Here is a 288358-nt window from a genome sequence, read left to right as displayed (position 1 = left end):
CTATAGCGCCACCTGTTGGAAGTAGCGATCCTACAAGTCACAATCAACCCTTTAACGAGTCGTGCAATATGACTTAGGATAAAAGCCAAATCAGTATCTCAATTCGCAGACACGGTGTTTCGGGCTGTTGGCCCTCGTCAGTGCGAAGCATGAGAACTGATTTGGCTAGGTGAGAGGCTCTGGACTGGGGTCTAAGGGGTATCATTTCTCCTTATGGAGAGTGACATACCATCTCTGGCTTGTCAAGGTAAGGAGGCTTATTCGCCGTTCAATGCTCCTCTGGGAAATATAATATGCAAATTGCCTCTTCTGAGAAAAAGAGGACTTAACTCTATAGCGCCACCTGTTGGAAGTAGCGATCCTACAAGTCACAATCAACCCTTTAACGAGTCGTGCAATATGACTTAGGATAAAAGCCAAATCAGTATCTCAATTCGCAGACACGGTGTTTCGGGCTGTTGGCCCTCGTCAGTGCGAAGCATGAGAACTGATTTGGCTAGGTGAGAGGCTCTGGACTGGGGTCTAAGGGGTATCATTTCTCCTTATGGAGAGTGACATACCATCTCTGGCTTGTCAAGGTAAGGAGGCTTATTCGCCGTTCAATGCTCCTCTGGGAAATATAATATGCAAATTGCCTCTTCTGAGAAAAAGAGGACTTAACTCTATAGCGCCACCTGTTGGAAGTAGCGATCCTACAAGTCACAATCAACCCTTTAACGAGTCGTGCAATATGACTTAGGATAAAAGCCAAATCAGTATCTCAATTCGCAGACACGGTGTTTCGGGCTGTTGGCCCTCGTCAGTGCGAAGCATGAGAACTGATTTGGCTAGGTGAGAGGCTCTGGACTGGGGTCTAAGGGGTATCATTTCTCCTTATGGAGAGTGACATACCATCTCTGGCTTGTCAAGGTAAGGAGGCTTATTCGCCGTTCAATGCTCCTCTGGGAAATATAATATGCAAATTGCCTCTTCTGAGAAAAAGAGGACTTAACTCTATAGCGCCACCTGTTGGAAGTAGCGATCCTACAAGTCACAATCAACCCTTTAACGAGTCGTGCAATATGACTTAGGATAAAAGCCAAATCAGTATCTCAATTCGCAGACACGGTGTTTCGGGCTGTTGGCCCTCGTCAGTGCGAAGCATGAGAACTGATTTGGCTAGGTGAGAGGCTCTGGACTGGGGTCTAAGGGGTATCATTTCTCCTTATGGAGAGTGACATACCATCTCTGGCTTGTCAAGGTAAGGAGGCTTATTCGCCGTTCAATGCTCCTCTGGGAAATATAATATGCAAATTGCCTCTTCTGAGAAAAAGAGGACTTAACTCTATAGCGCCACCTGTTGGAAGTAGCGATCCTACAAGTCACAATCAACCCTTTAACGAGTCGTGCAATATGACTTAGGATAAAAGCCAAATCAGTATCTCAATTCGCAGACACGGTGTTTCGGGCTGTTGGCCCTCGTCAGTGCGAAGCATGAGAACTGATTTGGCTAGGTGAGAGGCTCTGGACTGGGGTCTAAGGGGTATCATTTCTCCTTATGGAGAGTGACATACCATCTCTGGCTTGTCAAGGTAAGGAGGCTTATTCGCCGTTCAATGCTCCTCTGGGAAATATAATATGCAAATTGCCTCTTCTGAGAAAAAGAGGACTTAACTCTATAGCGCCACCTGTTGGAAGTAGCGATCCTACAAGTCACAATCAACCCTTTAACGAGTCGTGCAATATGACTTAGGATAAAAGCCAAATCAGTATCTCAATTCGGAGACACGGTGTTTCGGGCTGTTGGCCCTCGTCAGTGCGAAGCATGAGAACTGATTTGGCTAGGTGAGAGGCTCTGGACTGGGGTCTAAGGGGTATCATTTCTCCTTATGGAGAGTGACATACCATCTCTGGCTTGTCAAGGTAAGGAGGCTTATTCGCCGTTCAATGCTCCTCTGGGAAATATAATATGCAAATTGCCTCTTCTGAGAAAAAGAGGACTTAACTCTATAGCGCCACCTGTTGGAAGTAGCGATCCTACAAGTCACAATCAACCCTTTAACGAGTCGTGCAATATGACTTAGGATAAAAGCCAAATCAGTATCTCAATTCGCAGACACGGTGTTTCGGGCTGTTGGCCCTCGTCAGTGCGAAGCATGAGAACTGATTTGGCTAGGTGAGAGGCTCTGGACTGGGGTCTAAGGGGTATCATTTCTCCTTATGGAGAGTGACATACCATCTCTGGCTTGTCAAGGTAAGGAGGCTTATTCGCCGTTCAATGCTCCTCTGGGAAATATAATATGCAAATTGCCTCTTCTGAGAAAAAGAGGACTTAACTCTATAGCGCCACCTGTTGGAAGTAGCGATCCTACAAGTCACAATCAACCCTTTAACGAGTCGTGCAATATGACTTAGGATAAAAGCCAAATCAGTATCTCAATTCGCAGACACGGTGTTTCGGGCTGTTGGCCCTCGTCAGTGCGAAGCATGAGAACTGATTTGGCTAGGTGAGAGGCTCTGGACTGGGGTCTAAGGGGTATCATTTCTCCTTATGGAGAGTGACATACCATCTCTGGCTTGTCAAGGTAAGGAGGCTTATTCGCCGTTCAATGCTCCTCTGGGAAATATAATATGCAAATTGCCTCTTCTGAGAAAAAGAGGACTTAACTCTATAGCGCCACCTGTTGGAAGTAGCGATCCTACAAGTCACAATCAACCCTTTAACGAGTCGTGCAATATGACTTAGGATAAAAGCCAAATCAGTATCTCAATTCGGAGACACGGTGTTTCGGGCTGTTGGCCCTCGTCAGTGCGAAGCATGAGAACTGATTTGGCTAGGTGAGAGGCTCTGGACTGGGGTCTAAGGGGTATCATTTCTCCTTATGGAGAGTGACATACCATCTCTGGCTTGTCAAGGTAAGGAGGCTTATTCGCCGTTCAATGCTCCTCTGGGAAATATAATATGCAAATTGCCTCTTCTGAGAAAAAGAGGACTTAACTCTATAGCGCCACCTGTTGGAAGTAGCGATCCTACAAGTCACAATCAACCCTTTAACGAGTCGTGCAATATGACTTAGGATAAAAGCCAAATCAGTATCTCAATTCGCAGACACGGTGTTTCGGGCTGTTGGCCCTCGTCAGTGCGAAGCATGAGAACTGATTTGGCTAGGTGAGAGGCTCTGGACTGGGGTCTAAGGGGTATCATTTCTCCTTATGGAGAGTGACATACCATCTCTGGCTTGTCAAGGTAAGGAGGCTTATTCGCCGTTCAATGCTCCTCTGGGAAATATAATATGCAAATTGCCTCTTCTGAGAAAAAGAGGACTTAACTCTATAGCGCCACCTGTTGGAAGTAGCGATCCTACAAGTCACAATCAACCCTTTAACGAGTCGTGCAATATGACTTAGGATAAAAGCCAAATCAGTATCTCAATCCGCAGACAAGGTGTTTCGGGCTGTTGGCCCTCGTCAGTGCGAAGCATGAGAACTGATTTGGCTAGGTGAGAGGCTCTGGACTGGGGTCTAAGGGGTATCATTTCTCCTTATGGAGAGTGACATACCATCTCTGGCTTGTCAAGGTAAGGAGGCTTATTCGCCGTTCAATGCTCCTCTGGGAAATATAATATGCAAATTGCCTCTTCTGAGAAAAAGAGGACTTAACTCTATAGCGCCACCTGTTGGAAGTAGCGATCCTACAAGTCACAATCAACCCTTTAACGAGTCGTGCAATATGACTTAGGATAAAAGCCAAATCAGAAGAGGCAATTTGCATATTATATTTCCCAGAGGAGCATTGAACGGCGAATAAGCCTCCTTACCTTGACAAGCCAGAGATGGTATGTCACTCTCCATAAGGAGAAATGATACCCCTTAGACCCCAGTCCAGAGCCTCTCACCTAGCCAAATCAGTTCTCATGCTTCGCACTGACGAGGGCCAACAGCCCGAAACACCGTGTCTGCGAATTGAGATACTGATTTGGCTTTTATCCTAAGTCATATTGCACGACTCGTTAAAGGGTTGATTGTGACTTGTAGGATCGCTACTTCCAACAGGTGGCGCTATAGAGTTAAGTCCTCTTTTTCTCAGAAGAGGCAATTTGCACCTTAATTTGTTGAAATCAGCTTTCCTAAAGTTCCAGGTTTTTGCATTTCCCCTATGAAATATTTTAATGAATATTACATTGAAAATGACAATATTATGGTCACTGCTGCCCAAATGCTTTTTGACCTGTAGATGACCCTGGAGGTCCCTTCCAACTCCAACATTCTGATTCTATGATTCATTTGACATGCTATGGATCATGTTCTTAATCTTACACATGTTTAGACATATTTATGCAAACACACTATTCAATTAAAATGACCTAATTGTCTTAAATATTACAATGGCCATCAATGTGATTCACTGATTATCTGTCACGGGGAGACTAGGTGAGCGAGAGCTAATAACCCGGGCCCCTGCAATTTCCCTCAGACTAGGGAAATCCTGACTGACCCTCTACCTGGAGTTTACACTGATGGTGTGCATGTCCAGGCCTCGAACCTCACCCTGTCTCCTGTTTCAACCCTGGGCTGAAACCTCTGCCCACCACCCAGTGAAGAGTTAATACACCAATACCCACAGTTAGCACAGACAAGGATAAAGGAAAATATACACCACGCCGCAGTCACTCAGGAATACACTATAAATGTGCAGGGCAAAATAAATACAAATATAGGAAGGAGTAAATAAGACAGAGGAAAATACACCACCAGCAACGAATCTCCAACAACCAGCTCTCCATTCCAGACCGAGATAACAACGCACAAGACAGAAGCTATAATCGGCGACGCCCAATGTTCAGGAGAACTATTTAAAGGCAATGGGCATGGCCCAGCTTCCAATCCGAGGATCAGAATTAACCCCGGAACAGCTAGATAAAATCTAGCTGACGCCAATGAGCACATAGTGGACAAAAGCGGAATTACCGCTTTCTGTCGAACGACCTGGTCTGAACAGCGTCCTACATGACATTATCTTATAGATTACATGATTTCTATAATTTTGTTATCATTTTTTTTTTTTTCTAATTATACCCTCACCAATAAATGCCTGCATAATGTGCTTAATATTTCCCTGGAACTTATTTATATATTCTTTCATTTTTGTAATAATGAAATATATATTGTAACCTATTTAATAAATAATATATTTTATCTTTCTGTCAAAGTATGGTACTTTTTCTTTGTAGCATTTATAATATATTTGAAATATTACATTCAATAATAACAGTAAATATGAAAATAATATAATTTACAATAAGCATATATAATTGAACATGCTGCATACAAGTGCTGCTCACTAAATTAGAATATCATTAAAAAGTTAATTTATTTCAGTTCTTCAACACAAAAAGTGAAACTCGTGTATTATATAGAGACATTACAAACAGAATGATATATTTCAAGTGTTTATTTCTGTTAATGTTGATGATTATTGCTTACAGCCAATGAAAACCCCAAAGTCATTATCTCAGTAAATTAGAATAATTAACAAAAATGCCTGCAATGGCTTCCTAAGCATTTTAAAGGGACCCTTAGTCTGTTTCAGTAGGCTCCACAATCATGGGGAAGACAGATGTCCGGAAGGCAGTCATTAACACACTCCACAAGGAGGGTAGGCCACAAAAGGTCATTGCTCAAGAAGCTGGCTGCATCCAAGCATATTAATGGAAAGTTGAGTGGAAGGAAAAAGTGTGGTAGAAAAAGGATCCTTGAAAGGATTATTAGGAAAAGGCCATTCAAAAATTTGGGGGAGATTCACAAGGATTGGACTGCTGCTGAAGTCATTGCTTCAAGTGCCACCACACACAGACGTATCCAGGACATGGGCTACAAGTGTCGCATTCCTTGTGTCAAGCCACTCATGATCAACAGACAACACCAGAAGCGTCTTACCTGGGCCAAGTAGGAAAAGAATTGGATTGTTCCTCAGTGGTCCAAGGTGTTGTTTTCAGATGAAAGTAAATTTTGCATTTCATTTGGAAATCAAGGTCCCAGAGTCTGGGAGAAGAGTGGAGAGACCACAATCCAAGCTGCTGGAGGTCTAGTGTGAAGATTCCACAACCAGTGATGGTTTGGGGAGCCACGTCATCTGCTGGTGTAGGTCCACTGTGTTTTATCAAGACCAAAGTCAGTGCAGCCATCTACCAGGAAATTTTAGAGAACTTCATGCTTCCCTCTGCCGACAAACTTTTCGGAGATGGAAATTTCATTCTCCAGCAGGACTTGGCACCTGTTCCCACTGCCAAAAGTACCAATACCTGGTTTATAAACAACAGTATCACTGTGCTTGATTGGCCAGCAAACTCGCCTGACCTTCACCCCATAGAGAATCTATGGCGTATTGTCAAGCAGAAGATGAGAGACACCTGACCAAACAATGCAGACAAGCTGAAGACTGCTATCAGAGCAACCTGGGCTTCCATAACACCTCAGCAGTGCCACAGGCTGATTGCCTCCATGCCACGCCGCATTGATGCAGTAATTGATGCAAAAGGAGCTCCGACCAAGTATTGAGGGTATTTACTGAACATTCATTTTAGTAGGCCAATTTAAAATAATTTTTCAAGCTGGTGTTACAAAGTATTCTAACTTACTGGGATAATGCCTTTTGGGTTTTCATTGGCTGTAAGCCATAATCATCAACATTAACAGAAATAAACACTTGAAATAGATCACTCTGTTTGTAATGACTCCATATAATATATGAGTTTCTTTTTGTATTGAAGAACTGAAATAAATTAACTTTTTGATGATTTTCTAATTTTGTGAGAAGCACTTCTACTTCAATTACACTAGGAAACAGTGTAGATAAAATACTATGTATAATAATTAGAGTGTACATAAAATACTATAAACTATAATGCAGCAAATGTAAAAATACCACATAGAATATGGTATTAATAGTCTTTTTACAACAATAACACACTGTATGTGTTAATATTTTCTATAAAATAATATTAGTATATGTTAAATAACAAAAAAAACTGTTAATACAAAATTTGAAGAATTGTAATACACTCCTAATCCCTATGCTGGGCTGAGTAAACATTCCCCACCGCAACAGTTTATTTTCTTCAAGACATTTCATTTTCCCGTGTTTATTCTACAACAATACTCAATATATCACTGCAATGTCTGTGCTTATTTTTCATCCTGTCCCATTGCCCAGAATAATTTTTTATGAGTTTGTGAATTGTGTGTTCTTTCAGCCATCTGCTGCTTTTTGATTCAAAATCTAAAACTATTTCCATGTTAATTATTATTCCCTTTGCACAAATCAGAAAATGGCAGAAAATATTTCTTGTTCAATCCCCAAAAAGACCTCAAGCTTCTGTGCTTTTCTTTTTTTGAAATCAGTTAAAGATAGAAAAAAAGAAGTTGGACCAAAGAATTAAAGAAATAAAAATCTCAAGATTTATATTTAATAATAGCAACAATAATAATAAAATATATATTTCCCTGTGCATATGTACATATACATACACACAGATATATATGTGTGTATATATATATATATATATATATATATATGTATATATATATAAATTATAAAATTATATATATATATATATATATATATATATATATATATATATATATATATATATATATATATATATATATATATATATATATATATAAAAGAGTTTTTGGCAAAGCCAGCTCACCGCTTTGAAGAAGCAGGAATACATACAACCTGTGATTACAGTTCACACGGAAAACGGATTGGGATAAATCCACACATGTAAAGAAAAAACTTTTTTTTTCTCCAGCGATCAGTCCAATGGTAGAGTAAAATATACCTTTTGCTTATCCAATAAAAAGTTCCAGATTTCTTCAATAACATTCAATCACTTATGCACGTTTTCCATGCAAACTGTAACCACAGGTTGGATGTATTCCTGGTTCTTCAAAGCGGTGAGCTGGCTTTGCCAAAATCTCTTTTTTATATATTTTTGTGGGATTTAATAGCCTTGCTCAAAACCACTCAAAACAAATTGCCTTATAATATTAATGTTATATAACATGGATCTTTCAAACGAGGATTTGATGATGTGAGATAGCGCTCACTGCATGTATTGGGGGACAAGCACTTGGCTGCGAGACTTAAGGCACACAGGAACACTTTCCACTTAAAGCAGTCCATGTGGTTTATTTTATACAGCATAATCCACCAAACCAACAACAGGTGAACAGTCTTTACATCAGGCTTCACATTATTAGTTTGCGGCAACTAGACATGCTGGTCCTCCTCTGACCAGTTGCCGTGGATGACCGCACAGTTCATAGAACATAATAAGCACCAACAGTCTATGGAGGTACCTTACAGGAGCTCCTGCTCCACCTGCTGACTCCTTGTCAGTCCCCTCTCCTGGGGAACTGCCTTACAGGGATCACCAACTTGCCTGACAGGCATACACCAGTCGGTTCCAGACTCACCGAAGGATGGTAGCTTCCCCAACACAGTAGCCATCACCGACTCTGCAGGACCTTGGCCTCACCTCATGCTCTTCAGCAATCTGGTCCACATACACAGGACTTCCCAACACAGAGGCCACTCAGGACCACGGCCTCAACAGGTGCTCTTCAGGGATCCGGTCCCCACTCTGGACCTCCATACACAGGGACCACGTGACCCACACCCTGGTCGCATTACAGACTTGTAACCACTCCCATAGGTGGGAGGTGTGTGTGGCTAGTTCGACCCACCCAGCTCTCAAACTAGCCCTGCCAGCCTCCCTCTAAAACAACACAATTACTTGTGGGACTACATGTCTCAGAACATCCTTACTTTAGGCTTACAGCGCAGAGTATCTTCTTCTGCGACACACATACTGGCTATTCACAATAATGCAGGACTTTGTCTCATCACCACAGTTATGCCTGCGATTGCCATGCATTCCTATGACCTCAATACGCCTCCATGCGTAATCTGGAGAGACCATGCAGCGCCCCCTACCTGTAACGGGTCACTGCATCACAGTGGATACTGACAATTACACAGCTAGATTGCGTAAATCAGCAGACATTTTTAATGAAGATAATGAAAACACAGCAGAAGGCGAAAATGATCTGAAAACTACTATGCGAAAGCTGGAATCTTCAAAGCATAAGGAGCTCAGGCTCTGGTGGGATCACAACTCACTTAGTAATTATGCAGATAAGAATATGATCCCCAGAGGCTTAAGAATAAAAACTAACAACTGCAAATTATAGAGAAGTGTTTAGATTAAAATGGGAAGAAATTTTAAGCAACTGTTCAATGGATCTCATCCACCTGATTATTGAAGAGGAAGAAAAAGAACTAAACACCATTAAAATCACGATTAAATCCCTACAAGATCAAACTAAATCCTTTCAAAACAATGAGGAATATAAAAAATTACAACAAAGAATGGATAAAAATGTAATTAAGCTTGAAAACACAATAACTGAATCGAAGCGAAGAAAGTTTAAAAGGGATTTGGAGGACTATAAAAACAACATGGTTTATGAGTGGAACAAAACCCCTCGTCCCATTCTTAGAAAGCAGCGAAAAGGTAAAAACAATAAGAAATATCCTCTTTCTGCTCAACCAAAAGTAATGTTTTCAACTTCAGAGCAATCATCAGTGAATTCGTCAGATGAAGCTTCAGACACCTCATTGAGCACAGGTGCTGAAACACGTAATCCTAAAGCCAAACATAATGTGAACAATGGAGATGTGGTCACAATAAGGTAAAAAAACAGAGGAAAAGAGGGGGCGCAAGCATCGAAGGAGGGGGTTACAAGACACCGGGGAAAAAACGGAGACGGTAAACATCCCGATTTGGAACCTATCCAGCTATGTGCTTTGTTGTGAATTTGGATTCTGGGCTCCCCCGGTGGCTACTGGTGGAATTGAACTTGTGACATCATCTTCCCTGTTCACCTGTTCTGATTAGATCTGGGTGTCGCTATATAACCTGGCTTCTCTGTTAGATGCTTGCCGGTCATCAATGTTATCAGAAGCCTCTCTGTGCTTGTTCCTGCTCCCAGACATCTACTAGATAAGTTGGACATTCGTCCATGTTTTGTTTTTGTATTTTGGTTCCAGTTCACAGCTGCAGTTTCGTTACTGTGTCTGGAAAGCTCTTGTTTATCAGGAATTGCCACTCTGGTATTATGAGTTAATGCCAGAGTCCTAAAGTAATTTCTGGATGTGTTTTGTTAGGGTTTTCTACTGACCATGAAAGTATGCTTTCTGTCTTCTGCTATCTAGAAAGCGGACCTCAAATTTGCTAAAACTATTTTCCTGCTGCGTTTGTTGTTTCATCTCATATCACCGCCAATATATGTGGGGGGCCTCTGTCTCCTTTTTGGGCATTTCTCTAGAGGTGAGTCAGGTCTTATATTTCCCTCTGCTAGCATTATTTAGTTCTCCGGCCGGCGCTGGGCATATAGGGATAAAAAGTAGGACATGCTACCTGGCTACTTCTAGATGATGCGGTAGGTTTAGTTCATGGTCAGTATAGTTACATCTTCCAAGAGCTTGTTCCTATTGAGGCTTATGCTAGTTCTCTGGCCATGGAGATCATGACAGTTTGACCGGCCCACTAAAGGGTTAAAATCCTTGGCTGAGAAAGGAGAGAAATAAGAAGTCTGCTGAAAATTTTTTTTTTTTTTTTTTTTTCTCTAGTAGTTAGTGTGCTCTTAATTGGATCACTTGCCAGTCTGTCTATGCTGCAGTCTTTCTTTTTTTTCTCTCTCCTTCTAATCTTTGAATGGCTCTATGTTCACCTGTCTATAATGGATCTACAGAGTGTAACTGCAGGTTTGAATAATCTCGCCACGAAAGTGCAAAGTTTGCAGGATTTTGTTGTTCATGCTCCGGTATCAGAGCCGAGAATTCCTTTGCCGGAATTCTTCTCAGGGAATAGATCTAGCTTTCAGAATTTTAGAAATAATTGTAAGTTATTTTTGTCCCTGAAATCTCGTTCTGCTGGAGACCCTGCACAGCAGGTTGGGATTGTGATTTCCTTGCTCCGCGGCGACCCTCAAGATTGGGCTTTTGCATTGGCACCAGGGGATCCTGCGTTGCGCAATGTGGATGCGTTTTTTCTGGCCTTGGGCTTGCTGTATGAGGAACCTCATTTGGAACTTCAGGCAGAAAAAACTTTGATGTCCCTATCGCAGGGGCAAGATGAAGCTGAAATTTACTGCCAAAAATTCCGTAAATGGTCTGTGCTTACTCAGTGGAATGAGTGTGCCTTGGCGGCTACTTTCAGAGAGGGTCTTTCTGATGCCATTAAGGATGTTACGGTGGGGTTCCCTGTGCCTGCAAGTCTGAATGAGTCCATGACAATGGCCATTCAGATCGATAGGCGTCTGCGGGAGCGCAAACCAGTGCACCATCTGGCGGTGTCCACTGAGAAGACGCCAGAAAACATGCAGTGTGATAGAATTCTGTCCAGAAGCGAGCGGCAGAATTTTAGACGGAAAAATGGGTTGTGTTTCTATTGTGGGGATTCTACTCATGTTATATCAGCATGCTTTAAGCGTACTAAAAAGCTTGATAAATCCGTTCCCATTGGCACTTTACAGTCTAAATTTATTTTGTCTGTGACCCTGATTTGCTCTTTGTCATCTATTACTACGGACGCCTATATCGACTCTGGCGCCGCTTTGAGTCTTATGGATTGGTCCTTTGCCAATCGTTGTGGGTATGATTTAGAGCCTTTGGAGACTCCAGTATCTGGTCAAGTGGAAGGGATACGGCCAGGAGGATAATTCTTGGGTCACTGCATCTGATGTTCATGCCTCTGATCTGGTTCGTGCCTTTCATAGGGCCCATCCTGATCGCCCTGGTGGTTCTGGTGAGGGTTCGGTGCCCCCTCCTTGAGGGGGGGGTACTGTTGTGAATTTGGATTCTGGGCTCCCCCGGTGGCTACTGGTGGAATTGAACTTGTGACATCATCTTCCCTGTTCACCTGTTCTGATTAGATCTGGGTGTCGCTATATAACCTGGCTTCTCTGTTAGATGCTTGCCGGTCATCAATGTTATCAGAAGCCTCTCTGTGCTTGTTCCTGCTCCCAGACATCTACTAGATAAGTTGGACATTCGTCCATGTTTTGTTTTTGTATTTTGGTTCCAGTTCACAGCTGCAGTTTCGTTACTGTGTCTGGAAAGCTCTTGTTTATCAGGAATTGCCACTCTGGTATTATGAGTTAATGCCAGAGTCCTAAAGTAATTTCTGGATGTGTTTTGTTAGGGTTTTCTACTGACCATGAAAGTATGCTTTCTGTCTTCTGCTATCTAGAAAGCGGACCTCAAATTTGCTAAAACTATTTTCCTGCTGCGTTTGTTGTTTCATCTCATATCACCGCCAATATATGTGGGGGGCCTCTGTCTCCTTTTTGGGCATTTCTCTAGAGGTGAGTCAGGTCTTATATTTCCCTCTGCTAGCATTATTTAGTTCTCCGGCCGGCGCTGGGCATATAGGGATAAAAAGTAGGACATGCTACCTGGCTACTTCTAGATGATGCGGTAGGTTTAGTTCATGGTCAGTATAGTTACATCTTCCAAGAGCTTGTTCCTATTGAGGCTTATGCTAGTTCTCTGGCCATGGAGATCATGACAGTGCTTTCCCAAGCCCAGATATCCCTGTTATCAAAGGGATTGGGCTTCTCCCTTACTAAAGACTTCAATGTGTACCAAACCCAGGGTCGGCTCCAGGTTTTCGTGGGCCCTGGGCGAAAGAGTCTCAGTGGGCCCCTTTAACACAATTCATAATGCACAGTTACAGCAGAGAAATATACGTATAGTACATTGCTAAAGATTTCACTTCTTACATTACGTGAGTGATATCTATTGTAAATTCTTCAATAGGTGAGAAACCGGAAAGAATAGTCCTCCATACAGTATTATGGGCACCACATAGTGCTAAAATGAAAAACACCAAAAAAGGAAAAATTCAAGAAAACACACCAAAAACAGGTAGAGACGCTTACCTGTCTAAATGGGCCTCAATACAAATGCACAAGCAGGGTGCAGCGGACCCAAATAAAATAGCAAATGCACAGGTGCAATACCTAATGAAACAGCCAGCCTTCAATCAGGGATTGGCCGTGTGGTACACCAATGCACTAAGATACATACTCTGTATGTGGCGTGTTCACAGAAGGAATGCAGAGCATCTGGTTCTCTGTTGTGAATTCTGCTTTTGGGCTCCCTCCGCTGGTTGTAGGTGGTAATGCAGTTGTCCCTGAGTTGCAGTCTTGGTAAGGTGTATCTGCTGATTGCAGTTCTGACTGGGGTATTTAGGCGTGCAGGATTCATTAGTCCTTGCCAGTTGTCCATGGTTGTTGGGAGGTTTTGGTCCTGGTTTGGTTCCTTCTGCCTTCTGCCAAATCAGCAAAGATAAGTGTCTGGTTTTGTTTCTGTGGCACACATGCTGTGTGCTTAATAATTCTGTGCTATTCAGTGTTTTTTTTGTCCAGCTTAGATTGTGTCAGTATTTTCTCAGTCTTGTTGGATTCTCTGGAGTGGCAGATATACATTCCATGTCTTTAGTTAGATCGTGGAACTTTTTGTATTATCTGCTGTGGATATTTTGAAAGGGTTTTTAATACTGACCGCTTAGTATTCTATCCTATCTTTCCCTATTTAGCTAGAGTGGCCTCTTTTGCTGAATCCTGTTTTCTGCCTGCGTGTGTCTTTCCTCTCCTACTCACAGTCAATATTCGTGGGGGGCTGCCTATCCTTTGGGGTTCTGCTCTGAGGCAAGGTAGTATTCCTATTTCCATCTATAGGGGTATTTAGTCCTCCGGCTGTGTCGAGGTGTCTAGGGTTTGTTAGGCACACCCCACGGCTACTTCTAGTTGCAGTGTTAGTTCAGGTTTTGCGGTCAGTACAGTTTCCACCTACTCCAGAGAAAGTTCATGCGGCTCCAAAGTCACCGGATCATAACAGTACAACTGGCCTACTATGAGTTAAATGCATCTCAGAAGGGAAGAAAGGTGTTGAGTCATTTTTTTTCTGCAGTTTGCTTTGCCTTTTCTTCCCTCTTTTTCTCTGGGTGGCTAAGGAGTCTTGTGTTAGCATGGATGTTCAGGAATTATTTTTTCGTGTAGACCAGCTTGCTGCTAGGGTACAGGGAATTTCTGATTATATTGTTCAGACTCCTGTTTTAGAGCCGAAGATTCCTACCCCTGATTTGTTTTTTGGTGACAGGTCCAAATTTTTGAGTTTTAAAAACAACTGTAAACTGTTTTTTGCTTTGAGACCTCGATCCGCTGGGGATTCTATTCAGCAGGTTAAAATCGTCATTTCCCTGCTGCGTGGTGATCCACAGGATTGGGCATTTTCCCTGGAATCTGGGAATCCGGCTTTGCTTAATGTAGATTCCTTTTTTCAGGCTTCAGGACTATTATATGATGAACCTAATTCTGTGGATCAAGCGGAGAAGACCTTGTTGGCCCTATCTCAGGTTCAAGAGGCGGCAGAATTGTTTTGTCAGAAATTTAGAAAATGGTCTGTGTTGACTAAATGGAATGATGATGCTTTGGATGCAATTTTCAGAAAGGGTCTTTCTGAATCCGTTAAAGATGTTATGGTGGGGTTTCCCACGCCTGTCGGTCTGAGTGATTCTATGTCTTTGGCCATTCAGATTGATCGGCGCTTGCGGGAGAGCAGAACTGTGCGCGCTGTGGCGATGTCCTCAGAGCAGAGTCCTGAGCCAATGCAGTGTGATAGGATTCTGTCTAGGACAGAACGACAAGGACTCAGACTTCAGAATAGGTTGTGTTATTATTGTGGCGACGCTTCTCATGTCATTTCAGTCTGCCCTAAATGGACAAAGAGGATCGCTAGTTCATTTACCATCAGTACTGTACAACCTAAATTTCTGTTATCGGTGTCCTTGATCTGCTCATTGTCATCATTTTCTGTCTTGGCGTTTGTGGATTCAGGCGCCGCTTTGAACTTAATGGACCTTGAGTTTGCCAGGCGTTGTGGTTTCCCATTGCAGCCCTTGCAGAACCTTATTCCTTTAAGGGGCATTGATGCTACACCTTTGGCTAAAAATAAGCCCCAGTTTTGGACACAGGTGACCATGCGCATGGCGCCAGCCCATCAGGAAGATTGTCGATTTCTGGTATTGCATAATTTACATGATGCTATCGTGTTGGGTTTTCCGTGGTTGCAGGTACATAATCCTGTGTTGGATTGGAAGTCTATGTCTGTGACTAGTTGGGGTTGTCAGGGGGTTCATAATGATGTTCCTTTAATGTCCATCTCCTCTTCTTCCTCTTCCGAAATTCCAGAGTTTTTGTCTGATTTTCAGGATGTATTCGATGAGCCCAAGTCCAGTTCTCTTCCACCGCACAGGGACTGTGATTGTGCTATTGATTTGATTCCAGGCTGTAAGTTTCCTAAGGGCCGACTCTTCAATCTGTCTGTGCCTGAACATACCGCTATGCGGAATTATGTTAAGGAGTCTTTGGAGAAAGGGCATATTCATCCATCTTCTTCACTGATGGGAGCAGGATTTTTTTTTCCGCACATAAGAAAAAAAATGGCTTAAAAAGCCATAGCCAGCTCACCAACCAGTCCTGCAGGTATGGAGCACGGAAGTTCGTCCTGACCCAGACGTCCTAGCAGCAGCAAATCCAATAGAAAATAGATACTCCAGCTCCGATAAAATTGAAGTCTTTATTTATCCAAAATGGTTAAAACATAGTCCTTACATTTGGTGGACCAAACAGGTGTATAGATCACGGCAACGCGTTTCGACCTAGATCGGTCTTAATCATGCTTTTTTTTTTGTTGCTAAGAAGGATGGCTCCTTGAGACCCTGTATTGATTATCACCTCTTGAATAAGATCACGGTCAAGTTTCAATACCCGTTACCTTTGCTTTCCGATTTGTTTGCTAGGATTAAGGGGGCTAGTTGGTTTACGAAGATTGACCTTCGGGGGGCGTATAATCTTGTTCGTATTAAGCAGGGTGATGAATGGAAAACTGCGTTCAATACGCCCGAGGGCCATTTTGAATACCTTGTGATGCCGTTCGGGCTCACTAATGCTCCATCTGTTTTTCAGTCTTTCATGCATGATATCTTCCGGACTTATATTGATAAATTCTTGATTGTATATTTGGACGATATTTTGATTTTTTCTGATGATTGGGAGTCTCATGTGGAACAGGTCAGGATGGTATTTCAGATACTTCATGACAATGCTTTGTTTCTGAAGGGGTCTAAGTGTCTCTTTGGGGTGCAGAAGGTTTCTTTTTTGGGTTTTATTTTCTCTCCTTCATCTATTGAGATGGATCCGGTTAAGGTTCAGGCCATTCATGATTGGATTCAACCCACGTCCGTAAAGAGCCTTCAGAAATTTTTGGGTTTTGCAAATTTTTATCGACGTTTCATTGCTAACTTTTCCAGCGTGGTTAAACCCTTGACCGATTTGACAAAAAAAGGCGCTGATGTGGCAAATTGGTCCTCTGCGGCTGTTTCTGCCTTTCAGGAGCTTAAACGTCGATTTACTTCTGCTCCGGTGTTGCGCCAACCGGATGTTTCCCTTCCGTTTCAGGTTGAGATTGACGCTTCTGAGATTGGCACAGGGGCCGTTTTGTCCCAGAGGGATCATGTTGGTTCCTTGATGAAACCGTGTGCATTCTTTTCCCGTAAATTTTCGCCTGCTGAACGCAATTATGATGTCGGCAATCGGGAGTTTTTGGCTATGAAGTGGGCATTTGAGGAGTGGCGACATTGGCTGGAGGGAGCTAAGCACCGTATTGTGGTCTTGACCGATCATAAGAATTTGATTTACCTCGAGTCTGCCAAGCGGCTGAATCCTAGACAGGCTCGATGGTCCTTGTTTTTTTCCCGTTTTGATTTTGTGGTCTCGTATCTTCCGGGTTCTAAGAATATTAAGGCTGATGCCCTTTCTAGGAGTTTTTTGCCTGATTCTCCTGAGGTCCTTGAACCGGTCGGCATTCTGAAAGAAGGGGTGGTTCTTTCTGCTATTTCCCCTGATTTACGATGGATTCTTCAGGAATTTCAGGCTGACAGACCTGATCGTTGTCCAGTGGGGAAACTGTTTGTTCCTGACAGATGGAGTAGTAGAGTGATTTCTGAGGTTCACTGTTCTATGTTGGCTGATCATCCTGGTATTTTTGGTACCAGAGACTTGGTTGGTAGGTCCTTTTGATGGCCTTCTTTATCACGTGATGTGCGTTCTTTTGTGCAGTCCTGTGGGACTTGTGCACGGGCCAAGCCTTGTTGTTCCCGTGCTAGTGGGTTGCTTTTGCCATTGCCGGTCCCTGAGAGGCCCTGGACGCATATTTCTATGGATTTTATTTCTGATCTTCTGGTTTCCCAGAGGATGTCGGTTATCTGGGTTGTTTGTGACCGGTTTTCTAAGATGGTTCATTTGGTGCCTTTGCCTAAATTGCCTTCCTCTTCAGGTTTAGTTTCGTTGTTTTTTCAGCATGTGGTTCGTTTGCATGGTATTCCGGAGAATATTGTGTCTGACAGAGGTTCCCAGTTTGTTTCTAGGTTTTGGCGGGCCTTTTGTGCTAGGCTGGGCATTGATTTATCTTTTTCCTCTGCATGTCATCCTCAGACAAATGGCCAAACCGAGCGAACTAATCAGACCTTGGAGACTTATTTGAGATGCTTTGTGTCTGCTGATCAGGATGATTGGGTGGCCTTTTTGCCATTGGCCGAGTTTGCCCTTAATAATCGGGCTAGTTCGGCTACTTTGGTTTCGCCTTTTTTTGTAATTTTGGATTTCATCCTCGTTTTTCTTCTGGGCAGGTTGAGCCTTCTGACTGTCCTGGTGTGGATTCGGTGGTTGACAGGTTACAGCAGATTTGGGCTCATGTGGTGGACAATTTGGTGTTGTCTCAGGAGGAGGCTCAACGTTTTGCTAACCGTCATCGGTGTGTTGGTTCCCGGCTTCAGGTTGGGGATCTGGTCTGGTTGTCTTCCCGTCATGTTCCTATGAAGGTTTCTTCTCCTAAGTTTAAGCCTCGGTTTATTGGTACTTATAGGATTTCTGGGATTATTAATCCGGTGTCTTTTCGATTGGCGCTTCCTGCCTCTTTTGCTATCCATAATGTCTTCCATAGATCTTTATTGCGGAAATATGTGGTACCCGTTGTTCCCTCTGTTGATCCTCTGGCCCCTGTGCTGGTTGATGGGGAGTTGGAGTATGTGATTGAGAAGATTTTGGATTCTCGTTTTTCGAGGCGGAGGCTTCAGTATCTTGTCAAATGGAAGGGTTATGGCCAGGAGGACAATTCTTGGGTTTTTGCCTCTGATGTCCATGCTGCTGATTTGGTTCATGCTTTTCATCTGGCTCGTTTTGATCGGCCTGGGGGCTCTGGTGAGGGTTCGGTGACCCCTCCTCAAGGGGGGGGGGGTACTGTTGTGAATTCTGCTTTTGGGCTCCCTCCGGTGGTTGTAGGTGGTAATGCAGTTGTCCCTGAGTTGCAGTCCTGGTCAGGTGTATCTGCTGATTGCAGTTCTGACTGGGGTATTTAGGCGTGCAGGATTCATTAGTCCTTGCCAGTTGTCCATGGATGTTGGGAGGTTTTGGTCCTGGTTTGGTTCCTTCTGCCTTCTGCCAAATCAGCAAAGATACGTGTCTGGTTTTGTTTCTGTGGCACACATAATGTGTGCTTAATAATTCTGTGCTATTCAGTGTTTTTTTTGTCCAGCGTAGATTGTCAGTATTTTCTCAGTCTTGTTGGATTCTCTGGAGTGGCAGATATACATTCCATGTCTTTAGTTAGGTTGTGGAACTTTTTGTATTATCTGCTGTGGATATTTTTGGAAGGGTTTTAATACTGACCGCTTAGTATTCTGTCCTATCTTTCCCTATTTAGCTAGAGTGGCCTCTTTTCCTGAATCCTGTTTTCTGCCTGCGTGTGTCTTTCCTCTCCTACTCACAGTCAATATTCGTGGGGGGCTGCCTATCCTTTGGGGTTCTGCTCTGAGGCAAGGTAGTATTCCTATTTCCATCTATAGGGGTATTTAGTCCTCCGGCTGTGTCGAGGTGTCTAGGGTTTGTTAGGCACACCCCACGGCTACTTCTAGTTGCGGTGTTAGTTCAGGTTTTGCGGTCAGTACAGTTTCCACCTACTCCAGAGAAAGTTCATGCGGCTCCAAAGTCACCGGATCATAACAGTTCTCAGCCTATTAATGATGCCCTATGGCGGGCTGCCCAGTGCTAACTATAATGCATCCCGTGTGAACAGAGGCCACAGTGTACAGAACCATTTGGGCCCAACTGCACCTTGCAAAAAATACAACGTGCAAAACAAGACATATAAATATATGTAAGGTATTGGTTGATATTCTGGCCATAATATGTAAGCCGGCAACCCGCGTCAAGGTTCCTTACGTTTTGGCAGTGCTACTCTAACATGAAAAACACCAAAAAAGGAAAAATTCAAGAAAACACACCAAAAACAGGCAGAGATGCTTACCTGTCTTAATGGGCCTCAATACAAATGCACAAGCAGGGTGCAGCAGACCCAAATAAAATAGCAAATGCACAGGTGCAATACCTAATGAAACAGCCAGCCTTCAATCAGGATTTGGCCGTGTGGTACGCCAATGCACTAAGATAGCACCACATAGTGCTCCATACAGAATAAAGTGCCCCATATATTGCTCCATACAGTATTATGGGCACCACATAGTGCTCCATACAGAATAAAGTGCCCCATATATTGCTCCATACAGTATTATGGGCACCACATAATGCTCCATACATAATAATGAGCCCCACATACTGCTCCATACATAATAATGAGCAAGATATATTGCTCCATACAGAATAATGGACCCCGTGCAATGCTCCATATAGTATAATGAGCAACATTTAATGCTCCATACAGTACAATGAGCCACATATATTGCTCCGTACAGTATTATGGGCACCATATATTGCTCCATTCAGAATAATAGGCCCCATATAATGCTCCATACAGAATAATGAGCCCCATATATTTATCCATACAGAATAGTAGACCTCATATAGTGCTCCATCCAGTATAATGAGCCACATATATTGCTCCATACAGATTAATGAGCCCCATATATTGCTCCATACAGTATATAATAGGCCCCATATATTGCTCCATACAGTATAATGAGCCCAATGTATTACTCCGTACTGTATAATGGGCCCTATATATTGCTCCATACATAATGGGTCCCATATAATGTTCCATACAGTATACGATGGGCTCCATATAATGCTCCAGTATATGATGGGCTCCATATAATGCTCCAGTATATGATGGGCCCCATATATTGCTCCATATATAGCGGGCCCCATATAATGCTCCATATAGTATAGGATGGGCCCCATAGAGTATAATGAGCCCCATATATTGCTCCATACAGTATAATGAGCCCCAAATAATGGTCCATATAGTATAATAAGCCTCACATAATGCGCCAGACAGTGTATGATGGGCCCCATATAATGCTCCATATAGAATAGTTCCCATATAATGCTCCATATATAATGCTCCAGTGAATTATGTGCCCATATCATTCTCCATATGTAATTGGGCCCATATATGATGCTCCAGAGTATGATGGGCCCATATATGATGCTCCAGTGTATAATGGGCTTCATATATGATGCTCCAGTGTATAATGAGTCCCATACATGATAGGCCCCATATATGATGATCCAGTGTATGATGGTCCCCATATATAATGCTCCAAACATAAAAAAATTAAATACTCACCTCTCATCGCGGGCTGCTACTGTGCTCTGGACTCCTCAGCATCATCGTCTTCCAGTTCTCTGAACTGTGACTGCTCAGGCAGGGGGCACACAGATGTGACATCATCACGCCCTCTGACCTGAACATCACAGTCATCAAACACCGCAGCGGTGGAGCTGGGAGAGGTAAGTATTACAAGTGCTGGGACCCTGATCAAGCGGCCCTGGCACTTGCCAGGGTACGCCGGGTGCTGACGCCGGCCCTGACCAAACCATTATGGATATCAACAAGTTTGCACGGAACTTTAAAATGCCACTATATTAAAGATAACAGCATTCTGGAAACTGCTGAAACTAAGTCGAATATGGAACTTTCATTGGAAGAAGATGAATTACTGATGTTTGAAGAACAGAGGACATTAAAGATTTATATGATTTGGATACTGATAAAAATCTGGGGATCAGTCGGTTAAATTCCTAACATCTACTATGGATTATTATCCGCTGAAGTCAAGACTAGCAATCCTGGATAAATTTCAAGAGGTTGTTGAATAGGAACTGATTGAATTGAGTAAAAATTCAACAAAAAAATCAAAGGGCAATTTGAGTAGAAAAGAAAAAATAGCGTTAGATCAATTAGCACAAAATAAACATCTTCTAATTAAAAATGCGGACAAAGGTGGGGCGATTGTTGTGAGTAATGCTGGACTGTATAAAATCCTAAACCTTAGAATTCTAGAGAATCCGGATGTTTCTTTGGAATTAAAAGAAAATCCTACTGTGAAATTTAATGGTGAACTTATAAATTTACTCCAGGAAGGTGTAACAACTGGAGTTTTGAACGAAAAAAGAAAAAAATATTGCTATTTGGACCACCCTGTCATTCCAGTGTACCATTCCCTACCAAAAATTCATAAAAATATATTTCCACCTCCTAACCTCCTATGAGACCCATAGTGGCGGGGATTGGTGCACTGGGTGAAAGGCTGGGTGAGTGGTTGGATGCACATCTCCAGCCACTAGTTTCTTTGACTCCTAGCCATATACGTGACACGAAGGCAGTGGTTATCATGATGCATGCTTTTAACCCCTTCCCGACCTGTGACGCAGCGTATGCGTCATGAAAACCTGTGCCAATCCGACCTGTGACACAGGAGACCTTCAATCTTCAAACCTCTGGATTTGGTTGCAGGGCCTGCAGTTCCCACACAAACATGGACTCAGGTGTCCAGTCTTCGTTGCTTAGTCCTGGGGTGAGCTCAGTCACAGCTCCTATCCCCCAGATTCTCCTCACTTCTTGCCTCTTCCTCCTTCACTGTCTGCTCTCTCACTGAAACTGACTAACCCCAGCTCAAGACCAGAATTTATAGGGAAGTTCCCCTGAAAACCGGGTTAGAGCTCCCCCTTCTGGTCTGGAGTCAGGAAAGGTGTTGCATGCTGATTGTATTACCTGCTAAGGGGATCCCTCATTGCTTCCTGGCTTGACACCCCCCCAAAGGAAGGCAATGCCACTGTGACAACCGGACTCCTGGGGTGCCACACACATACATAAGGAATGACAATATTTCTGCTATGCAATGAAAAAGTGATATTATTGATTTGGCATAGAAATATTTAACCAGCTATATTAAGGTGAATATAAGATGCAGTCTTAATATTGAACAATGAGACAAGGCTTGTACAATATCGGGACCAAATGCCTGCGTGTTGCACCATATCACAGAATGCCTTCAGTATAACACAAATATATTGCGATCATGAAACAAAAATGCACAAAATCCGCAGAAAACCTGCAGAGAATCCGCAGGTAAAACGCAGGTAATTTTTTGCGGATTCTGCAGAATCTGCATGGAAAAATCCGCAATGGAGTCCGCAACGTGTGCACATACCCTTAAAGGCAGCGGTTATCCCAGTTGGTTGTGCACCTTTTTCTACCACGCTTTTTCCTTCTACTCAACTTTCCATTAATATGCTTGGATACAGCACTCTATGAACAGCCAGCTTCTTTAGCAATGACATTTTGTGGCTTATCCTCCTTGTGGAGTTTGTCAATGACTGCCTTCTGGACATCTGTCAAGTCAGCAGTCTTCCCCATGATTGTGGAGCCTTCTGAAACAGACAAAGGGACCTTTTTAAACACTTAGGAAGCATTTGCAGGTGTCTTTTGTTAATTATTCTAATTGAAATATATTAACTTTTTGATGCTATTCGAATTTTGTGAGAAGCACCTGTAGATTGCCAATGGGGCCATTCCAAATACTGAAGGCATAATCTACAGTGGGGAAAATAAGTATTTGACACACTGCTGATTTGCAAGTTTTCCCACCTACAAAGAATGGAGAGGTCTGTAATTTTTATTGTAGGTACACTTCAACTGAGAGAGAAAGAATCTAAAAAAATCCAGAAAATCACGTTGTATGAGTTTTAAACCTTTGTTTGCAATTGTAAGGGGTGACAGAGATTGGTGTATGCCCCACCCCTTTAAACACATCCTGGTTAACTGTTTATGTATTGCTGTATATAAGATGCCATATCTAGTGTTGCTATGTACATAGATTTAAATATTGTCTTGATGGATATGCTGTTTAATGTATATGGTGACTTAGGGAAAGTGCAGTGCCTTAATTAGGACACTAGATGGGGCACATTAGGATTGAATAATAGAAGGATAGGAATAGAAGATTAGTAAAGTAAATAGTTATTTTAGGAGGGGCCACTCTAGGATAAGAGGGAAAGCATTTCCTGATTTTAGTCAGTAGAGCCAGGGAGCTGAGACAGCTCAGGAGGGCTATAGAGCCCAGGCTGTACCATAGGGCCTTAGAGCCCAGGGCAATACAGTGGGCCCCGCATCGTTCCAAGTGAGAAACCCAGCCATTCAGGATCAGTGGGACAGAAGTGCAACAGTGACAGCAGCAGAGAAAAGAAGCAGTGACAGCGGTAGTTAGAGCAAGCGCTACAGTAAGAGTCACGGCAGGACAGTGACGCAGGTCGCTCATCATGTGGCAGATTGTCACATGGGCTGATGCCCACAGATATGGTGCAAAACGGACTAGGGAATCCCCAAGCATAGTGAGTCTGGACTGGGAGGATGCTGTCTTACCATGCGGGATGGGACGTCCCGGATATGAAGTGAAGGACATAGGAACAAGCACAAGGAAAGTAAAGAATATGCACGGTGTGGAATCTTATGTGGATGCTGCAAAAGACATGGATGTGCTGAGAAAAGAAGTCAGTAAAGTTATCTGTTTAAAATTGAATGTGAACTCTGTCTCTTTGTGCAACAACACCAGCAGCAGAACTTCGGCCTCTCAGATGGGACCCTGACTGTGCAGATGATGTAGCTGAAGGTAAGCTAAAAAGGGGACATTGTTTGCATGTGGCGGGAGGCCAAGGCGCATGTAAGCAAATAGTCTCAGCCACGACTACGGCCCTGGCCCTCCCTCACACAATTACAGAGGTAATTGCACTGACTGAGCACTCCAGTGGTATGTTGTTTTAAAGTTATATATCCAAGAAAACTGTAGGATCAGCACAAAATAGGGTCTTATCCGAGAAATACAGTGAGCTTTAGGCTGAGATTAAACTCACCTGTTTAATCCGTAAAAACAGCATATAGTGCAATATCACCTGCAGCAGATCCATGGGTCAGCCAGTGGCCATCAGACATCAATAGGTTAGAACGAGTTTGTGGATAGTCTCCGCGCTGCCGACAGTATTTAAGACATACTGTATATCCCAGTGTAGTAAAATAAGATGATGGTTTATTTTCACACATGTCGAAGTACAAAGTTACTTATTCTTCATACATGTGGTTTATCCTGAAGAAGGAGTAGCTTTGTACTTCAAAACGCAAATAAATAAACCATCATGTTATTTTACTACACTGGGGTATATATCTTAAATCCTGTCAGCAGCGCAGAGACTATCCACAAACTCCTTCTAACCTATTGATTTAAAGTTAGATACACAATCTCATTGTGTGGTTATTTAGAAACATTATGTAAATGAGCATAGTTTGTAAATGTGCACATGATCAATTCAGAAAGCACTCCTAACAAAATAAATAAATATAGTAAGGCCAGACAAAGTGCCGGTTATTATTTACAGTTGTGTGAAAAAGTGTTTGCCCCCTTTCTGATTTCCTATTATTTTGCATGTTTGCTACACTTAAATGTTTCAGATCACCAAACAAATTTAAATATAAGACAAAGATAACACAAGTAAACACAAAACGCAGTTTTGAAATGAAGAACTTTATTATTAAGGAAAAAAAAATCCAAACCTACTGGGCCCTGTGTGAAAAAGTGATTGCCCCCTCCGCTTAAAACATAGATTAACTGTGGTTTATCACTTCCTTGGGAAGAGGAGTTCAAATTCCTTAGCCACACACAGGCCTCATTACTGCCACACCTGTTCTCAATCAGGAAATCGCTTAAATAGGAGCTGCCTGACAAAGTCAAGTAGATCAAAAGATCTTCAAATGCTAGACATCATGCCTCAATCCAAAGAAATTCTTGAACAAGTGAGAAACAAAGTAATTGAGATCTATGAGTCTGAAAGGCCTTTTCTCAAGCTTTGGGACTCCAGCGAACCAAAGTGAGAACATTATCCACAAATGGCGAAAATGTGGAACAGTGGTGAACCTTCCCAGGAGTGGCCGGCCAACCAAAATTACCCCAAGAGTGCAACAATGATTCATCCAAGAGGTCACAAAAGATCCAACAATAACACCCAAAGAACTATAGGCCTCACTTGCCTCGGTTAAGGTCAGTGTTGATGACTCCATCATAGGAAAGAGATTGGGCAAAAATAGCCTGCATGGCAGAGTTCCAAGATGAAAATCACCGCAGAGCAATAAGAACATAAAGGCTCATTTCAGTTTTGCCAGAAAAAATCTTGATGCGCCCAAGGCTTTTGGAAGAATACTCTGTGGACTGACAAGACAAAAGGTGAATCTGGGGTAGAAGTAACACAGCATAAAAGGAATACTATGATGGTGGTAGGGTGATAGTAGGGTGATGGTCTGGGGTTATTTTGCTGCTCCAAAACCTGGAAGACTTGCTGTGGTAAATGGAACCATGAATTCCACTGGCTACCCAAAAAATCCTGAAGCAGAATGTCCAGCCATTTGTTTGTGACTTCAAGCTGAAACGCACTTGGGTTATGCAGGACAATGATCCAAAACACACCAGCAAGTCCACCTCTGAATGGCTTAAGAAAAACAAAATTAAGACTTTGGAATGACCTAGTGAGAGTCCGGACCTTAATACGATTGAGATGCTGTGACATGACCTTAAAAAGGTGGTTCATGCTCTTAAACCCTCCAATGTGGCTGAATTACAACAATTCTGCAAAGATGAGTGGATCAAAATTCCTCCAGATACATTGCCAGTTATCTCAACTGCTTGAGTGCTGTTGTTATTGCTAAGGTTGGCCCAACCAGTTATTAGGTTTAGGGTGCAATCACTTTTTCAGACAGGGCCCTGTAGGTTTGGATTTCTTTTTCACTTAATAATAAAGTTAGGGAATCCCCACATGTACTCAGGCTGTCTAGCAGCCTCAAATCATGCAGCTGCGGTGACTCAAACATAATCTCCGAGCATGCCCAAAATACTCTAGGACCACCCGAGCATGCTTGGAAAACCAGAGAAACGCACACACTCACTCATCACTAATCTTCATTTCAAACTGTATTTTGTGATTACTTGTGTTATCTTTGTCTAACATTTAAATGTGCTTGGTGTTCTGAAACATTTCAGTGAGACAAACATGCAAAAGAATAGGAAATTAGGAAGGGGGCAAGCACTTTTTCACACAACTGTATATATTAGACAATTGCACAGGCTTATGATGTAAAGAAGTCTTTTCTCGCTTAATGCTTAATGTATCTTGCTTTTTGGTGTGTTATTGGCTCACCCTGGGTTTATTGGTGGTGCCCTTAGGAACTATTTGGACCAAGTTTGCACACTTTGCATCAGAAATTCCTCCATGCAGACCTTCTCCAGACCTTTTAGGTTTCGGGGCTGTTTATGGGCAATATTGAGTTTCAATTCCCTTCAAATGTTTTCTATTGGGTTCAGGTCTGAAGACTGGCTAGGCCACTCCAGCACCTTGAAATGCCTCTTACAGAGCCACTCCTTAGTTGCCCTGGCAGTGTCTTTCAGGTCATTGTCATGCTGGAAAACCCAGCCACGACCCATCGTCAATGCTGTTACTGAGGGAAGGAGGTTGTTGACAAAAATCTTGTGATATATGACCCAGTCATCCTCCCTTCAATATGGTGCTGTCATCCTATCCCCTTTGCAAAAAAGCACCCCAATTTATGATGCTTTCCCCAACATGCTTCACTCTTGGGATGTTGTTTTGACAGTTGTACTCATCCTTCTTCTTCCTCCAAACGAGGCGAGTGGTGTTAATACTAAAAAGTTTTATTTTGGTCTCATTTGACCACATGACCTTCTCCCATGCCTCCTCTGGATCATCCAGATGGTCATTGATGAACTTCAAACGGGCCTTAACATGTGTTGATGTCAGCAGTGGGACCTTACAGGCAATGCAGGATTTTAATCCATGACGGCATAGTGTGTTACTAATTGAAATTTTTGTGACAGCTCTCTTGAGGTCACTGAGTAGGTCCTCTTGTTTAGTTCCAGACCTTTCTTAGAATCATCCTTACTCCATGAGGTGATATGTTGCATGGAGTCCCAGACCAAGGAAGATTGATACACATCTTGTGTTTCTTCCATTTTCTAATAATTGTGCCAACAGTTGTTGCCTTCTCACCAAGCTGCTTGCATATTGTCCTGTAGCCCATCCCAGCCTTGTCTACAATTTTGTCCCTGGTGTCCTTAGACAGCTCTTTGGTCTTGGTTATGGTGGAGAGGTTGGAGTGTGATTGATTGAGTGTGTGGACAGGTGTATTTTATACAGGTAATGAGTTCAAACATGTGCAATTAATACAGGTAATGAGTGCAGAGTAGGAGGGTTTCTTAAAGAAAAGTTAACAGGTCTGTGAGAACCAGAATTCTTATTGGTTGGTAGGTGATCAAATACTCATTTCATGCAAAAAAATGCAAATTAATTATGTAAAAATCATACAATGTAATTTTTTGGATTTGTTTTAAGATCCTGTCTCTCACAGTTGAAGTGTACCTATGATAAAAATTATAGACCTCTCCATTCTTTGTAGGTTGGAAAACTTGGCACAGTATCAAATACATATTTTCCCCACTCTATGTCTTGGTGCTATTCTCCTTTTCTAGATGGGTGAGTACTTTTTCTTCTTTTTTCTATATATTTTTTTCTTTTTTTCTGTTTTTATTGGCTGTTTTCTTTGGTTCTCTCCTTTTCTTATCTTTCTACTCTGGATGTATGGTTTAATTTTTTCCCTAATATGCCTTTGTCTTTACATTTAAATACCTATTGCCCCCCGTTTCGTTCATGTCACTCTAGATGTATTGCATGTGCTTTGTTTTTTATCCTTATTTTTTATATGTACACATATTCAGACCTCCTTTGCTGTGGAATAACTTTTCAATTCATATGTTGATACTATTTTTTTCTGTCCTGTAGTGACTGTTTGTTGACAAGGCTTGGGAGGAGCCTAATGTCAAATGTTATTTTGGATAGCACTAGTTTGTGTAGAAGAGTTGCAGTAATTCTTTGTTCAAGACTCGAGTTATTCACTGCATATCTTTGGATTGGATTAAAACTTTTTACAATTATATACCAACTAGCTGAAGAGCCCGGCGTTGCCCAGGCATAGTAACTAACTGTTGTTAGTTATAGCACCTCACTTCTCTCATTTTCCCACCATGCCTCTCATTTTCCCCCTCACATCTCTCATTTTCCCCCTCACATGGCTCATCTTCCCCTCACTCCTCTCATTTTCCCCCTCACTCCTCCCATTTTCCCCCTCACTCCTCTCATTTTCCCCTCACTCCTCTCATTTTCCCCTCACTCCTCTCATTTTCCCCCTCACACCTTCCATTTTCCCCCTCACTCCTCTCATTTTCCCCCTCACACCTCCCATTTCCCCCCTCACTCCTCTCATTTTCCCCTCACTCCTCTCATTTCCCCCCTAACACATGTCATTTTGACCTCACACCTGTCATTTTCCCCCTCACTCCTCTCATTTTCCCCCTCACACCTCCCATTTTCCCCCTCACTCCTCTCATTTTCCCCTCACTCCTCTCATTTCCCCCCTAACACATGTCATTTTGACCTCACACCTGTCATTTTCCGATGACTCCACTATTTTCTCCTCGCTCCTCTCCTCTCCCCTGATATTGCACTCACACCTCTTAAATTTCACCTCACACCTCTCATTTTCCCCTCAGTATATACCTGTATGTCATCTTCCCTGTATATAATATATACCTGTACGTGATCTCCTGTATATAGTATATACATGTATGTCATCTCCCCTGTATATAGTGTATACCTGTATGTCATCTCCTCCTGTATATAGTATATAGCTGTATGCCATCTCCTCCTGTACAGTATATAGTATATACCTGTATGTCATCTCCACTGTAAATAGTATATACCTGTATTTCATCTCCCCTGTATATAGTTTATACCTGCTGTATGTCATCTCCTCCTATATTAGACCTCATTCACACATTATTTGGTCAGTATTTTTACTTCAGTATTTGTAAACTAAAACTTGGAGTAAAACAAGCAGAGGAAAAATTTTATGGAAACATGTCACCACTTCTGTATTTTTCTCCCACTTGTTGTTTTGGCTTATAAATAGTGAGGTAAAATATGTCATCTCCCCTGTATATAGTATATACCTGTGTCATCTCCTCCTGTATATTGTATATACCTGTATGTCATCTTTTCCTGTATATAGTATATACCTGTATGTCATCTCCTCCTTCCTGTATATAGTATATACTTGTATGTCATCTCCTCCTGTATATAGTATATACCTGTGTGGCATCTCCTCCAGTATTAGACCTTATGCACACGTTATTTGGTCACAATTTTTAGCTTAGTATTTGTAAGCTAAAACTTGGAGTAAAACAATCAGAGGAAAAGTTTATTACAAACACGTCACCACTTCTGTATTTTTCTCCCATTCATGGTTTTGGCTTATAAATACTGAGGTAAAATACTGACCAAATACTGAACATGTGAATGTGGCCTTATACACAGCTTCACTCTTCTCTATACACAGCCTCATACTACAGCAGCACCTCACTTCTCTCATTTTTCCCCATGACATCTCTCATTTTGCCCCTCACATTTCTATCCATGAGGCTACTCCCTTTCCCTTGACGTCATACCTCACAGGAGCAACACCATTCTAGACACAACAGAGCTATATGTGGCCTGTGCCTGCTATGGGGAGTGGGCGTGGCTATGTGGAGTAGGCGTGGCTCGATGCATACACACACATACATGCACTTAACTTTATATATATAGATAAGAGAGTGCTGAATTTTTTTCTAAAACAATCCCTACTTAGCTATTTACTAAATACTTTATCCTCTAACCTCGGAGGGGATAGCACATTGCCCAAAATGGGAAACATAGAAGAAGATAGTGGTTAGATATGAGAACAGACAATGGGATGAGTACAACAGGCAATGGTAGCCCCAGTTGTGAGATAAGATTTAAGCAATATAGCCAAGGACAAGTCCCGCAATGGATTAGCCGTCAAAGGGATATTTGTAAAACTCTATTAGATCCAAACCCAGGCTTTCTCCTTACTAGTCCTACACCAGTCCAAGATTCTAGAGAGGTGGGTGGTTAGATAATAAGATCTGAATTCAGGCAAAGTTATACCCACCGAGGACTTAGAATGATATAATATGGTTCTGCTGATACGGGAGGTGGGGTTACCAGACAATATAAACTTGGTTTGAATCGAAGCAAGACTCATGAAGAAGGATGAGGAGACCCCAATCGGAAAGGCTTGAATGACATACAAAATCCAAGGAAGGATGTTTATTTTTAAAATTGCGCTTCTTCCAAACCATGTTATAGCATTCCTTGTCCATCTTGAGCAGTTCTTCAGTACCGATTGGAGGAGTTTAGCTTATTTCTGTTAGTAATAGTTTCTCTAGGTATTTTAAAGCTGAATTAGCCCATTTGAAGCTGAAGGAAGCTATCAGGGGTGCTAAGATAGATGGGGAGGTGTTGATGTTTAGGGCCTCTGATTTGGAGAGGTTGATTTTAAAATTACATAGGCAACTGTATGAGTGGAATTCTTCCATCAAATTTGGGAGTTAAGTGGCTGAGTTATTAATGAAATAAAAAAGCAAACCATCTGTGCAAGTCCCAATCTTGTAAGGAGACCTGTGAGTATAAAGGCCCATTATGTTCCTGTTAGACCGAATCCTTCAAGGAAAGGCTCCAGTGTAAGTATGAAAATTAAAAGAGACCCTTGATGTGTGCCATTGCATATACCGAACTCCTAGGATAAGTGGACATCCAACGTAGCATGTTAGATTTTCGGCCTACACCACGGAGTGTCTCATTCATGAAGGTCCAGTTTACTCAACGAAAGGCCTTTTCAGTAGATAAAAGCATACGGGGCTGAAATTTCACTTTGGCTCTATGTATGAGGTTCAATGCCTTAGCTGTATTGTCTCTAGCTTCTCTGCCTCTCATAAAGGTCTGACGTCTTTATCCATTTAAGGTTGGGGCTACAAGCTGTCAAAATCTCCATGTAACCAACAATAAGTTGACTGGGTGTCATTTAGAATTTCATTATGTATTAGTCAGATATCTCTATTTCATTTTGAAAGAACTTGACAAAAAAAACTAAATCATGCAAAATTGGGTCCAACTGCTGTCACCTACCCCTATATTTATTTACTAAATATAGTAGGGGTGCTAAGAAACATTTTTATTATTTATATCATATGAGTCCCAACAACAGTACCTGCCCTGTCTGTGCTTAGAGGGTTGGTCCACCATATTTCTTTAAATCACTGGCAGCAGCAAATAATTAGTACGTGCCCAAGTATGAAGAAAGTGGGAGCGGTAAGAATTGATTCACAGAACCCAGTTCAGCAGACAGATCTGTATTCTCTGACTGTTGGATGGGAAACCTAGGAACCACCTCCTACCTTTTGTCATCCATTGCTCTTCTTTTGATTAGTCAGCCTGGAAAATGTCAAATAAGAATCACACCACAACGATGACGTTATGTTAATCAAAAGAGGAGCTGGGGATTTCATACAGTAGGAGGCGCTCACAGGGTTCCTATTCGATGGTTACAGGTTACTCACTTGGCCTGTATACCGGGTCTTGTGCATTGAATCACACCCTCTCTGCAAGCAATTAGGCTGGTTTCACACTTGCGTTTTGATCTGCATGCGTTTTTGAAAAAACGCATGTGGTGAAAAAACGCATGTAATCGCGGCAAAACGCCGCGTTTTTTAGACGCATGCGTTTTTTCGCGGCAAAAAAAACGCGCAAAAAATACTACAGGTTGCATTTTTGAAAAAGAACGCATGCAGAAAAAAAACGCATGCGTTTGAAAACGCGACCAAACGCGTACAAAAAAAAGGCATGCGTTTTCAATGTTAAATATAGGGGGAAAAAACGCATGCGTTTTTTGTGCAAAAAACGCTGCAGACAAAAACGCAAGTGTGAAACCAGCCTTAGAGAGGTAGAGGAACCAGGTACCACAAGTATTGAAATTGCAGTGAATTAGGAGGTGATTTTTTATTTATAGACCGTTCCAGGCCACTATTGCGCATAAAAATGGATGAGAAATCCATTTACTGTAACAAAAGATAACATTTTTAAAGGTCCTGAGAGACATTACCCCATGAATTATTAGAATAATAAAGCTAATGTACATATCCAAATGAATGGCTGTCTGAGATTATTGTTTATTTCCATGTGATCTTCTCATATGTCTCTCTAAAATTTCTGAACATTTTGCCTATATTCCCCTTTTGTCTACAATATTTTGTGACCTTCATGCACAAATCTAGAATAAGTGCAAGGACAAATTTTAATTATAAAAATGAATTTCAATACAGTAGCTTAACTAGAATCCCTGGTGCAAAATTTGGACCATGTCCCCCACCTGCATGTTCGTCAGATGTATGGACGCTTGTGTTTCAGATCCTTTGAAGACAAATGTGTTGTAATGTCCCCATCCTGTAATAATGTCACCGATCCTGGCCTTTTTTTTCCTGTAATAATATTCCCCATTCTGGGCCCCTTCCAGGTATAATGTCCCCCATTCTGATATAATGTCTCCATCCTGGGCCCCTTCCTGGTACAATGTCTCCCTTTCCTGGTATAATGTACTACCTCATGGGCCCATTCTAAGTATAATGTCCCCCATCATTGTCCCCTTCCAAAAATATATGTTCCCCATCCTGGCATAATGTGCCTCATCCTAGGCTTCTTCTGGTAATAATGTCTTTGCTCTGCAGCTCTATTCTGGCAAATGTAAAAATAATAATAATTCTAGTCACTTTCCCCTGCTCACATGTCTCGTTGGCATCCTCTTCTGTACCTGGTGCAGGAGTCAGCGACTGACTTCAGCGGTCAAGCGAAGGGCAATGCATGACGCCAATGTCGTGTGCCGCCAGTGACTTGCATGCCGACGTCAGTTGCTGGTTTCTGATTGGCTGGTAGCGTGTATTAAAGTGCAGGGACCTGGCGGGTCTCTGCGCTGCAACACATTTTACCAGAATATGCATTCTTGGATGCACATCCAGCTGAAATAGCCAATGGTGTCAGCAGTCTCCTTTCCCTCGTAGTCTCAGATTTGGTCACACTTTCCGCAACCATGATCGTTACACACCTGTTTCAATATCAAGTTAAGGACATACATTTTTGTCTCCAGTTGCAAAACCTCGTTGCCTGCAATGATTCTACTTGGTTATGGTTGACTAAAATAAAATTCCAGAGTTACAGCTAAGTTTTCATAAACAGCTGGAAAAAGACTCGGGTCACCCACATAGTCCTGCATCTATAACCAGCATGACAAAGGCAGAGTGAGATCCGAAATGCATGGCAGATACCCAAAAAGCCCCATCCCATTTCTGCGCCTATAGAATTTATGCCTAGCACAAGGACTATTATTAAGGTATCTTCATGAAACTAAATTTTTTTGGATTTTGGACTGTGGTAGGAAAGTCTTAGCGCTTACATTACACAGTAATAACATTGAGGATTCTGCTACCCATTGCAACTATGAACCACTCATGTCCAAAATGCCAAACATTTTTCCGATTTGATGTTAGTTAAGCAAATAAAAAAAACTTTTTATTACCCTTCGTGAGAAGACACAGCAAAGGCAATGTCTCTTAGTAGCTAATAAAGTCATTTCAATGCTTTTCTTTCCAGTGATTGAGCTCGTTAGAATTTATCATTTTCCATCTCTGAATTCCTGTTGGGTCTAATCATGGAGAGTAATGGAATACTGGGCACATTAGCACATGTAAAAAATATGCAATAGGAGTTATCTATGGTGAGTAAGATCTGTGACAACTTAATTAAGCGGGTAATTAAACTATTGGAGGAATATTATATATCTCTGGGTAGAAAACTAATAAATCTTTAATGACAGAGATTTATACATTTGCTTTCATTCATAACAAGTCTTCACATTCGTATTCTCTGTCCAGATAGGTGATGGCAGGATAATTTTCTACGAAACTGGATTATATTATTTCTGATGGCCGAGTTCAAATAAACAATATTTGCCTCATGGATAAAACTCCAACTCCATAATTATAAGCACTATAGGCAAATTTTTGGAAGCCAAGAGATCTTGGTTTGTATTTTAATATCTGAGAATGGAATGACAATAGTTATAATAATTAAAAGAAAAAATAGATTTGGTACAAGACTGAGTTTAGCAGTCATGGATGTTCAACTTATCACTAATTAAAAAAATAGATGTGGTACTTTAATAATGTCCATTTGATTAAAAGGTTTGTAGCAAGATATAAAGTTTTCACCTATCCATACAATCGGTGATAATTTGTTGATCTCTAGAGGAGTCTGACTTTTTGGACCTTCTTCAATCTTGAATATGGGTCTCTGTAGAGCCATGTCTGTATGGAGTAGAAGTTGACTATGTGCCCCACTGCTCCATTAATGGTCTATGAGACTACTGGACATACCATGGGTACACATTGTCATGGTGGGATGGTTTTTACTTTTTTTTTAAATCAAAATAGTGTTAACCATGTCCCTATGTTATTTACATGTGCTATTGCTATTTACTTACTATAGGGTATATGCTCATTTTTTTTGTTTTCCTTGGGTTCTATCAGTGAAATAGTCACCTTGTGACCATGCTTCTACACATTGCACATACACCAACTTATCCTCCAGCTCATTTCTTTGGTTTTGCCATACCTACAGTAAGTTATGTAGTAAGCTATTTCTGCCAGTCCCATAGACAATAAATGGGTCAACCACATTCTCAGGATCGGTGGAGGTGTAAGCAGTCACCCTTCCTCCATAATGCATTTAAACATAGAATAGACACAATTTAATAAATAAAACCACGAGTAGCCAAGGTGTAATTAAACAACTGGCTAAATGAAGAGAAGAGTTTATTATTAATTAAAATAAAAAGGTCACGAGACATAAATACAGATATACCCTAATGGGGAACCAATGAAAAAACCTACCCAGAGATAAAAAGCAAATGCCCACATGACAGCCCCTAATCAGGCAAAAAAATACTACCACTATAAAAGAGAGCAAAATACTCTACATAGATCTTATAATCAAAATAAATAGCTTAAACTTGGGAACAGATAATTAATACTGTGATAGAGTGACTAAGGCATCTTCTTATAAATATACCTAGATGAAAGCCCCAGACTGCATACAGGTAAAGACTCAAATGCCATGGTGAAAATAGTATAGAAGCATATTACCTGAATTGTGGAGCTGTAACAGTGAGCACTGCTGAGTAATAATAATGCAGGTGGTCAAATGGTTCCCCAGCGCCCTGACACGCGTTTCGCCCATAGCTTCTTCTGGGGGCGCTGGGGAACCCTTTGACCACCTTATTAGGCATTTGCACTTTATCTCTGGGTAGGTTTTTCATTGGTTCTCCATTAGGGTATGGCTGCCGTCACACTAGCAGTATTTGGTCAGTATTTTACATCAGTATTTGTAAGCCAAAACCAGGAGTGGGTGATAAATACAGAAGTGGTGCATATGTTTCTATTATACTTTTCCTCTATTTGTTCCACTCCTGGTTTTGGCTTACAAATACTGATGTAAAATACTGACCAAATACTGCTAGTGTGACGGCAGCCTATATCTGTATTTATGTCTCGTGACCTTTTTATTTTAATTAATAATAAACTTTAAATTTTAATTCAATATTTTGGTTCACTTCATTTAGCCAGTTGTTTAATTACACCTTGGCCATTCGTGGTGTTATTGTTTTGAAGTGCCATCTTTGCAATATATGGGACAGTTTCTTGATAACAACTTAATAAATGTTGAGTGGCCACTGGCCAGCCAAGGTACGAATAAAGTAACAAAGTACAAAAAGGGAAAGCCACTCTTACATATAAATAAGGCTCTACATCCAGTTTTAGGTAAGGAAATATCAATGCTTTATTATTATTCTGACACCAAAAAGTAGTCAAATACACATAATTAAAAAAAATAATAACTGATAAACAGGTCTAGGTCTAGTCCCATGATAAAGCCACAGACTACCCCACACAGCCCCGAAAAGAAAATGCACACGCTTACATAATAAATATGAATATTACATGCGATAAATAGTCATGATTCTTCTACAGAATGGTAGGGTTAAATTAATAGAACACCATTAATCCAAAGGAGCAAAAAACAATAAATTCTAATACGTAACTTATAAATTAGAAATGCATAAAGCACATTAATTATAAAAACACACCTCATTTTTTCTATTATTTTCATACTCTTGTTGAGACAGTTACATTATTATTACAATATTGCAAGAGTGACAAATATTTGATGTACATTGTGATTTGATTGATAATTTTCTTACATTTATGTATGTGTTTATAAATGCAAATTACTACTGTGATTTTCATGTTTTTCCATAAACAACTTAATAAACCTGATTTACAAAAAAAAAAACACACCTCATCCTTGGTCAATTATTAATATATTTGCCCAAGGGCAATTCATGTAAGAAAAGATCCTAAGTATGCTGTCAATATATCAGTAATAAAGTAATAAATAATTAGAGCATATTTGGATAATTCTAGTATATTACCATCATAGCTAATACTGTATTTATTCTAGTCAATATGCTCAAGTGGCACCTTAGCATAACCAGTGGCAAGTATCCTAAAGTATTAATTCCTGTCATGGTTCCGCCCCTCAGTGTGTCTGGGATGCAGTTACTGACAGCTCAGCAGTCCAATTTGGTACAGGGGAGTGCTGAATCTGTCAGTGCTTTGATTGACAGGTCAGTCATCCAGTTTGGTGCAGGGGTGTGCTGAGCTGTCAGTGTGTTGATTGACAGCTTGGCCATCCAATCTGAGATTGGGAGGCGCTGGCTGTCTCCAGGTGTTCATTATCCCAGGTGATTGCCAGGCTACTTAACTGGGCTATTTCTCCGAGACCTCTGCCAGACATACATTCAGATGCTAGGTGGTTTGTCTCTCTGTGCCTTGCATTCTGTTTATAAATCTTTTATTGCCTGACCATGAACCTTTTCCTGACCATACATCTGTTTAACCCCTTCTGCTCGGATCTGCTATCCTCCTTGTATTATGACCTCAGAACGATACCTTACTACACCTTTGTCTCTTCCATCCGTTTATGATGTACCCTCCTGTCTTCTAACCTTGACTCCTTGACTTTCCTGACTTAAGACTTGGCTATGGAAAGTGACTCAGCGTCACAATTCCCTAAGGAAAACATCCCTCAGTGCTGATAGGATGTCTTGTTAATGAGTATACTGAGATGTCAAATTGATATTTACCAAATGAGCCCAGGCATAAATTATTATTAATCAGTATAATAGAGTAGTACATAAATTATAGCATTAATCAACCGACAGCATAATTCCACTCGCAGGGTTATGAATGTTGAATTGTATATTGAATTAAATGACTTATTAGACTGTAGATGATGCATTAAATAAAATAGCAACAAGGCCTTCCCAACATGTTTCACCATGCAAGGGCTTCATCAGGATAATTACTATCCTAATCACTAGCCTCAATGACTGATCAGTCAAGGAGGAGAAAGAAATTGATTGAGTTCTCCAATAAAATATATTACAAACTTCCTTATTTTCACAATTACTAATAATTTATGGGGAAAAACAAAAGTAAAAAGTAGAAAAAAAAATTGCCAGCTCACCTAATTGTAGTAGTCCAGTCTGCACGGAAATCACGATCCATCCTTGCATGTTGGAAGTGAGAAAAACATGAAGAAAATATTTCCAGCTTTGACAAAGAACGTTGGTATACGTTCGAAACTCGTTACTTTGCACCCATTGATCTTGTATTCTGATTTACATTTTTTTCATGAAATAAAGTCATCAGGAATCTTACTAGCAGCTGAAAAAATAAAAGGACAGTTACTTTTTGATCATTACCAAGAAAACATGACCAAAAAACTGACTATGGAACTGATCATAAACTTTAACAGCAAAAATTTCAAGTTGCGCAAAGAAACTTCACAACAGGTTGTTTACAACTTTGATTTGATCAACATACCTGAAGTTTTTTGGTAGAGTCAGCATAGCCGATTTATAGCACTGGACACGAATGAAAGAAAGCCTGAGGAATTATGGACACATATAAAGACTATCATTACTCAGGAAGCCAGAAAAACAATAAACAAGAGGCAGCATAGACCCCTGCAGTCATGGTTAACAATGACCATCAAAGAAAGAGGAATGGCAAAAGCTAAAGGTAACAAGCATAATGCAGACAACATCAGTAAAAGACTGAAGAGAGCCATCTGAGCAGACAAAAAACTTGATTTTCAAAAAGATATGCACAGAGTTAGAAAGCGAACATCTGCAGGGCAAATCTAGGAAGGCTTACCGAAAGATCAAAGAGATACAGGAAAAGTTTCACAGGAAATGATAGCGAACTGAACATCTTGAAAGATGAAGATGTTGCTGTACTAGAGCTTCTGTAAAAAAACAAAGCGCCTGAATGTAACAATATTCCAATAGAGCTAATAAAGTCTACTGAAGTAGCAGTTGATCTCATCAAACACCTGTGTCAACATACAGTATATGGACAACTAGTAAATGGCAGAAAGACTGGACAAGATGCGAGTTTATTCCTATTACGAAGGAGGGAGATGCTACCAACTGTGGAAACTATCGAACTATTGCACTCATGCCAGAAAACTACTACTGAAGGACCTACAAAGACAGCTACAGCCTTACTTACAAAGAGCTGCCAGAGGAACAAGCAAGATTCAGAAATGGAAGAAGAACAAAAGATGTAATTGCTAATGTTAGATCGATAATGTAAAAAGCAAAAAAATACAAGGAGATCTATTTTTGCTTCATCGACTACAGCAAAACCTTCGACTGTGTTGATCACCATAAATTTTGGAATGCCATGATGGCTTTGGGTTTGCCGAACAATCTGATCAGTCTCATTAGGAACCTTCACATCTACCAAGAAGAAAATATCCGAACGGAACATGGCAACACGGCATGGTTCAAAGTAGAGCGAGGAGTCAGACAAGGCTGAATCCTGTCACCATTTCACTTCAATTTATATGCAGAAGCTATTTTCAGGAATGCTGGATTTGCAAAAAAAGAACCATGAATCAAAATTGCCAGAAGAATTATCAACAATCTTAAATACGCAGACGATACAACATTGATAGCAACACACTGTCAGGACTCTGAACATTTTTTACCTTTTGAGCATTACTGCCCTTTTCCAACATGGCGTCTTTGGTCTCATGTGCACTTGTCTTCCTGCTATAAAACTCCACCCCAGCCTTCAGTCTGTGCTAGATTATTCTGCTTTGCATCCAGCTCCTGATTACTCCCTGGTCTTGCACCTGCACCTGCTCCTGTGAACCTGTGTTGGAGATCCTGCCACTCTGCTCAAAGTTCCTGCTGCATATGGAGCGCCCCCACACCGCCGCAGGGCCGAGGGGTACCCGGAGCCGGGCCTCTAGGTCTCAGTCCTGGGGTTGTCACGGTGGCTAGACCCGGTCCGTGGCCCTGTCTGTCAGTGGGGGACGTCCGGTGCAATAAGTGGTGTAGTAACAGTGTAGCGGTGCAGTTGTGGGGTGCAGGTCGCGGTAAATAACGAGGACACCAGGTTGCAGTCTCTTTACCTCTTTACTGAAGCTCTCTGGGTCCTCAGTCCAGAATACGGCTCACCAGGCTGCGCAAGTCCGGCCGGTCCAATGGCACTTCCAGAGCTCTCCTTGCAGGTGGAAATCGGTGCCTTCCTTCTAGCGCTATGTGTTGCAGTCCTTCCCTGCTGTGCTTACGGAAAGTCCCCCACAACTGTTGTGTCTGTTTCTCGTGTTCCCTCACAACAACTTAATTCGCAATGATCTTCCTCGTCCCTCCAGATACTATGGTAGGAACGCACCCGTATGACGGGGAGGCTCGGAGATCTTCCGGGACTCTATCTGCGCCCCTCTCCTGTTGGTACCCCCCTTTGCCTTCCTGGGTGATGCGTGAGACAGTCCGCCTAAAGCTAACTGCCCTGCCGTAGGTCTGAGGTATGGCTTGAAACTCTTTACCTCCTCGGCGTTCCGGCCACCGGTAGTGCGCCTCAGTAAGGTGCTGCCTCTTTCAGCACAACCCTCACTGGTATCTCCTTTCACTTGACTTCGTTTCTCACTCAGCACAATCTATCTCGCTTCTAGTCCTTTCTTGAGTCCCGCCGCTTCCAGGAGCCTGCGCGGACCCATTACGTTCTTTCAATGCCAAGCCTCTGCCAGGATCCCACCCCTGGCAGAGACCCTACAGTCTCTCCCTTCACAACACCCCCTGCCACAGGGTGTTGCTCCGTTAAATCCCGTCAGCGTTCTCTCTAACTTCCTGCCTGACCCCCAGTTTACCCACTATGGTGGGGAGTGGCCTAATGAATAGCACCCTTAGCTCCCCCCGGAGGCCCAGCTGTGAAATGTATTGGTGACTGTGATACCTGCTCAGAGAACTCCTTCAGTGCCATCGAACGCACCATGGCCCCCCTTAGTGGCTGAGCCATGATACTGCAACGACCAGGACTCTGGGGCGCTGCACTCCCCCCTGGTTAAACACAGTACTCCGGGACTGGGAAGAAAAACAACAATACAGGTTAGCAAAAAGACATACAATTTTGTTGAGTGCAAATAACAGTAAGTATACTTAAGTAAGCTTCCCTTTATGGGAGGTGAGGACACTTTTAACGTTACAAACATAATCAACATTATAAATTACAGAGCATAAATAACTTCTGTTACCCAACCGGGTATTCTACTTAGTGCAATTTTTGGAACAATAACTTAACATTGCCTTTAAGAAACTCACACTCTTAGTCTATCAAAGGCCTTCCTATAATCACATTATAAGGCATTTCAACTTTACATTCTCCTTCTTGTGAACCTGCAGGACCGCCTGTCCCTACGGCACCAGACCTACTGCCTCTCCTTTCTTTTACAGGACCGCCCTGTTCAGCCAGGGCCTACTGCCTTTCGCTACTATACACAGTATAGACATAACATTCCTTTCGTTTAAAGAACTCTGAGCCCGCTCTACTCGGCTCCTTTAAGGACTCACTCTCTAACCCCTACGGGTTCACTCTCTGTCCTTAGTAACAAAGTAACTTTTCAATGGGGACGCGGGGTTTACCTTCTATCCTCACCTTCATTATTACTTCTTTTACTTTCAACTATGCAGGCTTCTACATCTACCCCTACGGGCTCTCTGCATCTTTCCTTTCTACAAAACATTATTCAGATTTCACATTTCAACAACTTCAACACATATAACTCGGCATGTAAAACAGTTACATTTTCTTTTTCAAGGCATCATTATCACATTACTGTTCGGTAACAGTATCTCTTTCAAATTTACTTCGTCACATCCCCTTTAAGAGGGGACCAAGTCTTTCTGAGGTAGCTCGTCTTCTCAGCCTACCAGTCTTATGCAAAGTTCCAGCCCGGGATCTTCACAAAGTGTCTTTAACTAGGACTAGTAGGAAAGGTTTCTTCGCAAAGTGTCTTTTGGCTCAAACCAATAGGGCAAATATCTTCGCAAAGTGTCTTTGGCTAAAACCAGTAGGAGGCACCCTTAAGAAGGTGCAAACTATTTACAAGGAAGTTCGAATCATGCACAGTCCATGATTCAGCAGTTTTTATAACATTGTGGAACCAAAAGCAAAAATGAAAGTGAAAGCAAAAATAAAAAGCAATAGGGATCCCGGGTAAACAAAGGGATCCCTTTAAGAGTTAACCCAGGACGGGTTTTAGCAGCAAAACAGCAAGGAAATAAACAGTTAACTATTTACAGTTTCAGGTTTCCGAGGTTTAGTTGGACGGCTTCCAGGGCTGCACCTGGCACTTAACCCTTCTTGGCCTGTGAAGAGTGAGGTCCAGGGTTACACCCAGTGCTGGACAAATGCCGTTAATCCGTCGTTCATGTACGATTAAATCAGGCGCAGCGATGGAGGTCTGCGCAGCTTGAGTATGGGCATCTGCTGCAGCAGAAGTAGCGGCTGCTGCAAGATCAGTCACTGGAACGGAGTCAGCAGCTGTGGCACTAGCAGTCACTGGAGTGGTGTCGGTCGTCAGGGCTTGGTCGTCCTTCATACCTGCTTCAGATGCGGTTCCTCCGGTGCCGGTCTGCTCCGTCTCCGCTGGGATCTGGAACGCTGGCTGCGGGGCCTTGTTCTGCGACGCTGTCATCTCTGCTTGCAGCACCTCGCTTTCCGGCAGGGCCTTGCTTTCCAGCTTCGGAGCGCTGGGACTTCTTCCCTGCTCCGGACCAGATGAGGCTGCCGACAGATGTCCGGTGAGGCTCCTGATGATGGCCTTCTTCCACCCGGCCTCGGTGCTCAGCTGCGTCCGCCGGGGTCGGTCGCTGAGCTCGTCCACTCCGGCCTGCAGGAATTCAGCATCAGCGGTGGAGGCCTGGTTGCGGTGCCCCTCCGGGTGGCTGGGGGAGTCCTCTGCTCCGACCCCACGCTCCGGCTCCGGGCGGCTCGCCATGGCATCCTCCATGTCGCTCGCTCCTTCTTCCTGGTCCTTTTCCCGCTCTCTTCTTCGTGGGCGGTTTCGCTTTCTCTGTCTCTGCCCACCATTGAGGATCAGGAGGCGGACCTCGGCTGCTGACGGACACGTCCTCAAGGGGCAGAAATACTTAGACTGGGCGGCCATTGTCTTTCGCGCTCTTCAGCTTGTTCACGCCCACTTCCACGCCCTTCTTCTTCTCCTGCACTCTCCTTAGCGTCGTAATGGCGGCGGTTTTGGCGCGAACTTTTGGCGGCAAGTGACAATCCACAGTCTTTGCAATAAAGTACAGTTCAAGCACAGTAAATCACAGTCTCTAGGCACACATGACCTGATTCTTCAGGCTTAAGTAGATCCTGTTCGTGACGCCAAGTTGGAGCGCCCCCACACCGCCGCAGGGCCGAGGGGTACCCGGAGCCGGGCCTCTAGGTCTCAGTCCTGGGGTTGTCACGGTGGCTAGACCCGGTCCGTGGCCCTGTCTGTCAGTGGGGGACGTCCGGTGCAATAAGTGGTGTAGTAACAGTGTAGCGGTGCAGTTGTGGGGTGCAGGTCGCGGTAAATAACGAGGACACCAGGTTGCAGTCTCTTTACCTCTTTACTGAAGCTCTCTGGGTCCTCAGTCCAGAATACGGCTCACCAGGCTGCGCAAGTCCGGCCGGTCCAATGGCACTTCCAGAGCTCTCCTTGCAGGTGGAAATCGGTGCCTTCCTTCTAGCGCTATGTGTTGCAGTCCTTCCCTGCTGTGCTTACGGAAAGTCCCCCACAACTGTTGTGTCTGTTTCTCGTGTTCCCTCACAACAACTTAATTCGCAATGATCTTCCTCGTCCCTCCAGATACTATGGTAGGAACGCACCCGTATGACGGGGAGGCTCGGAGATCTTCCAGGACTCTATCTGCGCCCCTCTCCTGTTGGTACCCCCCTTTGCCTTCCTGGGTGATGCGTGAGACAGTCCGCCTAAAGCTAACTGCCCTGCCGTAGGTCTGAGGTATGGCTTGAAACTCTTTACCTCCTCGGCGTTCCGGCCACCGGTAGTGCGCCTCAGTAAGGTGCTGCCTCTTTCAGCACAACCCTCACTGGTATCTCCTTTCACTTGACTTCGTTTCTCACTCAGCACAATCTATCTCGCTTCTAGTCCTTTCTTGAGTCCCGCCGCTTCCAGGAGCCTGCGCGGACCCATTACGTTCTTTCAATGCCAAGCCTCTGCCAGGATCCCACCCCTGGCAGAGACCCTACAGTCTCTCCCTTCACAACACCCCCTGCCACAGGGTGTTGCTCCGTTAAATCCCGTCAGCGTTCTCTCTAACTTCCTGCCTGACCCCCAGTTTACCCACTATGGTGGGGAGTGGCCTAATGAATAGCACCCTTAGCTCCCCCCGGAGGCCCAGCTGTGAAATGTATTGGTGACTGTGATACCTGCTCAGAGAACTCCTTCAGTGCCATCGAACGCACCATGGCCCCCCTTAGTGGCTGAGCCATGATACTGCAACGACCAGGACTCTGGGGCGCTGCACATACACCAGTGTTCAGTAATCCTCCTTCATCTGCTGCTCGTGTTACTTCCATCTGCATTTGCTGGACATGTAAGCTGTTTCTGCTCTGCAAAACCTGAGACTATTAACCAGGCCTCCCTGGTTGAGCTAAGATATGATTTGAACTGCCTAATAGCATATCTATCTGTGTCTGGACTAAGTCAAGGATCTATTCGTGTCAAGTTTTCTCAAGAATAACTGTGCTTCATAGACTTTCTGTTTGTTTGCATCTACCTCTGAAGTTTCCTATTGACTGCTAAGCTGTGTTTATTATTTGCACCAAGTGTTGTGGACTTGAGTTTCTCTCTGCACCTGCTTGAATCACCGTGTGATAATATAAACTTTACCACTTATAAAACTGTGTCCTGTTGTCTTGTTCCACGCAAAGAGTCTCCTGGATTATCTCCTATAATTATTACAGGATAATCTAGCCATAAAAAAAAGGAGACTGCTGGAACAATGACTGCAGAGAGCAGATTAGAGCAGGTGTTTTCCATAATTAGATCACTGCAGAAAGACGTGGAAGGTCTGCAAAAGAAGTTTGGAAGCTTTGAACACAATCAACAAGTGTTTGGACCAACTTTGCAGGACTTAAGCAATCGCATGGCAGCCCAGGAAAACAAACTTGCTGGCATAGAGTCCCAGTATGGACGGGCTTTTCAGGACATAAGCACGCAAATAGCTGCACAAGTGACTTTACCCTCTGGGCAACCGCCACCAGCTAGCCCACCTAAGTTGCCCCCATTCAGATTTAATGGTGATCGTGACAAATTTTGTGGCTTTGTGAATCAATGTATGCTATATTTTGATGTGCATGCTGACCGTTTTCCTACTGATAGATGCAAAGGATTGTGCGTAATAATGCTACTGACCTCACGAGCGCTCGCCTGGGCGAATCCGATGATTGAGTCTCGTGACCCACGGTTAAATGACTTGGATGATTTCTTGGCCGCTATGGCATTAATGTTTGATGACCCTAATCGCCGTGCAACCGCTGAATCTGCTTTGTTGTCTTTACGCCAGGCTAAACGTTCTGCTATTGAGTATGCCACTGAATTCAGGAGATTGGCGGTAGATACCAATTGGGACAGTTATGCACAATTGCCTATTTTTAAAAGGGGTCTGTCTAGTATTATAAAAGATGAACTAGCTCGCTCAGAGTCACCACAAGAACTAGAGACATTTATACAGCATTGTGTGCGCATAGACATTCGCCTTACTGAGCGTAGGCAGGAGAAATTTGCGGCATATAACCGTATTTCTCACTTTTCCCTTCCTTCCAAAGAGCCTGCAGGTAAAACATCTCGGGAAGTGGAGGAGGTGCCCATGCAAATTGATTCCGTTCAGAGACGCGAGATCAATGAGCGCCGGGAGCATCGCCTTCGTGAAAGTCTATGTTTCTACTGCAGCCAGTCTGACCACTTCTTGATCAATTGTCCTAAGTGTCCTAGACGGCCTAACAAGGTGCTAGCAGGAATAGGGGAGTATGACAACTGTGATGATGAATCTGACATCTCTGAATGTAGCCTGCCTTTAAACGCTGTATTCCATTCACTTTCTATGACTTCACCCCCCAAGGAGCTGAAGGAAAAGAACTCTCACTGTTCTCTCCCTATTAAGATCCTGTGTTCAGGAACGTGGATTTCCAGTTCAGCTATGATTGACTCTGGTGCAGGTGGCAATTTCATGGATATCACATTTGCCAAGGAACATGGTATTAAAATTCAGCAAAGAGCCTCTCCAATTACCATGGAAACAGTGGATGGGTCACCTTTAATCTCTGGGCCTGTGGATCAGGAGACCGTACCCCTTGAAATTTTGTCGGAGCCTAATCATCAGGAGAAACTTTCTTTCTTGCTAATTTCTTCTCCTCATTTTCCTGTGATTTTAGGCATTCCTTGGTTGCGTTCTCAGAACCCAATTATCAACTGGGAGACAAAGGAGATTATCTTTCCAACAAGGAGCAACTCAGCCTTAACAGAAGCTGTCCCTAAGTCCACGGCTATGGAACCACATGTACAGGTATCTTCTTTACCTCCAGCATATAAAGAGTTCTCTGACCTCTGTGACAAGAAGAATGCAGATCAACTTCCTCCACACAGGCATTATGACTGTTCCATTGAGTTGCTTCCTGGGGCAGATGTTCCTTTTGGTCACGTATACCCTTTGGCGGCACCTGAGCTTCAAGCCTTAAAGAAGTATATTTATGAAAATCTGGCCAAAGGCTTCATACGTCCTTCTTCCTCACCAGCAGGGGCACCCATTTTTTTTGTAAAGAAGAAGGATGGAACCCTGAGACCCTGTGTTGACTATCGGGAACTCAATAAGGTAACCTGTTGTGAATTCCGTTCTCGGGCTGACTCCTGTGGTCATAAGTGGTACTTTGTTGAGTTCTGTTTGTGGGCTCCCTCTGGTGGCTTTGAGTGATACTGCTGGTCTTTAGCTGGCTCCCAGCTGCCTCGTTTTCTGCTGTGCTGGCTGCCTATTTAACTCCACCTAGGTCTTTACTTGTTGCCAGCTGTCATTGTATTCAGTATTGGTTCAGATCTCTCGGGGACTTCTCCAGTGACCTGTCTCCTCCAAGAGAAGCTAAGTTCATGCTAGTTCATTTTTGCTCATTGTTTTTGGAAAATGTTTCTCAGTACATGATAAGTTCAGTCCAGCTTGCTTATATGCTATTTTCTTGCTTGCTGGAAGCTCTGGGGTGCAGAGTATGCGCCCTCACATCGTGAGTCGGTGTGAGGGTCTTTTTGTATTCTCTGCGTGGATATTTTTGTAGAATTTTATACTGACCGCACAGTTCCCTTGCTATCCTCTTACTATTTAGTATTAGTGGGCCTCTTTTGCTAAAACCTGTTTTTATGCCTATGTTTGTATTTTCCTCTTAACTCACCGTCATTATTTGTGGGGGGCTGACTTTACTTTGGGAAAATTTCTCTGAGGCAAGTGAGGCTTTGTTTCTCTCTAGGGGTAGCTAGCTCTCAGGCTGTGAAGAGGCGTCTAGGGAGAGTTAGGTACGCTCCACGGCTGTCTATAGTGTGTGTGATAGGATCAGGGTTGCGGTCAGTAAAGTTCCCATATCCCCAGAGCTCGTCCTATATTTCTGGTTTACCTATCAGGTCATTTCAAGTGTTCCTAACCACCAGGTCCATAACAGTACAGCTGGCCATGGACGCATATTTCCATGGATTTTATTTCGGATCTTCCAGTCTCTCAGAGGATGTCTGTCATCTGGGTGGTTTGTGATCGTTTTTCTAAGATGGTCCATTTGGTGCCCTTGCCTAAATTGCCTTCCTCCTCTGATTTGGTTCCGCTGTTTTTTCAGAATGTGGTTCGTTTACATGGTATTCTGGAGAACATTGTGTCTGACAGAGGGTCCCAGTTTGTGTCCAGATTTTGGCGGTCCTTTTGTGCTAAGATGGGCATTGATTTGTCTTTTTCTTCGGCTTTCCATCCTCAGACGAATGGCCAAACCGAACGAACTAATCAGACCTTAGAAACTTATCTGAGATGTTTTGTTTCTGCTGATCAGGATGATTGGGTGACTTTTTTGCCATTGGCTGAGTTCGCCCTCAATAATCGGGCTAGTTCGGCTACTTTGGTTTCGCCTTTTTTTTGTAATTTTGGTTTTCATCCTCGTCTTTCCTCAGGGCAGGTTGAGCCTTCTGACTGTCCTGGGGTGGATTCTGTGGTGGATAGGTTGCAGCAGATTTGGAACCACGTGGTGGACAATTTGGCGTTGTCACAGGAGAAGGCTCAACGCTTTGCTAACCGCCGTCGCTGTGTGGGTCCCCGACTTCGTGTGGGGGATTTGGTTTGGTTGTCTTCTCGTTATGTTCCTATGAAGGTTTCCTCTCCTAAGTTTAAGCCTCATTTCATCGGTCCTTATAAGATTTCGGAAATCCTCAATCCTGTGTCATTTCGTTTGGACCTCCCAGCATCTTTTACCATCCATAATGTGTTCCATAGGTCATTGTTGTGGAGGTATGTGGTGCCTGAGGTTCCTTCTGTTGATCCTCCTGCTCCGGTATTGGTCGAGGGAGAATTGGAGTATGTGGTGGAGAAGATCTTGGATTCTCGTATTTCGAGACGGAAGCTTCAGTACTTGGTTAAATGGAAGGGCTATGGTCAGGAGGATAATTCCTGGGTTGTTGCCTCTGATGTCCATGCTGCCGATTTGGTTCGTGCCTTTCATTTGGCTCGTCCTGATCGGCCTGGGGGCCCTGGTGAGGGTTCTGTGACCCCTCCTCAAGGGGGGGGGTACTGTTGTGAATTCCGTTCTCGGGCTCCCTCCTGTGGTCATGAGTGGTACTTTGTTGAGTTCTGTTCGTGGGCTCCCTCTGGTGGCTTTGAGTGATACTGCTGGTCTTTAGCTGGCTCCCAGCTGCCTCGTTTTCTGCTGTGCTGGCTGCCTATTTAACTCCACCTAGGTCTTTACTTGTTGCCAGCTGTCGTTGTATTCAGTATTGGTTCAGATCTCTCGGGGACTTCTCCAGTGACCTGTCTCCTCCAAGAGAAGCTAAGTTCATGCTAGTTCATTTTTGCTCATTGTTTTTGGAAAATGTTTCTCAGTACATGATAAGTTCAGTCCAGCTTGCTTATATGCTATTTTCTTGCTTGCTGGAAGCTCTGGGGTGCAGAGTATGCGCCCTCACATCGTGAGTCGGTGTGAGGGTCTTTTTGTATTCTCTGCGTGGATATTTTTGTAGAATTTTATACTGACCGCACAGTTCCCTTGCTATCCGCTTACTATTTAGTATTAGTGGGCCTCTTTTGCTAAAACCTGTTTTCATGCCTATGTTTGTATTTTCCTCTTAACTCGCCGTCATTATTTGTGGGGGGCTGACTTTACTTTGGGAAAATTTCTCTGAGGCAAGTGAGGCTTTGTTTCTCTCTAGGGGTAGCTAGCTCTCAGGCTGTGAAGAGGCATCTAGGGAGAGTTAGGTACGCTCCACGGCTGCCTATAGTGTGTGTGATAGGATCAGGGTTGCGGTCAGTAAAGTTCCCATATCCCCAGAGCTCGTCCTATATTTCTGGTTTACCTATCAGGTCATTTCAAGTGTTCCTAACCACCAGGTCCATAACAGTAACCGTACAAAACCGTTACCCTTTGCCTCTGATTCCCGAATTACTGGAAAGAGTCCGCCACGCTAAGGTGTTCTCTAAGCTGGATCTTCGGGGGCTTATAATTTGGTGCATATTCGTCCAGGGGATGAGTGGAAGACAGCATTCAGATGCCAGTATGGACACTTTGAATCTCTTGTGATGCCCTTCGGGCTTTGTAACGCCCCTGCAGCATTTCAACACCTTGTTAATGACATCTTCAGAGATTTGTTGGACCAGTTTGTGGTGATCTATTTGGACGATATACTAATCTTTTCTGACACTCTACAGGAACATGAAGAACATGTCAAAACTGTTTTAAGACGTCTGAAAGAGAACCAACTGTATATCAAGCCAGAGAAATGCAAGTTCCATCGTTCTGAGATACAGTTCTTGGGTTATATCATCTCTCCCCAGGGGCTGAACATGGAATCTGGTAAGATTCAGGCTATCCTTGACTGGACGGCACCCAAGAACGTTAAGCAGGTCCAACGTTTTTTTGTTTTTGCAAATTTCTACAGACGCTTCATTCGAAATTTTTCTGATATTGTCCGTCCCATTACTTCCTTGACAAAGAAGGAAAAGACCTTTAAGTGGTCATCACAGGCTCAAGAAGCTTTTGATCGTCTGAAGATCTGATTCACATCAGCACCGCTGTTAATACACCCAGATCCAACACATCCTTTCATTGTGGAGGTGGACGCTTCTGATAATGCTTTGGGGGCTATTCTCTCCCAAAGAACTGGAGAGAAGGGTCTGCTACATCCTTGTGCTTTCTTTTCCCGTAGACTAACCTCAGCAGAGAAGAATTACGACGTGGGAGACAAGGAATTGCTGGCTATTATTGCGGCTTTCAAAGAATGGAGGCATCATCTGCAAGGAGCTGCACAACAGATCATAGTGCTAACTGACCATCGCAATCTAGAGTTCCTTAGATCCGCTAGATGTCTTTCTCCTCGTCAGGCTCGTTGGAACTTATTCTTAAATCAATTTAACTTTGTTATCTCGTACCGTCCAGGTTCTCGTAATGGGAAGGCTGATGCTTTATCCCGAATCCATGCTGCGGATTCCATACCTGGAGCCCCGTCCAAGACCATTCTATCTGATGCCAATTTCATCGGAGTTATCAACGATCAGGACTTGTGGAAGGAGTGCAGGGAGGCCTATGAAGGTGATGTATTTCTGGCCAAACCACCTGTGGATATTAATCTTGTCTTTAAGGGTGGCATGTGGTTCAGATATCGACGTATCTATGTCCCGGAGGTCGTCCGTCTGCAGATCCTCAAGTTGGTACATGACTCCAAGTTGGCTGGTCACAGGGGGGTACAGAAGACACAAGAGTTCCTGAGCCGATTCCTCTGGTGGCCAACTTGCCTGAAGGATACCAAGGACTATGTTCTCACTTGCAAGGTATGTGCCCTTTACAAGACTCCTCATGTGGCACCTACGGGTCTTCTACAACCATTACCTGTTCCATCCCGCCCTTGGGGGTCTATATCAATGGACTTTATTTTGGAGCTGCCTACATCGGGGGGCATGAATACAATCATGGTGGTAGTTGATCGCCTGACTAAAGCTGCTCATTTTGTTCCGTGCACTGGCCTCCCCTCTGCTAAAGATACAGTGAACTTGGTTATACAGAATGTCTTTTGGTTGCATGGGGTGCCGATGAGATCATCTCTGACCGTGGAGTACAGTTCACTTCAAGATTCTGGAAGGGGTTTTGCTCTGCACTCAATATTAATGTCTGTCTCTCTTCTGCTTACCATCCCCAGACAAATGGTCAGACTGAGCGTACCAACCAGACGCTGGAACAATATCTAAGATGCTATGTCAGCCATCTCCAGGATGATTGGTTGGAGTTGTTGCAGTTAGCCGAATTTTCATATAATAATTCTCAGAGCGCCTCCACTAAATTTACACCTTTCTTTGCCAATCTGGGTTATCATCCGTGTATTTTACCTAGGTCTCCAATTAATTCTCCGGTTCCAGTGCAGCGCCCCAGAGTCCTGGTCGTTGCAGTATCATGGCTCAGCCACTAAGGGGGGCCATGGTGCGTTCGATGGCACTGAAGGAGTTCTCTGAGCAGGTATCACAGTCACCAATTCATTTCACAGCTGGGCCTCCGGGGGGAGCTAAGGGTGCTATTCATTAGGCCACTCCCCACCATAGTGGGTAAACTGGGGGTCAGGCAGGAAGTTAGGGAGAACGCTGACGGGATTGAACGGAGCAACACCCTGTGGCAGGGGGTGTTGTGAAGGGAGAGACTGTAGGGTCTCTGCCAGGGGTGGGATCCTGGCAGAGGCTTGGCATTGAAAGAACGTAACGGGTCCGCGCAGGCTCCTGGAAGCGGCGGGACTCAAGAAAGGACTAGAAGCGAGATAGATTGTGCTGAGTGAGAAACGAAATCAAGCGAAAGGAGATACCAGTGAGGGTTGTGCTGAAAGAGGCAGCACCTTACTGAGGCGCACTACCGGTGGCCGGAACGCCGAGGAGGTAAAGAGTTTCAAGCCATACCTCAGACCTACGGCAGGGCAGTTAGCTCTAGGCGGACTGTCTCACGCATCACCCAGGAAGGCAAAGGGGGGTACCAACAGGAGAGGGGCGCAGATAGAGTCCCGGAAGATCTCCGAGCCTCCCCGTCATACGGGTGCGTTCCTACCATAGTATCTGGAGGGACGAGGAAGATCATTGCGAATTAAGTTGTTGTGAGGGAACACGAGAAACAGACACAACAGTTGTGGGGTACTTTCCGTAAGCACAGCAGGGAAGGACTGCAACACATAGCGCTAGAAGGAAGGCACCGATTTCCACCTGCAAGGAGAGCTCTGGAAGTGCCATTGGACCGGCCGGACTTGCGCAGCCTGGTGAGCCGTATTCTGGACTGAGGACCCAGAGAGCTTCAGTAAAGAGGTAAAGAGACTGCAACCTGGTGTCCTCGTTATTTACTGCGACCTGCACCCCACAACTGCACCGCTACACCGTTACTACACCACTTATTGCACCGGACGTCCCCCACTGACAGACAGGGCCACGGACCGGGTCTAGCCACCGTGACAACCCCAGGACTGAGACCTAGAGGCCCGGCTCCGGGTACCCCTCGGCCCTGCGGCGGTGCGGGGGCGCTCCAACTTGGCGTCACGAACAGGATCTACTTAAGCCTGAAGAATCAGGTCATGTGTGCCTAGAGACTGTGATTTACTGTGCTTGGACTGTACTTTATTGCAAGACTGTGTGCTGTGCCATTTGCCGCCAAAATCCGCCGCCATTGCAGCGCTGAGGAAAGCGCAGGAAGAGAAGAGGGGCGTGGAGTGGGCGTAGACGAGCTGGAGAGCGCGAACAGTAATGGCCGCCCAGTCTAAGTATTTCTGTGTCCTGAGGACGTGCCCGTCAACAGCTGAGGTACGCCTCCTGATCTTGGTCGGAGGGTGGAGACCATGGGGACGGGGCCGCCCACGGAAGAGACCGCGGGAAGAAAACGCGGAAGAGGAGAAAAAGATGGCGACATCCAGAGTGCCACGCGGAGCTGACCCGGCTCGGCCTGAGGATACGCAGCCTGAGGTAGCCTCAGGGACGCCCACACTGCGGGGTTCGGCCTTGGCAGGGCCACCGATGGGACGACCCCCTCCGCCGATGTCCGCGGAGTGTGCGGCTGCAGCCGAGACCCGACAGCTGGCACGCCGCCTAAAGGTTGACACCCGTGTGCTAGCTCGGATGGGGCAGCCAACAGAAATCCGCCTGTCCCCAGTGTCCCTTGCTCCTTCCCACCTGGCCGCATCCGAAGATACACCACCGACGCCGGACTTGAAAATAATCCCGGATGCGGAACACTACCGGCGTCCGATGGCAGCCTGGCGGAGCCGGCCCCAGCCCGCTGAGCAGATTGACCTGGTAAGCCCCCCAGAGATCCCACCGTCGCACTGGGGTGTAGTGGTGGCCTTCAATCCCCAGTCTGGACGGGGAATAATCCAGGAGATCGGGGAGCCACTACAGGTCCGTGTGGATCGGATAGAGGTGGAACCAAGCAGCGGGAGGTTTGATTGCAATTTAGAGCCAGGTGATGCTGTCACCTACACGCGGTGGAGGAGGGCCGCGGGTGAGACGGGCTGGATAGCCCGAGGCGTGCAGCGATGCGTTGCCCTCCAGGCTGCTGCAGGAGCACAGGAAGACGATACTCCGGCGAGGAAAGCTGCAGAGCCCGGTCCCGCGGAACCATCAGAAGCTCGACCTCACCGTGCCCCGGGGGAACGTGTACGGTTACCGACCAAGAGGATCTCCCAGCGGGGGATTCTGGCACTGCTGGGACCGGAACGACGCCCTGGCTCACCAGAACGATCTGTGGGTTTGGTGAGGCCGGAGAGAAGACCCCCCGCCACATCTCAACGGTAAAGTAATACCATTGAAAAATGTACATAGTTACTGTTCTTCTAAGTTGCTGCTAAACCCGTTTAGGGTTAAAGGTGACCCCTTTGTTGACCCGGGGTCACTGTTGTTTCCTGAAGTTTATACAAGTTTTAAAGTTACACAAACTGCAGAAATCATGAACTGCGCATGATTCAAACTCTCCCTTGTAAAAAGTTGCACCTTCTTAAGGGTGCTCCCTACTGGTTTTAGCCAAAGACACTTTGCGAAGATATTTGCCCTATTGGTTTGAGCCAAAAGACACTTTGCGAAGATTCCTTCTCTACTGGTTTTAGTTAAAGACACTTTGCGAAGAAACCTTTCCTACTAGTCCTAGTTAAAGACACTTTGTGAAGATCCCGGGCTGGAACTTTGCATAAGACTGGTAGGCTGAGAAGACGAGCTACCTCAGAAAGACTTGGTCCCCTCTTAAAGGGGATGTGACGAAGTAAATTTGAAAAAGATACTGTTACCAAACAGTAATGTGATAATGATGCCTTGAAAAAGAAAATGTAACTGTTTTACATGCCGAGTTATATGTGTTGAAGTTGTTGAAATGTGAAATCTGAATAATGTTTTGTAGAAAGGAAAGATGCAGAGAGCCCGTAGGGGTAGATGTAGAAGCCTGCATAGTTGAAAGTAAAAGAAGTAATAATGAAGGTGAGGATAGAAGGTAAACCCCGCGTCCCCATTGAAAAGTTACTTTGTTACTAAGGACAGAGAGTGAACCCGTAGGGGTTAGAGAGTGAGTCCTTAAAGGAGCCGAGTAGAGCGGGCTCAGAGTTCTTTAAATGAAAGGAATGTTATGTCTATACTGTGTATAGTAGCGAAAGGCAGTAGGCCCTGGCTGAACAGGGCGGTCCTGTAAAAGAAAGGAGAGGCAGTAGGTCTGGTGCCGTAGGGACAGGCGGTCCTGCAGGTTCACAAGAAGGAGAATGTAAAGTTGAAATGCCTTATAATGTGATTATAGGAAGGCCTTTGATAGACTAAGAGTGTGAGTTTCTTAAAGGCAATGTTAAGTTATTGTTCCAAAAATTGCACTAAGTAGAATACCCGGTTGGGTAACAGAAGTTATTTATGCTCTGTAATTTATAATGTTGATTATGTTTGTAACGTTAAAAGTGTCCTCACCTCCCATAAAGGGAAGCTTACTTAAGTATACTTACTGTTATTTGCACTCAACAAAATTGTATGTCTTTTTGCTAACCTGTATTGTTGTTTTTCTTCCCAGTCCCGGAGTACTGTGTTTAACCAGGGGGGAGTGCAGCGCCCCAGAGTCCTGGTCGTTGCAGTATCATGGCTCAGCCACTAAGGGGGGCCATGGTGCGTTCGATGGCACTGAAGGAGTTCTCTGAGCAGGTATCACAGTCACCAATTCATTTCACAGCTGGGCCTCCGGGGGGAGCTAAGGGTGCTATTCATTAGGCCACTCCCCACCATAGTGGGTAAACTGGGGGTCAGGCAGGAAGTTAGGGAGAACGCTGACGGGATTGAACGGAGCAACACCCTGTGGCAGGGGGTGTTGTGAAGGGAGAGACTGTAGGGTCTCTGCCAGGGGTGGGATCCTGGCAGAGGCTTGGCATTGAAAGAACGTAACGGGTCCGCGCAGGCTCCTGGAAGCGGCGGGACTCAAGAAAGGACTAGAAGCGAGATAGATTGTGCTGAGTGAGAAACGAAATCAAGCGAAAGGAGATACCAGTGAGGGTTGTGCTGAAAGAGGCAGCACCTTACTGAGGCGCACTACCGGTGGCCGGAACGCCGAGGAGGTAAAGAGTTTCAAGCCATACCTCAGACCTACGGCAGGGCAGTTAGCTCTAGGCGGACTGTCTCACGCATCACCCAGGAAGGCAAAGGGGGGTACCAACAGGAGAGGGGCGCAGATAGAGTCCCGGAAGATCTCCGAGCCTCCCCGTCATACGGGTGCGTTCCTACCATAGTATCTGGAGGGACGAGGAAGATCATTGCGAATTAAGTTGTTGTGAGGGAACACGAGAAACAGACACAACAGTTGTGGGGTACTTTCCGTAAGCACAGCAGGGAAGGACTGCAACACATAGCGCTAGAAGGAAGGCACCGATTTCCACCTGCAAGGAGAGCTCTGGAAGTGCCATTGGACCGGCCGGACTTGCGCAGCCTGGTGAGCCGTATTCTGGACTGAGGACCCAGAGAGCTTCAGTAAAGAGGTAAAGAGACTGCAACCTGGTGTCCTCGTTATTTACTGCGACCTGCACCCCACAACTGCACCGCTACACCGTTACTACACCACTTATTGCACCGGACGTCCCCCACTGACAGACAGGGCCACGGACCGGGTCTAGCCACCGTGACAACCCCAGGACTGAGACCTAGAGGCCCGGCTCCGGGTACCCCTCGGCCCTGCGGCGGTGCGGGGGCGCTCCACCAGCAGTGGAGGAAAGGCTGACTGCGATGAGACAAAATCTGGAGGTTCTGAAGGAATCCCTGACCATGGCTCAAGAATGTTATAAGAGATCGGCTGATAGATTCCGTAACCCTGCCCCCATGTTCAAGGTAGGAGATTCCGTGTGGTTAGCAACTAAGAATCTGAAGTTAAATGTTCCTTCACAAAAACTTGGACAGAAATTCATTGGCCCTTTCAAGATCAACGGTATTGTGAGCTCTGTGGCCTGCCGGCTGAAGCTACCTAGGACAATGAAGGTACACCCAGTTTTTCATGTATCTTTACTAAAGCCTGTATCTCCTAATACCTTTCAGGGATGTGTTGTGCCACCTCCGCAGCCTGTGGTGATTGATGGGCAAGAACAATTCATGGTGGAGGAAATTATTGATTCCAGGATTCGCAGGAATCGGCTCCAATATCTGATAAGATGGCAGGGATATCCCCCTGAGGAAGACTCTTGGGAACCTGTGGAAAACATCAATGCCCAACAGAAGATTTCTCGTTTTCATCAGAGATTCCCTGAGAAACCAGGTCCAGGATCGTCCTGAGGCCGCTTCTAAGGAGGGAGTAATGTCAGGACTCTGAACATTTTTTACCTTTTGTGCATTACTGCCCTTTTCCAACATGGTGTCTTTGGTCTCATGTGCACTTGTCTTCCTGCTATAAAACTCCACCCCAGCCTTCTGTCTGTGCTAGATTATTCTGCTTTGCATCCAGCTCCTGATTACTCCCTGGTCTTGCACCTGCACCTGCTCCTGTGAACCGGTGTTGGAGATCCTGCCACTCTGCTCTGAGTTCCTGCTGCATACACCAGTGTTCAGTAATCCTCCTTCATCTGCTGCTCGTGTTACTTCCACCTACATTTGCTGGACATGTAAGCTGTTTCTGCTCTCCAAAACCTCAGACTATTAACCAGGCCTCCCTGGTTGAGCTAAGATATGATTTGAACTGCCTAATAGCATATCTATCTGTGTCTGGACTAAGTCAAGGATCTATTCGTGTCAAGTTTCCTCAAGTATAACTGTGCTTCATAGACTTTCTGTTTGTTTGCATCTACCTCTGAAGTTTCCTATTGACTGCTAAGCTGCGTTTATTATTTGCACCAAGTGTTGTGGACTTGAGTTTCTCTCTGCACCTGCTTGAATCACCGTGTGATAATATAAACGTTACCACTTATAAAACTGTGTACTGTTGTCTTGTTCCATGCAAAGAGTCTCCTGAATTATCCCCTATAATTATTACACACACAAACCGCAGCAAAAAGCGATCAAACAACACCCAAAATTTGCAAAAAATGGAAAAACTTTATTAAATATTACCAGGATAAGGAGCATAGGGAAACAGAGTTCATGCCATGTTGCACATGTAAGAAACGCAAGGGTGCACAGCCGTGGGTGACAGTATATAGATAAGTTAAATGGGTATCACAGCCTATACAGTACTGGCGATGTGAATACAACATATAAACTATTATTGCAGATCCAACCCTATTACACACAATCACAGGTATAAATTTCTAGTATAGTCACACCATATCAAATTCATACTTTTAAGTGAATAATTACCTGAGTAGATTAGGGAGTCAACCACACCACTGAGTGCACCTGCCCCGACGCGCGTTTCGGCGTGATGGCCTTTTTCAAGGGCCAACATTGATAGCAACCAGCATAAATGGAATGAAGGACTTATCATGGAGTGTCAAGATGGAAAGCTTGAGCATGCGACGTCTACTCAATACAAGGGAGACAAAGATATTGACTACTGCCATGTATGACCGAGACAAATTTGACATAGATGGCATGACCTGAAAATTGTAAAGGACTTCAACCTACTCGGATCAATGATTGCTCAACTTGCAGCAGTGACATCGGAATTCAATAGGAAAATAGCTATGGGCAAATCAATAATGAAGTCTCTGGACAAGGTCTTCAAATAAAGGACATTTCACTGGTGACAAAAACATGGTCGTACATAGTTTGGAACAAATCAAGCCAGATATGTCACTCGAAGCTAGGATCACCAAGCTACAGCTTGCCTACTTTGAATACATCATAAGAAGAGAATAATTACTGGAGAAGGACATAATGGTCAGAAGAATAGAAGTAACAAATCAAACAGGAAGACCAGCAACTCGATGGCTTGATACAGTCAAGATAATAATGGAGAAAACCCATGTGTATCTATCTACTGTAGGCTTGCACAAGATGCACCCCATAAGGACAGACACCCCATTTCACCCAATCAACATTAAAGGGCATGGCTGCATCCTGCAGAAAATGGAAAAATGTGCAACAAAAAGAATCTGATTCCTTCGATCTTGAGAATGGGAGTTCAGTGTCCTCTATGTAATATGTGCGACCACTGCCTATATTCCATTTCAATAGGAGTGTTGGCTCTACATGTAATAGTTAACACAGTACAACGTTGATGGATTAGTTGCTTGGTACTGAAGGACCAGTGGTGAAGACGCATAGCGGAAATGGCCAGAAACATATTACGCATAGCACAAAGTAGATGATTTCAACTGTGTATAATATATATATGGGGGATTTTTAAAATATGGGTGAATTTTGGAAAACACTTGCAGAAAAGACGAATGATATTAATTTTACACCCCGGCGGTGACAATCTTTTTCTCGTGTTTCCCATGATAAGAATTAGGCATTAGGAAGACATAACTTGCCAGAGATAGGTAGTTAGTTAGATAGCAACCTGTAATATTGTGCATAGCAAAAACTAACTATCCATTTGTCCACAGCAGTTTGGTATTTGGATAGTTTCTGCAGACTAGGTCATAAATTAGTAAAGAGATTTGAATTGAATATACCAGTTGAGACTTTAATGCTAGCCAGAGAAAGAAAGGAACAATAATCAATACATCATCAAACTGCACAAAAACAAGACAACAAATACACAAGTAAAATTATTTTCATTCCTATTGCTTGAAGATTAGAAAGGCATCACTGAAGAAGTTGTGTTATATTCCTGGAAAATATCGTACACCCTAACACTGACCCACAAGGCCATCATTAGGGCAGTTCTGCCATCATGAACCAAACAAGAATCTAGAATGTGTCCCACTTGCTGCCGACGACCATCTCAACCAGGCCCACTTGATTTCTCATAAGTGTAAGGAGGCCTGCACTTTCCATCAAAAATAGTTATTCCTCCATGCCTGGCCATCCCATCCCTTTAGCTATTCCACCAAATTAATTTTCCTCCTCTATAGGAGGAAGATGTGATGCGAGTCACCACATAGTCCCAAGTGATGCATAAGCGGGGAGAAAGTGGGGTCATAATTTATACTGCAGGGGCGGGAGTTCTGAGACTGCCCCTGAGTATCAGAAGGAAGCCACCAGGAACAGCAGCAGTCTTAACGCTGGAAGTGAAGTATGTCTTTTAGACTTCATTTACTATATGCTAACTGACAGTCACAGCAGGACAGTGTGGAAGGGAGGCATGAGCTAGCTCCAGAAGCTGCGGTCTGCCCTGTGTTCTGTATAGGCAGTAGCTTCACTACAATTATTATTAGTATGGTGACTGCTAACCACTGTTTCTACCTCCTTATATAGCCTAAAATGCCTTTCCACCCTTACATTTTCTATGTCCCCTTCCTGTCACGTACTGTTTGCCGCCTTCTGTATAACTTCCCACAGTGCCTCTTTGTCTGTTTGTCCCCCTGCTTCCTTGTATCTGCCCGTTACCACTGCTTCCCTTCTCTTGCACACAAAAAGGAAGGGGGCTGCCTGACAGGTCTGGATCCCCTCCCCTGAGGTACTCTAAAGAATTAACAATTGTTACATGTAACTAAGCAGGTATAATATCAATAAATAGCATTGCAATTCTTAGTTCTAAGGTCTTGTTTCGTAAAAAAGGAGCAAGCAATGATAAGGATATTTACTTAGGGGGCAAGTCTGCCTTCTAAAATAATTTGGGGATTTGCTGAGAGGTCTGTATTAATTTTGTTGTCTGGAATCTGATGTCTGGTCAGGGTTCTGAAATCACTGAGTGGTTTGGGGTATAAATCAATATTGGCCTTGATTCTGGGGTCTACACAGGTAACTTGGGTGCTACTTGTGAGGAGGAGGCCAAGACTTCATCAAGGAGATATTTGAGCCTGCAAGAGTCAAAAGTGGCAGCAACCACAATGTTTTGGTAAGTGACTGTACTCTATGGAGTATACTGTATCCCCCTCGTGCCCCTTATCCTGTCTTTTTGTCCTCTCAACCCTCTGTTTCTCCCCTGTGCACTTCTCTCTGGTCTCTCGCACACTTTTCATTGCCAATATTCATTGCTAGTGATGGCCCAGACTTCTCAATGGTATGGAGCGCATAAAGTGTTACATTCATATAGTCACAGTACCAGCACATATGATAGGATAGTGGCAGAATCAGGAAAAAAAGTATTAGTTTTCAGGAGATTTTCATAGTATGTTATACATGTCATTTGCACAGCTTTAAAAAAAATTGAGGCAGATTTATCAAAACGTGCAACAATTAAATCACAGTGGTACATTGCAACATTGATTGTAATGCTTTCCTATTGGTCACATTGCGACCTGTGACATACTGTAACACCGTCGCAAGTGTTTCCAAATGTGTTGGATTTTCACGTGCGGCATGATCATCTTAGACTTCAATGCAAGATGTATGTGACTTGCATGGGATTTGTCTGCAACTTGGCTGTTTTTTTCAGTTGTGACCTGCATTTGGTAGTACTACTGCACGGATGGCTAGTGCCAGTGGTTGTGGTGCTTCTTCTGCTACTAGTGGCCTTCACATTGTTAGCCGTGGTATGTTTTTTTCTTTCACATTACACTGTCCATTACTATTGCCACTTTGTCTTTTACCATACATTTTGTACAACACTATAAATAATTTTTTACAATGTTTCAAACCCCAATTATTCAACCCTTTCGAATAAAGAAATTAAGAAATACTAGGTAGGTAGGAACACGTAAAGAGGACAAAATGTGGCAGCATCTCAAATGATAAGTGTGGCATGTTCAGATGTCAAATAGGAGTAGTAAAATGGGTGTGCAAAAACAGACATTGTCATGGATAACACTGGGGAGATCAGGAAGATTCCTCCACTGCAACCAGTTTGTCAAGAAGACGCAACTCCGCTGCTTCCAATCGTCAGGACAATTAAGCAATTGACTGAAGAATGATAGACAAAGCCAAGTCTGCTTCCACTACTAGGTAGATTATTGGGGAAAACTAACAGTGAGTGTATGCTATATACACCTCCAGATTACAGCTAGTGAAATACATATGGTATATAACACATTATGGTCACTGCCAACTCCACCATAACAAAAAAGAACTACTAGCTGCCACCACCAATCGTTTATACAGACTTATTGTACACCCATTTCAAGTATCGTATGGCTTCACGGGTGCGGTTTATAGAGCAAGAAGAACAGACATACAAAGATGATACAAAAGGGGAACAAAACAATACAGTATGTATAATTACATAGGATAAGAAGGAATAATGAAAGAGAAGTACTAAACCTGATACAGAACAGAAAAAAAAAAAAGTTGTTTTGTCAGCTCACCCACATGTAGACAGGAATCTGGAGCACGGTAGACAGCGGTGCAGCAGGAAAACCAGTCGATCATGAAGGAAGGTCCAGCTCCATGATATCCATAAAAAAAATTTTTTATTACTAATTCATTAAAACGACATTTATGCCGATTGTATCAAAAAGATTTTTTTAATGAGCTATGAATAAAAAATATTTTTTATGGACATCATGGAGCTGGACCTTCCTTCATGACCGATTACTAAACCTGACGGAAAGTTGGAAATGTTGGAAAGTGGAACACTCTCACAGCGAAGAACTATGTCTTCCAGAATGAACAATGACAGACACCCAAGCTCTCATTTCTATTAGATGAAGGTTATGCCCACATACCTCCACTTAGTGAGCTCATGTGGGGGCTCGTTGTGAGATTTGCTAGGTCCTTTAGCAAATTATGAGATCCCAACTTACAGTATATCATCGCCCTTAGAGGTCCCAGGTTGTCATGTTTCTTATCGCGATTTTAACTTTCTATAGAGATGAAACACGGCATGGATAGCATCATCCATTGTCCGATACTTAGTTGGAGGGGCTAGAATGGTCTTACAGTGGGTGTTGTGAGTGAATGAATTATGTTCGTCCCTTCAAAGATGAAATATACCTCCCATATAGATCAGATTGATGCAAAATCCAATATTCAGCACCACTGACTTCAAAAAGTCTGGCTACCTGTGCTTTGAACAGAGGAAGCTCTTGGCTTAGAAGCATACTTCTTCACCTTTGCGTAAATGAATCCCAGTCTGGGTGGCAGGTTTCCAGAGCAAATTACGTGGTTACTGCAGGAGGCCCCTACTTCATTGGAGGCTGAATTGTCAGCTTTCTCACTTCCCCAGTTATAGTTAGTTTCTCACTTCTCCAGTTATAATTAATCCCATATGTTCAATGTGATGGTGACATGTCTCTTCTCTGGAGATGTCTTTATAGATTTTTTAATCCTCCTCTATGACAGACATACACAGTGAATTTTTACATTTATATAAAATGTGTTTTTTTTCAACAAAATTCCTCTTTCACAAAAACCAGGTAGCAAAAACTGGTGGGTTGATACCCCACCAAAAAGCCAGCACCAGCAACAGGGTTCTGTATTGGTGTGGTGTGTGCAGATGTAATATTTGGCTACAAAAACGGATGTGCAAAAAAAAGTTTGTCACATCCACACTTTGTGAGGTAGACAGTCGCAGTTAATTGTCTAGATTTGCCAATGAAATTTCCTTTCTTGTTCTTACCATGGCTGTTATCACCAGTGGATAAGGCATCCTCAAGCTGAACTCCTGCTAAAGAACCGAAGTCTTCAACGTGGTGAGCTTCACCCACCCCCTTGACCTCCTTGCATATTTATGTGTTGCCTTATCATTTGAAGCTTTGCATTACATTTGCTTAATGGTCTGTACACATTTTCATGTTGCATGCAAATGTTCAGATGTCCACGTAACATGAAATGTGCACAGAGGACTGGTCATGTATCCATTGACCAGGAAACAAAAAAGTTCAGGTCAGGAGACCTGTGAGCAGTCCATGCATCGCTGTCCGTACACTCTCCATGTAACATGTACATCTGAATAAGGCTTTATTCCCAGACCACCACTCTCATCTTCTTTAGTGCTATAACTACATTACTGTTTGAGAATTTGGCCAATTTTTAGGGCTTCCTCTTCCTGTTTAGAATTGCTGAGCTGTAAGCTCTAACATTCTCTCACTGTCATAAATTCTCCTTAAAATGGCTGCTGCATTCCTTCTCTCAGCTTTTATAAAGGCTACGATAGTTCCTCCTGATTGTCTGCGCTATGCAATATGATGCAACAGCTGCAAGGCATTATGAGGAAGAACACAAGGTTGCTCCTGAAGTCATATCAGTCTTCTGTAACTGATGCAATCTTCTCAAATGTGTAAAATAGTGATATGATTTTTTTTTTGCAAATTACACAAACCGAATAACATATTGTTCGATTTCGCGAGTACCTGTGAATTTCATAAAATTCGACTTGACTTTTATTTCCTTTCATCAGCTCCAATAACAATGTATTATGCACACATGCTAACATTTTTAGGCATGACCTTAATTTGTCTTAAAATTTGATAGGGAAATTGATAGAGAAATATATTTTCCCCTCACAAAGAAAGATTTGCTGAAAAGTTTTAAGCTACGGTTTATATCTATTGATTTCCATTTTTACGAATTCAGATTTATCAGTCTAGATGTATTGCCTGTCCAGATCAATCTCCAAACTGGTAAATCTTTTGTCATTTTGAGATCACGTGATCTAGAGATCTGATTATATTTACATTTAACAAGACAAATGCAATAACAAAGTATCAAAAAGTAACCAGCACAAGAAGTGACTATGGGGGGAAATCTGAGAATGGGCGAAATGCAATCAGTGAAGTATGACTGTGTAAATACAACTGCACAGCTGTAATTGTGATTTTTTTTCCCCTTAAGATTAAAAGATAATTAGTAAAGAAAATACATTTTAACAAAACAAATTGTTTCAGAAGGCTGGCACCAGTGCTCACAAATAGAGAATTATGTCAGCATGAATGGCGGCCACAAATGCAGCGGTGCTGATATAATCATTTACTATTCATTATTTTTAGAGTGGTTGATCAATTGCTGGTAAGGTTAGCTTATCACACAGTCTGATCAGGTTGTATAGACATCAATGGCTGTGATTATATTGGAATAGTTGGCAGATGGTAAACACATATTCTACTGGCTGATGACATTGACCATCAATGCCAAGCTGGAGCACTAGACAAATAATACATCCCCATGGTTTTACGGAATGGCTAACAGAGGATTTAGATTGTGATATTAAAATATTATAGCCAAATTATATCTTAATAATATAAAACAGTATTCAGACTCTTCGTAGACTCTGGAAGATTTGGTGCGTTTATTCATGAGCATTGGCTACAGTATATAATGGATTGGATCAGTTGTTGGGATGATATTTGAGGTCAGGTAGATCCCGTGTCTGCCATGTTAGATTTGCAGATGAATATACTCCATCAATCAAGTCATACTTGTCGGGGTGGAATAGCGGTGCTGATTCTCCAGAACCTCTGGTATCCAGCCTATAATGCTAGACTAAACAGTGAAAGGAGCTCCAAGATGGTGTTTTACAGATCTATTCATGGTGGTATGAAATTCTGCTCTACCCACAAAGCAGACATGGCTCCCGTTGAATGTGCTCTAATGGCCTGTGGTACCTTGAGATCTAATTGTTCACATCAGATGGGTATAGTTTTAGTTATCAATCTGGATGAAGAACCTTTGAGATCTTCTGACCCATATTTTTTCCAAAAGAAGAAAAAGATACACCAACTTTCTTGGTGTGATCTATATGGTCCTTAAAGTCTCTGCAGTGAAGTATTCTCTTGTCATTGGAAGGAGGATGTAGAGTGGAGAAAAAGTATTTAGTCAGCTCTCAACCACGTGGAAAACCTCTGGAGGGAGTTGAAAGTCCGTGTTGCCCATCGACAGGCCCAAAACATCACTGCTCTAGAGGAGATCTGCATGGAGGAATGGGCCAACATACCACCAACAGTGTGTGCCAACCTTGTGAAGACTTACAGAAAATGTTTGACCTCTGTCATTGCCAACAAAGGATATATAACAAAATATTGAGATGAACTTTTGTTAATGACCAAATACTTATTTTCCACCATAATCTGCAAAATAAATCTTGCCAAATCAGACAAGGTGATTTTCTGGATTTGTTTTCTCATTTTGACTCTCATAGTTGTGGTCTACCTCTGATGTCAGTTACAGGCCTCTCTCATCTTCTTAAGGGTATGTGCACACGTCAGGATTTCTTGCAGAAATTTTCCTGACAAAAACCGGACATTTCTGCCAGAAATCCGCATGCGTTTTTTTTCCGCGTTTTTTGTGCTTTTTTTCCCCAATGCATAGAATTGCGGGAAAAACGCGGAAAATCCGCAAAATTAATGAACATGCTGATTTTTTTTACCCCGATGCGTTTTTTTTCGCGGAAAAAAACGCACCATGCGCACAAAACATGCAGAATGCATTCTAAATGACAGGATGCACAATGTATGCGTTTTTAATGAGTTTTTATAGCGTTTTTATTGAAAAAAACGCGAAAAAACCTGAACGTGTTCACGTAGCCTAAGTGTGAGATCTTGCCCAATTGGTGGCTGACTAAATACTCCCTCCCCCCCCCCGTAAGTGAAACAACACTGGTACTTGATTTATGTTGAAGAAGGAGCACAGCATCGGAATAAGCACTGGTCCTCTTCACCATAGAACACACTGTAGAAGTCAGACACCTGCCAGCCAAGGGGTGTATTTCAGTTGCCCACCTTAGCAAATGGGGAAACAGATCTTGAGAGATGGAAGTTTTATGTCAGCAGCCTAAAGTGGCTCAAAGGGAATTTTACAGAGTTGATACAAGATAGGCCTAAAATCCCATTTGAGAACTGGGTACACCAAAATAATTCAAATTCTCTGTACTAATTTATATATTCTTCACTTGCTTCATAAATGCAAAATTAAGTAACTTTCTAAGGTCGGGTTCACATTAGCGTTCGGGGGCTTTGCGGAGGGCTTCGTTAAGCCCCGTCTACTTCCACATACTTCTGCATGCGTCATGCGTACCTATCTTTAACATTGGGTAAGCAGGACATGCGGATGTACGCGGATGCGTTATTTTGACGCGCCCGCCATCCGCACAAAACGCAACTTGTTGCGTTCCCGTGCGATCGTCGGGTGTGTTAAAACAATGCATCCGCGTACATCCGCAGGTCCTGTGTACCCAATGTTAAAGATAGGTACGCATGACGCATGCAGAAATATGCGGAAGTAGGCGGGGCTTAACGGAGGACGTATGCAGCCCTCCGCAAAGCCCCCGAACACCAATGTGAACTTAACCTAAGTAGTCATAATTTTTTTTATCCTTGTTGCAGCAGAATAGTATGTACAAGTCTTTCACGTAGATAGCTGCACTGGAAAACTGACACAAATATGTCAGAACTATGTTTTGGGCTGTGATGGCTTTTAATCCTCTTTCTCTCTCTTCTCTTTGCATTATAGATAGGACCAAGTAAGGGATGTACACAGATCAGAGAGGACAAAGGGGGGAAAGCATCTATATTCTCAGGGAGGGCAGAAAAAGACAAGTTGTAGATAAAGAAGAAGCCACGTGAGAGGGAGAACAGCAAAGAAAAGAAGCTGCGCTGATACAGTGCCTTGTGAAAGTATTCGGCTCCCTGGAACTTTTCCACCTTTTCCCACATATCATGCTTCAAACGTAAAGATACCAAATGTAAATTTTTGGTGAAAAATCAACAACAAGTGGAACACAATTGTGAAGTTGAACGAAACTTATTGGTTATTTTACATTTTTGTGGAAATTCAAAAACTGAAAAGTGGGACGTGCAATATTATTCGGCCCCTTTAACATTCCAGGAAACCGAATACTTTCGCGAGGTACTGTACATCAGTGAAGTTAGCAGCACTAACTCTGGACACACAAACCTCAAATCGGATATGTATTACTTGGAAAGACACATCTAAATGAAAAAAATGTAAGGCCAGGGGAAGGCTACAAATGGCCTAAACTATGTAAAGGAATAAAGATTGAAGACTGAAACTTAGTGTAACTATTTTGACGAAAGCTAGCCACTAACATATCTAAATATTATTTTTTCCTTCTCAAAGATGTCCATAGCTTTCTGTGGAAAAAAGTTCTGCTGTCCATAGTCCTGAAATGCATGGTCATGTGCAGCTCATATGCTGTCTTACCTTCTTATGTGGTCAGTAGTAGGGATGAGCGAGAAGTGAAATATTCGGACTTGCTATACTCGTAACGAGGTCTTACTACTAGGGTATTCATAACGAGTAGCGAGTCCAATGCAAGTCGATGGAAAATGCGAGTAATTTTATGCTGGACCCTACAAAGTGGTCTGGGGGCCTGAGGAAAAGGCTGAAATGGGTGCATGATTGTTCAAAAGCCGGCGGTAAAAAGCTGTGTGTTGGTTAACGCAGGAAGATGCCACCCATCATCAGTACAAAGGGTTCACAATTCTAAAGGTTAGACTACTGTCTTTGTTGCTCCACTGCCACTGCACAATGTGCAGGCATATTGTCTTCAAAAAATTAGCCCTAGGGGCTGTATCATGGTTGACGCAGGAAGGAGGCCTTAAGAGCCAGACAATTATGAATCTAGACTACTAGCACGATAGTTCCAGTGCCCAATGTGCAGGCTTAGACATAGTGTTTCCAAAAATTAGCCCATGGGGCATGATACCATGGTTGATGCAGGAATGAGGTCTCATCACAACTGCCTTCGATGGGAAATATTAATGAATGGAACATTTTTTTAGCTTGTTGACCATGAGGTACATGTGGCAGAAGCAGGAGTAGGATTCACATGTAAGAAGGAGGAAAGGGGTTTGTATGGGAAGGGATGGACGTGATCACCAGTAGCATAAAAGAACGTTTTGGGTGACTTTAGGTAGGAATGATGTCATCTGGAGGGCTTAAAAACTGTGGCAAAATCCAGTCCTTGTTGACTTTTATCAGAGTCAGCCTGTCTGCATTCTCTGTAGTCAGCCATGTGCGTGTATCTGTGATGATCGCCCCATCGTCACTGAAAACACGCTCTGACATACACTAGCAGCAGGGCAGGCCAGCACCTCCAAGGCATTTAAGGAGAGGTCTGGCAAACTGTGCAGCTTGAATCCCCAGTAATTTAATGGAACCGAAGCGTCAGGAAGGATGCAGGTATGGTCACTTAGATACTCGTTGATCATATTGTTCGACTTCTGCCTCCTTGACATTGTTACCGGCCAGATAGCCCTTGCTGATGAGATAGCTTATTGAAGATGGCCCAGTTTGTGGACACTTTTCCCTCACCTCTTTTGGACCTGCTGGGCATGTATCTTACCATTAATGCATGCTGTTGCAAAGATCTGGTACCTCTGCTACCAGCAGTGTCTGAGTCTGATGTTGTCATCAAATGATCGACAACGGCCCTCTTGATGGATTCAATTGTGAAACCCCTTGGTGACTGCAACAGTAGCAAAGGAAATTTGTCCTCGTACCGTGGGTCGAGAAAGATGGCCAACCAGTATAGGTTTCTGTTGAATATGTGGATCATGCGAGGGTCTTGGGACAGACAATTAGACATGAACTGTGCCATGTGTGCCAAGCTGCAATGAGGCAAATGTTCTGTGGCCCCAGAAGGAGGAACAATACCCATCCTCTCTCTCCTCCTCCTCCTCCACCTCTCCAGCCCACCCATGCTGGACAGACATAAAGCTGGGGTTGGGAGTCCCCTCTGTAGCATCATGGGTCCCCTCGGTACCACGTAAAAATAAGTTCTCTCCCTCCTCATCTTCATCACCCAATCTTGCCTCATCATGATATTGGCTGGGCTGGGTTGGATCACCCAGTGTGAAATCTTGCTCCATACCCTGCTGATGGGCACTCAAAGATTCCATGTTTAGATTATGCAGCGATTCTTTCAACATACATAGCATCGGGATGATAACGCTGATAATAACCTGATCACCACTCACAAGGTTGGTGCAGTACTCAAAGTTATCAAGCACCTCACAAATGTCAGCGATCCACACCCACTCGACAGTTGTTATGTGTTTTGTCTGAGTCGCAGTCTGACGGGCATGTTTAAGCTGGTATTCAGAAAGTGCCCTTATTAATCCTTGCTAACATATGATATGTTGAGTTGTGTGGGCAAATGAGTCGGTGATTTGGCAAATTAAATTGCTTTTGAAGCTCTGCAAGATCAGCAACAGCGGTAGAGGAATGGCGGAAATGGGCACCTTCTCAAGTAGGTACGGTAAGTCAGGGTATGTTTTGATACATTTCTGAACCACTAGGTTTACCACATGAGCCATGCATGGCACGTGTAAAAGCTTCCCGAGCTTTAATGTCGCCACCAGGTTATGCAAGTTATCGCAGACAACCAGACCAGGTTCGAGTTGCAGTGGGGAGAGCCACTGATCGGTCTGTTGTTTTATTCCTTGCCACAGCTCTGCTGCAGTGTGTGGTGTTTGACCTAAACAGATCAGCTTCAACAGAGCATGTTGCCGCTTTGCCAATGCGCTGCTGCACAGTTCCCAACTTGGGAGTCATGTGGAGGGTAATTCAGCATAGGATGAGGAGGCAGAAGAGGAGGAGGAAGAGGGTAGGATATGTGATGTTCCAGTTTGCGACTTTGTCCCACCCTCCACCAGATTCAGCCAGTGTGCCATGACAGAAATGTATCGTCTCTGTCCACAACTACTTGTCCACGTGTCTGTTGTTAGGTGGACCTTCCCGGTTACGGCGTTGGTGAGAGCACGCTTTAGATTGTTTAACACGTACTGGTGTAACGCAGGGACGTCACATCGGGAAAAATAGTGCCGGCTGGGAACAGAGTATCGTGGGGCAGCCACAGCCAAGAGATCACGGAAAGACTGTGTCCCCACAAGTCTAAACTGCAACATCTCCTCGGCTAGCAAATTGGCAATGTGTGCATTTAGTATTTGTGCTTGTGGGTGCGTGGGTTGGTATTTACACTTCCTTTCATAGATCTGGGGCACTGGACACTTGGCTGGGACAAACAAGTGGATGTCATTGTTGTGTCCCGTGTCTCTGCAACCGCAGCTTGTGAGCAAGAGGTATGAGCACCTGCTTCCTGGCCAGCAGATTGGGAAGGACGGATCACAGGTGACATGGCAGTGGTTTGACCCGCAGACACTGATTTGGTACCCTGTTGTTCCGCCCACCAACTGGGGTGCTTGCTTGCCATGTGTTTATGCATACTGGTGGTGCTCTGGTTGCCTTTGCCCTGGCCTCTGCTCAGCTTCGTATGGCAAATGCTACAGATGACAATGTTTGGTTCAGAATGACTATCCAAAAAAAAAATTCCAGACAGAGGGTGAACACCCCCTTGCCTTGACTTGGGGCACAGAGGGATTGCTCTTGGCAACCCTTGACACACTTCGCACTCTGCTCAAACCAGTAGCCCTTGGTGCCTTTGCTGGTGCTATGTATCCACTTTCTTCCTCTGTGCTGCTGTGTTGGTTATGCATATGAACGGTCCAGGTCGGATCAGTGGACTCATCATCGACCACCTCGTCGTCCATGTCATCCTCCTTCCGTGTTGATATTGTCGACTGGCCAGATGACAACTGTGTCTCATCATCATCAGCCTCCACCTCTTGAGCCGGTATATCACGTGTCTGAAAGTGGCTTTCTTCTGTCAGCGGGTTTTCAAATATTTGGCCATGAACAGATGATACCTCCTCACGTTCCTCTTCAATGTTGCGCATTGAGAAGCCAGAGGCAACCAAAGGATCATGTGTACCAAACAGATCATCGGAGTGGCCAAGCATGGGGTCAAATGTTTCCTGTGACTGCTGAGGGGGGGAGGAAGTAGGAACAGGTTGAGGATTGGACGACTCAGTGTTCTGTGTATCGACAGTAGACTGTGTGGTCGTGGAGGATTGGGTGCTACTAGAAAATTTCATTGAGGTCTTATCTGCCATCCAAGACAGTATCTACTCTTGCTTTTCTGGCTTCCAGACACATTTATGTTCCAGACTGGGAATTTTCGCCAGGAACATAGATGAATCAACCTTCTTCTGTCTCCCAGACTCAGTGCCTTGTCGGGCACCACTGACAACCCCATGCCCACGTCCACTTCCATGTCCCTTCAAAACAGGCTTTTTGGGAATTTTGGGTTTTTGCGACATAGTTACAGATGTTCAGATGCAGATATTGGGGAACAAGGAGCAGTTCGTGCTTTGTGGATGGTAGCACTACAGCTTAGTACGGCTTTGTTTATTACAAACAGGAGGACTGTCTGCAATGTAAAAAAAATTGGCCTGAGTTTAAAGCCATATATTTTGCTCACCAGTCACCACAGAAGACAACGGTGCTGGCTGCGTGTCAGTTGTGCAGTACCGTGCATGCTATTCGATATGCAAACAACACCGCAAGAGCAAAAAAATTGGCCTGTGTTTAACGCCGAATGTTTTGCTCGCCAGTCACCAGAGAAGACAACGGTGCTGGCTGTGTGTCAGTTGTGCAGTAACATGTTTGCTATTCGGTGTGCAAACAGCACTGCAAGAGCAAAAAAATTGGCCTGCAGGGGTAAATGTGACCCCAAAATATCTGGGAAAACTGTCACTACTCCTTGACCTTATACAGTACATTCAGCAAGAGCTGAGATATTGAGGTTCTATGTATGTACTGTAACTGTCACAATCCATTTTTGGATCTGTGGCAGATTTGGTGTTACATATTAAAACTTTTTTCCTTTCAGGCCACCGGGGGTTAATGTCAGTTTTTCCTCCCTCCGGTGGCCGCTGGTGTAATTATATTGCTGCTGAGTTGGCTGATGCAGGTGGTGACCACTCCCACCTTCCTTCAAAAGGTCACCTGATGAATCAGCCGACTGTTGGTTATACAGGTCCTTTTGGATACCATCCGTGCTGAAGTCTGGAGGTTGCTGGTGCAGTGGTGCTTCAGTTGAATGCTGTAATGTGGTGCCTTACTCTGCTGTGCGGTGCATTTCAGCAAAGAAAGCTAAGTGTAGTTTTGTGTTTCCTTTTCCCTGTGGTGTTTGTCTTACCTTACCTTGTGTTGTTTTAGTGCAGCGGTGGGACCAGTGTCTTCACTTGCCAATTCCCTACCTAGGGATAGGAGCAGGGCAAGTGAGGGTTTAGGTGTACTGCTTGGTGACGGGGTGAAAGAACCCGTATAGGGACATCAGGGAGTTTAGGGTACAGCCGCAGGTGAGTGCAGGAAGTGTCCATTTCCCCGTTCCCTATTGTCAGGGACCACCGTTGTTATTGTGTCCCCGGTGTACCCTTGTGTGTTTAGCCGTTTGGTGACCGTCCGGTCGTGTCACGCTAGGACAGTCACTTCTTGACAGTAACTCTCCTGCCTGTCTCCCTGTACTACTACAGTCACCTACTACTAGAAGAGCTCTCACAAGAGCTTTTGTTTTTTTTAGATGATTTCTGGATGATTTCCAAAAGCACAACTCTCCCTAGTAGCTTCTCACACTCTCCCTACGCTAGCACTAGCTGTGTTCCGGATGCAATGTGCAGAAAATGGTGCCTGCAGGGCTTGTATAGAGCCTATGAGTCATAGCCTACTATGATGACTCATGGAGCGCCCCCAGACGCAGGGCCGCGGGGTACTCGGTACCGGGCTCCTCTCTGTCTCAGTTCTGGGGTTGTCACGGTGGCTAGACCCGGTACGTGACCCTGCTAAGGGGCGTCCAATGAAAGCTGTGAGTGGTGGTGTGTGGAGCAGGTCGCGATGAATAACGAGGACACAGGGTTGCAGTCTCTTTACCTCTTTACTGAAGGCTTCAAGGTCCTCAATCCAGAGTACGGTTAACAGGGCTGCAAGAGACCGGCCGGTCCGATGGCACCTCCAGAGTTCCCTTTTCAGGTGGAAATCTGTGCCTACCTTCTAGCGCCTGTGTGTTGTAGTACCTCCCTGCTGAGCACCACGGGATAGTCCTCACAACTGTTGTGTCTGTTTCTGATGTTATTTCCCACAACTCTTGTCTGTTCTGATGTTCTTCTCCGTCCCCCAGATGATATGGATTGGACGCACCCGTATGACGGGAAGGCCTGGAGTTTTTCCGGGACCCTAGCGTCACCCCTCTCCCACTGTTGCCCCCTATGTCTTCTTAGGTGATTTTGGTGAGACAGCCAACCTAAAATCAACTGTCCTGCCTCTGTTTGAAGTATTGCTTGGAACCTAATACTTCCTCGGCGTTCTGGCCACCGGCTGCGCGCCTCAATAGGATGTTGCCTCAGTCTTACAGCACGACTCCTATCGGTATTATCTCCTTATTGCTGCGATCTCGTTTCTCACTGCTTCACAATAAACCTCGCTTCTTGTCCTTTCTTGAGATACCGCTGCGATGTAGTGCAGGCGCGGTTCCTTAACATTCTTTTCTGTTCGCTAGGCCTCTGTCAGGATCCCACCCCTGACAGGGACCCCACTGAATCTTCCCCTGCAACACCCTCTGCCACAGGATGTTGCTTGGTTCCAACCCAGTCAGCTTTCTGTCTCACTTTCTATCTAACCCCCAGTTTTACCAGATTGTGAGGAGTGGCCTAATACATAGCGCCCTTAGCTCCCCCTGGAGGCCAGACTGTGAAGTGTATTGGTGCCTGTGATACCTGGTCAGGTGAACTCCTTCAGTGCCATCAGACATACCATCACTCCCCTTAGCGGCGGAGCATCAGTACTGCAATGACCAGGACTCTGGGGCGCTGCAACTCATCTATGATGCTGCGCAGCCAGCCAATCACAGTAATGCCGCCCACAGCCGAAAAGACTGTGCCATTACTGTGATTGGCTAATGCTCGGTGGGATATACGAATATTGGGAGGCGAGTAGAGAAATACTCGCTAGGATTCGAGAACCGCGAGTACCGCATTACTCGCTGAGTACCCAATCCTAACGAATATACTCGCTCAACCCTAGTCTGTAGTAATTGTTGCATTGTTGTTTTTTTTGCTTTACTTAGTATGGTGAATTAAAAAAATCAAGTTATTAATTTTAGTGAAGTTCTATAGTTCCATAACTTTTTGTCCCAGGGGGAATGGAACAGTGTTCAGCCACATGTCTGATTTATATTACAGATACAGTGATGTGTCAGTCGTCACCTTTTTGTTTGGTTCAACATACCACAAGATGTTTCATGAGATGACCGACTTTGGAAAAAAAACAACATGATTTCTATATACTCTGTTGTGTGATGCTCATGTTATAAGTCTCTATATGTGGCCACCCAGTTTTTGTGATGTGATTTACAGCCTATGAAGAATTTTGATAGCATCTGATCATAATATATTGAATTTATATAATGAGAAATTGGAATAATTCATGAAATTCAAACAAAGTTGTATATGTCAGCAACTATAATATAGGTGACAACTTGACATCCTAAGTGTTAAAATTGGAGATCGCGAGAGTGGGCTGATGGGACATTCACTTTTCCTAATACATTCCTGTGAACAAGATGTGCCCAATACACTTGCACTACAAAAGAAATTCAAAAAATTGACCAGCGGAAGGATTTTATATTACAAAGCAAATCATTCTAATTTTTGTCACCAAATTTTGTATTTATAAAATTAACTCAAATGTTGAATTCACAATTTGCTGTTTGTCTAGCGTGCTCATCATCATACAGTCCTTTATATTGAAATTGCAACACCAAGAAGGACAAGCCATATGGCTATATAAATCAAGGAAGAAGCAGGTGTCTCTAAGATCTGCAAATAATTACATTTTCAAGGACCTGGCTTCAATATCTGGCATATGGGAGGAGCAGAAAAGCCAGATTGAAAGCAAATTTTTTTTAACGACAATAAACCTAAAAAAATTGCATCAAGTCTTGTGGGATGATTGTGCGATGCCTCCTGTTCATCAACATGTCAGTTATCACCACTTGTGGCAAACTGAAAACACAATCCTTGACCTAAAAGAGATTGGTTTATAAATCCAGCAGATTGCAACATATGTAGGCTGAGATATCAGCACTGTTTAGCATTACACGTCCCAGTGGTTGGGATAACAAATAACTGGAATGACACCAAGAGATGCACATAGGTGACCCTCTGCATGGATGGATAGTCATATTAGAAGAATGTCACATAGTGATTCATTCTGTACCGCAAGAGAAACTGAGCATCATATACCAAGGCTAGTGCATCATAAACAGTGGGGCAAAAAAGTATTTAGTCAGTCAGCAATAGTGCAAGTTCCACCACTTAAAAAGATGAGAGGCGTCTGTAATTTACATCATAGGTAGACCTCAACTATGGGAGACAAACTGAGAACAAAAAATCCAGAAAATCACATTGTCTGTTTTTTGATCATTTTATTTGCATATTATGGTGGAAAATAAGTATTTGGTCAGAAACAAACAATCAAGATTTCTGGCTCTCACAGACCTGTAACTTCTTCTTTAAGAGTCTCCTCTTTCCTCCACTCATTACCTGTAGTAATGGCACCTGTTTAAACTTGTTATCAGTATAAAAAGACACCTGTGCACACCCTCAAACAGTCTGACTCCAAACTCCACTATGGTGAAGACCAAAGAGCTGTTGAAGGACACCAGAAACAAAATTGTAGCCCTGCACCAGGCTGGGAAGACTGAATCTGCAATAGCCAACCAGCTTGGAGTGAAGAAATCAACAGTGGGAGCAATAATTAGAAAATGGAAGACATTCAAGACCACTGATAATCTCCCTCGATCTGGGGCTCCACGCAAAATCCCACCCCGTGGGGTCAGAATGATCACAAGAACGGTGAGCAAAAATCCCAGAACCACGCGGGGGGACCTAGTGAATGAACTGCAGAGAGCTGGGACCAATGTAACAAGGCCTACCATAAGTAACACACTACGCCACCATGGACTCAGATCCTGCAGTGCCAGACGTGTCCCGCTGCTTAAGCCAGTACATGTCCGGGCCCGTCTGAAGTTTGCTAGAGAGCATTTGGATGATCCAGAGGAGTTTTGGGAGAATGTCCTATGGTCTGATGAAACCAAACTGGAACTGTTTGGTAGAAACGCAACTTGTCGTGTTTGGAGGAAAAAGAATACTGAGTTGCATCCATCAAACACCATACCTACTGTAAAGCATGGTGGTGGAAACATCATGCTTTGGGGCTGTTTCTCTGCAAAGGGGCCAGGACGACTGATCCGGGTACATGAAAGAATGAATGGGGCCATGTATCGTGAGATTTTGAGTGCAAACCTCCTTCCATCAGCAAGGGCATTGAAGATGAAATGTGGCTGGGTCTTTCAACATGACAATGATCCAAAGCACACCGCCAGGGCAACGAAGGAGTGGCTTCGTAAGAAGCATTTCAAGGTCCTGGAGTGGCCTAGCCAGTCTCCAGATCTCAACCCTATAGAAAACCTTTGGAGGGAGTTGAAAGTCCGTGTTGCCAAGCGAAAAGCCAAAAACATCACTGCTCTAGAGGAGAACTGCATGGAGGAATGGGCCAACATACCAACAACAGTGTGTGGCAACCTTGTGAAGACTTACAGAAAACGTTTGACCTCTGTCATTGCCAACAAAGGATATATTACAAAGTATTGAGATGAAATTTTGTTTCTGACCAAATACTTATTTTCCACCAGAATATGCAAATAAAATGATAAAAAAACAGACAATGTGATTTTCTGGATTTTTTTTTCTCAGTTTGTCTCCCATAGTTGAGGTCTACCTATGATGTAAATTACAGACGCCTCTCATCTTTTTAAGTGGTGGAACTTGCACTATTGCTGACTGACTAAATACTTTTTTGCCCCACTGTAATCTTAATATATACTTGCCTTGTAATGTCTTCACATGCTTTTCCATCCAGATGTGTCCGGATCCCAGAATTCCAAGCGGTGGAAGTTCACCGACCGCCATATTGGGACTCCCAAGTGATGGGTGGCTCATTATGGAAACTGCTGGTGGTACCAGCCTCTTGCGTGGAACCACCAGCGGAACACACACACACTGTATACGCTGTACGCACCACACACACTGTATACACCATACGCAGCCTCTTGCACAGTACCACCAGCGGAACACCATCGCGAACACGCCTCCGCCAGGATTAGCCGAATGATTCACTGATTGCCGCCATCTTTATACAGGAGGAGCGCATGGGTAGTTTTAATGTGATCGCTGCTATCTGTCTGCACAAAGATGGTGGTGGTCTGATTTACTGCGCCTGCGCGAATTACTTTCAGGTGCAGTGAATCATTCGGCTGATCCTGGCAGCAGATGCACGACGTGTCTACAGGCAGAGGAAGCCGGTCACATTAAAGGGGTTTTCCCACAAACGAAAGTTCATTTTACAAATTGACTGTGGCTGACTGTGTACGGAGCATACCACATCTCCTGGGCAGGAGAGGAAGCAAAAGACAATACTGACATTACAGCAGGGGATCACAGAGGATTAATTTTATCAGGTAAAATATTTCACTGACTGTTTTAAGCAATATTTTACGCTAGGTTCAGATTGCGTTAGTGCAATCCATTTAGCGCGAGCGCTAGCGGATTGCGCTAACGCAATGTCTTTTTCGGGGCCGCGTTCAGGGGTCGCGTTAACGTCCCCACTCTCGCAGATCCCCGATCTGCGAGAGCGGGGAACGGACCTCTGGCGCGCCGCGGACGCTGCAAGCAGCGTCCGAGGCGCGCTACAAAAGACTGGCACATCGCTAGCGCGTGCCGAAAATGACACGCGGTAGCAATGCGCTCTAACATTGCCGGCAATGGGAGCGCTAACGGACGCGGTGCACGGCGTTAATTTCGCCGTGCAACGCTGTCCGTTAGCGCTATCCCATTAACGCAATGGGAACCTAGCCTTACTTCACAAAATGTATCCTCTGCAATCTCCTGCTATAATGTCAGTATTGTCTTTTGCTTCCTCCCCTGCCCATGAGCTGTGGTATGTTCTGAACATGGTCAGACACAGACAATTTTTAAACTGAACTTTCGTTCGTGGGAAAACTCCTTTAAAAAGCAAATAACAACAACAACAGAGGCGTGAGAGAGACAGAGCACGGGGGGAGACAGCTCAAAAGGGACAGCCCATGAGAGAACACAAAACAGGAAGGAGAAAGAAAGCAGAAAAGGGGGATAGCATATGGGGTAGACAGGTCAAAGAAAAGAGCACCGATGGGAGAAGTCAGCACATGGGGAAAGAGAGAGTGGATAGGTGGGTGAGCACATGGGGAGAGAGATTCTCAATGCTGCGAAGCCTGCCCCCATCATGACATTACTGCCCTCTCGATGCGATAGCATCAGGCCTCCATCTAGTATCTACATAAACCATCAGAAGGTGTGAGGTGTGTGACGCTCAGCTACAGGTGCTCGACTCACCTCACAGGTCCGCTCCTAAAAAATATCATAGTGTAGAGCAGGGGTCTCAAACTCACAAGCCGTGGGCCGCATGCAGCAAAAGAGTCTCCATTGTGCAGACCTTGGTGCCCTGAAACGATTACAGCCCAGGGCAGAGGCATCTCATGTCAGCATTCTTTTTCAACTGAATGTGTGTCCTCTGATGCACCATAAATTGAAATGTATTATGGCACAGAGACCGACTCTCTGCAGCCCAATACCAAGTACCAGAAAACGGCCAATCAGAGGCCAGAAACTGACGTCAGCATCTCTGTTGCGGCTGCACATGACGTTACTGCCATGCACCATCCCAGCTGTGGAGGAGGAAGAGGATACTTCATCAAGGGAATGAGGTCAGCTGAGAAGAATTATTGTTTTATATGTATTGCTACAAGTACAAGATGGGGACATTACTACAAGAAAGTGACAAGGATGGGGACATTACTGCAAGAAAGAGTTAAAGATGGGGACATTACTATATGATCGCAACCATGATGGGGACATTACTATATCATGGAAACCAGGATGGGGAAGTTACTACAAGATGGGGTCCATTATTACAAGAAGAGGGACATTATTACAGGACAGGGGGACATTATTACAGGATTGAGGACATTAATACTGGACAGAAGACTTTATTACAGGATGCGGCACATTATTGCAGTTGCAGCCTAGTGCCGTCCGCACGCCTTATAACTCTTGTTTACATTATTGCAGTATTCGGAGCATTATTACAGGACAGGAGACATTATTACAATATTAGAGACATTATTACAGGACGGGGGGGGGGACATTATCACACCATGGGGGGCATTATTACAAGATGGGGGTCAGAATTACTATAAGGGGCTAACTGTTAAACAATAATACTGTATTTTTCCTGCTTGGGGGACAATAAAAAGGAACACATTTTATAAAAAAATATTCAAAATAAAGTATGAAGAAATACTGAAAAAATAATTGGCCACTAAAAATGCTGTTTTATGTAAAAACTAGTGATGAGCGAATATACTGGTTACTCGAGATTTCCCGAGCACGCTCGGGGGTCCTCCAAGTATTTTTTAGTTCTCGGAGATTTAGTTTTTATTGCTGCAGCTGAATGATTTACATCTGATGGTCAGCATAAGTACATGTGGGGATTCCCTAGCAACCAGGCAACCCCCACATGTACTTATGCTGGCTAACAGATGTAAATCATTCAGCTGCGGTGAAGAAAACTAAATCTCCTAGCACTTAAAAATACTCGGAGGTCACCTGAGCGTGCTCGAGTAACGAGTATATTCGCTCATCACTAGTAAAAACTGAAGTAAAAAGAAGACCTGTACCATAACAATTATAATAAACACCATTAAAAAAAAAAAAAGTAAAAAAAAGATCAAAAAGTCAAATAGAAAAATCCTTACTATTTTCTGGCGTTGATGCCCATAGACATCACTATCTGCTGTTTGGGATGACTATCTTTTTGATATCGCTATGGCAATGATGTCCTTATATCTCTGGCGATGATGCCCACATGTTTGTACATGGTTTCATCTCTTATATATGAAAATCTGCAAAAGTGAGTTTTTGTTATGTCTGGCGATGATGCCCATGTTTTTTCTGGCGATGATGCCCCCATGTTCCTATATATTGAGTGCATTTGCTCTGTGACAATATGCATAACAAGACTGTATTATCTATTGAGTTTCAGTTAGGTTTAAAACATTATTGACAATCTATGGTCAGCATCTATACTGACTACTATATCATCTAACAATTGCCATTTTTCTGTGAGTAGATACAACCAACAACAACTTAGTTAATTGTGGCAATATTTGCTGATTGGCATCTTTCACCTTTTGATATCTAGACACCATCAATAGTCAGGATACTAAGGAGATATTCAATTTCATTTACTCCTTAGAATCTTTTGCAATTGTATATGAAAGTATTTATCCACACCACTTTTTACTTTCAATTTTTGGTGTGTTTGGTGGTGGCTTTTTGGTAGGATACCTTGTTAGGGTCTTCCAGGGCACCAACCTCCGCTGTTAGGAAGGGACTTCATTAGGGAAAGGCACCTCTATCTTCCCTAGTCCATTTCCTTGTTATTATTCAATACATATATTCTGTATGGTTACTTATGCTGCACTACTAAGTGCTGGACCACTCCCTTAGGTACCCTACTAATTTATGTGTGTGGTTTTTCTTTGATATTTTAATCATTATAATTAAAAGTTACTGTTTTAGGTCTTTTGTTTTTGTTGGTTCTCTACAGGTACCTGTATGGCAGGCAGCTTGAGCCGTGCCTACTGGGGTTCTTTCACGGTGACTCCAGGCACCAAGGTGCTGCTGTGCCACAGGTGAATATGGGCAAAGTCTATGTAATTCAATGCCCTCCGCTTGTGCTCTGTGTCTTATAGTCCACAAAAGCCTCAGGCTCCCGATTCCCAGATTCTCTGCGAACTCCCTGGGGGCCTTTCTAGTCCCCTCCTGGAGTCCTGTATCTCCACCGTGCGCCGTCCCTGTCTGTACTCGCACACAGACTGTCTGTACTAACTGAACTCACTCCTCCTCCAAACCAGGATCTTTATCCAGGGAAGCTGCCCTAAAACAGGGTTTTGAGCTCCCCCTCCTGGCCTGGATTTGGAAGGTGTTGTGTGATAACCTACCAAAGGGAATCTCACTTGTCTCCAGACATAGCACTACCCTCCCCGAGAGGAAGGCAGCACTACTGTGGTACCCGAACTCCTGGGGTGCCACACACTCGTTGCCCATCCTATTAACTCTCTGTGTACTTCCGCTTTCAGTTCTAACTTTTGTATATGTAAATTGTGTCTTGCTGACCAGATAGGGAATGGGCCTGTTAGTAGACCATGGCAAGCAGGCTTGTTAATGAATGCTCTGTTATCTGACCCTTGCATTGTTACTTGTAACAGACCCAGGAATAATTTATCCCTTCTCCTGGCTGCTGATTTTGTCTATGGTTTTGTCTCTCTGTTTCTGACCTTACGTCCATGCCTGTTTTGATCCTGTCCCTCTGGCTTTTACCTATTTGCCTATTGTGCTGCCAACTTGCTCCACTGGCCAGCTGCTGTTCTGTAGATGCACCTCAGGGACCTGAGCAAGAAAGGCCAGATTGTGTGCAAAGGTGAAGGGTGAAGGCCAGAGCTTTCATAGGACATGCTAAATTGAGAGGCTAGCACAATGACTAATTGTGGAAGACTTTTAAAGGGTTTCTAGTACTCTATGTACGATTCTCCATAATGGGTAACCCTTTAATCTAGTTCTAAATAATCTGTAATTTTCAGGTATTATACCTGCATAATATGTGTAGTCTATTACATCTGCATGGATCTGCAAACAGAAATAAAATGGAAACACAATTTCTTCCTGCCTTTTCTGTATGTTCAGAAAATCTTATATAGTTAACATATCCCCATAACGCTGTTCTCAAGAGCAGTAATTCATAATGTATACCTTGTGAAGCTTACACTGAACTCTGCTTTGAAACTGTCATTAAGAATTATTATATTCCCACAGCATTATATTGTCATCTCTTTTATTCAATGTGGAAATAATTCCGCTGCATGCATAATATAGATTTGATATGTTGAATGTATTCGAGCAGCGCCAATGACAGGTAGTAGAAGCACAAGTGAGATCCTCTGAAATATGAATCTTCTCCTGTGCAGTAATTAGAGCACAGTAAAAAAACATGTCTGATTTGTTAACATTTGGTGCTTGGTAAGTCATGTTTTAGAAAGTACATATATCACAAGAGAAGAAAGTAAAGCACGGAGAAATATTTACCCGACTTGGAACTGGGTTTCAACTACTGAACCATGTCTCCCTCCATTTCTTCTTCCTGCCTGATCAAATTTAACATGTTGGTGGGTCCAGTGCAAAAGATTTCATGAGTGCCAGAGTATCCCCCCCCAGGAAATGGAAAAATAATGTGTTCTGAAAACTGTAACCCAACACAGAAACCCCTTTCCGACATGTGACGTATATTATATCTATGCCCCTTGTAGGGCGTAGGTGCACGGAGTGAGCTGAGGAGCTCCATACTGGGAAGGTGCCAGTCACGTCGGATAACGCTAATAACTTGTATATCTAGGGTTAATCGTGTTAGGAAGGTGCCCAGTCGCAGTACTAAAACTGTGGCTCCAGGTAGAAAATTATCTTTTCCTCCTAGGAGCCGCCAGCTTTAAGGTTACGTTCCCATGATCAGTGCTTGTTGAGTTTTTGACGCTGCAGGATTTCTGCACCTTAGTTTACTTGCGTTTTTTTATATTGAGATTTTATCACGTTTTTGATTTAAAGCAAATCTGGGAAAATTTCACACAGAAAACTCAGCGTACCCACATGAGAAATTGACAAGCTGCCATTTTGGAAAAACGCACCGCAGGAGTTTACGAAGCGTAAAAAAGAAGCACAATGGACATGAGTGTTCTATAAATCCCATCCAGTTTGCTCATATTCTAAGGCTGCTTTCACACATCAGGTTTTTGCCGTCAGGTACAATCCGGCGAATTTTGAAAAAAAAAAAAACAGATCCGGCAAAATTTGCCGCTTGATCCGTTTTTTCCTCATAGACTTGTATTAGCACCGGATGGCCTCATGTTTAATCTGTTTTTTGCCGGATCCATCGAAAATCCATTTTCCGGCGGCTGGAGAAAACGGACATAGGAACGTTTTTTCTGTCCAGCGAAAAACTGGAAAGCGGCGGATCCAGCGAAAAATGGGCGAAACGTGAGGTGAAATTATGAATCCGGGAACCGATTCTGGCTTTTCTCTATTGAGCATGCCCCGTAGCAGCATTTTCCATTCTGGAGTCTCTCTCTCTCTCAAAACGGATCCGTTTTTCACAATTTGCAACAGATCCATAGCTTTCATCATCTTTGGAAGGACTGAAGCGTGTTCAGTTTTTTTTTTTCTTCAACCAAAGGAAAAATCTATATGTGAGTGCCATGACCTTCTTGATCCTGCATTATCGACTTTTGCACATACACCACCCTTAGGGTATGATTCCACGTTCAGGAAATGCTGCGTTTTTGACGCTGCGTTGAGCCGCAGCGTCAAAAACGCAGCGTCCAGATGTTACAGCATAGTGGTGGGGATTTCATGAAATCCCGTCTCCACTATGCAGTAACAGACGCAAACGTCAGACCCGCGGAAACGGACATGCGGCGCGTCTTTTAAGAACGCAGCATGTCCTTGCATTGCTGAAACAACGCAAGGACAACGCAGGTGACCTGCCAGTGACCTCAGGTGCAGATTTGGTCAGGATTTTACCTGCATAAAATCCTGACCAAATCCTGAGGCAATCCTGAACGTGGACACATACCCTTACTGATCACTTACTACATTTGCCATCTGTAGGCACCCATAGCCACCATCTTGCTACTCCTGTGAAATGCAGGCACAAGCTTTCCTTTCTGTGCTGGTCTTTGCATCTGCAGTCTGTAGTGCATGACACGGTATAGTGAGGTGCTGTAGGGGAAGAGGCATGGTGTAGATACAACTCACTATATGATAAAACCATCCCTGCCCCCCTCCATAGACATAATGTACATAGTTGGGCAGGCCAAATATGCCTGTTATAGAGGCTGGGGCCACCCCAACACAGACATATGGGTATAATTCAAGTGTGTTTAGGAGTTTTTCTCCTGGAAACAATGTGATGCTGGCATAGCACATATTGCAAAATTTCGATTGATCTTTTAAGTCCAGAAAAAACTTTTCGGCATGTTTTTTTGGATAGGAGAAGGGAAATATCAGAAAGTCGATAGGAGAAATGGCTCTAATTGGGCCTGTTGTAACGTTGCTCAGTAAACATATTTCCCAGAATTATACATTGGTCTTCTGCCAATGCAAACTGGAATAAATGCACATTGATATTCTCCAGACTCTGCAAACAAGTACACCCCCCTGGTCACAGGCAAAAGCCAGAATCCTGCATTGTGCCGCCTCTTCATATTTATTGTATAAGGAATACTTCAGATTTGGCTCAGGATATCCATCCATAAAATGCTAATTTATATCAGCTTAAGCATCAAAGAGGCTTCAGATCAGCACTGACTTCTACATACATGCATTATGTAATTCCCCGTAAATTATCTGTGACTTTCTGCATATATGTGGCAGCTGAGGTTGGAAGAAAACTCACTGCACCTGTCAAATATGAGATCAAAATTGAAGAAACCAGAGCCAGAACATTTGTGGTCTGGTTGAATAGTGGTCTGGCTGGAAACAGTGCCTGAACGTCAACTCTGCAGGGGCACGTTCTTGGCATGAACTCAGTGATGTTTTCCAATGAATGACAGACTTTAATTGGGATTTTTATAAATGTGTGCTTCGCTTTGTGTAAAATACTAGTCAAGACCATAACTGCCCCTTAAGACATTCATTCAATTTTTGACAGTGTCTTGCATCAATATCCTCCAATATACAATATACTGGTATTATTATGGGTATTATAGAGCTTGTTTAAAAAAATTGCAATTAAAATGCTAATTCTTACTTTTGTTTAATGTTACTGCTTCTTAATCTCTTTATTTTAATGTAAATTAGTTCACAATTGTCAGTTCTTTCTTAACAGATGTTTATATGAAGTTCTGCTCCACACCATTGCCTAAAAAAATTAACGGGAATCTGTCAGGCACGATAATGCTATTAACCTGCAGATATACAGTGGGTACGAAAAGTAATCAGACCCCTTTAAACGTTTTACTCTTTGTTTCATTGCAGCCATTTGGTAAATTCAAAAAAGTTCATTTTTTTCTCATTAATGTACACTCTGCACCCCATCTTGACTGCATAGGAAGTGGGGAACCCCAAAGACAGTCTGATCTCTCTGGAGTGGTAGCCCCGTCTCTCGAGCCACCTCAAGGATCCTCTCCCAGGCCCATTAATTTCGCAAGAAGGATTCAGCGTGCTCCTTTCCTTCTCAGATCACCCCAACCACATAACAGTGATGTTGCCCCTCTATTTTGAGGAACGTGACCCTGGTTCAAGCCATCAGCTCTTGCAGCCCTTGAGGAAAGTGTTCCATCTCTACTTCCAGTGGGTTGAACAAGATGTGATGACAGGTCCCAAACTCTTCAATTTCCGCTACCAGTTGTACGTAGCAACCTCTCATTACCTTTCGACTTGCTGGCATGTCTCCAGCCCTGGCTCGCCTTCTCTCTTTCGGCCAGCTCACCAGTTGTTGGATCATGGCTCTCCCATCCATAGGCCACAAGAACCCTAGCAGTGAAGGCTGCAGCCTGGGTTTGGGCCTTGGTGGTTACGGGACAACGGCTGGTTTCAGGCCACAGGCTCCTGCCACCTCTGCTCTCACACCATCTTGGTCTGGCTCCAATATTCCTCCAGTCGCTCCCTCAGGAGTCTTGCAGTATTTTTGCCATCTTTGTCGCCTTGTTGCCCAATAAGCATGTTACACTGTATAGTTTACTAACTCAAACCAGAAAATAAATGTTAATGTTTTATTGTAGTGTTATATACCACTGTAATGTAACACAAGCAATGTAATACTATATGAATAATAAATTAAATCCAGGAAAATATGTGAACGCATTTTTGAAGTGTTATATACCACAGAAATATAACACAAAGCACGTAATACTCTATGGATGAAAACTGAATCCAGAAAAATGTTTGAATGCTTTTTTTAGAGTGTTATATACCAAACTTAAAAGCAAAGCCACAAAAAGAGGAATAAAAATCTTCAAAAACTTCAAGAATTAATACGGCAAAAAAGGAGCAGATGTGCTTATGTGGCACCCCAGGAGTTCGGGTACCACAGTAGTGCTGTCTTCCTCACGGGGAGGATAGTGCTATGTCCAGAGACAAGTGAGGTTTCCTTTGGTAGGTTTACACTCACATAACACCTTCCACTTCCAGGCCAGGAGGGGGAGCTCCAAGCCCTGTTTTAGGGCAGCTTCCCTCAATAAAGATCCTGGTTTGCAGGCGGAGAGAGCTCAGTTTGTTACAGAAGTCTGTGTGGGAGGACAGACAGGAGTGGAGCACAGAGGAAAAAGAGAGCTCCAGGAGGCCATGAGCAGGCCCCTGAAGAGTATCAGCGAAAGAATCCAGGTACCGGGAGCCCGAGGCTTTTGTGGATTTTAAAACACAGAGCAGAACCGGAGGGTATTGCTCTACAAGGACTTTGCCAATAATTACCTGTGGCACAGCAGCACCTAGGAGCCTGGAGTCACTGAGAACAGACCCCAGTTCACACGGCCCGATCTGCCTGCCATACAGGTACCTGTCCTAGGACAGCAGAATGATTAAAGACCTTGTTGAGACACTTAGTGGCAGCAGGGACTTAGAGACAGAAAGCGCAGAGTGACTTACCCAGGGGAACTTGCTTGTCTCCGGACTGCCCGGACTTCTCTGCCTGCCCTGTGGTCTGGTGCCCTGGACTGTGGATGCTGAGGTCTTCAGTAAAGGTGAAGAGACTGCAACCTTGTGTCCTCATTCTTTTCTGATCGCCTTTCTAAACTATACCCCCTACACAAAATATGACTCCACACTGTCCTTCTTACATGGCCTCAAACACTGTCCTATCCTTTCCATATTGGGCCCCTTCTTCACACTGTCCCCTCATACTATGTCCCCCTATACTGCAAAGTTTCTATACTGTGTCCACTCCTTCTAATACCCCCTCCTCTGCATGTTGTCCTCTTAATACTGTACCCTCATACTGTCCCCCCATTCTGCACCTTCTCTACCCAGTCTCTATATTGTGCCCTCACACTTTTCTCCCCCATACAGGCCCCTCATACTTTTACCCCCATACTGTCACCTCACACTATGCCTCATACTGTTCCCTCACAATCCCCCACCCATACTGTCACCTCATATTTTTCTCCTCTCACACATTTCACACCCATACTGACCCTTCATATTTTTCCTCACACTATTCCTCTCAATATTCTCCCATAATGCATTTCTCCCCTCATACTGATTCCTTACATTATTCCCCCATACTATCCCCTCACACTATTCCCTCCAGTACTGTCGCTTTACACTAGTCCTCCAATACTGTTCCTCTACATTCTCTCCCAAACTGTCTCTCACATTTCCCTCCATACTGTTCCCTCACACTCTCTTCCATATTGTCCCCTCACACTTGCCATGTTCAGGACAACCCACATGGCACTTGCTACCTCATTAACATATGTGATTAAAGCTTATTTTCTTAGACTTATCTCAATCACCACTGTTCCAGTTCAGTGTTATTATTGATTTAAAGACACCCTGCAAGATATTCATATATGAGGGACTATGGGCAACATGAATCAGACACTAGCCTCATTATTACACGTATATGCATGTATATTTTGCTTGCTGCATCATTTCAGAGAAAACATACTTTAAAAAGCCAACTTGGGACTATGTGTCCCAGATGAGTAGTTGCAGCAGTTCCACGGCAGCTTCTTCAAGTTCCACTCTTCTAGGTGTCTGCCTAAACACTGGGTGGGGAGAAGCCGCCGAAGACCAGAGTCTCCTACAAGCTGCAGCATTTCAGAGTAAAATATATGAGGCTGCAAAAAGGTAGTCAGTATTTGATTCATGTGGCATGAATCTCCTGTCACATTCCCTTTAATTGGCATAACATATTACAGTAATACACCCTTCTATAAATTGGTGGTAAATATTTTTTTAAATATTTGCTATCCTTTACTATGAATATTTACAAGAGATGTTCTAAAACATAATATCAGGAATCGGAGTTGCCTGTGAGATTCCTCACCTTCACAACAGAATACGCTAGTCTGAATCACTGCCTTCAGCAGAGCAATTACCAGGGGTAGGTCACGCGTAATTAAAAAAATAGAAAAAAAATACAAAGACAGACAACATCTTGCTGAGTAAATGAGCTGCTGTAATATTTGCCATTTAGTTTCCTTTCAAATGTCACCTCGCTATCATTTACAAATATTTATGGATGCAAACACAGCAATGGGTGAAAAATCTCAATCACAAAACCAAGATCACCGGGTTGACAATTGACAGCAACTCTGAAAAGCAAACGAGATATCTTTTTTTAACGGTCACTTGAATGCATGAAACAGCTATAAATTAACAAGTGGTTTGGAAATATGTATTGAATGATTAATATTTAAGAAATAGAATTAAAAACTGTACAATCAAGAAACGAGAATTAATCTACAAATTATGTAAAATAAGCATCGGAGATCTCAACAGATTCATCAAGCTCGGCATGAGTGGAATTGTTAAAGCATACCTGTAGTTTCTGGTAACTTTTCAGAAAAAGCTATGTGCAAATGTCATGTCGGACGCTATTCACACTAGGGCGTCCGACAGACAGCGGTAATTCCACATTCGTCCACTATACGCTCAGTGGCGCCGGCTAGACTTTATCCAAGTTGTCTGGGGTTAATCTAGCTGGTAATCGGGTTGGAGGCTGGGTCACGCCCGTGGCCTTTAAATAGTCATTCTGGACTTTGGGCGTCGCCGATTATAGCTTGTGTCTTGTGCCTGGTGATCTCGGTCTGGAGTGGTGGTCTAGAGAAGAAATATCGTATCTGGCGGTGTATTATCCTTTGTCATATTTCTCCTTCCTATATTTGTATTTGTTTTGCCCTGTGCACATTATAGTGTTTTCCTGTATGTCTGCGGCGTGGTGCGTTTTTAGTTTTCCCTGTCTGTGCTTTCTGTAGGGGTTGGTTTGTGGTCTAATCACTGGGTGGCGGGTGGAGGTTTCAGCATAGGACTGAAACAGGAGTCGGGGTCAGGCCTGGCGGCCCAGACAAGCACACCATCAGTGTAAATTCTGGGAGAGGGACAGACAGGGTTTTCCCTAGTCTGAGGGATATCGCAGGGGCCCGGGTAATCAGCTCTAGTCTACCCAGCACCCGCCTGACAGCAAATGAGGAATAACACTATTTCTGGTCATTATATGATTTGTCTCCTGGATGTTCACCATTTGCAGACTCAATCTTTACTTTTAAGTTGTCTCTGAGCTAGTGGTAGAACCTAGCTGCTGTGATGTCTCCCATACAAAGCACACAGATAGATGGATTCCTCCTCTCCTGTCTCTATGTAGCACATATACAGGAGAAAAAGCAGCAATGAGGACATTACACAGGAGTACTGAGCAGTGTAGCTGTGAATCCAAACCTGAGATGAGAGAAACACTTCCAATAAATCAGCAGCGCCGTCTGTATCTATGTATCTCTTTCTACCTCTTACTCTGCCGCTCTATAGAGAAAAACATATTTCTCTGATAAAATATATTTCAAAGTTTCTATTTTTCTCTTGTACTATTGATTTTTGCTAATTTTGTTGAAATAGCAGAGACCACTTAACATGTGTGAAGTAATTGAATGCATCTCTCCCCACTATTTGTCTATCCAGCGTTGATATTTAGCATTGATGAAGGAAGGGCGAAGTACATTCTTATATGTAGTTTTAGACCTGTTTGTCATGCCCTTAAAATAATTTATTTAAAAGTGGTGCAGCTCTGCATGGAAAGTTGTGGTTTAGATAGAAAGGGGTATGACTTAAAAGTGCTATGTAATCAAGAGACAATGAAAAAATTATCATTTTCACAACTGGATGTGTTGTTTTTTTTTTTTTTTTTAAATGTTGCTGTTCAGAGAAAACTCCTCCTTGCCTGTTTCTTTCATCTAAATAGCAATGATATTTGCTATAGAAAAGAACCTTTAGGCTATGTGCACACGTGGCAGTACTGCCGCGGAAATTTCTGCGGCAATTCTGCAACTCCCTGCCACGGGTATAACGCATGCAGAATTAGCATGCATATTCTCGCTAAACACTAGCGTTTCCCAAGCGATCTGTAACATCGCTTGGAAAACTGATTCACAGGTTGGTCACACTTGTCAAACATAGTGTTTGACAAGTGTGACCAACTTTTTACTATTGATGCTGCCTATGCAGCATCAATAATAAAAAGATATAATGTTAAAAATAATAAAAAAAATTGTGATATTCTCACCTTCCGACGGCCCCCGCAGCCTTCCCACTACTCGTGATGCTCCCGGCAGCTCCCGTTCCCAGTAATGTCTCGCGGCAATGACCACAGATAACCTGGCAGTCTCACGAGACCACTACGTTATCACAGGTCATTGTCGCAAGGCATTACTGGGAACAGGAGCAGGAAGGCTGCGGGGGCCGCTGGAAGGTGAGAATATCACGATTTTTAATTTTAATTCTTTTTTTTTTAACCGGTATGTTGCTCCCTGGGCCTGGAGGAGAGTCTCCTCTCCTCCACCCCGGGTACCAACCGCACATGATCTGCTTACTTCCCACATGGTGGGCATAGCCACATGTGGGAAGTAAGCGGATCAATGCATTCCTATGTGTTCGGAATCGCAGAGATTCCGCACAAAGAATGAACATGCTGTGCTTTTTTCCAGAATGCGATTCCACAGTGGGAAAAAAAACGCAGCATGTGCACAAAAAATGCGGAATACATTAAAAATGATGGGATGCATATGTAAGCATTTTTTTAGCTTTTTTTTGGTGGAAAACGGCCAAAAAAATGCTAAAAATCCTGAATGTGTGCACATAGCCTTAAGCTCATCTCAATAAATCACAGCAGTGCAGTGCAACGAGCTCAGAGGCTGAAAGTAGTGCCCACTGGTATAATGGATATAACTGTTGGCATCAACTGGTTTAAAATATGCTTTACTAAGAATCTGTTCATTTTTAGTGAAAATAGTAATGTCTAGAAAATTTATATGCACGTCATTAATTTCTGAAAGTGATTCCCCAGTTGTTGTTATTTAAAAATTGAATAAAAACCTGTGGGTCAATTATATCCCTGTCCGGTAATAATAAATAAAACCACAATTTTTATTTTTATTTTTTGCATACATTTTTTAGAAATGAATTTTATACATTTTAATTGATTTTTATACTACTAATATAAATGGATTTTAGATATTCAAATTTTTTTAAGCTTCATGGATCAATTGACAGAATAGCTCAGAGGTCTGTGCCCGAGGTCTTTTCCCTTCCATGATGTTTCCAAGGATGGTAGTTTCTAATCCTGGTCTGCAATTCAGACAAGAGAATATTACGAAAAAAGGTTTTTTTTAATCTTGGCAGACTTTTTAATTTCTTTCTTTTCAATTTTATTTGCAATATAATCTTACATGTAATGTCATATATAATTTTTATGCTAACAAATTTCATTTTTAATCACTGTTGTATAGATACGAAACAAATTTAAGTTAGTATTTTAAATATACCTGCAGCGTTCAGGGTGCCAGGTGTGTTTGACGCCCATTTTTCCAATGTCCAGCCCACCCTATATATGTGATTAATACCATGTGGTTAATATTGGCTATGTACCTGGTGAAGTGGACAGGACATCCACGAAACGCGTAGTTTTATAGTCCTGAATAAAGTATGCAACTCTTCTGAACTCTGTGATTGCCTTGCCTGATTTTGGAGGAGCGCGGAATTGTCGGCATCTTGAATATCCTATCCAGAATTTCTTGAAGATCCTTCGTGGGTCCGGTACCATCTGCAGCCCTCCTATCATACTTGCTATATGTGTTGTGCATACTCACAACCTATAAAGGTGAGAATATTACCTTACAGTAAACTAATTGTTATTTTGGTAACTGCGCTATTGCGCCCCTCTCGTTACCCTTTCTAATAATATTTATTGGCATTTGGCTTTAATTACCAAATAAAATATGGTAAGCCTTCCCTACGGGATTGCAGCAATTGAGTTCCAAAAACAATAACTTTCTCTATCCAAATGTACCGCAGTGATATGAGGGCTTCCTCCTTCTCTCCTTCTGTACAGGTCGCTATCTTTTGCACATTTGTGGTGCTTTTGCTTATGTGATTGCTGTGTGTGTACATTTATATGTATTCACCCCCTACTATTTCACATGTACAGTGCTCTGGAAGCATAATAATCATAGAAGGTAGATACTTTATAGGGGCCATCTGCAGTGGTCATTATTCCCCTACTTAATCATAGTGTTTTCTGAAGGGAGATAAATCATTCCGTATAACTGAATATAGTCTGATGCCAACATTATGTTCCCCTCCAAGGCAGAAAAATTAAACCTACTTCATAACCATTTATTTCATACACTGAATATGATTACAAGACCGCGTTTCTACACTTGGCAGCCTTTCCGTAGTCAGCGCCATGGACAAGTGCCAAGCAACATTTTTCCTTTTGCATCCTGAATAATGTACAATAGTTGTAGATATTAAAAGTTCATATAAAGCTAGTGACTAAACATGGAGTCTAATGTCTGAAATACAGATATTATATAGCAAAAGAATATAGATTTCTTGCATATTATTAGGGTTGGATACGTTATGTCCTGGAATATATAGACTTTATCACATTAAAGTGAATGTTCATCCTTGAAAACCATGTTTTCTTCTAAATACAGTAGGTAGAAAGTCTACGCGCTTACATCATATTGTTTATAAGTTGATTCAGGGGCGTACAAAGAAATCAAAGGACCCCCCCTTAAAAAAATTATATTCCAAGGGGTCACAGAAAGGCATATCTCACAACTTTGCAGCCCTTACAAAGTAATTTTGCTTCTAATAAAGTCTCTTAGTTTTCTCATGCAATAAGATACCCCTTTCATGGCCCCCGTAAAGTATGATATCAACAAAAGTGCCTCTTAAACACAGTATGATATCCCCAGAATGAAATCCTCCAATGTACCCTCCCTCCACATGTACAGTATAATGATTATATAGTACCCCCATCCCACTATGATACCCTCACAGTGACCCCAATACAGTATGATGACCCAAACAGTCCCAATCACACAGTAGGTTGGCCCTGACACGGTCGGGAGGACACACATTATAAGGCCCCCACAGCCCTCCAAACAATATTATGGCCCTTACACAGCCTTCAATACAGTAAAATGACCCTACATACAGTTTAATGGCCCACACATAACCCTCCACACATTATGATAGAACCCACACAATCCTCAACACTGTATAATAGCCAGCACAGAGTATAATAGCCTCAACTAGCCCTCCAAACAACATAATGACCCCCCCCCACATAGCCCTCCAAACAGTTTAATGGCCTCTCTCAAAGCCCTTCAACAGTATAATGGCACATACATAGCCTTCTAAACAGTATAATGGTCTCCCACATAGCTCTCCCTATAATATAATCAGCCTCATATTGACCACCAAATAGTATAATGATCCCCACACAGCCCACCACACAATATGATGGTACGCACATAGTTCTTCAAATAGTATAATAACCCCCAGCATAGCCCATCAAACAGTAAAATGTCCCCCTCGCACAATCCTCCAAACGCTATGATGACCAAGACAATGTACTCATTGATTTAAAAATAAAAATACTCACCTCTCCCTGTTCCCCCGCTTCTGAGGTCCCTGTAATGTTGTGTCTAAAGCTCTGCACAGCACGTGCGATGTAGTGACATCATCGTGCCGACTGCATTGGGATGTCAGAGCTCAGACACACAGGGAGGATGATGGAGGGAGGAGCTGACATCATTGCTTTCAACTGCATCTGCATCTTGGATCTATTGGTAGTCCTCAAACTGCTGTGGGCTGGACAAGGTTGCCCTGATATAGTGGTGGATTACAAGTTACTAACCTAGTGTGGAAGATTCCGAGAAGGAACTCTATTGTCTCGCGAACATATGGAAAAGAATCAGGAAGTAGCAGTGTGCAGAAAATGGTAGATGGATTTTGCTAAAATGCTAAAAATCATATGACTGATATCGTCATGAAAAAGAAATGTCAAGTCCTTCCATGTAGAATCATCTCTGCAAAAACTCTGTCAAGTACAAATGTGAATAACATTCCCGTCTGATGCCAGTTATGTTATATCTGTTCAACTTTTATCTCAGTAAACGTCTTTCTGTTAACTATAATCGATCATCGCAGCTCCCTTTGGCTTCTTTACTTCCCTATTCCATGTGATGTCCTTTTACTCCTTCATTCGGCTTCAGGGCTTTCAAGACAAAGTAGGCCTCTAAGAAAGCATGTTGTGAGGTCACTAAGTGTGCCACCCGAGGCCTAATCAGCACATAGTGCACAGCACATCACATCAGAAATCCCAGCACATCGTAAAGATGAAGGAAGAGGATGTTGAGTTTGGTGGAGTAGTAAACAAAAGCCAGAAGGAGCTTCGTGGAGGATCGGATGGGGGCTGCAATGCTGGGACCTGGTGAGTATTATCTTTATTTCACACTGTTTATTATGCTCTGGGTTCTGGTGAGACCTCAGAATATAATAAGGCCCATTTGATTCATATATAATACATTCAATAAAAATCAAATCTTTTGGCCAAAGTTTAGCAAACTGACAAAGTCAAATATCGTCCTATTTGCTCAGAACTACTTCTAATACATATTTCCAACTAGTGACAAACTAGAGTTTTATCAACGGAGCTCATCAATACCTGTCATCTTAAAAAGGTGTTCTGTGCATCCACCCTCTGGGACCCCTGAGGAGTGTGAGAACAATATGGCCATACACGTGCTATTCGCTGGAGTGTTGTGAAACCTTGGAGTTATACCAGAACAACTATTAAGTGCTCTGTCTGGTATTGTATCTCAGTTGTGTGTGATTGCAGTTGAGATGTAACTCAGTCAGGGAAAACTTTTATTTTCGTGACTGGTGAGACTTCCAGGGGTAATGATAGGTCGATGACCCACCCTAGGATGGATGATGATGCAACTGCAGGGATGTGGACTGTCTTACCCCATTACTCCCTCTGAAGACAACTGACGCACTGTGTGAATACCGTTGTGTGGTTTCATATGTGAAGTAACGTGTGTCTAATGTAATGTGATATAATGTATTATGGTGATGTTAGGCTACGTTCACATTAGCGTTGTGCAATGCAGCGTCGGGCGCCGCTGCGTCGCCGCATGCGTCATGCACCCATATATTTAACATGGGGGCGCATGGACATGCGTTGCATTTGCGTTTTGTAACGCACGCGTCAGGGCGCACAGGACGCAGCAAGTTGCATTTTTTGTGCGTCCAAAATCAAGCAAAAAAAGGACGCATGCGTCACAAAACGCTGCGTTGTGCATGTGTTCACATTTGCGTTGTGCGTTGCGTCGCCGACTCTGCGGCGCACAACGCAAATGTGAACGTAGCCTAAGGAGGTTGCTTTCCCTGCTCCTCACCTGGAACCACTTAGTCAGACAGCTGGGTTGTTGGGGAAGACTTTCTGCCCCGGACAGAAGGGACCATGTGACTGCTGGGGGCAGAGAGGAAGAGAGAGGTGTGTGGTCAGAAAAGAGCAGGAGAGCAGAGCGCACGGGACAGAGGGGACAGCGCCAGAGAGAGAGAAGGCTGCAGCGCCGTGCTCCCCGAAAGAGAGTGCTCCCCGTGAGGGCACTGAGGCTGGATGTGAGAGTGTGGACCTGGAAGCCTCCGTAATCAGAGAAGACGTATCCCCTGACAGTGACCTGAGCGCGCAGCCTCGGTGACCGCAGTGACAACCCAGGACCCCTGAGTGTGACAAGTAAACTGCTCAGTGTGTGTGTAGCATTGCTGCTGCAGAGAGAGACTGGCAGGCTAATATACAGAGACTGTGCAGCAGAGTGGCTGTGTTACTTCCTGCTTCCAGCTTCACTGGGAGAAAAGACTGCAAAGACTTAACCCCGGAGTCTCCAGTTCCCAGGAGACAGAGGAGAGACTTCAGGATCTCAAGCGCTGCTGGTGACTGTACCCACATTGGAATAAGGACCCTCCAGTCAGGACCTCCCTGGACTGATAAGTTACAAGATTATTATTATTATACATTTTTATAGCGCCATTTATTCCATGGCGCTTTACATGTGAAAGGGGCAAATATAGACAAGAACAATAAACATGAGCAAAACAAGGCACACACAAGTATAGAAGGAGAGAGGACCCTGCCTGCGAAGGGCTCACAGTCTACAGGGGATGGGTGAGGATTTACTAGGAGAGGGTAGAGCTGGTTGCGTGGCGGTTTAGTAGACTAAGGATCACTGCAGGTTGTAGGCTTGTCAGAAGAGGTGGGTCTTCTTATAAGAAGGGGGCACTTCCTGGTTAGAGAAAGTTCAATGTCAGCCAGTGAAGTGTGAAGGAGAGTTCAGGTTCAGGTAGGGTGGGCTGCTGGGGGCAGCATGTGCCAAACGTTTAGGGCAAGCACCATGGAGCGGGCCTGGTCTCTCGACATGACCAGGCCAGCCGACATGAAATTAAATGTCCGAAGCAGGAAAACTATTTTAAGTTATATATTTTCCAGGAAACAATTCAGGATGACTTGTATTTTACTCATTGAATCACTGGCTATTCTGCCGCTAGTAGTCCTAATCAGTGATTGACAGCTATCGCTGCATAAGTGAGCCCCGAATGAGAAGAGATTTCAATGAATAAATTATAACTTACACTGAATCCCCACAAAATCATATATTAGTTTGCTTAGCTCCCCCTGCTCTATAATATATTTCCTGTAGGTCGGACACCATGTTCAATGTGACAGGCTCCTTTTGAAGGGCATCTTTTTGGTGTTTAATTACTCCCCAAGTTAGTGATTCAGTGCAACCAAAACTGTACAGATCACTTTTGATAAAATTGGTGGGAAACGATTCACATGTCCCAGACCATCGGCTATAACAGTAGTCTGTGGCCGCTGAATAGGAGCTGGAGTACTGCCTTTCACATTCCGGCATCCACAGCTCTTCTTTTGATTAACCAGCCTGGCCCAATGCATCACAGCTCAATAATGACATTGCGCTAGGATTGCTAATCAAAAGAAAAGCTGTGAATACCATCAGTAAGGTTTGTTTTTCATCTCCTTATAGAGTTTTTTAAGGATTGCAAATACTGACACATGCACATGCATTGTATTCAATGGTAGTGCACACAAGTCAGGTTTTTCATATAGACCGTGTGTCCATGTGAAAAACCCGCAGACGTGTCTGGTTTTTACCAACACCACAGATGAAATGCATGCAGCACTTGTGCACACTGATGACACATGCATGATATCCGTGTGTCTTTAATGTGACATGTACTGGTGCCTAGGAAAAGCTTTTTCCAGGCGCTAGGTGCTGAAGACAGCTCTGATGATTATCACCTGGTCTCTCTGAGATCAACACGACCAGGCAACAATGATGGGAGTTTTATTCAGCACCCGCTGTGCACATCATGTGTAAAATTAAGAATTAAATAAAAAAAATTGATGTGTGCTCCCGCATAATCTTGATAACCAGCAGAGGGTAAGCCCAAGACTAGGATCTGATGTTACTAATTTAGGAAAGGGTTAATATAATTCCGAGGCTATTAATTAAAGATCACAGTTGTTTGCTTAGTCTTTACTCGTTAATTTACAGAGGGACCCCAGAAAAAAGTGAGAGGAGGGTTCCCCTTTAAATTGTAACCAGCAAAGGCTAAACAGACATCTGTGGGTTGATATTAATAGCCTAGGAAGGAGTCACGGATATTGACCAACCTTCCAGGCTACCAACATCAGCTCTCAGCTACCCCAGAACTGGCGCATCCATAAGATGCGCCAAATCTGGCACTAAGCCTTGCTCTTCCCACTTGCACTGGTGCGGTGACAAGTGGGGTGATAGTGTTGGGGTTCATGTCAGCTTTGAATTATCAGCTGACATCAAGCCTAGCAGTTAGTAATAGAGTAATAGTCTGTAAGATGCCCCATTACTAAACCCATAGTATATTGATAAAAATATACAGCCAGAACAAAGTCCTTTAAAGGGAATTTGTCACCCCTGGACGATTTTTATCTATTACTATGGTCATACAGGTAACTGAATGGTTAAACCAGTCCTATCTGTATGCCTCATACCTGTGGTGTAGACATTGAGAAATGTATTTATAATCTTTTATGTTAATGATTTCTTCCAGGCTCCTGGGCATGCACTGCCTGCAAGAAATCACTGTCTCCTCACTTCATTATACTACCACCCCCCTCCCATCAGCATCATACAGACCTTGTCAGTGCTATTAACTCCGCACATGCGCTTTGCGATTGCGGCGTTACGCGAATACTGTCCGCCCTTGTATCGGCAATGTCTGAATTGAACTTCTGGGCCTGCGCCCGTGCCTGTTTGCCCATAGTAATAGATAAAAATCATCCAGGGTGTGACAGATTCCCTTTAATTGAAATAAAAACTCCCCACCCTCATTTTACCATTTATTACTGTGCAATATAAAATAATAAAAAAACAAACCATATTCCTCACCTGCCCGATGACAATTCATTTGTCCCACAAAGAAGTTCCGCTCTGCTACACCTGGATTACATGGCTGAGCAGTGGCATGATGTGACTGCTCAGCCGTGAATCCAGGACATACTGAGCTGAGCTTGGGGCTCAGCTTCAGTGTCGAGTGGTAACATCATAGAGGTAACCGCCAGTTACTGCCAGCTGTTCCCATGTTCAGTTCCCACGTTCCCACGTTCATGACATCACTATCACTGAAAATGTTTTCACGGTGCTAGCGGTGATCTCATTGAGGTCACTGCAGTTCACTGATCTGCTCACAATGAGCTGCCCATGGGAACCGCAGCTTCAGTCACTTGCTTTACCCTCAATGACGTCACTGCAGGTCACTGAAGCTGCACTCTGACGCTTAGCTCAGTGTCTTCTGGATGCCATTGTTCAGCAAGACATCCACATGAAGCAGAGATGGATTATGGCGTGGAACCAATAGATTATCATCGGACAGGTGAGGAATATGGTGATTTTTATTTTTAATCTTACACTAATATATAGGTAAAAGAGGGTGAAGAGTGTTTATTTCAAATAAAGAAGTCTGTGTCTTTTAATTAAAGTACTTTTTTCTGGCTGTGTATTTTTAACAATATGTCAATGAGGTTAGCAATGGGGCGTCTTATTGACACCTCACCATTACTAACCCCTAGGCTTGATGAAAGCAGCCATGAAACAGATGACATCAACCCCAACCCTATTACTCCAATTGCCACCGCACCAGTGCAAATGGCAAGAGCGAGGCTAAGCACCAAATTTGATGCCATTTCTGGGGCCTCTGAGGGCTGATTTTATTAGCCTGGAAGGGGGCCAATATCCATGGCCCCTTCCTTGGCTATTAATATCAGCCCCCAGCCTTGGACCCGTTGAAATGTGTCTGATCGATGCGAAACGGCCATCCTCCTCTGCTGCACTTGCTCCCCTGCATTCATGTACTACTTGTATTAAATAAAGAAAGGGTGGTTTTACTGCATCACGGAGTGCCACTTATTTTTTCCTCTTTGGCTTGGACTATGAATGATGCTGATCATTTCACGTGTTGCACCTATGATTTTGCTAGCCGTACACTGCTGGTCCACCGAGTAAGCTTGAAAAGGTATGTTATAAGTTGTTTGGTGCTGGTTTTCCTCATTATTCTCATAATATCAGCCCACAACTGTCTGTTTAACCTTTGCTGGTTAAAATTTATAGGTGGACCGAACATCATTTTTTTTTCTGAGGTTCCCCATATCTATCTATCTATCTATCTATCTATCTATCTATCTATCTATCTATGTTCCTCATCAATATCTCTGTATTCGAACATCTTTAACCCCTTTCCGACATCGGGCACAATAGTACGTCGATGTCAGACACGTCCCTTTGATGTGGGCTCCGTTGCTGAGCCCACATTTTTTCCACCACATGTCAGCTGTTTTGAACAGCTGACATGTGCCTCTAACAGATGCAGGTGAAATCGCAATCCCGCAGTGGCGGTTAACCCGCTAAATGCCGCTGTCAAACTCTGACAGCGGCATTTAGCTAGCGCTTCTGGCAAACGCTGGAAATCCGCCCATCGGTGACCCCCATCACGTGATCGCAGCTCCCTGATGGGTTGGCATGACCTCTATGGTTGTCACTGCTGGATTGCTATGAGCACCACCCGGTGGACGGCGCTCATAGCACAGTGAGTAACTCTGCTACATACAGGCGATCTGATCATCGCCTGTATGTAGCAGAGTCGATCGTGTTATGGCAGCTTCCAGTCTCCTATGGAGAGTATTGATGCATGCCAAAAGTAAAAATACGTTTTTAAAAATATTAAAAAAATAAAAAATCGAAGTTCAATTTATCCCCCTTTCGCCCCATTCAAAATAAAACAATAAAAAAAAATCAAACATACACATATTTAATATTGCCGCATTCAGAATCACCCGATCTATTAATAAAAAAAGGATTAACCTGATCGCTAAACGAAAAAAAGTCAAAACACCAGAATTACGTTTTTTGCTCGACATTGCATTAAAATGCAATAACGAGTGACCAAAAGATCGCATCTGCACCAAAATAGTATAATTAAAAACGTCAGCTCGGCACGCAAAAAAATACACCCTCACGCAACTCGAGATCACGGAAAATAGAGACACTACAGGTATCGGAAAATGGAGCTTTTTTTTTTTTTTTCAACAAAGTTTGGAATTTTTTTTTCACCACTTAGATAAAAAAATAATCTAGGCATGTTTGGTGTTTATGTAATGACCTGGAGAATCATAATGGCAGGTCAGTTTTAGCATTTAGTGAACATAGTAAAAAGTCAAACAAAAAACAACTGTGGGATTGCACTTTTTTTTCAATTTCACCGCACCTGGAATTTTTTTCCCATTTTCCAGTTCACGATATGTTAAAACCAATGATATTGTTCACAAGAACAACTCGTCTTGCAAAAAACAAGCCCTCACATGGCCGTTTTGACCAAAAAATAAAAAAAGTTATGGCTCTGGGAAGAAGGGGAGCAAAAAATGAAAGTGCAAAAAATGAAAATACCTCAAGTCATGAAGGGGTTAATTCATAATAATCTTTAATTTGCATGTGCACACAGTCATACAAATGTCACATGGACACGGACATACGGACACACGGATGCAGCACACGGCCTTATGGATGACACAAGGACACGGACCACAGGTCACATCAGTACTGGTTGTTCCTGTACAGGAATTACCAGGACATGTGAAAGGGGTCTGAGGCGGCTCTCCCCAATATGTTCAATGGTCATAAATCACTGTTTCTGGTCGATGGACTAGGACATATAAAGAATCAATTTGCACCAACTCCACTATTGAGTAGTAGAATTTTTCTCCTTCGTCCTCCGTTTTAAAATATACTCTTACAAATGATAATTTAGACAATATTATATTACCATTCTGTGATGTGAGTAATAGGGGACGGGCCATGACCTCTAATGAAAAGTAAATTAGCAGAAACAAACATTTCTGTGTTTACATTTTATAGATTTTTCTATTGCGTATATATTAGCTTGTTTTACCGTTCCAGTTCCATCTGATATACACTGACGATACTGCTGTAACTTCTCCGTCGCCCATAGAAGAAACTCCTGATTATTTCCTGAAGTCTAAAGATAGATTTAATCAAGGCATTTGATTTCTGCCACATGGCGCCTACAGGACGAGCTCAATCTATATGAAGTCTGCTGGGGTGTTAGCCGAGCTGATTTCATCAGACATCCTCTCTATTCTCAGTAGGATCCTTTATCATTTCATGTTTATTTCCTTTGTGCATTCAGCAAATGGATTGGACCATAATCATCATATTATGCAATACTGAATGGAATCGATAAGGTCTACTAGGTAATTTTGGATTCAGATCTTAAGCAAAAGACCCTAGAGGTAGGATATTGGCTTCAAATGCAGTTGTCTTATACTGGACATTTTGGGGCCATGTTGCATAGGGGCCCATTTTTTGTTCAGTCCTTTGGATCTCTCCAGAGGATTCCTTAGTATTTTGGTGGTCCAGTCAAAATAAGCTTTCAAGCATGGGCAGACAGTTATTGAGACAAGAACTGCCTAGAAATCTGAAGCCAGTTCACGGTACCAAGATAGTCGGCAGAGTTCATCATCAAAAAGAACGATTGTTGGGGTTGAGAGAGCTCTTACAATACAATTAACAAACAGTAGGTCAAGATATCAGAAAATCACAAACAGAAAATTAGCGAGGTCATAATCAATAGAAAAAAGTCAGGAGATGCAGATTTTCATGAAACAGGAACTTTCAGAATCTTAATGCTCTTCCAATGAACTCTGGGAAAATGGGCCTTTTTATAGCATAAGATTGGTTGGGGGGATGGAATGGTTTTTGGTGCACTGGCTCTTTAATAAGCAATTAGTCAACACGCACCGACAAAAGACGAAGTACCAGAGTGTAGCGATATGCCCGGCGCCCCTGCATGGTGTCTTCCTCCCCCTCCATGTAGGGACGCCAGCATACTCACGCCCTGGCACTGTGGCCTGGGTCCCCAGTGTCCTCCTGCTTCCTGCTGTAATGTACGCTGCAGCTCATGGTGGCACCCCTAGTGCACGAGCATGCTCTCCTGATATTAAAGAGGCAGCGCACGTATATAGTAATTGCCCTCAGCTTGTAGCTGAGAGGCATTTAGTATAATTAGTACACCTGCTGGATGACTCTCAGCCTATTTATGGAAGTCATCCTGTATAAAAGGCTCCCTCTCCCTTAGGGAGTCACCAAGCAACAAGTTTAGTCATTAGGTAGTGTGGTGTTCTACCAGTGGAGTTGTGAGGTCCCCTAGTCCCGGTGCGGCCAGAGTCCGGAACCTGAATCTCTGGTTCCAGTGCGGCCAGAGTCCTGAACCCGAATCCCTGCTCCCAGTGCAGCAAGTCCTGTTCCCGAAGTCCCCTGATGTGTCTGAACATAGCGCTAGTCCACGTCAGCTAACCTGACCCCTCAGCAGCTGCAGTACTGGAATCTGCTTAATGGGTACACAAATCCACTTGTGTCACTGTTAGGTGTAACAAAGAGGTTCCAGCAGGAGGGTCTCAGCTTTCACATTACGCAGTAGCCTGCGTCTGAGTATCTGCCTCCAGTAGGCATTCAATTCCAAAAGTGATGTATGTCAGAGGGCACGTTCGCTCTGCCGACACCTTTATAGTCAATGGCCCTGTCGGTGCATACATCCGAATCCCGTTTTGTGGGGGTTCGAACATAAGCCCCAGTAGGGTTACCGAATGGGTCCCTAAATATAATGTGAAAGTGCCCTTAGTGGTGAGCAGTGAAGGTGAATAAGGAAGAGAGAACTTTATCTGCAGTGTTAGGTAAGCATGACAACTAAAAGCCAGAGATTAACTGAGATTACAAACCTCATAAAGATTATTTTGCTTGGCTTCATTCAACAAGAAAAGAGCTTTCTCACCATTCCCTGTGTCAGTTGTGTCAGATAGGTGATGAATTAAAACATTGGGAATTAAGGTACCGTTACACTAAGAGACGCTCCAGCGATATAGACGAGCCGACCTAAACTAGATCGCTGGAGCGTCGCTGTTAGGTCGCTGTAGAGACGTCAAACACAGCAGCTCCAGAACGATGCAGGAGCGATCCTGTGACATAACGGCGACTCACTTATCGTTCACGCTCCATGTAAAAACATTGCTGACATCGTTGCTTTTGCTGTCAGACATGACGATACACGCCGATCTAGCGACCAAATAAAGTTCCAGACTTCTAGCTCCGACCAGCAATATAACAGCGGGATCCAGATCACTGCTGCGTGTCAGACACAACGAGATCGCTATCCAGGACACTGGAACGTCACGGATCGTTGTCGTTCTCGTTGGAAAGTTGTTTAGTGTGAAGGTACCTTAACCTTTTAATTGGAGAGGTGTCCACAATTGCGCACTAAGAATGCAGAAAATAAGAATTTGACTCATTCCCAAGATAAGTGAGATACCAGAAGTAGAACCTACATGCTTACCACGGGAATACCCTTTTAAGACTACCAGCTAATTCTAGAGAACTTTAACAATCCGATATGCATTCTTGGTAGATCTGAACATTTTTTAAATCACTAAAATAAGTGATCTGACCTTCTCAGTAAGAAACAACAGTAATGAGCATAAAATAAAAATAAAAAAATTAATTATAGACTTAAGTCCTGATCCGAACAGGAACACAGACAGGAAACAATTTACAATTAGCTCTTTCCTAAATAATAATAATAGTAATAATTTTACAACTAAACCTTACCTATAGTTACATAGGATGAAAAGAAACCATCAATTTCCACTTTTCTCCACCAATTATACATTTTGGCACTAATTTAACTATAACCCGCAATATTATGTGTACTGAGGAAATCATCCAGCCCTTTTTTAAAAGCTGTTATAGTGCCTGCCATTACTACCTCTTGTGGTCAGGCATTCACAGTCTGACTGCTCTAACTGTAAATAATCCTTTTGCAGCGCCCCAGAGTCCTGGTCGTTGCAGTAATGTTGCTCTGCCACTAAGGGGAGTGATGGTACGTCTGATTGCACTAAAAGAGTTCACCTGACCACATATCACAGTCACACATTACACTTCACACTCCGGCCACCAGGGGGAGCAAAGGGTTCTATGTATTATGTTCTCCTCACACTCTGGTAAAACTGGGGGTTGGACAGGAAGTTAAGAGAAGCTGACTGGGTTTTGCCCAGGTAACACCTAGTGAGAGGAGAGCGTTACTTGGGAAGATCCAGGGGGGTCCCTGTCAGGGGTGGGATCCTGACAGAGGCCTAGCGAAAGGACAGATTGTTACGGAGCCGTGCCTGCACCTCATTGCGACGGCATCTTAAGAAAGGACACGAAGCGAGGTATATTGTGGAGAAGTGAGAAACGAGATCACAGCACAAAGGCGAAAGAACCAGAAGGAGTCGTGTCCCGAGATCGGCAACATCCTTCTGAGGCGCGTAGCCGGCGGCCGGAACGCCGAGGAAGTAATAGACTCTACGCATTACTTTGAACTACGTCAGGGCAGTTAACTCTAGGTTGGCTGTCTCACCTTTTACACCTAATGAAGACAACGGAGGCAATTGTGGGAGAGGGGCGTCTCTAGGGTCCCTATAAAATAACTCCAGGCCTACTCCGTCGTACGGGTGCGTCCTATCCATATCATCTGGGGGACGGAGAGAAAGAACAGAAACATACACGATAGTTGTGAGGACTATCCCGTGGTGCTCAGCAGGGAAGTACTACAACACCCAGGCGCTAGTATGTAGGCTACTGATTTCCACCTGCAAAGGGGACTCTGGATGTGCCTTCGGACCGGCCGGTCTCAGCCAGCCCTGTTAGCAGTGCTCTGGATTGTGGATGCCGAAGCCTTCAGTAAAGAGGTAAAGAGACTGCAACCCTGTGTCCTCGTCATTTACCGCAACCTACACCTTTTATTGGGCGCCCCTTAGCAGGGCCACGGACCGGGTCGGGCCTTCGTGACATTCCCAGAACCGAGAGACCCGGTACCGAGTACCCCTGCCCTGCGTCTGGGGGCCGCTCCACTTTCCTATTTAGGTGTCGGAATCACCTTTCTTCTACTTGGAATGAATGCCCCCTGGTCCATAGTATGGTCTTTGGAAGGGATAAGTCATGCGCCTGTCCTCTGTACTGACCACACATATACATATAAATGAGATCTCATCTGAGATGTCTTTTTTCTAAGCTAAACAAGCCCAATGTTTCCAACCTCTCAGCATATGGGAGGCCTTCCATCCCTTGTAATAATCTAGTTGATGCTTTGAACTGATTCTAATATCTGAATATCCATTTTAAAATATGGTGACCAAAACTGGATCCCATATTCTTGATGTGGCCTCACAAGTAGAGATGAGCAAATTTGATCATGTCAGGGCTTATTCGGCAAGCTATAGCGCTTACTGAATAAGCTGCAGAGGCTTCCTGGAACGCTTTGGCTGATCAGCTGTTCGGCTCCGTAGCTACATATGTCGCGGCTGTGTGACAGTCACGACACATGCGTGGAGAGCCCAACAAACAGGCTTGCCAAATAAGCCCTGACCCAATTAAATTCACTCATCTCTACTACTTTTATGAGAAGAAAGAGCCACTAATCATGTCCTCTGAAGTGGAAAGTTTGTAGCCGCCACCAGCTCAAGGGAACCTGATCCATTGAAGAATTGCAAGATTCCCCTGAGGTACTCCTGCCAGAAGTAGTGGACTGTGAAAAGGAAGAAGGTCCTAAGACATTGCCTCCAGCACCTATGGATGATGAAGAGGGGGAATCTCCCAATCAGCCATATGTTGACTCAGTAGATGAACAGACCCCGGAGATTGCTGCTCCCTGGAACCAGCATGAACTCCCGTTATCTGCCACTCTACCCGAAGTTTGGAGTACCTGTGGTGAGCCTTAGGGTACTGTCACACTCTGCAACTTTCCAACGATCACGACCAGCGATACGACCTGGCCGTGATCGTTGGAAAATCGTTGTGTGGTCGCTGGGGAGCTGTCACACAGACCGCTCTCCAGCGACCAACGATGCCGAAGGCCCCGGGTAACCAGGGTAAACATCGGGTTACTAAGCGCAGGGCCGCTTAGTAAAAAAAAACAAACAAACCGTACATACTCACATTCCGGTGTCCGTCAGGTCCCTTGCCGTCTGCTTCCCGCACTGACTGAGTGCCGCCGTAAAGTGAAAGCAGATCACAGCGGTGACGTCACCGCTGTGCTCTGTACTGCCTTACGGCCGGGAGTCAGTCAGAGCGGGAAGCAGACGGCAAGGGACCTGAAGGACACCGGAATGTGAGTATGTACGTTTTTTTATTTTTTTTACTTTTACGCTGGTAACCAGGGTAAACATCGGGTTACTAAGCGCGGCCCTGCGCTTAGTAACCCGATGTTTACCCTGGTTACAAGCGAACGCATCGAAATAAAGTTCCAAATGATCTGCTACGACGTACAATTCTCAGCAGGGTCCCTGATCGCTGCTGCGTGTCAGACACAGCGATATCGTATGGATATCGCTGGAACGTCACAGATCGTACCGTCGTAGCGATCAAAGTGCCACTGTGAGACAGTACCCTTATTGGCAGAAGATCATCGGACTCTGCAGGAAGCATATCCCAGGTACAAACGCTCTTCACTACATGACCTGGAAGCAAATTTCGGGGCGACGGCTGGGGTACTTCTGATGCTCCGCACCTCTCCTCTAACTCCTTCTATCCTTCGCCATGAATTACCTCGGGGTATGACGCTGGGCTCCAAGGCAGCAGGAAGGGCTTTCCTCAGGTCTTCGACTTCTTCCCATATTCTTTGCATTTCTTGCTGTAATTCGCAGGTCCACTTCGGCTCTCCCTTGTTCGGGGTGGGTACTCCGCAACATCGGACCATCCCTGTCAAGGCTGAAACCTCCTGCTCCTGCTCAAGTTTACGCGCTTCGCTCCTCACTTCAGTGAACGTCATGCAAAGGTTTGTCCGCAAGCGCTCCTGCAAAGACTGCCTTATCAGCACGTCTCGCAAGCCCGTCACCAACTGATCTCACAGCACTAGGTCAGGGGGTCCTATGCCTGCGCTTTCTTTCTTAAAAATGGCAGTGTGGATTTCCTGTAGCACGTTCATATACTGCGTCACAGTCTCCCCCTCTCTTTGAATATGCCTAAATAAATGCATACGTAACTCTCCGTCAGTGGGGTCACCATGTGTCTCCTCAAGTATGAGCAAAACTATATCCAAGGTATCTCTTGCCTGTGGGGGCCGAAGCATGACAGAGTTCCTGACCTCACCATCTAGTGCCATCAAAGCCACAAGCCGCGACGTCATTCTCAGGTCCTAAATTCCTAGAATGAGGAGTTTAGGGCCTGAGAATGACGTCACGGCTTGTGATTGGTCGCGTGGCGGTCACATGAGCGGCACGCGACCAATCAGAAGCCGTGACATCATGGAAGGCCCTAAACGCGCACATTTTAAGCAAAGAAGGCTGCCGGTTACCAGCGGTGATGTCCAGGGGCCTCCGGAGAGGTGAGTATATCAATATTTTTTATTTTAATTCTTTATTTTACACAGTAATATGGATCCGATACCGATTCCCGATACCACAAAAGTATCGGATCTCGGTATCGGAATTCCGATACCGCAAGTATCGGCCAATACCCGATACTTGCGGTATCGGAATGCTCAACACTACTGATGTGGCTAACAAAAGCACAGGCCACAGTCCTCTGCAAGCCCAACGTGACTCCTTAAGTATCTTAGCTGGGGTAGTCAGGTAACAAGAGTCAGGGCAACTATTCTCTGCCCACGTCAGGGGACAAGTGTCAGTCCCGTGTGTGATCTCTCTTGGGCAGCACGTGTGCGGTTCTCACGGTCACATAGTGTATGGTACCCGGTCACTGGACACACACCGCATGTTCCGATCTCCCCGGTCCCCGCTGTTGGTGGCGGGTGACGCTGATCTGCTTGGTGCTGGTGCTCCCGGCCGGAGCACTACTCTCTGTGGCTGCTGCAACACCCGGCTCTGTTCTTCACTGTGTACACGGCTCTACCCGGCTCTGCTCTGCATGGCTCTGCTACGCACAGCTCTGCTCTGCTCTGGGTTAATACTGGGCACACTGCTTCCCCCAGCACAGCAGTCTCTGCCCTTCTGATCAACTGCAGCCCGCCCTGTCGCAGCGCCAGTACTCTGTGTCAGGAAGGGGAGCGGAGCACACCGCTCACCTGATTGCGCGCTGCTCTGCCCTGGCGCCAAACTCCCTTTCTTCGCGCGCTTTTTCTTTCTTCTCTTCCACCCCCCTCCGAGAGCAGGAAGCCCCTCCTCTCTAGAGTTTCCCCTAGGCAACAGGGGGAGGTCCGCCTCACTCAGGCTCCTCCCTGGGAACAGTGAATGCAGCCTCTCTAGGTCCGGACCCAGCACGCACGTACCTGCTGCCTCGTCGACCCCCTTACACAGTGTACATATTACCTGGGTCCGTGCTGCTGGGAACGTGAACGCCGAGTGGCACGCCGTCTCCCCTAACCCCAACGCGTGTTTCGCTCATGGTCCTTCCTCCCAAATCTGACATAATCTTTCTTTTATTCCTGTCCTCTCTGTTCCTGAGATATGGCCCCCTCTTTGTTGGTAAATCTAATATTTTTCTCCATGCGGGTGCGGTCATCAAGAATACACCCCCAGTTAAGTGTTGAGGACCACAACCATTTGGCTAAACAATACTAGATTTATACACAGGGAAGAAGAGGCCATATCTTATGAATGAAGAGGTGCAGGAACTAAAGAAAAGCAATGCCGGATTCAGGAGAACAGCAGCATTTCCTTCTAAGACTACTTGCACACTAGCGTTGTTGGCTGTACATCGCAATGCGTCGTTTAGGAGAAAAAACGCATCCTGCAAAGTTGTCTGCATGATGCGTTTTTCCCCATAGACTAACATTAGTGACGCATTGCGACGTATGGCCACACGTCTGACTGGTCACTGATCCCTCAGTGACCTGCCCCCTAGTTTACATAATGAATGTTATATATTTTTTTTAAAAAATCACCTTCTGCAGGCAGGCGCAGGCAGCATGATCACATCTATAATACTGTATATATCTCATTATTTTTTTGGATGGTATACATTAAGTCCTAAAAAAAACCATCAATTTGAAAATGATGCAGTCAGCAATCTGACAGCTGCTACTGGGCAGGCGCCGGCGATACCATCTTGCTAGAGAAAAAATAATAATTGCTTTCTCCAAGATGGTGCCTCCGACACCTGTGCAGTAGCATCTATTGGATCACCGATAGATGCTACTGCACAGGCGTGGCCGGCGCCATCTTAGTGGAGACAATTTTCTTTTTCTCTAGAAAAATGGAGCCACTGGTGCCTGTCCAGTAGCTGCTACTGCTCAGGCGAGTTCGGTGCCATTTTCAGACTGTTCTTTTTTTTTTTTTAGGAATTAATGTACACCATAAAAAAAAATTAAATACACATTATAGATGCGATCATGCTGCAGTGCATGTGCCATCAGCGCCTGCCTGCAGAACGTGATTTAACCCCTTAGTGACAGAGCCAATTTAGTACTTAATGACCGAGCCAATTTTTACAATTCTAACCACTGTCACTTTATCAGGTTATAACTCTGGAACGCTTTAACAGGTCCCGCTGACATATTGTACTTCATGATAGTGGTAACATTTCTTCGATATTACTTGCGATTATTTATGAAAAAAACGGAAATATGGCAAAAAAAAATTAAATTTTGCAATTTTCAAACTTTGTATTTTTATGCCCTTAAATCAGAGAGATATGTCACAAAAATAGTTAATAAATAACATTTCCCACATGTCTACTTTACATCAGCACAATTTTGGAACCAAATTTTTTTTTAGTTTGGGAGTTATAAGGGTTAAAAGTTGACCAGCAATTTCTCATTTTTACAACACCATTTTTTTTAGGGACCACATCACATTTGAAGTCATTTTGAGGGGTCTATATGATAGACAATAACCAAGTGTGACACCATTCTAAAAACTGCACCCCTCAAGGTGCTCAAAACCACATTCAAGAAGTTTCTTAACCCTTTACGTGCTTCACGGGAACAGAAACAATGTGGAAGGAAAAAATGAACATTTAACTTTTTTTTGCAAACATTTTGCTTCAGAACCATTTTTTTTTATTTTCACAAGTGTAAAAACAGAAATTTAACCATAAATTTTGTTGTGCAATTTCTCCTGAATACGCTTGATACCCCATATGTGGAGGTAAACCACTGTTTGGGCGCACCGCAGAGCTTGGAAGAGAAGGAGCGCCGTTTGACTTTTTCAATGTAGAATTGGCTGAAATTGAGATTGGATGCCATGTCACGTTTAGAGAGCCTCTGATGTGCCTAAACAGTAGAAACCCGCCACAAGTGACACCATTTTGGAAACTAGACCCCTTAAGGAACTTATCTAGATGTGTGGTGAGCACTTTGAGCCCCCAAGTGCTTCACAGAAGTTTATAACGTAGAGCCGTGAAAATAAAAAATCGCATTTGTTTACACAAAAATGATCTTTTCGCCCAATAATTCTTATTTTGACAAGGGGAACAGGAGAAATTAGACCACAAAACTTGTTGTGCAATTTCTCCTGAGTACATCGATACCCCATATGTGGGGATAAACCACTGTTTGGGCGCACCGCAGAGCTTGGAAGAGAAGGAGCGCCGCTTTACTTTTTCAATGTAGAATTGGCTGGAATTGAGATCGGACACCATGTCGCGTTTGCAGAGCCCCTGATGTGCCTAAACAGTAGAAACCCCCAACAAGTGACCCCATATTGGAAACTAGACCCCTTAAGGAACTTATCTAGATGTGTGGTGAGCACTTTAAACCCCCAAGTGCTTCACAGAAATTTATAAAGTAGAGCCGTGAAAATAAAAAATCCTTTTTTTTTTTCCTCAAAAATAATTTTTTAGCCTGCAATTTTTATTTTCTCAAGGGTAACAGGAGACATTGGACCCCAATATGCTGATACCCCATATGTGGGGGGGCACTGTTTGGGCACCCATCGGGGCTCAGAAGGGAAGGAGCACCGCTTGGAATGCAGACTTTGATGGGATGGTCTGCGAGCGTCATGTTGCATTTGCAGAGCTCCTGATGTACCTAAACAGTAGAAACCCCCACAAGTGACCCCATTTTGGAAACTAAACCCCCCAAGGAACTTATCTAGATGGGTGGTGAGAACTTTGAATGCCCAAGTGCTTCACAGAAGTTTATAATGCAGAGTCCTGAAAATAAAAAATAAAAAATTCCACAAAAAAGATTTTTTAGCCCCAATTTTTTATTTTCACAAGGGTAACAAGAGAAATTGGACCCCAAAAGTTGTTGTCCAATTTATCCCGAGTACGCTGATGCCCCATATGTGGGGGTAAACCACTGTTTGGGCGCACGGCAGAGCTCAGAAGGGAGGGAGCACCATTTGACTTTTTGAGCGCAAAATTGGCTGTGGCGTTTAGTGACCCCCTGATGTATGCGCGGCCGTAACTCCGCCCCCTTCTCCCCAGGAGATAGACTGGGCAGCGGATGCGTTGAAAAACTGCATCCGCTGCCCACGTTGTGCACAATTTTCACAACGTGCGTCGGTACGTCGTGGCCGACGCATTGCGACGGCCCCGTGCAGACGCAAGTGTGAAAGAAGCCTAACCCTAGCCCTACCCCTAACCCTAAATTTAGCCCCAACCCTAACCCTAAATTTAGCCCCAACCCTAACCCTAACCCTAAATTAAGCCCCAACCCTAACCCTAAATTTAACCCCAACTCCTCTAGCTGCCGGCCGGCAGATCATGGCGGGCGCACTGAGGAAAGCGAGTAGGACAAGCTGTCAATAAAAACCAAGACGGAATCTCAAGGCAGGTTTTACCGACAAAAGTCTGTGCACTGGTCAACCTCCGGACCACCCACTTGGACAGATTAGATTTTGCTCCATCTTTTGTCTACTATCTGGCACTGTTATTGGTAAAGTGAAAATGCATGTGACAGACTCCCTTTAAATTATTCAAGTTTATCTGCCCTTAGCTGCCACTAGGGAGAGTTTACTCTATACTGTTTATATTGTGGAATTACCGTAATAACATAATAACTGTAAGCTCCGGATCTCATCCTGACAGCAGCAGTAAGGGCTTTCATAGCATTGACAAAAAGTTGACGTAAGCACTAGCACTTGTACAATCATTTGTAGGCTGATAGACTAATTAGCATTAATTACATTGCTGAACGGACATGAGGTCAATGACAAAAAGCATTTCTGGAGAGTGTTTTCTCCAATTCCCAGTCTAAGGGTCCCTTTCCACTTGCGAGCGTAAAATCGGTCCGATTAACGGACCGAAAAAATGGAGGAAAATCATGCGATTGTCATGCGAGTGTCATGCGATTTTTTTATCGCAACATTCATATCACATCCGTATGACATCCGTATTGCTGTCCGATTTTTACTCACCGGTGTCCTTTGAAAAGCCGGCAAATCAGTGCTGTGCACAGTAAAATCACACTGACAGGTTAGAATAGAATAGATATATACACATAGAATGTGTATATATACATATATATATGTCAGTGAGACACCGATATACGGTATGTATATTTATATTTAATGCAGCGCTAGATAGCATAAAAGCCGCTATTCAATTGCCGGCTTTTGCTCTCTCCTTCACAAACCCGACATGATATGAGACATGGTTTACATACAGTAAACCATCTCATATCCCTTTTTTTTTTTGCATATTCCACACTACTAATGTTAGTAGTGTGTATGTGCAAAGTTTGGCCGCTATAGCTGCTAAAATAAAGGGTTAAATGGCGGAAAAATTTGGCGTGCAATTTTCTCCGCCAGAGTGGTAAAGCCGGTGACTGAGGGCAGATATTAATAGCCTAGAGAGGGTCCATGGTTATTGGCCCCCCCCTGGCTACAAACATCTGCCCCCAGCCACCCCAGAAGAGGCACATCTGGAAGATGCGCCTATTCTGGCACTTGGCCACTCTCTTCCCACTCCCGTGTAGCGGTGGGATATGGGGTAATGAAGGGTTAATGTCACCTTGCTATTGTAAGGTGACATTAAGCCAGACTAATAATGGAGAGGCGTCAATTATGACACCTATCCATTATTAATCCAATAGTACGAAATGGTTAAGAAAAACACACACACAATATTGCAAAGTATTTTAATGAAATAAACACACAGGTTGTTGTAATATTTTATTGCTCTCTCAATCCACCTGAAGACCTTCGTTCTGTAACAAATTAAAAATAATAAACCAAAAATATACATACCTTCCGTAGATCTGTGACGTCCCACAATGTAAATCCATCTGAAGGGGTTAAAATATTTTACAGGCAGGAGCTCTGCTATAATGCAGCTGTGCTCATGCCTGTAAACCCCGGGGAATGAAGGTAATGTAGGTCAATGACCTATAGTTACCTTGAGTTGCGGTGATGCGCCCTCTGCTGGATGTCCTCATATGAGCTCGAGCGTGGGAACTTTTCCAAGGCTCCAGTTCATGAGAACATCCAGCAGAGGGCGCCTCACCGCAACTCAAGGTAAGTACAGATCATCCTGCTTTCCTTTCAGCACCCGGGGTTTACAGGCACGAGCGAGTGGTTTAGCACAGCTCCTGGCTGTAAAATGATTTAACCCCTTCAGATGGATTTACTTCGTGGGACGTGACAGATCATCTGAAGGTATGTATATTGTTGGTTTATTATTTTTCAGAGCGAGGGTCTTCAGGTGGATTGAGAGAGCAATAAAATATTAAAACAACCTGTGTGTTTATTTCATTAAAATACTTTTTAATAATGTGTGTGTTTTTTTAACCCTTTCATACAATTGGATTAATAATGGATAGGTGTCATAATTGACGCCTCTCCATTATTAACCTGGCTTAATGTCACCTTACAATAGCAAGGTGACATTAACCCTTCATTACCCCATATCCCACCGCTACATGGGAGTGGGAAGAGAGTGGCCAAGTGCCAGAATAGGCGCATCTTCCAGATGTGCCTTTTCTTAGGTGGCTGGGGGCAGATGTTTGTAGCCAGGGGGGGCCAATAACCATGGACCCTCTCTAGGCTATTAATATCTGCCCTCTGTCACTGGCTTTACAGCTCTGGCGGAGAAAATTGCGCGGGAGCCCACGCTAATTTTTCTGCGATTTAACCCTTTAATTTCATAGCTAGAGCCTCCAAATTTGACACACAGACACTTCTTACATTAGTGAAGAGGAATATGTAATAAAAGAAGGGATATGTCTCATATCCTGTCGGGTTTGGGAAGGAGAGAGCAAAAGCTGGCAACTGAATTAGCGGCTTTTATGCTCTCTAGCGCTGCATTAAATATAAATATACATATATAGGTGTCTCACTGACATATATACACTCACCGGCCGCTTTATTAGGTACACCTGTCCAACTTCTTGTTAACACTTAATTTCTAATCAGCCAATCACATGGCGGCAACTCAGTGCATTTAGGCATGTAGACATGGTCAAGACAATCTCCTGCAGTTCAAACCGAGCATCAGTATGGGGAAGAAAGGTGATTTGAGTGCCTTTGAACGTGGCATGGTTGTTGGTGCCAGAAGGGCTGGTCTGAGTATTTCAGAAACTGCTGATCTACTGGGATTTTCACGCACAACCATCTCTAGGGTTTACAGAGAATGGTCCGAAAAAGAAAAAAAATCCAGTGAGCGGCAGTTCTGTGGGCGGAAATGCCTTGTTGATGCCAGAGGTCAGAGGAGAATGGGCAGACTGGTTCGAGCTGATAGAAAGGCAACAGTGACTCAAATCGCCACCCGTTACAACCAAGGTAGGCCTAAGAGCATCTCTGAACGCACAGTGCGTCGAACTTTGAGGCAGATGGGCTACAGCAGCAGAAGACCACACCGGGTACCACTCCTTTCAGCTAAGAACAGGAAACGGAGGCTACAATTTGTACAAGCTCATCGAAATTGGACAGTAGAAGATTGGAAAAACGTTGCTTGGTCTGATGAGTCTCGATTTCTGCTGCGACATTCGGATGGTAGGGTCAGAATTTGGCGTAAACAACATGAAAGCATGGATCCATCCTGCCTTGTATGGAGCATCTTTGGGATGTGCAGCCGACAAATCTGCTGCAACTGTGTGATGCCATCATGTCAATATGGACCAAAATCTCTGAGGAATGCTTCCAGCACCTTGTTGAATCTATGCCACGAAGAATTGAGGCAGTTCTGAAGGCAAAAGGGGGTCCAACCCGTTACTAGCATGGTGTACCTAATAAAGTGGCCGGTGAGTGTATATGTATATATACCTATTCTATGTGTATATATCTACTCTATTCTAACCTGTCAGTGTGATTTTACTGTACACCGTGCTGAATTACCGGCTTTTCAAAGGACACCGGTGCGTAAAAATCGGACAGAACTCGCATGGTGCGAGTGCTGTGCGATTTTTTTCTCGCACCCATTGACTTGCATTGGTGAGTCTCGTCCGAGAATCGCAGCAATACGCAGCATGCTGCGATTTTTTTCTCAGCCGATCCAGATTTTTCTCAGTCCGATTTCGGCTGAGAAAAAAATCGCAAATGAAAAGACACCTATTGAATAACATTGGTCCGAGTGCAATCCGATTTTTTATCGGATTGCACTCGTCCGTTTTCCTCGCAAGTGGAAAGGGGCCCTAACACTACAACTCAGCAGATTTCTGGCATAAAATACAATTCGAAGTTGTACCAAAATTTATCAACTTTTGGCGCTGTTTACACCAGTTTTGGCCAGCTAGGCGATAGTGGACGGGACGGAGCATGATGAAGCCCACCTAAATTCATCAAAAGTTGTGACATAATTTATGCCGGAAATGTCACTCCAATCTTTGACTTGAGTAATATTTCTGGTGAGGTGAAGGTGATAAGATTTGTCCAGCTCATTAAGTTCCATGCGCCTCTTACTCCTGCACACCCAATATTAAACCTAGCGTACGAAACGACAATCTTAATGAATCGGAACCTAAGCTCTGATCACATCGTACCTTGATGGTCAGCTATGGGGTGTGTATAAATTAACTACCGTACATCAAGTTCCTAGAAATTGGGACATCCATAAAATATACACTCCCATGAACAAAAGTCCAGAATAATGAGAGGGTGAGGATTCAGCTCCTCTCTGATATTATAATTTTATTAATCATTTCTATAAAAAGTGATCTGAAGACTGTTCTGTGACCTGACCAGAGGACATTAATATTAATGCCCATGTTCAGGCCAGGCTCAGTTAGTGCTTTGAAAGAGAGGGTGGAAAATTACAAAATACAAAAGTGAACTTTTGATACTAAACTTGCATCCAACCTTAAGGCTATGTGCCCATGTTGTAGAATGTATGCAGAATTTTCCGCAACAAAACTGGACTCCCTTGGCATTTTTTGCGGGGGTTTTTGCATTTTTATTGTGCATTTGTCGCGTTTTTTAAAGCTTTTTTCCCATTTGTCCAAATACCATTCTATAGCGGCAAAACCACCGATTTTCCGCAAAATTAATGAACATGCTGTGTTTTTTTCCGCAATGCGGAAAAACGCAGCATGGGCACAACAATTGCGGAATGCCATTAAAAATAATGGGATGCTTCATGTAAGCATTTTTTAAGCGTTTCCGCAGCGGAAAACCTCCTCCACAAAAACGCTTAAAAAATGCTTAAAAAGCAAAACGTGGGCACATAGCCTAAAAGTGGTTTTAAATCACTTTACTGGAAACTTAATAACACACAATACTTTGCAAAGTGTTGGTTTACATGGTTATGATCAACATTCTCCCATTCTTGGGGATAGGCCTCTTTAAAATGGATTACCGGGTCTGGACAGTAAATCTAAGGGAGTTTTAGGCTTTCATGGAACTTGGCGCCATGAGCCAAATCTTCAGACACCATATTATAGAGCAGGGTAAGAAGAGAAGATTGATAGTTTTGTGATTAAAAAAATATATAACTTCTATTTTTAGTAGTTTAAACTGCTGCTCTTTTTAGGATTTTTAGTCCAGTGGGCGTCCTATGAGTGATCATCTTTACTTTTATAAAACTGATATACAGTGATGGCTGTCAGTCGCTGATAGGACAATCCACTGGACCAAAATCCCCAAAAAGAAGAGGGTTAAATGATTAAAAAAACACTTTATACTGAAATCTTCTCACAAAATGTTATATGAATCTGCTCAGCTCCCCCTGCTCTATAATATGGTGCCTGCAGATTAGACTGCAATTTGATAGTGACAGAGGTGTTTCCATCTGGCAAATGGATGGTACATCAAAAATATGGCCTAAATGTCCTATGTATGCTGGCCTCAGTGCTGGGATGTACAGTTGCTGTATTTCAAAAACAAGGCCCCATTGCTCACTGTCAGTAAAAGAGAGGTGAGTGCATTTTACAGGTTTACTTAAAAGGGGTGTTCAGGGCTTCGATATTCATGGTTTATCCTTAGGTCATCCCTATTAGATTGTTTGAGATCCGATTCTGAGCACCCTCACTGGCCAGCTTTATGCAGGTCCTGTGGCGGCCAGAAGTGCATGGTCATTTTCGGGTACTGCAGCTCAGCTCCTATTCACTTTATTATTAAAGTTATTATCCAGGACTTTTTTTTTACTATGGGCATAAGAACTAACTGGAAAGGAATTACCGGTACTAACTACCTTCCTGTTGTACCCGGCACTGATCTCTCTTCCTGCTGGCAATTCAGCGGCTTCCATTGACGTCACGTTAATAGGTCAGCAACTTATCTTCTGCTCTGCTCTGTTGATGGTGCTTCCCTGTCAACATCATTCTAATTGACAGCTTGCTCCCCACTGCCTAACTGCGGGGAGCTGGCTGTCAATCAGAATGATGTCAGCAGTCACACCCCATATACAGAGCAGCCTGGAAGAAGATGAGCTGCTCTGTTGATGTCGTGCAGCTGAATTGCCTGCAGGAGTCATCTGTCTAAACTGTGTTCTTCTGGCCACTGTGAGTCCTGCAAACTGATTCATGGGAGTAACAGATGTCAGATCCCCATGATTTCAAGATAGACCATAAATTTCAAATTCATAGACGACATCTTTCAAGGGTTTTTCCATTCACGGCATCAACAAAGCCCTCTATAATGATTACTATTAGTTTGAATTCCTCACCATTTTCATGACTTATGTTTGCAACCAGAAAATTAATTACAAGCTCAAAATGTATACAGACCTAGTTCTGCTCGCATATTTAATTGTATATAGAGGATTATGGAGCGCCCCTACCAGGGCAGCGGGGTACTTGGTACCGGGTCCGGTCTTAAAGGGGATGTCACGGTGGCTGCAACCCAGTCCATGGCCCTGGGCATCCAATTAAAGGGAAAGGTCTTTAAGGGGATTTGTAATGTCTATGTTCGTGATGCCACCTGTGGTGTTCGGTCAGTAGGGACCGACGCTGCTTAAAAGGGCCCTCTGGGGTGATGTTGTTGCAGCAAGATGGTAACGCTTCCAACAGGTGAAGCGGGGTCCCCAGGGCTTCCTAGGTGTATGACAAGATGGTGTAAGCCGATAAATGCACAAAGAACGAGGACACAGCTTTGCAAGTCTTTACCTGGTTTACTGATGGTAGTAGTAGTCCTCAGTCCAGGGTACTAAGTACAGGGTAGCGGTGGTTCGGCCGGCTTGGAGGCAATAAGAGATCCCTTTACCAGATGAGGTCCGTAAGCCTTTCCTGCTAGCGCCATTTAGTTAATTAGGTCCCTCCTGCTTGAAGCTCAGTGCAAGTCCCCTCTCTCCTGTCCTAAGACAGATGTCTGTACGATAGGCAGTTTGAGCCTGTTTATAGGATCTCTTAGATGACCCGGCTGTCACGGTCACTGCTTCGCCTCTGACTTGTTATGGACAATTGACATATAGTGCTTTGCCCTCCGGTTCTGTCTCGCGTCCTGGAGAACAACACGATCTCAGGCTCCCGGTACCCGCCTTCTGCGCTCTGACTCTGAGGGTGTCCTTCCGCTGTTCCCCTCCTGAGCCCTTTCCTCCTCTATGCTTCTCCCTCTCATACAGGACATTCCCCTTCCTTACATGCCATGCTTGACAAGACACAGGAGCGCCGCCCTCACAGGATTATACAGGCCCACCCCGAGCGTGACAGCCTCTGTATTTGACAACCGGGTTCCATTGAGAATCCATATGTCCCCAGCTTATTCCCTATTAAGCGACAGTTTATATGCCAAGGGATTTATCCTCCTGCCCCATGCCTGCCACTCCTATATGTGTCTAATCGTACACCAAGTAACCCCATGAATAAGACCCGGGAGGGTCGAAACGTTGGGTTTCTATCTGCACATTTTTCTCTGTGGCAACCTGGTTTGTGGACACAATAAACTTATAAAATACTTTTGCATCATATTAGTTCTGAGTGTGCTGTAATTTTTTGATACATGTCTAATGTAGTTTGAGCACCTGGACCTTTTCCAGACCTCACGAATTCAGCTCATCACCACCAGGACTATAGTATGGCCAGTGGCTTCAACTACTCCATCAAACAGGATGGACGCAGTTTTCGCACCACTGCTGAGTTGGATGTCACCTCCAAGCTGATGTTCGAGATGGCTACTAAGACTTCTATACAGAATGCTATGGATTCCACAAGTGAGGCTTGGTTAAGCTTCGTTCTCAAATTGACTTTGTTTTTACTGTTTAGGTAATTAAGTACTTAAACTACTCTCTGGTTCCCTTTCTTCTTTTTTGTTCACAGAGATACTGGCTGTTTGCTTACAAAGAAAGAAGAGCAGGTTGATGACAAATGTTGACTTAACTGGATGGAAGTATGTTAAAGATTATTAAAGGGTGTCTCCAAGAATGTAATAAAATGGTCCCCATCATGTAATTCAAACATCAGCCCATACTAGTCATGTGTCAGGACTCAGGACAGACCGCAGTCTGAAGTAAAACAGCTGCCAAGACCTGTTTCAAAATTGACAAAAGACCAGTATAGTAAGCAGTAAGCACACATACTGTACCTCTGGGAGCTGAGGAGAAGGGCTGTGACATCAGAAGAAAGAAATCTCCTAGTAGGGTGAATGAGCACAAAGGATTTTTTTCCCCAGCCAAAGTCCTCCATGAGTTGAGGAGAAGGTATATTTCTTCTCTTGTCACAGCATTTGTCCAGCAGCTGTATGTGCGCTTATACTACAGCCCATTTGTCAGTTGAGACACAGGTCTCTGGAGCAGTGTTTCTTCAGAATGCTGTCTGTTCTGACACGTGACCAGGACGGGCTGCCATTTTAATTACCGTACTTGACCGGGCCATTTTATTACATTCTTCATTCTTAGAAAACCCCTTTAGGTAAAAATTGCCTCCCCCTTCTGATATGAGGTGGTGCCTACCCCTACCTAATCCTTGCCCTGGCCTTGCACAAGGTACATCAATAACCACCTTTTACATTCATCAGTTGATTAGGTGAGGCCTTTGGTCAGATCGCTTGTGTGTAGGAGAAATGCTTACTTGCTATGAGCGCTGACCGCTGGGCGGCACTCATAATAATCCTGCAATGAAACCACAGGGGTCTGTTGCAGACCCTGGGTTGTCATGCCAACTCATCGGCGATCCACGATCATGTGACACGGGCGCCGATGGGCATGATTAGTGACGCGCTTCCTGCGCAATCACATTAAATGCCTCTGTCAGAGATTGACAGCTGCATTTAACGGGTTAACAGCGGCGGGTGGATCACAATTCCACCCGCTGCTGTTAGGAGCACATGTCAGCTGTTCAAAACAGCTGACATGGGCCATGAAAGATGTGTGCTCAGCGTCGGAGCCCACATCAAGGGGAGAGACACAATATGCGCAGTACATGTACGGCACATGTCATCAAGGGGTTAAGAGAAGATTTAGTTTAGTTTATGCTACAGAACTTATTGCTCAGTTTACCTGGCAGATCAGGGGAATAAATACATAGACAAGGGGAAGTCCAGTACTCACTGTACATAGACCATTTGGCCGTCTTTTGTGCTGACGAGTATTCATTGATTGCATTTGTCCAGACCTATGAGAAGTTAAATCAAGCTTCTAGGGCTAAGGTCATGGCATTACAAGATCTATTCCTTAAATAATAAATAAAAACACAACACAGAATTTATTGAGTGGAAGAAAAATGGCCGTGATGTTTATTTAGGGTTAAACCAGTTACAAACAAAATAAATAATGTAATCACAACTTCCATATTTCCATAAAAATACCAAATCCAATCCGCCCATACCAATGGGCGATTTTCCCACAAACAAGAACATCACGACGGGGACTTAACAAAGAAAAGGGGAGGGAGGGTGGGCTCTTCTTTTCTTCACTTCTCCAGCGGAATGATGTTCCCTGGTAAAAGCTGGCAAATATATAGCAGAATAAATCTGCCCAACAACCATAACCACCAATAAAAATCCTTTGAAATGGGCGCCAAAAACACCAGTTAAAACCAGAGCTTCTAAAAATAGCTCACCATGGACATTTAAACTGACCTGAGATTGAACCCTAAATTAAAGACCAATGTGCATATCTGATAACGACAATATTCCTAAGATCTGTAATGCCATGAGACCCCCCCTTTATTTCATTTTTTGGCGGGGGGGGGCTAGCATGGCATTACAAGATCTATTCCTTAAATAATAAATAAAAACACAACACAGAATTTATTGAGTGGAAGAAAAATGGCCGTGATGTTTATTTAGGGTTAAACCAGTTACAAACAAAATAAATAATGTAATCACAACTTCCATATTTCCATAAAAATACCAAATCCAATCCGCCCATACCAATGGGCGATTTTCCCAAGAGCCAAGCCTCAAAGAGGCGAGGCCCCCCCATAACCACACAGCCACTTTTCAACCATTGATTGTAAATTTAAGTTAAAAATATCCAATCCAATAACTGATAAATGGACCAAATCATTCCGAAAAAGTCCTGGTAAAAACCCTTCTAAATCCTCATGACGAAAAGAAAAACCGCCAATTAATGGTAAAAATTTACTCATACTCCTATTAATTCTTTTACGAATCTTATCCAAAAATAAAAACTTAGAATCAGACCATAAAATTCTGGGGACAATTTCAGAAAAAACAAGACCAACAGACGGAAAAGACTGTCTAATGCTGCAAATATCAGACCTCATAAAAGCTAATAAATCTAAAGTTCTCATTTTGCCCAGATCGTTACCGGACAGATGAAAAATCACTAAATCTGGAAAAGGAAACATGTTAATACATTTTCTAAACTCAAAACAAAAATTTGACCATTTCATGCCCCGAACACTGTGCCAGAAGATCTGAACTTGAGAAGAATTAAATGATAAATTCTCAGTATAAACTCTCTGCCTGGCCCTCTTCTCTGCCCAAAAAATATACGAGTGTCCAATAATCCACACTATGAATGGACCTGAAAAATAAATAGATAATTAGTAATCGTAAAGTTCGTGGCGAACATACAATTTGAATCTATTAGATTCCCATCTACCCAATTTCTGTATTGAAGCATCCTCTAAGCCTGATCTGGCTGCTTCGGTAGCAGCTCCTATACGGAAAGAATGGGAAGTGATCCTAAGGTGTTGGTAATTCAAAGAACATAAGCATTTTTTTAGAACTGCATTGAATTGAAATATAGTTACAGGTAAACCATCCAAATGAATAAATAACGGGCCTGAAATATCTGGCCTAATAGTAAGCCAACGCCTTAAACTAGATACTGGGCAGATTAACGGCTCAGGGAAAGAGTTAATAATTAACCTAGAACCTCTGCCCATCTGGTCTGTTTTTGATTGTCTAATAAATAAAACTACTTGAGAATTATCAACTCTGACATCAGACCTGAACAGACCAGAAGGTTCCGATTTTTTAGTTGAGACTACCTCGCCAACCCGCAAGGCACCGAAAAATGTGAGTGTGAATATTGAATAAAATAAAAGGCTCTCCTCTCTAGAACTACAAACATCAGGGAGCGCTAAGCATAATTCCTTCAAAAGCTGGAAAGAGATCGGGCGTCTTGAATCTGGTTTAAAGTTAGATCTCTTCAAGCCCTTCAAAAATTGTTTTAAGGGAAAAAAACTAGTTAGCGGGGGGTTACCCCTTAATTTTAGAAAAAACGATACCCCTGCAATGGATTTAGCTATAGCTGAGTGGGAGAGGCCTGATTCAGACAGAGATACTGCAAACTGCAGGCCGGATAAGGCATTGGATACATTACAATTTAAGTTATGAAGGGCGCAAAAATTCACCCATCTAAGCCACGCGGCCGAATAATCGGCCCATGATCTAGCAGAGAGGGAATTCCTAATACACTGAGGAATCAAATCGAAATCAGCTCCCAAATTGACTGCGGGCAAGGAGTTGGCTCCAAATCTGCGTTGGGTACCTGTAAGCAAAAAATTGACCGCTCATGTTTGCACAGTGAACCCGCCACTGAAGCCCATGCACTCACACCTTGTTTCGCTTTGATCCAAATATTAAATTTTAGGCATGTAAAAACCAACTGTCTTATAATCAAAGAAGCACATTTATTTTTAGAGGACAGGGTGTTTATGGAGAGAAGTACTCCTTGATTCAATGAAAAGATGCTAATCCTGGAGTTCTGAATCAAAGAGCCCCATAAATAGAGCCCCAAAAAAATTGCAAAGAGTTCCAGCACCATCTCATTATTTGTGATATGAGAATCCAACCAATGAGATGGCCACTGAACATAACACCAATGATGTGACAAAAGAACACCACAGCCGGAAGTGGAATTCACTGAAACAGAGAAGGGGATTGAGTCAGCAGAAATAAAAGCAGTTTGCCAGCAAGACTTTCCGTTAAAATCTGAAAGAAATTCTAACCAAATTTTTACATCCTCCTTCATCTCAGAAGAAATTCTGATATGAGAAGTAGGAGACGTTAATCCTTTGGTAGCATCATAAAGCCGTCTAGAAAAGACTCGACCGATTGGAATAATACGCAAAGCAAAATTTAGTAGGCCGAGTAAAGATTGAAGATCCTTTAAGATCACCTTCTTTTTGGTAAGACAATTATTTAGTGCAGTGGATAATTTTACAATTTTGTCCGGCGGGAGTCTGGATTCCATTTTAACCGAGTCTAACGTAACGCCTAAAAACTCGATACAATTACAAGGAAAAACGGTTTTCTCATGGGCAATGGGAACGCCAAAATACTCGCACATTTTAATAAAACTATTAAGTGTATCTAAACAAATTGAGGATTCAGGGGGGCCTACAAACAAAAAATCGTCTAGATAATGCAAAATATTGACGTTGGGGGAATTAGATTCCAGTATCCAATGCAAAAATGATGAGAAGCTCTCGAAGTAAAAACAAGACAGGGAAAAACCCATAGGGAGGCATTTGTCAAAGAAAAACTGGTTTTCAAAATAAAAGCCTAATGAATTAAAACCGTTAGGATCTATAGGTAATAACCGAAACGCCGACTTAATGTCCGATTTGGACATAAGAGCGTTCTTACCCATAGTCCTAAGCATGTCTATGGCCAAATCAAATGATGAGTAGCTAACAGAACAGACGTCTTTATCTACCTCATCATTTAAAGATGAACCAGTGGGGTACGATAGGTGGTGAATCAGGCGGAAAGATCCCGTATCTTTTTTGGGTACTAAACCTAACGGAGAAATACGAAAATTTGGGAAAGGAGGGGAGGTAAAAGGACCTGCGACCCTACCAAGTTCCAGCTCGCTAAAAATTTTTTCTCTAGCTATTTCGGGATTAAACGCCAGAGAGGGAAGATTCCTTAACAACTTACAGCCGATCCCTTTAAAAGAAGGCACAAAAAAACCTTTAGAAAACCCGTTAAAAATTAATTTACTGCTCAGAAGATCTGGGTACTTGTTTAGCCAGTACACCAGTCTTTCCAGCTTCACTGGGGTCGAGGCTTTTTGCATTGCTGTCCCTGGAAAGTGTTTGCTGAGCGGACTGCTTTTTAAAGCATCGTGACATAGAGTGCGCATTTCCGCAAAATGAACACTCATGTCGAAATCTGCAGTTAGTATTCCACTTACAGACAGAGTCATTAAAAGCAAAACAGACGCCCTTCTTAGGGAGGGCTGATGACACCTGTTTAGTTGAAGACTGTCTCTGAGGCAGCATCAGATTAATCCAAAGCCCCACATCCTTCGTACCCCAGGAGAGGTCAGGATGAACAGCTAACTTTTGCCTAAAAGATTCATCATAATTAATCCAGGCAAAACCGCCAAAGTTGCGGTATGCCTCCAAAATTATGTCAATGTGTTGAAACAATTTACTACATAAATTGGGTGATTTCTCGCCCAGGACCGCCGAGTAAATTGAAAAGGCCTGTATCCAATTGTTGAAAGATCTGATGTGACCACGTTTAACGTCATCCGAATCAGATTTTTCATCGCGCCTCTCCAACCTACCCGGCTGATCCCTGCGAGGAAGCAGAGAAAATAAATCAATGTATTGGTTACTCCAAATCAGCTCCTTTGTTGCTGAGCTGAGATGAAAACCAAGGGGAGAAAGCTCACAAGTCAGAGCTTCTTTAAAGTGATTTTGAGGAATTAGCGTAGAGGATGTGGAAATTCCAGGACTGTTGTCAAAACTGACAACTGTGGGAGAAGGAGATTTAAAAACCTCCCCCAGTGTCTCTGAAACCACATCCTTGATCATGTTTTTAAAATCAGAGTGCGAGACAGACAGGGGCACATGAATGTTCTCACCCCTGCTGATGGCATCGCTGCTGCGTCCTGAAGAGTTGCCAGCACTCCAGCCCTCCATGTTGGGCGAGCGCCGGTGCGAGCCAGCTGATCCTGACCCGATGGAGTCCTCACGCTGCGGGAGCACGCGATCCGGTGCGGGAGCTGGGATGCTGGAGGAGGCCGCAGCTATCGCCGACAGGGCGCCTGACAGAGGGGTTCCCGCAGCGCTTGTACGGCTGCATCTTACCCCTGATCTGCCAGCGCTCACTGATGACGCGGCTGGCGACGGCTGAGGACGCTGTGTGAGCTCTCGCGCTGGGCTGCGAGATCTCCTGGATGCAGCACCGCGAGGCTTCCTGGATGGCGCTTGAGAGCGGCGTCTGGTCCTCTGCGACGGGCCCGGTCCATCCTGAGGTAACGGCAGGGCCGGAGAGCCTGGAGCTCTGATGACCAATGGTGGCTCTGCAGCGTCTTGACACGGGGACTCAGCCTGGGATGCCGGTAAGGGAGGGGGGGAGACGGCTTCGGATGCTACCGCATAAGGTTCTATAGCGAGGCAGCTCCTTAGCCAGTCAACCCCGCCCTCAGCGCCGGCTCTGGAGATCAGCTGCTGCAGCAATTCTTCCATCCTGGAAAGGGGTCTCTTCTTTTCTTCACTTCTCCAGCGGAATGATGTTCCCTGGTAAAAGCTGGCAAATATATAGCAGAATAAATCTGCCCAACAACCATAACCACCAATAAAAATCCTTTGAAATGGGCGCCAAAAACACCAGTTAAAACCAGAGCTTCTAAAAATAGCTCACCATGGACATTTAAACTGACCTGAGATTGAACCCTAAATTAAAGACCAATGTGCATATCTGATAACGACAATATTCCTAAGATCTGTAATGCCATGAGACCCCCCCTTTATTTCATTTTTTGGCGGGGGGGGGCTAGCATTTGCAAAAAATTCAGAAGCTATTCTTTGTGGTATCTGTTTTCCTCCTCCTCCTTCGCATTCATCATCCAGGTATTGTAAGTGCATTAGGGCCCCCCAACAACCTTAACACCTTTCTGACGTCAGACAGAATAGTACGTCTGACGTCGGAAGCCCCGCGGCGAGCCCACCTCAAAGCCACAACATGTCAGCTGTTTTCAACATGTGCCTGCAATAGGTGCGGGTGAAATTGCGATCCACCCGCGCCTAGCAACTAGTTAAATGCCGCTGTCAATTTCTGTGCAATTGCATGCTTTCAGCCATCAGGCCGGAAATACGCACACTGCTGACCCCCATCACGTGATCGTGGGTCAGCAGTGCATCAACATGACAACCTGAGGTCTCCTGCAGACCTCTATGGTTGTTGATGCCAGATTGCTATCAGCGCCACCCTGTGGTCGGCGCTCTTAGCAATGCTGTAATTCTGTTACACAGAGGCGATCTAAGCATCGCTCCTATGTAGCAGAGCCAATCAGACTATGCCAGCTTCTAGCTTGCCATGGAGGCTATTGAAGAATGGCAAAAGTAAAAAAAAAATGTTTTAAAAAATATGAAAAAAAATAAAAAAAATATTAAAGTTCAAATCATCCCCTTTTGCCCCATTCAAAATAAAACGATAAAAAAATCAAACCTAGACATATTTGGTATCGTCGCATTCAGAATCGCCCCATCTATCAACATAAAAAATAAATAACCTGATCACTAAACGGTGTAGTGGGAAAAAAAATCAAAATGCCAGAATTGCGTTTTTTTTTTGGTTGCCGCGACATTGCATTAAGATGCAATAATGGGCGATCAAAAGATTGTATCTGCACCGAAAAATGGAGACGCTGCGGGTATCGGAAAATTGCGCTTTTTTTTTTTCTTAGCAAAGCTTGGAACCTAGACATGTTTGGTGTCTATGAACTAGTAGTGATCTGGAGAATCATAATAGCAGGTCTGTTTTAACATTTAGTGAACTTAGCAAAAAAGCCAAACAAAACACAAGTGTGGGATTGCACTTTTTTTGCTATTTCACTGCACTTGGAGTTTTTTCCCCGTTTTGTAGTACACAATATGGAAAACCAATGATGTCTTTAAAAGTACAACTCGTCCCGCAGAAATTAAACCCTCACATGGCCATATTGATGGGAAAAATAAAAAAGTTATGGCTCTGGGAAGGAAGGGAGCGAAAAAAGAAAACACACAAAACCGAAAAAAGCTCCAGGGGTTAAGAGGCTAGTACAGCTCTAGTGCTGCAAATCCTTAAATGCTATGTATACCTTTTCATATTTCTTTCATTGTTTACTGAATACAAAGTTAAGCAATTTTCTAAATAGTCTTTATTTAAAAAAATGCTATCCTTTGCTACTGCTGAGTGTCTGTAAGTCCTTTATTTAGTTGAGTGTTTTGCAAAAATATTACAAGTCTGACAGAGCTCCTGCTCAATTCTGATTGTTCTGTACTCCCATTACCCCCTTTATTATCTGTTATTAGCACTAAACAGAGGATTGTACACAGGTTTTCAGTGGAGAGTGGAGAAAGTATCTTGGAAGGCACAAACAACAGGCTGTAGACAAGGAGAAAGGCACCTGGAGTGCAAAGTATAATTTTGGAGCTTTGCCCAAACATGAAAGCAAGCAAAGACAGCAGCACCCTGGATACACACAAAACTCACATCCAGCCTATATTACTGGGAGGGAAACTCCCATAAGAAAAAAAATTGAAACTTGCATCAAACTGCATATCAGGGGTCTGAAAATAAATGAGGAAATGAAGATTGTGGATGGAAACGATGTGATTTTATTACCTAAAGGTAACCAATGACAATGTCAAAAGTGTTCATAAGCATTAAGCTGCCCATACACCTTTGATAGTTGTTCGGGATATAGTTATCTATCCCAAAATGCAATACACATCCACGCTTTACTCTCCAAGGTGGGCATAGATTCTCTACAGAAAGAGGCGTGTAAAACCTCTCAGCTTATCTCCATGCAGAATAACAGCATCGGACATGTAAAAGTGATCATGCCTGATTATACCTCTGACATTATGTTCTGAAGGAGGATCAGGAGGTCTGCTGGTTTGGGTAGCTTATGGAGCGCCCCCACACCGCCGCAGGGCCGAGGGGTACCCGGAGCCGGGCCTCTAGTTCTCAGTCTCGGGGTTGTCACGGTGGCTAGACCCGGTCCGTGGCCCTGTCCGTCAGTGGGGGACGTCCGGTGAAATAGGTAGTAGTAATGGTAGCGATGTAGCGGTGCGGTTGTGGGGTGTAAGTCGCGGTAAATAACGAGGACACCAGGTTGCAGTCTCTTTACCTCTTTACTGGAGATCTCTGAGTCCTCAGTCCAGAACACGGTTCACCAGGCTACGCAAGTCCGGCCGGTCCAATGGCACCTCCAGAGTTCTCCTCTCAGGTGGAAATCTGTGCCTTCCTTCTAGCGCTATGTGTTGTAGTCCTTCCCTGCTGTGCTTACGGAAAGTAACCCCACAACGGTTGTGTCTGTTTCTTAAGTTCCCTCACAACTCGATTTGATGTTCCTCTGTAATCCACCCCTTCCCTGTATTCAGGTTGGAATGGCACCCGTTTGTCAGGTAGGCCTGGAGTTCTTCCGGGACCCTAGAGTCGCCCCTCTCCCGCAATTGCCCCCCAAGACTTCATAGGTGATATGTGGTAGACAGCCCGCCTGAGACCGACTGTCCTGCCGCTGTTTGGAGTATGGCTTGAAGCTGTATTCTAATCCACTCCCTCGGCGTTCCGGCCACCGGTATTGCGCCTCAGCAAGGTGCTGCCTCTTTCAGCACAACCCCTGCTGGTATTCTCCTTCTGCTTGATCTCGTTTCTCACTCAGCACAATCTGTCTCGCTTCTAGTCCTTTCCTGAGTCCCGCCGCTTCCAGGAGCCTGCGCGGACCCGTTACGTTCTTTCAATGCCAAGCCTCTGCCAGGATCCCACCCCTGGCAGAGACCCTACAGTCTCTCCCTTCACAACACCCCCTGCCACAGGGTGTTGCTCCGTTCAATCCCGTCAGCGTTCTCTCTAACTTCCTGCCTGACCCCAGTTTACCCACTATGGTGGGGAGTGGCCTAATGAATAGCACCCTTAGCTCCCCCCGGAGGCCCTGCTGTGAAACATATTGGTGTCTGTGATACCTGATTGGAGGAACTCCTTCGGTGCCATCGAACGTACCATGGCTCCCCTTAGCGGCGAAGCCACAGCACTGCAACGACCAGGACTCTGGGGCGCTGCACTCCCCCCTGGTTAAACACAGTACTCCGGGACTGGGAAGAAAAACAACAATACAGATTAGCAAAAAGACATACAATTTTGTTGAGTGCAAAACGATAAGTATACTTGAACAGGCTTCCCTTTATGGGAGGTGAGGACACTTTTAACGTTACAAACATGGTCAACATTATAAATTACAGGCTATGCATAACTCCTGTTACCCAACCGGGTATTCTACTTAGTGCAAATTCTGGAACAATAAATTAACATTGCCTTTAAGAAACATACACTCTTAGTTTACCAAAGGCCTTCCTATAATCACATTACAGGGTAAGGTAACTTCACATTCTCCTACTTTGAACCTGCAGGACCGCCTGTCCCTATGGCACCAGACCTACTGCCTCTCCTTTCTTTTACAGGACCGCCTCGCTCAGCCAGGGCCTACTGCCTTTCTCTACTATACATAGTATAGACATAACATTCCTTTCATTTAAAGAACTCTGAGCCAGCTCTACTCGGCTCCTTTAAGGACTCACTCTCTAACCCCTACGGGTTCGCTTTCTGTCCTTAGCAACAAAGTAACTTTCTATGGGGACGCAGGGTTTACCTTCTATCCTCACCTTCATCATTACTTCTTTTACTTTCAGCTATGCAGATCTCTATCTCTACCCCTACGGGCTCTCTGCATCTTTTCTTTCTGCAAGACATTATTCAGGTTTCACATTTCAAACAAATTGAACACATTTAACTTTTCATGGAAAACAGTTACATTCTTTTCAAGCATCATTATAGCTTTACTGTTCTGCAACAGTATCTCTCTCAAGTTCAATTCTTCACATCCCCTTTAAGAGGGGACCAAGTCTCTCTGAAGTAGCTCGTTCTCTCAGTCTACCAGTCCATGCAAAGGTTCCGGTATGGTATCTTCGCAAAGTGTCTTTAACTAGAACCGGTAGGAAAGGTATCTTCACAAAGTGTCTTTGGCTCAAACCAATAGGGCAAATATCTTCGCAAAGTGTCTTTGGCTAAAACCAGTAGGGAGCACCTTTAAGAAGGTGCAAACTATTTACAAAGGAAGTTCGAATCATGCACAGTCCATGATTTCACAGTTTGTGTAACTTTTGTGCAAAAACTTCAAGGAAAAACAACAATAGTGACCCCGGGTCAACAAAGGGGTCACCTTTTAAAGTTTACCCTGGACGGGTTTTAGCAACAACAGGAACAACAGAACAAACAGTTAAAGGAAAACTATTTACATTTTTCAGGTTTCCGAGGTTTACTCTTTTTCAGGCGGCTCGGGCTCCTGCCCCCCAGCCACCGTGGTGCCAGCGTCCGCGGTTCGAACGTGAAGATGAACTCGACTGGCCAACTCGGTGGCCGCAACCAGGCGCACCGTTGCAATGGTGACAAGATCGGGTGCTCCTGGGACCAGGTCCGAGGTTGCAGGTGCCGCAGGTCCAGACATACACCGCCGAACATTCCGTGCATACCACCCAAGTGGGTTCAAGTGACGGCTGTAGGTCACAGGATCCCCCTTCTGTAACGGTTCTCCGCTTCGGCCACAACAGGGAGCCCTCACGTTACATTGCGCAACGAAAACATCAGTATCCAGTCCCGACTCGTGTATGAGGCCCCACCCCCTTTTTACATGGTAGGCCAACACAGTGCCCCACCTTACCGCGTCTCTGTCATCCCATGCCGGGGGGGGTTGTTGTACTTTCGATGGGCCCATCGATTCAGCTCCTTTCCGTCCTTTCCACTGCAGAATCAAGCACTGTCTATATTGCTCCCATGTAAGCACCGCAAGGGTGGACCCGTTCTCCCGGGATCCATCTGCTCTAAACCAGGGGGTGTCCCACCGAAGAACTACTCCATCTAAGCTCACATCCACGGGCTCCCCCACTCCGGTCGACAACGGTGGCACCATCCTCCCCAGATCATCGGGGGATAGCACCATTAGCCCTGCCGAGATAAGTCGCTCCCTACTGAGATGGAGGTGGGTCATAGAAGCGGGCTCGTGAAGGGGAGCAGGGACGTCGGCCATACCTGCGCCTAATGTGGTTCCATCGGTGTCGCTCTGGTCCGTTAACGAGGACGCTGGAGTCGGCTGCAGCCCGGACCGGGGCTCCTCCAATGGGATGCTCGGACTCCGCTCCGCTTGCTGTGGTTCCTCCTCCTCTAACTCCGAGGTCGGGATTGGTGGACGTAGCTTCGCTGTCGGATCCGCAGGCTTCCGGTCCATCTCCGGTGAAGAAAGGCAGGCCTGAACCGCTTCTTCCTCGCTCAGGCACTCGCCGTTCATCATCGCCACCTGATGGTCGCTGGCAGTGCATGCACCTAACTCCGCCATTTCTCTGAGGTCGGGCTTCTCCGTCACCAGCCTCTCGCCGTTGCATATCAAGGGGTGTTTCTCTTCTGCTTTGGGGCAGGTCATTCCTCTGCAGCCAGAAGTGCAGGGGGCGGTAGCCATTTCTCGCGCCACACTGGGAGTCTCCGCCCATAACACGCCCTCCTTCCTCTTGGGTGTAGCAATGGCGGCGCCTTTTGGCGGGAACTTTTGGCGGCTAATGGCGCAGCACAGTCTTACAATAAAATACAGTCCAAGCACAACAAAGCACAGTCTCTAGGCACACATGACCTGATTCTTCAGGCTTAAGTAGATCCTGTTCGTGACGCCAAGTTGGAGCGCCCCCACACCACCGCAGGGCCGAGGGGTACCCGGAGCCGGGCCTCTAGTTCTCAGTCTCGGGGTTGTCACGGTGGCTAGACCCGGTCCGTGGCCCTGTCCGTCAGTGGGGGACGTCCGGTGAAATAGGTAGTAGTAATGGTAGCGATGTAGCGGTGCGGTTGTGGGGTGTAAGTCGCGGTAAATAACGAGGACACCAGGTTGCAGTCTCTTTACCTCTTTACTGGAGATCTCTGAGTCCTCAGTCCAGAACACGGTTCACCAGGCTACGCAAGTCCGGCCGGTCCAATGGCACCTCCAGAGTTCTCCTCTCAGGTGGAAATCTGTGCCTTCCTTCTAGCGCTATGTGTTGTAGTCCTTCCCTGCTGTGCTTACGGAAAGTAACCCCACAACGGTTGTGTCTGTTTCTTAAGTTCCCTCACAACTCGATTTGATGTTCCTCTGTAATCCACCCCTTCCCTGTATTCAGGTTGGAATGGCACCCGTTTGTCAGGTAGGCCTGGAGTTCTTCCGGGACCCTAGAGTCGCCCCTCTCCCGCAATGCCCCCCAAGACTTCATAGGTGATATGTGGTAGACAGCCCGCCTGGACCGACTGTCCTGCCGCTGTTTGGAGTATGGCTTGAAGCTGTATTCTAATCCACTCCCTCGGCGTTCCGGCCACCGGTATTGCGCCTCAGCAAGGTGCTGCCTCTTTCAGCACAACCCCTGCTGGTATTCTCCTTCTGCTTGATCTCGTTTCTCACTCAGCACAATCTGTCTCGCTTCTAGTCCTTTCCTGAGTCCCGCCGCTTCCAGGAGCCTGCGCGGACCCGTTACGTTCTTTCAATGCCAAGCCTCTGCCAGGATCCCACCCCTGGCAGAGACCCTACAGTCTCTCCCTTCACAACACCCCCTGCCACAGGGTGTTGCTCCGTTCAATCCCGTCAGCGTTCTCTCTAACTTCCTGCCTGACCCCCAGTTTACCCACTATGGTGGGGAGTGGCCTAATGAATAGCACCCTTAGCTCCCCCCGGAGGCCCTGCTGTGAAACATATTGGTGTCTGTGATACCTGATTGGAGGAACTCCTTCGGTGCCATCGAACGTACCATGGCTCCCCTTAGCGGCGAAGCCACAGCACTGCAACGACCAGGACTCTGGGGCGCTGCACTTACATACATATGTATGGTAGAGTTATGTATGGAATATTGTGGCACAGAATTGGCTTAGGATGCTTTCGTATTGCGTTCTGTGTCCTCATAGGGTCATACGTCCAAAATCTCCCGCAAAATGGGGTCCGGATGCATGCGCCAATGGGGCCAATAGACTGCAATGGTGACGGCAGAGTGTACTCTACTGTGTACTTTTTTTCAGGAGTGTAAACCATTGCAGTCTATTGGCCCCGCCAGCGCATTTGTCCGCACTTCGTTTTGCAGGAGATTTCGGATGTATGCCCCGACGGACACACAGAACGCAATGTGAAAGCACCTTTATTCAAAAATTTACAGCAAATAGACAATGTAATGGGGGGTTAATCGATGTTATGTCCTAATATCCCTCCTTATTTTTCCCTAATGCTATAGAGAAAACTAAATACAAACAGATTATCAAAAAGTCAAGACCCGTACAGTACAAAAGCCCATGTGGCACACTGTTGACCGATGATGGGAGTTATGGTAGTCCATTGCTATATCTGAAAAGCAAGTCTGTTCTAGCTTTGAACTCCTGGGTCCTGAACCTTGAAACATAAGGCCGGGATATTCTTGTGTATTGTGCTGGTAAAATGAGCTGCTTGGATGCTGAATACAAGTGAAAGAAGGATATTCAACACTTTATTCAATACTAAACTATTTTTGTTCTTGTTCAGGAACCTGATCCTGTGGAAAGTGTATCTGGTGGCCGTGCACAATAATCACACGGCGATCTGGTCGTGTCGCTAGATGAAAACATCGGTGTTTTGGGATTGCTTGCTAATAATGGATGCCTAACAAGAGCTAGGTGAAGAGACAGATGTGTTATCAAAAGCCGCTCACTAAATTCAGAGGAGCCAAAATTAAAAGGAATGTCTCAAGCAACTAAGATTAGTTTCGTTAACTAGATCTACAGTATAGATGTAGAACTTTGACTTGACATTCACTTAAAGGGGACCTTTCACCAAATTTTTCAGGAACTGGACACATGATGTAATAGTGGCTGCAGAGAGAAGTAAAAAGTTTTTTTTGTTTTTGTTTATTTCTCCTTTCCATTGCGGAGATAGAGTATTAACAATCAAATTATTTGGCACCTAATGAGTTAACTTTTTTTAACTCCAAGTGGGTGTTATCAAATAGTATTCTCTGAGGGCGTGTACTTCTTCTTACTGTATGATGCTGACCAATCATAAATAGGCAGAAACACTCAAAGGAAAGAAGAACACGCCCCCTCCATAGCTTACAGCTGTGGATTCAGTGTATATAATGCTACGTCCAAAGCTAGTGTCACTGTTAAGTACAGGTCCTTCTCAAAAAATTAGCATATAGTGTTAAATTTCATTATTTACCATAATGTAATGATTACAATTAAACTTTCATATATTATAGATTCATTATCCACCAACTGAAATTTGTCAGGTCTTTTATTGTTTTAATACTGATGATTTTGGCATACAACTCCTGATAACCCAAAAAACCTGTCTCAATAAATTAGCATATCAAGAAAAGGTTCTCTAAACGACCTATTACCCTAATCTTCTGAATCAACTAATTAACTCTAAACACATGCAAAAGATACCTGAGGCTTTTAAAAACTCCCTGCCTGGTTCATTACTCAAAACCCCCATCATGGGTAAGACTAGCGACCTGACAGATGTCAAGAAGGCCATCATTGACACCCTCAAGCAAGAGGGTAAGACCCAGAAAGAAATTTCTCAACAAATAGGCTGTTCCCAGAGTGCTGTATCAAGGCACCTCAATGGTAAGTCTGTTGGAAGGAAACAATGTGGCAGAAAACGCTGTACAACGAGAAGAGGTGACCGGACCCTGAGGAAGATTGTGGAGAAGGACCGATTCCAGACCTTGGGGAACCTGAGGAAGCAGTGGACTGAGTCTGGTGTGGAAACATCCAGAGCCACTGTGCACAGGCGTGTGCAGGAAATGGGCTACAGGTGCCGCGTTCCCCAGGTAAAGCCACTTTTGAACCATAAACAGCGGCAGAAGCTTGTACTTTTTTCTGATGAAAGCAAATTTTGCATGTCATTCGGAAATCAAGGTGCCAGAGTCTGGAGGAAGACTGGGGAGAAGGAAATGCCAAAATGCCTGAAGTCCAGTGTCAAGTACCCACAGTCAGTGATGGTGTGGGGTGCCATGTCAGCTGCTGGTGTTGGTCCACTGTGTTTCATCAAGGGCAGGGTCAATGCAGCTAGCTATCAGGAGATTTTGGAGCACTTCATGCTTCCATCGGCTGAAATGCTTTATGGAGATGAAGATTTCATTTTTCAGCACGACCTGGCACCTGCTCACAGTGCCAAAACCACTGGTAAATGGTTTACTGACCATGGTATTACTGTGCTCAATTGGCCTGCCAACTCTCCTGACCTGAACCCCATAGAGAATCTGTGGAATATTGTGAAGAGAAAGTTGAGAGACGCAAGACCCAACACTCTGGATGAGCTTAAGGCCGCTATTGAAGCATCCTGGGCCTCCATAACATCTCAGCAGTGTCACAGGCTGATTGCCTCCATGCCACGCCGCATTGAAGCAGTCATTTCTGCCAAAGGATTCCCGACCAAGTATTGAGTGCATAACTGAACATTATTATTTGATGGGTTTTTTGTTTGTTATTAAAAAACACTTTTATTTGATTGGCCGGGTGAAATATGCTAATTTATTGAGACAGGTTTTTTGGGTTATCAGGAGTTGTATGCCAAAATCATCAGTATTAAAACAATAAAAGACATGACAAATTTCAGTTGGTGGATAATGAATCTATAATATATGAAAGTTTAATTGTAATCATTACATTATGGTAAATAATGAAATTTAACACTATATGCTAATTTTTTGAGAAGGACCTGTATATGGCTAGCCTCGGCAGTAGAGCAGCGTGTTGGTCTCCCCGGGCTTTATGGAGTGGACTCATCAAGGTCCTGGATTAAGTGAGTATAGGATATTTGTTATTATATTTAAAACATGTGTTGGGACTGTGGAGGTGTAAGCAGGTTGTGGGATGCAGTGACAGGCAGGAGTTAAGCAAGAGTTAACAAGAAGTGACAATTTAATAGAACAGATTTTTTTCACTCCTTTATTAAAGAATAAATGGTAGGAGTAATAAAACAAGAGTAGTCCAATGAAAGAACTTATCGTGTCCTGCATGATCCTCTGTAACAGTTGGTTCCGCAAGGGTTGTAGAACCGACAGAGTCCAGGGGATGGGGTCCATTGAACGGTGGTCCATCTTCTGGCGGCAGCGGTCGGTCTCCGGTACCTTTCGCTGAGCCCCTAGTCCATAAACAAGTGCGGCCGAAGCAATCAGGGCCGCAGCACTCCCAGAGGCAAACGGAAACAGGCGTGAAGCAAGTGGCAGGGAAGGCCACAGGAGTCTGTCCGGTACCTGGCTCTCCCTCCTTTGCACGTGCGCGGTACTCGCACAGCACCTCTCCGGCAGTTACAGGGTGCACGGCACCTCTCTGTGCAGCGGTCCCACTGCGGATGGCAGGGATCAAACAATGCGGCCTGTCACGGCGCTGCCACCCGGGGGATGCTTGCCTAGCTGCGCGCTGCTGCTGGTTGGCGCCAAACTGCCTCTCGCTGCTCGTGCTTTTGCTTTTATCTCACCCCGCCTCCCCGGGTCATGAGGTTGATCCAGCTCCTCATTTCTTCCCCCAGGCAACAGGGGAGGCAGCCTGAACAGTTCCGGACCCGGCTCGGTACAGATACCCGCAGCCTGGTCCTCTTCCTTACAGAGGCATCATAAAGTGGGGACCCCCACACGCATTATAGGGACTACTGGGGGGCCCTTATACAGCATCGAAGCTACTGCAGGGGCCATTATACAGCGTAGAACTAATGCAGGGGCTATTACACAGTGAGAAGGCTAATGCCGGAACCATTATACTAATGCGGGGGCCATTATACAGCGTGGGAGCTAATGCGGGGGCCATTATATAGCATGGAAGATAACGTAGGGCCCATTAGACTAATGTAGGGGGCCATAATACAGCATGAAAGCTAATGTGGGGGCCATTATACTACTGCGGGCCATTATACAGCCTGCGAGCTAATGCGGGGACCTTTATACAATGTGGGAACTACTCTGGGAGCAATTATACAGCATAGGAGCTAATGCTGGAGCCATTATACAGAGTGAGAGCCAATGCTGGAAGCATTGTATAATTTGGAACTTCCCTTGGGGGCCATAATAAAATGTGCAGTCTTCTGGGGAGGTCATTATACAGTATGGGAGCTAATGCTGGTGCCAATATACAGTTTGAAGGCTACTGTCGGGGACATAATACAGTGTGGGAGACTATATATAGTACAGAAGCTACTGTGAGGGCCATTTATTGTGGGGGCATTTATATATTATGGGAACTAATGTTTGGGCCATTATACAGTTAAAAAGGCTAATGTGAGGGACATCATACACTTTGGGGGACTTTACACAGTGTGAGAGCTCCTGTGGGAGGCTGTCATAAACTGTGAGGGGCTTTCATACAGTGTGAGGACTACTGTGGGGGGCCTTTATACAGTGTGGGAGCTACTCTGGGGGGGCATCAAACTGTGGGGACTGCTTTGGGGGCCATTATACAGTGTGAGATCTAATGCAAGGGCCATTATCCAGTGTCGGGACTAGTATACAGTGTGGGTGCTACTGTTGGGGTCATTATTTAGAGTGGGGGCCATGCTACATCGACCATTACGCTGTGTTTTGGGGGAACTGTGGGTCCATCATACTATGTATAGAGGAGCTGTGGGCTCATTTTACTTTGTACAGGGGAGCTGTTGGTCCCTCATACTGTGTATATGGAAAGTCTGGGAAAATTATTAAATGTTAAGTGGACACTTAAGAACCATTATTCCTAGTGGGGAACTCAAGGTATTGTGATTGTCAAAGGTAAATATGGTGCATTAATATTTTCTATGGGCAAAATGTGGACACTGTTTTCTAGGGCATTTGCACAGGGCATTAATATTTTCTAGGGGGTAATTTTATCATTTAGAGACATTTTACTATGTAAGGGGCACAGTGGTGGCATTACTATGTGGGGCAGTAAGTGGAGCACTGCTTTTGTACCACGCAGCAGGTGCGGTAATAGGGACACATAAGGCAGCAGTGGCTCAGCATTGGGTGACAGCAGGATGAGGAGTTTGTGTAGATTGGGAATAGATGGGGAGAAGTCAAATTTCTCTTTGTTGTAATCTCTGCAGACGAGTCATGGTTGGAGAAGGGGTGGTCAGCACGATGGTATCTGTAATTTCCCTATAACAACAATGGGTAAGCATTGATTTGTAATTTCTTCATATGGGCAGTCCCAGCGACAGTTCCCATCATCTGGGTTTATGTGTACATTTATGATTATGACTTTATAGGATGTTTGGTTGATTCTATATATGGGATTGATATACATTTGTACATTATGTATTGCAATGTGACAGTGTTGACGTATTACCACTGCTCTGTATGGATTTTGGCTTGGTATAGTCTTCTTTTGAGAGCCTCACATTTTTATTATGTGTGTTTTTTGAATAATTTTTTCAATAAACCTTATTGATTTTATTTTTTGGAGTTATAGTGGTTTATGAGTACTTAGTACCCATTTTTAGGTGACGTGGTTGGAGAAGTTGTAGTGATGGCCTCATCAAAATGGAAAAGACGGGAAAAGTGAATGATTCCATCAGAATGAACATCACCTGTAAGTCACTATCTATAACTGTACTGTAATCTCTTACATATTCTGCAGTACTGGTATCTACCATTATGTGGTCACCATATGGCAGAAATATCATTATTGTGTAGAGATATTTTTCAGTATCAGCACGGTCATCTGCTGAGGTTCCCTATACCCACAATTTGGGTGCACCACAGTAGTTTTAATAAGGGTTACCTGGCTAGGGGTCCACTTAGATGCGTGATTGCAGGAAGACCATACAAGGGGGATGGCAATTGTATTCAGTACCCAGCGCCTGGGAACAGCATTAACTGTAAAGCTTTTCCCAAATGGCGGAGCAATTAATTCTGGTAGGTGTCACACAGATGTAATCCATGTGCACGTGTGAAGGATGCACTTCTGCCGGAAAAAAAATGAACATGTCTACCTGTGGACTACACGGTCACACCGTCCTTGTGAACACACTGACTTTTGCTCAGACACATTGATTTGAATAGATCTACGTGTCTAAGTGTCATGTGAAAACCATCACCACACGTACCGGAGACACTGGCATGTGAAGGTAGCCTTAAGGTACCTTCACACTAAACGACTTTGCAACGATAACGATAGCGATCCGTGACGTTGCAGCGTCCCGGATAGCGATATCGTTGTGTTTGACACGCAGCAGCGATCTGGATCCTGCTGTGACATCGCTGGTCGTTGCTGAAAGTCCAGAACTTTGTTTGGTCATCAGATCGGCGTGTATCATCGTGTTTGACAGGAAAAGCAACGATACCAGCGATGTTTTACAATGGTAACCAGGGTAAATATCGGGTTACTAAGCGCAGGGCCACGCTTAGTAACCCGATATTTACCCTGGTTACCATTGTAAAAGTAAAAAAAAAACACTACATACTCACCCTCTGTTGTCTGTCACGTCCCCCGGCGTCCGCGCTGCTGCTCAGAGCTTCCTGCACTGAATGTGTCAGTGCCGGCCGTAAGGCTAAGCACAGCGGTGACGTCACCGCTCTGCTGTTAGGGCCGGCGCTTACACAGTGCAGGGAAGCTGAGGCCGGGGGACGCAGCAGACACAGGAATGTAAGTATGCAGTGTTTGTTTTTTTACATTTACACTGGTAACCAGGGTAAACATCGGGTTACTAAGCGCGGCCCTGCGCTTAGTAACCCGATGTTTACCCTGGTTACCCGGGGACCTCGGCATCGTTGGTCGCTGGAGAGCTGTCTGTGTGACAGCTCTCCAGCGACCACACAATGACGAAACAGCGACGCTGCAGCGATCGGCATCGTTGTCGATATCGCTGCAGCGTCGCTTAATGTGACGGTACCTTAAGGCCGACCCTGTCTATATCTTCTGCAGTAAAGCTACGGTCATTAGGGTAAATTATGACGGTTATATCAAGATTACAATCCTTCAGACAACTTTCTTTCACATGTGATACAATTCTGTTCCGTTAATAGATGTCGAAACCCTTCCCCAGATGGCAAAGCTTTATGTTTTGTTTTATGGAATTTTTTGATGACCTTTTTTATTGTAGATTTTATTGTATTTTCATTATCAGATTTTTAAGGGATTTTTTGACAGTAGGAAAAGAACAAAAACAAACAAAAAGTATTACCTTGTTTGATGAGAATGTGACACATTTCTCATGTGTATCCAACGATAGAGATCTCGGAGCATCTCTGTTATTAGCCGGACTAAATATTAGTTTCTTATCTATACGCCGCCCTTCGTGCTGAGTTCACTTGATATACCGAAAGTAATATGAGTGCGATCCTGGTAGGTTCATCGTATACAAAACCCGCTGACAAAACTTTTCAGACTGAAAGATGACAAGAGATAACTGAGTAGCTGTGACACTGCAATGCCCTCCATGATTATACCACACAATGACAGTGACACCAGCGGAGAGGCCCGGGGCGATAAAAATAGCCGTCGATACCCCTGGAAGGAGGGAGAATTTTCCATCTATTATAATGAAATGTACTGGCGTTACTACTTAGGGAAAATGTTACATAATTGGATTCATTTAATATGCTTGGATCCTTTCATGTATTTCCAGCAGTAGTGGTTGTAAAGGACATCAGATGAGATAGCGGACGACTAAAAAGCCACATGGGGTAAAGGATTTTTAATAGTCTCCTGGGTAAAAAGCTGCCTAAAAAAAACCAAATAGTTGTGTACGATCAGGGACATATCTCTTGAACTTCCAAGTGCTACACTTTTAGGGCTTGTGCACATAATAGTAAAAATTGAACAACAGCACTCATGCCCATATTATTCTAAGGGGCTATGCACATGTCTGATTATTCGCAGCATGCACAAGTTGCATCCGATTGTCGGATTGCATTCGGCCATTCATATCTTTGAGTCCATGGAAAATGTCAAGCTACACTCGACATCCACTAAAAATGGAAATACTGGGTATGAGAGTATGATAGGAATACACTCCCAGGTGGCAGCAGGCAATAAGAGTCTGTCTGCTTCCTCAAAAAGTAATATCAATAGTATAAAGGTTTACACTGTCTCAGTCTATGCTCCACGCTCTAACTATTGTATCAGGTAATCCATCCCTCTACATCACTCCTCCTGTGATATTCCAAAAAAAATTGCAGTGGGTACGGAAAGTATTCAGACCCCTTTACATTTTTCACTCTTTGTTTCATTGCAGCCATTTGGTAAATTCAAAAAAGTTCAGTGTGGACGGCCACCAGTGATCAGAGGTCAACTCAAGGAGGATTCGGGGTTCATGACCGGGGCAGGTAGAGTTGAGAGAGCTATCCTAGCACCTCTTCCTAAGGAAGCCGGACCTGGGACACAAGTAGAACTGGTGGGCTTGAGCACGTGTGTGACAAAGTGAGTGCAGGAGATGGAAGAATTTGTCGGGAAGAATCAGGTCTGTCTGAAGGACAGGGAGAGTGAGAAGATGCTACTCTGTGTGGACTGTGCTGCTAATTTGATAACTTACTGTTTATTAAAGTTCAACTGTTGGAAAAAGACCTCTTCTCTGAAGTGATTTGCGGAGCCTACGTGATAGCAGCCTAAAGGAGTTTGACAGAGCCTGTGAGTGTGCTGTGGTGCATGTTACACATGCTGTACAAGAACTTTATTTCATTTTTCATCAGCAAGGTGCCGAGGTGCTCACTGACTGTAGCTTAGTGGACTCACCCATGGCTGCTACCCCGTACCACCTTGTTACAGAAGTGTGGTAAGGACCATTACGCAGTCTTCAGCTTGGTGGTATGACTGAGTCCTTTTCATCCCCAGATGTACTTTCGCAGTCTCCTGAAAGCGGTGCTGGCTTTGGCAATTCTGTTGTTGACTTCAGCATCTATGATCACTACACGGGAGAGTGTGCTACCCAGGTAGGTGAAGTTGTCAACTACTTTGAGGTTGTGCTGCTTCACCATAATGCATGGCTGCTGGTTTGGTTTTTCCTGGAGTACGTTGGAACATAACTTCAGTCTTTCAATTATTGATAACGAGATTGAGGCTGTCTGAAGCTTGTGAAAAACAGTTCATTTCATGGTGCATCTGCTGCTTTTTGATGGCATTGATTATGCAGTCATCAGCAAACAAGAAGTCATCGATAACATTCTCGTGCACCTTGGTAACGGTCTTCAGGCATCTGAGGTTGAACAGCTTGCAATCAGTCCTGTACCTGACATGGATTCTGTCTTCACAGTTGCTAAAGGCATGTCTCATAATGTCAGAAAATAGTATACTGAACAGGGTTGGCATGAGTACACAGCCTTGTTTTACTGTGTTTGTAATGGGATTTGTCTACATCATTCAGGACGTTCACCATCATACCATCATGGAGCTGATGAACAATCGTGATGAACTTGCTCAGGCAGCCAAACTTTGGCATGATTTTCCACAGGCCATCTCTGCTGACTGTGTTGAAAGACTTGGTCAAGTCAGCAAACGTCACGAAAAGGTAGCTGCTTTGTTCCTGGCATTTTTCCATTTCAGCTAATTCTGATCTGGCCATTACCTCTTCCTATAAAAACTGGTTAGATCTTCTTGACCCTCCCAGAGAAAGATTTGTCTTGTGGTTGGAGTAGAGTTGTTGCAGTAGTGGTCTGTGGTTTGCTGTAGTATGTTTGTGTTTATCCCCTGGTCCCTGCTCCCATTTAGTTTATTCCTCCTTGTCCCTATCCTTCTTCCTATTGTTGGTTAGAGCTTTTGCGTGATAGAGGTTTTCTGTTACCCTGTTTGTTTTTGTGTCAGTTTAAGCAGGTTGCGGGATGCAGTGACCGACAGGAGGCAGATCAAGGGTTAACAGATTTTAATAAACATGCAGGGAGATAGGGAAAACATGAGGTAAAATGTAGGCCAATAGGGAAAACGTGAGGTAAAATGCAGGCAGAATAGAGAAAACATGAGGTAAAATGCAGGCAGAATACGGAAAACGTGAGGTAAAATGCAGGTAAAACAAAGAAAGTCGTTATCAATAAAGTCACTTATCCATCAGGCATCTTCCTGACAGGAATGGTTCCTGAGTAGATAATGGCGCCAACAGCCGTTGACACATCATGGATCCGGTGTGGTCCTGGGAAGATCGTGTCCTGGATCCTGGCGGCGAACACAATAGCAACGGCTGGCACGGCGTCTTTACTAATGGGGTTCAGCAAACAACAATACCCCATCTTCTGGTGACAGTGGTTGGTCTCCGGTACCTTCCACTGCCCTAGTCCATATACTGTGGTGGATACTTAATGGTGAGGGCCACAGTCCAGCAAGAGCCCAGCGCGGCTCTGCTAACATAAGCTGGGGAAGTCAGGTCACAAGTCTCTGGGCCAACATTCACTAGTACAGTCGGGATGTAAATAAAGGTCATGCTCCTGGCCTCCTTCAGGTGTCACGTGCATTGTATTCACAATCCTGAAACGTCTGGCACCTGGCTTTTTAACGGTCACCGGGCACACACTGCCCGTCTCTCTCTCTTTGGTCCACGCTGTTGACAGGGGGCGACAACAGTCACTAGTCTGTGTGGCTCTGATGCTCCCAGGACAGACCACTCCTCTCTCTGGCTGCTGCAGCACCCGGCTTGGCTCTGCTCTGCGGGCACGTTTCTGCTCCGCACAGCTCTGCTCTGCAGGTGACAGGGGCTCCTTCTTTAGGGCCCATTGCCACGCCGATACACTCTGATGAGGGAAGCAGAGTGTGCCGCTCACTGTTCTGCGCGCTGCTCCTTATGCTGCCCTCCTCACTGCTCTGAGCCGGCACCTGACTGACTTGCTTTGCACACTTTTTCTCTTTTTCCTCACACTGCTGCACACGCTCTTTCGGCTCTCCCAGCCCCCTCCTGCCAGCAGGAAGCTCCATCTCTCCCCTCCTTCCCTCCGGCAGCAGGAGATGATCCGTCTGTCTAAAGCTTTCCCCCGGAAACAGAGGATACAGCCCTTTCAGTTCCGGACCCAGCATGCAGGTACCCGAGGTCCTGTCTATCTACTTACATCTTGCTTACCTTACATTTCTGTTCCATGCTTCATGAGGTGACTAAGGGTACAGATCACGGTTTAACAGGAACATATTAAGTTCAGAGACTCTGGCCTCTCTACCTTCAAGAGTATCCCTGGGACAGGCATAATTAGGGACCCCAGTTCTAGGGACAGTTTGAGGCCCCCTTTCCTTACTGAAGACTGTCACAGCATGACATTAAATTCTGGAGACATACCTTAGGTGCTGTGTGTCAGATAATTAGGGGGATTGGTCATCTTTTCTACCATTAGGTGAGTTTGCCTTAAGTAATCGTCGCAATGAGTCCACTGATAAGTTGCCATTTTTTTGTGAATATGGCTTCTGTCCTCAGTTCTGCACCTTCAGTAAGGAGGAGTAGTGTTGAGCAGTGCGATACAGCGAATATCGGCCGATACCCGATATTTGCAGTATCGGAATTCCGATACCGAGTTCCGATATTTTAGCGATATCGGGAATCGGGATCGGGATCCATATTAATGTAAAAAATAAAGAATAAAAATAAAAAATATGGATATATTCACCCACCGACGGCCCCTGGACCTCAGCGGTGCAACCGGCAGCCTCCGTTCCTAAGAATGTTGTGAGTGTAGGACCTGCGATGAAGTCGCGGCTTGTGATTGGTCGCGTGACCGCTCACGTGACCGCGACGTCATCGAAGGTCCTTCACTCTGCATTCTTAGGAACGGAGGCAGACGCTTGCAGCGGTGACAGCCAGGGCTCGTCCGAGGGTGAGTATATCCATATTTTTTATTTTTATTCTTTATTTTTTACATGAATATGGATCCCAGGGCCTGAAGGAGAGTTTCCTTTCCTTCAGACCCTGGGAACCATCCAGGATCACTTCCGATATTTGTGTCCCATTGACTTGTATTGGATTCGGGTATCGGTATCGGCGATATCCGATATTTTTTGGATATCGGCCGATCCAATCCGATACCGATACTTTCAAATATCGGAAGGTATCGCTCAACACTAAGGAGGAGTCTTCTGGGGTTCCAGGGGAGGAATGATTCTCTTCATCACTCTCATCTGTATGGCAAGGGGTTCAGAACAACTTAAAGATCATGGGGGACATATACAAATGCAAGGCTGATAAGAAACGTCTGTCAGGTCTGGACCTGGGTATGAATGATTCAGTATGGCTGTCTACTAGAAATATTAAACTGAAAATTCTTTCCTGGATATTAGGTCTTAGGTTCATTGGTCCTTACAAGGTGGTCGCCATAAGTAACCCTGTGGCTTTTCGTCTTGAGCTTGCTCTAACTCTTAAAATCCACAACGATTTACAGAGGTCATTACTCAAAAAATATGTTGTGCCTGTGGAGCCGTCACCCTTTCTTTATGCCACCACCGATTGTTGTTGATGGTAATTTGGAGTTTCAGGTGGCAAGTATTGTGGATTCTTGTATCGTTTGCCGCTCTTTACAATACTTGGTCCCCTGGAAGGGGTATGGTTCTGAGGAGAGGATGTGGGTACCGGCATCTGAGATTAATGCCAGTAAACTAATTCTGTCCTTCTATGTGGCACATCCATATATAAACCTGGTCCTGAGGGTCCAGTGGCCCCTCATACAAGGGGGTTACTGTCACATGGGTGTCACATCCCACTGGAAGACCTGGAGTTAGACTGTCACATTAAGTAATGAATCGCAGATCTTCTTTAGAGATGGTGTGATTTGTATCTCATAGTAAATAGATTCAGTTTCCTCTGGTGTTGAAGATGTTAATGACTCTTTCTATGCTGGTCAGAAACATTTCCGCTGCTTCTGATCTGGTCATTACCTCTCCCTATAAAAACTGGTCAGCCCTTCTTGTCCCTGCAGGTGAATGATTCGTATCCATGTGCAGTGTGTTAAAGCTAAGGCTAAGTGGTTGGCGTAGAGTTATTGTAGTAGTGTTAGGTGGTTTGCTGCAGTACATGTGTGTTTATCTCATGGTCCCTGTTCATATTTTGTTTATTCCTCCTTGTTCCTATCCTCCTCCCCATTGTTGGTTAGTGCCTTTTTATGATAGGGGGTTTCAGTTATCACTGTTTTGTCTTTCTGTCTTGTTTACCTTACATTTCTGTCCCATGCATCATTGGGTGGGGGAGGGAAAGATAAGGGTTAAACAGGAGCATAGTAAGGTCGCAGACTCAAGACTTCAAGACTAGAGCAATGGCCTAGTCGTTGATAATGGCAGAGCGATTAAGGACACTGTCGAAGTGCTCAGTCCACCGGTCCAGAATCTGTTCCTTTTTTGTCAGCAGCTTACTTCTTTTCATATTGAGAAGAGATGAGAAGTTGGATAATTGGGGCCTATGTACAGCCTTTAGTGCACCATAGAAGAGCTTGAGATCATGGCTATCTGCATAGCTCTGGATTTTGTCAGTCTTCTTACTATACCATCTGACCTGCATCTTCGTAGCTTTATCTGTACCTTTCTTTTTGAGCTGATAAAGGCATCCTTCCTGGCTAGTGACGTAAGGTCGTTTTCATGCGCTTTGTACTGCTGATGTTTCTCTTCTAGAAGTGCCTTTATTTCTTCGTCATTTTCATCCAACCAATCTTGATTACTTCGGGCTGCTGGCTCGAGACGCTACATGGCAGTATTGTAAATAGCATCTTTAGGAATTGCCCACTGTTCTTCAACTCTGGTCTTGTCTGCCTGCGGTGTGTCTGACAGTCTACCATCTAGGTCATTGACAAATTCCTCTGCAACTCTTCTGAGTAGTAGAGCGTCGGGTGGTTTCGTCAAACTCAATTTGACAGGTGGACCCGCCCCTATCAAAGTGTATCAAAGTGTGTAACCCCACCCCTCCCTGGCAGCCAGCTGTCCCTCCTTGTCTGACTCTCCCCTTTTGATATAGTTTAATATTATTATCACAGTGAATATTATCCCAGTAATTGTTTTATATTAGATGTTTATATGCTGTATTAAGATTACTCTTATTTGATAATCCGATGATAGGGAGAATGAGCCTGTGTTTCTGCAGTATTATTGGATAGTGGTATTCTCATTTATATGTGTTTTATAATGGGCACATTATGTATGTGGCCATATTACAACACCCGCAAGTATGAAGCGTGGTGTTTTATACATTTATAAAAAGCAAAGACACGGTATTGTAAAAATGTAAAAGATTTTATTGTAAAATAAACACATCTCAAAGGCATTTCAATGCTGTAAAATTATTGCAGAGTATAAAAGCAATCACATTAAATAGTACAGGGATCATACAGCAACACACTTCGTACAAAATAAATAGTATCACAAGTACAATGAATATACATCATTACACTTCTTACAAAATAAATAATATAGTGTTACAAGTCATGTACGTCATTTATCCACTACATTCTTTACATCATGAGCCACATGGTTTGTAGCATCGGTAGAGACCTTTTTTTAGGTAGCAGAGTTCCACGTGTGGTACCTAATGACGGGGAATGTAAAGATTGAATTGTACGCGGCGTCGGAGCTAGCTTCTGCAGCGTAGATACAGCGTGTGTCTCGCTGCTGGAAATTTTTAATTCATCTAAAAGCTTCCTAGTAGTGGGGTTACCAACAACTGTAGACGGTATATTTAGCTCGGCCATAGCCTGCATAAATGAATCCCAACCCGGCGGTAAATTTCTGCCAGTCAGAGCATGGCTCTGCATAGTACTACGTACCAAATCCAGTAAGTTAGACCCCGGTATTACGGATCCTTTGAAAATAAATTCAGCTTTATTATTCCAGGCTGTAACATTTCTATTCTGTAGTAACCTGTTTAGTAAAAATTCAGCATTCTTTTTATATCTTTGTTTTATATGGCTGACAATTTCAGCGATCTCTTGATTTTTATCAGAGTCGGTATTTGACAATTGTTGCTGACCAGGATCAGGAGTGCTAACGAGATTTAAAGCCATTACTTCTTTTGAGCTGTGCCTCGTATGCACCAAGTATCGCTGTAGCACGGTGCTATACATTTTAATTTTCACATCATCGGGAATGTCACGACGTTGTAAAATGTCGCTAATTTCGCCATCAAGGCGATGAATAACACTGTCGCGTACGCTAACTGTAGCGCCGGGTCTTAGTTTGTCTAGCTCCTGTTTGGGGACTAGATACATTTTCTCTGTATGCTCCATTATCTTCCTACGAGCAGACTTGTTATTATAGGGATTGCAAAAGCTAAAAGAGGGCCGATAAACCCCCCGGCCTGCTTTAGTAGCTGCTTCTTTTTCTTTATGGGTTGAGATCTGTCGCTCAGGGTTCTTATAGCTTTACGCCACTTCTTTAATATGCCTTTTTGACGCTCTTTCAGCGGAATCCTGCCTTTTAAGATGTTTAAAGCAATCTCGCCTATGGCTGTAATTAAATCATTGCTTGCATTGCGCAAAATAGACTTTCGGACAGCCGGGGTTGCCTTCACCAGAGTTTTTAAGAGAGCCCAGTTACGTCGAAGTCTCTCAGACATCTTTACATCACAACGCACACAGCGTAGAATGTCTGATGCCAGGCTAAAATTCACTTTTTAGACGTGTTTTTCTTTTGAACATAGACAGCAGGCAACGCTGGTGGAAACAATCCGGTCCTTAAGCGAAGTTCCTCAGGGGTATTAGCTCTCAAATCTACAAGCAAATACCCATAAGGTTCCCGCGTGGCATCCTCAAAAGCTTCTAGGAAAAAAAGTGTTTTTCCGGGATACATCTGGCGAGCTAGAGTTAAAATTTGTAATTTATCTCGGGGGTTATTAAAAAGCACCATGTATTTTGTGTTTAAATTTATCGTACGGCTTTTCTTACCCTGACAAAATATGTTTTGTACCAGGTAGAAAATGCTGAGATTTCTGTGGTGCACATACTTGGTAAAGGCTTTTTCTATCTCACAATTTTCACTAGCACTCTCCATGAGATCATCAACAATAGCCAAATTCACCTTCTCCGGCGGGAATAATTCGTCATCTATGAATGTATTCGGCAGACCCTCCACAAATCTGGCGTGGGGAAAAGAGAGAGAGATTTCATCATATAGTTTATGCCAACACGAATAAAACCAAACAATATTATCAGGTTTCTGAGAAAAATTAGTTTCAATATTATACAGCAGTTGTTTTACAAAATAGCTCTTTCCAGAATTAGACGGCCCTGCTAGAATGCATGAGAATGGATGTTGCAAGCGTGTATCCATCAGCACAATACTCTGCTAATACCCAAAAGGCAGGGTTGTGAAACCATCAATTAGTCGCCACTTTGTATAAATGCACTTTTGTGTTTTGCGTAACGGCCTCGTTTCAATCTCCCAGTACTTTTTATTTCTTACAATGGACGGTTGTTGTACGACAATACGTTTCTGTGTATCTGTGTCAGAATTGCTCGGGTAGTCCAGAACTAGATCTTTTAGACTGTTGAAATTAATAGATTGAGAGTTACCAACATTTAGTGTTATCCCCTTAACTTTTAAGACAGTTTTACCGGTGTTGAGTTTGTACCCGTAAGTTTTGGGGCCCTCGGATACAAATTCTGTGATGTGTGTACCGTCGGGTATTTCACTGGTCAGCTCCCCCAGGTAATCGCCTAAAGGCGGCTGCCACTCACCATCTCTCTGTACAAAAATAACAGAATCTGTGTCGTGATAAAGGCACCTCTCCTGCAGCCGGTCCAGCAGCGAATAGAGCTCTAGCCGCGCATACGCTGTTGTAAAACACGCTATAAAAATGTTTGTGTTTTTGTTGACGGTGTGGTGACCTTTTGCGTATTTCCAGTTAATGGTTGCGGTGTCATCATCAAGGAAATGTAATATCGAGATGTCATAGTAAGGCAGGAACAAATACTTAAAAAGCTCATCTGGATCCCTAACAATGCTGGTACATGATAGATTAGATCTCTGAGCAAACTTCCCCATAAAGAATTTAAGAAAAGCTTGGAGATCTGTCTCTTAGCAGGGTTGACAGCTATATTTTCAGGTCGTAATTGCACACCTTCTTTTTCAAGAAAGGAGTCAATGTACTGCCTTTTCTTGACCTCATCAGTGCACCAGCTAGGGTAACCAGAGGCTTCCTGCTTCTCCCTCAGATGTAATTTAATGTAGGGTGCAAACAGATCATCAGTGGTTTTAGGAAAATGCCATATTTCATAGATGTGCGTGATCCGATACCCTTTTTCTATCGCCATCTCGAGCTCTATAGTGCACCAGGTGCCTGACAATGCACGCTCTTCATCACTATGCGCACAAATATCTGCCTGGGAATTTACAGCGCATGTGTAGCATAGGGGAAACATTAATTTTTTGTTGAGTTTTACCGGTAGAACTGGAAAAAATAAATCTCTCGGTGGGTAGACCTTGACTTTAGCAATGCCAAAGTATTTTTTAATGAATCCAAAATTGTCATAGATGATGTCTGGATGACCTACAGGGTATGTTTTAGTTTTGTTTACAAAGGGGTACAGACTGGTTAAATCGTAGTAATGTAAAGTCTCCCCTTCTGCCAGCTGGTGATAGAGCTTAATGGCGTTAGTTCGCCCGCCATAAAACGCATCACGGGGGTCTAAAGGAACAGGGAATTCCATCTGGTGGAGAAATGATTGAAGGTTAGAATCATTTTCAACCATTTCATTCCACTCATGCTCCCACATCACTCTTATTGTGTAGCAGCAGGTCTGTAAGTAGCGCTTTTTAGCTAAAAAGGTATAATATAACTGACCGTAGGACGTGTTTGTGACCTTATTCTTGTCATTTTCATTATAGCACACGGGACACCCATGGTAAAAACACCCTTGAAATTCAAATGCTATGTGTTGGCCGCTAACATAGGCATAACCATCTAGAAAATATTTTCCGACTCGTTTTTCACCGCCTCTCAATGCGTGGCGGATGTCGATGTTCTCGGAGTGGGTTACATACATGAGCCATTGTATAGCCGGTGACGAGTAGCGCTTTTTTGCCTTGTGATAATTATCACCAGGCAAAATGCCGATGGTCTTTTTTGGAAGAAATTTAAACCTGTACATTGCCATACACACTGAGGCCAGAGTGATGAGCTGAAAAGGATCAACACATCTGCTCACTACAATCGTTTGCCTTTGACGCTTACAGTATTTTTTGACATTTTTCTGTGTCATCTGCATAATACGCTCTCTATAGATCTCCCAGGTGTGTCTCAGAATTTCAACATCTTGTTTGCAATAAGATTTTAGCTCAGCCTTGAAGTCAAAAGTTGTATTTACCTGTGTCGCATACCACTCCAGGAACTCTGACTTCTCACCAGGTGACATGTACTCCACCCCATAATATTTTACATCAGGTATGGGACCTACATAGTTTTGGTTTTCTCTGGTATTAAAAAAGTGTGGAAAATGTCCTTTGCCTCCTGAAAAACCCATGGCCTGTGGTAATTTACTGAGTTTCATGGGGATAAAATTTAGAGAGTCTATGAACCTTATAGACAGATCGGGTAGCGTCACACACAAGAGGCGGCCGCCTCGGGTTATCAACTTTACCTGTAGTTTTTCAGAAATCAGTTCCTTAACAATAAAGTATGAGTCGTATCTACCACCATTGTGGGCAATAAATGTGTGGTCTGAAAATTTGCCGCTTGTAAAGAACTGTACAAAGTCATGTGTACAGGTATCACCCTCAAACTCCCAGGAGGGGTGACCATACAGCGTAGTAGCATAAATGTAATTCGGAATGTGTGTGCCTGTCTCCTGCATACATTCAAAATCATAAAAGATATAACAATCCGTCTCATCCTGTGCTACATACCGCCGCATGTAACAAAGATGAGCATCGAATTTATTTATACGGCCGCGACATACAGGACAGCGCAAACCTTTACATTTATGCTCAGTCTCGCTATTTCTGAAAACAAAACGGTTGCATTTATCACAAAATGTTTTAAGCCTGCAGAATGTTAAGTCGGCTACACCCAATTGTGTGTGATAATCTAAGCACTCGCTCGATCGGCAGTAAGTCCTGCAAATAGGGCACCTGGGCTGATGCTCGCCAGCGGTTTCTACACAATCATCTCTCTGACACAACTTACAAAAATACTGACAGGTATGGCTGCTCTTGTGATAAAACACAGAATTGCAGCGTTCGCAAAAGTAATCAGCACCGATAAAGCCCTTCATATTTTTGATACCGTAGTAGTGGTGATCATGGAACAATATGAATACGGTTTTACCATTAGCTGTATTGCCGCTCTGAAAGTAGCGCCAGTCACCCTGACTTTAGTACAGTAATTTAATGGTGACCCCCAAATATTTTTCAAATGCAGGAATGTCGCTAAAGCTCACTAACTGACCATCAGGGATGCCCAGTGCTGTGTGTATGTTTTTAGAGCGGCTCAGTAAATCACCATCAGCGAGACCCATGTCGTCCATCAGGGCGCACACACTAGCAGCCAAACACAGATTTGTCGTGTAATTGTTAAAATCATACAGCCATTGTCTCTTTTGTTTAATGGTCTGACTGCTCGCTATAGATTTCAAGCGCCTTTTTTGTTTTACACCACCACGGCGGTTTTTAATGATGGTGACGACTAGCTTTAGCGAATTGGTTGCTATGCATTCAGCGTTACTTTGAAGTGTACGGGCAACGGCATTTAAAAAAGATTCAGAATTAAAATCTTCCCTGGTCTGTTTTGTAGCGAAAATAGGGTCTAGAGTATCGCCACCTTCAAGTCTTAACTGTACAAAGTCACCAGGTTCAATGTCCCTGATGATTCTATCCAGTAATGACTGAATGCCGTCATGAACAATATTCACACCCTCTACAAATGATTGTACACACTCCAAATTTACAAATCTAAAATGATTTGTATGTATATGCCCGTTGAAATTGCGGAGAGGCCTATGATGGTGATAGATGCGTTGTAAAAATACTGTATGATCGTTGTACAACACATCACCATCAGCGGCTGTGTCAACGTTTGAGGCTTATGAATTTTGTGTGGATGTATGCAGGGCATCTGCAGAGTTGTCTCGGCTATGTGAATGCGGGTCTGATGCATGTGGCTGCAACTGTGGCGTGTGTAGCGGTATTGCAGTACACATGCCGCCACGACGCCTCCTAGCGCATAGCGAGCGTCTGGCGCTGACCAACAATTTTAGAGCCCTCTTTATAACTCTAGTCCTATTATAGCTGGGTGGTGTTGATTTAGGTGGTGTATGCATACCGTGGCCGACCATATTCAGTCATAATGGGCTAGTGGCAGCTGTTGTCTCGCCATCCAGCTGCAGATTCCGGAGTGCATATAGTTCGGCCTTATTAGCGTGTGTTAGGGTTTGTGTTGATAATAATTTTTCAAAAGTATCACAAAAAAACATGTTGGGGCCCCAGAGTTTGTAGCGTAAGTAGCGCGTGAACAGCTCCTGAATCACAGTTGTTGTGAATTTGGATTCTGGGCTCCCCCGGTGGCCGCTTGTGGAATTGGACTTGTCATCCTCTTTCCTGTTTCACCTGATTCCATCAGTAGTGGGTGTCGCTATTTAAGCTCATTTCTCTGGTGGTTTCTTGCCGGTCAACAATGTTATCTGATGCCTCTCAGTGCTTGTTCCTGCTTCTAGACAACTACTGATAAGTTGGACTTTTGTCCATGTTTTGTTTTGCCTATTTGTTCCAGTTCGCAGCTGAAGTTTTGTTACTGTGTCTGGAAAGCTCTCGTCGATCAGGGATTGCTACTCTGGCGTTATGAGTTAATGCCAGAGTTTAAGGTAATCTCTGGATGGTGTTTTGTTAGTATTTTTCTGCTGACCATGAAAGTATACTATCTGTCTTCTGCTATCTAGTAAGCGGACCTCAAATTTGCTAAGACTATTTTCCTGCTGCGTTTGTTGTTTCATCTGAACTCACCGTCATTATATGTGGGGGGCTACTGTCTTCTTTGGAATATTTCTCTAGAGGTGAGCCAGGTCTTATATTTCCCTCTGCTAGCTATTTAGGTCTTAGGCCAGAGCTGGGCATCTAGCTATAAATAGGAAATGCTACCTGGCTATTTCTAGTTGCGCGGCAGGCTTAGTTCATGGTCAGTATAGTTCCATCTTCCGAGAGCTTGTCCCTCTATAGGCTTGCTATGATCTCTGCCTGCAGAGATCATGACAGTTTGACCGGCCCACTAAAGTGTTAAAGACCCAGGTTGAGAAAGGAGAGTTATAAGAAGTCTGCTGGAATTTTTTTTTTTTTTTTTTTTTTCCTCCAGTCTGCCTTGCTGCAGTCTTTTTTCTCTCTCTCCTCCTAATCTCTGTATGCTCTGTGTGCACCTGACAATAATGGATCTCCAGAGTGTAACTGCGGGTTTGAATAATCTCATCACGAAAGTACAAAATTTACAAGATTTTGTAGTACATGCTCCGGTATCTGAGCCGAGAATTCCTTTGCCGGAGTTCTTCACAGGGAATAGAGCTAGCTTCCAGAATTTCCGAAATAATTGTAAGCTTTATTTGTCCCTGAAGTCTCGTTCAGCTGGAGACCCTGCTCAGCAGGTTAGGATTGTGATTTCCTTGCTCAGGGGTGACCCTCAAGATTGGGCCTTCTCATTGCCAGCAGGGGATCCTGCGTTACGCGATGTGGATGCGTTTTTTCTGGCCTTGGGCTTGCTTTATGAGGAACCTCATTTGGAACTTCAGGCAGAAAAAACTTTGATGGCACTATCTCAGGGGCAAGACGAAGCTGAAGTTTTCTGCCAAAAATTCCGTAAATGATCTGCGGCGGTCCTTGCAAGAGTTTCAGGCGGATAGACCGGATCGTTGTCCGCCTGATAGACTGTTTGTTCCGGATGATTGGACCAGCAGAGTCATCTCTGAGGTACATTCTTCTGCATTGGCAGGTCATCCCGGAATTTTTGGTACCAGGGATTTGGTGGCAAGATCCTTCTGGTGGCCTTCTCTGTCACGAGATGTGCGAGTCTTTGTGCAGTCATGTGACGTTTGTGCTCGGGCCAAGTCTTGTAGTTCTCGGGCTAGCGGACTGCTGTTGCCCTTGCCTATTCCTAAGAGGCCTTGGACACACATCTCGATGGATTTTATTTCAGATCTGCCTGTTTCCCAGAAGATGTCTGTCATCTGGGTGGTCTGTGACCGTTTCTCTAAAATGGTCCATTTGGTTCCTCTGCCCAAGTTGCCTTCTTCTTCTGAGTTGGTTCCTCTGTTTTTTCAGAATGTTGTCCGATTGCACGGTATTCCTGAGAATATTGTTTCTGACAGAGGTACCCAATTTGTGTCTAGATTTTGGCGGGCATTCTGTGCTAGGATGGGCATAGATTTGTCTTTTTCATCTGCTTTTCACCCTCAGACTAATGGCCAGACCGAGCGGACTAATCAGACCCTTGAGACATATCTGAGGTGTTTTGTCTCTGCTGACCAGGATGATTGGGTTGCTTTTTTGCCATTGGCAGAGTTCGCCCTCAATAATCGGGCCAGTTCTTCCACCTTGGTGTCCCCGTTTTTCTGTAATTCGGGGTTTCACCCTCGATTTTCCTCCGGTCAGGTGGAATCCTCGGATTGTCCTGGAGTGGATGCGGTGGTGGAGAGATTGCATCACATCTGGGGGCAGGTTATGGACAATTTGAAGTTGTCACAGGAGAAGACTCAGCGTTTTGCCAACCGTCATCGTCGTGTTGGTTCTCGGCTTTGTGTTGGAGATTTAGTGTGGTTGTCTTCTCGTTTTGTCCCTATGAGGGTCTCTTCTCCTAAGTTTAAACCTCGGTTCATCGGCCCTTATAGAATATTGGAGATTCTTAATCCTGTTTCTTTCCGTTTGGACCTCCCTGCGTCCTTTTCCATTCATAACGTTTTTCATCGGTCGTTATTGCGCAGGTATGAGGTACCTGTTGTACCTTCTCTTGAGCCTCCTGCTCCGGTGTTGGTTGAGGGTGAGTTGGAGTACGTTGTGGAGAAAATTTTGGACTCTCGTGTTTCCAGACGGAAACTCCAGTATCTGGTCAACTGGAAGGGTTACGGCCAGGAGGATAATTCTTGGGTCAATGCATCTGATGTTCATGCTTCTGATCTTGTTCGTGCCTTCCATAGGGCTCATCCTGGTCGCCCTGGTGGATCTGGTGAGGGTTCGGTGCCCCCTCCTTGAGGGGGGGGTACTGTTGTGAATTTGGATTCTGGGCTCCCCCGGTGGCCGCTTGTGGAATTGGACTTGTCATCCTCTTTCCTGTTTCACCTGATTCCATCAGTAGTGGGTGTCGCTATTTAAGCTCATTTCTCTGGTGGTTTCTTGCCGGTCAACAATGTTATCTGATGCCTCTCAGTGCTTGTTCCTGCTTCTAGACAACTACTGATAAGTTGGACTTTTGTCCATGTTTTGTTTTGCCTATTTGTTCCAGTTCGCAGCTGAAGTTTTGTTACTGTGTCTGGAAAGCTCTCGTCGATCAGGGATTGCTACTCTGGCGTTATGAGTTAATGCCAGAGTTTAAGGTAATCTCTGGATGGTGTTTTGTTAGTATACTTTCATGGTCAGCAGAAAAATACTATCTGTCTTCTGCTATCTAGTAAGCGGACCTCAAATTTGCTAAGACTATTTTCCTGCTGCGTTTGTTGTTTCATCTGAACTCACCGTCATTATATGTGGGGGGCTACTGTCTTCTTTGGAATATTTCTCTAGAGGTGAGCCAGGTCTTATATTTCCCTCTGCTAGCTATTTAGGTCTTAGGCCAGAGCTGGGCATCTAGCTATAAATAGGAAATGCTACCTGGCTATTTCTAGTTGCGCGGCAGGCTTAGTTCATGGTCAGTATAGTTCCATCTTCCGAGAGCTTGTCCCTCTATAGGCTTGCTATGATCTCTGCCTGCAGAGATCATGACACACAGTCATTTCAGCGACCCCCCCAACCGATGGATTCATGCGACAGATTTGTAGATGTCGCTTGAATCCTCGGCTTTTTACACAACTTAACACTCGCTGGTAAAGCCCTCTTTAACCGTTTCTTAGCATTAACAGAGTTAGATACACAAGCATGAGATGTGCCAGCCAAATTAGAGGTGCCTGTGGGGGCAGCGCCAGAGGAGTTAGCAGGTACAGTTAGATATGCTGCTGTGACATACGTATAATGATCGGTTCTACGGCTGATTGCTTACCATCAGCGAGCTTATCAATCGCGCGATCAAGCGCTTCACCAGACAGTGGAGCTGTGACACCCACGACGCCGGATGTGCTTGCTGGCTCTGTAATATGCTTTGTTTTTCGCTTATGTTTTCGGGGTGCCTCTACCACTTCTGGATATATATATATATAGATATGGTGTTCCCCTCATTCCCTATAGAGGATGAGGATTTAAAGGGGAAATGGGAAGATCTAATTAATAATTGCTCTAAGGGCTTTATGGTTCTCCTTAAACAAATGAACCAGAAATCATTGGAGAGTATGGAGATTGAGATTGATGCCTTACAAGCCACCTTACATAAGGACATGACAGGGGATTCTCTGAAAAAATTAAATGATGAGCTCGATCTTGAGCTTCAAAGATGGGCTAATGACATCCAGGCAACTAAATCTAAGAAATTCCATCGAGATGCCCAAGATAAACAACTGGGCCGAGTGTATAGATGGCAGCACTCTTATGGACGGTCTCGTGCCAGATCTAGGAACAACTACCAATCCAGGTCAAGATCTACCTCCACACGTTCCAATAGATCTACCTATGATGATGATCTGACTGCTGCATCCCAACCCAGTGGCTCGACGTCTACAGGACCTATTGATAATAAAAGAATGGCCACAAGACAGTTGGCCAAAACTAAGACCACTGGAGGGAGGGTTGCCCAGGTAAATACGCAGGGGCTGCTGCGGGTGATTAATCTTTCTACACATGTCCTTTCAGTAAATCAGATAGAGGTTTTGAGTAGAGGTTTGACATTCTCCCCCACTAACTCTTTCAATTATTTTGCAGCACTAAAAGATCTTCATTTATTTTCAAGCAAACTGATTTTCAAGAAACTTCATACCAGTAGGGATTTGAATGACTGTGAGAGGGAGACCCTTCGGGATTTGGAGGACTTGCTTGAAGAGCAACAAACATCAAGCTTAAGCAAGTTTCCATCGTTCACCCGTCCCAAGTCTGCCAGGTTCTCCCCCTTGGCTCTATCACCAGCGATTGAAATCTTTACCAAGCTGGTGAGTGAGGACTTTAAAAAGCTGTCTTCACGGCGTACGCATGATAATTTAACATCACAACAGCGTCATGCTATAAAACAATTAAAAGAAATGAAAGATGTAGTGTTTAAGCCGGCAGACAAGGGGGGTAACGTGGTGGTTTGGCCGTGTGTGAAATATGAGCGGGAAGTTTTCCGCCAGTTTAAAGACTCTAGTACTTACCTCAAGCTTTCCTCCAGTCCCTTGGCCCCCTTCTCACGGGAATTACAGGATATACTTGTGGGAGCCTTTGAGGCTAATATCATCACTAAACAGGTACTTGACGGACTTACTGTCAAGTCACCTAGGGTTCCCACATTTTATCTGTTACCCAAAATCCACAAGGATGCCCTCGACCCCCCCGGGACGTCCAATTGTGTCAGGTATTGACGGGATTTGTGATCCGGTATGTCAATTTGTTGACTTTTACCTTAAACCATTTGTTGAGACATTACCGTCATACATTAGAGACACTACGGACGTCCTGTCGAGGGTTGATGGCATCCTTGTGGATCATGATACAATTCTGGTTACCGCCGACGTCGAGGGTTTGTACACGTGCATCGACCACTCCCATGGGCTGGATGCTGTTCGCCGCTTCCTGGGGGCCTCCTATCTGGACGGTCCTCTGAGTGAGCTGATCCTCGAGCTGGTGGAGTACATCCTCACCCACAATTTCTTTGTCTTTAAGGACAGATTCTATCTACAGAAGCGCGGCACAGCCATGGGCGCGGCGTGTGCGCCCTCGTATGCCAACCTCTTCCTTGGCGCCTGGGAGAGGGAGATTTTTGGTGACGGGGGCCCGCCCGCCGCTGCCCATGTGCTGTGCTGGTATCGCTATATTGACGACATTCTGTTTTTGTGGGGTGGATCTGCCCGCCAGCTCGAGGAATTCATGAGTATTTTAAATAGCAATAGGCAAAATATACGGCTCACATACACTTGCAGTGAGACCGTTGTGGACTTTCTGGATGTCCGTCTGGAGGTCGATTCAGACCGGCGCATCCAGACGGACGTCTTCAGGAAGTCCACCTCAGTCAACTCCTTGTTGCATGCCACTTCTGCTCATTATCCAGCCACGGTGAGGGCCGTCCCGATTGGACAGTTCCTCAGGATGCGGCGAATTTGCTCCTCTGAGACCAAATTCGAAGCACAGGCTGACGACCTAAAACAGAGGTTTAGGGATCGCGGCTACAGCCGCAGATCCATTAAAGTAGGCTATGACCGTGCTCGTAGAACCCAGAGAAGTGATCTATTGCACCCTACCACTCGACGTCGTGCGGAAGGTGGAGGTGATCATATTCGATTCATCTCCACCTTTAATCATGAGTGGGAGAGCATGCGCTCAATCCTCAAAAAACACTGGCCTGTACTTAGGACCGAGCCTTCCCTGTGTGTTGCCCTGGGTGACCTTCCCCTTATGACGCCAAGGAGGGGTATGAACCTTGGCGACATGTTAGTCAGGAGCCATTATGTCCCTACTACTAACAATCCTTTCGGTACTGCTGGCCCCCGCCCGGGTTGTACCTCGTGTGGGCACTGTCTTGCCTGCGCCAATGTTCTGCGCTGCTCTGAATTTAAATCAAGTGATGGCTCTAAAACCTTCCAGATAAGACATCGGATCTCCTGTGGGACGACCAACGTTATCTATTATGCCACCTGCCCATGTCCAAAGATCTATGTGGGCCTCACCACACGTGAATTCAGGATCCGTGTACGTGAGCATGTGCGGGACATTGACGCGGCCAGGACGGTGCCCACAGAGACAGAATTAAAAACACTCCCCCGACATTTTTGGTTGCACCATAATTGCAACTCAAAATTACTTTCTGTTCGGGGGATTGATGCACTTCACCTGGGCGTGAGAGGTGGGGACAACAAAAAACGTCTCGCGCAGATCGAAACGAAATGGATTGTCCTTTTGGATTGTGTGACTCCTAAAGGACTCAATGAGTCCTTGAGCTTTGCTCCATATCTCTAGTTGCTTATTAGCTTTATGTGTGATATACATGGGTTTTCATCACTATCTCGCCAGATTTATTTGTTTTTGTTTTTATTTCTATTTTTAACTTTTGTTGTTTTCGTCTTTGCAGTACTAATAATTGTTCTTACCTGTGGGCCCTCCTTTGGCCGTTGCTTCTCTCCTGTCCTGTCCGTTTGGATCCGTTGTTCCGGAATTTCTGTTGCCTCAGGATGTGGACATCTGTGGGAGTACAAATCAACCATTATACCATCTGTGTTATTTATTGGACATATTGATTTCATTGTCCCTTTTATGGGGTGCAGATGTATTTTTGTCACCTAAAAGATACATATCTAATTGCGTTTATTATTATTTTTGCAAAATTGATGCATTTGCTATATTACTTATTGTAGATATCTAATCTCTTGCCCGACTTGTAGTGTATAGATGTATTTTTGCTATCTTGAGAATATATACTAACTATGCCTGATGCTCATTATTATTTTTGCTAAATTGATATAATTGTTATTTTATCATGTTATTATGGTGATGTATTTTCTGTACCCATTGTACATCCCACTATGTATTGTTTTGTATATTTATGTACATTGTTGTATATATATTTTTAGATCTATATATAAGTTTCCACCCTTGAGGCTTAATTATGTCCTATTTTGCTCTAGTATATACAAACCATTACGATATGATCCTTGGCCGGGACTTTAAGCAGTCACCCCTATTCAGTGGCCGTGCGCATCGCCCGGTTGGTGGGCGGCTCCTTCATGTGGGCGGGCGTCTCAGTGCTTTGTGCGGGCGCTCCGGGCTCATTCTCGGCGCGTGCGCACTCGGCTTGACGCCCTGCCCCCATGGCGGACCCGTCCGTCACCGTGCGCATGCGCCGCTGGCGCCGCTTTTATTGGATAACCATGGACATGTGACGGAGGTCAGCTGGGTTAAATACAGGTCCTTTTTGTGGTATTTGCACTTCCTTGAAAAAGCGGCGCTTTCCAGCCGCGAAACACGTGTCGGGGTTGTTATTCTGGTGGGACCCCGCTCCTCTATCTCCCCTCCTGCACCCTGGTAAGCTGATTTGGCCTAATTTATTGTTTATATACCATTTTGCTAATTTGGCATTTGATTACTTGCTGGTCGCTAAACCGGGTTGCTCTATATGGAAAGGATTCCCCTCCTGGACTATTATTAATATGGGGACTTTAGAGGGGTGGGTGCCCTCTGACATATGCGAATCATGGTACTCACTATATACCTCTAAGTATTACTGCTGTTTTTAATTCTTTGTTATAATAAAGTATTTTTTCTATATAAATATGCTCCGGTTTCTCCTATTTTCTTTCATGTTGTTTGGAGTGAATTGATGGGTCTGGTTATATACGGCACACATGTATTGCCCCAGACTAATAATATGACTTTGGGATTCTTAATTTTATCACTTCTGGATATAGTAGCGAGGGGTCATTCACACGGCTGATCAATGGCTGTCCAGCACTTGAATGGGGTATTTCACGGACCGCAGACACAGGGTTTCCCAGGCCGTGCACCACACAGGTCGACGATAGCGGGGCTGTTCTAACAGGTCCATTAGACGACTGTATTGCCGGCCACACTGGTACTGCACCATTCTCGGAGAGCTGTAGCGGCTGTAGAGGTGCTGGAGGTGTTTTTCTCATGACTTTGCTTTTAGCTGCAGGAAAGATTATACATGTTTCAGACATGTGCGCGACCGCCGCGTGTCGCTGCGCATAGCTGCGGGGAAGATTATACATGTGTCAGATATGCGTCAGATATGTGCCAGATATGTGCCAGATATGTGTGGGATCAGGATCTCATTGGAGAAGCACGTGTATCATTCACTGTACAGAGAGTGTGCACGTATATCAAAATATACACTTACGGGCTAGCGATATGGGGCGGACGACTGCCGTGGCGGCTTCTGGAGCTTCTGTGGGGTTCTCCATTAGCAGGTGTATATTCTCTTTTGTGAAAATCCTTCTAGGCTTCAGTTTACAAGCTATAAATAAAGATATAGGACTTAGTAGTGACGAGGGGGATTTTCTCAGAGCGGTTGTGCAAAAACACGTTTTCATACGATTGCTACCTTTTCCTTTCTTGCTCACAGGTCCTCGCGGTTTTTTAGGGGCTCTAGAAACAGGGCTGTTTCTCGGTGTGGGGGTCTGGTACAACAGGTCTTCAACGATCATCTGATTGTGTTCCGAGGTAGCTGGTTATGGAATCTGGTCGACATCTGTAAAGAATGAATATATATTTACACGTCTAAATACTTAAAAGAGATTCATGTCGGCATCTGTAAAGAATTAATATATGATTACACGTCTAAATACTTAAAAGATATATACACACACACACACACGCACACAGACACACAACGCACCTATGATGTCCTGGGCAAAATCCCATGCATCAGCCTCATCAGCGATACTATACTCAGCTCCGGTTGTATCGCACTCCATAGCAGGCACGCTGCAGATGTTAAAAATATCATCCGGGATGTTCCTGACAAGTTCATCTTAAACAAGAAAGAATAAAAAACAATATAAATATAATATACATAACAACACTTACTTAGAATGGTACACTAACAGATGCATTTATATAAAGCTTGAAACATACCTAATATCATATCCTCAAGTAGGCCGGAAAAAGCCGAAAAATGTTGGGATTCCATCTAAAATAAATTATCTGTGTAAATTTTTGTGCTATCTATATTAATTTCACACCACAAATATTGTTTATACAGTTAAACTATATTATACAGCGCAACTAAATTTGCGGCATAAATATGTTTATACTAACCAAACATAGGTAATAAGTACGCGCTGAATACGCTAGTTAGGATGTATTAACAGCTATTAACTACTGTATTACACAAATCATGTCATAATAAATATACGCTTAAATAATAAATATGTTTATACTAGCCAAACATAGGTAATAAGTACGCACTGAATACGCTAGTTAGGATGTATTAACAGCTATTAACTACCGTATTACTTAAATTATTAAACAAATAACAACCTTAATTATGTTTTAGAGATGCGTAGTTAAATATAATTAAGCATTTGCGAATAATAAGACAACTGTCTTATATACTTACATTTCCGAATAGCTCAGAGATTAGACTGCGTCTGACTTCAGGACTACAGACAGCTGTATTTATTCTGTGTGTCAGAAAGCAAGCCAGGTGTTAACACCCAGAAACACACCCAGTTACGCCCCGTCACACGCCTTCTGTTAACACCCAGAGTACACACATGCAAGCAATTATTGCATGTATTAACTCATGCATGATATAGTCGGATTAAAAACAGGGGATTTTATACAGTTGAATTTCTGTAAGAAGCAGACGGATATTGTTCATTGAGACACAATCATTTTATTCAATCATGGCTTCTAATTCCTATGAAATATATTATCTAGGACTGGAATGTTTGGAATAAATACAGCAATTAATATGAAATTTTATACAACTGAATTTCTGAAAGAAGCGGGCTGCTGATTATCGAGACACAATCATTTTATCCAATCATGGGTTCTAATACCTGGGATCACATATTAGAAAAACAATATTTTACAGCTAGGGAGTCCGGATCATTCGGCGGAATTGACAAATTATTTAGAGCAACGAGAGACCGCGGAATAAAGAAATCTGACGTGGCTGAGTGGCTGAATAACCAAGATGCATACACGTTGCATAAGCCTATAAGAAAACGGTTTTTGACAAATAAAATTTACGTATCAAACATTGATGTGCAGTGGCAGGCGGATCTCGTAAGTTTAATTGACTATTCAAGGGAAAATGATAATGTCAAATACATCCTGACGGTGATTGATACTCTATCGAGATACGCGTGGTGCGTGGCTTTATCAAACAAAACTGGCGCGAGTGTGGCCAGATCGTTCGAATTAATATTACAAAATGATAAGCGCATACCGAAGAAATTGCAGACGGATCGCGGCAAAGAATTTATAAATTCGTCAGTCAAGCAACTATGTAATTTACATAATATTCACCAGTTTTTTACCAACAAAGATGTGAAAGCAGCTGTAGAGCGCTTTAATCGCACATTAAAAACCCGTATGTGGCGCTATCTTACGAAGCATAATACCTTTAGGTATATTGATATTTTACCGGATTTGGTGCATAGCTACAATCATACTTATCATTCTACTATACGTTGTAGCCCGGCTGAAGTGAGTTCGGAAAACGTGCTGCAAATCTGGCGCAATATTTACAGTTCTACTATTACTAATAAACTGATTAAACCGACTTTAAAGGTCGGGGATCATGTGAGAATTTCCCGCTATAAAGGTACCTTCTGTAAAGGGTATTTGAAAACGTACAGCGAAGAGATTTTTTTAATTACCGGCGTCTCCAATAAATTTCATAAACCTCTTTATAAAATTAGTGATTTAGCCGGCGACCCTGTAGAGGGGTCATTTTATAAAGAAGAGCTGCAAAAAATACCTATGGATGAGAATCGTGTCTACAGAGTAGAAAAGATTTTGAGAAAAAAACGTGTCGGGGGTGTGAGTCACTGCTTCGTCAAATGGCTGGGGTACCCCAAAAAATTCAATAGTTGGATCCCGGCCTCGGAGTTGACAGATATATAGCTATGGAAGCGCGCTCGTTTTTCGTGACACTGCCCAGTAATTCCTCAATTAAAATCTACCCCGATAACACCATATCGAATTACAATACCAAGTTAGCGAGGGCCGTTCATCTTTCAGACGCTTATGAAGTGGCATTAACGGAAATACAGTACCCCCATACGTGGAACACGTTTGAGGCTTTTGAAGGGAACTTCTACGCCGCGAAACACGGCAAAGCGATAGAACATTATCACATAAAATCAGGATTTTACTCGAACATTCATAAGCTGGTTGCTGCGGTCAATACCCGAATAGAGGCGCTGAATTTATCCACGCCAGCCTACAAAATACGGTATGATGAGGTACGCCGAGAGGTGATCCTACCCGACCCGGCCCCTATACAGTTTGCTCTGGGTACTAAGCTAAAATTTATTTTCGGCCTACAGACCGTCGATGACTCCCCCGTTGCTTTAATGCCGTGGAATCGACGCTTTTACCCCGATTCAAAGGCTGGTTTTTATTCGCTTTTTGTATACACTGATATAATTCAGCATCAGCTTGTAGGCGACAGTTATGTTCAACTGTTACGGACCGTAGAAGTTAGCGGCGATGATAATGATATTGTCACGGTGCGCTACACGCGTCCAGATTACATACCGCTGTGCAAACAACACTTTGACTCCATAAACATTACAGTCATGTCGGACCAGGCTACGCCGGTTAAATTCAGATACGGAAAGTGTATAGTGCGATTACATTTCAGACCGCGACAGTATTGACACGATAAAATGGTGTCTCAAAGGGTGTATGGAGATCCCGCTGTTTATGCCCACTACTATACTGCCCAGTCGGGGCACGGGCTAGAGGGATTCCGCAGAAGCGAGTACATGGCCGGGATATTTAAAGGATTATTTCGCCGCGCCGTGCCCCTTTTCAGAAAAGGCTTAGAATTAGTAAAACCGCACATAAAGACGGTGGTCCGGAACATCGCGACGGACGCCGTCACGACCGCCTCAACGGCCCTTATGAAACGGAAAAATACAAAACCGCAGCAAGACGGATCTGGGATAATTTATGTCACTAAAAAAGCACAAAAAAGAAAGAGGCGCGCTTGCCCGCCTTTACCGCCGATGCTCATGAATAAAACCACCACCAAGAGACGCCACCGCCAGAAATGAGTAAGACATTCTGCGGACGACATCTTCTAATCAGTTATCATGGCTTTCCTGCATGATGCTTCTGTAGAGTGCGCAAAATCTGAACTGGATATTTTTGACGTACCCCCGACACAAACAAGTATAGAGAAATCTCTATTTGTAGAAGTACAACCGGTTGCGGCTCTGTCAGACAATGGCCCGTTGGAATTTTTCATATCTGGGAGCGGCGATTATTATTATGATCTGAACAATACGTTGCTGTACATAAGCTGTCGCATCGTGAAGCAAGATAATACGGCTATTGCCGATGGTGCCCGGGTGGCTTTCATAAATTATCCTCTAGCCACCCTTTTTAACCAGGTCGATATTACTCTGGGAGATCGACTTATCTCACAATCGAACAATCTCTACAGCTATAGAGCGTACATAGAGACCCTTTTAAATTACAGCTCGCAGACGCTGTCATCACAATTTACAGCCGGTTTGTTCTATAAAGACACTGCGGGCCATCATAATGACCGGAGCTTGGATAGCGCAATGTGGGGTTTATCAAAAGAGCCAATGCAGCTTCTCGCTCAAAGCCCATCGACCTCTTGGGTCCCATCTTTGGGGATATATTTAATCAACCAAAGTTAATATTGAACGGACTTGACCTTAAGGTTAAGTTAACAAGAAATAAGGATGCTTTCTGCCTCATGTCCACAGAAGCAGAGCCGCTGAAGGTGCAAATCTCGCAAGCGGCTCTCTATGTGAAAAGAGTGCAGGTGTCTCCGGCTGTCCGAATCGGCCACAGCCAGGCCCTCCTATCCGCAACCGCCAAGTACGCTATTGACCGAACATGTCTGAAAGTGTACAGCATCGCCGCAGGGACACGGATCACGAACCACGAGAACCTCTTCCTAGGCCAGATACCAAAGACTGTTATATTGGGTTTTGTAGATAATGAGGCGTTCAGCGGGGTGTACACAAAAAATCCATTGCAATTCAGCCACTACCATATCAATCACGCCGCTTTATATCTGGACGGTCAGCAGATACCCTCGAGACCTTATAATCCTAATTTTAATGATGGTTTAGCCATCAGAGAGTATATGACGCTTGCCCATATATCCGGCAAGCAAAAGGCTGATTGTGCCATGGCGATAGATCGTGAAGAATTTATGGCTGGATTCACTCTATTTGCTTTTGATTTATCGCCTGATCAAGAGCCTGGAGGACATTTCTCGCTCATTAAAACAGGTAACCTACGTGCTTAAGTCCGCTTTGCGCTAGCGACACCCCACATGATAAATATGATTGTTTTTGCAGTCAATCACACCATTCTGGAAATTAATAATAGGAAAGAGATCTTGTACGATTTTAATTAAGTAACGATGGACAGTCTGCAACTTACAATGATACTGAAGGCCGATAATTATACAGACCGCATATTCGCCGGTGTGTTTCCGTGTGATCTGCTTCCGGAAGAAAGAGTGACTCAGAGACCAGCGGCATATATCGTGAATACAGACCCGGTGAATCAAGCTGGACGCCACTGGTTATTAATCGTACTCTGCGATGATAAGACGGGCATATTTTTTGATAGTTACGGCTTTAGTCCTGAAAATATTATCTTCCCACGCGATTTTGTGACATTCCTGAACAAGAATTGTGACGCATATTGTTATCAAGACGCCCAAATCCAAGATATGTATAGTCATACATGCGGCCATTACTGCGTATATGTTTTGCATCATTTAGCGCTCGGATTACCATTCAAGACGCTTTTACAGCGTTTCAGTTCTGATGTACAAAGAAACGATAGAATCGTAACAGATTTTATTGCATCAACATTTTCAAATTTAACTCGTTCTAATCGTGGTTATCAATTTAATCAAAAATGCACTTGCTTTCGATGATCTAAATATCTGTCCAGGAGAGTTATCTAGTTAGAAGATATTCAGGGTGACATCTGCTAGCAATTAGCTCTGTTGTGGTTTACTTCTCACAATAAAAGATTTTAAACCATTCTGTGTTTGCGCATCTATCTGGGATACCAGAAGGGGAGAAACAGCTGCGGGGACCCCAAACAGCCGTGGGATGCATCATTTCCCCGGTTCACATACAACAAGTTTGTATGTGAAACGGAAATGCAGACAGTTTTTGCTGCGTTGATTGATGAGCCAGTGAGTTATATGTAATCCGGCCAGTGTCGGGAATTGCCATGGAGTGTGAACAGGATTTGCAGACATATCCCAGCATCACGACCACATCTGTTTGTGATTATGTTGGAACTATGATGTTTGTGAATGCATGTCATGCAGACACATCTGCATGTAGTTAAGTAAGTAATAGACAGCGAGACTTACACATTACAGGCTACAGAACTGCAGAAACACAGACTCATTCAAATTCATATCAGCTATATATAAACATCTAATATAAAACAATTACTGGTTTTAACACTATATTATTTATTTTGTAAGAAGTGTAATGATGTATATTCATTGTACTTGTGATACTATTTATTTTGTACGAAGTGTGTTGCTGTATGATCCCTGTACTATTTAATGTGATTGCTTTTATACTCTGCAAGAACTATTTATTTTGTACGAAGTGTGTTGCTGCATGATCCCTGTACTATTTAATGTGATTGCTTTTATACTCTGCAAGAACTATTTATTTTGTACGAAGTGTGTTGCTGTATGATCCCTGTACTATTTAATGTGATTGCTTTTATACTCTGCAAGAATTTTACAGCATTGAAATGCCTTTGAGATGTGTTTATTTTACAATAAAATCTTTTACATTTTTACAATACCGTGTCTTTGCTTTTTATAAACGTATAAAACACCACGCTTCATACTTGCAGGTGTTGTAATATGGCCACATACATAATGTGCCCATTATAAAACACATATAAATGAGAATACCACTATCCAATAATACTGCAGAAACACAGGCTCATTCTCCCTATCATCGGATTATGAAATAAGAGTAATCTTAATACAGCATATAAACATCTAATATAAAACAATTACTGGGATAATATTCACTGTGATAATAATATTAAACTATATCAAAAGGGGAGAGCCAGACAAGGAGGGACAGCTGGCTGCCAGGGAGGGGTGGGGTTACACACTTTGATACACTTTGATAGGGGCGGGTCCACCTGTCAAATTGAGTTTGACGAAACCACCCGACGCTCTACTACTCTTCTGTTTTGCAGCTTGGAGACATCCAGCCTCATTGTCGTCTTCTGCCATTGGGGTCTCCTTGGTGGCAGAATGCAAAGCCTCCACTTAGACACAATAAGGCGGTGGTCTGTCCAGCAGTCGTCACCACACATGGCTCTCGTTACTTTAAAATCCATCCTATCCCTCTTCCTTGCAATGTCGTAGTCAATGAGATGCCATTGCCTCGAACACGGGTGCCTCTACGATGTCTTCTTGTGAGTGGGTAGAAGGAAAAGAGTGCTGGTGATGACAAGGTCATGTGTGACACACGTCTTGAGGAGCAGATGGCCATATCAGTCACACTTGCCAATGCCGTGTCTTCCAATGACTCCTTCCCAGTTTTTATAGTCTGTTCCCACTCTGGCATTAAAGTATTCAAGTGTAATGAGCTTGTCTGACTGTGCGATTTCTGAAATACATGTGTCAAGTTTATCATAGAACTTATCTTTAATGTAATAGGCACTTATCAGTGTAGCACGCTTCTTGTTTGTAAGAGGGAGCTGAAATCTTATCTTGAGGTTGTTGATGCCCTCCGGAAGCTGGAAAAGTTTCTGAACAAGGTGAGATTTGATAACAAATCCCATGCCAGCTTTTCGTCAATCAGTGCTGCCTCAATCACTTCAGAAAAGCATGTATCCATCACTACGCTCTGTCAGTTGGCCCTTATCTGATAAGCATGTTTTGCTGAGAGCTGCTATGTTCATTTTGTCGCAAGCTAGCTCCTTAGCAACCAGTGTCTGTCTGCATTGATATTGCCTAGCAGAGTTCTCACATTCCTTGTGCCAAGGTTGAATACCATCATTTTCTTCTTTGTGTGTTGACCGCTATGAGGGATACTCGACAGATGTGGTAGGCTGGCCAGGTCAAGGTGAAGCAGACTATGTATGAGTCACTTTTTCTAGTCCCTTCCTCAACAGAGGTGAGCAGAGTGATCCGAAACAGGCCTGCTCAGACACTCGGGGGGGCTGCTGAACTCCACTGCTGCTTCGGACCAGTGGGGAGTGACTATGGGCCACCTGTGCACAGATTTGGTACTATAACTTCCAAAGATTCCACACCTGCTGATTTACCGCTCCCTCATCGCCACAGGACAAAGCTTTGACTTGTGCTTGATTTGGATCAAAGTGAGGGAGAGTTGTGCAGGTTGTCAGCCTCACTCTCTCTTCCGTGCCTATCGAGTCCCAATGGCAAGAGCTAGTTGAGACGACTAGAAATAGGTCAGGATGCAATGGATGGTCAGCAGTGTCCTATATGTGCCTCACTGCACCCTCTCAGCGCTCCATAACACTTTGCTAGGAATCACTTTTCTGTCTGCTGAATCATAGATGGTTTCTTCTGCACAGTCTGCCAAGTCTAGCTTTCTCATGCATGGATAGGCAAACCTTTGAAGTCACCATGGGCCTCAAAACCGACAGCCACCCTTACCTGGTTTGGCCAGAGGTGCTACCTCTATCTGGACAAGCCATACACCCCATGTAGCATTCACTCTACATGTGAACGAGGCTTAAATACCCAAGGAAAGTGGATGTAATTTAATAAAAACGCTGCCCTCAGTGCATCTGGAAACACTGCTGTACTATGCGGTTTTTGTGTGCTTATTTCCTCTATATGCTTCTATGTAGAGCCTGAAAAAAAATCAAGAGGAAAAAAAACTCCAATGCATTTTAAGCACAGAATCAAAGATTTCTATAGCATTAAAACCGCAGAATCCCATTTGCACAAAAAATGCAACAAATATGCGGGCAAACACATGTAAGAAACGCAGTAATCATAGAATAATCAGAGAAGATTGTTATTGTGTCGTGTGGTATGGGCACCTGCAGAAAAAAAGCAGCATTTATGATACGGCTTCATCGTTAAATTTTTATATTATTTCTTGTGGGTTTAATAGAGAAAAATAAAATCATGCCCTTTTACGCCATTTACTGATCACCACAAATAATTCGATGACCATGATGTGCTGGTTGTGACAATTACAATAGAGGGACACCAAATGTGTCGATATTATTTGCGGATTTGTGATGTCAATTAATTTCTCAAAAAGCGCAGTAAACATAACCTTGGCTCATAGCTAGAGCTGCTGCCTCTAAAAATAGAGTTATGAGTTTGAGTCCTGGGGAGACCAGATTACAAGAGAAAAAAAAAAGAAGTATATTGTCTATTTAATTTATCTTGGTGCAGAGAGATGTGGCCACTGAGGAGGAGAGCCATGAAACAATGAAGACATCGGAGACAGGTGAGTATTAGTGATGAGCGAGTATACTCGTTGCTCGGGTGGTCTCCGAGTATTTCTTAGTGTTCGGAGATTTAGATTTTGTTGACACAGCTGAATGATTTGCAGCTATTTGCCAGGCTGAGTACATGTGGGGGTTGCCTGGTTGCTAGGGAATCTCCACATGTATTCAAGCTGGGCAGTAGCTGTAAATCATTCAGCTGCCGCGATGAAAACCCGAGCAACGAGTACACTCGCTCATCGCTAGTGAGTATTAGAAGTCGGGACAAAACCCCGTAGTGGCGGACTGAGCCCTCAAATCGGGACAGGACTGTAGGTAATAACAAACAGGTTCTACTTCTGGGGTTATGCTGTGGGGTGGTATAGTATATGGTAGCCAGACCCCTCTAGTCTTCATACCAGGTACACTAACCGCTTAGCATTACATTGATTTAGTCATGAAACCAGTGGTATTGCCATTTCTGCAAAGTGTCCCAAGACACTTTTTTGAACACCACAACGACTGGCTGCATGTTGCTTGTCAGTCACCCTGCCAGAGTCGTGGGGTACTCGTTACCGGGCCCAGTGGTGTTCACAGGGGGATGTCACGGTGGCTGAGTCCCGGTCCATGGTCCTGGGCGCCCGTGTAAAAGTTAAAGGTCTCTAAAGGGAACAAAGTTTGTGTTCGTGACGCCACCTGTGGTATTCGGTCAGTGGGGACCAACGCTGCTTTAAGGGGTCCTCTGGGGTAATGTTATGGCAGCTAGATGGTATAACTTCCCACAGGTGAAGTATGTCCCCAGGGCTCCCGCTGTGTAGATGGAAGATGGTGAGAAGTGCAGTAAAGAATGAGGACACAAGGTTGCAGTCTCTTTACCTTGGTTTACTGAAGACTTCAGCATCCGCAGTCCTGAGCAACAGATCACACGGCAGGCAGGGTCAGGCCGGCTTGAAGGCAAGTTAGGAGTCCCCTTACCCAGGTGGAAATCAAAAACCTTCCTCTAGTGCCGCGGTGGTGTAGTCCCTTATGGCTTAAAGCTCCACATAAGATCCTCACAGTTGTTATCTCTCTCTCTGTCCCCTGGGTAGGATAGGACATAACCCGTATGACTGGTGGCTTGAGGCTGTTTATAGGGACTCTAGCATGCCCCGGCCTCTGAGGGGTGCCATCATGCCTCTTGGGTATTAGGTTGGACAGGTAACTTGGAGTTCAGCTGTCCTGCCGGTATCTGATGTAAGTCATAGAGGTCCTACCAACCTCGGTGTTCCGGCTACTGGTTTCTGTGCCTCAGAAGAAGGCAGCCTGCTCGGGGCTGGTCTCCCCCTTATATCCTCTCCTGTGCTTTGCTCTCCTGCACGTTCACTGTAATCAATTCGGCTTTCTCAATGTCTCTATCCAGGAACTGCTGCACTGCCGCTACACAGCTCCGTAAACCCTTCTGCTGCCTCAGACTGATCCAATCCATCTCCTGACTGGACCTGCCTTGAACTGACTGACTTTCCCTACAGACTACCAGTTAAATATATATGGGGAGTCACCTAGCAAGTAGGAACAAAAGCTCCCCCTGGTGGCCTGGAGTGTGAATGTGTTGCATGTTTGTGGAACCTGGTTGCAGTTATCCCTTCTTGCCTTCAAGCGTAACCTCCCCCCCTGTGAGGAAAGCAATGCTACTGTGACGACCAGGACCCTGGGGCCCAACACTTGTGCTTCTGTGAGCAACATGATTGGCCTAAGTATGCTACTGTGGCCTGCAGCATCTCCGGACTTGTCTCCCATCGAGCACATCTGGGACGTCATTGGTCGGCAACTGCAAAAGTAGCTGCCAGTAATGGATCTTGATGATTTGCCCATGTGCAGTCAGTGTGCTGGAACTTTCCTCAAAAAATCATTAATAACCTCATTGATAGCAGCCAAGGCTCTAAATGTGGGGATTTATGCATGTGTTGATGAAACGCAATACTGAATAAATTAAGGTGTTTTTAAAATGCTGTTTCTATTTTTTCAACATTTGCATATTGTCTAAGTATATATAAGCATATAATTGCAATTTCAGTGTTGAGGAGGATAGATAGTAACCTGTAATTAAAATATATCCATCATTCATCTGTGCGTGTGATATCACTAGAATCAGTGGGTTGTATGTTCACAAAGTAATTGTGGTGAGTGGTCAATTGTGGTGACTTCCACTGCCAGTGGTTTAATGTTATGGCTGATCTGTGATAAATCAATGATGTTAGTCCTTGCCATGTAGTGCAGTGTATATAACTATAATGTCTGATCTCAGGGATTTTCAGGGCTGTAGGTAGCACCTGCGGTATAATATTAGATACACATTGGCCAGCTGTTCTCTATTTTCGCAGACTCAGATGTGCAAACTATTCATTCGCTCAGATGTTTGTGTAGATCTGTTCTTTGGTTGCTGATGATATTTGTGATGTCCCAATAGGTTCTGTGGTAATTGGAAGTAATGAGATTAACACCTGCGGTTTAGTCCTGGAGAACTGGAGAATAAACAGAGATTATGCCAACTGCATCTCTTCAGCTAGGAAGGAATTAAAATGAACAATTTAGGAAAAGTAAGAAAATAGAATTTCATTGTGAATCCATTGGTCATAGTTACCCAATGTGGAAGGTGCATTATTGTGTCAGTATCTATCTACTTAGTAGAGAAAATAGGTGTACACGTTCCCATGATGATGAATTCTGTGGTGTCAAAGCTGAAAAGACATAGCGCTTGTAAACATGTAGCATTTTTGCTGCATTTTTTTCCATGCGTTTCCTTCATGCCTAAAATAAGCAGCCTTGTATAGCTAAATCTGAAAAATCTTATTCAGACAGAGCGTTTTTTAATGTGTTTTGTATTGTGTAGTCCATTTAAAAAATAAATAAAATCAAGCAGCATATCAATTCTTTCAGCGGTTTTACCCATTGAGGTCAAAATAATATAATAGAGCAAAAAAAGCACTAAAAACCATTAAAAAAAAGGACCGAAAATGCAGTAAAAGCTCAAAAATTTTGCCCCAGTCTTATGATCATAATAAGTTTTTCAAGCGGAATAAAATTGCATAGAAAAGCCATATGTGAACTTACTCTTGTATTAGTTTACAAATCTATGGAAATTCCACATCAGATACATCACATAGGAACATGACATCTGCACCTCGGGTTAATTTCCACAGTGCCTCAATGAGATATGATAAAATGTCATGTATTTTGCTGCTACTATAGCACATTGTGGATTTTCTCCCAGCAAATCAGCAGCATATCTGCCAAGTGCGAACCTACCCGTAACTGGAATCATTTGTTACATATAAGTTTCTCTTTACATCTGCTTTGGATGCTACAGTATGTCGGAAAGTCAATGGACCCTATAGTAGATCGTGCTGATCAGAAGACAGATCGAGCACTGCCATTTATTTCTTTGTTCTGCTCCGATGATGGTGCAGAACAGTAGAATTGACAAAAGCTAAAATGAACAAAGCCTAAAGCTGGCTAGCACATTAGATTACTATGCTTTTAAACAATTCTGGACTGCCCATATGATGATATCATGTGTTTGGAAGATTCTGATTTTTTTTTTGGCAACAACTGAGTTAATTAGAGACACACCTGTGGATGTATTTTAATGCACAACTGAAACATACTGCTTTGTGTAGCATCAAGGGAAAGTCTAAAGAAACCAGCCAAGATATCAGGAAGAGAATTGTGGACTTTCACAAGTCTGGCTCATCCTTGGGTACAATTTCAAGATAACACACCAAAAACAGGCAGAGATGCTCACCTGTCTAAATAGGCCTCAATACAAATGCACAAGCAGTGTGCAGCGGACCCAAATAAAATAGCAGATGCACAGGTGCAATACCTAATGAAAGCCTTCAATCAGGGATTGGCCGTGTGGTACACCAATGCACTAAGATACATACTCTGTATGTGGCGTGTTCACACAAGGAATGCAAGCATCTGGCTCCAGCCTATTAATGACGCCCTATGGCGGGCTGCCCAGTGCTAAAATGCATCCTGTGTGAACAGAGGCCACAGCAGTGTACAGAACCATTTAGGCCCAACTGCACCCTGCAAAAAATATACGTGCAAAACAAAACATAAATATATGTAAGGTATTGGTTGATATTCTGGCCATAATATGTAAGCTGGCAACCCACGTCAAGGGTCCTTACTTTTTGCCAGTCCTACTCTAACATGAAAAACACCAAGCAGGGTGCAGCGGATAAAATAGCTGATGCACAGGTGCAATACCTAATGAAACAGCCAGCCTTCAATCAGGGATTGGCCGTGTGGTACACCAATGCACTAAGACACATACTCTGTATGTGGCGTGTTCACACAAGGTATTGCACCTGTGCATCTGCTATTTTATTTGGGTCCGCTGCACCCTGCCTGTGCATTTGTATTGAGGCCTATTTAGACAGGTAAGCATCTCTGCCTGTTTTTGGTGTGTTTTCTTGAATTTTTCCTTTTTTGGTGTTTTTCATGTTAGAGTAGGACTGGCAAAAAGTAAGGATGTGGGTTGCCAGCTTACATATTATGGCCAGAATATCAACCAATACCTTACATATATTTATATGTTTTGTTTTGCACGTAGATTTTTTGCAGGGTGCAGTTGGGCCCAAATGGTTCTGTACACTGTGGCCTCTGTTCACACAGGATGCATTGTAGCACTGGGCAGCCCGCCATAGGGCGTCATTAATAGGCTGGAGCCAGATGCTTGCATTACTTGTGTGAACACGCCACATACAGAGTATGTGTCTTAGTGCATTGGTGTACCAGACGGCCAATCCCTGATTGAAGGCTGGCTGTTTCATTAGGTATTGCACCTGTGCATCTGCTATTTTATTTGGGTCCGCTGCACCCTGCTTGTGCATTTGTATTGAGGCCTATTTAGACAGGTAAGCATCTCTGCCTGTTTTTGGTGTGTTTTCTTGAATTTTTCCTTTTTTGGTGTTTTACAATTTCAAGATACCTGAAGGTGCCTTGTTCATCTGTACAAACAATTATACGCAAGTACAAACAAGATGTGAATGTCCAGCCATCATACAGTTCAGGAAGGAGATGGGATCTGTGTCCCAGAAATGAACGTGCTTTGGTCCGACATGTGCATATCAACCCAAGGACAAAAGCAAAAGACTTTGTGAAGATGATGGAAGCTGGTAAGATTGTGTCAATATCCACAGTGAAACAAGTAATGTATCAACAAGGGCCACTCTGCCACAAAGAAGCCATTACTCCAAAAGAAACATTAAAAAGCCAGATTAGTGTTTGAAAATGCACACAGGAACAAAGAACTTAATTTTCGGAGACATGTCCTGTGGTCTAATGAAGCTAAAACTGAACTTTATGGGCATAATGACCATCAATACGATTGGAGGGAGAAGCTTGGAAGCATAAGAACACTTCCCAACTGTGAAACACGGGGGTGGCAGCATCATGTTGTGGGGTTGTTTTGTTGCAGGGTGGATTGGTGCACTTAACAAAATAGATGGCATCGTGAGAAAAGAAGATTATGTGACAATGCTGAAGCAACATCTCAAGACATCAGAGAGGAAGTTAAAGCTTGGGTGGAAACGGGTTTTACAAATGGACAATGACCAGAAGCATACTGCCAAAATGGTAACAAAGTGGCTTAAGGATAACAAAGTCAAGGTTTTGGAGTGGCCATCACAAAACCTCTGATCTCAATCCTATTGAAAATTTATGGGCAAAGCTGAAAAGATCGGTGTGAGCAAGGCGATCTATATACCTGGATCAGTTACACCAGTTTTGTCAAAAGAAATGGGCACAAATTCCAACCATCTATTGTGAGAAGCTTGTGGAAGGATATCCCAAACGTTTGACCCAGTCATTCAGTTTAAAGGCAATGGTACCAAATACTAATGAAATGTATGTAAACTAGAGTTGAGCGACTTTTACTTTTTCGGATCGAGTCGGGTTTCGTGGGTAAAATCGGCCAATTATTGCGAAAAGTCGGGGGCCGACTGAAACCCAATGCAAGTCAATAGGAAATCAAAGTCGGCAGTGAGTGGAGGACAGGAAAACACCTACAGTGCCCATTTTAATGCCAAAAAACATCAATTCTTATTACTTAAGCTTCTCAATCTTAATTTACTTTATAATAATACTTAGGCATTGAAAACTGGGGGTCATTTGGCTAAAGTTGTGGGGGTTAGGGCTGGCTCAAGATTTTCATGGGCCCAGGAAGCGCGGAATACGTCACGGCGGTGGAGCAGGGAGAGGTAAGTATTTCAACTTTGCAAGTGCTGTGATCCTGAGCAAGCAGGAGGGGCCCACTCGTTCGTTGGAAGGTGCAGATGAAAATGCAGGTTCCTTCATCAGGTGGGAGGGCATACTCGGCGACGTCACTGGCACAGGGCCCCTCATAGTATGGCGGTGTGTTTGACGGTGGGTGGCGCCTCCCACTGGCAGAGACACTTTTGCGTACTATGAGGGGCCCTGTGCCAGTGACGTCGCCAACGAAGTATGCCCCCCACCTGATGAATGAACCTGCATTTTCATCTGCACCTTCCTCTTTGTCCCCGTGTAAGGTGGTATAGTATGCGGGAAGGGGAACCTGACTTTCAGCAGGGTCAGATTCTGGCTGTGTAGAGCAAGGGGAATGTAGTGGTCAGGGTCAATGTACCAGCAGACTCATCTAGCAGTGGCTGGGCAATGGGCAGGATGAGGAGGAAACACAGATATAGGCCCAAATAATAAAGTAGGCTAAATGCAGTTCAAATGTGGTAAAAGGACTAAACAGGTGGCATTGCTTTGTTCAGTGGAGGAAAACTGTAATGAGTGGCAGACACAGTTAGTAGGCCCCCCAAAAAAGTAGGCTAAATGGAGTTAAAAATTGGTAACAGGACTGAACAGGCGGAATTGCTTTGTTTAGTTGAGGAAAACTGTAATGAGTGGCAGACACAGTAAGTAGGCCCAAATAATAAAGTAGTCTAAATGCAGTTCAAATGTGGTAACAGGACTAAACAGGCGGCATTGCTTTGTTCAGTGGAGGAAAACTGTAATGAGTGGCAGACACAGTTAGTAGGCCCAAAAAATAAAGTAGGCTAAATGCAGTTCAAAATTGGTAACAGGACTAAACAGGCTGCATTGCTTTGCTCAGTGAAGGAAAACTGTAATGAGTAGCAGACACAGTTATTAGGCCCAAATAATAAAGTAGGCTTCATTGTACTATGAGGGACCCTGTGCCAGTGCCGTCGCCCAAGAGTGGGCCCACCCACCTGTCCAGGCAAACGGCACTCGCACGGGTGCTTGCGCCAGGTGCTGGCCATGGCCCTGATGGGGAGTCAGCCCATTTAGGGAGGTATAAAAATGGCCTATGGTGGGCACTCAGCAGCTGCAAATGGAGGAATTGGAGAAGTCAGTAAGAGGAGGACAAAAGCAAGACATTTTTCAGGCAAGCTACGTGTCAGCAGGGGAAGGTGGGGCAAAATAATTTGAAATCCATGATTGGTTCATTTTAATGAAGGTTAGATCATCAACATTTTTGGTAGCCAGACGTGTCCTTTTTTCGGTCAGTATTGAACCAGCAGCACTGAAGACTCTTTCTGGTAGCACACTAGCAGCAGGGCAAGTGAGCTCCTGTAATGCATGTTCTGCCAATTCAGGCCAGGTGTCTATTTTAGATGCCCAGTAATGAAAGGGGAATGACCTGTGAGGGAGAATATCGATAAGGGAGGAAAAGTAGTTCGTAGCCATACTGGACAAATGCTGTCTCCTGTCACTTTGAATCGATGCAGCAGTACCTGTCGTGTCAGCGGTCATTGCGAAATCACTCCACAACCTGGTCATAAAACCCCTCTGTCCAACGCCACTTCGGATTTGTGCACCTCTAACACCTCTGCCATGTTGCCCCCTACGGCTCGTGTGAGAACCATCACCGTCGCTGTGTGCTGGGAATGCCTGAACCAAACGGTCTACAAGAGTTGCTTGTTTGGTAGCCAATATTTGCTCAAGGTTCTCATGTGGCATGATATTTTGTAATTTTCCTTTATATCGTGGATCCAGGAGGCAGGCCAACCAGTAATCGTCATTGGTCATCATTTTGATAATGCGGGGGTCCCTTTTTAGGATACACAAGGCATACTCAGCCATGTGGGCCAATGTTCCAGGTGTCAATTGACAGCTTGTGCTGGGTTGAGGAGCACTTTCTTGCAAATCAACATCACTTGTGTCCCGCAAAAACCCTGTACCTGACCTTGCAACGCCATCAGTTTCTATTGCCCCCTGAGAAGCATCCTCCTCCCATAAATATTCATCCCCATCATCCTCCTCCTCCTACTCTTCGTCCGCCACCTCGTCCAGAGAGTTCCCTGAGCAGACAATGGCTGACTGTCATCAAGGATTCCCTCCTTCTCGGCTGCAGACGCCTGCTCCTTAATGTGCGTCAAACTTTGCATCAGCAGACGCATTAGTGGGATGCTCATGCTTATGATGGCGTCGTCTGCACTTACCAGCCGTGTGCATTCCTCAAAACACTGGAGGACTTGACAGAGGTCTTGTAGCTTCGACCACTGCACACCAGACAACTTCATGTCTGCCATGCAAGTGCCTGCCGTGTATGTGTATCCTCCCACAAATAAATTACAGCATGCCTCTGTTCGCACAGCCTCTGAACCATGTGCAGTGTGGAGTTCCACCTTGTTGCAACGTCGATTATTAGGCGATGCTGGGGAAGATTCAGCGATCGCTGATGGTTCAGCATACGGCTGGAGTGTACAGGCAATCGGCGGATGTGCGAGCAAAGTCTTCGCAACCGGTAGGGCATCATCTCTAACGAGATTAGTATAGCAATGTGGGCGTTCAAACCCTGTGTACGCGGATGAGAGAATGAGTACTTTATTTTACTAACGAGAGTCTCTTGTAGGGTGAGCTGGACTGGAGAGCTGCGTATGGTGGAACTAGCGGTGTTGGTGGTGGACATGGCGGATCGAGAGAGGGTTGGTGATGGTATTCTTGATGTTGGCCTACATACAGTATTTCCTACCAATAACCTTGTGATTCCCTGACTGCTTTGGCCTTGCGACGATACCTCCACATTTGCTGCTCGTGGTATCCTAACCGGTGGGCTTACAATGAGGGAAGCAATGTAGCGTTATTGACTACCTTCATTCTGAGCAGGTGCACCAATGGTACGTGACGTTTGGTAGTTAGTCCAGGCTTGCAAGTGCATGCTGGTTAAATGTCTAAGCATGTACTTTGAATTTAAATTTTGAAGATTCTTCCCTCTGCTAAAGGACTCTTTGAGCATTTCTGACAGATAACTTTTGACTGATCATTCGGATCTTAGTTAAAAAATTGCCACACTACACTCTTCCTACTATGGAATACCTTTTCAGGCATTGCACGCTGTGCTACTTTCACCGTAGGGCCACGCTGTCCTAAAACTGTTTTTGTTTTTGACACACGTTTTTAGCCTGATATGGGCCTGCCAGATGACAGCTGTTGAAATGCAGATGGCTGCTGCGGATCATCCTCCACCGCTTCTGAGCTACTGGCAGCGGCACTCTCTTCCCCCAATGGCTGCCAATCTGGGTCAACAACTGGGTCATCTATCACCTCCTCTTCAATGTCATGTGCACCTTCCTCTGTGTCACCGTGTAAGGTGCTATAGCGTTCAGGATGGGGCACCATAGTCTCATCAGGGTCAGATTCTGGCTCAGTACACTGCGAGGGCAATGTAGTGATCTGAGCCAATGGAACAGCATAATATTCTAGCTGTGGCTGTGCATCAGTGCACTCCATGTCCGATTCATCTTGTAATGGGCAGTTAACAATTTGCCTTTCTAACCCAGGCACGGTATGTGTAAAGAGCTCCATGGAGTAACTTGTAGTGTCGCCTGACGCATCTTTCACTTTTGGTTTGGATGAAGGACACAAGGAAACATCTTGTTCCTGACCGGGAGCATCCACTGACCACTCACTGCTTTTATATTTTGAACTTTCTGAAGAGGAGGCGAAAGAGCTAGAGGCTGAGTCAGCAAGAAAAGCCAAAACTTTTTCCTGCTGCTCCGGCTTTAAAAGCTGTTTTCCTACTCCCAGATAAGGGAGCCTTCGAGGCCTTGTGTAGCCAGACGATGACGCTGGCTCAACACCTCCAGCCTTAGGTGCTTTTGTGCTTTTGCCACTCCCACCAGATGCACCACCACCACCACCATCAGTACCAGCTGGCAACCACCGCCCACGGGCTCTTCCACCAGACTTCCTCATTTTTTGGAAAATCTAACCAAAATAACAACCGTTATATATGGTACTGTAAAACAAGGTAGAAGGTCTATATAAACTTGTTGAGAATTTAAATCTCCCTTTTTTGGGGAGACTGAACCAAAACTCAGGCCCTGTGAATAGAGCAACACAATGTAAGTGGCAGAAAGTGGCTGGCTGATATACGACAACAATGTAAGTGGCAGAAAGTGGCTGGCTGATATACGACAAACTAACAGGACTGAAGTATATCCACTTTGTGAGAATTTGAATCTCTCTTTTTTTTTGGAGACTGAACTAAAACTCAAGCCCAGTGTATAACACAACACAATGTACGTGTCAGAAAGTGGCTGGAAGATATATGAAAAAATACAAGGACTGTAGTACAATTTCAATCTCCCTGCAATGATCTCAGGACAAGTATGGCAGCAATAAAAAGGACTGCTGCACACAAAAATGTGGACAAATAAACAAGATAACTGTGCAAAAAGGAGCAACAGGATTTTTGCTTTTAAAAAAGCAGTTGGTTTGCACAGCAGCGTGCAAACAGCAATGCAGCTATCAGGGAGCCTTATAAGGCAGCCTAATAAGCTACAGAGCTGATGCACAAAGATATAGCCTCCACTGTCCCTGCAAAACAAAGGTGGTGTTGGACAGTGGAAATCGCTACAGCACAAGCAGTTTGGGGGTTAATCTTCCCTCCCTAACTATATCCCTTCTTCTGATGAAGCTGTAGCAACCTCTCCCTATGCCAAGATCGGCAGAAGTGAGATGGCGGTCGGCGTGCACGCCCCTTTATAGCCCCTGTGACGCCGCAGAAAGCAAGCCAATCACTGCCATGCCCTTCTCTAAGATGGTGGGGACCGAGACCTATGTCATCACGCTGCCCACACGCTGCGTCCTCCTTCATTGGCTGAAAAATGGCGCTGAAAGCGTCATACGAAACGTGACTTTTGTGCGCTGATCGCCGACCTCATGGCCGATCCCACACTAGGATCGGGTCGGGTTTCATGAAACCCGACTTTGCCGAAAGTCAGCGATTTTTGAATTTGTCCGATCCGTTTCGCTCAACCCTAATGTAAACTTTTGATTTTGCAGTAATTAATAAAAATGTCTTAAAACATTCTCTTTCTCATTATTCTGGAATTTGGCAAGTATTAATAATTCTGGTAATCTTAATTTGCATAAAACGGGAAAGGTTTATACTGATTATATGTCAGATATTGAGAAAAAATATGCAGATGTGTCTTTTTATACAGTGGATGGAAACTTCTGGTTTCAACTGTATGTCCTCCATTCTGGTGTATATGTCCCGTAGGCTGGTGTCACACACAATGTATAAAACATCGGTCTGTTTTACACGGACGAGAATCGCAGAAATGTTCCCTGAACAGTGATCCGTATGTCATCCATGTGCAGTGCGAGCATGCGATTTTCTCGCATGTAAGCATCCGTGTGACATCCGTATGGCGAGATTTTCTCGCCGGCTTGCAAAATGGACATAAAATGGATCCATTGGCTCAAATATTTGGGAAAACATATATACAGTATGTGTATATATACACTCACTGGCCACTTTATTAGGTACACCTGTCCAACTTCTTGTTAACACTTAATTTCTAATCAGCCAATCACATGGCGGCAACTCAGTGCATTTAGGCATGTAGACATGGTCAAGACAATCTCCTGCAGTTCAAACCGAGCATCAGTATGGGGAAGAAAGGTGATTTGAGTGCCTTTGAACGTGGCATGGTTGTTGGTGCCAGAAGGGCTGGTCTGAGTATTTCAGAAACTGCTGATCTACTGGGATTTTCACGCACAACCATCTCTAGGGTTTACAGAGAATGGTCCGAAAAAGAAAAAAAATCCAGTGAGCGGCAGTTCTGTGGGCGGAAATGCCTTGTTGATGCCAGAGGTCAGAGGAGAATGGGCAGACTGGTTCGAGCTGATAGAAAGGCAACAGTGACTCAAATCGCCACCCGTTACAACCAAGGTAGGCCTAAGAGCATCTCTGAACGCACAGTGCGTCGAACTTTGAGGCAGATGGGCTACAGCAGCAGAAGACCACACCGGGTACCACTCCTTTCAGCTAAGAACAGGAAACTGAGGCTACAATTTGTACAAGCTCATCGAAATTGGACAGTAGAAGATTGGAAAAACGTTGCTTGGTCTGATGAGTCTCGATTTCTGCTGCGACATTCGGATGGTAGGGTCAGAATTTGGCGTAAACAACATGAAATCTTTGGGATGTGGTGGAACGGGAGATTCGCATCAGGGATGTGCAGCCGACAAATCTGCGGCAACTGTGTGATGCCATCATGTCAATATGGACCAAAATCTCTGAGGAATGCTTCCAGCACCTTGTTGAATCTATGCCACGAAGAATTGAGGCAGTTCTGAAGGCAAAAGGGGTCCAACCCGTTACTAGCATGGTGTACCTAATAAAGTGGCCAGTGAGTGTATATATATATATATATATATATATATATATATATATATGTGTGTGTGTGTGTGTGTGTGTCAGCGAGACACATACATACATACATACATATATATATATATATACAGTATATATATATATATATATATATATATATATTTATATTTCATACAGAGCTAAATAGCCGAGTAGCCAGTAATTCAATTGTCTGCTTAAAGCATTACCAAACCCGACAGGATATGAGACATGGTTTACATACAGTAAACCATTGCATAATCATTAGATTTTTATATGTTCCTCAGTAATAATGTTAGTAGTGTGTGTGTGTGTGTGTGTGTAAAATTTGGGAGCTGTAGGTATTAAATTAAAGGATTAATTCACGGAAAAAACTGGCGTGGGCTCCTGCACAATTTTCTCCACCAGAGAGGGAAAGCCAGTGACTGAGGGCAGATATTAACAGCCTAGAGAGGGAACATGTTTATTGCCATCCCCCCCCCCCCGGCTAAAAACGTCTGCCCCCAGCCACCCTAGATAAGGCGCATCTGTAAGATGTGCCTATTCCAGCACTTAGCCACTCTCTTCCAACTGCCCTGTAGCATTGGCATGTGGGGTAATAAGGGGTTAATGTCACCTTGCTATTGTAAGGTGACATTAAGCCTGGTTAATAATGGAGAGGTGTCAATAAGACACCTATCCATTATTAATCCAATAGTAAGAAAGGGTTAAAAATACACACACATTAAGAATAAAGTATTTTAATGAAATAATGAAACACACTGGTTTAACATCTTTATTGCACTCTCAATCCAAGTGAAGCCCTCGTTCTTCTGTAAACAAAAATCCAAAATAAAAAAGGAACAATATCCCATACCTGTCCGCTGTACAGTCAAGTCCCACGCAGTAATCCATATCTGGGGGCATTTACATTTACAACCGGGTGCGCTGCTAATGCAACCGCTCTCAGCTGTAAATAACTGGGGAATGAATGAAATGCAAGGAATGGAGCATCGGTGATTAGCAGTGACGTCACCGAAGCTGCGCCTCCTGGCGGCAAGAACTCAAATGAACTCTTCAGCCTGGGAAAATGCCAACTGATTCTATTCTATAACCTGTCAGTGTGATTTTACTGTACACTGCACGGAATTGACAGCTTTTCTAAAGGACACCGGTGCGTATTTCTCACAAGTCACACTGATGGTTCGCGTGGTGTGCGAGTTTTTTTCGCACCCATAGACTTTCAATGGCGATTCTTGGCCGATATACGGTGCAAATCGCAGCATGCTGCGATTTCTCTCACACGTATAATACGGCCGAGAAAACAACGGATAATGGGAGCTGTTCCATAGATTAACATTGGTCAAAGTGATATATGATTTTTTATCACATAGCACTCGTCCGTATTACAGTCTAGTGTGACTCCGGCCTTATACTGAGCTCCATCCTCATATACAGTGGGGAAAAAAGTATTTAGTCAGCCACCAATTGTGCAAGTTCTCACACTTAAAAATTAAACGTTTGACCTCTGTCATTGCCAACAAAGGATATATAACAAAATATTGAGATGAACTTTTGTTAGTGACCAAATACTTATTTTCCACCATAATTTGCAAAATAAATTTTGCCAAATCAGACAAGGTGATTTTCTGGATTTGTTTTCTCATTTTGACTCTCATAGTTGTGGTCTACCGATGATGTCAATTACAGGCCTCTCTCATCTTTTTAAGTGGGAGAACTTGCACAATTGGTGGCTGGCTAAATACTTTTTTTCCCCACTGTATATCTCCCATCCTGGTATATGTCCCTTATCTGTGGCCCCATCTTGTTATATATATCCCTCATCCTGGTATATATATATATATATATATACCTTATCCTGTGCCCCATCCTCGTATATACAGTATAATCCCCCATCCTGGTATATGTCGCTTATCCTGGGCCTCATCCTGATGTATATCCCCCATCCTGGTATATGTTGCTTATCTGAGGCCCCATCCTGGTATTTATATCCCTCATCCTGGGCCCCATCCTGGTAAATATTTATTCTTCATCCTGGCATGTATGTGCCTTATCCGGGGCCCCATCCTGATGTATATATCCCCCATCCTGGTATATGTGCCCCATTCTGGTGCTGTTCCTTAATATATAGAAAAAAATAAATAATTTTACTCATGCATGCCGACATCAGCTGCTAGTCTCTGACTGGCCGGAAGCGTGTATTGCCACGCATAGACCCGACTGGTCTGTGTGCCACAATACACTTCATCTGTATGTCCATCCAAAGACACACATCCATCTGAAGTATTTGCTGCTGTCAGCGAACTCCTCGCCCCCCGGGCCTGGTTGCAGTGGTGACCTCTGCAACCGTGGTAGTTACGCCACTAGCAGCTGTCTCAAGGCTCATTGCAGTAACAGGTCTCTCTTAACTCCCCCATACACAAGAATACTCCGCTCAACCAAGAGAGGGTAGCTGCTGTAATCATCTGACAGCGACTTATCTCCCCGCAATACAAAAGGATGAGGTGATTGAATTTAAAATTCTGATTCTTACATCCTCCACTGTGATATCTCAGGTGTGAGTCTGGAGGCTCCCAAGTACATTAGTGGTTTGCTGATCAGGCTGAACTTGATGGGTTTGCACAACTTTTGCGTAATGCATATAGGGGACTTGAGTGTCAGCAGAAGAAAAATAATTAAATGGATCCTGTCACCTTGCACAAGCAGTCGGATTTAGATTCAGGTTCATTGTAAATTGTTTGAGATCGGATTTAGCGATGTTAGAGTTTGCCAAATTGTGGAATTTTACTCTCTTCAAAATGAATGTTCCTTATTATTATGCTCTAGGGTCTCTCCAAACTCCAAAGCATAATAAACGACAGATGTAAAAGCAAAACAAACAAAATAAAACCTAACACTCACTTATTGCACGCCATCCTCCATGGCTATTCTTTCCGCTGTTGCTCGCCATATCTCTGGCTTATCCACTCTAGGCCAGGACTTCCAGGCATGACCAGGTATGACCATGCTGATGCAGCATACATCGCAACCTTGCGACATACAGTCCCTGTCGCTGTGAACAGCTGAGGACTCTGGACAGGTCAGCAGAAAGGCAAATACCATGTTTTGGGGGTTTAATCCTCTTGCTGTCCTTCTATGGCAGCCAACTGGTCACCATTTTGCTGAACTTGAGAGGAGCAAATTACAGGTCTGTATTTTTGAGAATTTTAGAATTTTTTTTTGTAAAATTTGAGTAGAAATGAATTCCACTTGAATAAATTCACCCATCTCTATAATTTGTAGTTTATTCATTGAAATCCCCGGAGTTTGTATTCATATGAGTCCAGTGGGCGGTCCTACTCAGTGATTGACAGCTCTCTCTCTCTTCATGCACAGTCATACAGGAAAGACTGGTTTACTGAAACTTTTCCCTCAAAGATGTATATCAGTCGGATCAGCTCCTCCTGTTTCATAATGTGGCGCCCCTAGGGGTATTTGCCACAAAAATAGTTATTGACACCAAATACAAATACTAGGAATAGCAAGACTGCACTACCATCTCCGGCCAGAAGGGGGAGCTCCAGAGACTCCCCTTGATCTATTCTGGTTTGAGAAAAGGACTGGCAGTTGGGCTGAGGAGCTGAAAGTGAGAGGTCGTATAACTGAGCTCCTAACAGCCCTATGACGGATTATAGGCCTGTAATACCCATAGTAGGAAAAGAGGAATAGAGAAAAAAGACATTGTGAGAACCGGGTAGCAATAACCTCTACCCAGAATAGGCGCAGAGACGGATACCGGATCCGTGGCTATATTCATTAGATATAATACAGCAACCGGAAGGAAGTGAGGTGATATCAGCTTCACCAGGGTAAGACGCAGCAACAGACACAGAGTTCAGCGGTACTCCCAGAGGGGGTAAGCCGACAAAAAGGACTCGGGTTGTCCGTCAAACCAGAGCACAGAAGAGACAGATTGGGTCGGCAGCCAGTTCACAAACAGCAGCAGGGTCATATAGAAACTGCGCATAATAAGAGGTGGAAATCCTGACAGGGTCAGAATAATTCAGAATTCTCATACAGACTCCGGTGACAGTATTGATTGCAATTCCCTTTGTGTTGAAGTAAACTGGTTAAACGTTTCAGCGCCTCAGTATTTCATTTGGACAATAGCCATCGATCCAGGATCGGGGTCATCACAGCTGAGAGGACCTGCTGCTGATCAAGTAAGTGTCTGTTCCTTCATGATATCCCTTACATTGTGCATCGCCTGAGGCCACAGCACCGGGTCAAGCCACTAGTGACATCCCCCTCAAGAGACGGACCTCATTGATCTGGTGCTGGGTACCTCGGTCTCCCGGGCGTCACAACTGGCGTCACAAACAGGATTGGGCCAGCCCATACACCGGGTATTGTGTGCCGTAATTGGAGTCTGAAACTGTGAAAATTTGGATGAAAAATCTTGGAAATTGACTTTGTTAAAGAAAATCCCGTTCCCCATTGAAAACTATTGAAAGTGACTTTTCTCCATTGGTTATAATGGGGTAAAAATGGCCGCCATCCCCTGATGTAATCATCTCATAACCGTTAGGCACAAAACTGTTAATCGAGCTACGTCATTACCCAAGCCCCAGTCTAACTGAAAAACTTCAAAATCCACCATCACAGAGCGTGCGGCAGTTAGAGGCAGCAGGGGGCGTGTCATTGTCATCCTGCTGCACAGAGGAACGAATCTACATTATCTGGACGGAAGCTGGGACCGGAGGGGTCTGGATTAACTAAGGGGGTACAGTATGTCGCAGCACGGAGACGCCGCAGCACCCGGCGACGCTAATGCAGCTGAAAGACAGAGTGCCGATAGAGAGCCTGGCAGCGCAGCAGTGCAAGGAGTGGCGCCCATCATGCCGGTGTTGATGCCATATACCCCGGGTGGCCCATGGCTTCCAATGTATGAAGGTGAACCTAATACCCTTGATGGTTTCAGGGAAAAGATGCTGGCTCATTTTGATATGTTCCCCGTGGGTGAAGCTCAGCGTGTTAGTCTCCTGATGATGCAGTTAAGTGGCCATGCTAAGCGAGGAGTCACGGCATGGGCAACTGATCTAAAAGGTACTGTTGAACGCATATTTGCTGGATTAAAAGCTACATTTGAAAGCACTGCCAGCAGAGAGTTCTCCGGAGGGAAATAAAAGTGTTGGTGTTATTTTGTGTATCTGCTTTTTGGGCTCCCCTGGTGGTTGCTGGTGGTACTGGTGACTTGTTTGCACTTTGCTGTTTCTGTTCACCTGCTTCCATCAGTGTTTGGGAGTTTCCTATTTAGCCTTGCTCTCCAGTCATTTCCTTGCCGGTCATCATTGTAACCAGAGCCTTCGGTTGCATGTTCCTGCTACTAGTCTGCTGATCAGCTAAGTGGACTTTGTCCTTTTTTTTGTATCTTTTGTCCAGTTTGCAGTTTTTGTTATTCTCTGTAGCTGGAAGCTCTTGCGGGCTGAAATTGCCACTCCTGTGTCATGAGTTGACACAGGAGTCTTAAAGTAATTTCAGGATGGTTTTTGAAAGGGTTTTCAGTTGACCGTGAAGTCCTCTTTTGTATCCTTCTGCTATCTAGTAAGTGGACCTCTCTTTGCTAAATCTACTTTCATACTGTGTATGTCTTTTCCTCTTAACTCACCGTTATTACATGTGGGGGGCTGCTATCATCTTTTGGGGTATTTCCCTAGAGGTAAGCCAGGTCTGTTCCTTCCTCTACCAGGCGTAGTTAGTCCTCCGGCTGGCTCGTGGCATCTAGGAAGTCGTAGGTATGCTCCCTGGCTATTATTAGTTGTGTGGTAGATTTAGCTCACGGTCAGCTCAAGATTCCATCTCCCAGAGCTCGTCCGTTATTTTTGTGTTCTGATGTTTCCCTGCCATTGGGAACCATGACAGTATGACCGGCCTGTGTTAAACTTATTGGCAGAAGAAAGGAGAGAAAAAAGAAGTCTGTAAATTTTTTATTTTTTTTTCCCCTATGCTTGCTCCATAGTTGGATCAGTTGTATTTCAGCTCTAATTACAGCCTTTGCCTTTCTCTCCTTATAATCCTTGAATGGCTCCGAGCTCACCTGTTTAAAGATGGATCCTCAGAGTTTGGCTGCAGGTTTAAATAATCTTGCTACGAAGGTGCAAAATTTACAAGATTTTGTTATTCATGCTCCTATTTCTGAACCTAAAATCCCTACACCAGAGGTGTTTTCCGGAGATAGATCTCGGTTTCTGAATTTCAAATATAATTGTAATTTATTCCTTTCTCTCAGACCTCACTCCTCAGGAGATCCTGTCCAGCAGGTTAAGATTGTAATCTCTTTGCTGCGAGGTGACCCTCAAAATTGGGCATTTTCATTGGCACCAGGGGATCCTGCGTTGCTCAATGTGGATGCGTTTTTTCTGGCTTTAGGGTTGCTTTATGAGGAACCTAATTTGGAGATTCAAGCTGAAAAAGCTTTGATAGCCCTTTCTCAAGGGCAAGATGAAGCTGAGATATACTGCCAAAAATTTCGTAAATGGTCTGTACTTACTCAGTGGAATGAGTGCGCCCTAGCGGCAAATTTCAGAGAGGGCCTTTCTGATGCCGTTAAAGATGTTATGGTCGGGTTCCCTGCGCCTACAGGTCTGAATGAGTCCATGACAATGGCTATTCAGATTGATCGGCGTTTGCGGGAGCGCAAACCCGTGCACCATTTGGCGGTATCTTCTGATGAGACGCCAGAGAAAATGCTGTCATGATCTCTGCAGGCAGAGATCATAGCAAGCCTATAGAGGGACAAGCTCTCGGAAGATGGAACTATACTGACCATGAACTAAGCCTGCCGCGCAACTAGAAATAGCCAGGTAGCATTTCCTATTTATCGCTAGATGCCCAGCTCTGGCCTAAGACCTAAATAGCTAGCAGAGGGAAATATAAGACCTGGCTCACCTCTAGAGAAATATTCCCAAGAAGACAGTAGCCCCCCACATATAATGACGGTGAGTTCAGATGAAACAACAAACGCAGCAGGAAAATAGTCTTAGCAAATTTGAGGTCCGCTTACTAGATAGCAGAAGACAGATAGTATACTTTCATGGTCAGCAGAAAAACACTAACAAAACACCATCCAGAGATTACCTTAAACTCTGGCATTAACTCATAACGCCAGAGTAGCAATCCCTGATCCACGAGAGCTTTCCAGACACAGTAACAAAACTTCAGCTGTGAACTGGAACAAATAGGCAAAACAAAACATGGACAAAAGTCCAACTTATCTAGTAGTTGTCAGAAGCAGGAACAAGCACTGAGAGGCATCAGATAACATTGTTGACCGGCAAGAAACCACCAGAGAAATGAGCTTAAATAGCGACACCCACTACTGATGGAATCAGGTGAAACAGGAAAGAGGATGACAAGTCCAATTCCACAAGCGGCCACCGGGGGAGCCCAGAATCCAAATTCACAACAGTACCCCCCCCTCAAGGAGGGGGCACCGAACCCTCACCAGATCCACCAGGGCGACCAGGATGAGCCCTATGGAAGGCACGAACAAGATCAGAAGCATGAACATCAGATGCATTGACCCAAGAATTATCCTCCTGGCCGTAACCCTTCCAGTTGACCAGATACTGGAGTTTCCGTCTGGAAACACGAGAGTCCAAAATTTTCTCCACAACGTACTCCAACTCACCCTCAACCAACACCGGAGCAGGAGGCTCAACTGAAGGTACAACAGGTACCTCATACCTGCGCAATAACGACCGATGAAAAACGTTATGAATGGAAAAGGACGCAGGGAGGTCCAAACGGAAAGAAACAGGATTAAGGATCTCCAATATTCTATAAGGGCCGATGAACCGAGGTTTAAACTTAGGAGAAGAGACCCTCATAGGGACAAAACGAGAAGACAACCACACCAAATCTCCAACACAAAGCCGAGAACCAACACGACGATGACGGTTGGCAAAACGCTGAGTCTTCTCCTGGGACAACTTCAAATTGTCCATAACCTGCCCCCAGATGTGATGCAATCTCTCCACCACCGCATCCACTCCAGGACAATCCGAGGATTCCACCTGACCGGAGGAAAATCGAGGATGAAACCCCGAATTACAGAAAAACGGGGACACCAAGGTGGAAGAACTGGCCCGATTATTGAGGGCGAACTCTGCCAATGGCAAAAAAGCAACCCAATCATCCTGGTCAGCAGAGACAAAACACCTCAGATATGTCTCAAGGGTCTGATTAGTCCGCTCGGTCTGGCCATTAGTCTGAGGGTGAAAAGCAGATGAAAAAGACAAATCTATGCCCATCCTAGCACAGAATGCCCGCCAAAATCTAGACACAAATTGGGTACCTCTGTCAGAAACAATATTCTCAGGAATACCGTGCAATCGGACAACATTCTGAAAAAACAGAGGAACCAACTCAGAAGAAGAAGGCAACTTGGGCAGAGGAACCAAATGGACCATTTTAGAGAAACGGTCACAGACCACCCAGATGACAGACATCTTCTGGGAAACAGGCAGATCTGAAATAAAATCCATCGAGATGTGTGTCCAAGGCCTCTTAGGAATAGGCAAGGGCAACAGCAGTCCGCTAGCCCGAGAACTACAAGACTTGGCCCGAGCACAAACGTCACATGACTGCACAAAGACTCGCACATCTCGTGACAGAGAAGGCCACCAGAAGGATCTTGCCACCAAATCCCTGGTACCAAAAATTCCGGGATGACCTGCCAATGCAGAAGAATGTACCTCAGAGATGACTCTGCTGGTCCAATCATCCGGAACAAACAGTCTATCAGGCGGACAACGATCCGGTCTATCCGCCTGAAACTCTTGCAAGGACCGCCGCAGATCAGGAGAAACGGCCGACAAAATTACTCCCTCCCTAAGGATACCTGTGGGTTCAGAATTACCAGGAGAGTCCGGGTCAAAACTCCTAGAAAGGGCATCTGCCTTAACATTCTTAGAACCCGGTAGGTATGACACCACAAAATTAAAGCGAGAAAAAAATAAAGACCAGCGCGCCTGTCTAGGATTCAGGCGTCTGGCAGTCTCAAGATAAATCAAATTTTTGTGGTCAGTCAATACCACCACCTGATGCCTAGCCCCCTCGAGCCAATGGCGCCACTCCTCAAACGCCCACTTCATGGCCAAAAGCTCCCGATTCCCAACATCATAATTCCGCTCTGCGGGCGAAAATTTGCGAGAAAAGAAAGCACAAGGCCTAATGACGGAGCAGTCGGAACCTTTCTGCGACAACACTGCCCCAGCTCCGATCTCCGAAGCGTCAACCTCAACCTGAAAAGGCAGATTCACATCAGGCTGACGCAACACAGGGGCAGAGGCAAAACGGCGCTTAAGCTCCTGAAAGGCCTCTACAGCATGAGGGGACCAATTAGCAACATCAGCGCCTTGTCTGGTCAAATCAGTCAGTGGTTTAACGACATCCGAAAAACCAGCAATAAATCGGCGGTAAAAGTTGGCAAAGCCCAAAAATCTCTGAAGACCCTTAAGAGAGGAGGGCTGAGTCCAGTCACAAATAGCTTGCACCTTGACGGGATCCATCTCAATGGAAGAGGGAGAAAAAATATACCCCAAAAAGGAAATTTTCTGGACTCCAAAAACGCACTTAGACCCCTTCACACATAAAGAATTAGACCGCAGAACCTGAAAAACTCTCCTGACCTGCTGGACATGAGAGTCCCAGTCATCAGAAAAAATCAGAATATCATCCAGATATATTATCATAAATTTATCCAGAAAATCGCGGAAAATATCATGCATAAAAGACTGGAAAACTGAAGGGGCATTAGAAAGACCAAAAGGCATGACCAAATACTCAAAGTGGCCCTCGGGCGTATTAAATGCGGTCTTCCACTCATCCCCCTGCCTGATCCGCACCAAATTATACGCCCCACGAAGATCAATTTTAGAGAACCACTTAGCACCCTCTATACGAGCAAACAAATCAGTAAGCAATGGCAATGGGTATTGATACTTAACAGTGATCTTATTCAGAAGCCGATAATCAATACATGGTCTCAAAGAGCCGTCTTTTTTTGAGACAAAGAAAAACCCAGCTCCCAAGGGAGAAGAAGATGGACGAATATGTCCCTTTTCCAAAGACTCCTTTATATATTCCCGCATAGCAGCATGTTCCGGCACAGACAAATTAAACAAACGACCCTTTGGATATTTACAACCCGGTATCAAATCTATGGCACAATCGCACTCACGGTGCGGAGGTAACGACCCAAGCTTGGGTTCGTCAAAGACGTCTTGATAATCAGAAAGGAACTCAGGGACTTCAGAGGGAATGGACGACGAAATAGAAACCAAAGGTACGTCCCCATGAATACCCTTACATCCCCAGCTCAACACAGACATTGCTCTCCAGTCCAAGACTGGGTTGTGAGACTGCAACCATGGCAATCCCAGTACCACATCGTCATGTAAATTATACAGTACCAGGAAACGAATAATCTCCTGGTGATCCGGATTGATACGCATGGTTACTTGTGTCCAGTATTGTGGTTTATTATTAGCCAATGGGGTGGAGTCAATCCCCTTCAGAGGAATAAGAGTCTCCAAAGGCTCTAAATCAAAACCACAACGATTGGCAAAGGACCAATCCATAAGACTCAGAGCGGCGCCAGAGTCAACATAGGCGTCCGTGGCAATGGATGACAAAGAGCAAATCAGGGTTACAGACAAAATAAACTTAGACTGAATGGTGCCAATGGAAACAGACTTATCAAGCTTCTTTGTACGCCTAGAGCATGCCGATATAACATGAGTAGAATCCCCACAATAGAAACACAATCCATTCTTCCGTCTAAAATTCTGTCGCTCGCTCCTGGACAGAATTCTATCACACTGCATACTTTCTGGCGTCTTTTCCATAGACACCGCCAGATGGTGCACCGGTTTGCGCTCCCGCAGACGCCTATCAATCTGAATAGCCATTGTCATGGACTCATTCAGACCTGCAGGCAAAGGGAACCCCACCATAACATCCTTAACGGCATCAGAGAGACCTTCTCTGAAAGTTGCCGCCAAGGCGCACTCATTCCACTGAGTAAGCACAGACCATTTACGGAATTTTTGGCAGAAAACTTCAGCTTCGTCTTGCCCCTGAGATAGTGCCATCAAAGTTTTTTCTGCCTGAAGTTCCAAATGAGGTTCCTCATAAAGCAAGCCCAAGGCCAGAAAAAACGCATCCACATCGCGTAACGCAGGATCCCCTGCTGGCAATGAGAAGGCCCAATCTTGAGGGTCACCCCTGAGCAAGGAAATCACAATCCTAACCTGCTGAGCAGGGTCTCCAGCTAAACGAGACTTCAGGGACAAATAAAGCTTACAATTATTTCGGAAATTCTGGAAGCTAGCTCTATTCCCTGTGAAGAACTCCGGCAAAGGAATTCTCGGCTCAGATACCGGAGCATGTACCACAAAATCTTGTAAATTTTGTACTTTCGTGATGAGATTATTCAAACCCGCAGTTACACTCTGGAGATCCATTATTGTCAGGTGCACACAGAGCATACAGAGATTAGGAGGAGGGAGAGAAAAAAGACTGCAGCAAGGCAGACTGGAGGAAAAAAAAAAAAAAAAAAAAAAATTCCAGCAGACTTCTTATCACTCTCCTTTCTCAACCTGGGTCTTTAACACTTTATTGGCCGGTCAAACTGTCATGATCTCTGCAGGCAGAGATCATAGCAAGCCTATAGAGGGACAAGCTCTCGGAAGATGGAACTATACTGACCATGAACTAAGCCTGCCGCGCAACTAGAAATAGCCAGGTAGCATTTCCTATTTATCGCTAGATGCCCAGCTCTGGCCTAAGACCTAAATAGCTAGCAGAGGGAAATATAAGACCTGGCTCACCTCTAGAGAAATATTCCCAAGAAGACAGTAGCCCCCCACATATAATGACGGTGAGTTCAGATGAAACAACAAACGCAGCAGGAAAATAGTCTTAGCAAATTTGAGGTCCGCTTACTAGATAGCAGAAGACAGATAGTATACTTTCATGGTCAGCAGAAAAACACTAACAAAACACCATCCAGAGATTACCTTAAACTCTGGCATTAACTCATAACGCCAGAGTAGCAATCCCTGATCCACGAGAGCTTTCCAGACACAGTAACAAAACTTCAGCTGTGAACTGGAACAAATAGGCAAAACAAAACATGGACAAAAGTCCAACTTATCTAGTAGTTGTCAGAAGCAGGAACAAGCACTGAGAGGCATCAGATAACATTGTTGACCGGCAAGAAACCACCAGAGAAATGAGCTTAAATAGCGACACCCACTACTGATGGAATCAGGTGAAACAGGAAAGAGGATGACAAGTCCAATTCCACAAGCGGCCACCGGGGGAGCCCAGAATCCAAATTCACAACAAAATGCAATGTGACAGAATTATGTCCAGAAGCGAGCGGCAGAATTATAGGTGTAAAAATGGGTTATGCTTTTATTGTGGTGATTCTGCTCATGTTATATCAGCATGCTCCAAGCGTACTAGGAAGGTTGACAAGTCTATTTCAATTGGCACTTTGCAGTCCAAATTTATTTTGTCTGTAACCTTGATTTGTTCATTATCAGTTATTACCGTGGATGCCTATGTGGACTCTGGCGCCGCTCTGAGTCTTATGGACTGGTCCTTTGCCAGGCGCTGTGGGTTTGATTTAGAGCCTCTGGAAGTCCCTATACCTCTGAAGGGTATTGATTCTACACCTTTGGCTTGTAATAAACCACAATTCTGGACGCAAGTGACTATGCGTATGACTCCAGACCATCAGGAGGTGATTCGCTTCCTTGTGTTGTACAATTTACATGATGTTTTGGTGCTTGGATTACCATGGTTACAATCACATAACCCAGTCCTTGACTGGAAAGCTATGTCTGTGTTAAGCTGGGGATGTCGGGGGGTTCATGGGGACATACCTTTGGTGTCCATTTCGTCATCTATTCCCTCTGAGATTCCGGCATTTTTGTCCGATTATCGTGATATTTTTGAAGAGCCTAAAATTGGTTCACTCCCTCCCCACAGAGATTGTGATTGCGCCATAGATCTGATTCCTGGCAGTAAATTTCCAAAGGGTCGTTTATTTAACCTATCTGTACCTGAACATGCTGCTATGCGCGAGTATATTAAGGAGTCCCTGGAAAAGGGACATATTCGTCCTTCGTCATCACCTTTAGGAGCCGGTTTTTTCTTTGTCTCTAAAAAGGATGGCTCTCTGAGGCCTTGTATTGATTATCAACTCCTGAATAAAATTACAGTCAAATATCAGTATCCGTTGCCTTTGCTGACTGATTTGTTTGCTCGCATAAGGGGGGCTAAGTGGTTCTCTAAGATTGATCTTCGTGGGGCGTATAATTTGGTGCGAATTAAGCAGGGGGATGAGTGGAAAACCGCATTTAATACGCCTGAGGGCCATTTTGAGTATTTAGTAATGCCTTTCGGCCTTTCTAATGCACCTTCGGTCTTTCAGTCCTTAATGCATGATATTTTCCGTGAATATTTGGATAAATTTATGATTGTGTATTTGGATGATATTTTGATTTTTTCTGATGACTGGGAGTCTCATGTTCAGCAGGTCAGGAGGGTTTTTCAGGTTTTGCGGGAGAATTCTTTGTGTGTAAAGGGTTCAAAGTGTGTTTTTGGGGTTCAAAAAATTTCCTTTTTGGGGTATATTTTTTCCCCTTCTTCTATTGAGATGGACCCTGTCAAGGTTCGGGCTATTTATGACTGGACGCAGCCTACTTCTCTGAAGAGCCTTCAGAAATTCTTGGGCTTTGCTAATTTTTATCGTCGATTTATAGCTGGTATTTCTGGCGTTGCTGAACCTCTGACGGATTTGACTAAGAAGGGTGCTGATGTTGTCAATTGGTCCCCTGCTGCTGTGGAGGCCTTTAGGGAGCTTAAGCGCCGCTTTTTGTCTGCCCCTGTGTTGCGCCAGCCTGATGTTTCTCTTCCCTTTCAGGTTGAGGTCGATGCTTCCGAGATCGGAGCGGGGGCGGTCTTGTCGCAGAAAAGTTCCGACTGCTCGGTGCTGAGACCTTGCGCATTCTTTTCTCGAAAATTTTCGGCCGCCGAGCGAAACTATGATATTGGTAATCGGGAGCTTTTGGCCATGAAGTGGGCATTTGAGGAGTGGCGTCATTGGCTTGAGGGTGCCAGACATCAGGTGGTAGTTTTGACTGATCACAAGAATCTGATTTATTTAGAGTCTGCCAGGCGCCTGAATCCTAGACAGGCACGTTGGTCGTTGTTCTTTTCTCGGTTTAATTTTGTGGTCTCGTACTTACCGGGTTCTAGGAATGTGAAGGCAGATGCTCTTTCTAGGAGTTTTGAGCCTGACTCTCCTGGGAATTCTGAACCTGCTGGTCTCCTTAAGGATGGGGTAGTTTTGTCTGCTGTCTCCCCAGATCTGCGACGTGCTTTGCAAGAATTTCAGGCGGATAGACCTGATCGTTGTCCGTCTGGTAGACTGTTTGTTCCTGATGATTGGACCAGTAGAGTCATCTCGGAAGTCCATTCTTCTACTCTGGCAGGTCATCCGGGAATTTTTGGCACCAGAGATTTGGTGGCTAGATCCTTCTGGTGGCCTTCTCTGTCTCGAGATGTGCGTGTTTTTGTGCAGTCTTGCGATGTGTGTGCTCGGGCCAAGCCTTCTTGTTCTAGGGCTAGTGGGTTATTGTTGCCCTTGCCTATTCCGAAGAGGCCTTGGACGCACATCTCTATGGACTTTATCTCGGATCTCCCTGTTTCTCAGAAGATGTCTGTCATCTGGGTGGTGTGTGACCGTTTTTCTAAAATGGTTCATTTGGTGCCATTGCCTAAGTTGCCTTCCTCATCTGAGTTGGTCCCTCTGTTTTTTCAAAATGTGGTTCGCTTGCATGGTATTCCGGAAAACATCGTTTCTGACAGGGGTACCCAGTTCGTGTCTAGATTTTGGCGGGCAGTCTGTGCCAGGTTGGGCATTGATTTGTCTTTTTCGTCTGCATTCCATCCTCAGACCAATGGCCAGACGGAGCGAACTAATCAAACTTTGGAGACTTATTTGAGGTGTTTTGTGTCTGCGGATCAGGATGATTGGGTTGCCTTTCTGCCGTTGGCAGAGTTTGCGCTTAATAATCGGGCTAGTTCTGCCACTTTGGTTTCTCCTTTCTTTTGCAATTCAGGGTTTCATCCGCGTTTTTCATCTGGTCAGGTTGAATCTTCGGATTGTCCTGGAGTGGATGCGGTAGTGGACCGGTTGCATCGGATTTGGGGACAAGTGGTGGATAATTTGGAATTGTCCCAGGAGAGGACTCAGCAGTTTGCTAACCGCCGTCGTCGTGTTGGTCCTCACCTTCGTGTTGGGGACTTGGTGTGGTTGTCTTCCCGTTTTGTCCCTATGAGGGTTTTGTCTCCTAAATTTAAGCCTCGGTTCATCGGTCCTTATAGGATTTTGGAGATTCTTAACCCTGTTTCCTTTCGTTTGGACCTCCCGGCATCTTTCGCTATCCATAATGTGTTCCATCGGTCGTTGTTGCGGAGATATGAGGTACCGGTGGTTCCTTCTACTGAACCTCCTGCTCCTGTGCTGGTGGAGGGTGAATTGGAGTACGTGGTAGAGAAGATCTTGGACTCCCGTATTTCCAGACGGAGACTTCAATATCTGGTTAAATGGAAGGGCTATGGTCAGGAAGATAATTCTTGGGTAACTGCCTCTGATGTTCATGCCTCGGATTTGGTTCGTGCCTTTCATAGGGCTCATCCAGATCGCCCTGGCGGTTCTTGTGAGGGTTCGGTGCCCCCTCCTTAAGGGGAGGGTACTGTTGTGTATCTGCTTTTTGGGCTCCCCTGGTGGTTGCTGGTGGTACTGGTGACTTGTTTGCACTTTGCTGTTTCTGTTCACCTGCTTCCATCAGTGTTTGGGAGTTTCCTATTTAGCCTTGCTCTCCAGTCATTTCCTTGCCGGTCATCATTATAACCAGAGCCTTCGGTTGCATGTTCCTGCTACTAGTCTGCTGATCAGCTAAGTGGACTTTGTCCTTTTTTTTGTATCTTTTGTCCAGTTTGCAGTTTTTGTTATTCTCTGTAGCTGGAAGCTCTCGCGGGCTGAAATTGCCACTCCTGTGTCATGAGTTGACACAGGAGTCTTAAAGTAATTTCAGGATGGTTTTTGAAAGGGTTTTCAGTTGACCGTGAAGTCCTCTTTTGTATCCTTCTGCTATCTAGTAAGTGGACCTCTCTTTGCTAAATCTACTTTCATACTGTGTATGTCTTTTCCTCTTAACTCACCGTTATTACATGTGGGGGGCTGCTATCATCTTTTGGGGTATTTCCCTAGAGGTAAGCCAGGTCTGTTCCTTCCTCTACCAGGCGTAGTTAGTCCTCCGGCTGGCGCGTGGCATCTAGGAAGTCGTAGGTATGCTCCCTGGCTATTATTAGTTGTGTGGTAGATTTAGCTCACGGTCAGCTCAAGATTCCATCTCCCAGAGCTCGTCCGTTATTTTTGTGTTCTGATGTTTCCCTGCCATTGGGAACCATGACAATGTTAAGACAACAGATAGAAGTTGCAGGTGGAGAAATCGGCAGTGTGAGGGTGAGTGATCCAACGTCTATTGTAATCCCACCAAAGACAGAAATGCTGGTATGGTGTAGAGCGGCCATTGGTACTAAAGGACGAGACTATCAAGCCTTAATAGAACCAGCGTACACCGACAGCAGGCCCACTATACTCACGGCACGAGGGGTGGTCGAGGTACACCGGGGACGGGTGCCGGTACGACTTTTGAACTGTGGAGAGGAAGAGGTCACTTTGCCAAGGTACGCTACAGTGGCAAAGTTATATACTGTTGACAACAATGCCATCACAACCGTTGAGCCCTTAGAATCAACCTGTCAGGTGGAAGATAACGGCTCAGATGGAGAATCGGAGGATTGGTGCCAACAGCTAGACGTGGGTGTAGATTCAACACCTACCTATCAAAGACAAGGGGTGTATAGATTAGTGACGGAATATGAACAGGTACCGCCCACTCACTATCAATGCGCGAAGGACATGCTGAGAGAGATGAAACAGGCCGGAGTAATAAGAGATAGTTGTAGCCCTTGGGCGGCCCCTCTGGTGATTGTCAAAAAAAAGGATGGAACCATGAGAATGTGCGTAGACTACCGGCGGGTTAATAACATCACCCATAAAGACGCCTATCCCTTGCCTAGGATAGAAGAGTCCTTGACTGCTTTAAAATCTGCTAATTATTTTTCCACCTTAGACTTAACAAGCGGGTATTGGCAAGTCCCTGTGGCTGAGAGAGATAAAGAAAAAATGGCATTCACCACACCAATGGGTCTAAGGGAATTTAATCGCATGCCGTTCGGACTCTGCAACGCATCCGGTACTTTCCAGCGACTGATGGAATGTTGCCTCGGACACAAGAACTTCGAGACCGTCCTCCTGTACCTAGATGATGTGATCGTCTACTCAAAGACTTACGAACAGCACTTAACAGACCTGGCAGAGGTGTTCGAAGCCTTATCCAAGTATGGTATGAAAATCAAACCATCCAAATGTCACCTTCTCAAGCCAAAGGTACAATACTTAGGGCACATTGTGAGTTCGGAGGGAGTAGCACCGGATCCCGAGAAAATAACTGCCATAAGGGATTGGCCAAGACCTAACAACGCAAAAGAAGTGAGGCAATTCTTGGGATTAGTGGGTTACTATCGTAGATTTATAAAAGGATTTACCAAATTGGCAGCGCCCTTGCAAGATGCTTTAATAGGACAGACGAAGAAACCTTCAAACCGAAACCCTCCTTTTCAGTGGAACGACGAAAGAGAAGACTCCTTTGAACAACTAAAGAAGGCACTAACCGGAAAAGAAGTTCTGGCGTACCCGGATTACCATCAACCTTTCATCCTCTACACCGATGCCAGTAATGTGGGATTGGGAGCGGTGCTGTCACAAAAGCAAGAAGGTCGGGAGAAAGTCATCGCCTTTGCAAGTAGAAAACTCCGGCCTACTGAAAGAAATTCTGAAAATTATAGTTCCTTCAAATTGGAGCTACTGGCAGTAGTTTGGGCTGTGACTGAACGTTTCAAACACTATTTGACCGGTGCAGAATTTATTGTCTATACTGACAATAATCCATTGACCCACCTAGACACGGCTAAATTAGGTGCGTTAGAACAGCGATGGATAGCCCGGTTATCTAATTACAACTTCGTGATCAAGTATCGAGCAGGTCGCAAGAATGGAAATGCCGATGCCCTATCCCGGATGCCACACTTGAGAGATGTAGAATAAGAAACGGGGGAGCTTGAAGAAATTGAACTACCAGCCTTTCATCAGCCCAAGGTAAAACATCGTCAGTCAAATACCTATCAGAAACAACAATAAGTGAATTTTAATCCGTTAGCACACCATAGATGGGCTGACACCCAAGATAGTAATCCAGCTGTGAAGCTAGTGAAGGAACTATTGACTGAGCAAAGTGTATATCCCGATAAGGATGCCCCAGAAGAGACGCATCAACTCTGGAAAGAGAGAGGCAAAATGTTCCTGTATCAAGGGAAACTCTGTAGAAGATACACCAATCCGAAAACACATGAATTGGTTTGGCAGATTATCGTGCCTAAACAAGATGTGAGGATGGTCCTCGAGGCTTACCACAATGGTGCTGGTCACTTTGGTTGGAAAAAGCTAGAAGTACTTCTGAGAGAAAGATTTTATTGGGTCGGGATGAGAAAATCAATCGAACAGTGGTGTAGAAACTGTGGCCCGTGCAACCTCAGAAGGAACGATCAAAAGAGCCAAAGAGCACCACTGCAGCCCATAATCACCAAACAACCACTTGAACTGGTAGCCATGGACCACGTGAAGTTGACACCGAGCCGGTCTGGTTACGTCTATGCCTTGACCATCGTGGACCATTATTCGCGTTTCTTGGTAGTAGTACCTGTAAAAGATCTGACTGCAAAAACAGCAGCCAAAGCGTTCCAAACGTACTTTTGTAGACCCCATGGATATCCGGAACAGGTTCTCACTGACCAGGGTACAGCGTTTGAATCAGAAATCTTCAGAGAATTCTGTAATATGTATGGTTGTAAAAAGATCCGGACGACGGCCTATCATCCGCAAACAAACGGCTTATGTGAGAAGATGAACCATATTGTGATAGACCTACTAAAGACTTTACCTGAAACGGAAAGGAATCAATGGCCAGAGAAATTGCCTGACTTGGTGGATCTGTATAATCATGTCCCGGTGAGCTCTACCAACTGCACCCCAGCTTATCTTATGCGTGCGAGACCCGGCCAATTGCCAATCGATCTAGAAATGGGAATTCTGAAACCAGACGCAGAAGTTCAAGACTCCAATTGGGATGTCGTACGGCAAAAGCAGTATCGCCAAGTACAAGAGAGTGTGGAAAGAAGCCTCCAGCAAACCAGAGAAAGACAAGAGCGAACTTTCAACCAGAATGCTCTAGCAACTCCATTAAGACCGGGTGACCAAGTACTCAAGAGGAATCGTCGAACCAATAAACTGGATAATCAGTGGGAAGCCGTACCCTACACAGTTTTACCAACAAGAATGGATAATCCTAAAATGTATCTCATTAGCAAAAATGGAGGTTTAACATCTGTACTAGTGTCAAGAGACAATCTTAAATTATGTCCGGAAACGTTGAAAGAGCCAGAAGTTGTCCAGCCAGAATCAGAAGTTATTCAACCCATTCACGGTGGACTTGCCAACCCCATAGTGGTGGAATTATCTTTAGCAGAGAGGGCAGATACTATATCCGCAGTAGACAGTAATACACCACATAAAGAGACACCGCTATTACGTAGATCCCAGCGTAGTACCCAGGGTCAATTACCGGCCAGGTATGCGGATTACCAACTATAAGACTATAGTCATTGTTATCGTTCTGTAACGTTTAAGCCCAGTACCTACAGAGACTTACCTGTATGAACTTTTTGCATATTCTTGAACTTTTTATCAGCCCAGAAATACTAAATCAAAGCTCTGGAAAGACTGCTTTGTGAACTTTGCTTCCTAGTACCTTCAAGGATAGAACTGTATTAATGGACGCTATTTGAAGTGACTTTTTACAGAATTCCATTTTTTTTGGTTTCTTTGAGTGGTTTTTGTAACTTTTCATTTTTAAGACTCTGTACATATCAATTGTTATTTCAAAATGTTATCATCCCACAGTCCCGGAGTACTGTTCTTAACTAAGGGGGAATGTGGCGCCCCTAGGGGTATTTGCCACAAAAATAGTTATTGACACCAAATACAAATACTAGAATAGCAAGACTGCACTACCATCTCCGGCCAGAAGGGGGAGCTCCAGAGATTCCCCTTGATCTATTCTGGTTTGAGAAAAGGACTGGCAGTTGGGTTGAGGAGCTGAAAGTGAGAGGTCGTATAACTGAACTCTTAACAGCCCTATGACGGATTATAGGCCCGTAATACCCATAGTAGGAAAAGAGGAATAGAGAAAAAAGACATTGTGAGAACCGGGTAGCAATAACCTCTACCCAGAATAGGCGCAGAGACGGATACCGGATCCGTGGCTATATTTATTATATATAATACAGCAACCGGAAGGAAGTGAGGTGATATCAGCTTCACCAGGGTAAGACGCAGCAACAGACACAGAGTTCAGCGGTACTCCCAGAGGGGGTAAGCCGACAAAAAGGACTCGGGTTGTCCGTCAAACCAGAGCACAGAAGAGACAGATTGGGTCGGCAGCCAGTTCACAAACAGCAGCAGGGCCATATAGAAACTGCGCATAATAAGAGGTGGAAATCCTGACAGGGTCAAAGTAATTCAGAGTTCTTATACAGACTCCGGTGACAGTATTGATTGCAATTCCCTTTGTGTTGAAGTAAACTGGTTAAACGTTTCAGCGCCTCAGTATTTCATTTGGACAAAAGCCATCGATCCAGGATCGGGGTCATCACAGCTGAGAGGACCTGCTGCTGATCAAGTAAGTGTCTGTTCCTTCATGATATCCCTTACATTGTGCATCGCCTGAGGCCACAGCACCGGGTCAAGCCACTAGTGACATCCCCCTCAAGAGACGGACCTCATTGATCTGGTGCTGGGTACCTCGGTCTCCCGGGCGTCACAATAACATCCTGTCTTTCCTTTAATTTTATTTCATGTGGTAGAGGTTCATTATTTGGTAATCAAAGATTTTATTGTTTTATTCATTTTGACAGTTCCAGGAAGAAAGGACACTTTCAGTTCAATATGTGTATTTATATAATAAAATAAAGGATAAGAAAAGCAGAAAAATAAAAGTGTTAAAGATCTTTTCTGTGATCTTGTCTGTACAATCCAAAATCAATAACATGTGACTTGTACCATTCTCAATACAAGCCAAACAAAAGACTCAAGGTGTGATGAACTCAATGGAAAATAAGTATAAAGGAATAAAGAGAATGAGATAAAAATGAAGAAAAAAGACTAGAGTTAAAAGGGAAGAAAAAGCACTATAGCAATGAATATTATATATGTGATGGCCGCATTGCAGAAAAATCCTTTCTTGATATTAGTGGTCATTAGTGTTGAGCGATACCGTCCGATACTTGAAAGTATCGGTATCGGAAAGTATCGGCCGATACCGGCAAAGTATCGGATCTAATCCGATACCGATACTCGATACCAATACAAGTCAATGGGACTCAAGTATCGAACGGTATCCTGATGGTTCCCAGGGTCTGAAGGAGAGGAAACTCTCCTTCAGGCCCTGGGATCCATATTAATGTGTAAAATAAAGAATTAAAATAAAAAAATATTGCTATACTCACCTCTCCGACGCAGCCTGGACCTGAATGCAGAAATAGGCATCAGGACCTGAAATTACGTCACGGCTTGCTGTGATTGGTCGCGTCGCGGTCACATGGGCGGCACGCAACCAATCACAAGCCGTGACGTAATTTTAAAAATGCGCGCGTCTCCTGCCTCCCGTGACGTCACGGCTTGTGATTGGTCGCGTCGCCCATGTGACCGCGACGCGACCAATCACAAGCCGGAACGTAATTTTAAAATCATGAATGCCTAGAATTAGGCATTGAGGACCTGAAAATTACGTCACGGCTTGCTGTGATTGGTCGCGTCGCGGCCACATGGGCGGCACGCGACCAATCACAAGCCGTGACGTCACGGAAGGAAGTAAAAGCGCGCATTTTAAGCAAACAACGCTGCCGGTTCCCTCGGTGAGGTCCAGGCTGCGTCGGAGAGGTGAGTATAGCAATATTTTTTATTTTAATTCTTTATTTTACACATTAATGTTGTTTCGATACCGATACCCGATACCACAAAAGTATCGGATCTCGGTATCGGAATTCCGATACCCGCAAGTATCGGCCGATACCCGATACTTGCGGAATCGGAATGCTCAACACTAGTGGTCATGAACTTCAGCCAAGAAGGTCTCAATCATCAAGTGACCCATTTCTACCACCCATTGTAGCCTAGTCAGATCCTCATTGCTTTCTAACTGCACGAGAGGAGCAATAAGCTCATGTCTGAAGATACTTTTTTCAACAGATCCAATGGAACTCGGCATACATGATAGTATGACCACTTTAGGAGAAGATCCAATTCACGTTCTTTTCATAGGTGTGTGTAATGTGACATGGTCTTGATGAAGGTACAATCCCATCACTGTCCTTACTCCTACATTGCATTGTCACCATGTATTGGGAACTGTTGGATATATGGTATGAATGTCTGGACACGTGCATCATCTGTATGGATTTTTTTTTTTTTTTTTCTAGGTCCGGAGAAATATATTTTGCTAATTCTCTTCTGAGAGGGGTGAGCCAAGTTCTGCTTTCCATTTGTGAATATAAGTTGGGGAAGAATCTGCAGAAGTTTTCAAAAGGATTGAGTACCAAAAGGATGAGTACATTGAAAGGAGGTAAACTTTGCAAAAGGATCATTCTGTTCAAAGTTATACGGCAAAGCTGATGAGTAATTGATGGAAATCGGTCTAATGTTTCTATGTTATTGGAGAATGTAAAAACTGCAATATTCTAAGAATTTGTTTTTTAGAATATGTTCACATTTACAAATTGTAAATCAAATTTCTCATAGTTGTCATTTGAGCTAGGGTTGCTTTTATCATAATAAAAATGGTGACTCCCCTGTGGCATATCACATAATAATGAGTAGTCGCAATACTTTTCAGGTTATGCAAAGAGGTTCTGCCCATTGAGGAGGCAAGGGCAAATTGGGTTCTGGAAGACATCTGTAATTGGCAACCTAGGAGACAAACAAGATGTTGTATCAGAGCAGAAGTGGGGAATGGGCATATCAGAGGGACTAGAAGGCCTTGAGAACAAAGCATTGGGTGTAGGAGGATGCCAACAAACCAGGCATTTTTTTTGCAAGCAAAAATTAAGGTATAGAAGATATCTCCGACTTACAATCTAGGAGAAAAATGAGGTGCTGCATCAGATCATATTTGGGAAACGGGCATAGGTAGTAACTGGAAGGCCTTGAGAACAAGTCATTGGGTGAAGGAGGATACCGACAAACCTGACAGGGAATTTTTCTTTTTGTAAGGGCAAATTGGGTTCTGGAGGAAACATATGATTGGCAATCTAGTAGACCTACAAGATGCTGCATTAGAGAATACATGAGTAATGGGCCTTCTAGTAGAGGGACTAGAAGGCCTTGAGAACAAGGTATTGGGTGTAGGAGGATGCCAGCAAGCTAGATGGGGAATTTTTTTAGGACTACATTTTTGACCGGAGTGTAGGAAAAACTTTGCTCAGGAGCATTAGTGAGTAGCCCTGTGGTGGTATCTGTGGCAGATAAGAGACACTTTTGGGGCATCTGTAGCTTGCAAATGGTATATAATTTACTCAGGTACATTGATAACATTAAACTCATTCTAAACCTTACATAAAGATTTACGGTAGGTTGTGATGTGAATTCTCCAGGTGATTTTTCATGTTTGCATGTCTTGCCCAGGTATATCTATTTATCACACTTTATCCGTGCTTTTTATGCCCTGGCACATATTCTGGGGATTAGTTGAGGTTGCTTAGCTTAGCATTGCATGGTATTAATCCCTCACTGCACAAGAGAAATGGATGAATCTTGCTATTATTCTCTGCAAAAATTCATGCATAGTGAGAATATTGGAGAGCAGAAAATGTCAACTGATTCCTTGACCTGTCTACGTTTGTCTAGTAAGTAGCACGGTCTAATGAAACTGCGATATAATGTCAGGTTATTAAAATATGCAGAGTAGATATTAATATCAACTTACCACAGTCAGAGTTGCAGTTATAACTGTACTACTCACATGCATAAATTAGTATTTTATGGAGATATGAAAAAGTTACAAGAACAAGCACATCCACAGCAAGTTTTTTAGTGTCCCTTTTTTTCAGAACTCTGGGACCACGATAATTATAGGGCTAGTTTCAATAAGTGTAGGTAGATCGTTAGGACATGCCATCACTGAGGTCTGACCTCTGGCATCTCTACCGATTCTGAGAATGAACGGGGGATGCCACTTCTTCATGGTGTCTTGTTTTTATTTTTTTTTAGATATAATGGGTCATATTTATCAGTGCTGTTTAATTTATAGACAATCCAAAAAAGTGCCAAATTTATAAATGCTAAATCTGGCATGTCTTTGTACTGTCAAGTCTAAGTTTACACGAGCTATTAGTTGCCTTTCACGGTGCCTGAAATTTGGGCCAAAATTTGCTACAAAAAGTTTGATGTTTAGATAAGTCATTTCTATTTAGCGAAACCATGCCCCTTTGTCAGACAAGGTGCAGAAAAGTGTCAAAAACACAAATATAGTGAAAGTAATGAAAAACTGATTTTTGGAGCAAATTTTTGCCAAAATTCTGGTACTTTTACATCTAGCTCAATTTTTAATCTTTATACAAAACAGTTTACAAATAAAAGAGTGATTCCACTGAACAAAAACCTTAACTAACTTTGCTATTAAAGAAAAATTCATAAATATGTGATTTCCCTTTGTGGAAAAGTAAGTACACCAAGAAAGCTCCAACTGTGTTAAACTGCAGCATTTCTTGTCTCCTGTCTATATGTCATTGACATTTAGGTTGGATTCACACATCCGTGTGTCATTGTCTGTGATGCATAGACCAGCTGCTGATCTGCCGACCTGAAATCAAAAGTCTCAACAGTATATTTGAGACTGTCAAGTTCACGTCAAGATACCCAAGGTCAGTCCATGCATCATGGACCATAGTTCTTGCTCAGACCGGCATAAATGGATGTATGAATCCAGCTCTACTGGGACAATATTTCCTTTACCTCCATGAAGAATTCTTTTAGCTCTGTGATATTTGATGTGTACCACCTCCATGAGATTTAGATATAGGCTTTCAATTAATCATTTAAGAATATTCCAATTCTTTCATTTTTCTGGTGTTACTGCTAAGTTTAAGATTATAGGTGTCACATCTCCACTAGAGCCTGATCCTGCGACATTTGCTTCTGTTTCCAGGTGCCACCATATTCCCCCTATGAGTGGCACTGGTGATTAAAGAGATGTCGGATCCAGAAGCTTTAATCTGCACAGGCTCTGTTCAGCCACTAATGTTAGGGTGGTTGGGACCTGCACTGCTCTCCATTCTGACTGTATAGGTATGTGTGCTGTCCAGCTGATGTTATCAGCTCCTTGCTTCAGCCAATTGGAAAGCTCCAGACCCTACTAAAGCTTCCAGCTTACTGCTAGAAGCTGCCTGTAATAATTATAGGGGATAACTCAGGAGACTCTTTGCGTGGAACAAGACAACTACAGGACACAGTTTTATAAGTGGTAAAGTCTATATTATCACACGGTGATACAAATAGGTGCAGAGAGAAACTCAAGTCCACAACACTTAAATAATGCAAATAATAAACGCAGCTTAGCAGTCTATAGGAAACTTCAGAGTAAAATGCAATGAAGCAGAAAGTCTATGAAGCACAGTTATTCTTGAGGATACTTGACACGAATAAATCCTTGTCTTAGTCCAGGCACAGATAGATAAGCTTATAATGCAGTTCAAATAATCTCTTAGCTCAACCAGGGAGGCCTGGTTAATAGTCTCAGGTTATTGCAAACAGCTTACATGACCAGCAAATGCAGATGGAAGTAAACACGAACAGCAGATGAAGGAGGATTACTGGAAACTTGTGTATGCAGCAGGAACTCAGAGCAGAGTAGCAGGATCACCACACAGGTTCACAGGAGCAGGTGTATAGCCAGGGAGTAACCAGAGGTCAGGAGCTGGATGCAAGGCAGAATACTCTAGCACATACTGAAGGCTGGGGTGGAGTTTTATAGCAGGAGACACAGTGCACATGAGACCAAAGATGCCATCTTGGAAAAGGGCAGTAATGCACAAAAGGTAAAAAGAGTCCTGACATTACTCCCTCCTTAGAAGTGGCCTCAGGATGATCCTGGACCTGGTTTCTCAGGGAATCTCTGATGAAAATGAGAAATCTTCTTTTGGGCATTGATGTTTTCCACAGGTTCCCAAGAGTCTTCCTCAGGGGGATATCCCTGCCATCTTATCAGATATTGGAGCCGATTCCTGCGAATCCTGGAATCAATAATTTCCTCCACCACGAATTGTTCTTGCCCATCAATCACCACAGGCTGCGGAGGTGGCACAACACGTCCCTGGAAGGTATTAGGAGATACAGGCTTTAGTAAAGATACATGAAAAACTGTGTGTACCTTCATTGTCCTAGGCAGCTTCAGCCGGCAGGCCACAGAGCTCACAATACCGTTGATCTTGAAAGGGCCAATGAATTTCTGTCCAAGTTTTTGTGAAGAAACGTTTAACTTCAGATTCTTAGTTGCTAACCAATCGGAATCTCCTACCTTGAACATGGGTGCAGGTTTACGGAATCTATCAGCCGATCTCTTATAACGTTCTTGAGCTGTGGTCAGGGATTCCTTCAGAACCTCCAGATTCTGTCTCATTGCAGTCAGCCTTTCCTCCACTGCCGGAACCGGAGAATTAATTGGAGACCTAGGTAAAATACACGGATGATAACCCAGATTGGCAAAGAAAGGTGTAAATTTAGTGGAGGCGCTCTGAGAATTATTATATGAAAATTCGGCTAACGGCAACAACTCCAACCAATCATCCTGGAGATGGCTGACATAACATCTTAGATATTGTTCCAGTGTCTGGTTGGTACGCTCAGTCCGACCATTTGTCTGGGGATGGTAAGCAGAAGAGAGAAAGACATTAATATTGAGTGCAGAGCAAAACCCCTTCCAGAATCTTGAAGTGAACTGTACTATACGGTCAGAGATGATCTCATCCGGAACCCCGTGCAACCGAAAGACATTCTGTATAACCAAGTTCACTGTATCTTTAGCTGAGGGGAGGCTGGTGCACGGAACAAAATGAGCAGCTTTAGTAAGGCGATCAACTACCACCATGATTGTATTCATGCCCCCCGATGTAGGCAGCTCCACAATAACGTCCATTGATATAGACCCCCAAGGGCGGGACAGAACAGGTAATGGTTGTAGAAGACCCGTAGGTGCCACATGAGGAGTTTTGTAACAGGCATATACCTCGCAAGAGAGAACATAGTCCTTCGTATCCTTCAGGCAAGTTGGCCACCAGAAGAATCGGCTCAGGAACTCTTGTGTCTTCTGTACCCCCCTGTGACCAGCCAACTTGGAGTCATGTACCAACTTGAGGATCTGCAGACAGACGACCTCCGGGACGTATATATGTCGATCTCTGAACCACATGCCACCCTTAAAGACAAGATTAATATCCACAGGTGGGTTGGCCAGAAATACATCACCTTCATAGGCCTCCCTACACTCCTTCCACAAGTCCTGATCGACTCCGATGAAATTGGCATCAGATAGAATGGTCTTGGACGGGGCTCCAGGTACGGAATCCGCAGCATGGATTCGGGATAAAGCATCAGCCTTCCTATTACGAGAACCTGGATGGTACGAGATAACAAAGTTAAATTGATTTAAAAATAAGTTCCAACGAGCCTGACAAGGAGAAAGACATCTAGCGGATCTAAGGAACTCTAGATTGCGATGGTCAGTTAGCACTATGATCTGTTGTGCAGCTCCTTGCAGATGATGCCTCCATTCTTTGAAAGCCGCAATAATAGCCAGCAATTCCTTGTCTCCCATGTCGTAATTCTTCTCTGCTGAGGTTAGTCTACAGGAAAAGAAAGCACAAGGATGTAGCAGACCCTTCTCTCCAGTTCTTTGAGAGAGAATAGCCCCCAAAGCATTATCAGAAGCGTCCACCTCCACAATGAAAGGAAGTGTTGGATCTGGGTGTATCAACAGCGGTGCTGATGTGAAACAGACTTTAAGCCGATCCAAAGCTTCTTGAACCTGTGATGACCACTTAAAGGGCTTTTCCTTCTTTGTCGAGGAAGTAATGGGACGGACAATATCAGAAAAATTTCGAATGAAGCGTCTGTAGAAATTTGCAAAACCAATAAAACGTTGGACCTCCTTAACGTTCTTGGGTACCGGCCAGTCAAGGATAGCCTGAATCTTACCAGATTCCATGTTCAGCCCCTGGGGAGAGATGATATAACCTAAGAACTGTATCTCAGAACGATGGAACTCGCATTTCTCCAGCTTAATATACAGATGGTTCTCTTTCAGACATCTTAAAACAGTTTTGACATGTTCTTCATGTTCCTGTAGAGAGTCAGAAAAGATTAGTATATCGTCCAAATAGATCACTACAAACTGGTCCAACAAATCTCTGAAAATGTCATTAGCAAGGTGTTGAAATGTTTCAGGGGCGATACAAAGCCCGAAGGGCATCACAAGAGATTCAAAGTGTCCATACCGGCATCTGAATGCTGTCTTTCATTCATCCCCTGGACGAATACGCACCAAATTATAAGCCCCACGAAGATCCAGTTTAGAGAACACCTTAGCGTGATGGACTCTTTCCAGTAATTCGGGAATCAGAGGCAAAGGGTAACCGTTTCGTACGGTTACCTTATTGAGTTCTCGATAGTCAACACAGGGTCTCGGGGTCCCATATGGTGAGGAAGGAGGACGTATGAAGCCTTTGGCCAGATTTTCATCAATATACTCTTTTAAGGCTTGAAGCTCAGGTGCCGCTAAAGGGTATACGTTACCAAAAGGAATGGCTGCCCCGGGAAGCAGCTCAATGGGACAGTCATAATGCCTGTGTGGAGGAAGCTGATCTGCATTCTTCTTGTCACAGATGTCAGAGAACTCTTTATAAGCTGGAGGTAAAGAAAATACCTGTACATGTGGTTCCGTAGCCGTGGACTCAGGGACAGCTTCTGTTAACTCTGAGTTGCTCCTTTTTGGGAAGATAATCTCCTTGGTCTCCCAGTTGATAATTGGGTTCTGAGAACGCAACCAAGGAATGCCTAAAATCACAGGAAAATGAGGAGAAGAAATTAGCAAGAAAGAACGTTGCTCCTGATGATTAGGCTCCAACAAAATTTCAAGGGGTACGGTCTCCTGATCCACAGGCCCAGAGATTAAAGGTGACCCATCCACTGTTTCCATGGTAATTGGAGAGGCTCTTTGCTGAACTTTAATACCATGTTCCTTGGCAAATGCGATATTCATGAAATTGCCACCTGCACCAGAGTCAATCATGGCTGAACTGGAAATCCACTGTCCTGAACACAGGATCTTAATAGGGAGAGAACAGTGAGAGTTCTTTTCCTTCAGCTCCTTGGGGGGTGAAGTCATAGAAAGTGAATGGAATACAGCATTTAAAGGCAGGCTACATTCAGAGATGTCAGATTCATCATCACAGTTGTCATACTCCCCTATTGCTGCTAGCATCTTGTTAGGCCATCTAGGACACTTAGGACAATTAATCAAGAAGTGGTCAGACTGGCCGCAGTAGAAAGTTAGACTTTCACGCAGGCGATGATCCCGGTGCTCATTGATCTCGCGCCTCTGAACGGAATCAATTTGCATGGGCACCTCCTCCACCTCCCGAGAGGTTTTACCTGCAGGCTCTTTGGAAGGAAGGGAAAAGTTAGAAACACGGTTATATGCAGCAAATTTCTCTTGCCTACGCTCAGTAAGGCGAATGTCTATGCGCACACAATGCTGTATAAATGTCTCTAGCTCTTGTGGTGACTCAGAGCGGGCTAGTTCATCTTTTACAATACTAGACAGACCCCTTTTAACCCCTTCACCCCCGGAGCTTTTTCCGTTTTTTCGTTTTCGTTTTTCGCTCCCCTCCTTCTTAGCGCCATAACTTTTTTATTTTTCCGTCAATATGGCCATGTGAGGGCTTATTTTTTGCTGGACGAGATGTACTTTTGAACGATACCATTGGTTTTACCATGCCGTGTAACAGAAAACGGGAAAAAGATTCCAAGTGTGATGAAATTGCAAAAAAAGTGCAATCTCACACTTGTTTTTTGTTTGGCTTTTTTGCTAGGTTTACCAAATGCTAAAACTGACCTGTCATTATGATTCTCCAGGTAATTACGAGATCATAGACACCTAACATGTCTAGGTTATTTTTTATCTAAGTGGTGAAAAAAAATTCCAAAGTTTGCTAAAAAAAAAAAAAAATTTGCACGATTTTCCGATACCAGTAGCGTCTCCAATTTTCATGATCTGGGGTCGGGTGAGGGCTTATTTTTTGCATGCCAAGCTGGCGTTTTTAATGATACCATTTTGGTGTAGATACATTCTTTTGATCGCCCGTTATTGCATTTTAATGCAATGTCGCGGCGACAAAAAAAACATAATTTTGGTGTTTTGATTTTTTTTCTCGCTACGCCATTTAGCGGTCAGGTTAATCCTTTATTTTTATTGATAGATCGGGCGATTCTGAACGCGGCGATACCAAATATGTGTAGGTTTGATTTTTTTTTATAGTTTTATTTTGATTGGGGCGAAAGGGGGGTGATTTCAACTTTTATATATTTTTTATTTTTTTATATTTTTAACCACTTTTTTTTTTAATTTTGGCATGCTTCAATAGCCTCCATAGGAGGCTAGAAGCATGCACAACTCGATCGGCTCTGCTACATAGAGGTGACATACAGATCACCTCTATGTAGCAGAAAGGCAGGTGTACTTTGAGCGCCGACCACTGGGTGGCGCTCAAAGCAATCGGCCATCAGCAACCATAGAGGTCTCAAGGAGACCTCTGGTTGTTATGGCGATGCACTACTGACCCCCGATCATGTGACGGGGGTCAGCAGTGCGAGCACTTCCGGCCGCGCAGCCGGGAGCGCTAGTTAAATGCCGCTGTCAGCGCTTGACGGCGGCATTTAACTAGTTAATGGGCACGGGCGGATCGCGATTCCACTCGCGCTCATTGCGCGCACATGTCAGCTGTACAAAACAGCTGACATGTCACGGCTTTAAGGTGGGCTCGCCGCCGGAGCCCTCCTTAAAGCAGGAGATCTGCCAGCTGACGTACTATTCCGTCAGCTGGCAGAAAGGGGTTAAAAATAGGCAATTGTGCATAACTGTCCCAATTGGTATCTACCGCCAATCTCCTGAGTTCAGTGGCATACTCAACAACAGAACGTTTAGTCTGGCGTAAAGACAACAAAGCAGATTCAGCGGTTGCACGGCGATTAGGGTCATCAAACATTAATGCCATAGCGGCCAAGAAATCATCCAAGTCATTTAACCGTGGGTCACGAGACTCAATCATCGGATTCGCCCAGGCGAGCGCTCGTGAGGTCAGTAGCATTATTACACACAATACTTTGGATCTATCAGTAGGAAAACGGTCAGCATGCACATCAAAATATAGCATACATTGATTCACAATGCCACGAAATTTGTCGCGATCGCCATTAAATCTGAATGGGGGCAACTTAGGTGGGCCAGCTGGTGGCGGTTGCCCAGAGGGTAAAGTCACTTGTGCAGCTATTTGCGTGCTTATGTCCTGAAAAGCCCATCCATACTGGGACTCTATGCCAGCAAGTTTGTTTTCCTGGGCTGCCATGCGGTTGCTCAAGTCCTGCAAAGTTTGTCCAAACACTTGTTGATTGTGTTCAAAGCTTCCAAACTTCTTTTGCAGACCTTCCACATCTTTCTGCAGTGATCTAATTATGGAAAACACCTGCTCTAATTTGCTTTCTGCAGTCATTGTTCCAGCAGTCTCCTTTTTTTTAGGCTAGAGTATCCTGTAATAATTATAGGGGATAACTCAGGAGACACTTTGCGTGGAACAAGACAACTACAGGACACAGTTTTATAAGTGGTAAAGTCTATATTATCACACGGTGATACAAACACGTGCAGTGTTATGACCCCAATGGCAGAGGGTCTCAGGAATAATGCTAAGTCAGTAAATACAGAAAACCAGCTCATAGGGCAGTGGTAACTGGGCTGACCATATAACTAATCCTAGCACCACAAATACCAGCAGCCGGGGAACGTTCCTACGTTGATCCTAGACGTCTCGCGCCAGCCGGAGAGCTAACTACCCCTAGAAGGGAAAAGAAAGACCTTTCTTGCCTCCAGAGGAAACACCCCAAAAAGTTGGATAGAAGCCCCCCACAAATAATAACGGTGAGGTAAGAGGAAAAGACAAACATAAGAATGAGCTAGGAATTTAGCAAAGAGAGGCCCACTAGCTAATAGCAGAATATAGAAAGATAACTTATATGGTCAGCAAAAAATCCTATCAAAAATATCCACACTGGAAATTCAAGAACCCCCGAACCGTCTAACGGCCCGGGGGGAGAACACCAGCCCCCTAGAGCTTCCAGCAAGGTCAGGAATCACATTTAGTACAAGCTGGACAAAAATGATAGCAAACAAATAACCCAAAAAACAAAGAAGCAAGACTTAGCTTATATTAGCACGAACCAGGACCAGCAAACAGGAGCAAACAGAATGTGTCTGATAACACCGATGCCAGGCACTGGACTAAGGTTCCAGGAGGTTTATATAGCAACACCCCTGAAGTAACGACCCAGGTGCAAACAGAGGGAAGGAAATCCCAGAGTCATATCACTAGTAACCACTAGAGGGAGCCAAAAAAGTCTAATTCACAACAGTACCCCCCCCCCTTAAGGAGGGGTCACCGAACCCTCACCAAGACCACCAGGGCGATCAGGATGAGAAGCGTGAAAGGCACGAACCAAATCGGCCGCATGCACATCAGAGGCAACCACCCAGGAATTATCCTCCTGACCATAACCCTTCCACTTGACCAAATACTGAAGCCTCCGCCTGGAGAGACGAGAATCCAAGATCTTCTCCACCACGTACTCCAACTCGCCCTCAACCAACACCGGAGCAGGAGGCTCAGCAGAAGGAACCACAGGCACAACGTAGCGTCGTAACAAAGACCTATGGAACACGTTGTGAATGGCAAACGAAACCGGAAGATCCAAGCGAAAGGACACAGGATTCAGGATTTCCAATATCTTGTAAGGACCGATGAAGCGAGGCTTAAATTTAGGAGAGGAGACCTTCATAGGAACAAATCGAGAAGACAGCCACCCCAAATCCCCAACACGAAGTCGGGGACCCACACCGCGGCGGCGGTTGGCAAAACTCTGAGCCTTCTCCTGTGACAACTTCAAGTTGTCCACCACATGATTCCAGATCTGCTGCAACCTATCCACCACAGAATCCACTCCAGGACAGTCAGAAGGCTCCACATGTCCTGAGGAAAAACGAGGATGGAAACCAGAGTTGCAGAAAAATGGCGAAACCAAAGTAGCGGAACTAGCCCGATTATTTAGGGCAAACTCAGCCAACGGCAAGAAGGTCACCCAATCATCCTGATCTGCCGAAACAAAACACCTCAAGTAAGCTTCCAGAGTCTGATTAGTTCGCTCAGTTTGTCCATTAGTCTGAGGATGAAAGGCAGACGAGAACGATAAATCAATGCCCATCCTAGCACAAAAGGATCGCCAGAACCTGGAAACAAACTGGGATCCTCTGTCAGACACAATATTCTCAGGAATGCCGTGTAAACGAACCACATTCTGAAGGAACACAGGAACCAGATCGGAAGAGGAAGGCAGCTTAGGCAAAGGCACCAAATGGACCATTTTTGAAAAGCGATCACATACCACCCAGATGACAGACATACCCCGAGACACCGGGAGATCAGAAATGAAATCCATGGAAATATGTGTCCAAGGCCTCTTTGGGACAGGCAAGGGCAAGAGCAACCCGCTGGCACGGGAACAGCAAGGCTTAGCTCGAGCACAAGTCCCACAGGACTGCACAAATGACCGTACATCCCGTGACAAGGAAGGCCACCAAAATGACCTAGCCACCAGATCTCTGGTGCCAAAAATTCCCGGATGACCTGCCAACACCGAGGAATGAACCTCGGAAATGACTCTGCTGGTCCACTTATCAGGAACAAACAGTCTGTCAGGTGGACAAGAGTCAGGTCTACCAGCTTGAAATCTCTGCAACACACGTCGCAAATCAGGAGAAATGGCTGACAAAATAACTCCTTCTTTAAAAATACCAACAGGTTCTGTGACTCCAGGAGAGTCAGGCACAAAGCTCCTTGAAAGAGCATCAGCTTTCACATTCTTTGAACCTGGTAAATACGAGACCACAAAGTCAAAACGGGAGAAAAACAATGACCAGCGGGCCTGTCTAGGATTCAAGCGTTTAGCAGACTCGAGATACATCAAATTTTTGTGATCAGTCAAGACCACCACACGATGCTTAGCACCCTCGAGCCAATGACGCCACTCCTCAAATGCCCACTTCATGGCCAGTAATTCCCGATTGCCCACATCATAATTCCGCTCAGCAGGCGAAAACTTCCTAGAGAAGAAAGCACATGGTCTCATTACCGAGCAACCAGGGCCTCTCTGTGACAAAACGGCCCCTGCCCCAATCTCAGAAGCATCCACCTCGACCTGAAAGTGAAGTGAGACATCAGGCTGGCACAAAACAGGCGCCGAAGTAAACCGGCGCTTCAACTCCTGGAACGCCTCCACGGCTGCAGGAGCCCAGTTAGCAACATCAGAACCTTTCTTGGTCATATCCGTCAAAGGTTTAACAACGCTAGAAAAATTAGCGATAAAATGACGGTAGAAGTTAGCAAAACCCAAGAACTTCTGAAGACTCTTAACTGACGTGGGTTGAGTCCACTCATGAATAGCTCGGACCTTGACTGGGTCCATCTCCACAGCAGAAGGGGAAAAAATAAACCCCAAAAAGGGAACTTTCTGTACTCCAAAGAGACACTTTGAGCCTTTAACAAACAAGGCATTCTCACGCAAAACCTGAAACACCATCCTGACCTGCTCCACACGTGAGTTCCAATCTTCAGAGAAAACCAGAATATCGTCCAGATAAACAATCATAAATTTATCCAGATACTTCCGGAAAATATCATGCATAAAGGACTGAAATACTGAGGGAGCATTAGAAAGCCCAAAAGGCATCACCAAGTACTCAAAATGACCTTCGGGCGTATTAAATGCAGTCTTCCATTCATCACCTTGCTTAATGCGCACAAGGTTGTATGCACCACGAAGATCTATCTTGGTGAACCACTTGGCACCCTTAATCCGGGCAAACAAGTCCGACAAGAGAGGCAAAGGATACTGAAATTTTACAGTGATGTTATTCAGTAGCCGATAGTCAATACAAGGTCTCAAAGATCCGTCCTTCTTAGCCACAAAAAAGAATCCCGCACCAAGAGGGGAAGAGGATGGACGGATATGCCCCTTCTCCAGAGACTCCTTGATATATGAACGCATTGCGGCATGCTCAGGTACTGACAGATTAAATAATCTTCCCTTAGGAAATTTACTACCTGGAATCAAATCTATGGCGCAGTCACAGTCCCTATGAGGAGGCAGAGCACTGGATCTGGACTCACTGAATACATCCTGATAATCAGACAAATACTCAGGAACTTCCGAAGGAGTAGAGGAAGCAATAGACACCGGCGGGGAATCAGCATGAATTCCCTGACAGCCCCAACTTGACACAGACATTGCCTTCCAATCCAGGACTGGATTGTGGGTCTGTAACCATGGCAGACCCAAAACGACCAAATCATGCATTTTATGCAGAACAAGAAAACGAATCACCTCCCGATGTTCAGGAGTCATGCACATGGTCACCTGCGTCCAAAACTGCGGTTTATTTTCCGCCAATGGCGTAGCATCAATACCTCTAAGAGGAATAGGATTTACTAACGGTTCAAGAACAAAACCACAGCGCTTGGCAAATGACAGATCCATAAGACTCAGGGCGGCACCTGAATCCACAAACGCCATAACAGGGTAAGAAGACAAAGAGCAAATTAAAGTCACAGACAAAATAAATTTAGGTTGCAAATTACCAATGGCGACAGGACTAACAACCCTTGTTAGGCGTTTAGAGCATGCTGATATAACATGTGTAGAATCACCACAGTAAAAACACAACCCATTCTGACGTCTATGATTTTTCCGTTCATTTCTAGTCTGAATTCTATCACATTGCATTAAATCAGGTGTTTGTTCAGACAACACCACCAGAGGATTAGCGGTTTTGCGCTCCCGCAAACGCCGGTCAATTTGAATAGCAAGCGCCATAGAATCATTCAGACTTGTAGGAATGGGGAAACCCACCATCACATTCTTAATGGCTTCAGAAAGGCCATTTCTGAAATTTGCGGCCAGAGCACACTCATTCCACTGAGTAAGCACGGACCATTTCCGAAATTTTTGGCAATACACTTCAGCTTCATCCTGACCCTGAGAAATAGCCAGCAAGGCTTTTTCTGCCTGAATTTCAAGATTGGGTTCCTCGTAAAGCAATCCGAGCGCCAGAAAAAACGCATCAATATTCGCCAATGCCGGATCTCCTGGCGCTAGCGAGAAAGCCCAATCCTGAGGGTCGCCCCGTAAAAAAGAAATAACAATTTTAACTTGCTGAGCAGAATCTCCAGATGAACGGGGTCTCAGAGAAAGAAACAATTTACAATTATTCTTGAAATTCCTAAACCTAAATCGATCTCCAGAAAACAATTCCGGAATAGGTATTTTAGGTTCAGACATAGGACTACTGGTAACAAAATCTTGTATACCCTGCACACGAGCTGCCAGCTGGTCAACACTTGTAATCAAGGTCTGCACATTCATGTCTGCAGCAAGCACACGCCACTCAAAGGTAAAGGGGAGGAAGAGAAGGAAGGAAAAAAAACCTCAGAATTTCCTTTCTTATTATCCCACTTCTGCAATGCTTTAAACATTCAATATTGTCCTGGCATACTGTTATGACCCCAATGGCAGAGGGTCTCAGGAATAATGCTAAGTCAGTAAATACAGAAAACCAGCTCATAGGGCAGTGGTAACTGGGCTGACCATATAACTAATCCTAGCACCACAAATACCAGCAGCCGGGGAACGTTCCTACGTTGATCCTAGACGTCTCGCGCCAGCCGGAGAGCTAACTACCGCTAGAAGGGAAAAGAAAGACCTTTCTTGCCTCCAGAGGAAATACCCCAAAAAGTTGGATAGAAGCCCCCCACAAATAATAACGGTGAGGTAAGAGGAAAAGACAAACATAAGAATGAGCTAGGAATTTAGCAAAGAGAGGCCCACTAGCTAATAGCAGAATATAGAAAGATAACTTATATGGTCAGCAAAAAATCCTATCAAAAATATCCACACTGGAAATTCAAGAACCCCCGAACCGTCTAACGGCCCGGGGGGAGAACACCAGCCCCCTAGAGCTTCCAGCAAGGTCAGGAATCACATTTAGTACAAGCTGGACAAAAATGATAGCAAACAAATAACCCAAAAAACAAAGAAGCAAGACTTAGCTTAATTTAGCACGAACCAGAACCAGCAAACAGGAGCAAACAGAATGTGTCTGATAACACCGATGCCAGGCACTGGACTAAGGTTCCAGGAGGTTTATATAGCAACACCCCTGAAGTAACGACCCAGCTGGGTGCAGACAGAGGGAAGGAAATCCCAGAGTCATATCACTAGTAACCACTAGAGGGAGCCAAAAAAGTCTAATTCACAACAGTGCAGAGAGAAACTCAAGTCCACAACACTTGGTGCAAATATCAAATGCAGCTCATCAGTCTATAGGAAACTTCAGAGGAAAATGCAATCAAGCAGAAAGTCTATGAAGCACAGTTATTCTTGAGGATGCTTGACACGAATAAATCCTTGTCTTAGTCCAGGCACAGATAGATATGCTTATTAGGCAGTTCAAATAATCTCTTAGCTCAACCAGGGAGGCCTGGTTAATAGTCTCAGGTTATTGCAAAGCAGCAACAGCTTACATGACCAGCAAATGCAGATGGAAGTAAACACGAACAGCAGATGAAGGAGGATTACTGGAAACTTGTGTATGCAGCAGGAACTCAGAGCAGAGTAGCAGGATCACCACACAGATTCACAGGAGCAGGTGTATAGCCAGGGAGTAATCAGAGGTCAGGAGCTGGATGCAAGGCAGAATACTCTAGCATAGACTGAAGGCTGGGGTGGCGTTTTATAGCAGGAGACACAGTGCACATGAGACCAAAGACGCCATCTTGGAAAAGGGCAGTAATGTACAAAAGGTAAAAAATGTTCAGAGTCCTGACACTGCCATGTATAGCTTTGTGCTTCCCTGGTTTAGGCCTGTGTTTTCTGCTACTTAATAGTTTTGTGCTTTTGTGTTTCGGCCCCAGCTTGTTTATTGACGTTTCTCCTGCCTGATGATTTTGAACCTTTCCAGCCCTCTTGGTTTTGACTGGGCTCCCTGACTATCCTTGCCAGCTTGCGCCACCGAAAAACAGCTTAATATGTGGCCCTTGCCAAGGGGTCCCTGTGTAAGTCCAGATCCCTGTAGAGGGGATAAAAGGGTGAAAGCCAGGGTAATCTCAGGGCTCTGGGAAATGCAGTAGCTTGCGCCAAGCCTGTTCAAGGGTAACTATTTTTGAGCTGGTAGGCGACCACTGACATAGCCCCATTACAATAGCCATGGTATTCACCTGTGTGACTATTACATTAAAAAGGAGTAAACCATCTTGATGAACTAATCTTAAGCTATCGGCAAAACATTTGACTAGCCGACAGCAATTTCTCCCGAACCCCAGCTTAACTGAGCATTCAACAAAATGATAGGCCATTGACACACCAACTGTCCAATCCTTCCCTGCACCATAAACATCAAATGGTCAGCCGTAATTCTGTATATCGGGGACCTCTATTCTTAAGGTGCCCATAGAACTTTTATAGTTGTCAGCTAGTTTGAAAAAAAGGCTCCATACTTATGCACACTGAGTTTGGCCAAGAGTACATGTACAGGGAAATATGCAATTAACAGACACCTCTCTTGACAGCGTATCTTCTGGAAGAACAAAAGTCTAGAACATATTGAAATTCAACATGTCCAATCTTTCTCTTCACTGACATGACCTCAGGGACTTCTTCAATGTGTAACTGTAAGTGAGTGTCACTTGGCATCAATTTGAAGTCCTACCAATCTACTAAGACATTATGTGCTGGCTAATGTGGCACAAGTTTCTTAAAAAAAAATATAGTGTTTGATACAAGAGCCATATTTTTCAGTGGAGTTTAGGACAAAAGTTCAGGTAAAATAGAGACAGATGGTACATAGTGCTTTGTAATTAATGCATTGTTTAGGTGGGCTATTTGCATTTAACTAAGCATAGAACTGGTTTATTCAGATACTGGAGTCTTCCAAATACAAGTCTGATATTGATTCACTTCTTGTCTAGCAGGTTTCCACATCCACACTGAGTCCAGGCATTGTTATCACAGCCTTAGGATATTTTTTGACAGTCGATCATTTCCTAAGGAAGGCACATTTTGCTGGAAGAAAAGTCAGCATCTCATCGCTACGTATGTTACATGATGATAGCCATGGATCTTTAGAGATGTGGAGAGAACATAAGATATTTTGCCTGTGGCTCATCTCAGCCCACACAATATTTGGAACTTTATTCTGCTTGCATCATCCGAAATATAATGCAAAACTATAGTTTTTATGCTATTCACATAATCATGCCTCAATAGTCTGAGAATTTACACTGCTCAAAAAAATAAAGGGAACACTAAAATCCCACATCCTAGATATCACTGAATGAAATATTCCAGTTGTAAATATTTATTTATTCATTACATAGTAGAATGTGTTGAGAGCAATAAAACCTAAAAATTATCAACGTAAATCACAACTAATATCCCAAGGAGGTCTGGAGTTGGAATGATGCTCAAAATCAAAGTGGAAAATGAAGTTACAGGCCGATCCAACTTCAGTGGAAATGGCTCAAGACAAGGAAATGATGCTCAGTAGGGTGTGTGGCCTCCACATGCCTGTATGACCTCCCTACGCCTGGGCATGCTCCTGATGAGGCGGCAGATGGTTTCCTGAGGGATCTCCTCCCAGACCTGGCCTAAAGCATCCGCAAACTCCTGGACAGTGTAACGAACGGAAACGGAGGCACATGTGTAGAAGTTCACATTCGTATTTATTGAGGTTAAATATGGAACCACTAGACCACGGTCTGGGGGGCTCCGAAGGGGGCGTTACTGCGTGAGCCCCAGACACCCATAGTAAGTCCCCTCGAACAGGGACAGAATGGAATGCCTGGAGGACACGGGTGCTACCTTCAGTTAGACCCCGTACTCGTGGCGGTTGTCCCAGCGGAACAGATGGACCAGCAGGGTTAGCGGATGCTGAAGAGCTGATCGGAAGATACCGGGTGTTCGACTAGAAGCTGGTACCGGGAGTGCTGGCGTAGTCCGGAAGAGTGGCAGGCAGACTGGCAGGACTAGACAGGTCCAGTGTAGATAGTGTGGATGCAGTCCAGAATAACCGGGTAACAGGTAGCAGAGGATCTGTGGAGACAGACAGTGCAAGCGGAGTACTTGGCAGATACTTCAGAAACAGAAGCGCATGTAAACAGGAACCGGAAGTTAGCAACAGTGGATACTTGTTGCTCCGGTACCCACCCTATGGTGGAGGGACTAGAAATAGTAGCCAACACACGCTATTGGTTAGAGGTAACTTTTGGAAAATGCACGCTGTCTCTTAAGAGACCGGGAGTGAGCGCGTGTGCGACCTAAGAGCCCTGCCTGGGAACCTGCTGGCTGCATGCCAGGAAGCAGGAGAGGAAGGAGGGGCAGAGGCTGCATCCAGACAGCGTGGAGCCGGCACAGAGCAGGAGTCCCGACGGAGACCCCTTGGAGGTACAGGAAATGGACCGGGTGTAACAGACAGTCTGTGGTGCAACGTGACGTTGGTGGATGGTGCGAGACATGATGTCCCAGATGTGTTCAATAGGATTCAGGTCTGGGGAACGGACGGGCCAGTCCATAGCTTCGTGCAAAAGGAAAATAAAGAGCATGAACCGCACATCCCAAAATCATACGTTGATCTAAAGCCGCTAGGCAAAAATTTAAATACTGAACATGAGGTTTTCAGTTTAACATTCTGATCAGACTGTATGAAGCCCACTGCCCCTTCACGGCAAACCTCGTAGTGGGTCCTAACACCCTAACGGAGCGGAGCCGTGCGGCGACCACCGCCACAGCGGCCATGCACCAGCAGGGCGGACGGCCTGTTGCCCCACAGCACCCATGCTGCGAGACTGAGCCCCCAAGACTCCAGACCGCGCCGCCCCACCAGCACAAAGCCACAGCAACAATGGCCGCCACACAGCACCAGCACCAAAATGAAGGGAGCATTTAAACTCACCTTCCTCCAGCTCTTCAGTGAGAGCCAAAATGGGCTAGACCCCTTACTTTGCAGTCTCCTGCTAATTAAAATCACCTGAGCCAAATGGGAGGAGTGCTGGTCCAAAAAAAGAGACAAGTACATGCTATGTGCAAAAGGAAAATAAAGAGCATGAACTGCACATCCCAAAATCATACGTTGATCTAAAGCCGCTAGGCAAAAATTTAAATACTGAACATGAGGTTTTCAGTTTAACATTCTGATCAGACTGTATGAAGCCCACTGCCCCTTCACGGCAAACCTCGTAGTGGGTCCTGTTGTGAATTCTGTTTTTGGCTCCCTCTGGTGGCTACTGGTGGTACTGGCTTACTTTTGTCTTTTATTTCCAGTGCACCTGTTCCCATCAGGAATTGGGAGTTTCCTATTTAGTTTGGCTTCTCAGTCATTCTAGTGCCGGCAATCAATGTTACCAGAGCACCTCTGTTGCTTGCTACCTGCTCCAAGTCTGCAATTCAGCTAAGTTGGATCTTTTGTATTTTTTGTGTTTGTTTTGTCCAGCACGCATTTTTTCACTCTTGCTGCTGGAAGCTCTAGTGATCTGAAATTACTACTCCGGTGTCATGAGTTGATATCGGAGTTAAAGTAATTTCAGGATGGCTGATTAGGGTTTTGAGGTGACCGCGAAGTCCTCTTTTGTATTTTCTGCTATCTAGTCAGAGGGCCTCTCTTTGCTGAACCTATATTCATACTGCGTACGTGTTTTCCTCTTACCTAACCGTTATTATATGTGGGGGGCTACTATCACTTTTGGGGTTTCCCTGGAGGCAAGTCAGGTCTGTGTATTCCTCTACTAGGGGCAGCTAGATCTCCGGCTGGTGCGAGACGTCTAGGGATAAAACGTAGGCACGCCCCCCGGCTACTATTATTTGTGTGTTAGGTTCAGCATCGCGGTCATCTGAGATTCCATCTTCCTAGAGCTAGTCCGTTTTTGCCTAAGTCCCTGCCATTGGGAATCATGACAGTATTGCCGGCCATAATGTATTAAAGGTATTGGCTGAAGAAGGAGAGAAAAAAGAAGTTTCTGACACTTTTTTTTTTTTTACTCAGAAGTTCTGTCTAGCCATAATTTCAATCTGCTGCCTTTTTCTTTCCTCTTAACCCCTGAATGGCTCAGATCTCAGCTGTTGAGAAATGGATATCCAGAGTTTAGCTTCAAACCTGAATACTCTTGCTTCTAAAGTTCAAAATATCCAAGACTTTGTTATACATGCTCCTATGTCTGAACCCAAGATTCCTATACCTGAGTTTTTTTCTGGAGATAGATCTCGTTTTTTGAATTTTAAGCACAATTGTAAATTGTATCTTTCTCTGAGATCTCGCTCCGCTGGAAACCCCGCTCAGCAGGTTAAAATTGTTATTTCCTTGTTGCGGGGTGACCCCCAGAATTGGGCATTTGCATTGGCACCAGGGGATCCTGCGCTGCTCAATGTGGATGCGTTTTTTCTGGCACTGGGGTTGCTCTATGAGGAACCTAATTTGGAGATTCAGGCTGAAAAAGCCTTGATAGCCCTCTCTCAAGGGCATGATGAAGCTGAAATATATTGTCAAAAATTTCGAAAATGGTCTGTGCTTACTCAGTGGAATGAGTGCGCCCTGGCGGCGAATTTCAGAGAAGGTCTCTCTGACGCCGTTAAAGATGTCATGGTGGGGTTTCCTACGCCCACAGGTCTGAATGAATCCATGACTATGGCTATTCAGATTGATCGGCGTTTACGGGAGCGCAAACCTGTGCACCATTTGGCGGTGTCTTCTGAGCAGACTCCGGAGATTATGCAATGTGATAGAATTCTGTCCAGAAGTGAACGGCAGAATTATAGGCGTAAAAATGGGTTGTGCTTCTACTGTGGTGATTCTGCTCATGTTATATCAGCATGCTCTAAACGCACAAAAAAGGTTGATAAGTCTTTTGCAATTGGCACTTTACAGTCTAAGTTTATTTTGTCTGTAACTTTGATTTGTTCATTATCATCTATTACCGTGGATGCCTATGTGGATTCTGGCGCTTCCTTGAGTCTTATGGATTGGTCCTTTGCCAGGCGCTGTGGGTTTAGCCTAGAGCCTTCGGAAGTTCCTATCCCTTTGAAGGGTATCGACTCCACACCATTGGCTAGGAATAAACCACAATACTGGTCACAAGTGACTATGTGTATGACTCCTGACCATCGGGAGGTGATTCGCTTCCTTGTGTTGCATAACTTGCATGATGTCTTAGTGCTTGGATTGCCATGGTTGCAAACTCATAATCCAGCCCTTGACTGGAAAACAATGTCTGTGTTAAGCTGGGGATGTCAGGGGGCTCATGGGGAAGTACCTTTGGTTTCCATTGCTTCATCTACTCCCTCTGAAGTTCCGGCATTTTTGTCTGACTATTGTGATGTTTTTGAGGAGCCTAAACTTAGTTCTCTCCCCCCTCACAGGGATTGCGATTGTGCTATAGACTTAATTCCTGGCAGCAAGTTTCCTAAGGGTCGTTTGTTTAATCTGTCTGTGCCTGAGCATGCTGCTATGCGAGAGTATATTAAGGAGTCCTTGGAAAAGGGACATATCCGTCCATCCTCATCCCCTTTAGGAGCAGGTTTTTTTTTCGTGGGTAAAAAAGATGGCTCCCTGAGACCCTGCATTGATTATCGCCTGTTGAATAAGATTACAGTCAAATACCAGTATCCTTTGCCACTATTGACTGATTTATTTGCTCGTATTAAAGGGGCAAAGTGGTTCTCTAAGATTGATCTTCGGGGTGCGTATAATTTGGTGCGGATTAAGCAGGGAGATGAGTGGAAAACTGCATTTAATACGCCCGAGGGCCATTTTGAGTATTTGGTAATGCCTTTTGGTCTTTCTAATGCCCCTTCAGTCTTTCAGTCCTTTATGCACGATATTTTCCGTAAATATCTGGATAAATTTATGATTGTGTATTTGGATGATATTTTGATTTTTTCGGATGACTGGGAGTCGCATGTTCAACAGGTTAGGAAGGTTTTTCAGGTTTTGCGGGCCAATTCTTTGTTTGTAAAGGGTTCTAAGTGTATTTTTGGGGTTCAGAAGATTTCTTTTTTGGGGTACATTTTTTCCCCTTCTTCTATTGAGATGGATCCTGTCAAGGTTTGGGCCATTTGTGATTGGACGCAGCCTACTTCCCTGAAGAGTCTTCAGAAATTCTTGGGCTTTGCTAATTTCTATCGTCGATTTATAACTGGATTTTCAAGTGTTGCTAAGCCTCTGACTGATTTGACTAAGAAGGGTGCTGATGTTGCCAATTGGTCCTCTGCGGCTGTGGAGGCCTTTCGGGAGCTTAAGCGCCGCTTTTCTTCTGCCCCTGTGTTGCGCCAGCCTGATGTTTCGCTCCCTTTTCAGGTCGAGGTTGATGCTTCCGAGATTGAAGCGGGTGCGGTTTTGTCGCAGAGAAGTCCCGATTGCTCAGTGATAAGACCATGTGCATTCTTCTCTCGAAAGTTTTCGCCCGCCGAGCGAAATTATGATGTCGGTAATCGGGAGCTCTTGGCTATGAAGTGGGCATTTGAGGAGTGGCGTCATTGGCTTGAGGGTGCTAGACATCAGGTGGTGGTTTTGACTGATCACAAGAATCTGATTTACCTTGAGTCTGCCAGGCGTCTGAATCCTAGACAGGCGCGCTGGTCGTTGTTTTTCTCCCGGTTTAATTTTGTGGTTTCATACTTGCCGGGTTCGAAAAATGTGAAGGCAGATGCCCTTTCTAGGAGTTTTGAGCCTGACTCTTCTGGTGATTCTGAGCCTACGGGTATCCTTAAGGATGGGGTGATTTTGTCTGCTGTCTCCCCAGACTTGCGACGTGCTTTGCAGGAGTGGACCAGTAGAGTCATCTCGGAGGTTCATTCTTCTGTGTTAGCAGGCCACCCTGGAATCTTTGGTACCAGAGATTTGGTGGCCAGGTCCTTCTGGTGGCCTTCCCTGTCTCGGGATGTGCGTACTTTTGTACAGTCTTGTGATGTTTGTGCTCGGGCCAAGCCTTGCTGTTCTCGGGCTAGTGGATTGTTGTTGTCCTTGCCTATTCCGAAGAGGCCGTGGACGCACATCTCTATGGACTTTATCTCGGACCTCCCGGTTTCTCAGAAGATGTCCGTCATTTGGGTGGTGTGTGACCGTTTTTCTAAGATGGTTCATTTGCTACCCTTGCCCAAATTGCCTTCTTCATCGGAGTTGGTTCCTTTGTTTTTTCAGAATGTGGTTCGTTTACATGGTATCCCGGAAAACATCGTTTCTGACTGGGGATCTCAATTTGTGTCTAGGTTCTGGCGAGCGTTCTGTGCCAGGATGGGCATTGATTTATCTTTCTCGTCTGCTTTCCATCCTCAGACTAATGGCCAGACGGAGCGAACTAATCAGACCTTGGAGACTTATTTGAGGTGTTTTGTGTCTGCTGATCAGGATGATTGGGTCGCCTTTTTGCCGTTGGCAGAGTTTGCCCTTAATAATCGGGCCAGTTCTGCCACTCTGGTTTCTCCTTTCTTTTGCAATTCAGGGTTTCACCCTCTTTTTCATCTGGTCAGGTGGAATCTTCGGATTGCCCTGGAGTGGACACTGTGGTGGATAGACTGCACCGGATTTGGAGTCATGTGGTGGACAATTTGAAGTTGTCTCAGGAGAAGACTCAGCAGTTTGCTAATCGTCATCGTCGTGTGGGTCATCGTCTTCGTGTTGGGGACTTGGTGTGGTTATCTTCTCGTTTTGTCCCTATGAAGGTCTCTTCTCCTAAGTTTAAACCTCGGTTCATAGGTCCTTATAAGATTTTGGAGATTCTTAATCCTGTATCTTTTCGTTTGGACCTACCAGCATCTTTCGCCATTCATAATGTCTTCCATCGGTCGTTGTTGCGGAGGTACGAGGTGCCGGTTGTTCCTTCTGTTGAGCCTCCTGCTCCTGTGCTGGTGGAGGGTGAATTGGAGTATGTTGTGGAAAAGATTTTGGACTCTCGCGTTTCCAGACGGAGACTTCAATATTTGGTTAAATGGAAGGGATACGGGCAGGAAGATAATTCTTGGGTGACTGCCTCTGATGTTCATGCCTCTGATTTGGTCCGCGCCTTTCATAGGGCGCATCCAGATCGCCCTGGTGGTTCTCATGAGGGTTCGGTGCCCCCTCCTTAAGGGGGGGGTACTGTTGTGAATTCTGTTTTTGGCTCCCTCTGGTGGCTACTGGTGGTACTGGCTTACTTTTGTCTTTTATTTCCAGTGCACCTGTTCCCATCAGGAATTGGGAGTTACCTATTTAGTTTGGCTTCTCAGTCATTCTAGTGCCGGCAATCAATGTTACCAGAGCACCTCTGTTGCTTGCTACCTGCTCCAAGTCTGCAATTCAGCTAAGTTGGATCTTTTGTATTTTTTGTGTTTGTTTTGTCCAGCACGCATTTTTTCACTCTTGCTGCTGGAAGCTCTAGTGATCTGAAATTACTACTCCGGTGTCATGAGTTGATATCGGAGTTAAAGTAATTTCAGGATGGCTGATTAGGGTTTTGAGGTGACCGCGAAGTCCTCTTTTGTATTTTCTGCTATCTAGTCAGAGGGCCTCTCTTTGCTGAACCTATATTCATACTGCGTACGTGTTTTCCTCTTACCTAACCGTTATTATATGTGGGGGGCTACTATCACTTTGGGGGTTTCCCTGGAGGCAAGTCAGGTCTGTGTATTCCTCTACTAGGGGCAGCTAGATCTCCGGCTGGTGCGAGACGTCTAGGGATAAAACGTAGGCACGCCCCCCAGCTACTATTATTTGTGTGTTAGGTTCAGCATCGCGGTCATCTGAGATTCCATCTTCCTAGAGCTAGTCCGTTTTTGCCTAAGTCCCTGCCATTGGGAATCATGACAGGGTCCTAACACCCTAACGGAGCGGATTTTGGGATGTGCGGTTCATGCTCTTTATTTTCCTTTTGCACAGTCCATAGCTTCAATGCCTTCATCTTGCAGGAACTGCTGACACACTCCAGCCACATGAGGTCTGGCATTGTCCTGCATTAGGAGGAACCCAGGGCCAACTGCAGAGCATATGGTCTCACAATGGGTCTGAAGATCTCATCTCGGTACCTAATGGCAGTCAGGCTACCTCTGGCGAGCACATGGAGGGCTGTGTGGCCGTCCAAAAAAATGTCACCCCACACCATTACTGAGACACTGCCAAACCGGTCATGCTGAAGAATGTGGCAGGCAGCAGATCACTCTCCACGGCGTCTTCAGACACTGTTACATCTGTCACATTTGTTCAGTGTGAACCTGCTTTGATCTGTGAAAAGCACAGGGCACCAGTGGCGAATTTGCCAAATCTGGTGTTCTGTGGCAAATGCCAAGCATCTTGCAGGGTGTTGGGCTGTGAGCACAACCCCCATCTGTGGACTTCGGGCACTCAGACCATCCTCATGGAGATGTTTTCTAACCGTTTGTGCAGACACATGCACATTTGTGGCCTGCTGGAGGTCATTTTGCAGGGCTCTGGCAGTGCTCCTCCTGTTCCTCCTTGCAGAAAGGCTGAGGTAGCGGTCCTGCTGCTGGGCTGTTGCCCTCCTACGGCCCACTCCACATCTCTTGGTGCACTGTCCTGTCTCCTGGTAGCGTGTTATGACCCCAACGGCAGAGGGTCTCAGAGGTTATTACCAAGTCTGCACACACAAAAAACCAGCTCATAGGGCAGTGGTAACTAGGCTGACCGTATAACTGATCCTAGCACAACAAATAGCAGTAGCCGGGGAACGTAGCTACGTTGGTTCTAGACGTCTCGCGCCAGCCGGAGAACTAACTAACCCTAGAAGGGAAACAATAGACCTTTCTTGCCTCCAGAGAAAAGACCCCAAAAGTTGGATACAAGCCCCCAACAAATAATAACGGTGAGGTAAGAAGAAAAGACAAACATAAGAATGAACTAGGTTTTAGCAAAGAGAGGCCCACTGACTAATAGCAGAATATAGGAAGATGACTTATACGGTCAGCAAAAACCCTATCAAAATTTCCACGCTGAATATTCAAGAACCCCCGAACCGTCTAACGGCACGGGGGGAGAATATCAGCCCCCTAGAGCTTCCAGCAATATCAGGAATCACATTTAGTACAAGCTGGACAAAAATAAGAGCAATGCAAATAACCAAAAAATAAGGAAGCAGGACTTAGCTTATTTTGCAAAGAACCAGGACCAGCAGACAGGAGCAAACAGAAAGGAACTGATTACAATGATGCCAGGCACCAGACTGAGAATCCAGGGAGTTTAAATAGCAACACCCCTGGACTAACGAACCAGGTGGGTACCAAGCTAGGGAAAGAAAATCAAAGTGTCATGTCGCTAGTGACCACAAGAGGGAGCCAAAAAGTTCAATTCACAACAGTACCCCCCCCTTAAGGAGGGGTCACCGAACCCTCACCAAGACCACCAGGGCGATCAGGATGAGCAGCGTGAAAGGCACGAACCAAATCGGCCGCATGAACATCAGAGGCGACCACCCAGGAATTATCCTCCTGACCATAGCCCTTCCACTTGACCAGATACTGAAGCATCCGTCTGGAGAGACGAGAATCCAAGATCTTCTCCACTACGTACTCCAACTCGCCCTCAACCAACACCGGAGCAGGAGGCTCAACAGAAGGAACCACCGGAACAACGTACCGCCGCAACAAAGACCTATGGAACACGTTGTGAATGGCAAATGACACCGGAAGATCCAAGCGAAAGGACACTGGATTAAGGATTTCCAAAATCTTATAAGGACCGATGAAGCGAGGCTTAAATTTAGGAGAGGAGACCTTCATAGGAACAAACCGAGAAGACAGCCACACCAAATCCCCAACGCGAAGTCGGGGACCCACACCGCGGCGGCGGTTGGCAAAACGCTGAGCCTTCTCCTGTGACAACTTTAAGATGTCCACCACATGATTCCAAATCCGCTGCAACCTATCCACCACAGAATCTACCCCAGGACAGTCAGAGGGCTCAACATGTCCCGAGGAAAAACGAGGATGAAAACCAGAGTTGCAGAAAAATGGCGAAACCAAAGTAGCGGAACTAGCCCGATTATTAAGGGCAAACTCAGCCAATGGCAGGAAGGTCACCCAATCATCCTGATCTGCAGAAACGAAACACCTCAAATAAGCCTCTAGAGTCTGATTTGTTCGCTCAGTTTGGCCATTAGTCTGAGGATGAAAGGCAGATGAAAACGACAAATCAATGCCCATCTTAGCACAAAAGGATCGCCAGAACCTGGAAACAAACTGGGATCCTCTGTCAGACACGATATTCTCAGGAATGCCGTGCAAACGAACCACATTCTGAAAGAATAAAGGAACCAGATCGGAAGAGCAAGGCAGCTTAGGCAAGGACACCAAATGGACCATCTTGGAAAAACGATCACATACCACCCAGATGACAGACATGCCCTGAGACACCGGAAGATCTGAAATGAAATCCATGGAAATGTGTGTCCAAGGCCTCTTCGGGACAGGCAAGGGCAAGAGCAACCCGCTGGCACGAGAACAGCAAGGCTTAGCTCGAGCACAAGTCCCACAGGACTGCACAAACGACCGCACATCCCTTGACAAGGAAGGCCACCAAAAGGACCTAGCCACCAAATCTCTGGTGCCAAAAATCCCCGGATGCCCTGCCAACACCGAGGAATGAACCTCAGAAATGACTCTGCTGGTCCATTTATCAGGAACAAACTGTCTGTCGGGTGGACAAGAGTCAGGTCTACCAGCCTGAAATCTCTGCAACACACGTCGCAAATCCGGAGAAATGGCCGACAAGATAACTCCCTCTTTAAGAATACCAGCTGGCTCTGAGACTCCAGGAGAGTCAGGCACAAAGCTCCTAGAAAGAGCATCAGCCTTCACATTCTTTGAACCCGGTAGGTACGAGACCACAAGGTCAAAACGGGAGAAAAACAATGACCAACGGGCCTGTCTAGGATTCAGGCGTTTAGCAGACTCAAGATACATCAGATTTTTGTGATCAGTCAAGACCACCACACGATGCTTAGCACCCTCGAGCCAATGACGCCACTCCTCAAATGCCCACTTCATGGCCAACAACTCCCGATTGCCAACATCATAGTTCCGCTCAGCAGGCGAAAACTTCCTAGAAAAAAAAGCACATGGTCTCATTATAGAGCAACCAGGGTCTCTCTGTGACAAAACGGCCCCTGCACCGATCTCAGAAGCATCCACTTCAACCTGAAAGGGAAGTGAGACATCAGGCTGACTCAAAACAGGCGCCGAAGTAAACCGGCGCTTCAGCTCTTGGAAAGCTTCCACGGCTGCAGGAGCCCAGTTAGCAACATCAGAACCTTTCTTGGTCATATCCATCAAAGGTTTAACAACGCTAGAAAAGTTAGCGATAAAACAACGGTAGAAGTTAGCAAAACCCAAGAACTTCTGAAGACTCTTAACTGACGTGGGTTGAGTCCAATCATGAATAGCTCGGACCTTGACTGGGTCCATCTCCACCGCAGAAGGGGAGAAAATAAAACCCAAAAAGGGAACCTTCTGCACTCCAAAGAGACACTTTGAGCCCTTAACAAACAAAGCATTCTCACGCAAAACCTGAAACACCATCCTGACCTGCTTTACATGGGAGTCCCAATCATCAGAAAAAAACAGAATATCATCCAGATAAACGATCATAAATTTATCCAGATACTTCCGGAAAATATCATGCATAAAGGACTGAAACACTGAAGGGGCATTAGAGAGCCCAAAAGGCATCACCAAGTACTCAAAATGACCTTCGGGCGTATTAAATGCAGTTTTCCATTCATCTCCCTGCTTAATGCGCACAAGGTTGTACGCACCACGAAGATCTATCTTGGTGAACCACTTGGCACCCTTAATCCGGGCAAACAAGTCCGACAACAGAGGCAAAGGATACTGAAATTTAACAGTGATTTTATTCAGAAGCCGATAGTCTATACAAGGTCTCAAAGATCCGTCCTTCTTGGCCACAAAAAAGAATCCCGCACCAAGAGGGGAAGAGGATGGACGAATATGCCCCTTCTCCAGAGACTCCTTGATATACGAACGCATTGCGGTATGCTCAGGTACAGACAGATTAAATAATCTTCCCTTAGGAAATTTACTACCCGGAATCAAATCTATAGCGCAGTCACAGTCCCTATGAGGAGGAAGAGCACTGGACCTGGACTCGCTGAATACATCCTGATAATCAGACAAATACTCAGGAACTTCCGAAGGAGTAGAGGAAGCAATAGACACCGGCGGGGAATCGCCATGAATTCCCTGACAGCCCCAACTTGACACAGACATTGCCTTCCAATCCAAAACTGGATTATGGGTCTGTAACCATGGTAGACCCAAAACGACCAAATCATGCATTTTATGCAGAACCAGAAAACGAATCACCTCCCGATGTTCAGGAGTCATGCACATGGTTACCTGTGTCCAAAACTGCGGCTTATTTTCCGCCAATGGCGTAGCATCAATACCTCTAAGAGGGATAGGATTTACCAACGGCTCAAGAACAAAACCACAGCGTTTGGCAAATGAAAAATCCATAAGACTCAGGGCAGCACCTGAATCCACAAACGCCATAACAGGGTAGGAAGACAATGAGCAAATTAAAGTCACAGACAAAATAAATTTAGGTTGCAAATTACCAATGGCGACAGGACTAACCACCTTTGTTAAGCGTTTAGAGCATGCTGATATAACATGTGTAGGATCACCACAGTAAAAACACAACCCATTCTGACGTCTATGATTTTTCCGTTCATTTCTAGTCTGAATTCTACCACATTGCATTAAATCAGGTGTTTGTTCGGACAACACCACCAGAGGATTAGCGGCTTTGCGCTCCCGCAAACGCCGGTCAATTTGAATAGCCAGCGCCATGGAATCATTCAGACTTGTAGGAATGGAGAAACCCACCATCACATTCTTAATGGCTTCAGAAAGGCCATTTCTGAAATTTGCGGCCAGAGCACACTCATTCCACTGAGTAAGCACGGACCATTTCCGAAATTTTTGGCAATACACTTCAGCTTCATCCTGGCCCTGAGAGATAGCCAGCAAAGCTTTTTCTGCCTGAATTTCAAGATTGGGCTCCTCGTAAAGCAACCCGAGCGCCAGAAAAACGCATCAATATTTGCCAATGCCGGATCTCCTGGCGCTAACGAGAAGGCCCAATCCTGAGGGTCGACCCGCAAGAAAGAGATAACAATTTTTACTTGCTGAGCTGAGTCTCCAGACGAACGAGGTCTCAGAGATAGAAACAATTTACAATTATTCCTGAAATTCCTAAACTTAAATCGGTCTCCAGAGAACAGTTCAGGAACAGGTATTTTAGGTTCTGACATAGGACTACAAGTAACAAAATCTTGAATGCCCTGCACACGAGCAGCAAGCTGATCCACACTAGTAATCAAAGTCTGGACATTCATGTCTGCAGCAAGCTCAAGCCACTCAGAGATAAAGGGGAGGAAGAAAGGAAAAAAAAAACCTCAGAATTTCCTTTCTTATAATCCCACTTCTGCAATGCATTAAGTATTACTTTTGGCCTGGCATACTGTTGTGACCCCAATGGCAGAGGGTCTCAGAGGTTATTACCAAGTCTGCACACACAAAAAACCAGCTCATAGGGCAGTGGTAACTAGGCTGACCGTATAACTGATCCTAGCACAACAAATAGCAGTAGCCGGGGAACGTACCTACATTGGTTCTAGACGTCTCGCGCCAGCCGGAGAACTAACTAACCCTAGAAGGGAAACAATAGACCTTTCTTGCCTCCAGAGAAAAGACCCCAAAAGTTGGATACAAGCCCCCAACAAATAATAACGGTGAGGTAAGAAGAAAAGACAAACGTAAGAATGAACTAGGTTTTAGCAAAGAGAGGCCCACTGACTAATAGCAGAATATAGGAAGATGACTTATACGGTGAGCAAAAACCCTATCAAAATTTCCACGCTGAATATTCAAGAACCCCCGAACCGTCTAACGGCACGGGGGGAGAATATCAGCCCCCTAGAGTTTCCAGCAATATCAGGAATCACATTTAGTACAAGCTGGACAAAAATAAGAGCAATGCAAATAACCAAAAAATAAGGAAGCAGGACTTAGCTTATTTTGCAAAGAACCAGGACCAGCAGACAGGAGCAAACAGAAAGGAACTGATTACAACGATGCCAGGTGTTGTGAATTAGACTTCTTGGCTCCCTCTGGTGGTTATTAGTGATATTACTCTGGGATTTTCTTTCCTCAGTTTGCACCCACATGGGTCGTTAGTCCAGGGGTGTTGCTATATAAACCTCCTGGATCCTTAGTCCAGTGCCTGGCATCGTTGTAATCAGATCCTTTTTGTTTGCTCCTATCTGCTGGTCCTGGTTCGTGCAAAATTAAGCTAAGTCCTGCTTCTTTGTTTTTTGGGTTATTTGCTTGCTCTCATTTTTGTCCAGCTTGTACTAAATGTGATTCCTGACCTTGCTGGAAGCTCTAGGGGGCTGGTGTTCTCCCCCCGGGCCGTTAGATGGTTCGGGGGTTCTTGAATATCCAGCGTGCATATTTTTGATAGGGTTTTTGCTGACCATATAAGTTATCTTACTATATTCTGCTATTAGCTAGTGGGCCTCTCTTTGCTAAATACCTAGCTCATCCTTACGTTTGTCTTTTCCTCTTACCTCACCGTTATTATTTGTTGGGGGCTTGTATCCAACTTTTGGGGTCTTTTCTCTGGAGGCAAGTAAGGTCTTTCTTTTCCCTTCTAGGCTTAGTTAGTTCTCCGGCTGGCGCGAGACGTCTAGAATCAACGTAGGCACGTTCCCCGGCTGCTGTTATTTGTGGTGCTAGGATTAGATATATGGTCAGATCAGTTACCACTGCCCTATGAGCTGGTTTTTGTGTTTGCAGACTTAGAAACTATTTCTGAGACCCTCTGCCATTGGGGTCATAATAGTATGCCAGGCCAACATTGAATGTTTATTGCATTGCAGAAGTGGGATAATAAGAAAGGAAATTCTGAGTTTTTTTTTTTTTTTCCTCTCTTCCTCCTCTTTACCTTTGAGTGGCTTGTGCTTGCTACAGACATGAATGTGCAGACCTTGATTACAAGTGTAGACCAGCTTGCTGCTCGTGTGCAGGGCATACAAGATTTTGTTACCAGTAGTCCAATGTCTGAACCTAAAATACCTATTCCTGAACTGTTTTCTGGAGACCGATTTAGGTTTAGGAATTTCAGGAACAATTGTAAATTGTTTCTTTCTCTGAGACCCCGTTCATCTGGAGATCCAGCTCAGCAAGTGAAAATTGTTATCTCGTTTTTACGGGGCGACCCTCAGGATTGGGCTTTTTCGCTAGCGCCAGGAGATCCGGCATTGGCAAATATTGATGCGTTTTTTCTGGCGCTCGGATTGCTTTACGAGGAACCCAATCTTGAAGTTCAGGCAGAAAATGCCTTGCTGGCTATTTCTCAGGGCCAGGATGAAGCTGAAGTGTATTGCCAAAAATTTCGGAAATGGTCCGTGCTTACTCAGTGAAATGAGTGTGCTCTGGCCGCAAATTTCAGAAATGGCCTTTCTGAAGCCATTAAGAATGTGATGGTGGGTTTCCCCATTCCTACAAGTCTGAATGATTCTATGGCGCTGGCTATTCAAATTGACCGGCGTTTGCGGGAGCGCAAAACCGCTAATCCTCTGGTGGTGTTGTCTGAACAAACATCTGATTTAATGCAATGTGATAGAATTCAGACTAGAAATGTGCGGAAAAATCATAGACGTCAGAATGGGTTATGTTTTTACTGTGGTGATTCTACACATGTTATATCAGCATGCTCTAAACGCCTAACAAGGGTTGTCAGTCCTGTCGCCATTGGTAATTTGCAACCTAAATTTATTTTGTCTGTGACTTTAATTTGCTCATTGTCTTCTTACCCTGTTATGGCGTTTGTGGATTCAGGTGCTGCCCTGAGTCTTATGGATCTGTCATTTGCCAAGCGCTGTGGTTTTGTTCTTGAACCGTTGGTAAATCCTATTCCTCTTAGAGGTATTGATGCTACGCCATTGGCGGAAAATAAACCGCAGTTTTGGACGCAGGTAACCATGTGCATGACTCCTGAACATCGGGAGGTGATTCGTTTTTTTGTTCTGCATAAAATGCATGATTTGGTCGTTTTGGGTCTGCCATGGTTACAGACCCACAATCCAGTCTTGGATTGGAAGGCAATGTCTGTGTCAAGTTGGGGCTGTCAGGGAATTCATGCTGATTCCCCGCCGGTGTCTATTGCTTCCTCTACTCCTTCGGAAGTTCCTGAGTATTTGTCTGATTATCAGGATGTATTCAGCGAGTCCAGATCCAGTGCTCTGCCTCCTCATAGGGACTGTGACTGCGCCATAGATTTGATTCCAGGTAGTAAATTTCCTAAGGGAAGATTATTTAATCTGTCTGTACCTGAGCATGCCGCAATGCGTTCGTATATCAAGGAGTCTCTGGAGAAGGGGCATATCCGTCCATCCTCTTCCCCTCTTGGTGCGGGATTCTTTTTTGTGGCCAAGAAGGACGGATCTTTGAGACCTTGTATTGACTATCGGCTTTTGAATAAAATCACTGTTAAATTTCAGTATCCTTTGCCTCTGTTGTCGGACTTGTTTGCCCGGATTAAAGGTGCCAAGTGGTTCACCAAGATAGATCTTCGTGGTGCGTACAACCTTGTGCGCATTAAGCAAGGAGATGAATGGAAGACTGCATTTAATACGCCCGAAGGTCATTTTGAGTACTTGGTGATGCCTTTTGGGCTCTCTAATGCGCCCTCAGTGTTTCAGTCCTTTATGCATGATATTTTCCGGAAGTATCTGGATAAATTTATGATTGTTTATCTGGATGATATTCTGGTTTTCTCTGAAGATTGGGACTCACATGTGGAGCAGGTCAGGATGGTGTTTCAGGTTTTGCGTGAGAATGCTTTGTTTGTTAAGGGCTCAAAGTGTCTCTTTGGAGTACAGAAGGTTCCCTTTTTGGGGTTTATTTTTTCCCCTTCTGCTGTGGAGATGGACCCAGTCAAGGTCCGAGCTATTCATGATTGGACTCAACCCACGTCAGTTAAGAGTCTTCAGAAGTTCTTGGGTTTTGCTAACTTCTACCGTCGTTATATCGCTAATTTTTCTAGCGTTGTTAAACCTTTGACGGATATGACCAAGAAAGGTTCTGATGTTGCTAACTGGGCTCCTGCAGCCGTGGAGGCGTTCCAGGAGTTGAAGCGCCGGTTTACTTCGGCGCCTGTTTTGTGCCAGCCTGATGTCTCACTTCCCTTTCAGGTCGAAGTGGATGCTTCTGAGATTGGGGCAGGGGCCGTTTTGTCACAGAGAGGCCCTGGTTGCTCGGTAATGAGACCATGTGCTTTCTTCTCCAGGAAGTTTTCGCCTGCTGAGCGGAATTATGATGTTGGCAATCGGGAGTTGCTGGCCATGAAGTGGGCATTTGAGGAGTGGCGTCATTGGCTCGAGGGTGCTAAGCATCGTGTGGTGATCTTGACTGATCACAAAAATCTGATGTATCTCGAGTCTGCTAAACGCCTGAATCCTAGACAGGCCCGCTGGTCATTGTTTTTCTCCCGTTTTGACTTTGTGGTCTCGTATTTACCAGGTTCAAAGAATGTGAAGGCTGATGCTCTTTCAAGGAGCTTTGTGCCTGACTCTCCTGGAGTCGCAGAACCAGTTGGTATTCTTAAAGAGGGAGTTATCTTGTCAGCCATTTCTCCTGATTTGAGACGCGTGTTGCAGAGATTTCAGGCTGGTAGACCTGACTCTTGTCCACCTGACAGACTGTTTGTTCCTGATAGGTGGACCAGCAGAGTCATTTCCGAGGTTCATTCCTCGGTGTTGGCAGGTCATCCGGGAATTTTTGGCACCAGAGATCTGGTGGCTAGGTCCTTTTGGTGGCCTTCCTTGTCACGGGATGTGCGGTCATTTGTGCAGTCCTGTGGGACTTGTGCTCGAGCTAAGCCTTGCTGTTCTCGTGCCAGCGGGTTGCTCTTGCCCTTGCCTGTCCCGAAGAGGCCTTGGACACACATTTCCATGGATTTCATTTCTGATCTCCCGGTGTCTCAGGGCATGTCTGTCATCTGGGTGGTATGTGATCGCTTTTCCAAAATGGTCCATTTGGTGCCTTTGCCTAAGCTGCCCTCCTCTTCCGATCTGGTTCCTGTGTTCTTTCAGAATGTGGTTCGTTTACACGGCATTCCTGAGAATATTGTGTCTGACAGAGGATCCCAGTTTGTTTCCAGGTTCTGGCGATCCTTTTGTGCTAGGATGGGCATTGAGTTGTCGTTTTCGTCTGCCTTTCATCCTCAGACTAATGGACAAACGGAGCGATCTAATCAGACTCTGGAGGCTTATTTGAGGTGTTTTGTTTCGGCAGATCAGGATGATTGGGTGACCTTCTTGCCGTTGGCTGAGTTTGCCCTTAATAACCGGGCTAGTTCCGCTACTTTGGTTTCGCCATTTTTCTGCAACTCTGGTTTCCATCCTCGTTTTTCCTCGGGACATGTGGAGCCTTCTGACTGTCCTGGGGTAGATTCTGTGGTGGATAGGTTGCAGCAGATCTGGAATCATGTGGTGGACAACTTAAAGTTGTCACAGGAGAAGGCTCAGCGTTTTGCCAACCGCCGCCGCGGTGTGGGTCCCCGACTTCGTATTGGGGATTTGGTATGGCTGTCTTCTCGATTTGTTCCTATGAAGGTCTCCTCTCCTAAATTTAAGCTTCGCTTCATCGGTCCTTACAAGATATGGGAAATCCTTAATCCTGTGTCCTTTTGCTTGGATCTTCCGGTGTCGTTTGCCATTCACAACGTGTTCCATAGGTCCTTGTTGCGGCGGTACGTTGTACCTGTGGTTCCTTCTGTTGAGCCTCCTGCTCCGGTGTTGGTTGGGGGCGAGTTGGAGTACGTGGTGGAGAAGATCTTGGATTCTCGTCTCTCCAGACGGAGGCTTCAGTATCTGGTCAAGTGGAAGGGCTATGGTCAGGAGGATAATTCCTGGGTGGTTGCCTCTGATGTGCATGCGGCCGATTTAGTTCGTGCCTTTCACGCTGCTCATCCTGATCGCCCTGGTGGTCTTGGTGAGGGTTCGGTGACCCCTCCTTAAGGGGGGGTACTGTTGTGAATTAGACTTCTTGGCTCCCTCTGGTGGTTATTAGTGATATTACTCTGGGATTTTCTTTCCTCAGTTTGCACCCACCTGGGTCGTTAGTCCAGGGGTGTTGCTATATAAACCTCCTGGATCCTTAGTCCAGTGCCTGGCATCGTTGTAATCAGATCCTTTTTGTTTGCTCCTATCTGCTGGTCCTGGTTCGTGCAAAATTAAGCTAAGTCCTGCTTCTTTGTTTTTTGGGTTATTTGCTTGCTCTCATTTTTGTCCAGCTTGTACTAAATGTGATTCCTGACCTTGCTGGAAGCTCTAGGGGGCTGGTGTTCTCCCCCCGGGCCGTTAGACGGTTCGGGGGTTCTTGAATATCTAGCGTGGATATTTTTGATAGGGTTTTTGCTGACCATATAAGTTATCTTACTATATTCTGCTATTAGCTAGTGGGCCTCTCTTTGCTAAATACCTAGCTCATCCTTACGTTTGTCTTTTCCTCTTACCTCACCGTTATTATTTGTTGGGGGCTTGTATCCAACTTTTGGGGTCTTTTCTCTGGAGGCAAGTAAGGTCTTTCTTTTCCCTTCTAGGGTTAGTTAGTTCTCCGGCTGGCGCGAGACGTCTAGAATCAACATAGGCACGGTCCCCGGCTGCTGTTATTTGTGGTGCTAGGATTAGATATATGGTCAGATCAGTTACCACTGCCCTATGAGCTGGTTTTTGTGTTTGCAGACTTAGAAACTATTTCTGAGACCCTCTGCCATTGGGGTCATAACAGCCAGGCACCAGACTGAGAATCCAGGGAGTTTAAATAGCAACACCCCTGGACTAACGAACCAGGTGGGTACCAAGCTGGGGAAAGAAATTCAAAGTGTCATGTCGCTAGTGACCACAAGAGGGAGCCAAAAAGTTCAATTCACAACAGTAGCGCCTCCAGCCTCTGGACACTACGCTGACAGACACAGCAAACCTTCTTGCCACAGCTTGCATTGATGTGCCATCCTGGGTGAGCTGCACTATCTGAGCCACTGGTGTGGGTTGTAGAGTCCGTCTCATGCTACCACGAGTGTGAAAGCACAACCAACATTCAAAAGTGACCAAAACATCAACCAGAGAGCATTGGTACTGAGATGTGGTCTGTGGTCCCCACCTGCAGAACCACTCCTTTATTGAGTGTGTCTTGATAATTGCCAATAATTTCCATCTGTTGTCTATTCCATTTGCACAACAGCATGTGAAATTGATTGTCAATCAGTGTTGCTTCCTAAGTGGACAGTTTGATTTCAGAGAAGTTTGATTTATTTGGAGTCATATTCTGTTGTTTAAGTGTTCCCTTTATTTTTTTGAGCAGTGTATAATGTGTGAAATAAGTATTGATCATATCACCAATGTTCTAAATATATATTTTTCTAAAGGTGCTATTAACGTGAAATTCTCACCTGATGTCAGTAACAACCCATTCAATCCACACAGGCAAAGAAATCAAACCATAGATGTCCATAAATTAATTTCAATTTTGGTATCCTCTGACCAGACTATATTTTCCCAGTATTTCACAGGGATGTGGAGCAAATTTTAATCACGCTTGAACATGCTTTTTGTTCAGCAATGGAGTCTTGCGTGGTGAACGTGCATATTTTCATTGAAACAGTTGTATCTGCTAATTCCAGATCTTCCTGTACTTCTCCACAGGTGGTCCTTGGTTCTTGGACAACTCTTCTGATAACTCTTTTCACTCATCTGTCTGAAATCTTATGGGGAGCACCTGGTCGTGGCCAATTTATGATGAAATTATGTTCTTTCCACTACAGGATTATGACCCCAACAGTGCTCACTGGAACCTTCAGTAGTTTATAAACTCTTCTTTAACCAATTCCAACAAAAAGGTTGGAAAAGTCTTGAGACCACTCACTAATTTTACCCATCATGACATGTTTCTTGTGTGGCAATTGTGTGTTTCATTGTGTGTGTAATAAGACATCTTTTTATAGACCATAAGTGGAACCAGCTGATATTATTTTTCACTAAGTGGCAGGATTGCTTTCTAATTACTGTTAGAGTTCAGCTGTTTGGGATCGTAACAAAATGAAAATTTCAGATTGTAGAGATTATCGTTAATGTATGTGATGAAATCCATAACTTCCTCCTGCTTCCCTTTCCAGAAAAACAGGAGGTCGTCGATGTAGCGATTATACCACTGTATATTGCCAATGTGTCTGTTGGTGTCACTAAAAATTAATTTCTCTTCCCAGACTCCCATTATAATGTTAGCAAGAGAGGGTGTTCTTTATGTGTTCAATATTTTTTGTGTTAAATATTTTTGCCCTGTGTCATTTCTCATTATTACATATAACTTAATTCATGGACATCTATGGTTTGATTGTTTTGCCTTTTGTGGATTGAATGGGTTGTTACCAATCTCTGTTCAGAATTTCATGTCAATAGCACCTTTAGAAAGGTCCACGCAGAGGACATTGAGACTCCTGCTCTCGAGATCGGTAACCCCCAGCATCATGCATGTATCATCTATCTAGTAGATAAGTGATAAATATTGTTTATGGAGCAACCCTTGAAAGTCTTACTGTAAGGGCTTGGGCAGACAGCGGTAGATTCTCGCTTCCGAGAGAATTGGGCAGATTATGCAAATGGCACTCTGATCAGACTTTGATCAGAGTGTCAGCATAGTGTGACCACAGTGTACTCATATTCTCTAGGATAATAGAATCAGAGCACACTGTGAGAAGATGGAGAATGACAATTTTTGGTGTCGGTGCACGGAACTCGGGCTGCACTCAAATATCATCCTAGTGCGGTCTGGTGATTTCCATGGACTCATTGACTTGCATGGCCGAGTGCAATGCTAATATCTGTTCAAACTCAGATACGCAGAAATTATTTTCTCTGGCACGAAAAAATTGGATGTGCACAGCCCCATAAAATAATATTGGTCCAAGTGCGATCTGATGTTTTGTCAGATCACACTCAGACCGATAATACACTCGAGTGCGCCTGGCCTAAAGAAGATAGTTTTCTCGCCAAAGAGCAGAAGTGCCACTGATACTGTGAGGAGAAGGCCAGTGGGGTATATGCCCTTATGTGTGTGATATTGGTGGTCATAGCAGAAGGCAAAAAAAGCTATGTATGTGCAAGACCCGCTAGGGCCGTGGGGTACTTGGAACCATGTCGGACAGTTCTTAAAGGGGTGGTCACGGCAGCGGTGACCCATTCTGTGGCCCTGGGCGAGCAATTAAAGGAATATCTAATGGGAATAAAGTTTATATAGGAAAGGGGATTGTTCGTGACGTCACCTGTGGTGTTCGGCTATAGATGGCCAACGCTGCTTAAGGAGAGCACTGGTGCCGATGGTGATGCAGCTGAGATGGTTCTGCTCCCCACAGGGCATTTAAAGGTGTATAGTAAAGTTACTGATGGATGGTAGTAGTGCAGGGCAAGTTACGCAGGAAAGAATGGAGAGGACACAGCAGAGTGCAATCTTCACATTTTACTCACAGTTCTCAGAGTACAGTACCCAGCCAGGTGCTGTGTCCTCCGGGTCAGTGGTCCAGCCAACTCTCCAGTAGCTTGGGGCACTTGTCCAGAACCCCATTCTTATGTGCCTTTTCCTGGCCGACTCACTGTGCTGGCTCTCGCCCTCCGCCTCACACACAGTGTCCTAAACCAGTAGTCGCGGGTCCTTTCAGGCGACGTACTCACTATCCCCTTGACCCTCTGTGACTCCCTTTCTTTTCAGTGAGCTGTGCGTGACTGTGGCTGTCGCACATACAGAAACGACAGCCTACGGATTCCTAGCAGGGACTTTTAGTACCTCCACTAGTTCAGGGACGGTCCCCTGCTGCAACCTGGTTCCCCCACCTGACTACGGTCAGCGTGGATGCGGACCCCATGGTTGGTTTCCACACTTCCTGTGCTCTTAGGACCCCTCCGTTCCTTCTGGGAGCTTATCTTTCTGTTTTGTCTGTCTTTCCTTTCTCTCTTTCTACTGTCTTCTGGTCCAGGGACGAGCTCCTCTCAGCTCCAGTCCCCAGCACCAACTGTCTAGCTCTCTCTCCTGTTACTTCACTTCTCCCCTTCTTCCACTTTCTCCACCCACACCTTCTACCTAATCCCTCCCTGGCCTGGAGAGGTCTAGTGATGGGTGCTGGTCTCAGAATTCTGTATAGTGTCCCCTCCTTACCAGAGAGTTGGGGCACCACACCTCTGGCTGAGGAGCAGTACCTCTGTGGCGACTGGACCCTCAGGGGCGCTACATATGCAAAGAGACAGAAAGAGTGTGCAGTGGTTTAAAGGGGTATTTTCATCTCCAAGATCCTATCCCAATGTGTGGTAGGCGTACTAATAATAATAATAATAGCAAATGCCCTGCTAGTGTCAGGGTTCTGTATAGTGTCCCCTCCTTATCAGAGAGTTGGGGCACCACACCTCTGGCTGAGGCGTAGGCGTAATAATAATAATAAAAATAACAATAGCAAATACCTTCACTTAGAAATGTAGTATAGTTCTTCTGATCTGCTGTTGCTTACCCAATGTGCCGGTATTACAGTAGTTTAGATATCCACGGTTATGACCACTAACAACTAACTAACTGTAGCTATATGAGTGGTCGTAACCATAGATACCTAAGCTACTGCAAAGACCTGCACATGAGGTAAGCAACATAGTGAAGCAGAAGAACTATACTACATTTCTAATTGGAAGTATTTGCTAAAATTGTTATTATTACACTCACTATATATTGGGATAGGATCCTGGAGATACAAATACCCTTGTAAGTGAAGCTGCATTGTTAAGGTCCACCACTGTAATATGGAGGTAACTTGGTGAGCCATCAATAGGACATCACAGAGGAACTTAGTGTTTTTCTGTAAACATAAGACCAGCACGTGGAAACTGAGGAGTAACGTAGGTTAAACTCATAAAATTAGTACCCCCAAAAATTGTTATTTTATTGTTCTGTGGGTACGACTATTATGAAGGTTTGGTGATTGCCGTAGGCAGCCTGGTGCTGTACTGCTAAAGTGCAGCAGATGAGCTGATCACATATTTTAGCATTATGATTGAGCAACGTGATTATATAGTGGTGCTTAAACATTTAACACCCTGTATAATTTTCTGAATTGGTGAATAAATTTGACAAAAATTAGATCAGATGTTTATTTGCATCTTAAGATTCAGACGGAATGTAAGAAGATGCACGGCACATTCAGTGACTGATCAAACAATCCAGCCTTGGAGGTTTTGCTTGGAAATTTTTGAACCTGTAATATCAGTACCTGGTGTGACCTCTCAATAAATCGACCCTCCATTCTGTGGCTGATAAGTGTCCATATATTTCTCTACCTAGTGTCCTCTATTTGCCTCCTGCACTCAGATTGGTGTCTTTTTCCTCCTTCTTCCAAGATGGTCGCCACAGTGGCATGGGGAGAATAGTTATGGTCTTATATAGTATTTATTTCTTGCACTAATACTTTATTGCTTGATGTTGGGTTTTATATTATTCCTGATTTTGTTTTATAAGCTTTTATATATGCATTGTTATGCTACATATTACACTTTATACTGTGTGATACTCTATATTTTTTTGCATTGCCAGAGACCCTTGTTTTCGGGATGCATGAGATAATTCTAGCAACTTATCATGGCCAAAGATTGACTTTGTTTGATTTCTGTGTTTAGCACAATGGTCTTTTTATCAAGTGAACCTGACAGCTAATACATGCTGCTTGATCCACAGACAGCATGTATCAGGCACTGGCCATTAACGGACACAGATGTAATCCAATAGCACATCAATTCCACCTGCTTTGGAGATGGAAATAGACCCCATTACATCTTGGGCCCCTGGCACTGGCTGTAATCTCAACCAGGTATATTTGACACTGCAGCATTTCAGAGATAAACATGCTTTGCCGAATCCCATCACAGAACAATTTTTTTCTTAATTTTAAATGTCACCCCGAGAATTTTTTTCAGATCCCCCAAAATATATCATTTTATACATTTGACATCTTTGTAAAAATGTATTGTTATGGACCATAGGTGGACATCTTCAGACTTCATTATGCCAACTTGATAGGGATGTTCTGAAGGTCCAAAGGGCCAAGGAGTCTAAGGGGGCTCAATGATCCCTCTGCTCTAGAGACCACAACACTATAAATGATGTGTCACAGTTGTGGGACCTCGTTATGTCAACTTGATAGGGATGTTCTGAAGGTCCAGAGAGCCAAGGAGTCTAAGGGGGCTCAATGATCCCTCTGCTCTAGAGACCACAACACTGTAGATGATGTGTCACAGTTGTGGGACCTCGTTATGTCAACTTGATAGGGATGTTCTGAAGGTCCAGAGGGCCAAGGAGTCTAAGGGGGCTCAATGATCCCTGTGCTGTAGAGACCACAACACTATAAATGATGCATCACAGTTGTGGGACCTCGTTATGTCAACTTGATAGGGATGTTCTGAAGGTCCAGAGGGCCAAGGAGTCTAAGGGGGCTCAATGATCCCTCTGCTCTAGAGACCACAACACTATAAATGATGCATCACAGTTGTGGGACCTCGTTATGTTAACTTGATAGGGATGTTCTGAAGGTCCAGAGGGCCAAGGAGTCTAAGGGGGCTCAATGATCCCTCTGCTCTAGAGACCACAACACTATAAATGATGCATCACAGTTGTGGGACCTCGTTATGTTAACTTGATAGGGATGTTCTGAAGGTCCAGAGGGCCAAGGAGTCTAAGGGGGCTCAATGATCCCTCTGCTCTAGAGACCACAACACTATAAATGATGCATCACAGTTGTGGGACCTCGTTATGTCAACTTGATAGGGATGTTCTGAAGGTCCAGAGGGCCAAGGAGTCTAAGGGGGCTCAATGATCCCTCTGCTCTAGAGACCACAACACTATAAATGATGCATCACAGTTGTGGGACCTCGTTATGTCAACTTGATAGGGATGTTCTGAAGGTCCAGAGGGCCAAGGAGTCTAAGGGGGCTCAATGATCCCTCTGCTCTAGAGACCACAACACTATAAATGATGCGTCACAGTTGTGGGACCTGGTTACAGATTTTGCAATGGTGTCAGGATCTTCATATTACGTCTCTAACAAGACTGACATAATTGGATTTGAATCTAAAATAAATGTACTAAACTAATATTTTTTTTTCAACTACAGAAAAAAATGAAAAAGAAAAAATTCAACTGTGTATGAAGGATGATTTAGTGTTTCCTTGTCATTCATTGGCTACATGGATGAAGTCTTACATTCTTGCAAGCCGTTCATTTCACACCAGCTTTACGGCAATATGTGCCATTTCTAGGTAACAGATGGGGACGCAGATTTCTCATACACTCTGCCAAATTGGGTGACTCACTGCTGCAACAAATATGGAAGTCTCGTTAAGTAACCCTGTCTGTATGTGATGTCAGGTGATGTATGGACCCCATTTGTTTCCATGATACCAATGCAGATCATATTAGTGTGTTATTAAATAGATTTATAATAATGGCTGCTCATGACTCATAAAGCTGGATTTTACTCAACATGGTGTTCTCCCATAAAAGGCCTTCAAATAGAGACACCCTTCAACTTAGAACTCTTTAGGAGGCTTGATTAAGGTGCACAGTGACCCCATAGTCTTGCTCTATGGAGCTATAAGCACTGAGGTTGCCACCATGTGGGGTATCTACGATCTTATATCTATCATCTAATATATGCCACTGATTGCCGTTGGATGAGAAAGTTTAGGCCCTCTGACTTTCCAATAAGACAAGACTAAGGCATTTCGTCATTTTGGGCATTGTTACAGATTTTGCAGTGGAGCCCAGACACTTCCGGTTACGTCTCTGAATGATGGTAGATTTTTTTGTGTGCTCATAAACATTAAAGAAGCACGCCAAGTTTCCGATATTTTCACAAATAAACGCAAGTCATATCAAAAAATTTTTACCACTGTCATAAAGTACAATAAGTCATGAAAAAATCAGTCTCAGAATCAGTGGGATCCGTTGAAGTGTTCCAGAGTTATGACCACATAAAGTGACAGTGGTAAGAGTTCAAAAATTTGGCCCAGTCATTAAGGTCAAAATTGGCTTGGTCGTTAAGGGGTAAAGGTTCTTTTACTATAATAACTGGGAAAATTGGGGTGAATCAAACGTTTAGAATGTTGTAATTGAAAAATTTTGGGAGTAATTTTTTTTTAGCGTTTTTTAAGGTTTGATTTTAGTCCTCCTAGGGGACTTGAACCTACAGTCATTTGATCGCTTGTATTACATACTTCAATACCTGACTATTGCGGAATATAAGGAAATTACTGGTCTCCTATGAAGCCCAGCCTCATAGCAAGACCAAGATGGCAGCAAAGTGGCCTGACCTGACATAACAAATTTGGTGCATGCCTTGTATTTCATTATTTGGTGCATTTTCTTTGTAAATCTTGGCTAATATTCTAGTAAGGAGCTTTGCATGGAGCCGACTACCGTTAATTCTGTGTTATTTCATATCTTCTATGAAGAAACAGCTGCCGCTGTCAATTACAAGGACTAATAAAACAAACAAGTAAGAAACAGCCATGTAAATATCATTAACTTTTCTCAAGATTTCCATCTTACACCAAAATGTCTGTATGATTGATGTCCTTAAGGGTATGTGCACATGTTGCGATTTGACACTACGGATTCGCAGCAGTTTTTCATGCGTTGTACAGTACCATGCAAACCTATGGAAAACCAAATCCGCTGTGCACATGCTGAGGAAAATTCCGCGTGGAAATGCTGCGGTTTATTTTCTGCAGCATGTCAATTCTTTGTGTGGGTTCCGCAGCGTTTTGCACCTATTCCTTTATAGGAATCCCCAGGTGTAAAAACGCAGGCGAATTCTGCACAAAATCCGCAGGTAATCCGCAGGTAAAACGCAGGATTTTTCAGAATCCGAGTGGAAAAATCCGCAATGGAATCCGCAATGTTTGCACATACCCTAATATTTCCTTCTCGCTAGCCACCACCTTTTTTACACCAGAGGGCTTCTTTTTCTTGATAAACAGCATTAGGTTTATTAGAAATAGGTGAAACACTAAATAATGTGAAAAAACAGAGGGAAAATGACCATCAAAACCTTTCCACCATCAACAGATTAGGGCAAATAAAGCAGGACTAGTATATTTAGGGTCAATGCACACAGTACATTTTTGCTGTGTTTTTCTGCATGGATTTTCTTGCAGAAAAAAATTCTGTTTAATACATTACCAGAAAAGGAAATTAGATTTTTGAACTCGTATGTACACATTGCAGAAAATTTCCATATGTAAAACCAGAGAAATGGGCCGGAACACTTGTTGGCGTAAGTGCAATGGGTAGGGGCTCATTCATACCATTTAATAGACAAAACCTAGGATAAAAACAAAATGAGAAAATGCCCTGCAGTAAGTAAATAAGTAAATAGTAATAGTACATGTAAATATCATAGAGGCCTAAGTTGACATCATTTTAATCAAGAAAGCATATCTCACTGTGAAAAGGTGTACCTAATCAATAGTTCTCTATGTGTCAACAGGGCTCAAAATAGAAGGACAGCGCAGGACCTAGACCGGATTGTTTTGCACCTGCCCGTGGAAACTATACTATGTTTCAGATCTTAAAATCTGCACCATGTAATTTCTTTCTCTTGTTTTTTTTTCTTGCTTAGTGATTGATAGTGGCATCTAAATGATTAAACATGAGTTAGCTCTGGCCACTGTTGTTGGGAGTCAGGTCCTGACTGTATAACACATATCATATCTGCTCTTATGGAGCAGGCTCAGCTCCCGAACCTGCTCCATACACTAACTCCTTGACACTGATTTACATGTATCCATTTAGGGACATGGTAGATCAACTCACTTGGATTTAAACTTTCAACTGGTTTATTAAAAAACGTACTGCATAAACCAGTAGAAAAGTAGGTGAACATACACGGCCCTTCTGGCATAATGGGAAAACAAAATAGAATACAGTACAGTGTATGTGGCTGCGGAGTTTGGCCGCTCAGGGATAAAAAAACAAGGTTCATCTCTCTTTAACAGGAGCACAGCTCTGGAGATCTGATCTCCAGACACACCGAACACTGAATGAGTCCAAAGGCTTCACACTTACCTTCTGGACCACACCCTGGGGTGGAGATATGGTAAACAGCCTCCCACCCACTCTTCACTGTTCACAAAAACTCAGCCCTTATTATGGCCAAATAATCCCTCTCAGCACATAACATGCTAGAGCATATTTCCGGGTTCATATCACTGAGGCTAACATCCTCAGTGAAACATATCTCCCCTCCAGAATTTTAACAAATACCTTCTCACAGGGGTTAATCTGTTATCCAGGTAACAGGATGCTGTTGATATCCTTCAATATTCTGGCCAACAAACCATAACATAGGAAACATTCATTGAAAACAATGTATGCTATGGTCTACTAACATGCAAGGAGTCATAGGAGTGGAGCTATTCCTTTTAATAGCTATAGCATAGCACATAACCCAAATAAAGAAGGATATCATTGTCAACTTGTTACCATCCTGGAAATTAGATTGTTGTAGGTTTGGTTGCCAAAAAGTCCTGGGCAGAAGCCATCTACTGGGTGCAGCATCGTACCATACAAATGTATGGAGTGAGGTTGGGTGTGGCTGTCTAATGGGTGAGGCCATCTAGTGGGTAGAGGACTGTATTTTCAGCCAGAATGCGATCTGACAAAACTTTGGATCACACATGGACCAATGGAATTCAATGAGGCCATGCACATATCTGATTTTTTTCCTCGGACCAAGTGGTGTGCTGGGTGGGGGCCTGCTGAAGATCCACGCTGCTGCCATCTTAGTGCCTCTGTGAAGCCTAGCCATAGACTGAGCTTCACTGGAAACTGTGATATTTAATATATACTGCAAGCATTGCTGAATATAGCACAAGTAATCAAATGATCACAGGTTCAAGTCCCCTAGAGCATATATGGCAAACGCAAGCCTGCGGGCCAAATCTGGCCCAGAGGCTCATATATGGCCTGTGAGTCAGGGGCATGCTATAGTCTACCCGTTTGTGTATATATAAAATTTATAATATATATATATATATATATATATATATATATATATATATATATATATATACACTGCTCAAAAAAATAAAGGGAAAACTTAGACAACAGAATATAACTCCAAGTAAATCAAACTTCTGTGAAATCAAACTGTCCACTTAGGAAGCAACACTGATTGACAATCAATTTCACATGCTGTTGTGCAAATGGAATAGACAACAGATGGGAATTATTGGCAATTATCAAGACACCCTCAATAAAGGAGTGATTCTGCAGGCGAGGACAACTGACCACATCTCAGTACCAATGCTTTCTGGCTGATGTTTTGGTCACTTTTGAATGTTGGTTGTTTTTTCACACTCGTGGTAGCATGAGACGGACTCTACAACCCACACAAGTGGCTAAGGTATTGCAGCTCATCCAGGATGGCACATCAATGTGAGCTGTGGCAAGAAGGTTTGCTGTGTCTGTGTTATGGTCTGGTGATTAAGGAGCGACATGCGACTAGCTCTGAGCAGGTGGTAACTATACCGACCGCAGTTCCTGATCTTAACACAGACACTAGCAGTAGCCGTGGGATGTTCCTGTCACTCCCTGGACACCTCGTCACAGCCGGAGATCTAGCTACCCCTAAAGGTAGAAGCAGGAAAGCTATCTTGCCTCAGAGAAAATCCCCAAAGGATAGGACAGCCCCCCACAAATAATGACTGTGAGAGGAGAAGGAAATGACATACGTAGTATGAAACAAGATTTAGCAAAGGAGGCCACTACTAGCTAGAAAGAATTAGTACAGGACAGAACACTGTGCGGTCAGTAATAAAAACTAGAAAAAGTCCACCGCAGAGAAATGCAAAAATCTCCACACCTGACTAAAGGTGTGGAGGGCAAACTCTGCTGCCCAGAGCTTCCAGCTTAGCTGACTAGATACATACTGATAAGCTGGACAAATGAGCAAAACATAGAAAGTGCTAAACAACAAAGTCCACAACAAGTGAACTGCAAAAAGACAAGCAAGGACTTAGCTTTGCTGAAATGGTCAGAGTGACAGGGAAATCCTCAGAGAGCCATGACTCCAAGCTCAACAATTGACAACTGGCATTGAATTAGGGAAAAGGCCAGACTAATATAGCAGAGCCAGAAAGAAGATCAGTGAAAACAGCTGCTGATGCTAAATCCAAGAAGCAGCCATACCACTCAAAACCACAGGAGGGAGCCCAAGAGCAGAACTCACAAAAATGCTACTTATAACCACCGGAGGGAGCCCAAGAGCGGAATTCACAACAGTCTGTCAGCGTAGTGTCCAGAGGCTGGAGGTGCTACCAGGAGACAGGCCAGTACACCAGAAGACGTGGAGGGGGCTGTAGGAGGGCAACAGTGCAGCAGCAGGCCCGCTACCTCCACCTTTGTGCAAGGAGGAACAGGAGGAGCACTGCCAGAGCCCTGCAAAATGACCTCCAGGGGGCCACAAATGTGCATGTGTCTGTACAAACAGTTAGAAACCAACTCCATGAGGATGGTCTGGAGACCAGACGTCCACAGATGGGGATTGTGCTCACAGCCCAACACCGTGTAGGATGCTTGGCATTTGCCACAGAACACCAGGATTGGCAAATTCACCACTGGAGGTCATACAGGCACGTGGAGACCACACACAATACTGAGCATTTTTTCCTTGTCATGAGGCATTTCCACTGAAGTTGGATCAGCTTGTAATTTGATTTTCCACTTTGATTTTGAGCATCATTCCAAATCCAGACCTCCATGGGATATTCATTTTGATTTACTTTGACAATTGTTATGTTTAATTGTTCTGAACACATTCCACTATGTAATGAATAAAAATTTGCAACTGGAATATTTCATTCAGAGATATCTAGGATGTGGTATTTTAGTGTTCCCTTTATTTTTTTGAGCAGTGTATAATGTATCTGTGTCTTTACATATATACTTATTAATTGGTATAGGCAAACCATCTCTCCTGACTCCCATATACAAATGAACACTTGTCCTGCTTTTAGAGTCCTCTGGCAGTGACTTATCTCCTCGCTATATTCCAGTATTCAGCAAAGCCCAATTGCTGGGTCCAAAGACCCATACTTGGAATCACTGGGCGTTTAACTGCTGGGACTGCAATCAATCAGAAAGTTATCCGCTATCTAGAGATGAGCAGATCCATGTCAGTGCTCTCTGGCCGTGGACAGGAGTGGAGCAAATTTCCTGAGATTCTGGGTTCCCCGACACAGCATTTGCTTCGCTGGCCTGGTGTGACTTCATCTGTTCATTCTGCAGCGCACAGGTGACATCTTGCCAGTCTGTTTCATCGTGAAATGAAACTCATGTTGACCAAACTACAGGCACATGAATCATTTAAATGCAAATTAAAAGATATGTTCACATGCAGCAAAAACCCTTTCTTTTTGCAGCCAAGACCTTCTCTCTCTGTCATAAAGAAAAACTTCCTGAATTGTAGACATTTTTTTTAATACTGTAAATATTAAGGTTGGCCAGCGACTTTGTCTAAGTTTTTAATTTTGGCCCTCTGTGTATTTGTGTTTGACACCCCTGCCCTAGAGAAACTGAACAGAAAAGTGAAAAGTAAAAAAAAAAAAGTTTTTTTAAATATTAGTTTAAAAAATTGATTTTCTTTCCTTTTTCCAATCCAAAAATAGTGATTTTAAACAATTAAAAAAAGGTATATTCCACTTTGCTACGTCCATAAAATTCCATAAAAAATAAAAATGCCAATATTGCCATGTGTTCGGTTCCCTCATCTCCCCCACATTGTGCCCTAAAATCTTACCAATAACATCAACAAAAAGGAAAATCAAAGGAAAAATCCAAAATGTATGTGTCTTGAAACAATGGTATAGAAACCACATTTTTCTTTCTATTTTGCTCAATTTTTTTAAGTCACTAAAATAATAAAGAAATTGCATAAGTTTGGTAATGCTGTAATCGTACTAGTCTGAAGAATCGACCACACAATGAATGGCGTAAAAAGAAAACCCCAAAACAATGGCGGAATTGTTTGCTTTTCGCCATTTCACCTACTTGGAATTTTTGTTTCCCATTTTTCTGTTTTTTATCTAATGAAATAAATTACAACTTGCTGAGCAAAAATAAGCACTCAAAAGTTTATAATGACAGAAAAATACAAAAAAAATAGAATTATGACTGTTGGAAGAAGAGGAAGGAAAAAACAAAAACGCTAAACTTAAAATTGGCTGCATCATTAAGGGGTTAAAAGGAGTCTGGAAGAACTTCGTAGTAAGGGCCCCAGAGATATTGCTTGCTTTGCCCTGATTAAAACTTGGCCCTGTTGAAAAATCCCTTTAATTCAGCACAATTATATTCTCAGGACATAAACATTTCATGTTATAAAATATTTACAGATAAGAGAAAACTTCAGGTTCAATGTGTATGTTTATGTGTTTAGTATGTTCACCTCCGAATATGCTAAAAAAAATCAATACTCCGACGCTGACCTCTGACTCTCTAGCTGCAAATGCATTTTTCATGTAATGTTAACAGTGCGTCCAGTCTTTGCAAAATAGGCATATTGTATGTAAAGCATGGACTCATGGGAGCCGATCCCGATGGTAAACAGGCAGAGAAACGCTAGGAAAATATATTTCTACATGGTCACATTTCCTATTAGTCTACAACTACAGGCAAAAATTAAGAGACCACTACAAAATGTTCAGTTTGTCTGATTTTTCTCTTTATAGGTATATTTTTGAGTAAAATGTAAATTGTTCTTTTACTCTATAAACTTCTGACAACATGTCTCCGAAGTTCCAAACAATAAATTTTGGGTTATTTTCTGAAAAGGAGAAATGGTCAAAATTAAAATCAAACAAACAGTGCTTTCACACCGCAAATAATGCAAAGAAAACAAGTTCATAATAATTTAGAATCAACAATACTAATGTTTTAACTCAGGAAGAGTTCAGAAATCAATATTTTGTGGAATAACCATGATTTTTAATCTCAGCTTTCATGCGTCTTGGCATGCTTTCCACCAGTCTTTCACACTGCTTCTGGTGCAAAAATTTAAGCAGTTCTTCTTTGTTTGATGGCTTGTGACTATCCATCATCCTCTTGATTACATTCCAGAGGTTTTCAATGGGGTTCAGTTCTGGAGATTGGGCTGCCCATGACAGGGTTTTGATGTGGTGGTCTCTTAATTTTTGCCAGAGCTGTATATACCAAGATGAGGCCACAGATAAGGGACATATACCAGGATGGGCAATATACAGCTCTGGCAAAAATTAAGAGACCACCACAACAAAACCCTGACACGGCAGCCCAAACTCCAGACATCAACCCCATTGAAAACCTCTGGAATGTAATCAAGAGGATGATGGATAGTCAACTTCTGCCTGGCAGAGTGGCCTTTCAGCCCATGTTCATACAGTACTCGTTTCACTGTGGATATTGACCCAATCTTACCAGCTTCCATCATCTTCACAAGGTCTTTTGCTTTTGTGCTTGGGTTGATATACACATGTCAGACCAAAGCACGTTCATCTCTGGGACACAGAACCCGTCTCCTTCCTGAGCGGTATGATGGCTGGACACTCCCATCTTGTTTGTACTTGCATATAATAAGATAGTGCACCCTTGAATTCAAACACATGGGTGAGATAAAACACTTACTAGAAAGCTACAGTTCTGCTTTATAATGCCCTCTATGCCTAAACATGTGCTACGGAAAGGCAGAATAACAGGAATCCCCCATGTCTTTGTGTAATGCCTATGGGACACAAATAAACATATATTAAAACCTAGAATAAAGAAATACACATTTCAAGCAAAAAGAAAAATAACAACCACATATGTCATAAAAATCATACAAAATATTTTGACACCATGAATTACATTTTTACAAAATGTAATGACACTGATTAAATATAGAAGGAATATTGCAAAATCATTTTTGGAGGCGCATACCTTCTGCTGCTGAGTCTTCATATCTCGTGGGAAAGTTATCACTTCACAGTCGGAGGTTGCCAAGTGTAATTAGTGTCTAATTTACAGGAACATGTATCGATATTGGAACGCCGCCGAACAGAAATTCTCATGTAAGTAACAATCTGATCCCAGTAGAATGTATTCATTACAAGTTACCAAAACAAAGACGTATTTTTCCCCGAAGTTCCGTTATTGCCACCAGTAGCATCCACATTTCTTATAACTCAAGGAATTGAGGAGAAAGAAGCTACACGGTCCACTGAAATGCTTACTCTGTGTTGATTGTATAGGCATGCAAATTGTCTCTTCAGAGAGGAAGAGGACTAGAACTCTGGAGACCCTTATTGTAAGTAGCAATCCTAAAACCCTAAGATCCTTTAACGACCCTTGCCACATGACTTAGGATAAAAGCCAAAACCAGAATCTCAATTTGCAGAAACTGTATTTCGGGGTACTGTCCCTCATCAGTACAAAGTGTGAGATCTGGTTTGGCTGGGTGAGAGGCATTTGACCGGGATCCAAGGTGCAATGTTTCGACTTGCGGAGAGCTACATGTCATGCCTAGCGTGCCAAGGTGAGGAGACTTTTAAGCTTTGCAATTCTCATCTGGGAAATTAAATATGCAAATTGTCTCTTCAGACAGAGAGAAGACTAGAAATCTAGTTCCACCTATTGGAAGTAGCAATCCTGAAAGTCACTATCTACCCTTTATCGAGCCTTGCCATATGACTTAGGATAAAAGCCAAAACCAGAATCTCAATTTGAAGACACTGTGTATCAGGGTACTGCCCCTCATCAGTGCAACGTGTGAGATCTGGTTTGGGTGGGTGAGAGGTATCTGACCAGTATCCAAATGGTAACCTTTCTCCTTACGGAGAGTGACATGTCAAGCCTGAACTTCCAAGGTGAGGAGATTTTTCAGCCTTGCAATGCTCCTCTGAGAATTTAAATATACAATTTGTCTCTTCAGAGAGGAACAGCACTAGAACTAGAACTCTGGTGCCACTAATTGAGAGTAAGAATCCTAAAAGTCAATATCGACCCTTTAATAAGTGCCACCTATTGGCTTGCTTTTTATCCTACGTTATGTGGCAAGACAATATTGACTTATAGGATTGCTACTTCCAATAGGTTACTCCAGAGCTCTAGTCCTCTTCCTTTCTGAAAAGACAATTTGCATATTACATTTCCCGGAGGAGCATTGCAAGGCTTAAAAGTCTCCTTACCTTGGCATGTCAAGCTTCATTTGTCACGCTCCACAAGGGGAAACTTTACCCCTTGGATCACATTGAATAGGCAAAGCATTTACAATTTCTTTATTTGCGATACTAAACACCTAAGTTTAGTCTTTGAATAAGCTTCCTATTGATATCGGTGGGAAAACACACCGTGGTGCTGTTCCTTTTCTACTGTTTTTTTTTAGCTTGGAAAAAAGCAATATATGAATTCATGGGAAGTTTCTGCCTAAAAAAAACAGTCCAGATTTGGCTTCCTGTGTATTAACTGCTTGATCCACAGCTTTCTATTGTGTATGGGGGCCCTTTATCTGATGTGGGCTGTTGCCTTTCGAGAAGCCTTTATTATGTGTTCTACAGGTGAAGACCAGGACAGTTGATGGCAGAGGCAGACATGTTTCCAAGTGTTGTAAGGTTCAGTTATTCAGTGCTGGATTCGGAGACCGTACAATTTATCTCTTGTTCTTTCTGGCATCAGATTAGGAATTTTACAGAAGAGATTTGACTGCCGTTATGTTTGCACCCAATTAGTATCACTGCTTTCACTCTGAGCTGTCGGTAGACGTTGCCTCCAGGGTTACAGGCTGCTGAGCTAAGGAGGATTAGCGCTGACAAGTGACTGAGCATTGTACCATGCATATGTTTACTGTCATTGTCTGCAGCTGAGACTTTTTTCTCTACAAGTCCAAGATAAAATGGACTTAACACTTCAAAATCCTCAGAAGGAAGAGTCTGAAGTGGATATGTATGACAGTAGGCTATATAAATTGGACAGTTAGTAAGGTGCAGTGATATAACTAGAGTCTGCTGGGCCCCAGTGCAGAATTTGTATCTGGGTGTCCACCTTCATATTGGTCAGAGGTATGGTGGGCCCTTGTAGCGTTCTGGATCCTATAAAGAGTTGCGTGTTTGCCTTCCATGCAATCATTTTCCCAATCCTGGCTGCTTCCTGTAATAATCTTCTTCATCCTGACCTCTTCCGGTAATAATGTCTTTCATTTTGGGCCCCTTCCAGGAATAATGTCCCCCATCCTGGGCCACTTCCAGTAGTAATATCCCCATCCTCACCACTTCCAGTAATCTTGCCCCTGATCTTGGGCTGTTTGTGTAATAATGCTCCCCATCCTGGGCCTTATTCAATAATAATGTCCGCCAGCCAGGGCCACTTCCTGGTATAATGTTCCCCCATCCTGGGTCCTTTCCTGGTATAATGATCCCCATCATGTAATAGTGTTCCCTGTCAAGGGGCTTTTGTTTAAAAATGTCTCCCATCCTACCCTCCTTTCTTTAATAATGTCCTCCATCCTGGGAAACTTCCAGTGATAATATCCCCTTTGGGACCCTTCCAGTAATAATGTCCCCTATCCTGGGCCCTTCCAATAATAATGCTTCCAACCAGAGCCCCAACCCATAACAATGTCCTCCATGCTGTGCTCCTTTCTCGTATAATGTCCCCCATCCTGGGCCCCTTCCTGGTTTAATGTCCTTCATCCTAGTAAAATGCCTCCCATCTGGGACCTCTTCCTGGTATAATGCCCCCCACCATCGTGAGCCCTTTGCCAGTATACTGTCTCTAGCCCCAGGCCCCTTCCTGGTATAATGTCTCCCATCCTGGGCCCCTTCCTGACAAAATGTCCCAAGATGGGAGTGAACTCCTTCCATTCTTCTCCATCTTATTTTAAGAAGAAACAAATGATTATTCTTACCTTTCGCCGCTCCCACCATGTGCGGAATCCTCCTCTATAGCTGGTGCTGACCTCAGTGTGACAGCACCAGCAGCCTCTGACATCCATGCCATGGACCACCCATCACGGGCAAGCCGATATCTGCTGCTGGCCTTTGATTGGTCAGAAGCTTGTATTACAGTGCAGGCACCCGGTGGGTCTCTGCACCACAAAACATTTCAGCTGTATGTGCACCTGAGGATGCACATCTAGATGAGATCGGTGCTGGCATCAGGGGGCCCACCTCCTGCACTACCCTGGTCGCCATCGCACCCTCTCCTATGGTGATCTTTACGCCCCTGGTAATGTGTCGATAGTGATGAATCTCAAAGACTTCTTACTTCTCCTTAAAGTGATGGTCTTAAAAATGACATTTATCACTTATACACAGCATAGGTTATTAATATTTGATTACTGGGGACTCCGGCATTAGGAACCCCACCAATCACTAAAATCAATGTCTCGAGAACTTATTCTTCCTCATTGCACAACTACAGAAAAGAGGAGTTTCTGTTTGCACACAAAGTGGTGTATGAGCTCATTAGAACATCTGTGAGGGTGCTGCAGATTTGTTGGGGGGTCTCAAGACTCAGACTCCTACCTACTGCTGGATACGTTAGGATGGAACTAGATATTTAATAAAAAATAAAACAACATGTACTTTTAAAACAACTTGCACCTGTTCTATGGCAGGAAAAAGTTGTGAAATTTGTTGCACTTCTGTTTTGTACATTTTTATTTATTTCTTTTTTTATACATCTCTAGGCACTACTCAAAAATGTGAATGGGACGAACTTTGAAGGGGCTGGGGGCCACTTAACAGATCTAATGTACTATATGCCAATAGATGGCATTGGCACTATGTAAGTACTTCATTCAAACTTCTTCTTCCGGCCTGCTGAGTTGAGTGCTCCACAGCAACTTTTTGAGCGATCAGTGAGGATCATCAATCTGCTGTACATATTAGGAAAGTACTAGGTGTTAAATTAAAAATAGAACAATACTATTTAGAGGGAACCAAGGGAAGTATGAACAGACAATGGCTACACAATTCTGAATTCAGCAACCACCTTGAAAAAATGGACAAATCCATCTGGACAAAGCAAGACAAGCTGCCAACAAAGTGATGTGTCACTTTACAGAGCATGGTAAATTATGTGGAAACTGGAGGTGGAGGACATGAGAAGGACAGAGCTAGATACAAACACAAAAACACATGATTCTGCAGCTTTTTAGGAAGCGTATTAGCTTGTGCTAAAGTTGCATTCACAGCTACACTGCTCAGTACTGCTGTTTGATTTCCTCCATGTCTCTTCTGCAACTCTTTGGAAACTAACAAAGGAAAGTAAAGCAGGAATCCCTTATGTCTGCTTATGCTGAGTATAGGAGACATCATAGTAGCTAGTTTCCAACCATTAGCTAAGAGAGAAATGAAAATTAGAGATAGAGTCTGCATGGGGTAAACCTGGGGAAAAATGCAATATACAAGTGGAGCGCCCCCACACCGCCGCAGGGCCGAGGGGTACCCGGAGCCGGGCCTCTAGTACTCAGTCCTGGGGTTGTCACGGTGGCTAGACCCGGTCCGTGGCCCTGTCTGTCAGTGGGGGACGTCCGGTGAAATAAGTGGTGTTGTAACGGTGCAGTTGTGGGGTGCAGGTCGCGGTAAATAACGAGGACACCAGGTTGCAGTCTCTTTACCTCTTTACTGAAGATCTCTGAGTCCTCAGTCCAGAATACGGTTCACCAGGCTGCGCAAGTCCGGCCGGTCCAATGGCACCTCCAGAGTTCTCTTCACAGGAGGAAATCTGTGCCTTCCCCCTAGCGCTATGTGTTGTAGTCTTTCCCTGCTGTGCTTACGGAAAGTACCCCACAACTGTTGTGTCTGTTTCTGATGTTCCCTCACAACTCGATTAGATGATGTTCTGCTAATCTTCCGTCCCTTCCTGATGTTACAGTTAGAACGGCACCCGTTTGTCGGATAGGCCTGGAGTTCTTCCGGGACCCTAGAGACGCCCCTCTCCCGCAATTGCCTCCCAAGACTTCATAGGTGATTTGAGTTAGACAGCCCACCTGAGACTGACTGCCCTGCCGCTGTTTGGAGTATTGCTTGAAGCTGAATGTTATTCTACTCCCTCGGCGTTCCGGCCACCGGTAGTGCGCCTCAGTAGGATGTTGCTTCGATCTTACAGCACGACTCCTACTGGTATTTCTCCTTTTTGCGTGATCCCGTTTCTCACTCAGCACAATCTATCTCGCTTCTAGTCCTTTCTTGGGTCCCGCCGCTTCCCGGAGCAGGCGCGGACCCGTTACGTTCTTTTCAATGCCAAGCCTCTGTCAGGATCCCACCCCTGACAGAGACCCTACTGTCTCTTCCTCCACAACACCCTCTGCCACTAGGTGTTGCTTCGTCCAATCCAGTCAGCTTTCTGATCTAACTTCCTGCCTGACCCCCAGTTTACCCACTATGGTGGGGAGTGGCCTAATGAATAGCACCCTTAGCTCCCCCCGGAGGCCCGGCTGTGAAATGTATTGGTGTCTGTGATACCTGGTCAGATGAACTCCTTCAGTGCCATCGGACGCACCATAGCTCCCCATAGTGGCGGAGCCACAGTACTGCAACGACCAGGACTCTGGGGCGCTGCACTCCCCCCTGGTTAAACACAGTACTCCGGGACTGGGAAGAAAACAACAATACAAGTTTAGCAAAAAGACATACAATTTTTGTGAGTGCAAATAACAATAAGTATACTTGAACAGTCTTCCCTTTATGGGAGGTTAGGACACTTGAACGTTACAAAACAGGGTTAAATAACATAGCAACATGCTATAAATAACTTTTCTTACCCAACCGGGTATTCTACTAAGTACAAACATTATTGAACAATAATTTAACATTGCCTTTAAGGACATACACTCTGTATCCACTAAAGACCTTCCTATAATCACATTATAAGGCATATCAACTTTGTCATTCTCCTTCTTCGAGTCTGCAGGACCGCCTGTCCTATCGGCACCAGACCTACTGCCTCTCCTTTCTGTTACAGGACCGTCCCGTTCAGCCAGGACCTACTGCCTTTTCAACTGCTATACATAGTATAGGACATAACATACTTTCAGTTTGCTAACATTGAGCCGGCTCTACTTGGCTCCTATAAGGACTCACCCACTAACCCTTACGGGTTCACTTTCTGTCCTTAGTAACACATTACTAACTCTTTCTTAACTTTCTATAGAGGACTCAGGGTTTACCTTCTATCCCCATTTCTTATCAACATTATTAACTATTTCCTTATATCATCAACCTTCATTAATACTTTCTTACTTCCGACTATGCAGGACACTCTGTCTACCCCTAGGGGCCTACTGCACCTTCCTTCTGTCTCTCACACTTTCTTCTAAGGAACATTATCAACATTTCTTTCTACAGTTAACCATTTCAATACACATAACTTTTACATGTAAGCATTATCATTTTTACTTTAGGCATTGTCATCGCATTACTGCTCTGAAACAGTATCACTCATAAGTACACTTTCGGCATCCCCTTTAAGAGGGGATCAAATCTTTCTGAGGTAGTTCGTCTTCTCAGACTACCAGTCCATACTCAGCAAAAGCTCCGGTACGGTATCTTCGCAAAGAGTCTTTAAGTAAAACCAGTAGGAAAGGTATCTTCGCAAAGAGTCTTTAAGTAAGTAGGAAACACCCTTAAGAAGGTGTAAACTATATACAGGGAGTTTGTATCATGCACTGTTCATGATTACGGCAGTTCTTATAACATTGTGGAACAAAAAGCAAAAACGAAAGTGAAAGCAAAAATAAAAAGCAATAGGGATCCCGGGTAAACAAAGGGATCCCTTTAAGAGTTAACCCAGGACGGGTTTTAGCAGCAAAATAGCAAGGAAATAAACAGTTAACTATTTACAATTCAGGTTTCCGAGGCTTAGTTGAACGGCTTCCAGGGCTGCACCTGGCACTTAACCCCTCTTGGCCCGGGAAGGGTGAAGTCCAGGGTTGCACCTAGTGCTGGACACACGCCGTTAATCCGTCTCTCATGTACAGTTAAATCATGCGCAGCGATGGAGGTCTGCGCAGCTTGAGTATGGGCATTTGCTGCAGCAGAGGTAGCGGCTGCTGCAAGATCAGTCACTGGAACGGAGTCAGCAGCTGTGGCACTAACAGTCACTGGAGTGGTGTCGGTCGTCAGGGCAGGGTGGCTCTTCCTACCTGCTTCAGATGCGGTTCCTCCGGTGCCGGTCTGCTCCGTCTCCGCTGGGGTCTGGAACGCTGGCTGCGGGGCCTTGTGCTGCGACGCTGTCATCTCTGCTTGCAGCACCTCGCTTTCCGGCAGGGCCTTGCTTTCTGGCTTCGGAGCGCTGGAACTTCTTTCTTGCTCCGGACCAGACGAGGCTGCCGACAGACGTCTGGCGAGGCTCCCGATGATGGTCTTCTTCCACCCGGCCTCAGTGCTCAGCTGCATCCGCCGAGGTTGATGGATCAGCCCGTCCGCTCCGGTCTGCAGGAGGTCAGCGTCAACTGTGGAGGTCTGGCTGCGGTGCCTCTCTGGGTAGCTGGGGGAGTCCTCGGCTCCGACCCCACGCTCCGGCTCCGGGCGGCTGGCCATGGCGGCCTCCATGTTGCTCGCTCCTTCTTCCTGGTCCTTTTCCCGCTCTCTTCTTCGTGGGCGGTTCCGTTTTCTCTGTCTCTGCCCACCATTGAGGATCAGGAGGCGGATCTCAGCTGCTGACGGACACGTCCTCAAGGGGCCGAGATATTTAGACTGGGCGGCCATTGTCTTTCGCGCTCTTCAGCTTGTTCACGCCCACTTCCACGCCCTTCTTCTTCTCCTGCGCTCTCCTTAGCGCTGCAATGGCGGCGGTTTTGGCGGGAACTTCTGGCGGCAAGCGGCAATACACGGCCCTTCTAATAAAGTACAGTCCAAGCACTATAAATCACAGTTCCAAGGCACACATGACCTGATTCTTCAGGCTTAAGTAGATCCTGTTCGTGACGCCAAGTTCTGGAGCGCCCCCACACCGCCGCAGGGCCGAGGGGTACCCGGAGCCGGGCCTCTAGTACTCAGTCCTGGGGTTGTCACGGTGGCTAGACCCGGTCCGTGGCCCTGTCTGTCAGTGGGGGACGTCCGGTGAAATAAGTGGTGTTGTAACGGTGCAGTTGTGGGGTGCAGGTCGCGGTAAATAACGAGGACACCAGGTTGCAGTCTCTTTACCTCTTTACTGAAGATCTCTGAGTCCTCAGTCCAGAATACGGTTCACCAGGCTGCGCAAGTCCGGCCGGTCCAATGGCACTTCCAGAGTTCTCTTCACAGGAGGAAATCTGTGCCTTCCCCCTAGCGCTATGTGTTGTAGTCCTTCCCTGCTGTGCTTACGGAAAGTACCCCACAACTGTTGTGTCTGTTTCTGATGTTCCCTCACAACTCGATTAGATGATGTTCTGCTAATCTTCCGTCCCTTCCTGATGTTACAGTTAGAACGGCACCCGTTTGTCGGATAGGCCTGGAGTTCTTCCGGGACCCTAGAGACGCCCCTCTCCCGCAATTGCCTCCCAAGACTTCATAAGTGATTTGAGTTAGACAGCCCGCCTGAGACTGACTGCCCTGCCGCTGTTTGGAGTATTGCTTGAAGCTGAATGTTATTCTACTCCCTCGGCGTTCCGGCCACCGGTAGTGCGCCTCAGTGGGATGTTGCTTCGATCTTACAGCACGACTCCTACTGGTATTTCTCCTTTTTGCGTGATCCCGTTTCTCACTCAGCACAATCTATCTCGCTTCTAGTCCTTTCTTGGGTCCCGCCGCTTCCCAGAGCAGGCGCGGACCCGTTACGTTCTTTTCAATGCCAAGCCTCTGTCAGGATCCCACCCCTGACAGAGACCCTACTGTCTCTTCCTCCACAACACCCTCTGCCACTAGGTGTTGCTTCGTCCAATCCAGTCAGCTTTCTGATCTAACTTCCTGCCTGACCCCCAGTTTACCCACTATGGTGGGGAGTGGCCTAATGAATAGCACCCTTAGCTCCCCCCGGAGGCCCGGCTGTGAAATGTATTGGTGTCTGTGATACCTGGTCAGATGAACTCCTTCAGTGCCATCGGACGCACCATAGCTCCCCATAGTGGCGGAGCCACAGTACTGCAACGACCAGGACTCTGGGGCGCTGCACAAGCAATAGCAGAAGATATAGTGTTGTTCTTCATGTACACACACATTGCAACTTATTCTGAAAATTTACTTGAAAATATAGTTTCCCTTTTAACTGAAGCAGCAGTGATGAGCTGCTTAATTCTAAGAAGCGGTTTCCAGTTTGGGAAAGCAATTTCAATTTAAGTGGATTTAAAATATGTAAACCAAAGAGACCCAGGAGTCTAGAAAGCAAAGCTTAGCTCAGGTTTTCTCTATCTTCCCTCTTCAGGTGTGATACGCATCTTCTGAGCACAAAATTTGACAGAAATATAAGCAAATAGAGGCAGTAGAAACCAACTTGGCAATCAAACTCCTCTCTGATGTTTTGCCTACTAGGCACTCAGCATAGCTTAAGGCTATGTGCACACGTTGGGGATTTCAGGCGGATCTGCAGCGTTTTTGTACCCATTCCATCATAGAAATCCGCAGGGGTAAAAACGCAAGAAATCCACACAAAATCCACAGTAAATCCGCATCAAATCCGCACACAACCCACATAAAAAATGCATCAAATCCGCACCTGCGTTTTCTGCCAAGAGATGCAGAATCCGCATAAAAAATTCCAGAGGCTAATCCGCAACGTGTGCACATAGCCTAAAGGAGATTTGTATGACTACTTAAGGATGACCTGGGGACCTGTTTTTGCTCTTATTTATTTCTCTTGCTCCCCTGAGTATTTTATTCCTTTATAATCTGTCATTAGATTCCAGAGATATGAGCCTTTTAATTCTGTGCTAATTTTTCTGGTCTTTACCAAGGGGCAGTGCTCACAGGATAATTATCCAGAGCAGCCGAAAGACACACCCTGGTGAATTCTGTCAGCCAAGCCCCATTGGAAAAAGACCACATTAACTAGCAGTAAATAAAAAGGCCTACGTCTCTGGAACCATATGGCGGATATAAAATAAACACAAAAAAAAAGCTGGCGCATATGAGCAAGAACTGGCCACTTCTAACTCGGTGACAGGTTCTCTTTAATGAACAAACCCTGCTTTTTCCCAGCCCCCAAAAAGAATTTTAATATACTTAGCTTTTGAAAAGTGTGGCCATTTCCCTGATCTCTGTGACGGTCAATTGATTTTCATACTTTCTGTGAGGTCTCATACAGGAATTCTCAATCTTTTCTACTGTCTGACAACTTCACGTATAATCTGAGCTGGTGGTGCGGAGGAGAAGCCGTGCTTCCTTGGTGCATGCGCAGTGCAGGGCCAGGACAAGGAGAATGCAGTGTAGTCATCCCCCTAGGGCATTACCTCCTGCCTTCCCAAGGGTGCACTTTGGGGAAAAAAATAATATGGCTGAATGCCTGCGGCAGATTGCAGGCATTCAGCACATTAACCACCAGGGAGCAAGCACGCAGGGGAGCAGTGTCAGTCACTGATACCGCTCACCCCTCTCTCTGCCTGCGCTCAGGGCTCTAAGGGGCCCATGAGCTGGGGACCCCCACCTGTCAACGCAAGTTCAACTGCATCAGTTGAAAGCAATCATGAAAGATGAGCATCTGCCAACGCTTCCTCCTCCATCATTCTTCCTCGGCATCTGACGTCTCAGCGCTGCGGGCACGATGATGTCACTACATGGCGCTCCCTGCGCAGAGATGTGCGGGGCTTCGTAATGCTCACTGCAGAGACCGGAGCAGTGGGGGAACAAGTAGGAGAGTTGAGTATTGTATTTTTTTTTTTAATTAATGAGAACATGGTGGTGGCCAGAATACTGTATTGAGGACTATGGGGTGCAATATACTATATGTAGAACTGTGGGGAGTGTATCATACTGTATGGAGGACTATTGGAAGTGCATTATACTATATGGAGGACTATGGGGAGTGCATTATACGTAATAGAGGACTATAGGGAGTGCATTGTCACCATTTTACTATGAATACAGTACATGCTGATGCATTGTTGAATTTAATGCTTATTGTAACAAACTCTTAGGGGGTTATCCACTGCACGGACAGCCCCTTTTTAAATACTATAGCTTACCCTTTATTCATCCCTTATTCCAGCTATGTCAGCTCCAAGTTTACTGAGGTTTGCGTGACTTTTTTTATGCCTCGGGAGCACTACAGCCTATCTGCAGCCGCAAATGTGCTGCATTTTTTACACTTAATTCAGAAGTCTGAGGTTCATCTGAAAGAAGCGTGAGCAAAGCTTTCCATCAGTGATCACTTTTCTGCTGCAGTTCTCAGGTGGCATAACAAAATGTCACACAAGCTTCAGTAAACTTAGTACTGACATCTCTGGAACGGCACTGAAGCAAGAGTGAGTTTAGGTTATTTGTATTTTACTTTGGAGAATACAGTATTTAAAAGGGGTTGTCCTAGTAAGTGGTCAATACATCTATGGAGCGGGGCCATGGGGGTTATTATAGTGGTAGCATAGAAGCCAGCTCTAAATTGTACTCATAGAGATCCAGAAACTTCCATGGACGCTTTTACCATCTGTAAGATCAGGATTGCCTTGAGAAAGCAGCAAGTACTGTACAAAGAAAGAGTCCCCACCTTCCACGTGCCACGTACAATACCAGTGTCTTACAAGGTTGCAGGGAAGACTTTGGGTCCCCTGAGACACATGGGCCAAGCTGTTACTTCTGTACCTTCAGAAACTAGTCCCTGTAGGATCCCTTCTGCTTCATGTACACTGCTGGGGTTGTGGGGGAGTCCTCGATGTGCAGCGTAAACACAATAAGATCTTCTTTTCTCCGCGGCCAGCCTTGCTTCTCTCTCCATAGAGAATTAGTAATGTTTATTGTGTTCTAACATTTAGAAGTATAACCTCTTCATGTGTCACGTATTACAATTATTGAAACCACAAGGCTAAAGTGCACATTTACATCAATTAAACTGAATTCATTAAAGTTGTGCTTATTTAGAACGTACGCGGAAAAGCTTTTAACTGCGAAAGAGACAACGTAGGACATCACTTTATGATCTACTAATGCAAAAGTTCATGGTGGGTAGTTAAGTTATGTCAGAGAAACACTTTTATCCCCCCCCCCAACCATTTCACCAATACTCAGCAAAAAACATCATTAATATACAGTGTGCTGCATCCTCCCTCTGAGGAGTAATGGTTAAAGTCTTATCTTAAAGGGAACCTGTCAGGTCCTCCATCCCAGCAGCACTGACCTACGGATGAGCAGATTCACTGCCTAACCAGCCTTGTGTAAATTTATTGAGTGAGAATAAGGTATAAAAAAGCATTTATAATGTACCCGTTTCCTATGCTAACGAGGGCTTTGACTAGTCGATGGGGCGTTAGTTCCCCAGACTCGTCAGCCATCTCTCCATGTCATCAGACACCTGTGGGCGTGATAACATAATTTGCACGAGCGGCATGTAATCACCAGCTTATGCAAATCTAGCGCATATGCGCCATTCATTCCGACAGCGTCTCTGAAGCCAGGTGCACGCTTCCCAGCTTCAGAGGTCCGCTGCGCATGCCTGGAATTTTATAAGATAGCTTCTGGTCAACTGGCTTCAGAGGTGCAGTGACCCTGCCGGAATGAGCGGCGCACATGCACGAGACTTGCATGACCGGCGTTGACACCACTCGTGCAATTCATGTTATCGCGACCACAGTGAAGTGATAACACGGAAAGAGGGCCGGCTAGTATAGGGCAACTAATGCCCCATGGACTAGTCAAAGCCCTCAATAGCTTAGTAAACGGGGACAAAATAAATGCTTTTTTTATACATTGTTTTCACTCAATTCCATTATACAGGCCTGGCTAGGCAGGGAATTTGCTCATACACAGGTGAATGCTGCTGGGTTGGAGGGAACGGAAGACCAGACAGGTTCCCTTTAAAGGGAGAAATTGAATTTTAACCTCTTAGTGCACTGGACAATTTTTCCCACACAATCCCGACCCACTCGATGATAGATAAATCCGTCATGGAGCATTAAGGGGTTAAATATAAAGTAACTACAGATGACTCCATTACAAATGCTCTGACATGGAAACATTATGACTCCTTCTAGTATGGAAGCAGTATGACTGGCTATCTTACGTCTGGATTATTGGTGACTCCACTTTGGAAGCACCATTTCTGGCATTGATATTACACAAGTCTGGATAATTGTGCACTGTGGCTGGCTCGGTTATGGGAAAACTATGGTCTTGATACTCACCTCTTCTAGCTCCAGGGCTCCCTTCTACAATGTACTACTGACAGCTCCCTCTGTTTTTCTCTGTATTGGATTACCATAACACGCTCTAGTGACATCACTCTCCATGGCTCTATAGGCCATCTTAGGCAGCTAGACTGTGTACTCGGTAGTTGGTATACACGTAATTTCCTGCACAGTTGTTCTACATACTCCTGCACTGACCAGAAGCACTTCACCATCATATTAAATGGGGCAGGTTTCTGCTAGCAGTGCAGGGGTTAAACCTGTTAAGTTGAGAGCTGCTGATGATTATCTCAGCTCTACAGCGTTAGTCACTCCCCTCTGCTATATGTACTCGCCTCTGGCAATCAGAATTGCCAGTGTTAGTTTTATACCACCTGGTTCTGGAGTTGGAGATGTTGGTTGAAGAGGCATTTGAAGTGTTGCTTGGTGATTCATCTCTGTGCATATCTTCATCCTCTCCAATTTGGTTGTCCTTTCCTTTTACTTTCAGTGTCCCACTCTGTTGTTTGTGAGTGCATACTTGTATGAATGGTATTTTCATTTATCCCTGTATGTCTTCCCTTGTTCGTGTGGTTTGTGTATTCTTATATACAACTACTCTCCTCTTCTCTGTGTTGGGGAGGGAACAGATAATGGCTGATTCAGGAGCTCAGCAAGATATATGGCAGCGGCATTTTCACCATTAGAAGTAATCTGGGAAGCAAGGAATCTATAACCACTGGATATTAAACTATAGATCCATGACATTTGCTACCTCACTGGGCTCAGCTCCATTTCCACAGTGAGTTTCTTGGTAGTCATATCTCAGCTACATCACTGGGCTCTGCTACATCACCACCGTGAGTCTCCTAAACTACTAAACTCTGCAACATCGCCACAGAGAGTGTCTCGACCTATACAAATCCACTACATTGTTGGTTTTTGCTACATCACCACAATGATTCTGCTGACCTACTCAACTCTGCTGCACTTCTGGAGTCTGTTATACCTTCTAGCATAGTTCTGCATAGGATCCAGAGACAAACTCTGCTCTGCCTCATTGCTAAGTCTACTCTTCTGGGCTACTAATTCAACTCTGCCTCATCAGTCTCTCTGTACTGAACCTCTGGTTTTATAGCGAACTACTATTCATCTCCTCCATTTGTCAACCAATCTCTAGAGAGTCCATTATTCCAACTGGTTGCTGCACCAACTCAACAGTATCTGTCCATACTGCATTATAACTGCTCAGTCAGACCAATTGCCATCAGGATCCACCAAGTAAGACATATTAATTCTGTTATGGGAACCCGATGTCTCGTACTTTTGCAGCAGCATTTCAGAAACATCTAGTATGGGAGTACTAAGACTAGTTCTGTTATTAAAGCAATAAGACTAGCATTGTTATAGCAATACCATGGATAGCTCTGGTATTGAACAATTACATCTGTCTTTGTTCTAGGATCATTCTGACAAGCTCTTGAATGGGAGCAGCAGCAGAGATAGTAGAGTCCTATGGTCCCTTGTGCAAACCATGGACCTGGTCAGCCTGTTGGTCAGATGTATGGTTCCCTGTTGTTTTCTAGATCCTGTAAAGACATAAGTATTCACTCCTCAATCTAATAAAACAAAATACCCTTTTCATTTAATGATGTCCCCCATGCAGGAACCTTTATATAACAATGACCCCTATGCTCCTCTCCAGCACATTAATAAAAAGATTCTTGTTACTTTTCCCACAGGGCACCCTCCTTACCCCATCATAGCTGGAAAAGGGGGCCAGGGAGGCATATGGAATTGATGTCACGCGTCACCTGAGACTGACACGCTAACATCAACTGCCAGCCTTTGATAGGTCACTGGCCTGTATAGCCATTTTGATGGAGGGAGCCAATAGCTACAAAATTCTGGAGCAGCACGTCCACACTGAACTTTCCAATCACCTCTCATCTAACTTGCTCTTTGACAATCTACAGTCTGGTTTCCTCCCCCATCACTCAACTGAGACAGCCGTGACCAAAATTACTAATGACCTACTTACAGACAAAGCTAACGGACAATACTCTGTACTCCTCCTTCTAGACCAGTCCTCTGCTTTCGACACAGTTGACCACTGCCTCCTACTACAGATCCTCTCCTCCTTTGGCATCAAAGACCTCGCCCTATCCTGGATCTCCTCACACCTTTCCAACCACACATTCAGCGTCTCTCACTCCCACACTACCTCCTCATCCCACCTCTCTCTGTTCGAGTCCCCCAAGGCTCTGTTCTAGGACCCCTACTCTTCTCAATCTATACACTTGGCCTGGGACAATTCAGAAAGTCCCATGGATTCCAGTACCACCTTTATGCTGATGACACTCAGATCTACCTTTCTGGCCCAGACATCACCTCTCTGCGAGTGTCTATCTAGAGTGTCTATCAGCCATATCCTCCTTCTTCTCCTCTCACTTCCTCAAACTCAATGTGGACAAATCTGAACTCATCATCTTTCCTCCATCTTATAGATCTTCCTTACCTGACCTATCTATCGCAATTAATCACGCTTTCCCCCATACCGGAAGACCGCTGCCTCGGAGTAACCCTTGACTCTCAGAAAAAAGTAAGTTGAATCCAGCAGGATTGAAGTTAAAACCAGTCTCTATTTATTTCTTCATTAAAAATATGGTACACCACTCCAAAATATGAAACATATTAATATTTCACAGCATGTCACGCAAAGGTATAGCAGCGTTATTTTGACGCGTTTTGACCAAAGTCTTAATCATGGCGTCGGAATAACGCAGAAACGCGTCGGAATAACGCTGCTATACTTTGAAATTTTGCGTGACATGCTGTGAAATATTCATATATTTCATATTTTGGAGTGGTGTACCATATTTTTAATGAAGAAATAGAGACTGGTTTTAACTTCAATCCTGCTGGATTCAACTTACTTTTTCTGTGGATCGTTTGCTCAAACCTTTCCATGCAGAAACAGATGAGGAGTAGCCTACATTCAGGTGAGCTGACTATATGTGTGTTTTTTTGACCCTTGACTCTGCCTTGTCCTTCAAACCGCACATCCAAGCTCTTTCCACCTCCTGTCACCTCCAGCTCAATAATATATCCAGAATCCATCCTTTCCTCAACCGTCAATCTGCTAAAATACTTGTGAATGCCCTCATCATCTCCTGACTTGACTACTGCAACATCCTTTTCTGTGGCCTCCCTGCTAACACCCTTGCACCTCTCCAGTCCATCCTTAACTCTGCTGCCCGACTAATTCATCTCTCTCCTCGCTACTCCTCCTCTTCCCCCCTCTGCAAATCACTTCACTGGCTCCCATTCCCTCAGCGTATCCAGTTCAAATTACTAATACTGACCTACAAAGCCATCCATAACCAGTCTCCTCCATATATCTCTGAACTAATCTGCCAATACCTTCCCTCGCGTACTCTCCGGTCCTCCCAAGACCTCCTTCTCTCCTCCACACTTATTCACTCCTCACCCAACCACCTCCAAGACTTCTCTCGAATATCCCCCATCCTCTGGAATTCTTTGCCCCAACACGTCCGACTATCAACCACATTCAGATCCTTCAGACGGAACCTGAAAACCCGATATAAAAGTGGCTGACAGCACTCACTCATTCGGGCGCTCGTTCCATATCCAGGGAACCCTGCTTGAAAAAGACCAGCATATGGTCGAAACGTTGCTGTTGATACTATATGGCTAAACAAAGACTACTTTGGATTGATGCACCCGGTGGAGCGCTGTTCTTCTGTGATAATACTGGAACCTGAAAACCCATCTCTTCAGGAAAGCTTACAGCCTGCACTGACCCCGCTGCCTCCTCACCACTACCGGAGCTACTGCCTCACCAACACCGGAGCTGCTGCAACCCTCAAACTATTGTCTTCTTCCCCATAACCCTGTTGAATGTAAGCCCGCAAGGGCAGGGTCCTCGCCCCTCTGTATCAGTCTGTAATTGTTAGTTTGCTTACTGTAAGTGATATCTGTAACTTGTATGTAACCCCTTCTCATGTACAGCACCATGGAATCAATGGTGCTATATAAATAAATAATAATAATAAATAATAATAATAGCTCTCTGCGCCATAGCATGACTGGGCACGGGTGTCAGTGGGCCCGTGGAGGAAGAGGACCTACCAATACCCGAACTTCCAGCAAGAAAAGCACTGGCATTGACAGGCATCATCCCTCATGGGCTCGGCTGCGGTCACACCTACTGTGACCGCGATCATTATGCCCCTGGAGAGCAGTTTGGCTTTTTTTGTTATGGGAGCGCTATGTCTGGCACTGTTATTGCAGCATTGTGTACAGCTCTGTTGTGGGAGCACTATGGGTATCTTTTTTATATTAAAACTATGGGTGAATCTGCTTTGGGAACATAATTTGAGGCTCTTTTTAAAAAAGCACAAATATGGATGGTATTGTCTATGAAATGTAGTTGATGTTTTGTGGGCACTGGCCAAGTATTGTGGCTTCATCCAATCAGTATCAGCCGTAAAACCTGAAATCCAGTGACAAGCATGATGTATATAATAGGAGATGGTTATGACAGAGCCCTTTTAATGCTGCCGGTGTTTTATTACTTAGTGGATGACAGATCACTCACCAGCAGCCATGACACCAAACAAAATGAATTGTATGAAATTCGGTTGCTTGATCGGTGTCACAGTGATCCTGTTATTTCCCATTGGGCTTAAATAATAATAATAAGGAAGGGATTACTTGTTCTGAAGGGTTATTTAATAAAACATTTCTCCTGGGTCATTTCAAGATGACTTTTCAAGTCTACTAATTAACACATAAATGTTGGGAAACTGTTCTGACAACCAAGATTTTGCAGAGATGAAGAGTTTTGCTGCATAAACTTTTTATCTGCTGCATCAAACCAGTCACAATAAATGGATAAAAGTATTTATGTACGCGTCTTAATCATTGAATTCAGTCCCTTTACTACCGGTGTATAACATCTGGCCCCCCCGCCACATCGTCTGCCTTTACTAATGTGTGACAGAATAGCTTGTGGCAAAAAGCTCACTGATACCAGTGCGGTCCTGTATTGGGAGCCACCGGTGTTCCAAGTCCGTTCACGATATTTCTTTACTTTCAAATATTCCGCCATGGTTATCGTTGTGTTTATCAAAGTCTGATCTATCGATGTGCACCCAAACAGTAGTTTTCCACCACATATGGTGTATCAGCATACTCAGGAGAAATCGCACAACAGATTTTGGGGCCCATTTTCTCCTGTTACCCTTGTGAAAAGTAAAAATGTGGGGCTTAAGCAACATTTTTGCCGTAAAAATATATTTTTTTAATTTTCACAGCTCAACATTATAAAATTCTGCGAAGCACATGTGGGTTCAAGGTGCTCAATACACCTCTAGATAAATTCCTTGAAGTGTTTAGTTTACAAAAAGGGGTCACTTGTGGGGGTTTTCCACTGTTTAAGCACATCTGGGGCTCTGCAAATGCAACATGGCATCTGCCATCTATTAAAGGTCAATTTTACGCAAAGTAGTTGAATACTTCTCCTTCCCTTCCAAGCTCTGCTGTGCGCCCAAACAGTAGTTTCGCACCACATATATGGTATTGGTGTACTCAAGCGAAGCTGCACAACAAATTATACAGTCTGTTTTCTCCTGTTACCCTTTTGAAAATGCGACATTTGGTGCTAAGGCAATATTTTTACGGGAAAAAGTAAAATTTTCATTTTTTTCCCTCCACATTGCTTTAATTCCAGTGAAGCCCCTAAAGGGTTAATAAACTTCATGAATGTGGTTTTGAGCACTTTTAAGGGAGCAGTTTTTAAAATAGTGTCATTTTTCGGTATTTTCTGTCATACAGGCCCCTCAAAGTCACTTCAATTGTGATGTGCTTGCTATAAAAAAATGATTTTGTAAATCTTGTTGGAAAAATGAAAAATTGCTGATAAACTTTTAACCCTTATAACTTTCTAACAAAAAAAGATGTTTCAAAAATCATGCTGATGTAAAACTGACATGTGGTAAATGTTATTTATAAACTATTTCATGTCATATAGCTATCTATTTTAATTGCATAAAAATTCAAAGTTTGAACATTGCAAAATTTTGTGTTTTTTTTTTTTTTTCAAATTTTCAGTATTTTCATAAATAAACACAAATCATATCAACCAGAAGTAAGGAGAAGATGTTATGTAACAGAGTTGGGTTTTAATGCTGAGCTTTATATCATACCTTTCCCACAAATAACATCTGTTTTATCAGAATGTTGGACAGTGCCATAACCTGGCATGTGAATGTCTACTTTATTTCTCTACATTTCAGTTCACTCGTTGTGTATGTCCTATTCTAATGTATAATGTTCTTCTGTCAACTCCACTGTCATGTCAATTAAGTAATTCATGATTTTTATGATTTAAGTTGTGCTGCTGTGATACCATAATTTCCCACGGGATCAATAAAGTGTATCGTATCGTATCATATTGTATCGTACCTTGAGAAATCTCCCTGTATAAATCTACATAGGCCAACTGCATCTGCCAGAATAGCAGTAACCACCTTCTGAAAAACTCACTTTACGTCATTCACGTGATAAATGTAAGGCCGGCGTCACACTAGCGAGTTTTACGGACGTATGAGAGGGGCAGAAAATACGGATTGCATACGGTACAATGATTCTCTATGGCCCAGCTCCTATCTGCCGTATTTTACTGATCCGTATTATACGGTCTTGTACGGCCGTAGAAAATCGCAGCATGCTGTGTTTGTCACCGTATTGTGCAAAAAAATCACCAATGAAAGTCTATGGGGGCAAGAAAAATACGGATTACACACGGACCAACAGTGTGACTTGCGAGAAATACATCTGGAAGATGCGCCTATTCTGGCACTTGGCCACTCTCTTCCTACTCCCGTGTAGCGGTGGGATATGGGGTAATGAAGGGTTAATGTCACCTTGCTATTGTAAGGTGACATTAAAGAAGTTGTCCACTACTATAACCTTTTTTTTTTCCATAAATCTGGCTATTATGTGCCACTGAAAACATCTACTGTGTTTATTTTAGCAATATTACCTTTTATCATGCTGTAGCAGCACATTTTAGTGCTGGATTCAGCTCTCATGGGGTTAATCGACAACTTCCTTTCTCCTGAGTCATTGTGCTCTAATACTACAAGTTCCATGATGCATTGCACTGCTACTAAGCCTGAACCTAGCACACCCACTCCAAAACACACCCCAACCCCTCCCTCCTCTAGCTTCAAACAGATTTGTGATGTCATTTCTGTCCAACCTCCTCTTTTACATTTGTCCAACCCACACTCCATTACACACAGATAGATAGATGATAGATAGATAGATAGATAGATAGATAGATAGATAGATAGATAGATAGATAGATAGATAATAGATAGATAGATAGATAGATAGATAGATAGATAATAGATAGATAATAGATAGATAGATAGATAGATAGATAGATAGATAGATAGATAGATAGATAATAGATAGATAATAGATAGATAGATAGATAGATAGATAGATAGATAGATAGATAGATAGATAGATAATAGATAGATACAGTAGATAGATAATAGATAGATAGATAGATAGATAGATAATAGATAGATAGATAGATAGATAGATAGATAGATACAGATATATCTATATATCTATGTCTATTTCCATAGATATGTCCATATCCATGTTTCTAAACCCCTTCACCCCCTGGAGCATTTTTGGTTTCCTTTATCGCTCCCCTTCTTTCCAGAGCCATAATTTTTCCGTCAATATGGCCATGTGAGGGCTTATCTTTTGCGGAACAAGTTCTACTTTTGAACGACACCATTGGTTTTACTATGTCGTGTAGCAGAAAATGTGAAAAAAATTCAAAGTGCAATGAAATAGCAAAAAAAGTGCAATCCCACACTTATTTTTTGCTTGGCTTTTTGGCTAGGTTCACTAAATGCTAAGGCTGTGTGCACACGTTGCGGATCTGATTGAAGATCCGCAGCGTTTTTTGCTGCACTGAATTGCATCAAATCCGCAGTGTACTGCACAACCAATGTAAGTCTATGGGAGCCGCAGACTTGTTGTGCACATGCTGCGAAAAAAGCCGCACCGAAACCGCACCAAGAACTGCATCAAAACCGCACCAAAAACTGTATCAAAACCGCACCAAAACTGCGAAACTGCACCAGGTTTTGATGCAGTTTTTGGTGCAGTTTTGATGCAGTTTTTGGTGCAGTTTTGATGCTTTTTTTGGTGCGGTTTATGCGCGGTTTTAATGCCGTTTTTGGAAATAAGTAAATAAACGGAAAATGTGCATGATTTGAATGGAAACATGCATGAAAAAACGGATTCCAAGGCCGGATTCATCATTTCACAGCTCAATTTCATATTTTTTTGCCGGATCCGTCGCTGTGTGTTTTTTCGCCGGACAGAAAAAACGTTCCTCTGTATGTGTTTTCCATCCGGCGGAAACAGCGTTTTTGACGGATCCGGCAAAAAACGGATGAAACTCTATGAGAAAAAGACGGATCCGACGGAAAAAAATGGATCTGTTTTTTTCAAAACTCGCCGGATTGTGCCTCACGGCAAAAACCTGATGTGTGAAAGCACCCAAATATATGGATAGATACATCTATGTATCTATAGATATATCTATAGATAAATATGTCTATAGATAGATATATCCATAGATATATAATAGAAAGGCCGATGTTTCTATAAGGCTACTTTCACACTTGCATTTTTCGCAATCCGTCTTTTTGGGAAAAAAACGGATCCTGCAAATGTGCTCGTAGGATGCGTTTTTTACCCATAGACGTGTATTAGTGAGGGATCGCGACGGATGGCCACACGTCGCGTCCATCGTGCAACGGATGCGTCGTGTTTTGGCGGACCGTTGGCACATCCGTCACGTCTCCAATTTTCTACCGCGCATGCGCGGCCAAAACTCCGCCCCCTCCTCCCCGGACTTCAGAATGGGCAGCGGATGCGTTGAAAAACTGCATCCACTGCCCACGACGTGCACAAATTTCACAACCTGCGTCGGTACGTCGGCCCAACGCATAGCGATGGACCCGTGCCGACGCAAGTGTGAAACAGGCCTTAATGAGCGTTTAATTTAATAAAAAACTGAAAAAAACGGCGTGGGCTCCCGTGCAATTTTCTGCGCCAGAGGGGGAAAGCCGACGGCCGGGGGCCAATATTTGTAGCCTGCTATGAATATCAGCCCGCAGCTGTCTGCGTAGCCTTTACTGGCTATTAAAATAGAGGGACCCCCCAAAAAAAATGACGTGGGGTTCCCCTATATTTTATAGCCAGAAAGGCTACGCAGACAGCTGCGGGCTGATATTCATAGCCTAGAGAGGCCATGGATATTGGTCCCCCCCCGGCTACAAATACCAGTCCGCAGCCACCCCAGAAATGGCGCATCTGTAAGTCTACGTTCACATTAGCGTTCGGCGCCGCAGCGTCGCCGCATGCGTCATGCGCCCCTATATTTAACATGGGGGCGCATGGACATGCATTGTGCTGCGTTTTGCGACGCATGGGTTTTATTGGCCGCAAGCGTTGGGCGCAGAGGACGCAGCAAGTTGCATTTTTTTTGCGTCCAAACTTTCGGCCAAAAAGGACGCATGCGTCGCAAAACGCAGCGTTTTAGCGTGTGTTTTGTTGCATTTTTGTTTGCGTTGTGCATTGCGTCTCCGACGCTGCGGCGCACAACGCAAATGTGAACGTAGCCTTAGATGCGCCAATTCCGGCACTGAGGCTGGTTTCACACTTGCGTTTTTGGACGCTGCGTTTTAGCGCTAAAAAACGCATGCTTTTTTTCCCTATACTTAACATTAAAAACGCATGCGTTTTGATGCGTTTTCGGCAACGCATGCGTTTTTGAACACGCGCGTTTGTTTGCGTTAAAAACGCATGCGTTTTTATAGAAAAAAAAAACAGAAAAAACACTGAAAAACCACCCACCACCATCAGGGTGATAAAGGGATCCAAACCCTAACCCTACCCCTAACCTCACCCCTAACCGTTTAATGAACATTTTATGACATAGTGCCACGATATTTCAGTGCCACGTATGTAAGTGCCATGTATGTAAGTGCCACGTATGTAAGTGTCACGTATGTAAGTGCCACGTATATAAGTGCCACGTATGTAAGTGCCACGTGCCACGTATATAAGTACCACGTATGTAAGTGCCATGTGCCACGTATGTAAGTGCCATGTATGTAAGTGCCACGTATGTAAGTGCCACATATTTAAGTGCCACATATTTAAGTGCCACGTGACACGTATTTCAGTGCCACGGATTTAAGTGCCACGGATTTCAGTGCCACGTGCCATGTATTTCAGTGCCACGGATTTAAGTGCCACCTATGTAAGTGCCACGTATTTCAGTGCCACGTATTTAAGTGCCACGTATGTAAGTGCCACGTATTTCAGTGCCACGTATTTCTGTCACGTTTAGGGTTAGGGTTAGGCCCTAACCCTACCCCTAGCTATTTCTATTTATAGTGGGTTTTCTTGTGGATTTTGATGATTGGCAGCTGTCACACACTTCTCAGCATGCGTTTTAAAAACGCAAACGCATGAAAAAACGCATGTAAACGCGGCAAAACGCCGCGTTTTTTTCCTACATGCAAAAACGCATGCGTCTAAAAAACGCAGCGTTTTACCACGTTTACATGCGTTTTTTCACACATGCGGTTTTTTAAAAAACGCATGCAGATAAAAACGCAAGTGTGAAACCAGCCTAAGCCCCTCTCTTCCCACTCCCGTGTAGCGGTGGGATATGGGGTAATAAGGGGTTAATGTCACCTTGCTATTGTAAGGTGACATTAAGCCGGGTTAATAACGGAGAGGCGTCAATAAGACCCTATCCATTATTAATCCAATATTAATAAAGGGTTAATAAAACACACACACATTAGGAAAAAGTATTTTAATATTCTTCATTTCACCATACTTACCATACTTCAGCCCCTGCAAAAACGTAAAATAATAAACCGTATACTACCTGTCTGCCGTAGTCCAATTAATAACGAGTGTCCCACGACGACCTCCCCTATAGAACAGTGACATCGGGTGATGTCACTGCTCTATAGGACCCTCAGTGACACACTGACAGCAGACAATGGCTCCTGCAGTGCATCACTGAGGTTACTATAGTTCACTGGTCTCACTTTATGGCAAAAAGCTGCGTGGGAACTTTCTCATACAGCATGCCATAAAGTGAGACTAGGGACTATTTTCTCACAGGGGCGTAGGAATACATTGTGGGGAATACATTGTGGAAGGATACCTTCCTCCCCTCATTGTGTTCCTGGAGCCCCTGGAGAGTGGTTGCATCAGCAGATGCTCCTGTTCTCCACGGGAGATCGTCGTGGGACACTCGTTTTAATTGGATTTCTGCGGATCAGGGAGTATATTGTTTGTTTATTAGTTTATTATTTTAATATTTTTTATGACACTGGCTTCGGGGATCAAAGTGACAAGTGATGGTGAGTATGTAATCTATGTTACATGTACTGTATGTCTATATTTTTTTTTATGTCTGTACTGTATGTATGTACTGTATGTATGTACTGTATGCGGCATGTCGCATGTTGTCGCATGGCGCATGTCGTCGCATGGCGCATGTCGTTGCATGGCGCATGTCGTCGCATGCTGCATGTCGCATGCCGTCGCATGGTGCATGTAGTTGCATGGTGCATGTCGTCGCATGGTGCATGTCGTCGCATGGTGCATGTAGTTGCATGGCGCATGTCGTCGCATGGTGCATGTCATCGCATGGTGCATGTAGTTGCATGGCGCATGTCGTCGCATGGTGCATGTCATCGCATGGTGCATGTAGTTGCATGGTGCATGTCGCCGCATGCTGCATGTCATTGCATGGTACATGTCGCATGACGCCGCATGGTGAGTGTCGTTGCATGGTGCATGTCGCCGCATGGTGCATGTAGTTGCATGGCGCATGTCATCGCATGCTGCATGTCTCGCATGTCGCATGTCGACGCATGGTGCATGTAGTTGCATTGTGCATGTTGCCGCATGGTGCATGTCATTGCATGGAACATGTCGCATGACGCCGCATGGTGAGTGTCGTTGTATGGTGCATGTCGCCGCATGGTGCATGTAGTTGCATGGCGCATGTCGTCGCATGCTGCATGCCTCGCATGTCGCATGTTGTCGCATGCTGCATGTCGCATGTCGCCGCATGGTGCATGTAGTTGTATGGCGCATGTCGTCGCATGGTGCATGTCATCGCATGGTGCATGTAGTTGCATGGTACAAGTCGCATGCCGCCGCATGGTGAGTGTCGTTGCATGGTGCATGTCGCCGCATGGTGTGTGTTGTATGTATGTATGTATTGTATATGTATATGTGTATTTTTTTTTTTTTTTATTATTACATTCAACACATTAGCCGGATGATGGGACTACTACTGTCCCATCATTGGCTAATGTGTCACTCACTGCCACTGTAGCAGGCAGAGCCCGATGGGACTTGTTGTCCCATCGGACGATGCCTGCATACAGAGACACACACACACACACACACACACACACCCCCGAGCACATACCGGTACGCACAGCGCCGGCGCCCGGGACCGCACAGCACCGGCGACCGCACAGCACCGGCGACCGCACAGCGCCGGCACCCGTGACCGCACAGCGCCGGCGCCCGGGACCGCACAGCGCCGGCGCCCGGAACCGCACAGCGCCGGCGCCCGGAACCGTACGTCGCCCGGGACCGCTCGGCACCTGCGACCGCACAGCGTCGGCACCCGCGACCGCACAGCGCCGGGGACACACAGCACCGGCGCCCGCCCGCACATCCCTGCCTAGCCCCGCCCGCCCCCAGCACAGCCCCGCAGGCAGCCTCAGCCCCGCCCACAGCCCAGTCACTCTTTATGAGTGACTGCTGTCTGTGGAGCCTGGGGACACGCCTGCTACTGACGTCACGTCAATTTCCAGAGTCTGGAAATTGACGTGACGTCGGCGGAAATGAGCGGCGGCTGAAGCCTGGGGGTCACGTGACCCGGACTCAGGCACCAGCATAGCGCCGCTCACAGGCGAAAACGGCTAAAGAAGGTAATTACACAAATCATCAGGGGCCCTGGGGGGATACATAGGGGGGTTAATTGAAAGTAGTGGACAACCCCTTTAAGCCAGATTAATAATGGAGAGGCGTCAATTATGACACCTATCCATTATTAATACAATAGTATGAAATGGTTGCAAAAGCACACACACATTATTACAAAGTATTTTAATGAAATAAAGACACATGTTGTGTAATATTTTATTAGACTCTTAATCCACCTGAAGACCCTTGTCACCTGAAACAAAGTTAAAAAAAAAACAAACAACAATATTCCATACCTTCCGTCGTTCTGTCCCACGTTGTAAATCCATCTGAATCCATCCATATCCCACTGCTACACAGGAGTGGGAAGAGAGTGGCCAAGTGCCAGAATAAACACATTTTCCAGATGTGCCTTTTCTGGGGTGGCTGGGGGCAGATGTTTGTAGCCAGGGGGGGCCAATAACCATGGACCCTCTCTAGGCTATTAATATCTGCCCTCAGTCACTGGCTTTACCACTCTGGCGGAGAAAATTGCGCGGGAGCCCACGCCAATTTTTTCCGCCACTTAACCCTTTATTTTACCAGCTACAGCGCTGAAATTTTGCACATACACACTACTAACATTAGTAGTGTGGAATATGCAAAAAAAAAAGGGATATGAGATGGTTTACTGTATGTAAACCATGTCTCATATCCTGTCGGGTTTGTGAAGGAGAAATGAAAAGCCGGCAATTGAATTACCAGCTTTTCACATATCTCGCGCTGAATTAAATATAAATACAGTATATATATATACACTCACTGGCCACTTTATTAGGTACACCTGTCCAACTTCTTGTTAACACTTAATTTCTAATCAGCCAATCACATGGCGGCAACTCAGTGCATTTAGGCATGTAGACATGGTCAAGACAATCTCCTGCAGTTCAAACCGAGCATCAGTATGGGGAAGAAAGGTGATTTGAGTGCCTTTGAACGTGGCATGGTTGTTGGTGCCAGAAGGGCTGGTCTGAGTATTTCAGAAACTGCTGATCTACTGGGATTTTCACGCACAACCATCTCTAGGGTTTACAGAGAATGGTCCGAAAAAGAAAAAAAATCCAGTGAGCGGCAGTTCTGTGGGCGGAAATGCCTTGTTGATGCCAGAGGTCAGAGGAGAATGGGCAGACTGGTTCGAGCTGATAGAAAGGCAACAGTGACTCAAATCGCCACCCGTTACAACCA

The sequence above is a fragment of the Ranitomeya variabilis genome, chromosome 2 (genome assembly GCF_051348905.1).
Source record: "Ranitomeya variabilis isolate aRanVar5 chromosome 2, aRanVar5.hap1, whole genome shotgun sequence".
NCBI classification, from domain to species: domain Eukaryota; kingdom Metazoa; phylum Chordata; class Amphibia; order Anura; family Dendrobatidae; genus Ranitomeya; species Ranitomeya variabilis.
The sequence above is the reverse complement of the archived record's forward strand: the minus strand, read 5'-3'. Positions refer to the sequence as shown.